We start from the raw sequence: 288,358 nt of genomic DNA, 5'->3' as shown, positions 1-288,358 counted from the left end.
AAATCCCTTCAGTTATAACAGTTTATCTACCTGAAGCATTAACTTGAAGATGAAAGACTAATTTCCACTTTGTCTGAGGCCGCTAATCTCTTTCATCCTTCCCATTTGATGTTTTTTTCCACAGTTTCTAAGATATGTAACATTGTTACCATGGCTCCTTTGCTGGATCATTTCAAGATTTCCCAGAACAAATAAATCTCCCTTTATTTTTCATGGATGGTTTAAACTTAACAGACACAAAATATGGTAAAGGCAATAAGGAAAGGGAAAAAAAAACCCATTGATGCAATAAATCACTACATGGTTCAACAGAAATCTAACACCATATACCTTAATCAAATCTTGCTCACTACTGACAAAAAGCCAGTCAAAATTTTGCAGGATTGCACTCAGAAAGCATCTCCAAGATCCCAGCTTCTTAAAAAATGTGTGTGCACACCTCACTTTCAAGTTTGCAGCACACAAGCCTGTGCATGAGTGACTGAATCTGGGGGTCGGGGCACCCGCAGAAGCTGCTGACAGAGATGGCCCTGTCTGTGGGGGCACCAGCCCTACCAAGAGTATCAGTGTCGACTATCAGCAGGAGCACCAGCCCGGTCACAGGGGCACGTGCACCCCCTACCAGTTGCCTATGAACTTGTGAAAAGGATTCGCTAACACTGGTTGCACTTATGATTTTAGTTCATATCATCTACAAAGCCAGATCCTCAACTGGTGGAAAATGGCAGAGCAAATTTATACCAGCTAAGAATCTGATACAAGTGTTCAAAAGAAGAACTGTGCCAGAAACAGAAATATTGCAAGCCAACCTTCATAATCCAAGTAAACACAAATCTGGGGTAACCTTAACTAAATCACAGGAATCCCATTCACTCTCCTTACAACTTTTTTTCCATTAATGTTTACAGACCAGTCCTTGTGCTCATTCAATAAGAGAAGGCACTGTCAGAGGGATAAAAAGGACCACTTTTATCATCTTCTTTAGCTGTCATTCAGCTCTTTATTTGTTTGCATGTGTGGAAAATGTCAGATCCATTACAATACCACTCCTTTAACAACTAAGCCAATGATTATTTTAATCAATGACCACATTAATAGGGTCCTCTTAATAGTCAGTTAATGCACATCCAAAAATGATGTAAAGACCTCAAATCTAAAGCAGTTCATTCAGGAACCCACTCTATTTCAGTTTGTATACTCTGGTTAAAAGCGTACTTGCAGTTATTGTTAGAGATGATGATCCCAAGGATAAGTCATGAGAAAAGCAACTTAATCAAGTGAAGGAAGTGATAAAGGGCTTAAGGTACATCACTGCATTTATGAAAGCACTAGCGATTTCTTATCACAGTACAAGTTTTAGACAAATGCTTGTCACAGATTAGGGTCCTGCCTACTAGCACCTTTTCTGTTTTAAAATGCCTATAACGGGAATCACATTTCACACTAAATTAGCATTGTCATTTTGTTTGCATCAATTAAATTGCTCCTGCCTTATATGCGGGGGGCGGGGAAAAAGTATTTGGTCCACCTGGATTGACTCACTTCTGTCAAAGTCCAATTTTGCATCAGCTTTTAAGAGGCATTTCATTTACAGAGTAGGACTTGGCCTTCTCTTGACAATCAATGCTTTGCCCCACAACAGAATTTGAAGTGGGCAATCCAGGATTTAAAGAGGAACACATTAAACAGAATAAACCAGATCTTAGAATGCTTTGAAGAGATGTTTCATGTGTGTCCAACAGAATCTACCATTTCACAGTGCACAGCCATTAAAAGCACTGACATTGTATAATAGTGGCATCATCCTTTCTTTCTAGTTAGAGAGAAGAATGCTTAAACAAAACTGTGCTAAGCTGTTGATCTAACAGAAACCATGAAGGGGATCAGCCTAGGTCCTGAGCTACAAAGGCTGACAACAATATAAGGGCTTATGAAGCATGAGGAATGCCTAGTAAGAGGTGTGGGCCAGGAGGAAATACTTTATTTCTCAACAGCCTCTGAGGGTAATCAAGACCTTGTAAGGAAGGAAAGGAGCTTGGGGAAGAAAAGAGTGAAGTCAAGGTGAGGGAATTTGCAAATACTTCTCAAAAAACAAAGGCCAAAGTTAAAACCAACCCAGCAGCACAGACATAGCTAGGATTTAAGTTGGAAAAAGGGAAGATCAGAAAGGATTGTTCTCACAGCAGCAGGCACTAGGAATATGTCATCTAACTACATGGGAATTTTTAGGATGCCAATGGTATATCCTTCCACAGAAATGCATAGCATTACTGTGGCCAGTAGCACATAATTTGATTTCCATGGAAATAAAAGTTGGAGAAACCACCCTCTTGGCCAGGCCAATTTATTTGATTTTACCTCAAGTATGCTGGCTCCTTGAGCTATATACATTTCACAATCCCCTTATTACCTCTTGTCACGAAACAGAATCTTGCTTTGTCATCATTGTGCCCATTAACTGCACTGTAGCTAAGGGTTGGTCAGATTTAACCCTAATTTTGTACAAGACTACAAAATGGGATGTATGAACCTGTAACAGTTAACACTGTCAAGAGAGTTCATTTAAGCCAGTTTTGACTTGAAGGCTAAGTACTGACAGTCAAAAAGCCCAAGGCTGAGTTGTTTCAATCTTTGCAGGTCTAAGATGCACAGATTAAATTGAAACAGAAGTGAAGAGACATTTACCTTTGTTTCAGGAAATGCAGGGACATGCCTGCAGTAGCTCAGGCCAGAAGCTGGGGTGGTGGTGGTGGTAGGGGGGTTCTAGAACATGGCTCTCTGGCTTTGTGTTCACTTCCTCTTCCTGGTGCCCCCAAGGTCTCTGGGATTTGCAGCACACAATTGCAGCAGCAGGAGTCTGCAGGGTTACTTATCATTTCCTCTTCCTGCTTCCAGGTGCCTCTGGCCTTTGTAGTCCACAGTTGCAGCCAGCAACAAATTTAAGCAGCGGACAGGATGTTTAACAACCCCCTCCCTGGCCCTGGACCCCAGCCATGGTTTGCTAGGAGGCACTCCCTCTTCCCCCAGTAGACTGGGCTGCATCCTCAGCCGGGTCTGCCCCCCACCCCCGCTCATCAGTCAGCCTTCACTGCCCCGGGGCCAGCCCTGTCTCTGCAGCAGACAGCACAGAACAGCCCACCCAAGGGCTGGAAAGCATGCTGTGATGCTGGGGGACTGTGATTTAACTTGAACCACAAGGGGGTCTGGGACAGAAGTTTCATAACTGATTTGAGTCCAACTAGTTTAAGTCCGACACTACATTCAACCAGGTTTATCTTAAACCAGTTTCAGCCAGTTTGAAGCTGGTTTAGATGCACAGAGCTTCTGTTCTGTTACAGGTTTAAACCAGTTTTTGATCACTTAAACGAATGTGTGTGTAACTTCTGTCCCTAGCCAAAAAAAGATAAAACAGAAGCTGGTTTATATACTCAGGTCTCCATTTCTAGGGAATCAGACCCAGTATAAAAGTTCAAGCAGCTTCAACCTGCTTAGAGTACACAAAAGTAACTAAAAACCAGGTGGGTTTGTGGGTTTTTTTATTTTACTTTTAAGCAGATATTCACATAAATCATTAGTAAAATGATAAGGATATTAATTGTCTCATCACAGTTTAAAGAAGGAAAGACAAAACAAATATAATGACAATATCTGTACACAGTGACAACATCTTCTCAGAGGAGATGTTACAGCATGAGCCATGCATACACAACATACCACAGACAAAAAAAATCAGCTTCATCTTGGTTGAGTGATTAGGTGCATGAGACTTCAGATCTTACTGAAGATTAAAAGCTTGGCAGCTTTCATGAGTAATAATAAAAATAAATTCAAAAATCACAAAAACAGTCTACATTGCAGTATTAACAGCAGAGACATTTAAAAGCTGAGATGTTGCTTCTGTCTACCTATAGGAGATATTACAGGTACATACTAAATATGCTTCAATATTCAAAACCTGTACGCTAGGAGTTTCATATTCAAGTTGAATTTGTGACCAAAAAAAAGTTATGCAGATTTCAATTGGGTGGAAGGTGGCAAATAGAACCAGCAAAGCAAGATCTTCATCATTCCTTCACGGGATGCAGAGCAGGGCTGGACTCACCACTGACTTCTGTATCAGCTGATCGACTTTCACCCTGAAAAAGAACAATCGATCATAACCACAAGCACCCTCTCAAACAAGTGAGATGAGATCATGGTAAAAGATTAAAAAAAGCACCCTTTGAAGAGTATCTAATACATTTTTCAAACTTCTTTGTAGGTTATAAAAAGCTTCTGAGAAACACTTAATGGGTTCTATGCAACTTGGTCAACACTTAGTATCATCAAATTTTGAATGCAAAAATCACAACTAGTTATATATGAATGAGACAGAGAAAGTAAACCAACAGTAGGCAAAACATTCTTGATTAAATGACAGTTCCATAAAACCCATGCAGTTCATTTTTCAGGATTCCACACATCAAATAAAAGGGGAAGAGGAGGTATTTTCCTCTCAAGTTTCCATTACTTCAGAATTCCTTAGGCATGAGTTATCACAGCTTCACTCCCATCACACCCCTCAATAATTCCATTTAGACCAGGGGTGTCCAACCTTTTTGAATGTGGGGCCGGATCATGAACTTTTTAATCACCCAGTGGCCCGGCGAGCCATATTCAAACACCTGCTGTCCTGGGCCAGAGAGACCCTGCCCGTGTAGCCCTACTGCACCTGCCTGTTACTGCAAGGTTCATGGTAGCTGCTGGTGGGCAGGGGCAGGAGGGAACCAGTCTGCATCCAGGCAGCTACTGCCCCAGAGACTGAAGCGGAGAAATAAACAGCTCCACATCCCCATCCCCGGAGCAGTGCAGCCCCATGAGCCAGTGCTGCCCGAGGAGGCTGAAGCAAGGCGGCCACTGCATCGCAGCCCCTCACCCAGCTGCCGGCACGGCCCCGCTCACCGTGGTGCCCGGCCACCCGCACATGCAGCGCTGATGGCCTCAGCGCTGCGAGCCGCCTCGCCCCACAGAGGTGATGCCAGGACCCCGCCTGCTGAGGCCCCTCCAGGGCTGCCCTGCTGACTGCCTGTGCCAGGTGCCCTGTTCCCATTCCCACCCCGTGGCCACTGAGCCTGGCAGGTCCCGGGAGGCGGGCAGGATGCCGGGGGCAAGGGGCTGAGCCGGAAAGAAGTAAAAGCAGGCGCTATCCCCAGCTCGTCCTGTCAGCCGCAACTGGGGCAGCCCTATGCTGCGCAGCCCTCGGGATGGCAGGACCCGGCTCACATGACAAGCCCGGCCCCGCAGGGGTGAGCAGCTCCCCTCCCCTCCCCCACCCGCCTGTCCCAGGCAAGGGACTGTGGGCCTCAGAAAATGGCTTGGCAGGCCGCATGGTGGCTTGAGGGCCTTATGTTGGACAACCTGATTTAGATCAATTAAGATGGCTGATCTAGAACTGGTGTAATACTACTGAATCAGGTGCTTACTGCATCTTCATGTGCCAGCAGAACAATGGTGCGAAGAGCCTAAAATGCACTAGAATGTACACAAGAAGATTTTGGAGGGTCCTGAAGAACTCCCTTTCCACCCAACAAGCGCAGAGTGCTAAGTAACTTTTAGATATTCAAGATAGGTGGGGACACAGGATGCTCAGTGGCCTGCTAGTTCCCTTCTGCAAAGTCTTCAAGAGGCAGCCAGCCTCCTTCTTGGCTACAACTACTGCAGGGGTAGGCAACCTCTGGCACAGGTGCCATAGCAAGGCACGCAAAGGCTTTTTGTTTGGTATGCGTGCCTCAAGGACAGCGGGGAAAGGACCAGGAGGCAGGGCTGTGCTGCCACAACAAGGATTGGGCCCCTCACAGCTCCCACGATGCCCTGGCATGCCAACGTTTTACATGTTGAGCTTGTGGGTGTTTTTGGAGCACTGCCCAAAAATGTTGCCGACCCCTGAACTACCGTGACAAAAAGGAGGGGGAAGGGCTACATTCCCATCTTTCTTAGGGGAATTAGCGAGAAGACTCAGGGTTACTTGGGGTTTGGACTGGATCCCTGGTCAGAGGACCAGATTCGGTCTTTACAAGAGTTTGTATATAGGCAGCCCTCGGGATGGTGGGACCCTGGTACATATTACATAAACATGATATTCAAAAACATTTTCAAACTCTTGCAATTGCCAAGTGGAGCTGGTGAACTTTGGAGTTCTCAAAATGCAGGGCCACAGAGATTCAAGGCCAGAGGGTCACTGATGACCTAGTGTGACCTGTGGCAAAACAAAAGCCACAAGATCTCATTCAGGGATCCCCTCCACTGAGCACAAAACCTGATAACTGAACTGGAGGCAATCGGGGATGATGCAAATATTGACTGCCTTCAGGGCCCATGCTTACATCCTGTTTTCTAACACTTCATTTTGGTTAGCAGGATATGCAAGGACACCATGTTACACAAAAACATTGCGACTTAGACTGTAACGTACTTCTTATGAAGGATTCTATAATCATGTTGCCCCATCCATATCAGACACAAAATAACCTTTGTAACGGAAGACAGATTCTACTAACCATGTAAAAAACTGACATGCTAGACAGGCTCCCAGAATAGCAAATCCCAGTAAAAAAAAAACTCTGATGAATGAGATGATTACCACCAAATGAGGAAATCTCCATTTACCCTGGTGGGTAAAGTAGAGATGGGCATTCTAGCTCTTGCATGTGTCCACAAAGCCAACTTATACAAAGAACCTTCAAACAAGTTATCACAAAATTAACTACCATATTTGCCTGAATCCAAGACAACTCTGAAATTAAGACAACCCCCACCAATAATTAGATTTTATACATAGAAAAAACTGCAAATTAGTTATAATTTTCCATGTACAAAATCTAATTTTGGGGGAACTCTGTTAAATTCATTCCCCACAACTGCTGCTGTGGGCAAGCAGCTGTAGGGAGGCAGGCAGCAGGGCATGACTCTGGCCTGACCCCTACCCCCCCACACACACTATTTGCCCTCTGATGCCTGCTCCCCCTGGGACCTGGAGACCACACACTCTGGCCACAGGCACAGAAAACACTGGATGGGGGCTGCAGAAGCGACAGTTCTGGCCCCAGCCCCAAAACTTGAGCTAAGGCCAGACTTGCTGCCACTGCCACCTCTGCTGCATGGCTGGGCAGGGGCTAAAGCCAACAATTGCTCCAGGCCAGAGCAGGGCTGGAACTGAGAGTGGAGCTGGAGTGAAAGTGGTAGCAGTAGGCAACACAGTGCTGAAGGGGAGGGGAGCAGCTGAGGCTCTGAGCCTGGAGTCAGAGCTGCAGCAGCCACTGCCACTCTCCCCCCGCTGCAACTTGTACTCCAATCCAAGACAAGGGGGTCTCTCCCCCCCCCACTCATTCTAAGTGGGGGAAAAACCTCATCTTTGATTCAAATAAAAACTGTACAAAAAGGAAAAGGGGGAGGCATGAGAAAGAACACAGGAGATATACATATGTCATGAGAAGCAAAACCAGCATCTTGTCCATTTGTCACACATCTAGCTGCAGTTAAAGATTTGTGTAATGATTAGCTAACTCCTCTGCATATTTGCCAGAGCTCTGATTCAGCACCAGTTAAGTGTCTGTCTTATTTTAAGCATATGTTTAAGCATTCAACACAGATTAATATTGGGAAATACTGTGGGACTGTCAAACTAAAGGCACTGTACACATGCAAGTTATAATGATAGATCATATATTAGTTTTGGCTTTGCTATGTCTACTGTCCTACTCCTGCAATATAAGAAATTAATCATATTTAAGAAAAATAATTCTTGATGTTTCACATAGACAATTTTTTCCACAAAGAGCACTGAGGCCAGACAGACACTCAGTATGGAACAACAGACCTACACTTAAGGCTTGGCCCTTTCATCCTCCTCCAAGCAGAACAAGGCATGAACTGCAGTTCTCAGCTAAAGGGATTTAGAAATATACACCCTGTCCTTTTCTTGCCTATATGAGGCTTAACTTTCTAAATGGGCTTCCTCCTCTGTTTCATTTTTCTGCCTAGTGCTAAGTGAAGTGCCAGGTAAATAACTAAAAAAAAGGACCGTTAAGAATTAAATTAGTTAAATGTGGTCAGCTCAAGAAATTGTTGTACTGCTAAAGTTCAGCACTCATACCCTAAGGAATTAAAGCATGGACGATGGCTGCAACAAAAGTGTGTTTTTCCCTAGTTATTTTCACAAGAAAATAATTATACTTAAGGACTATGTTAAAGAGTGTTATTTAGATTTCAAAGTGAAGTCAGAAATGAGACATATGCAGATGCCAATATAACTTTAGTTCTGCTTCCTTGCATGCAATGCATTACACATTTTGTCTCTAAGTTACATGACAATTTTTTTCCATAATGACCCCTCATCTCATTCATTGTACAGGGTGCACATGCAAAAACAACGAACTAATGATGCACAGGCTATTATAGGCTTCACGCTTCCTAATCTGACTTTGCAATCTACATAATAATTCTTTTCATGTAGCTTTAATATGAAATTTGAAAATTCAGTGCACACTTAAGTGTATTCTGTTTAAGTTCGTGGCCTTAGGACTAAAAAAAGGCCATGAACTTACCAGACGTATGCACTTACCTGGGCTTAATGCTCGCTAAGTACACAGCACTGTCAGTTCTACAGTATTAGCAGATCCTAAACTAACTACCTCCCATCACTATCAGAGTATTTAAATAGCAAGTTAAAAGCCTGGAAAATGAGGGGAAACTGACTGGAGTTAGGCTCAAGTCTGCTGTTAGCAGCTCAAAAAATAAGGGGAAATACTATCATGAAACTGACTGGCTGCAATTAACTTCAAGGTTTCTAATAGCAGCCTTTTGACAACAAATTCTCTTCACCACTGCTAGCACCAATTAGTATGCAGTTAAGCAGAGTACAAAGTAAAAAGTGGGACTGAAAGAAGTACTTTACTAATATGCAGACAACCAATGTCCATGACAACAGAAGCAATCATCAGAAAAATAGGGACTGGCATCACCCTTTAAAGTTACGCAAAATATCCCTGATCTAGTATGGATATAGGACCCCTTTCTCCCCCTACTTCTGCCTACAGATTCAGAGAAAAGCAAAACACACAGGTGCACTCTGGCCAAACATTCACTATCCCATTAGAGAGAATAATAATAATAATAATAATAATAATAATAATAATATATAAAAAACTCCTGTGCCCATCAGGAAAAATTTTATGCTTCAAGAAAGGAGGATCATTTCTTGAAAACCACCTTTCTAGCCAATGTAACTGCATGTGTTACATGTTCAGGCAAATATTATAACAATATGCATTCCTACACAAGAAAAGACATACAATAGGGATGATCATAGGCATGATACTTACAGGGGTTGTTGCTGTTTGCTTCTGTTTTCACAACCTTGGAAAGTTTGGTAGAGTTCTGCTGCACTTTGCTTTGCTCCTCTCCAGTTAGTAGGGCTTTTATTTCAGAGGGGATTTTCCCTTGGTCCATTGCCATGCACCACTGCTTGTACTGAAATATGAAAACACATCAAGCATTAGCAAACTGCCAGGATCACAGTAGTAGTTTGTACCTACTGAGGTGAAACCTTTTCTACAATTGTTGAGAACTAATGAGCTAAGCACATGTCCAGAGCTGCATACCTGACCCGCGTAAATCCTGTTTCTGTTAATAAACTGCTGCTTGGGGGCACAGCTACATACAATACAATAAGCATTAAACAGTGTAGAACTCTTCTGTGCTTTCTGGCTACTGCCATGCCAGTATACTGCTCCAGCTCACATGCTATCAAAAAGTCTCATAAACCTTGTGCTGGTGAAACCTTCACATTAACACTTTCTGATGCTCTGCAAGCCCCTTTGAGCCTCCACATCTTCATTGGCAAACCACAGAACACAGGATGTTTGGGGAACAGGCCAGAAGTCCTTACCCTCAGCTTTTATATTTGTGCTACCCTTTAGCAATATTATAACTAAGTTATAATAGTTAACTAAAACATTCTGAATGAAGTAGGATTAAAGCTGGAGCAGTTTTGCTACACTTGAATCATACAGATATAAGTCGCATCGTAACATATCCATAACAATACCCTTTAATATCAAAACAATCAGTACATCGTTCTATAACCCAAGACCCAGTTCCTCAAAAGCAACTTATATACTGAGCTCCATGGGAGTTCTGGTGGCTTAGGTGTCTATATTTCAAACCTATTTGCCTGTGCACTTGCGCCAACATGGCCCATTGTGCCTGCAAAAATGTACAGGCACCTAGTTCATGCGTACCGAAAACCAGACAAGTGAGCACCAAGCAACATGGCCTTGTAAATAAAGTTTTGTGCATGGTGGGGGGAGGTGGGGGCAGAATATGCACCAAACCAAAGGCTGGCCAAATACATCTGCAAGCAACAGATCTCTATTTTAATATTTCCCTGCCTCCCCTAACCTTTACATCAGGCTATTCCAAAACATAAGAAATGAAATGTCAAGGGGTACAGCCTCTGAATCGGAACTTCCTAGCTGATAAATGCTGGAGACTGCAAGTGAGAGGAAGAGTGGAAAAAAGAGCTTTGCCATACCCTGTTCACGCTCCCTTTCAGCATCCACTCTGCCACTGTGTGACATAGGATAGTGGGCAAGATAGATCTATGGTCTCAACAGTAAGTGGCAGCTCTTACATGTTCTAAGATGCCAGTTCTATGCACAAATAAACCACCTTACTTACTTATTTTTAGTTCAAAGACAACAAATATTACTAATCCTTTAAATCCCTCATGCTACAAGAATCACTATCAAGATGCAAAGCAGGCAAGCAATGAATACATTTGCTCTTACTATTTGGACAAGTTATAGCCTAACTACGATCTCTATGGCAAACATTCATAACTTCAGTGCTAGCAGGATCCAGTCTAGAAGTTAAGAAGGAAACAGCCTTACCATTTCCAACTCTTCTCTGAGTGCACAGATGGCTCTCTCCCTGCTTGACACCAGTTCTTCCAGATATTGGTACCTCAGCTTCTTTCGTGCTCTGCACTCTCTTGCACTCTGACGACTTCTCTCGAGTTTTGCCTTCAAGTCTATTTTGGCTGGTTTACGACCTCGCTTGCCTGGTTTTTTTACCTTGCCACCAACTACCTGCAAGACAACAGCAAGTTAAACTTCCATTTGGAGTAAGAAGTAAGCAAGAAAACTCTCAATGTTGCTTTTGGAGGTGCAAAGAAAGAGGAGTGCCTGCATGTGGAAAGCTATTCACGGGGAAGGACTATCAGGTGATCCTGGAAAAAAAAGGAGAAGAGAGTCAAATGTTTATTTTGAACTTCTGAAAGAACTGTTGACAACAAAAAAAGGGAGAGAGGCCTTAGCAAAAATTCACTACTGAGACAGCTCTTCAGTGGGCTACCCTAACCAGACAGAAATCTACCTTGCAGTGGGGTAAACAGATGTCAACACAGCAGCCCCGTCCACAGGATTATCTAAACATCATGTGGCACTTCTAAACCACTGCAATAGATTAGCAACAATGCTATAAGACCCCAGAGCCAGTATAGAGTTCAGGGCAATGCCTGCAATGATGGGCTGGTGCTTTTAGCTACTACAGGCAGTCCTCAACTTATGACGCTTTGAGTTGCAACAAACAGCAGTTACGACACTTGTAAAACTGACACCTGGGTTTCCAAGTTCCGACATGGGTTTCAGCTTTACGAAGCTGAATGTTGGATACAGGTCTGTCGGGAGGGGGAAGGAAAGGGCCATGGGGGGGCAAATCAGGGCCCCTGCGGGAGTGGGGGGCTGGGACTGGAACAGAGGGTGGGGCAAACGCTGCCCAGCTGAGGCTGCGCCGGGCTCTAGGAGAGGGGGTTATGGGTGGCGGGAGAAGCCGCAGCTTGTCCAGCTGCTTCCCCGGCTGCCCCTGCCAGGGCAAAACAGACAGTGCCAGGGCTGCGCCGGACGACTATGAGAGAAGCCACAGCTCATCTGCTTCCTCCACCAGCTGCCCCTGCTGGGTGAGGCAGGAAGTGCCAGGGCTGTGCTGGATGACTGCAGGAGAAGCTGCAGCTTGTCTGGCTGCTCCCCTGGCTGCCCCCTCCCGGATGGAGGCAAGCAGTTCCAGGGCTGCTCTGGGCGACCACAGGAGAAGCCATAGCTTATCTAGCTGATCCCCCAGCTGCTCGCACTGGGCGGCTGCAGGAGAAGCTGTGGCTTGTCCAGCAGCTTCCACCACTTGTCCAGAAGGGCATGGGGGGGAAGGGAAGGCAGGGATGTGTGACCCCCAGATCTGGTATATTTACAATACATATATAAATAAATGCATATACACAGACAAGTAATATAGCCACACTTATTTATTTTATATAATTGATTGAGTACTTTACAAAATTCTGGGTTATTTTGGGTGAAAATAGGGTATTAAGCCTTGGTTCAGGAACCAATCCCCCATTTATAACATTGTTTCCTATGGGAAAATTGATTCCGAGTTGCAAAGTTTCGACTTAAGATGCAGTTTTCAGGAACCAATTGTGTTGTAAGTTTGAGAACTGCCTGTACTACAATACCAATAAATAAATAATACAGTACACTTCAGAGATGGTCTATTGAGTAATACCACTTACTCTGCACAAAAGCTGAAAGAGAGAAAATGTAAATACCAGGAAACAAAAAATCTTTACTTTTTCAAAAAAAAATATGCCAGTCTCCGAGGCCTGTGCAAAGGAGGAAGAATTTCAGATTTCACCTGAAAAAAAGCATGAAAAGCAGCAAGATGTGACATTCTGTTCTTCTGTCTCCAGAAGAAAGAAGAAATAAGTTGACCGTGTGACTTAGAATCATAGTTGCAGGAATCCTATTCTAAAACCTATTCAAACACTTATTCAAACTTTTACAATCTATCATCTCAGTCATATCTACTCAATGCTAACTTATTTCAAAGGGAACTAGAATCTTTGATACCTCAACTATGGATTTTGTTGCATTTTCCCTTCCTCTGAATTCCAATCCCTTATGTCCCAGCATGGTTGCCTCCTTAAAATCTGAACGCATAGTCTGTGTAAAGTACCCAGCTCCCCACACTGGAGCTGGACAATTGGCTTTAACGTATTCCATATAAGAGCTACAACTTAAAACACGGCACTGCAAAGGAATCATTTCCACACTTATATCTGGCATCCCCTTGTTTTTAATTCAAAGAAATGGCATATGAAAGTTTTTCATGCTTCATGTCAACATTATTACATAGGTCATCAGCTAAGGTTACCCTACAAGTCTTGTGCCAGACACATACCCTGCTTTACTGATGGAAGAGAAACTCATTTGAGGGTCTAATTATACTGCTTGGTCAACATGGCACTAAGAGTCACTTCCAGTGAATTTAGGATGTAGCAACTTTATGTACAGGCTGTACTTTCCTTATAGGCAACTGTTCAAATGTTACTGTCCATAAAACTAATGAGACTATTACACAATGCTAACATTGTAGAAGGCAGGATTTCTGGGATTATCAAAGCAAGTTTATTTTGTACTGTCACACAGTAAAAACAATCACATAGTGAATTCATGTTCTGTAATGAAAAATGGGTTACACAATGGAAGCCATTCTCTCCATAGCGGAGTGAGTCATCAATCACACGGCAACATAATCCTACCGCCTTATATATTGCCTCTTTTAATTTATTCAGGAGTAGCTGTCTGCCCCAAGCAAGCAGTGGAACACAGATTATTTCATGGACTTCTACTGATTGAAACAAATGTGACAGTCATAAGACCAAGAGAAAATTCAAGCCCTCTGTCAAGTGTGAGCTGTGGAAGGAATATCATTTGATTTATCAATTCCCTCTACTATTCCTATGAAACAAAATTAATGCATGATGTCGTTCCACTCATCTAAGTATGCTATAACAGAGATATGTTTAAGCCTATGTGTATCAAGTTTTGCAAACACTTTTATCACAATCGGCTGGTTTCAACAAACTACATTTATAACAACTGGCTGTTTTCTAACCAAAATTAATGCTTTGGTTCTCAGCAGCAACTGAGACTTGGTGCTTATTCCACTCTGACTGCCTGTGTAACACTTTATATTAAGGAGTTCTAAATCTGCACGGTCTTAATGGGAGACACCCCAAGCACTTACAGCATATTATCCTTTTTTACCCATGATCTGAACTAGTTTCCTCGGAAAAGGCAGCTGAACAAGCATCAGGCCTAAAAGTACTGCAATACCAAGCTGGCACTGAGAAAGGCCACAACAAACTTCAATACCTTCCCTGGTGCCAAAAATGCTGATAGGAGCCTACCACAAGAATAAATTAGTACCATTCATCTGAATAAGACATATGACAGTGCCCATTAAGTGCGATTCCCCCTCACAGTCAACGCTTTTTCAAACCATGGTGAGCCACAACATTGCATACAGTTTACCCAGAATCTCTGTTGCACCCTCTCTCAGCCTGGCACATAAGTGTGGCACTGGCCCTCTGCAAGGTGAAGGTGGAGTGCCCTGCACCTCATCTGCACACATGTTTTTGGAACATCCCAAGACTTGCGACAAAAACACCCAGTTCCAGTCATGAGCGAAGACTCATTAGCATGTGGATCTTTTTTCTTTTTTGGGGGGGGGGGAGAGGGGTAATCTGGAGTATACAAACATACCTAGCAATGCTGAGCTGTGGGGTCCCCCATGGAGGGTGAGGGCACATCAAACATATGCACCAGGCAGAAATAGTGACAGAGGGATTCTGGATGAACTGTATGCAAAGCTGTAGCTCACCATGGCTTGAAATGCTGTTTACTCTGCTGTGACACAGCCCAGTTAATTGTGGTAAATCATGAGTCTTTTGGCTTTTAACTAATTCCATGCACAGTTTATACTAGATATAAATAGGTGCCAAGGTGCTGTTCAAAATTGTGTTCATGAAACATCTGTGCTAAAACCTGCAGCAGTTCCAAAAAAAGAGAACATGTATTAATTCTGGATGGACTAAGTCTATGGATACTGTATCAAATTGTACCATGCTTGTGGAGAGCATGGTCTGACAGTAAGGGGTAGGGAAAGGGGTTACCAGGAGAAAAAGTTGTGAGGAAGCAAAGAGCAAAGGGCTACCTGATCCCCCAGATATTTTTTCCCCCCTGCTGTAGCAGTGATAAGGGGACAAAGTCAAGGCAAACCTCCAATAATTAGATTCAATACCTGGAAATTGTACCAACTTTATACATTTTCCATATACAGAATCTAATTATTTGGGGGGCATCTTATAATCAGGGTCTTACTATGTAAGTTAATATGGCACTTTTTGAATTAGGGCCTACTACCTGCTTGTCTTCCAAGACGTGATGACTTTAGCAGCCCTGCATGCAGTCTGTTTGCAAACAGAAGCAGCAAAGGTTTGTGTTATTTAGGAGACTGTGAGTTAGGGACAAGGCTTGTAGGAATACAGAGAAGCAACATCAATACCGCAGTACTCTGATCTCTGCACAGGAGGACTCTTGAGGTCCCGGCAGGTCTGGAAACATAAGCTCTCACATGGTTCAGCATCCCACTGCATAGCCAGTTTAAGGGGTGATTTAACAGCCTGCTACCATATCTGCTACTACCATACCAGTTTTTCTTAGAAATACTAAGAAGCCCCAAGTTCCCTACTGCAACCTTGAGAAATATGGGTGGAAAAAAAGTCTTGGTTAAATCATTTTTCACTGACTCCTCCTTGACTCCTAGTCCTGTTTGCTTATTTGGTTGCTATGCTGACATGACAGCAGAGAAAGACATAAAGCAGTGCTCAAGCTGAAGCATCAGGAATGAATGGATGAGACAAAAATGTAACTCCTGGATTCTTTCTGTATTCACACAAAAAAAAAAAAAAAAAAAAAAAATCACATAATTAAAGGAGTTATTACTAGTCAGTGCCCATGCTTTTTCATCTCAAATGCTCACATATAATCAAGATACCAAAAAAAAAAACCCAACCCCAAAGAATATTAATCGCTACTCATTATAAATATTAACAATGAAATGACATTTGTTTGCCAGAAATCCAAAAGTGTGCATTTCAGCTAGCTCTTCTGCAGATTTCAGAAAGCAAGGAAAGCATGGCTTCTTGTCAGGCTCCATGGATGCTAACTGCATGTCTGCTACACCTAAAAATTTCTCTCAGCCCCTCCCCTACACTGTGCTTAACTTGCCTACCTTCCTATAATTAGAGACCTGATAAAGAATGTCTTCCTTTTGAAAGCTTGTCTAACTTTACCTCAATTACACAGTTGGTCCAATAAAAGATATTATCCTAAGAAACCCTTGCCTCTCACAATTTCTGGACCATCACAGCTACTATACCACTCTTACACTATCTCACAATATTCTCACTCACAAGTTAAGGAGATACAAACTAGAGAAAAGTACTGTAAGGTGGATACATAACTGGTTGGATCATTATATTCAACAAGCAGTCATCAATGACTCAGTGTGTAGTTAACAGGAAGTACGAAATGGGGTTCTCCAGGGGTCTGTCCCAAGTCTGGTACTGTTTATCATCTTCATCAATGATCTGGATAATGGGATCAAGTGAATGCTTAGCAAATTTGCAGATGACACCAAGTCAAGTATAGTTACAGACACTTAAAGATAGGGCTAGGATCCTGAATGACCTGGACAGACTGGGAAAATGGTTTGCAACTAATCAGATGACATTTGACAAGGACAAGTGCAAAGTCCTGCACTTGCAGCAAAATAACTGCATGCACAAATACAGGCTCAGGATTCGCCTGGCTGAGCTGCAGAGAAGGACCTGGAGTGGTTACAGTAGACCAGTGGTTTTCAAACTGTGGTCCATGGACCCGTGGGGGTCTGCAGACTATGTCTAAGTGATCTGTGAAAGATGACTATAATCAAAAGTACGTGAATACCCAGAGTTACAATGGACAGGGGTCCACACCTCCATTTGAAATTTTTTAGGGGTCCACAAATGAAAAATGGTCTGCTGCAGTGGTTTTCAACCTTAAGCTGAATGAGGCAACCGCATGCTCTTGCTGCAAAAAAAAAAAAAAAAAAAAACAACCAATAGCTTATTAAGACTTGAGGAAAGGCTGAAAAAGCTAAGGTTACTTAGTCTGGAAAAGAGAAGACAGAGGAGATTTAACGATGGTCTTCAAATACCTGAAGGGAGTACAAAGAGGATGGAGATGGACTTTTCTCCATAGCCACAGAAGATATGACTAGGAGCAATGCCCTCAAGCGTCAGCAGGAGAAATTTAGGTTAAAAATTAGAAGGAAGTTTCTGAATATGAAGGTAGTCAAGAACTGGAACAGGCTACCTAGAGAAAATGTGGACTTTTCATCCTTAGAAGTTCTCAAGAACAGGTTCTACAGATTCTTGACTGGAATGGTATAGTCAGGATTGATCTTACCTTGAGCAAGGGCTAGACTAAATGACCTTGTGATGTCCATTTCAGCTCTGCTTTCCCATGATATCTTCTAGCACAGTTCCAAGATCATAAGATCAGTCCTCCTCATGCAAGCTATCCAGGTTTTCTATCAGTGAAAGCTAGGAGTTGGCATTTTCTGGGGGGTGCCTTGAGTCTCAGAAAGTTGGGAATTACTGTCTTAGCCTATCTCACAAGCTGTCAGTGCTGTGCTATTAGCAGCTGTGAAACTGACTTTGTACTGTTGATTTCAAGGCTGCTATTAGAAGGTTAAAGCATGCTGTGTAACAAAGTAATGAGCTCTAATACCATGTGAGCAGCCAAGAGCAGGCTGTTCCCATACAGATTAGCTGGCACAATTAATTTGGTTTAAGTGATGCCTTTACTAAAGTAATCAATAGGATTTGGCAAATGGCTAGTCAATTTGTCCTTCTTAATGGCTGCCTGTGTTACCTGCATACTTCTTAGGTAGCTTAATTTTGTATTTGTACACTTCCCTTCTCGCATTATAAAGGCATTCATTCCAGAATATGTAGCGGTCTTCAGTGTGAAGTCTGCACACATACAGGCAGAGTGCTGTAGTTTGTACTGTACTACAGGTTCTTGTTCCTATAAAGGACAATGGTTGGAAGTATAGAGCTGCAGTTCACTAGCTAATTATTCCTTATGTAGCTTCACTCATCTATACTGGCCTACTTTTATATCCTAAAAGATAAGGTTTAAATAACTGCTGTAGAAACTGCTATATTAGCCAGAGCTCCAGTCATATATAGTTCACTTAAACAGCCTCTCTAAAGCTAATAGCACTATCTGGGGTCAGTGAAGCCCTGCTTCAAAAGACAGAGGCTTTAACATTAGATGATACTGGGCCAAGCTACAGCTGCCTTTCCAAAGTGCTGCTGCTGATTCCAGGCAGCGGCAGCAGCAACTGCATCTACAGCCCCAGTCCCAGACCTACAGCAGTCACCTGTCCCAGACTGGTACTCAAGAGAAAAACCTTTGGCTGCATTTATGTTGAATGGGGGAGAAGGGAAGATTCCAGTAAATACAATAATCCAGACTGAGAGACCCTCCTGTTGCTTTACACTGAAGTTGGCCTTAAGATCTTCATCATGCATTATGCAACTTAAGACAAAAATTGTGAGATGACATGCACACAGCCCCTTTTTGCAATGTCTGGGCTTACAGGCCCATATCAGATGTATAGATTTCATAGACATTCAGGCTGGAAGGGACACCAAAGGATCATCAAATCCAGCCCCCTACCCCAGGGGCAGGAAGTCATCAGGGATCATAGAATCCCAGCAAGAAAAACATCCAAATGTCTCTTGCAGGCGTTCAAAGTGGGTGCTTGAACCACCTCCGGCAGCAGTCTATTCCAAACCTCGGGGGCTCGGACAGTAAAGGAGTTCTTCCTTCTGTCCAGCCTGAAATGGTCGCAGCAGAGTTTGTGACCGCTTGACCTTGTCATCCCTTGGGGCGCTCTGGTGAACAGACATTCCCCCAGATCCTGGTGAACACCCCTGATAAACTTAGAGGTAGCCATCAGATCACCCCGAGCCTGTGCTTTTCCAGGCTGAAGAGTCCCGTAGTTCTCAGCCTCTTATCATAAGGTCTTTCCCTGACCTCTGACCATGCACATGGCTCTCCTCCACACCCCCTCAAGCTTCTCCACATCCTTTTCGAATTGTGGAGCACAAAACTGGACGCTGTACTCCAGCTGTGGCCTCACCAAGGCTGAATACAATGGGAGAATGACGTCCCGGGATTTGCTTGAGAAGCATCTATGGATGCAAGCCAGGGTTTTGCTTGCTTTACTAGCCGCAGCATCACATTGAAGGCTCATGTTCATCTTGTAGTCAATCATGACCCCCAAGTCCCTTTCATCTGTAGTGCTAGCCAGCGTAGCACTGCCAAGCCTATAAGCATGCCGCAGGTTTTTCCTCCCAAGGTGGAGAACCTCACATTTTTCGGTGTTAAACACCATCAGGTTCTTGTCCACCCATTTCATGAGCCTGTCAAGATCTGCCTGGATTGCCCTCCTGTCCTCAGCTGTGGACGCTTTACCCCAGAGTTTGGTGTCGTCAGCAAACTTGGCCAGCCCGCTTCTGAAACCAATGTCTACATCATTGATGAAGATGTCAAAAAGTATAGGCCCTAGGACAGAGCTTTGAGGGACTCCACTGGTCACACCACACCACAAGGATTGGCTTCCGTCAACCACCACCCTCTGGGTCCTACTACGGAGCCAATTCCCCAGCCAGCGGATCGTGGTGAGACCGAGACTGCAGCTGGCCAGTTTTGCCAAGAGGTGATCATGGGATACCAGATCAAAGGCTTTTTTAAAGTCAAGATATATGACATCAATCTCTTCTCCCTTTTCCAGCTGATAGGTCACCTGGTCATAAAAGGAAATGAGATTGGTCAAGCAAGACCTACCCACAACAAACCCATGTATCCCTCAGGATACTGCCTTCAGCTAGTCTTTTAAGGATGGCCTCTTTGATAATCTTTTCCAGGACCTTCCCCAGGATAGAGGTCAGGCTGATGGACCTGTACTTTGACAGATCTACTGTCCTCCCTTTCTTGAAGATAGGCACATCGGCCTTCTTCCAATCTTCAGGCACTTCACCACAGCGCCAGGAGTTCTCAAAGATCTGTGCCAGGGGCTGGCCTATAATGCTTGCCAGCTCCTTGAGTACCCCGGGGTGTAGATTGTCAGGGCCGGCTGACTTGAAAGTATCCAGCCTCTCAAGGTGTTCCTTCACAAAGTCAGCTTTGATGGAGTGTACGGAATCTCCCTCACGCATACCTCCCTGACCCACAGTGGGCAGTGGTGTTTTTTCATGGGCATCAGTTGTCCATGAAAAAGCAAGTTTGCTTTTTCGTGGGCATCAGTTGTCAGTTGTCCCATCTAGTTTAGCAGGGGTCCAATGTTGCTCCCAACATATGGGGTTCAAGGGTAGCAGCCAATGGCTCATTACCTGAACAGCAACACTACAAGATCTAGTATGTATGTATGCACACATGCATAGACAAATACATACAGCAGAAAGGACTTCTTTAAGACTGTATTGGTAAGACCTGTACGCTATAAACAGAATAGGTACTCTCAAATTCAAGGAGGAGACACTAAAGAACACAAGTGTTCCAGACACGATATTTAGCCTATATCCCTCTTTTCTTCAAATACTTCCAGTTTCCTGTTTAAAATCATACATATAACTAAGTTTAATCCCCAAATACACCTTATAGTTTGATTGGTTTTGATTTTTTCAATAAATGAAAAGAAAAAAGAGATAGAGATGTAAGTTAGGAGCACAGAAAAAAAAATTCCAGACTTTAAGCCCATCCAGACTTTGTACCATCATGTTGCTGAAAACAACATTTATAAAAATGGACTGACTAAACTCTGGTAGATGAAGCTATAATATGACTAACCTATGCTAAGGCAACTTTATTATGTCCATTTTCATAGGAAAATTTCTTCTGCAGGCATTCTTGTTCACACTTCAAATAAGGCAGTAAGCAAAACTCTACCATTTAGGCCAACCCCAACAGTAAGTCAGAAAACATGAGTCACTGAAACTTTTAGGATATTACAGGGATCAAACAATGCTGCCCTTAAACCACATCAAAATCCCAGACCCTATGCAATGACACAATGTGTTCCACAGTGATAAAGCAATTTCTCACTATACAATATGGGAAAACTCCCCCCAAAGATGGCATGTAAAGAAGTCAGATACAAATAGCTTTGTCCAACCTGTAGTGTGAAGAATTTGTGCCGAAGGCCTATAAGATAATGATAGGCAATGAAACCTTCCCAAGGGGCATGATCTAGTATCTAGTCCTTTTCAATGAAGCCTGCAGGTGCACAATACCTCAGAGGATTATAAGAGCTGAGAAATGAGGCATCTGCTGCAGGTACATAGTATGAATGTGAAAATTTGGTAAGTCTAAGGGATACTGGCCCCCATTTAAAATTTCTCAACATCCCTTAGCTGGTATAGTAATGCTTATGCAAAAAAGTAATATTAGGAAAATTTGTTCCAGTTTGGAGGTAGGATAAGGTAGGGGAGCTACCACATGTTTACCTTCCTCCATTCTGAGTATATATTATTTCCAGAGAAGCAGTTCTAGCTGATGGGATCCAAAATATATTTATTGCTTGTAAAGAGTTAGGAAACATGGCCAGAATACTTACCAAAAAAACAAATTAACATATTTTTGCCTGTCACATCTTCTTGACATTGCACAAAAATACAAATAAAGTTTAAATTATGCCCAAAATGTGGATGTTCTTCAAACCCTTTTGTAAGCAAATTACATGTCAGAAAAGAAATCTGATTGAGGGGAAAAAATTTAGTTCAGGAGACATTTTGCCTCATATGACACCAGACAGAAGATCCCCCAAACCCTCAAAATTATGGCTCTAATCCAACAGGACTCTTTCACATACTAAGACCCTTGCAAACATACAGAGTTGTGTGATCTCGATGACTATCCACCCTACAGAAAAGCTTTCAGAATCAGGATCCAACAGAACCATATACCATACATGCTGACCTGTCAAAAGATTAACAAGATCTCCTCTCTCAAGTACCAGGTTTATGCTGATAGCTCAACAAATCTATCTTGGAATACAAGGACATGTTTTAGGCTGCATTTGACAGGTTTTTATTTTAACACAAAGAAAACCAATCAATGTAAGTGGCACGATCTCCCTCTAATAAAAAAAAAGAACATGGAGACCTAGAAGACTTCAGGATACCTAACATATAAAGTAAAAGCACACATCATACATATTACTAGTTTTAAGTAACCTAGCCCAGGATTGCAATTTCTGACAGCTGTCTGGTAATCCATGTGAAGCATGTTGCTGGTCTTGAGGTCCTTTCCAGCCCCATAATTTTATGATCTCAGACCAGTTCCTGAAGTACAAGGACCCACTGGCATAAAAACATTACCACAAGCTTTACTTCTCTGAATCCAAACACTAGTTCCTGTTCTAAGTTTCAGATGAGGAATCAAGCACTAATAGAAAACTATTTTCCAGCTGCTAGAAATTACTCTCCATGTCTGGTATGACACACAACAAGGGCAGGACATATTCTAAGCCACTGTTTTTGCAGCACTCAGGCTCTCCGCAATTAGCCCTGGAAATCTGGTCTGTAGATGTTATTACAGTACTCTTAAAAATACACAGAAAAAAGCAGGAATGCCTCTCACTACAACAGGAGTGGGCAAAATGCAGCCTAGGGGCCAGATGTGGCCCACCAGGCCATTCTATTTGGCCCACAGGGCCCCTGAAAAATTTAGAAAATAAATATTTTTCTTCCCTGGGCTGCCTGTCATGCAGCCCTCGATGGCTTACTAAAACTCAGTAAGTGGCCCTCTGCCCAAAATAATTGCCTGCCCCTGTGCTACAAGAACTAGCCTTTACTTTTAGCTCATAGTTTACATTCTTTACATATCATACTTTGCCTCTACTTTAATTTCATTATTTACAGGTTATTGTGGGAGCATAGGATTTATTATACTAAATAAGACCATTAATATCTTTTGCCTGATATTAGTCATCTATATCTGCAGGTTTAAATGAAGCTAAAAATACCATAATGCACTGGCACAGTTGTGCATAGCAGCACATTGCAGGTATATTGATAGCTGCAGGAAAGAAGTACATGCTTCCCCCACACACACAGCTACCAGAAGACCCTAAAGGGGCAGATAACAAAACACTTTCTTTAACATCCATAGCGTAAGCCATTTACAAAAAGATGGCTAGACAGGATTTTTATCAAACATGTTAAACCCCCCTGGCAATTCCTGTGCTGTTATATGTTGCACGCATACACTTTGCATACTTACACAAGGTGTGGGACACACTGAGTCTGTGTTTTGGACATCTGGTGGCTATTTTACCCCATCTTCAACAGTTAGCAAAAATGTTTTAAGCCAGTGGCAGTCCATCTTTTTGGTAAGCGCTCCACAAATTAAGTCCTGCACCCTTCCCAAGTACCACTCTGATCCCCTTCCCTTGCCTGATCTGCTGTTCCACTTTCTGCTCCCTGTCCTATCTGCTCCATGCCACAAACAGAGACTGCCTGTGCCAGCTGTGGCACTCATGCTGCAGGCTGTCCACCCTTGGTTCAAACAAACAGTCACAGAGAACTGCACAGAGGCCCACTTTTCTCGGACAGGCTGTACCCTGCAGCATCCTGCACCAGTGACAGCAAATGACAACCTGACAGGGGAGATCCTGGAGCCCTTGGCAATATTATTTATGAAGTTTTGGGAGACAGGCAAGTTACCAGACGTAAAGAGCTAACATAGTGCCTCTCTTTAAACAAGGCCAAAAAGAAGACCTACATTTCCCTTTCTGCAACTTCAGATCATTGCTCCTTGTTATGTCATCTGTCACCACTGAAAACAGTCTAGCTCCATCCTCTTTCAAAGTGTCCTTCAGGTAGTTGAAGGCTGCTATTAAATCCCATCTCAAGTATTCTCTTCGCATCACATGTCAGTCACATCAAACAAAGTTGATTTCCTTCTTTGACCAAGTAACTACTTGGGTAGATTAAGGGAATTAAATTAATATAGCATATATGAACTTCAGCAAGGCTTTGAAGCCTTCACAAAGGCTTATTACCCTCTCACAAACAAATTGGAAAAACGTGGGTTGGATAAAACTATCGTAAGGTAGACAGACAACTGGTTCAATATCCACAAGCGAGGGTAATTAATTATTAATGGACCCAAGTCATAATGGCAGCAGGTTTCAAGTGGAGCTCCACAGGGGTTTGCCCTAGGCCCAGTGCTGTTCAACGCGTTTATTAATGATGTAGATACCGGAATAAAGAGCTTCTTGAGCGAATCTGCAGGTGACACTAAATAAGGGAAAAACCACAAACACCCTGGAAGACAAGAGAGCAATTCAAAAGGATCTTGACAGTTGCAAAGCTGGGCTGGAGTGAACAGGCTGAAGTCCAACAGCGACAACACAAAGTGCTGCACCTTGGGAAGAATAATCAGATGCACATTCAAAATGGGGGACACCCGGCTGGATGGCAGCACTGTGGAAAAGGATCTGGGGGTGTAGACAGAAGTGCAGCTCCTAGCTTTAAGTCAGAATGATTTTCGTAAAGCAGCCCAAGTTACACGGTTACCCCAGATCAACAGGGATCAGATTCCAACCTGACAATATTGTTGGCGCAGGGGAAGCCTAGGATCACAATCCCAGGTTCCCGCTTCACTGGTAAGTTGCAAGCACGGGAGTCCAGGCCTGCAGGCCGCTCCCAGCCTCGGGGCACACCACAGCCCTCCGCTCTCAGCCCTCTACTCTGCCAATCAGCCCAGCCACACGTTTCATTCAAGGTACAACGGGAACCAGCCACAAAGTTACTGTGTATTTCTGGGGAGGGGATGATCTCACCAGCTTCGTGCCTCACTCCCCCTGCACCCGCCTGAGAGGTCAGACGTGCCCCCGCTCGCCGGCTTTGAAGCTGCCTGCAGCGCTGCACTTGTGTCTGCTCACGGCTATAAACCGTCACGGCTGTCTGCGGCCAGAGCAGACTAGCCCTTCCGCCTGCGCCCGCGACGGCGCGCAGCCCGCTCACCTTGCTGTCGTCCATGCGGCCGGACCGAGCCACAGGCAACACCCCCGACCGAGCGCCCCCGCCGGGCCCGGGCCGCCGGGCCCAGCCTGGCCTGTTTACAGCCCGCGGGGCGCCGTTGTGACGTCAGAGTGGCGACTCTGGAGAGGGGCGGGGGCAGGAGGAGCGCCGCGGCGCCTTCTGGGAAGATTAGTCCCGCTGTCCTCCGAAGCCTCGCGACAAGATACCGGAGAACTACCGGATCAGCACGAGGTTTCTTCCCCGTCTGCGGGGACAAGCTTGGGCTGGCTACGGGTCCCCGCTGGGCTCAGAGGGCCTGGCACAACGGGGCGTGCGCAGGCGGGGCTGCCGCGAGGGCCTGCTCTGGCCCCGGGACGATACCGCGGAGCCGTTGTGCCCTGCCTCCGCCTGCCGAGGTGTTGTTCAGCGGGTGCCTGCTGGGGTGCAGCTTGTTGCTTTCCTGCCCTGCGTCCTTGTGGGGGATGGTGTCATTCCAAGATCCCGAGGGGCCGCCTCTCCCTGTGCGCGAAGAAGGGTGTTTGTGCCTGAAAGCTTGCGAAGAGGAATTGTTTCCAAGTATTTGAGTTGGCCTAATAAAAACTACCGCATTTCTCCAAAGGACTTTGTCTGCCTCTGTGCTTAGCCAACACCCCCGAGTTGCCGTGGGCCCCGTCACATTTCCTGGGACAGTCCCAAGTCCTGGTGCTGAGCACACCTGTGTGTTTTGCCGCACCTCGAAGGCTTTGGACGCACCCAGCACAGTGATTTGGTTCTCTGTGCTGCCTATTTGCTGCATGGAGCTGGGTTTAAGATGCTAGGAAATCCTGGTATCAAAAAAGGGGGGCAGTGCATGTGGTGGCAGTGTGTGCCACCCAAAGCTAGAGCCTGGCCACCAGCCGCTGCATGCTGGGACTGCTGCCACTGCAGCCCTGAACCCCGGATAAGGCTGCTGGGGCCAGCCCAGGTGCCCGCCTGGAGCACCTTTCCCTGCACTAACCCCACGTGTGGGGGCGTGCACCAGGGCAAAAACCAAGGCCAGAAATTTGTGCCGCTGCTTTTTTCCCCACGGCAACTGCACACCCCTGCTCGTAGGGATGCAACCTAAGAGCCTTTGCAGTTGGGCCTTTTTGCCTGAACTAGAGGGGAAATAAAAATGTTCCAATTTAGTTAACTTTCCCTCACCTCACACATTTCCACAGAACCAAGCATTATCCTGATCAGCACTTTTACACATGCTCTGAGGGTGGGGGGTGGCACTTCAATTAGATCAGCTCCAGCAACCTCCTGCATCTCCTGTATCAGCATCCCTGCACTTAACAATGGCAGTGGAGGTGCTTGAACTAAAGCTCGTTTGATGAACTTTCGTTCAAGCAACTCCCATCACCATTCTTAAGTATGGGGAAGCTGATACACAAGATGCAGGAGGCTGCTGGAGTGCACAATTGCCACACTTCAGCAGACTCGGTTAATAAGTCTGCTCTGACGCACTGGAATTCCACAGACTACATCTGGTTCTGAAGGTCTATTTGTGAACTTTTCATGGGGCTGTATTCATAATAACTGCCTACAACTTAATGCTCATGATATGCCATTGTTAGAGCTAAGGCTCTGCACAGGGGATTTTGCCCCCTGAATCACAGACCTACCTCACAGGAGACAGGCTTATACGGGTTTCTCTTCTGATGTCAGAAGCAAGGTGCTTTGCATATGGTGCCCTGTCTGTCTATCCAGAAATGCTCTTTCCACCTTCCCAATCTGCCCCCGAGGTAAGGAAATTCAATGGGGCAAGAATGGTCAATGTGGTGAACAAGGATCTCTAGATACAGAGGAGAACTTGACCACCAGGTCAGCTACTTCACCATATTGTCTCCCTGGCTCATACCTCTGCCCTCTCACCCATCCTTGAAGAAAGTGATTAGACCAGGGGTGGGCAATTATTTGTGCTGGAAGGCCAGTTAGGGACTTTTGGTGAGCTGTTGTGGGCCAGGTCAGCACCCTCCACACCCTGCCCAGCCCACAACAGCTCAACAAAACTCCCTAAGTGGCGCTGAACCAGGCCCTGGTCCCATGCTGTCACCGGTTGGTGATCCCAGCCTCGGCCTCATGGCCTGGGACCCCGCAAACAGGGCACTCTTGGCTGGGTGGATGAGATGGGGCCACAATCAGCCAGGGAAAAGTCTCTGGGAGCAGAGGGGGTAGGTGGGAGCTGGGGCCGGGGCTAGAATCGCAGGGCCTAGGGCACAGCTGCAATCGTCTCCCAGTACACCCCTGCCCGCAGAATCAACACCCATTGCAGGGACATGCGGGGAGCAGATCGTGGCTCTGCCCCAGGGCCTTGGCCCATGCACTGTCACCACCCCATGATCCCAGCTCTGCCTGTCACCACCCCATGATCCCAGCTCTGCCTGTCTTGCTCCCAGATGCCATTCCCTGCCTGCTTGTAGCCCTATCCCATCTGTACAGCCAAGCACAGCCTGCCCACAAGTGATCCGGGTCAGTCACCATAAAGACCCTGCCCACCTGCTCCATCTGGCGCCCACAGTGCTGGACAGAGGGTGGATGGGCTGGGGTGCCTGGGCAGTGGGGCTGGGTCCAGTAGCAGCAGCAACACTGACACTGGCAGCCAAAAGCAGCTGCTGTCACTGGGGTGGCTGGGAAGCAGAGCCCAGCTGCCATGCTGCCCCAGCCCTGCTGAGTGCCTGGGAGCAGCAGGACTGGCCGCATGCACCACGGCCCAGCTGGGCCTGGGCCAGGTGGGGCCAAGAGACCTACTGCAGGCCATATAAAATCCTTTGGTGGGCTAGATCTGGGCTGCGGGCCATATTTTGCCCACCTCCGGATTAGACCTTTTTTTGGTACCCCAGACAGAGCTGTGAGGCTGGAAAGCTGGAGAATAAGCCAGTTAGGATTTTCCCCAAGAATGGAGAAATGATTGGACGCAGGGAGGCCAGCATAGGTAGCTTTAGGCCATCTCTGTTGTAGCTTGACTGAGGGAAGGTTCATAGACAGTATGTCGACGTATAATGTCATTATACCTGTTACCAGCAAGTTTCATTTCCCTTTGATAAGTGCCCTACATGCTCCTTACTCTGCTCCCTGTAAAATAACTAGCTCCTTCAGAAGCATGGCCCTTTGAAACTGTATTGATAGAAATATGTTTGAGCAACCTTAGCTTGGTTGCTCACATGTTTTTGGAAGATTTTTATGTGTGAAATATTATTATTCTTATATATTGACTGCACATGTCAGCTGTATGAGGCACTCTGATGTTTTTATGACTAGCCATAGTGACTCATAGCAGATAAAATCTAGTCTGTATTAATCTCAGAGACACATACGTCATATGCAATAATTATTGTTAGGCTATTTCAGCCCCCTATTCAAAAAATTAAATATGCTGAAAAGCAGGGATCTAAATTTCACAGCAGATCTAAAGAGACTTTGAGGTAGATAATTGAGTTGGGTTCAGCAGTCATGCAACAATTTAAAAATCATTAGTTCTCAGCATGACAAGGAAAAAAAGAGATAAATCTTCAGGGACTTTGGCACTATTGCCTTTGACAACACAAAAAGGTGTACTTGTTCTACGATTGTTTTTATTTTTAATGAAATACATTATTTTTTTAATTTGGACAAATTTAAAGTCTGTATTGCTTCACAACAGACGAGCATAATTCTTTTAATGTGTTTATGTTAATACAAGGCAAAAATCTCCTACTAACACTGCCCCTTTATCAAGTGGTAGCGACTTTGGCAATGGCACACCAGTTTCTGTAGCCATCAGTATGCAAGAGAGTGAAGGGACTAGCATTATACCCAACTACGTTTGACTTCTTGAATGACTAAGTATTCCTTTACAGCTGAGTCACTTGGGGGAGCTTTCAGCATGAGTCTAGAACAAGAGCAAAATCTCTGGAGGTATAGTAAGACCCCTTCCTGCTCCCTCCAATCCTGCCCTACATCTGTGCCTTGCATCTTCATCCATGTAGCTAATTTTACCAGGTTCTTCAGCAAAACTAGGAAGACAAGATACCAGTCTCAAAGATCTGATAGCTTTAATCAACATGTGGACAGCCCATATTGAAAAGGTGTGATGTGATACCTACCTATTCAGCACTGCCAGTAAAGGTTTATACAATGAAGTGCAAGCTCCTTGAGAGTTTTTGTTCTGTGTCTCTGCAGTCCCTACAACACTGAGGCTCTGATCCATGACTGGTGCTTCTAGACACTCATGAGAATAATAATAATAATAATAATAATAATAATGTTTGTCTTGTTTTTAAAATGGTTTTCCTAGGCTCTAACACTCCCTACATTCTCCAGTTATAATTTGACAATTTAGGGCTTAACTACATGAGATTTTCCTAATAAGCTATTTCTGATTAACTTCCTGTACAGATTGTATTTGGAATAAGGTACTCTAATTCAAAAATAAGAGTGTTCACACAGAAAGTTAATTAGGAATACCCATTCCATTTTAAATTCTCAGCTTCTCTCATTTTGAATTAACTCCCTGTGTAGATAAACTTTAAAATGGGATTGTTTCAAGTTGTGCATTATTAAACAGAACACATACTTGTATATGGTAAAGGAAATTTTTATTTTTCAGCAGGAAGTAGCTGGTTCACACTTACTAGTTAGTTAACAGTTGCAAAAAACAAGAGTCAGATTCTCCATTGCCTCATACCTTTAACTTACTTTTTGGTGAAATAGGTGTTAACCACATTCTCAGTAAAAGTAAAGGAGAAATAGGAGCTACTTAAAAAAGACATTTTACAATGTAGATTTTTGTGAAGAATCTGAATCAAATCAAAATAATGAAAAGCAAAAGAATAAGACAAAAACCACCTCTCTGATTGAAAAGATGTTAGAATAATGGCATGAAGTTCAATGTGGAGATTGAGGGAAGAAGAATTAATCTTATTGCAAAACAACAGACAGACTGAGAAGTATAATATGCGACATTCAGGAATGTCATGGCCATGTTGTATCTGGCACTTGAACAACAGAGAATTATTGCTGCTGATATGGTAATTGCAGAGGTATAGAAAAAAGTGGGTGGGTCATGTGAAATTCATGAAATACTTGAGGTGAACTCACAGCAGAAGTATTAGTCATTTTTAAACTGTGTACACGGGCCTCTGTGTGTGACTTGTTTAGTACAATCATATTGTTCATTCTCAAGAGACTTTTAAATCTACTCCATCTCAGTGTTGGTTTTTGTTCTAAAGATATTTTGCAACATGCTTTCTCTCCTTTGGCCCACGCTGACAAATATGCCTACATATGCATACCTATGAATGCACGCAGAAAGCCTATGGTCTGTAGCTGGTCCCTTCCATACTAAGGCTTCTGGCTGTTGTAAACAAGGTTTAATATCATTTTGGAACACAAGTTTTCCCGGTCATGCCCAGCTGCTGAAACATGGGCTCTCCATTTGCAAAACATGTATACATCTTGAGCCTTACATTGCAGCTTGGTCCAAAACCATACTCAAGGTTTCTGCATAGCTTGGGAACAGAGTCAAGAACCTGTCCTACAAGATGGATCTGTGCTGGAACTGGATCTTGGGCCAGCCAAATTGGGCTCATCTTCAGTAGGATATATTATCCCATTGGTATCCTACCTTTAGGACAATGCCTTGTCTTGGACTATACTGATCTATTGATCATAGCCAGCATTCTACTAGCTAAGTTTTCTCCTTGCAACCCTATCTAACAGGGAAGGATTCACCAGTGAAGTCAAGCCCGTTTTACATGGTTGAAATTGTCAATGAGAGCTTAAATTTGTGTTTAAATCCTTCCTCACATAATAAGTCATCCTGGCACCAATAGGATTACCCATTCCAATAAGAATTACCTACATGATCATAAGTTGCTGGATTATCCCACTATTACAATCATATACAGAAACCATACTCCAGCCTTGCTGGAACGCTGAAAAGTTAAGTCCAAAATATGGTTTTGGCTAATAGGGCCACAACAAAGCTCTGTTCACAATGGAAATTATATCTACTTTGGTTAGCCTAGTGGCCACCAACCAGTCGATCACGATCAACTGGTTGATCGGGGAGCCCCTGACTGTCAATCTCAGTCTGGGGGCGGGCAGCCCCCCCCCAGACTGAGATCAACTGTCAGAGGCTCCGTGATTGGGAGCAGCTGAGACACAGTCTGGGCAGGACACATGTGGCTGGCCTAAGCCATGCCACCTGCCACCAGGGCTGGCTGAGTGAGTGGAACAATCCCCCTCTGCACCCCCTGCCACCAATTGAGTGGTGCCCCAGCTGGCCAGGCCAGAGGAGAGTCCAAGCCAGGCCAGCTCATCCTGGTATGCGGGAGGAGGAAGAGGGGGTGCTTGGGAGCAGCCCAATGCTACGTGTGTCCCACCACTGGGCAGGCAGGGAACAAGGATCAGCCCAGCAGTAGACGGCATGTGGCATCAGCCCCCTCACAGGTAGGCCACAGTGGGGCTCAGGGCACAAAGCCCAGCCCACAGCGGGAGCCGCCTCTGCCATGCAGAGGTTGGGGAGACACATGCCCCCCCCACTCCCTACCCAATGCTAGGCAGCGCAGGTGGCTGCAGAAGCTGTGAGAGAAGGAGCAGGGCTGGAGCAGGGGTAGGCCCTGCACTGGCATGGCGTGGGACAGAGCCACAAATGGCTCATTGAGGGGCCGCGGGGCGGGGGGAGGCAGGCATGCAGCCTGGGAGGGCACAGGGGATGTGTGCCCTCTGGATCCACACACACTGGTGGGGCCAGCTGCCACTGCAGGCTTGGGCTGGGGTGGCACTAGACTCTTCCCAGAGGGCTCGCCTGAGCTGCACCTCAAGCTGCGGCCTGTTTGTGCTGTAAGCCCCAGCTGCACTGCACACAGACAAACGGCATCGCTGCCAAGCACCACTGCTGTCCCACTGCTGCTTTATTGCGCTGAGCTGCTGATTCCAAGTTGGGGGCACCCTATGGTAGCAGCACGGTGCCAGGGATGGAGGTGGGATTGGAACAGGGCAGCTGCCCAGGAGTGGCAGGTCAGGGGGTGGAGGGTGTGTATGGTACATCTTTGATTGGTTTTTAATTCAAAAAGTGATCTCCTACTGCTAGCTATGAACACACATGAAAATGGTTGGCAAACTCTGTGATGAAGAAGTGATAGAATCACATGCAAGACCCATTTGAAATTACTCCAGAGGTAACTTCATTTAAGGTAAACTGGGTATGTCTACACAAGTTGCTTTACTCAAGATTAGACCAAATTATTGCGCAGTAAGTGTTACCGTCTACATGTGCAGAAGCTTACTGTACAGTAATTTTCTCTAAGCTTGAGTAGATTTGCTACCTGTAAATGCAAGTAGCCAATTTACTTGCAATTCCTTACTGCACCATATGGCACATGTAGATGGCAGACCAGGAGCAAATGCTCCCTGCCCCTGAAAGCTGCCTGCTGCCAGGGCATGCTCCGCTACTGGGCCCCGGGTAGGGACAACATCCTCCTGCCCTAGCATCAGGGAGCTCCCACACTCCACTCTGTGATCACAGAGGATGGACTGAGAGATTCTTATCTTCCAGCCTTGGCTCCACAATCGTGGAGAAGGGGCTTGGAGCTCCCTGTTGCTGGAGTAGGGGGACATTGTCTCCACCCAGTCTCCAATGGCAGCTGCTGGGGACAGGGAGCATCTCTCAGCCCCACCGGGAGACAGCTGCCTCATCCCTCCCAGCCCCTAGGCTAGCTCCCAAGGGGAACATAGAGCTTTCCCTGGCTGCTGCAGAAGGGTGGTGCAGAGCCAGTATGGGCAGGAGCAGATTTATTGCCATAAATTGCAAATCTGCTTCTGCTTTCCTGCACATGTAGATGCCTGTCCAGCATGGGTGACTGGTGACTCCCAAGTCATAGATTTCATAGACATTAGGGCTGGAAGGGACCTCGGAAGATTGAATCCAGTCCCCCACCCAAAGGGCAGGAAGTCAGCTGGGGTCATAGGATCCCAGCAAGATAAGCATCCAATTTGCTCTTGAAGGTGTTCAGTGTAGGTGCTTGAACCAGCTCCAATGGCAGGCTATTCCAGACCTTGGGGGCTCGGACAGTAAAGAAATTCTTCCTTATGTCCAGCCTGAAATGGTCTTGCAGTAGTTTATGACCATTCGACCTTGTCATCCCTTGGGGCGCTCTGGTGAACAAACGTTCCCCCAGATACTGGTGGTCACCCTTGATAAACTTGTAGGTGGCCATCAGATCACCCCCGAGCCTGTGCTTTTCCAGGCTAAAGAGCCCCATGACTCTCAGCCTGTCATCGTAAGGTCTACTTTCCTGACGTCTGATCACGTGCATGGCTCTTCTCTGGACTCTCTCAAGCTTCTCCACATCCTTTTCGAATTGTGGAGCACAAAACTGGACGCAGTACTGTAGCTGCAGCCTCACCAAGGCCGAGTACAAGGGGAGGACATCCTGGGATTTGCTTGAGAAGCATCTATGGATACAAGCCAGCGTTTTGGTCGCTTTACTAGCTGCAGCATCACATTGCAGGCTTATGTTCATCTTATGTCAATGATGACCCCCAAGTCTCTTTCTTCCGTAGTGCTAGCCAGCATAGCACTGCCAAGCCTATAAGGATGCTGCAGGTTTTTCTTCCCAAGGTGGAGAACCTTGTATTTTTCAGTGTTAAACACCATCAGGTTCTCGTCTGCCCATTTGCTGAGCCTGTCCAGGTCAGCCTGGATCACCACCTGCCTGTCTTTTGGTGTGGATGCTTTGCCCCAAAGTTTGGTGTCATTGGCGAACTTGGCCAGTCCACTTCTGACTACAATGTCCACATCATTAATGAAGATGTTGAACAATATAGGTCCAAGGACAGAGCTTTGGGGGACCCCACTGGTCACAGGACACCATAAGGAGTGACTTCCATCTATTACTACCCTCTGGGTCCGACCACGGAGCCAATTTTCGAGCCAGCGGATCATAGTGGACCCAAGGCCACAATTGTCAAGTTTCACCAAGAGGTGATCATGGGATACCAGATCGAAGGCTTTTTTGAAGCCAAGATATATGACATCAATCTCTTCTCCCTTGTCCAGGTGATAGGTGACCTGGTCGTAGAAGAAAATGAAATTGGTCAAGCAAGACCTACCTGCAGCAAACCTGTGCTGGCTGTCCCTTAGGATGTTGACATCGGTCAGTCCATTAAAGATGGCCTCTTTCATAAACTTTTCTAAGATCTTCTCCAGGATAGAAATCAGGCTGATGGGCCTATAGTAAGTCAGATCCACTTTCCTCCCTTTCTTGAAGATAGGCACCACATTGGCCTTCTTTCAGTCTTCAGGCACTTCACCAGAGCACCAGGAGTTCTTGAAGATCCGTGCCAGGGGCTGAGCTGAGCTGATCCTTGCCAGGGGCTGATGCTCTGAGTACCTTGGGGTGTAGATTGTCAGGGCCAGCTGACTTGAAGGTGTCCAGCCTCTCAAGGTGTTCCATCACGAGGTCAGTATTGATGGAAGGCAAGGAATCTCCCTCACTCGGGCCTCCCTGTCCTGTGATGGGTAGAGGCATCCCATGGGACTGGTGAAAAACCAATGGAAAGTACATATTTATTAGTTTGGCTTTTTCCTGTGCATCCGTCGTCAGTTGTCCCATTTGGTTTAGCAGGGGTCCAGCGTTGCCCTTGCTTTTCCTCCACCTTCCCACATATCTAAAAAAGGACTTTTTATTGTCCTTAATACTTGTAGCTAGTTGGAGTTCAGTTGCAGCCTTGGCTTTCCTGGTTCGCTCCCTGCAGGTCTGGACCAGTGCAGAGTATTCCTCCTCGGAGGTGGATCCTTCGGTTGCATTGTAGCAGGGGGTATCATCCTCTTCCTTGGACCTCTTGAGTGTATTTTAACAAACAACTTCCTGTCTTTGAAATCTCAGGTCACTGACAGTATCCACATCCTTCTGCTTTCCTGTGATAAGTTAAAGGGTGTCTCTGATCCACTGTATGGAGTAACTCCATTGAAGAGTTAATAAAGTATCCCCACAAGCAGTTCCTGAACCACCTGCAGCCAGCTATCCAGGGGACAGGACACAATACCAAGGATAACCTCTTCTCTAGGTAAAAGTACAGGGAAAAAATTGACTATGAATTACTTGATATGCAATGGACTTTGTGAATGCAATGGATTTTGAAAACTCCTGGCACTCTGGTGTAGTGCCTGAAGACTGGAAGAAGGCCAATGTGGTACTGATCTGGACAAGGGAGAAGAGATTGATGTTGTATATCTTGACTTTAAAAAAGCCTTTGATCTGGTATCTCACGATCACCTCTTGGCAAAACTGGCTAACTGTGGCCTTGCGTCCACCACAATCTTCTGGCTGGGGAATTGGCTCTGTGATCAGACCCAGAGGGTGGTGGTTGACAGAAGTCAATTGTCACGGTGCCCTGTGACCAGGTCCCTCAAGGCTCTGTCCTATGTTGTTCAACATCTTCATTAATGATGTGGCTATTTGTGTCAGAAGTGGACTGGCCAAATTTGCCGATGATACCAAAGTTTGGGGTAAAGCATCCACACCCAAGGACAGGAGGGCTGACATTGACAGGCTTAGGAAATGTGCAGACGAGAACCTGATGGTGTTCAACACTGAAAAATGCAAGGTTCTCCACCTTGGGAGGAAAAACCTGCAGCATGCTTATAGGCTCAGCAGTGCTACGCTGGCTAGCACTACAGATGAAAGAGACTTGAGGGTCATGATTGACCCCAAGATGAACATAAGCCTTCAATGTTGTGCTGCAGCTAGTAAAGCAAGCAAAATGCTGGCTTGCATCTATAGATGCTTCTCAAGCAAATCCCAAGACATCATTCTCCCGCTGTACTTGGCCTTGGTGAGGCCGCAGCTGGAGTACTGCGTCCAGGTTTGGAATCACAATTCAAACAGGATGTGGAGAAGCTTGAGAGAGTCCAGAGAAGGGCCACATGCATGATCAGAGGTCAGGAAAACAAACCTTACAATGACAGACTGAGAGCTATGGGACTCTTCAGCCTGGAAAAGCACAGGCTCAGGGGTGACCTGATGGCCACCTATAAGTTTATAAAGGGTGTCCACCAGGACCTGGGAAAAGGTTTGTTCACCAGAGTACCCCAAGAGATGACAAGGTCTAAGGGTTATTGTCACGGGGCGGGAGCCTAGGGGCGGCCGTGATCCCCCTAGCGCCCCCTTACCATGTCAAACAGGTGATCCAGCACCCTCGTATCTCGCCCGCTATGTCTTTGCTGTTAGATGGTTCAATTAGGGAGGCTGTCCTTGATCCCCTTGTACACGGTGTTACGCTGGCACTATTCCCCGTTCTGTATGGGGTGACTCGGTGCACCCCACCCTTAGGGGCCACGCGTGCCTCCAACCTCCCCTTTAGCACGCCCCAAGCCTCGCAGCTGTACTGGACGTTATCTGGTCAGTTTCTTATAGGCGCCCTTCCCTGGCGCCCCTGGGCTTGTCACGCCACCAGCCCCTCTTTCTGGCTTCTAATTGTGCCTCATCTCCATCAGGCCCCTATTCGTGTGTCCGCCCTTCTCCGGGCTTGTTCTCGCGCACCTGTCCCTCTTCGGGACTTTTACCGCACACTCGCCCTTCTCTAGGACTTTGCGCTGGTAGGGTGCTAATCACTTGCCGTGGAGCCTTCTATTCTACTCCGCCCTCTCTGGGGCCTGTGCCGTGCTTCTCGTGCTTCCCTGCCCTCTCTGGGCTTCCCAAGTTTGGGCTCAGGTGGCCTTAGCTCTGCCTGGCCCCCAGACCCGCCTTCTCGGGCCTAGTTTGTGCGCCTCCTGCGCTCAGGGTTCAGGTGGCCCATAGCCATGCCTGGCCCCCTTACCCTTTTCTGGGTCATACACCCTACCGGGCAAACACCGCCCTTACGGGCTGGGGTCTCTACACCCCACACACCGCACCTCTCCGGCACCCGCTCGCCATGCCAACTATGGCGGCAATCGCTGTGTCACCCTGGCACCACTTGCTGTGCCCTTACTGGGCACCAGGAACCCCCAGATTATTGGGAAGCTCCTGTGAGGCCTCCTCGCACCCCTACAGCCTCACCCGGTCCTCTGGTCGGGGTCAACACCCCCAGTACATGCCCCACCGGCGCAAACAGCTGTGCCTGCTGGGCACCACTCGCTGTGCCCTCTGGACACCAGGAATCCCCAGATTATTGGGGAGCTCCTGTGAGACCTCCTTGCACCCCTACAGCCTCACCCGGTCCTCCAGTGTTTACACAAGAAACTAAACCGAAACATAAGCCCACCGGCCGTAACCTAACAACGAGCTTCCTCGCTCCAACATAAAAGTTAAGCTTCCTTGGCTCTCTAGCGATAGCCTCCCCATCAGGGTTCTTTCCACTCTTATCATACCGTAGCCACTTGGTTGGTCAGGCTGCAACCTATACTCTGTCGGCTCAGCTCTCCCAGAGAGCTCTTGCTCCTGCAGCTGCAGGAAGGGAACTGCTACTAGGCTCTGGCCTGGGCTGCCCCTTTCTGGTCATATGACCACCTGTGCTCTCAGGGAGCTTCAGCAGCCCTTACTCCCACTGTCAGTAGCAGGCACCCTAGTGCCCTGCTACAGTTACAAACTCCTGCAAGACCATTTCAGGCTGGACATAAGGAAGAATTTCTTTACTGTCCAAGCCACCAAGGTCTGGAACAGCCTGCCAGTGGAGGTGGTTCAAGCACCTACTCTGAGTGCCTTCAAGAGAAAATTGGATGTTTATCTTGCTGGGATCCTATGACCCCAGTTGATTTCCTGCCCCTGGGGCAGGGGGCTGGACTCGATGACCTTCCGAGGTCCTTTCCAGCCCTAAGGTTTATGAAATCTATAAACCCCAGGGCTGGATTAACCCTTTAGTGGGCCCTAGGCAAACAAACTCGTGGGCCCCAAGCCAGTCAAGACCCCCCTTCCCTACTGCCGCCCACAGAGAGCGGGGCTTGAAGCCGCTGCTAGAAAGCAGCACTGCAGCAGCAAAGCTGGTGGAGCGGGGAGGGGGGAGGGGAGAAGGGCAGGGATGTGGGTAGGGCCATTTGCACCACCATCACAGAGAGAGGGACCAGGGCTCCCACACAGCTCAGGCCCCTGGACACATGCCTGGTTTACTTATGCGTTAATCTGCCTCTTCCTGCACCCCAGTCCATACCATGCCAATTGTGGGGTAAAATTCCCTCCTGATCCCAAATGTGGTCATGGTTCTGGACCTGGGAGTAGGGGTAAGACCCTCTAGCCAGGAACCTTGGGGGGGAGGGCTTAACTTCCAGCAGGAACATCGGTACACCCCCGTCAGAATCTGCAGCCTTGGGTGCAGTCAACAGCCAGTGTTTCTCAGGAAGGTGAGAAAAACCCTGACATCCATAGCAACAGGAAGAGAAAATGTCCTTCTGGGCCCCATGTGGTAAGCAGCAAAGCCCAGAAGAATGAGATAACCACACACTCTATGCTGTAAGCTGGGTACCACATATGTTTCACAACTCCCTACATCATATCCCCTAACTGGAGAGCCACTGATTAAACTCACTGAATCTTCTCACTGATCAATTGAGTCTGGGAGACAAGCCCACCATACACATTTTGTCATTCAGTGGTCATTCTAAATACCCAGTTAAAGCTGGCTGCCATCAGTGGACAGATATTTTGCAATGAGAAATGCAGATAGGGTTTATTTTTTCAGTTTTTTACCCAAACAAGTTATTTATTAACCAACAAGCTTATTGTACAATGTCCAGAGCAGTAACATTAACCAAGAAAGTAAAGTATCTCTATGGCTGCAAAATTGACAAATAACCTTTCAGCTTGATGTGTTCATCATATATGCAGTACTTGCTAGTGGTTCATCCCATTAAATCAGAGCCAGACATGAAGCACTGCAAACTTTCCCATTTTCAACTGAACTATCATTTCCCCACCCCCTCACTCCCCTTCTGTTACTTCTCTGTAAACTTCCCAGAAATCAGGGGCTTTGTTAGGCCAGCAGGATCCTACTGCTGAATTAACAGAGCTACTATGGAAAATTCTCCCCAAAGCTATCAGAAATGTTACTCAGAGTCCCTCAGACAGCTTGCAGCATTCTTAAAGAGGACACATCTCATCCTGCTTTCCACTTTAACTTTTTAGCAGACAGGTGGCAACCCAACTGGCGGCAAATTCCTAAGTATTTATATCCTTTAACTCTCAAATGAAGATGTAATTGGAAATGTTATGCATTGGGTGTATGACTAATGTTTCCATTAATCATCCAAAATACACTGGGATATTATGTGCATTTGTTTGCTTTGTACAGTAGCTATTTGCAGTTAGACAAGCCGCAATCATGAGCCTGCCTCATCACAGCCTCACCCCTCATAGAGATGTCAGACCAGAGTTTCTGCCCTATAAAGTTCACTTTCTGCTGCTTATGCTTTGCTTGGAAAGAGTGGAGAATCCAGCTGCTACGCCAGAGTGAACATAAAAGGCTTCCAACTTACAACTCACCCCTCTGAAACTAGCCTTTGTCACCCACTTGGACTCAACAAGTCTAAATCGCTATGCAAGCTTTAAGGGAATGAAGAATGGAACTGATCTTCAGCACAGGTAGGCTGGCATAGAGTCAAGACTACAAAAATAAAATACAACCCCCTATAAAAAAATCCATGTTTGTGTTTCTAAATTATTAATGAATTAAACAACAACAACTTAATAGCTTATTAATTAGTTTGGTTCCTTACTTACCTATAGTTCACTTAACTTCAAGAGCAATACAGAGACTGCTCGTGTTATTTTATAATTAGTTTCTCTCACTTCCTGCTTCTTTTATACTAGGACAGCGCTATTGCCTTTTGTGTTCCAAATGCAAAGGAATCATTTAAAATATATCCACTGACAATTTTAAAGCAGACATTAAAGCATTTCTGTTTTATATCTTGGTTTGTAAAATGCTATTTTTTCTCCTTTCAAACTCAGATCTGAAGTGTATCACCCCATTCCCACCTCCTTCCTTTGCTTCGCTTTAAACACAACAAATCTTATCAAAGTCTATGTGAATACTCATACATTTTAGACCAGCATGCATGGTTTTGGAGGGTTAGGACCTATTACTTCTTGAAAATAGCTTCTTAAAACATTCAGAACAGGCCAAGACTCTTTACAAAAGGCAACTCTAAACAACATGAGGTCTAGGCCCATCTTGTGGCTCTGTGCCTGTGCAACACACTGAACAACAGAGTCCTGATCTAAAGCTATTCTGTCAGCACCACAGTAACACAAACAATAGTAAGGGCTAAATCCTATTTCAGTTTCACACATCATAGCGGCACTTATGTAGCAGTGTTATGGCAGTTTTTTGGCACTTCCACACAGTGTAGATTCTATTTCCACCTGTAACAGAATGGAATTACCTTGTGACCTTACCTGCCAGATGTCAAATAGTAAAGGAGGGGCAAAAGGACCTTCCCAACTGTTAGCTCAATAGATTAGTCGCTAGGAGACTAGTCAACAGAGGCATAACAAGCAGTTTCTGTGTCCAGGATAGGTCAGTGAGCCAGAAGCAGCCATAACAGCCACCATTTTTGACATGTCCCCCACCCCATCAGAAATGGTGTCTAGGGTGGTTGACTCAGTCACTTGCTCCTAATTATGCTACTGTTTTTCAAGGGTGTGAGAGAGATAGGTTCAAGGCCCCCCTCAGCCAGAGGAGGTTTGGCCTTGCATCTCCAACTCCCCAGGCCATGAGTTAGTCCTTTCCCAGAGCACTTTTCAGCTCTCCTCTGGAGGTCTGCCTGCTGGATAGCCAAAAGGGACTATGTAGAGGAGAAGAAGCAGCTACAGAGAGGGTGGCCACTTGACTATTGTGCTAGCAGCAGGGAGGGCTGACGTCCTCCCCTGTCAAACCTACAATCACAAGCCTTGGGTGTTTTTGTGACTGAAGTTTAGAGCTTCCATGGAGGCATGCCTGTACCTGGGAAATACCATTTCCCCCCAGGCACGACCAGTGAAGCCAAATGAGCATGCTCAGTAGAGAAGTGCAGAGCAAGTCTAGCTCCATGGATTCTAGACCTTGTAAATTGCCAAAAAATGCTTCTATGTGGCTATGCAAGTGCCCCAATATGCTTGAAGGTGAAATAAGATTTAGTCTTTCTTTGTAGTCACATTTAACTTTAAAAAACACATCGAGCCACTGATTACTCACTGTAAGATAATAAAGAAAAGAAGCCATTTAGATGAAGCCCCTCTCCATCAGGAGGCAGTGTAAATGGGCCTTAAATTGAATGTATATGTCTATATATTAGACAAATTTTAGAACCATTTTATACGCAGGAGCTGTGTAAGGTAGCCTCGCTGTAAATGAGAGTTAAGCTCAGACACTCTTGAGATATGCTTCCAGGCATATCTGTTACTCGTTCTTGATTTAAGAATTCTGTGCTCCGATTCCCTGATGTTGAGCACAGAGGGGGGGACCTTACCAGCCCCTTCCATTGCTAGAGTGGGGAAAAAGGATATAACCTAACCTGGAACTACACCCCCTAATATGCCTTATTTATTATCATGTGGTTATTCCATGAACTATCTCCAGTACAAAATTGATGTCAAGTATACATTCCTTAAACATGCTTGAATTTCTTTTGAGTGTAAACTTCATCTTTCTGCATTTATAACACTCGGTTTGGGGATAACTGCACCATCCCTGCAATGTCTTTGTACTATAAAGGTACTGATACATACTCTCCACCTTAACTCATCTCAACACAAACACCTACCTTTCTGTTATGCAACCTGCCTGACAAGATTCAGTGGGTGCATATTACTTTTGGGTGGGGAAAAAGTTGAGGCAGAGTGAGACTAACTGACTTGTCAAACAGTACACAGTAACAATGTCAGAATTGGAAACAGGTACAGGAAGTTTGACTGTCAGTCCTCTGCCGGAACTATGAGAAAAAAATAATTTAAGATAACAGATGCAGTTATAAAAATGTCTTGAAAATTTAATTAGTTGACTTATAGTAAATAAATGCTCCAATATATCCAAACTTGAACATGATAATTAGATGAGATCGTCCCCCTACAGCTGCCATAGAGACCCCTCTCCTCCTCCCTCCAATTTATACTTTGAGATCCAAACTGCATTAACTTTGTACTTCAGTGAGTGGAAATATTTAGGGAATAAACAAGATTTATCCTTACATGTTTCTGTTGCAGGCTCCAATATTCCCCAATAAGCGTCTTAGAAAGCCCCCATGCTCCTTTTGGAATTCCCCATCTTAGAAAATCCCCCCCCCCCCGCCGCCCCCATGACTGCATATCATTTACTTAGGATTTCTGATAAACACAGGGGTATATATGTGAGCACATTCTCCTTCAGAACTCATCATACTTAGGTCAGTAAGATTAAATTCATTTTTTGTCATTGGAGAGTCAACAGATTAAGATCAGATCTAAGGTAAGCACTTGCAACCACAATAAAGTCATCAGACATCTATGGCAGATCCAGGAATAGAAACTAGGCATCCCAACTGCCAATCTTATGCTTTAACTCTAGAGTTTTCCTCTCTTCTGTTTTTACCCATAACCCAAAAAATCCTTTCAGAAGGTTAAAAAAAAGAAACAAAACAAACTTTATTTTTAATTTTTAAATACTCTCACAGTTTTTGTTCTAATTATAACTATAAACACAAGCACCAACCTAACTAGAAACAGAAAGTACTCAAAATCCCTTGAGAAGCCCTATTTCTGTAAGATTTTTAATCAAACTTGGTAGATACTGGATGACAGCGTCTATCTTTAACACATATGAGCCATCAAGTTCCTGCACTTGTTGGACTGCAATCAAGATAGAGTAAAAATAAATGATCAGTCCTTCACCCCACCTCCACCTAAGATTTTTTAACTGAGTGCTTCTAAAACAGGCATCCGTTAGCCTTGCACCCTGAAAATAAAAATTCCAGGCTCTGAAAACTTCACACGCTTATTTTCCATGTAATCTGATATCTTCACCTGTTTTTCTTGACATGCTCTGCTGTCTGTAATAATTTGTCTGGTACCAAACTGAAAATGTGTTGCTGGTGTATTAACACAATAAAAAACTCTTCAGCAAAAAACAGCATTGGGGGCGGTGAGGGGAGGTGTTGCTGTTGAGGTGAAAATACTGATGTTCTGGTTGTCAACTCCTTCTTGGTTTGTATATTACATAAATTAGAGCTTAAAAATGAAAGTCACAATAGTACCCTGCACTTTTTCCCGCCATACTTAGGATGAAGAGTAATTAACTTTTTTCTCTTGAGATCTCTGTCCTAGCTTGAATTTTTTCAATTGTTCATTTTCAGTAAGTATGACTTCATTCATAATAGTGGGCTTGACAATAAATCCATCTTTTTTCAGAGGCTGCTTAAACAATTGCACACTTTCATTTGAATGTTATGGAAACATTAACAGGCAATGTGGAAAGTACCTTCATAGAAATAAAATATGTCAAATCAGCAGGACACAGGATAACAGTAAGTTTCAAAGGGTTCTTAAAGGCAGGAAGACAGATTAAAAACAATTGATTATGAGAAACTGAAAACTGTTTAACATCCCTTCCCCCTCTCTTTCCCTCTCATTTTTGCAGAAACATTAACTTGTAGTCATTGCCTGAAGTTTTTAACTTGAAGATACACATTATTCATGTCCTTGCTTTACATTAGGAGTTTAACAGACTTGGGTACTTTTCAAAGTATTTTTAGGGGCACTTGTAAATGAAAATCTGAATATATGAGAAAGCCAAACTGCATTTCCTGGCTGTCATATTAGCTCAGCCTATAAAAGGTTCTGAATTTGTGTTTATTAAGTTTTCATTAGTATTACGTTTCAGCCTTCCACACGTCACAATGATTTTATGGACTTCCTTTCCTTTGTAATTGGATGCATAGTACTAATTTAGGCTTTATCCAAAAATGAAAATGTTGTTTAAAAAAATAGTTTAGGTTGGTAATGAACAAGACTAGAACACCCATCCAACTAAAAGGAAAGGCTATAGCAGTGGTTCTCAAGGAGGGTGCCAGGGCACCCTGGGGTGCCACCAGATCCTTTGAAGGATTAGATGTGAGGCGATAAGTGAGATGTGAGGAGATAATCAGATAAACTAAACAGATTGGCCAGGTTAAGGCTTATCCCTGGCTGAACAATCCCCCACCCTTAATGCCCAACCCCCATATATGGATGTAAGCCCTGTAATATATCAACTGGGGGGGATTTTTAAAATTAAGAGCTACTCAATTCACTCAAGTTATGGAGGGGTGCCTTAAGCCCACTGAGGGATCCCTCGAGTCCAAAAAGTCTGAAAACCACTAAGCTATAGGATGGTTAAGGACATCAAATATTTTACATTGTCCATATAACAAACATAAATGCATTATACATCTCAGACCTTATTCATCACTGACCGTATAATATGCATAACACACTGGCCCCAATACTCAGATAGTATAAATCAGCATAGCTATTACAGAGTCAGTAGAGCTATGTTTATTTTTTACCAGCCAAAGATATGATCCATTGTTAACTGATTTCAAAAGAGGCAGTCCAGTGTAAAACCAGAATGACTTGTGGTGCACAAGAGCCATTTTGTGTGTGTGTGTGTGTGTGTGTGTGTATTAAAATGCGTATTTCATCCTAATATAATAAGCTGAACACCAATGCCCATTTTTTAAACATTACTTTTCTTATCTTGCCTCAGTTTTAATAGATGGAAGTAGGTGAGAAATATTGCCTGTTAAATGTGTTTCTCAGTTGTCATTAGATTTGTTCAGGCTTGCTGTTTCTCAAGAATAATTTTTCATTATTCCATTCCTTGTCCCTTGCATGCACTCCAAATGCATTCACTGTGTTTAATGTAGTATGATGAAGTACATGTACACCTTGAGGAATCAAGTTTACTTTCGTTCAGAACCCGATGTTATAGGTTTTTCTGCAGAGGTGCACTGCACGTTTGTCTTCTCACTGTGGGGATTCTCAGTCCTTCCATTATGCCCATTAATTCAACCCTCTCCGTCCCAGCTACATACCACTCCAGCCTCCATGCCAGTCTTTGTCCCTGACAATCCTGGAGAAGCCATGGAGAGGTACAGAATTGTTGGCACTGTAAGGAATGCCTCTATCACTTGGAAGCAGGAAGGGATAACAAAGTTGTGATGCAAAATCCCAGATCTGAAACCAGTATGGGGGAAGGGTTTTTGTGCATCTATCTGCAGTGCAGGAGCCTCAAGGAGACCGATTCATTTCAATGAGATGGTTTCAGCTGTATAAGAATACTCCATGGAGAAAAAACAGCTTGAAACAATAACTCAGACATGGGAATTGGTCCATTTATCTGGGTGTTCTCATCCTCCCTCTCCAATGTCAAAGCCTGTACTCAGCTCCCTATCCAAGGGGACTGAGTTTCTCCAGATTGTAGGACTACATTAAATAGAAGGGCGAGGATCTCATATCTTGCAGAAGACAGCCTCCTCCTCTCCCAGGTTTCCACTCACATGAAGGTATTCAAGAGAACTCCTGAATCAGGAAGAGAGGTTCTGACACACCTAAAGGCAGTGCTGTAGCAAGAAAGTTTGGCACCCAGGGCAAAGCCCACAGTGGCAGCCTGCCCTCACCCGTGCACAGAAGTCTGTGCTTCTCTCAATTCTTAGCATATACATACAAGACAGGAAAAAGGGCTCCCTCCCTGATCCTGGCACAGACACAGGAGTGAAAAATGTGAGACTGACAGACCTTATATCTCAGCTCCTATTGTCCCCCGTAGCTCCTGTTACCCACTCAAATTCACCTCTCACCTCCTATTCCTTCTAAACCCCTTTCCCAACCCCATTCTGGTCCTAACCCTACTGTTTCACCCCACCCCCAGTCTCTCCTTACTTATTTCCATCCCTAATGCCTTTGCGTTCTCAAGCCCCTCTGCCCCATTCCACCTTCTTCCTATTACTCCCTGCACTCTTTCAACACCACTCCCCCACAAACCCACATCCCTCCTTACTCTAACACCTACATCCCCATTTTCTCTTGCTCTACACCATATCTATTAAGCATGTAAAATGTTGTGAATAATACACTTTAGGTTATGTATATTATGGAATCCATGATGAGTGAATATACTCAGGGTTTCTCTGAATGAGAAACTAGTGTTGAATAGGCCCCCTTAATGAAGAATATAATATCTTTGCAAAGAATTAGTGGAAAAGAGCTGCTGCACTTTAAAATTCACCTCTTTACCTATTTTTGCAATAGCTTTCCCATATGGACAAACCTTCATTTCCATTATTCAGAATACATCATTACATTAATTGTCTTTCATCACCTGACTTCTTGTTGCAGATGCTTAACTGATCAATCAAAAATCAATGTAGCTGTGGAACACTAATAATCTCTCAGACAGAAAAATCCCTTCATTGATTCTGACAGCTTGGTTCAAATTATGTACATCTTTCAAAAGATAATTAGAATCTCTTCTAACAAGCTGCACAGAACATATAAATTGCAGGACACATTTCCCAAGAGCATAAAACCTCCGTAACAGAGGCAGACAGTAGCAATGTTGTCAGGAATACAACCAAGACATAATCAGTCTGGGGTAGACTCTAGAGGGTCATACCCCAGGGGATCAGGAACAAACAAGGTTGGGGAAGCAAGGTTCTAGACTGGACGCAGGCGATGAAGAGAAGGCAGATCAAGAAGTGAGGTCTATAAGGGTCCAGGATATAGGTGGTCACCACAGGGTAGAATCACAAGTCAAGGGGACAGTTAGGAATCTGGAGGCAAGAATCCAGACTGAAGTCACTAGCCGGGGGTGGGGGCAAAGTAGGCAACTATAGCCCTATGGGGCTGGGACGTGGGCAAATTCACCAAGATGAGCCAGGAACCAGCTGTCAGAGGCACAGAGGTCTAAGCTGGAGTCTGGAACAAGGAGTTAACAGGAACTGGGGGAGGGGGGGAAGAAATACTTCACTCAAGAAAAATTCTTAAATTCTCATGGACTGGACAAGTTCTCCAGCTTGTTTTAAACTACTTCTGCTTACACCTTCAGACTCATCTACAAGGTAAGGTTTTAAGACCTCTACCAGTATAGCCACAGATACAGTTATAGAACTTAATTTTTGAAGAGATACTTTTATCCTTTTTGCTTTAGGTTAATGCTCTTCCCAAGTGACATAGACTAAACTGGAAAAGGCATTTTAGTACAGGAATAAGAATCTCCAGCTGGAGAGTTACAATCAGGGGTATAATTGTAATGATTTATATTGACACATTATACTATACCAAAAAAACTCTCAAGTGTAAACAGGCTCTTTGCTAGCTGCTCTAAGCTTTTCTATGTTTGTTCTTTTCTTTCCTAAAATAAAGAAATGTGTATATAAGGTTTATTTAAAAATTAGAATTTTTAGTATGATGATAGCAAAACCATTTTTTGTTTTCCCACATGATAAAAATGAATGCTCATGTAATTTAACTAGTTGCAGTGATGAACCCTCTTTTATCCTTCTGCCTTCCTGCTGCACAGCCCTTGTAAAGATTCCTCCTCCAGATACTCACCAAGCTACTGGGTTTGAGTCTGACTACATAGGGCCCAGGACTCTTGGGCTTTCTATGGTCTGAGCAGGCAGCATCCCTGGCTCTTGGCCTCCCTGGCACACTTCTTCGGTATATGTCATGAATCAACTATTGCCCACCAGCCATGGGCACTCTGGGTTTAGAGGTCACCTCTTTATGTGTGTTGAGGCAAATACATACATAAACTTTTTATGTATTCCTCTTTCAACTAGCTAGCACAAGAAATAGGCAGATGTAGAAAAGTAGAAAACAGATCTATATACATTTCTTTGCCTCAGCTTCCTTCTCCCACTTAAGTGTTGTTTGGACTGAAGTCATTGTTCCGTAAAGCAGTGGTGGCCAACCTGCAAGGCATAGGTGGCAGAGGCAGCCTCTGTGTGTGGCATGTGGCAGATCCAAGAGGAAGCAGGAAGCACAGTAGCATATAGGCATGAACAATGCCTGCCCCTGGAGGCTGGGGGGGGCCCAGCAACTGCCCGCAGGCAGTAGCAGCAGTGGCGGGGGCATGGTGGCAGCAAGCGGGGAGCCCCTGCAGGTGGCTGTCGTGGTGTCAGCAGCAGGGGGTAGTGAGCACCTGCAGACGCCATCGGCAGCAAGCGTTGGCGGGGGGTGGCAAGCAGTGACTGCCTGCAGATGCCGCCGGCAGCATCAGTGACACTTCTTTCAGGGGATGCAGTGACAATCTCAGGGGGTGTACGTGGACCTGCATGCACCCCCTACCTGTTGCCAATGCATTTAGGACAGGAAGCAGAAAACAGAGCAGCAGATTGGACAGGGAACAGAGGACAGCGATCTAAAAGCAGGATGGCTGATCAGGTGGCGGAAGGGATCAGAGTAACACTTGGTTGAAAATGTTTGCCCACACTGCTCTAAGAAGTCCAGGAACCCCCTACTCCGTATGCTTGTTTCACCTCTGAATGAACATGTGGGTCTTCCTTCCATTCCATCTCTTCTTTTCCTTTCTGCCATACAAGCATCCTCTAAAATGTCTAGTAAAAGACTCTTTATTATGATCTTTAGTGTCTTTTATCATGTGACTCCACTGTGACTTTGTCAGGTCCACTAGGTACCCTGCTTGGTGACCTGTTACTTCCTTCCTTGCTTCCTAGAGTTCAGACTTGAACAAAATGTTTTTTGCCATGCAGCAGCCATATCTTTGCCCAGGCATGTTCCAGTCTAGCGGACAATCCTCAAAAGTAAGGACCCTCATTGTTAGAAGTCAGCTGAAAGATTAGGGACCCTAAAAATGTGACTACATTTCTGTTATTTAAAACACTTGTGTACTACTTTTTGAAATATTATTTTTAAGCAGTAAGTTTAAGTGAATAGTTAGGATACTCACCCTACAGAGCAAGTGATTTTCTAGCTCAGTGGATCTTGGCCTTCTTAGATTGAAGGCACCCCTCAGAAAATACCAGCTCATACGTTATGCTAATTTTTTGACTACAGAAAATAATAGAGCAATTTTTATGTTTTAAAAAATTTAGAAAGGCCACCACAGGCCAGAATGTTTTAATACTATGACTTCCTATTGACATCTCTGGGTTTAACTTGTAAGCATGTATGCACACCTAACAGTGCTAACATTGCATGGCACCCTTGAAAGGATCTCAAGGCACCCTGGCTGGGAATCACTGTTCTAGCTAGTTCAGAACCTATGTGCAATGAAATAGTCCAAAAAATATGAAGCAAGAGCAAAGGGTCTTTCACAGCTTGAACCCATCATCTTCATCATGCTGAGCAGCATCTGAAATAATGAATCAGCTGAAACACTGTCCACCCAACCTTGTCTCCCTGGCTGGTTTGTGTGTGTGTGTGTTTGTGTCTGATCTGGGGATAGGCATGAGGGCACAGCTCCCCAGTGGGGATGTGCTCCTAGATGATACTTAGCAGGTCTGCTTTGAGCTGGCCTGTGATTCAGGAACAGGAGAGAGAAGAGGATGGAGAAGGAAGTAGGTGAAGAAAAAGGAGATGAGACTGGCAGAGGCAAGCAAGTAATTTTTTTTTTTTTAATTTTCATATTCCAGGTCAAATTAGCCAAATCCACTATGAATCCTCTTGATTGAGCAACACTAAGTTGTTCAAATACCATATGTGACACTACCACTGGCAGGTATCTATCCACCCCAGACTTTTAAGCCTGGGGCTTCAGATACTCCCAAATCCATTGGTGGGCATCCTATGTGCAGGCCCAAGCCTGGAGGTTTTGGATTCGGATGCCCCTGCGTTTCACTTGCCCTTAACCAAAGGCTACAGGAATAAGTTAGGGAAGAGTCCCCCATTTCCATAAAGTAGGCATGTAGCTGAGATCCTCCCACTGGAAGCTGGCTGGTAGGAAGATAATTTTTTAAATTATTTTTTAAGGAAAATTTTTCATGTCCCAGGTCAAATTAGCCAGATCAGCTCAGATTCCTTTGAATTATTCAAAAACCTTATGTGGCTCTACTACTGGCAAGTATTCTCCACCTAGGACTTTTCAGCCTGGGGCTTCAGATACTTCCAGTTCCTTTGGCAGGCATCCTATGTGGAGGCCCAAGCCTGGAGGCTCGGGGTTCAGCTGTCCCTAAGTTTCGCTTTCCCTCAACCATATGGCCGCAGGAGCAAGCTATGGAGGAGCTAACTACAAGACTAAGGACATGTCCAGATGAGCATGGTCATGTGGTATGTGGCACCGCAAACAGGTTTGCAGCACCATATACCACACAGTCTGGTGTTCTCTGCACCGCAAGGGAGAGCTGTCTGAGTGTTCACTGTGCCAGGTTCTTTTTCCATGGGATATCCAGGGATCAAAAAAACCCATGGAAAAAAAATACCAGAGGAACGCACACTCGGCCAGCTCGTGCTGCTGAAAAGCAGAGCCAGGCCATCCAAAGTCATGCTCTGCTGCCAGCCAGGCTGTGTGGCAGAAATCACTCTGGCTGCAGCCCTGGGAGGCCCCCAGAACCCAAGGGAAGGCTGATGGAGACAGCCCAGTGCTGGCCCCAGCCTCCTCTACCCCACCCAGGGCAAACTGCGGCACACCAAAGCATGCGGGGCACTGGTGTTCCCCAGGAACACTTGTCCCCAGGGAAACCAAACGTCCATCACATCTGGAGGTGCCCTTGTAGGGCATCCTGTCTGCTGTGCATGGGACAGGCATGAACCCTCCACTACACAATGCCACTTCAATCCATCCATAACAGACCAGCACAGACAAGGTTCTTTGGGTGAATCCGGTATCTCTTATTAGACCAACTCAAATAGTTGGAAATGAATAATGACTACTCATTCCATCCAGGAAGAGCACACACCAATTGCAGATGCTTCCTCAGCCTGACGAAGGATATTTATACCCAAAAGCTTGCAACGAAGGTTTTTTCCAACTGAGTTGGTCTAAATAAAAAAGATCACATCTCCCCAAAGAACCTTGTCTGCCTCTGCCCTTAGCTACAGCCTGCACCCCGACCCTGCAGCAGCAGGTACACTTGATCTTAGCCCACAGGAGGCAGAGGCCAGCAAGTGATGCTGAGGGAGAAGAGCAGGGAGAGGCAGGGAAGCAAAGGGAGGTGAGCAGAGGGCAAGGACCACTTCAGGGATGGGAGAGGAGGAGATGAGGAGGACGAAGGAAGCCTTCAGCAGCAGCCTCAGCCGCCTAGCTGAATAGCTGCCTCATTGTAAGCCAGGTCCCAGGCTCCTCCCAGGGGCTGGCTCAGAAACAAAAGTATTCAACGCGGAGTCCAAGGGGAAGAAATGTGAATTCCTCCTCCCCGCCCCCCGCCCGGGAGGCACAGGCGGCAGCAGGCACGAGGGCACCGCGGTGCTCCAGCATGTGTGGGGCGGGGGCGCCGGCGCGGCCGGGGGCTGCGCGCCTGCTGCGGGCACCCAGCCTCGCCAGAGCCGCTTTGCCAGAGGCAGCTCTTGCGCCTGGTGTCTCCTTGCCTTGCCTTGCCCTGCCCTGCCCTGCTCCGCTCCGCCCCACTCCTCTCTCACCCCCTCCCCCCTCCAATCTCTCCCCCCGCCTGAGTTCATTCACTGGGATTGGTTTCAAATGACGCCATCTCTTTATTTTTACACCAATGACCTCATCCCAGCAGCTTGAAGTTTACTGACCAGCAAAACTCTTTCTCTCTCCTCCTCTTCCTTGTGTCTGTTTGTTCTAACTATTTATTAGTAATTGTTTGGTTCCTTTTGGAAACCCCAAGCTTTTCCCTCCTTTATTCCCTTCCCCCCCTCCCCGCTTCAATTTTATTTTTAAGTCAACTTTTTTGGGGGGGGGGGGGAAGAAAAGCTCCCAGGGTTTCCTCCTTCTTCCCCCCCCAGCACCCAGATTTCCCCCCCTTTAAAAAGAACAGAATAAGGATTTTTCTTTTAAAGAAGAAGGAGCAGAGAGAGAGAGGAGAGGAGAGCTTCCCAGCGCCTGGAAGGAGAGAAAGTTGATTCTGGCAGCAGCGAAGAGGCTGGTGGCAACTTTTGTCCCTACCAAGGAAACACCAGAGAGAGAGAGAGAGAGAGAGAGAGAGAAAGGGGGAACACAGTAAGTGTTGGAAAGAAAGCAGAGAGGGGGCTGGCAGAGGGGGCTGAGGGAGATCTTGCCCTTCCCTTCTATCCTAGGAGTTTCAATCCGGGGTGCCCCTTTCACCCCACTGAGATGTGGGAAGCACATCAAGGTGGGATCTAAGTTAAGACATGATTGCCCTCTCTATTTTTCTTCCCTGCCCCCCCCCCCCAGGACTAAGCTCTCCAGAGTGGACTGTTCCTTTCCCCCATACTCCTGCTTGTAGGTTTTTTGGATTTGTGATCTATCTCTCTCTATGTGGGTGCTGCTTTTAATGTGTAGGCCCCAGGAGCAAAGGAAGATCCTAGGAAAATGAATTGGGATAAGACGGGGTAGAAGCTGCTCATAGCGATGGCATTATAACATCCCTGAATTCTTTTCTTCTTTCCACCTATCTCTTTTTCTTCTCCTTCCCTCCCCTCTTCTTAAGGAAAAGATTTTGTTTTCCTCACCCGTCTGCAGTCCTTCTTTCTTTATGATATGGAGAGAAAGCTATTAGCCTCAGACACACTTTTAGATTTAAAGTGCCAGGTTCCAACCTGTTAAAGGCCTTTGATTCTCTTTAAACACTCCATGCTGGTTTGTAAGTGGGAGTGTGTATGTGTATTTTAATTTGCCTTTTGAAAAGTACATGGCCACCTGTCTCTTGTTTGAAATCCCATGCGTTAAAGAGAACAGACAGAGAAAAAAACAGGGCTTCCTTTATGCAAACAGAGCTTCCTTATAAAAACCTGGGGGGACTTTTGTGTATGTTAATATGACTGCAACAATCGCCAGAGGATATTTTAGGAGTTTGTTGGTATATTTTATATTAGTTTTCATGTATGAATGCAATGATTCTAGCCTTCCAAGTATGGTAACTAATTACTTGGATTTATGAATCTGAATATGCTTTCAATTTGTTGAAAACAATCAGAATTTTTTTAAAGGCTTTAAGATGTAAATATTTGAAATTGCTAAAATACTGCACTAAATTGTATTTACTATTAAAACTAAGCAATATATTAAAATGGAGGGGTTAATCTGGAATCTAGATAAATTTGGGAATGGTAAACGTGGTACCATCTAGGTCTGATTGTAATAGTTTTAAAAGGAATGGTTACTTCAGACTTTTCCATGTATCTTTTTTTGAAACTCTTAAGCAATAGGAAAATGAAGAAAATACCTTCACTTATCAGCATGTGTAGCATAAGGTATATGGGATAAATCTGTTGCATAATTTGGCCAGCCATAGCCTTTTCAGTATTTGGCTCCATGTATGATGAAGGATACTAAGCTATTAAGAAATCTTTGTTTTTCTACCATGATTGCAATTTAAATTGATTATGGATGTTGTCTTTTTTTTTTTATTCTTATTTCCCTCTTCTACTTTTTTTTTCTCCTAGATGAAGGAGATAGTAAAGTTTACTTGTGTTGTTGAGTTGGGTCTAATTTCTGTTCAGACAATCTGTGTATATCCAGTATTTAAAAAATAGCGCACTTTAAACTTGATGTCTTTTTTGAACTGTGTTTTTTTTTTTTTTCCTTCTTCTTTTTTTTTCTTTAAAGGTTCTTTCTGTGACTTCTTTTTTTGGTCATCTTTATATTGCTTGCTTTTGGGATTTATATTTCTATTCCTGGCACTATGTGGTTTGGTAAACGCTGAAAATATGAAGTCACAACTGAACAAGCAGGAGTTGATTTAAACTAGTGTATTCTGGGGGAGGGTGGAGAAATGTTAAGAATTAATTTCTTTGTATGATGTTCACCTTGCTGGTTCACTTGAAATTGGAGCATTCACAAGTCTGTTTTTCAAATTGGGTATGATGGAAGTGCATATGTTTTTCTTTCTTTTTTTAAAGGTATGCTTTTTCCCCCAATTTCTTGGAGCTATTCAAAACTTAAAAATATGCTGTTCCAAAAGAGATTCTTTGCTAGCCAGAAATGCCCCTTGGTGGTGGTAGGAGAAACTAAGAAAATAAAAATCTTGCAGAGGTGTATTGTATACAAATATTGCTAACACACTAGTGCCTGTGTATACTTGATAAGATTAAAAAAGAAGAAGAAATGCAGCAAGAAAGATGAAGAAGAAAAGGAGTCAGTTCTAGGTGGTAGCAGCAGGACTGTATGGGGTTTATGAAAAGTGTAAATGTTCAAAAAGACAGTACAAGGGTTTTTTAAACTTCAGTGTACTTTATCCCTTATCCAGATCACTCATTTTCTGCTAAAAATAAATCTCCCAAATTTAGGCATATCAAATATTCTGTTACAGTCACCCAGGTGAAGGCAGCATGAGAAAATCTGCCCTCCGTCACATCAGAGCAACTGTGAGACAGAAAACTACTAACATGTGCTTTTGCTGTTTTAGTGGAGGCATCTATTGTTGTAATGGAGATACTTGCCCTTGGTTTTAACTGTCCATGGGAGCTTTCCTGTTAGAAGCAATATACAGATCTTCTGGATGTCCTGACTATTAACCCTGCCCTTAACATAATGCACTTTTGGGTCTATGCCACATACAAGTGCATGGGTAAAATTGAGGTTGTAGCTGCCTTGTGCCATGGCAAATTTCTTGCACCAACAGGCTTTCTCACACCCATCTGACATGCATTTCTCTTGGCAGAAGGTGTGCAAGGTGGTTGGGGCCTTGGATATTACTAGACATTCTCTGGTAAAACTGAGCATAGAAAATTCTCCTATCTTTCTACCTAGGACCAATCTAAATAGTTCATTCCATTGAGGCTTTGGAGGGCTAATGTAAGACTTATTCCAATCTGTAATAGACAATGTATTGGTAATTTGTGTCTCCTGTACTGTCTAGTTGATAAATTCCATCTCTCTCTTGGATCTTTGAGACTGGGTAAAATCCTATTGTCAAGCAAGCAAAAACCTGAAAAAGACCAATGGAATGTGATTACTTATCCAGACAAGATGCTAACCTGCACTTAAACTGTGGGTGTAGTCACTAACCAGTACTTCTAACGTTAGGTTTTTTCTCCCCTGTTCCCATAGAACTACTTCAAAGCTGCATGGGGGAAAAGAAATGGATTGTTTGCTTCCCTAAGCATCCATCCTGAAAATGAGCTTTGCATTCAGGCAGAGTTCAGTGCAAGATCAGCACCTGATTTGGCTGCTGTATTTAAACTGTTTCTCCATCTCTATTCAGTCCTCTTCACCTCCTGTGGCATCTTGGGAGCAGTTTGTGTCACCAATACTTTACTTTATCCCAAACTGCAGAACAGGGCCCAATAGTGACACAAGGAAACTGAGGTGGGAGGCCACATTTTAAATTTATTCTATTAGTACAGTTGAGTTTCCTTATACTGTACCAACAGTTAAGAAATCATGAGCCGTGCCCTGAGTACTGACAGTCCCTAGGGGATCTATTGCATAACAAGCTACAGGACTGGCAACGCCAATCTGAGATCACACTAGTGGGACCAGTTCAACATAGCCTTCCTTCATTACTAACTTGCATAGCTGGTTTTTAACATACAATGAATAATAAATGATGTAGGTAATCCCAGAGCAGAGAGAAACAATGGAAAGCAAACCAGGGTAAGTTCCTTTTATAGGCTGTGTGGAGGTGGTCACACTTGTCCTAAGTAAAAGTTAGGATGCCTGTGCATTCTAGGGCAGGTCAGATTAACAGTTTGTTTTCACAGAACACAACTCTATGCTTCCAGCTACTCCCCCTCTCAGTATTTATTTAACTACTTATCTGACAATATTGTTGGGTGAAATAATGTATCTTTGTGGAAGTCAGAAAATTCTATATAGGAAAGCATCAGAATTTCTTTTCTCCTACTGGGAAAGGAGGTGTGGTTTGCATGCAATTCCTCTATTCCACTCTTGCACTCTACACAAGAAGTGTGGGTTCAGTTCCCCGAGAGTCATGGATCCTTTCCAAACCTCTTGAGCTTCTGTGGTCATTTTGTTGAGTGTTGCTTGACCATGCGTACATTTATGTAAACCATGTGTACAGTTGCAATCCAGTCTTGGCTTTCTAGATATCTGTGTGTTGGAGTAAGAGAGTCTCTCTCTTTCCCACCTGCCCCAGACTTCTGCTGGAGTTTTTGACATGTCTGGTCTAATGAGCCCTTTGTCTGGAATCTTGTAAATACAGCATCAGAAAAAGCTCAAAATATGCGTTGTGTTCTGCAAGTTCTACAAAGAAAAATACTGAATAATCAGAAAAAGAGTCACTTTTTGTAACTGTCAGTTGGCCAGGTAACATGTATGCATCTAATAGCTTCTGCCTGGATACATTGGGGACAAAAGGTGTGTGTATTGGGCAATGTATTAATCTGAAGCCTCTCCTGTCTGTTTCATGGTAGTGAGCAGAAGTCATTATTACCTGTCTGGCATTCGTAAGGAGTGAGTAGTCTCAGTCTGGTTTCTCATAGATATTTGAAGGACTTGCCTATATAACTATGCTCATGCAGCTCCATTGATTTCAGTAAGTGTGCCAAAAAAACCTGGTGCCATGGAGTGGAGAGAGAAGGCTGGAATCTGAACTGGCTTTCCATACTAAAGGATGTTGTGAGTTAAAGCATGCTGTTAGGATAGAGACTGCTGCCACTTCCCTTGCTGTATAAGAACTTTGGATAGAGGGTTTTGGCTTTCTGTGCTGTCAAGCCAGAACCTTTCATTAGATGGATCTTCATTTAATGTCTGGAAGAAAAAAAACATTAATTTTTTTTAAGGAAAAGCTTGGTTTTTTTTTATCCTTTTGAAATTTCTGTAGTGTAGTGAGAGCCTTTCTGACTTGGCTTAGGGATATGGCCTCTTGGCAGCTGCTGAAATTTCTTGTGGAGACCTTGTTGGCCACCAGCAAGTTACTTTTCCTCAATGACAGAAGGAAGTCTGCATTTAGGGTGGGAAGGAGGGGGTAAGGCCTTCTGTTTCCTTCTGCTGTACTATGTGGTCTGCTACTGAGCCAAGACTGACCTACTCAGAATTGGCTCTGAGGAGACTGGCTTCTTTCCATCTTGTGTTCCTATGAAATGCTCCTGCAGATTTAGAAACTATAAATGAAATAATTGGGCAGGCCAAGGGAGAAGGGAGGAGAGAATAAGTTATTTGCCTTAGTGCTTCAAGGCTTACTGTGAGGTTGCACTGGGGAATAGGGGGGAGGGAGAGGGATAGAGATAGGCTTCGCCCCTGCCCCCCAAGCGCAGACAGTGATTTATTTGCTTCATTATTTGTTTTGTTTTCTTGTCTTCTGCTGAATGAACCACCTGAATCACTGCTTATAACTTTAACTTGTGAGCAGGGGCCTTCAACCTGAGGAGATCTTCAAAGGCCTGTACTCTCATTTGTCACAGTATTTGCCATGCACCTTTGGCCGGTAATTTTTAAAGAAATCTATTTTCAGTCATGTACTTGAAACTAGTTTTGACTTTGTGATCTAACTGTCCAATCTATTTCTCAGTGACTAGGCTAAATCCCTTACGCAGAAGGCTTCAAATATAGTTTTACTTGTTACACTCTCTGTTTTAAGATAAGACTTTTTCTCTAATGTTATTACATTTACCAAATACTGATTTATGCGAGAAGAGATGAATTAAAACAAGTGTTATGTGCGGGTTTTTTTTAGATGAATAATAATAGTATGAAATGCTTATGGTTCTTTCCCTTGTACACACCCCCAGTCTCCTCCTCCAAAAAAAAAATCTCTGTAAATGATATCCAGAGTGATAACCTACAAAAATAGCATATGAAAGACATCCCTAGAAAATAGGAACGATTTTCTCTTATGCTAAATTTTGGCTCTATATTCGTGCACAGTTTTGTGTTTTGTTCTTCCTCCTTGAAATTAAATTTGAGTTTCATTACATTATACTTCATTTTTGCTCTGTTGCAGTGATCTGTGAAAAGGAGCTGTTTATTATAGATTAGTGGATTTCTGCATGTGAAGCCTTTAAACAACCTTGCTTGTTTGTCTCCTAGTTTTATGCTATTTGGTGGGAATTGGAGGCAAAAAAAAGATTGTTTTGCACACTTAGTAGTAGCAACATGTGAATGAGAAGTTTTGCAGAGAGCATAAAATGAGGACAACAGAGACTAATTGTATGAAATTTCTTTTATACACACATTCTTGAGTTTGAATAACTAGTATGTATTCAGCATGCTAGCTTAGAAAGCTTTGGCTCTGCATGTATAGCATAGATGTTGCTCTTTAAAATAGGAGAGTAGCTTCCCTCTACCTCCACTCCTTACTCTAGCTAAACTCTGCCCTGAATAAACTTTTTCTTCTATTTTTTTTTCATTAGCTTTTATAGTAAGACTTGTTAAAGACCAAAAAAGTTATTATTTTGGGAATATGAATATCACATATTTATTTAATAGTTTTTATTTATTGACCTGCCTGTCCACAAGATTGGAGTTAGTATCATTCAGCCTGGGTTTGAAAGACTTAGATCCCATGCCAGCATCTGGGTCTTTCCTCAGTGAAGATATAAATGTTGAGTCTGCCCAGAAGAGTAGTGATGCAAGAAATGTTTCCTTCTAGGTGCTGTCTTTGAATAAGGTGAGTTGTGGCAGCTGTAATTATGGCTGCTGACCAACACCCTAATACATTCCCATGGACTAAGATAAACCTGAGTGCTCTAACCAATCTCCTGTTTCCCTATTGAAACAAGTTCTACTTTCAAAGGCTGAGTGTGAGATCTATTTAAAAGCATGTTTGCCTAAACAGCACTATGCACTATAGCAGAATCCATCTCATTGCTGTAATGCTGTCTGGAATGCTATCCAAAACACTAAATCACAGACTAATTCAGTTTTGATAAAAACAACTTCTGTTTTTGACTACAAACACAGAGGCCAAGAGACAAGCAAATTGAGAATAGATGTTGTCCAGAGTTATATAAAGGTAGTGGAGAAGAGTGTGGCCAATAAAAATAATACTGAAGATCAATAGCCCAATGTTTTCTTTTTATCAACTACTAGGTTTTACAGCGTGCATAGTATGCCAGTACCAAGATCTAGAAGAGTTCAAGGTTAAGTCTCCTTACTGTGCGTAGAGGAGCCAGTCTAATTGCCAACAGTGGTGTAAACCCAGCAGCCTCTATTCAGGTTGGATTTTGCTCTTTTATGCTCTGTATTTACCTTTTATCTAAACGGGAGATGGAACAGTAAAGGATTATGACTGCCCAAACAGCTTTGTCCTGTGATCCATCGCTTCATTACTGGCCCTTTTGGCAAAACCAGTTTTCTTTGGCTGCTTTTTGTTAGTATATCTGTTCTTCCAGATAAACATTCAAATGCTTGATAATCAGCCATGGCTGGGTTGGATGGGCAGTCTCTGTCTCTCAAACTGGCAAAGGCATCCAGTGATCACCTGTTTCCTACTTGCATTGAATATCTCTGGAAAGAAATTAACTCCTTGAGGACAGGTAACAAGTAGCACCATATTAAAGGGATTAGTTTGGTCACTTACTTTTTTTTTTTTTAAATAAAAGGCAAATATCCCACATTCTCCACAAATAGGAAAGCAGGTGTTTACATTACAAGATTGGTAGGAGTGAAAATGTTAATATATGTAATAGCATATTTTGCCAGGACACCCATTCCATGAAGATATGCACATTTTAAATTGGATTATTTAGCTAAGCATCCATTCTGAGAACTAAATTTGAGTGATTTTTAAGTCTTCCCTTCCATGAACCAGTGTTGTGTAACTTAACAACACACATGCTATATTTTATTTTGTTTGTTTGTTTATTACCTAACAGTAGTTCTCAACCTTTTCAGACTTGAAGCAGCCCTGGATTGAATTGAAGCACCCCTTGGAGAGTGCCAGCTCTCAGTTTTCACTGTTTTGTCTACAGAAAAATAAGAGCAGTTTTTTCTGTTGAAAAGAATGCAAAGGCCACAGCTGTGGATTTCTGTTTCGGAACTTTAGGTTTATTCTGTGAACCATGTTTGTAAAGGTAACAGTGCTAACATTATGTGACATCCTTGAAGGGATCTCAAGGCACCCCAGTGTGCCATGGTACCCTGGCTGAGAATCACTGTTCTATATGGTGTGAATCTATCCTTCCTTCTTTTTAACAACACTATGCAGGTGTGATCTACTCTGGTATGAGGAAATGCACAGTAGTATTCTACCTACTGCTCTTTGTGTGATGAAACCTATAGACTGGGGAAGCTTAGGTGTTTTATTTATCAAACAATGTTATGAACTATACAAGGTATTACTGACCACTGCTTTTAAGTGATAAGAACAGCTAATGACAAGTACTTTGTGTGCTTTTTAATGGCTTATTAAGCAAGTATGTTAGCTATTTTTGTTCAAACAGCCAGATATATATAAATATGAAAGGTCTGCAGAACTAAGTGAAACTGTATCTGTCTTTTAACTTAAATCGTTCAAAAGTGCAGCATCTTTCTTGCTTTATGATCAGTGATTGACTAACAACATCTTTCTTATCCAGGTGTTGAAAAAATATTCAGGACTTTGCATGAAAATAGGCAGAGCATTCCTTCAGTCACTTTTAGGTTTCATGGCTCACAGTTAGCAATAAAGGTGCTGAACAGCAGGAAAGAACTGTGGCACACACACACACACACACACACACACACACACACCTGTCTTAGTTTTAGACCTGATCTTTAATCTTGTCCTGATTGTAAATCTCTAGGCTGTATGTTCTTTGGTGCTGCTAAGTAAGAGCTGAAAATAGTGACATTACTAGCAAACATTTGGTTAAAGGGATGCAGTGTTTGCTTGGGGAATTTTAAAGAGTGCCAAGCTTTTTTTGCAGGACTATCTGCTTTCCCAGAACCATTGTGAAATTTTCAAAGACATGGGTTATGGAAATAGCTCTTAATTTGTTAAAGGGAGAAGTCTTAAAAAAAAAAAAAATCTCAGGGAAAGGGCAGTAGAGTATTAAGGAATAAGATTTGAAGAAATGTTTAGCAAGTCTTTAGTTCTTAGTGTAGACAAGTGTGGTCTCTGGTCATGATTTGTGTGTTAAACTTGTGACTAAGTCATCTCAATGCTCAAGTCCTATTGAAGTTAGAGGTCTTGGAACACATGCTTAGTCTAGGCCTCTCAGATGAGAAAATGTATTATTATATATTTGTGGAAATGAGCTCTACTTAAGGGATCAGGTAAAGGCTTTTGAACTTTCCCTTGTTTTTAAAAAAGTCTTTCTTGTTTGTTTGTTTGTTTGTTTGTTTGTTTGTTTTTGTCTTGTGCTTAATGGTTGTGTTTCTTGGTAATACGTTCCACAGCAGGACCAATCGTTATGCTATCTGAATACTTGCTGTGTTTATGCTCTATCCTAGAATCCATGGGGTCTCTTATGAATGTACATCCATGGTGACAAAAGGTACATGGGTGATTTTTCTTTTTGAATACCTACAATTCTCTTTTTTGTCAAAAATTGGCTGGCTCTGAAAAATATCTGTATGTGGAAAGTGGGATTCTTTCCCTTCTTCCCATGCCCCCCCCCCCCATCAAATGCTGTCATCATCAGAATGTGAGCTACAAAATAATCTGTCTCAACTATTCAAAAATATATTCCCCTCCCCCCACACACACCCCTTTCTCCCTCTGCCATCAAACCATTTTCTTCAACCTTTGTTCAGGCATCCAGAATCAGCTTGCTGGTCCTTATAATTATGCACATAACCTGAAGCCTTTATGGACTGAACTCTAGTGCCACCCAACTGCAACAAGGTGGAAACTGGTCTATTCTCATGGTTTTCCACTCCTGCAGTTCACAGCCTGGTAGGCAGCTGTGAAAATGATGGTAATAAGGTCAACTTCATATAGCCAGTGCTTTCCAAGAAGGCCCATGGGGTGAAGTAAAGGAGGAAAGAACATGTCGGAATGTATTTTTAGGGGAGGAAGGCCACAGTATGAGGACAGGAAACAAGAAAACCCAAAAAACAAAAAAAGCAATTGAGCTCAGTGTCAGCAAAGATGTGCTGTGAACTAGTGCAGAAAAGAAAAATAGAATGAAACCTGGTCACCAAAGGCCATAGTGAAGTATATACATGTTTGTTTGAAATGGAATGTTTATGATTACTTTGTGCTGTTAAAAATGGTCCTTTATCCCTTTCAGCTGGGGGTAGGGAGTCCTAGGATGCTAATAGAATAGATGTCTTTTGTTTTTTTTTCTCTGGCTAGTGGGACTGACTCTCTGCTAATAGGTAAATATAAGTTATTCCTCATTACAGTATTTGAATATTGACTTGTTACATACAATTAATGTATGGTGGTTATTCTAGATATGGTCCAACAATGGATTTTAGGGAGTACAGGTTAATGCAGCCTCTGGCTGGCTCATAATCTTAGAAATTAAGGGCTGGAAGGGACCTTGAAAGATCACTGAGTTCCTGCTCTGGGCAGGAATACTGCTGAGATCAAATCATCCCAGCAAGGTATATGTCTAGTCTCCTCCTTGAAGACTTCCAAGGTTGAACAGAAAATCTCCCAGAGAAGCTTCAGTTAAGTATTAATGCTAACTGACTGTAACATTAAATTGTTTTAAGACCACATAGTTTGTATTTTGTAACATGCTAAGCCTAGATCGTGGTTTAACTCTGTATAATATAAAGTGAATAGTCAGCACTTTGCTTGCAGGGTGGGGATAGGATAGGTGGTAGCTCTTTGAGAATATATTCTACCCCCCTGCCCCCGGCCTTGTGTTTTATAAATACTAACAGGAAAATTTAGGCAACTAACAGATTGATTGCACTGCAAGTGCTACACCATAAATATAGTCCATTTCATCTCGAGAAGCCTCTGTATTTATTTAAGGCCCAAGGACAGTATGCCACAAATAGCCTGCTCTCTAGTCCTTCTAAAGACATGTCATATAAATGCATCCTAGTTGGAGGAAATATATAAGTAGTCAGCAATGTTCCTTTATAAATGAATTATTTAATTCATCCCTCTGCTTGTTTCCATTTTATTTTTAAATCTTTACAGCACATACATTTGTGGCTACCCTAAAAATGAATTAAGAACTTTTTAATTTATATTGTATAAATGAGTAGTGAGTACTGTGTCTTCTAGAACATGTCCAGTTTAGGAGATTGATGCTGTCTATCCACGGTACAGAGGTGTAAGTTTCCGCAGCCATGTTCTCATTATTCCTTCATATTTTGTATTAGGTTCATGTTCCCAAGTCCCAGCCAGGATGAGTGCTTTGCAGACACTCAGGAAATGGTTGGTGTCCCAATGAGCTTTAATTAAGAATAGTATTATTGATAACTTTTTATACTTTTCACTCTTGCTTATAAAAACTGCATTAGATGTTTAAACAAATATTCCTTGAATCTTCTTCCCTTCCTCCTCCAGCCAATCTGCTCTGTCACTGCTGACCTAAAGACAGTTTTTTCAAAAGGCAAGGTCTTCAGGCAGCTATACATAAGCAGAACTGAATGTAGGTCCATTCATTTCAAAATAGCTGTGTCAATGGGTGGTCTGTCCCATGATGTTTCAAGCCTATTCTGAAGGGATCATCTGGTGTAAGGTGTTAGTGTCTTCTCTGTACCTGTACCTGCTTTTCTATAAAACAGCCAGAAAAGGCATCCAAGACGGGAATAGATGTGATAGGAGTATATACACTGGAAACAAGATTGTATCCATCAATTCATTTCATATGGTCCCTTTTTTAAAATCCTCTCTCTAGTAGCAAGCTTTATTAGTCACTATGCACCTGGATTGGTTGAGCTGGTTACTTAGTTCTCAAAGGCTTCTGTAGACCATTTCACTCTTGGTGTCTCACAATGATGAATTACAAGCTGCTTAACAATATAAAGCATTTTGGTATATTTTTAATGAGAATAGTATGTAAAGTCATGTTCTAAACAGAAGTAGAGATAGCCCATTAAATATTTTTGGCAACCTGTCAGATATGTCCTCATATTGTTCTTGCATTTCAAACCAAGTAGAGCCAGACCTATGCAGTAGTTGGCTTCTTAAGCATCAAAAAAACATTTAGGAAACAGTGCTGATTCAGTAGCAAGGCCCCCAAAAATGCTGTATTGAGTGCATCCATTGAATCCAATATTATACAACTGTGGCCACTAACTGATGCCTCAGAGGGCTGACCAAGGAACTCCATAGTGGGTGAAAACTGGCTCTCCCAGGATCCTTCTTATTGGGAGTTGGGGAAAAAGACATGCCTGATTTTTACCTTCTTAGTACCATTCTTGTATTTTGTATAGCTCTAACATGTCCCATCATTTAACCAAAAGGTACCATTCTTTTCAGTTTCTCTATGTACAGAAGTCTGTCTACTTCTAGTAGCATGCTTTATCTGTCTCTAATTGGTTTGGATATTACCAGATGTGAACAGATTTTACTGAAACAGAATGGTGTTCAGGGCTAAATACAGACAGTCAAAAAGCCCAAGGCTGAATTGATTCAGTCTTCTCAGGTTAGTCTAAGCTGTGTAAATTGAAACAGTAAGCAAGTGAACTGACATTCATGTTTGATTCCACAAATACAGCCACCTGCCTGCAGTGGCCTAGGCCAGAAGTCAGGGGGCACTGGAGTATGTGTCCCTGCTTGGCTGGAGCAGATAGCTTGGGCCAAGGATAGGCTGTTCAGCCTGCGAGGGGAAGGTTGCTGGGGAGATGCAAAGCATCCTGGGATGCTGAGGGACTGTGAGTTAACTTGAAGCTGGAGGGGATCTGGGACAGAAGTTCAATAATGTGATTTAACCTAACTCGGTTAAGTCTGATACTGCATCTATCCAGGTTTATCTTAAACTGGTTCTGGCTATTTTGAAAATCATTTATGTGCACAGAATTTCTATTGGGTTACAGATTTGAACCAGTTTCTGAGCACTTATACTGGTTTATGTGTAATTTCTTTCCCTAGCCCAGGTGAGGGTACACTTGTGCCTTAAGTGGCTTAGTAGTTTCAGCATATTCTATGGTCCCTTTTTCCTTTGAATGCCTCTGCACTTTGTTTTAATTGAACAGTGTCCAGATGTTTTCCCAAGGTCATGTCTACTGTAGAATGTTTTGCTGGTAAAACTTCTGTCAGCTTACAGTGGCTGACATACCTATGTTGCTATGGTATTAAGCACAATTAGCTAGTTTTGCCATTGTTGTAGAGCACATGCAGAGCATGTTGGATAGGAGTCAATGGCTTACTGCTACTGACATCACTGTTACTGGACAATAGGCACAATGGGAATTTTACTGATGGCTGCATATCATTCAGGGAGGTGGTTTTATTTTCAAACAACCTGCAGGCTAGGTTTTGTTGGCTTACATCAAATGTGTGTGGATGGCATAAATAATAGCCAAAGGCAGCTTCTCGTGACAAAACTTTATAATGTAGATAGTCTTGAGTGTATTATTCTGTTTGGCATACAGATTGTTCCCTTCTGTGTATGTTATTTGCTTTTGTCGACATGAACTGTAGGAAAATTAGTAAAATAATTATAATTTGGCTTTAGGAAAGCTTGAAGTCTGTCACAATTGTCTGGAGTCATCTAAATAACTTCTTTTTTTAGAAATTTTGCTGCCTCATGGCTGGTCATCCCTAAATGTTAAAAATAGGGGTGCACCAATAAAGATGCTCTTGACTGATACCCATTAGCCAATGATTAACCAACTGTATCAGCCAGTGCTGGTCTAATAACCAATATTTAGTAATATTGCAAGGTATTTTTAAACTACTGACATAAATAAACCTTCTTTTATTTGTTTTGTATTTATCACTGTCACACCCCCTGTACTGCCTGCTCAGGCCCTTGATGAGGAAGGTGGTCACCACCTTCTTCCCATGCACATACTCCTCTCAACTATGGCTGCTACCTGCTGCCCTGCTTCCTGCACAGCCTGTGCTGCTGTCCCTGCCAGACGGGGTAAACCATTGCATGGACAGCAGCATCAGGTGCGTTTGGAGCCACAGAGCATGCCACTGCCTCAGTACTGGCAGGCCCCATGCAACTGAGATCCTGTGGCAGCCAGGGAGAAGCCACTCTTGGAAAGGTGCCTGGTACCCAGCAAAGCAGAATGTCCCTCGTGCAGTGCCTTAAACCACCTGCACGCGACTGAACTTCTCTGCAGCAGCCACGGTGCTCAGTTTTTCCTGCGTGTGCAGCACTGCCATGGTAATGGTAGCAACAGCAGCAGGAGCTGTTAAAAATCCTTTTGTTGTTGAGCATGGTGCCCTGTGAATGCTTCCCAGCACCCCCTCCCACTGGTTGCAAGGACCTATTGTCTGCTGCAGGCATGGACCAGCAGCAGGGCATGGGGACCAGACTATGCTCATCAGCATGCTCTGAGCATGTGGCCATAATTATCAGCTACAATGACCAAAAAAATCACATAGCCAATAATGTCATTTATTCTTTTATCAGTGCTGATCCAATAGCCAGACAATATATCGGAGCACCCCTAGCTAAAAAGCACTTAGCCTGTCACCAAAGCAAGAGATGCTTTCCTGCTATGTTGACTACCACTATATACTTTGTCTGTCTGTTTTCAATCCTTTTTTTTTTTTTTTTTTTTTTCTGGTGGGGGGTGGTGTGTGTGTGTGTGTGTTTGGTTGTTTTGTTTACTCCCTGCTCCAGGGTTAGATTTATTCTATAACATTTTGCTATGGATTCTACCCTAGACTTTTTGGAAAGTGTAGATAAGTTACTTCAAATTGTGTGTAGGGGGAGGGTTGGGACCCTGTTTGGCTGATTCACTCTTTAAAAACCCCCCAAAAACTCCAACCCCTAACATTAGAGAAATACAATTTTGCTTCATCAAGGTCATGCTGATTTGGTTCTTCTAAGTGTCCCATACTTTTATGTGTAAGTATTCTTTCAAATCAGTGTATTGATTTCGGAATCAGAGCTCACTAATTAGAATCTCTGGATCTTCCACAGCAGGCTTGACACGTGTGTTCTCCCCAGTCTTTCTGGAGCAAATTACTTTTACTGAGAGTTTGCATATTTTCTTATCAGTCACTTCATTCTTCATTTCCCTTTATAATTATATACATCCTGTGGATCTTGGGAACTTGGTCCTAGAGTAGTTTATTTTTCTCCTTCTCTTCCTTTGATATTTGGTAGTATTTCATCTTGACTGCCTAATTTTGGACCTTTATTTTTTCAGGTAAAAATTTTCTCAACATCCTGAACAGTGAAGACTCTTGCAAGGAAACTCCTAAGTTTATCAGCAGTATCTTGATATTCTTCTTAAATGTTCTCTTAATTCTTTACGCTTTAGAAGACCTATTGATTCCATAGCTTTTGTGCTCTTGCTGCTTTTTTTTTTTAATTTTACTTGCTGTGGTTTAGGATTCTTTCTATTTGCTTCACTAAGTTTTGGAAATCTGTTTTAAGAAGCCTGCTCACCTGGGTTGAATAATCCTTAAATGTTGCCATTTAAGTATTTCCCCCCTCCCAACTCCCTTGCCTTCCTGCTTTCCATGTTAAGAGGCATGTACACCTTAAGTATTTAAGTAGCTTCCAGCTGACTCTGAGAATTTTAATTTCCTTACTTTTGTTTTGTCTATATGTTTTTCTTTTCAGTATTTCCTTTTAGCCCCCCAGGCCTTTTTAATGGCTAGCTTCTGACTTGACTCTTCAGTGAATGTGTCAAAGTTAATTATGTTGTGGTCTTTATTATTCCGTAGCTTAACTGTGGCTGCAGTAGCAAACCAGTAGTCCCATCCCCCTGCATTGTTGGTTGGTAGTTCCCATTCAGATGAGACACCCAACAATTAAGCGTGAAATGTTCCTTGACATGTCATGCCTCACTGTGAAGGCTAAATTCCAGTTCATGTACCCGTTCTGCCAAACTAATACTGTATCATACTGCAAGATAAGTTTTATCCTTCATTTTCTACCCTCAGCTTTTTCACTGGCTGTTTCATTCTGGTGGTTACTGAGTGATTACTGTGTAGTGTGTAAAAGTCATAAATGGCTTTGACACATATTACATTTTGTTTTTGTCTTGGAATAGAATCTGTCTCCTCCTCTACCTCTCACAATGGCAAATACTCAAGAGGGCTCATTCTCTGGAACATTGTTGCAATAGGCATCTTGCCACAAAGGCCAGAGATATTGCCTTGGCTAAATTTTGGAGGAAGGGTAAAGCTCTGAATCCCTTTCCAATCTCATAGGTACAAAACAGAATCCTTCTGTGATGGCACCAAAATAATTTCATCTTCATGTTTTGACCCAAAGCATTGAATAATGCTACTAAATCTAGGAAGTCATGGGTCCAATTGTATAGTTATACCTCTAATGAAAATGTGTAAAAATCCAAGGTTTTAGTTGCAATAAAGTATCTGAGCTGAAGTCTTTTTATGTTCTGAAGGGCAGGTAAGTTGGAATTGCATCAGTAGATGCTGGTTTAGAAACAGTTCCCTAAAAGCTTGATGCAGCCCTCTAACTTCAGTAGAGTTGTACTGATTTATTCTAGCTAGTAAGAGTCTGGCCCAGCAAGATCAAATACTAAAAGTTCAGTATTTATTAATATCTTTATTATTCTGATTCTTTTCTCCATTCCTTTTCTGAATGAAAAGTGGGGAATTTTTAAAGTAACGTTAAATTATTAAGCTTTAGAAATGTTCATTCCAGGAAGGTTCCATCTCATTCATCTTCTCTTTCCCCATTTTTTTTAAAAAAAAGAGAGATGTGGTACCAATACAGTCATTGTCACCAAGAATTCCTAATGTGAGCCTTGGTCTGGGGAGGGAGTGAAGGGGTGAGATCTCGCTCTCTTTCTCACACACACAATTGGTAAGATTTAGGCCTGGCCAGAATATGAGGTTTTAAAGAGCTGTCTGATTTGAACATAGTGACCAGGTTACAGGGTTGAGTGGCTGGCAGGATAACAGTGTTTCCCATAATGATTGAAGGTAAGAGCTCAGTATTAAGAGCCATGCTGAGCTTGAGCTGGCAGCTGGGTATTTACAGGAGGTGTCAGAGAACTGGGAAAGACATAAAAGCGACAGTTTTAGGGGCCATGAAGAGGGAGAAATCTGTAAGTCCTCAGATGATACCTGGGGGGGTTTTGTTTTGTTTGTGGATGAGATTACTTAAAAAAATAAGGTGCAGAGGGAGAAGAGACTTTTTGGAACCTGCAACAAAGTTGTGGGGATGGAAAGTTCCCTCTAAGGAACTGAGGAAAGGCAAAAAGAGCAGGCTGATTGTTGAAAGAGGGTGAGGAGCATAGGTGACACATAGAGCGGGTGTGGGGGGGGGCATATGCCCCCCCTGAGATTGATGGCAAGGGGAGAGGGGTGGGTGGCAAGCATTGACCACCCACACAAGCAGGCAGCGGCCAATGTGGCCGCTGGCATCTGCAAGTGGTCCCTACTCTCTGCTTGCCACCAATTGTTTTGTTTTGTTTTGTTTTGTTCCCCCCCCCTTCCCCCCACATTGCTGATACCATTGGTGGCGTCTGTGGGAATTTTGCCACTTGCTGATGCCTGCACCTATGAACAGTCCCTGCTCACCGATGGTGGTGTCTGTGGGCAGTCCTCGCTCACTGCCCTGGTTTCCCCTCCACCCCCCAGTCTTGGGAGGCACCAGTCATTCATGGTGAGGAGAGGGTGCTTTTCTTGAGATATTCGGCTGGGAAAGGGTCACTAGAAGCTTCATGTCACTGAAGTTCAAGGTGTGGAAACTATATTGGAGAGTATAGAGGGCCTGGGATGGACTTGGACATGAAGATCTCTAGTTGTTGCAAATGGCATGTTCAACGTTCTTTGAGTTGTTAAGGAAACTGATGAGTCGAGTGGAATTTGGGATAGGTTTTTAAGGGATGAAAGAAGCATGATTGTATTGTGAGGGGAAACAGATGGGGAAGAGAGAGTGTTAACTTAAAGCACTTTTAAAGATTAGAAACAGACCTAACTGTGGATTTAATGACCTCTCAAATGCATCATTGTGACATGACCTTGAAGTGATGTCATTAGCTAATGACATAATTCCTTTAGATTGGCCAGTGATTTTAACCTTGGTTCTCTTTTGTTTTCTTTCTATCACCACCTTGCAACAGGATGATTAAAAATCCAAAAGAAGAATGTTCTACACTGCTAAACTAACAGGTTTTTTTTGTTTGTTTCTCTCTCTCAAAACTCTCTATGTCAACAGAAGGAACTTCTTGCCAATGGTACAGTAAGTTCCAGCAGTTTGCAGAAAAACTTTTAGAAAACTGTAACTTTCACCCAAAATATTTTCTTACCTCTCTTCCTTCCTAGCTGCTGTTCCAAGCAGTGAATGTGTAGCCAAATCCAATGATGTGATAAGTGGCTGCTATGCTTGGAGATAGATAGCAGTGGGGTATCAAACTGGTGGGGTTGCCCACAGAGCCAAATATATTGTTGTTCATCAAAACATAGAAAGATTGCTGCTTCTCTGTCAGACCGCCTTCCCTTTTGGATACCTTGTACTGCTGTGTATTGCATGAATTTATTTGTGGTACACATATGCGTATATTCACCAATGTGGGCTTTATTTATAGAAAATCTTAGATTTTAACTTTTGAAAGGCTTTTCTTGTGAATTTAATGTTATGCTCCTTCTTCCCTTTGCTTAACTGTAATGTTCTTGAAAATTCACACACAGTCTATGCTTCACTTTTTTGTTGGAGTTTTTTATATGGTATTCTGTAAACTTGTTTTGTTTTACCAGCATTCCCCATAATTTCAAAAACTTCTAGTTCTCCAGATTTGTACTGAGCAAGAAAACTCCTCTCCTCTTCAAAATGGATTTTTATTCACGAAAATTGATTACTATACAACAGACTACAGTAATAGACTGATAAATAATAGGAATGTAAAGAAATAACCAGGACTTTCTGGAATCTTGGCATCTCTTATCCTATATAGCTTGATTGAAACAAATAAAGCACTGAAATGCAGCCCCCAACTGCTGCTCTTTTTTGTTGAACTATTCTTAGTTTTTCTTGGTGAACTCAGACAGTTGGATAAGATGTGTATTTAAGGAAATCTGATGGAAGTGATAACCTTAGGTTCCTTGCACATTCATGACTGACTTTGTAGTTGTAAAGTTTAAATGCTTTTGCCATATTGAATGCTATAAACTAGTCCTCCTTGTGCACTAGAAGCTTGGAGGCAGCTGTTACAGGTTCATCTGCATATCAGACTAGTAATGATAAGATTCTTAAGTTCAGAGAAAGAACATTGTCTTCAGAGAAGTAGTCTGGCTAAACCTGACAGCATTTAATTTCTGAGACCAAGGTCTGGGTGGAATTGCCTTCATCCTAGGTAAATGGATAAGCAATATGGGGCAGTTCTCCATTCTAGTAGAAGCTGTGATGTTTTGATGTGCTAAAGAATTTTGCAGAGATTCAGTTATCTGTGTGGGTTTTTGTTAAATTTACATTTAACATGCAGCAATGGCAATGTGAGACCGTTTTTAATTAACTGTATCCATTAAATCTTGGAATGTGCATAAAGCTGTAGTGACAGCCAACACATGGACCATTTTTAGTGTGTATCTTCATATATGGTGAGGTGTACAAACGTGAGAATTTGCTTTGAGAAAATAGAAACTTCATGGAGTGAAGTTCATCTCCTGCCCTGATAATGGCCATTCTCCTCATTTGCAGATAGAAGTGGAAAATGGTATGCTCAGACCAGCATAATAGTCATTGCAAGACTGGGCTTATATTGCCTCCTTGCTGAGCCCCAACTGCTACTGAGGAACAAGCTCTGCCATTTTGCTTTTGCTCTGTTCATGCCCAGGCCTTGCAGATAGCTTAGAGCATGGCCCAGCAACCTTTTACAAAGCTGTGGGCTGGAAAAACCTAGCTCTGGTTCAACATGAGCCACGTGGCTTTGGTGGCACATCAGCAGTTGGTGGGGTAGGAAGGGGGCTTTCCCTGTGCTGCAGCCAGGCAGCTGGGAGTTGCACTCACACCACTGCCATTTCTCCCATTCCTCTGCTCAACTGTGGTGTTGACATGGGTCCCAGCCCATGGGAAGGTGTGCCAGGGCCAGGTATCTACAAACTGCATCCATACTACCACCAGTTCTCCCCATAGGCACAGTTGGAAGCTGCCTGGCCCCAGTACAGCTCCCCACCAGCTGGGAGAAGAGAAGTGGCAGCAATGCAGACATGTTTTGCAGATACCTTGCCCCACTGAAGCACTCCACGGGCTGGTACCTGTGCCCACACTGCAGAGCAGGGGGCTGGGAGAAGCAGTGGTGGCATGTCTACAGCCCTAAGCTGCCTGGTTCTTGCACAGGTGCAGGCAAAACTCCACACCACTGATGCACCACCAAAGCCATCTGAGCTGTATTGGAGCTGGGGGAGTGGGGAGAAGTGGCAGCAGTGTAGAAATAGTAGGTGGCACAAGCAAAGCCCTTCAGCCATATGCTGCCAACCCCTGGTTAATAGGGTCCCTGAGTGTGGCCCAGAGCTATATTTAAGAATGTCTACCTAGAGAGCCCCAAACAGTGGTGCTGGGAAACATGCACCAAACTGTTGGCCTTGGTTATGTTCAGAGAGGAAGCAAGTAGGTGAGGCTTGTGTCTTGGCAGTGGGACACCTGACTGTCCTTTTGGCCTGTATGAATAGGTATAGTGCGGTGAGTGAAAATGTCCTTCATCCTCTGCAAGATTTCCTCTTCGTTCCTCCTTCCTGGTCCCCCTGTCACTGTAAAGAAACAGAATTCTGAAGTCAACACTTCTCCATTTAGGATGCATTGTTGATTTACAATGGCATACATAGGAATAAAGGGCATTTGTAGACGTGCTCTGGGAGGGGGGAAGCACTTTAATTAGAGTGGCTCTCAGAGCTGCTCTAGTTAAAGTGCCCAGAGTGTCACGTATATCAGTATCCCGGTGCTAAAAAATGGTGGGAAGGGTTCTTTAACTAAAGCTTGTCAAACAAGCTGATACACATGATGCTGGAGTTTGCTGAAGCATGGTAATTACCTAATTGATTAATCGAGTCTGCTCCAGCATTCTGTAATCGCAGCACATCGGAGCAGCCTTGCTGCATGTCTGTAGGCACACATAGTTTAAAAGTAGTAGTAAAACAGTTAAGGTGCTTTCCAATATCTGTGGAGGAGAAGGTTGTTACCCTCTCTATCTACAAATTGTTAGAACTGGGGGAGAAGAGGGGAAGCGAGACTTTGCCAGTGGTTTTGCCCCTTTGCTGCTGGTAGAGAAATAGCTAGACTTGGGACTTTCACAGCAGTTACAAGTTCTGCAAGGCAGTGTTCTCTAGTGGTCACTTCCCATTTGCCCCTAGGTTGTATGTTATGATCTGCTACACACTTCTATACCGTTGCTATCCTCTGCTCCAATCTTGGCTCCTATTCATACCACCTTCTTGCAACACCATTACTATTTTGATTCTGGATGCTTCCTCCTCTTTACTTCTTGGGTGCCAGCAGAAAAAACATTGAGAGAGCAAGAAATGGTCTCTCTTCCTTCCGTTAGTTCTAGTTTCTGGGACCATAGTGGTTCACAGCTATCAGCAGCAGCAATTACAAGGCAAGTCCCTTTCAGTCCCTGCATTCTTTGACCAGGGCATATTCAGTGCAGATGCAGTCTTTGGAGAATTTAACTGCCAAACTCTTAAGTCTCTGCAACTGCTATTTGTTTGCAACTGCAAACAATTGGCCAAATTTAGACAAGTTTCCATCGAATTGCATAAGATTAGCTTCCACACACACCCAGGTGATCTCCCTAGCAAACTTTAAAACATGAAACACAAGAGTGTCTCAACAAAATGATAGTAACATAATGTGGGCAAAACTACACTTATCCCCCCGCTTTCTCCCAAGCCTCCCACTTTGTTTTAGCGGACACTTTCCAAAAGTTTAGCCTGAGACGGACACCTGCCTTAGGATTTTGTTTTCACTTCAAATGGTTTAAATTTGGCAGATACAAGTAGTGGAAAACAGTCTTGTGGGAAGTTCAGCCAACCTCCTAATAAGTGGCAGCACTTCCTTCTATAACTAATTTGGAATTAAGGAGTCTGTTTGTACTAAAACCCCTGCTCCTCCCTTTGCTTGATTGCCGTATTAATTAAAAGTTTTAATAGTACTTCCACGTACTCTAACCCTTGTGGGTCTTCTGCTGGCTTTCAGCTGTGTGGGGAAGACTGGGCCTGTCAGTCCCTGGCTCAAGAATATATCACTCCTGCTGGAAAATTGCCTACTTGTTTTAATTTTTTTTTTCTTGTTCTGCTTCTACAACTGGAGGTATGTTAGATGAACCTTGTGGACTGAAAAGCTTCCCCCATTCAAACAACCCCTGTTAATTTATAGTGCAATTGATCTTTTAATTTGTCTGGATTTATACCAAACCTGGGGGGAAAGGGGGTAGTAGGCTTCCAGCAGGACATGCCCTAGTACATGCTTCTTTGTCCCAGTGTGCTTAGATGGAAAAAGAAGCATGAAGGAAGGAAAATCTGTTCCTTCACTGCTCCCTAAGCTTTGCAATGGAGGGGCAGAAATATCTCTGCTTTTCCCTCCCACCCATCTTGATCCACTTTTACACACACATCCCCTAGACTTCTGGTCTTTAAGTCAGAAGGGTGTTCAAGGCCTGGGAAACAGCCTCTGTTTTTCCAAGAAGGTTTCTCACCTAGGCATCCCCATCCAAAAAGCCTCTTTTTTTTTTTTTTTTATAGCTAAAGACTGGTTCTCTTACCCTATAACCAGTTGGTAGTCACTTCTGGGGCTTTCCATCCAGGGCAAAATTCCCAGCAGGGAAGCCCAGGAGGTTTTCCACCTATGCAAAAATCTGTCTAGCTGATGTTATTTTTCATTGGATTTGGGATGACTGCATCAAGTCTACTTCATCCCACTGTGACAATTTGAACAGCAGATGTCTTTCCCCCTCCCCTCGCCCCCAAATGTGTCTGTGTATTTTGAGAAACTGGCTTGCCTTCTTGTTTTGTTGATGCAGTGTAAATCAAACCTCAGAACTAGGAAAATGTGAAATGTTAGCTTGGGAGGCCAAGTCAGTGGAAAGAGAACATAAACTTTGTCCACACTACAGTTGAAACTAGTGCTAGAAACAGCTGTGATCTATTAAAGGATATCATCTTAACTGTACTACTGAATTCATATATGTGTGTGTATATATATTTTTGTTCCACAGAACTGAACAAAATGTAATGTCCCAAAAATGAAAATCCCATGCCCTGTACCCAGTATTCTAAAACTGAAAACTGGATTAACAGAATGTAGACTTCTGACAAATGCTGTAGTAACCTGTTCTGTGCCGCTTTCCACCTCTTTCTGACTTTTAAGTGCTAGAAATATCTTTTTTTCTTCAGTAATGAGATGCAAGTAATTCAGTTGTTGTTAAGGCAGCTATACCAGCGGGTATAGATTTTATTTATTTGCGGGTCAAAACTGCTGGTTTCTGCCAGAGATACTTGGAGTATCTTACTGTGTTGAGGCCTGATCCAAAGCCCACTGAAAGCTTTGTATGATGCCATCAGTGTTCAAAGCTTACTGTTAAGTCCAAGCTTGACAATATGCAACACATGCCTAAAGCCAAGGTTCATGCCAGAATTCCCAGAGTGCTTTTACTGGCAAGAACTATGTCCGAAACAAAGGCTGGAAAAACTATATTTGTTTTTAGATCTTAAGACCTTTTATATAATCGGGTGAGCTATCGCTATTTACACCGACATTTACATTATGTAAAAAACCTCTCCAAACTAAGGACATAATACTGTGTGACACCATGTGCCTTCAAAACTCCACTGAGTTTAGGTGCAGCTTAAGGTTATTCAGGTTCTCTCCAGAACAAGCCATAGAAGATCCAAACAGGTGAGAGCACCTGCTTCTAGACCCTGGAATTGGGTGTGTTCTAATCCAGATGCTTATCCAAGGATTCTTCCAGCTGGATGAAGCCAGAGGCTTGAAACTTCTTAATTTGTGCAGAATTAAAAAAAAAAAAAAAAAAAAAGAAAAGCCCCAGTGCAGTATTTTTTATTTTTTTTTAATAGGAAGCCAGTGTAACACCCTCGAAACTAGAGTGGCATGCCTGAGTCAGTTTAGTATGAACTAAGAATCTGGCAGCAGCACTGAGCACAAAGGAAAGCTGCAGGAGTCTCCCAGGAAACCCATGAACTGATGAATGTGGCATGTTTGAACATGAGACTGACATCATGGTGAGTTCATAGTAAAAAACAAAACCAAAGCGTTAGCCACAAAGCAGAACTAACCTAATCCTTAAGTCACTTCTAAAACCCTCTGAGAGTACAATATGCAGCTTGAAAAAGCTGGCTGTTTCCATCTTTGCTTCTTGCATTTGATTAAATGTATAAGTTAACTCTGTCAGAAAAGACTATGGAACATCTCCTTTGCAGACTTTTTCCCTTCGGTTTTCCCTGTTGTGTCCTTGTTTTTTCAAGTGGAGGAAGTGATTAGTGACTATACACAGTATACCTGAAATGCCAGAAAATAGAGAATGGAAATGTATGGACACGCACACAAAAATAACCAAGCATGTTTGTATATACAGTTCACCTGGGAGTCTTAGGCTATGCCCAGATATCTCTTTTAAAAGACCTGAAATGTTTGCCTTTTCTGAACTTGGGGAAAGACTTGCCCTGAAATGCAGCTTGTTTCTTATGAGCATCTCAAGAGCAGGTTAACTTTTGTTCTTTTTTTTTTTTTTTTTTAAATTATGCCATCAGAGGAGCTTGCTTAAGGGTTGTCTTGATCTATTTGTAATAACTTTTTGGGAACTTTAACGTTGAAATATTTTGGGGCTAAATTGTTTCCTTTCATTGTAAATACACATTCTAGTTTGTTTGAATTCTGGGCTGTGCTTCTTTAGTAAACTGCTTTGGAGTTGGTTTCTTGGTTTTGGTTTTTAACTTAAGAAATGCACTTTGCTATTGCTGGGGTCATGTATTAATAAAGGGTCATGTGAGAGATTTACCAAGAGTGAAAAATCTGTCATCACTGACAACTAATCAGTTCTTCCACTGTCTGTGAAGTAGGGAGGCTGTGCAGTTTAGGGTGAGATTTCCAGAAGTGTTTAAACTTTGCCTTGGTTTTTCCACTGTAGTAAATATTTTCCTATTTTCTTTTCCTATTTTTGTTATTCTATAAATTTATATTGGATTCCTGATAGCATAGAACTGATGTTTTATATATGATGCTTTTCTCACTTACCACTGACGGAATGACAAAAGCATAAGACGTTGGCATAATAAACATAATAATGGACAGAGAATGCAAGCTCCTTTTTGAATGTTTCCAAACTGAAAGTATTGTATAACAGGTGTGTTTTCTTCTATTTTTGTTTTGTTTGGAGGTATTCTGGGGGGAGGGTTTGTTTTTGAGGAGTAAAATACTGTTTTGGTTATAAATACCTTTTTGTCTAAGCTTGCATTGTTTATATATGAGGCCCAAAAGGGGAACCCAAAGTAGAAGCTTGAATTTTAAAATGTACCTGTTTCTATCAAAAGATTATCTGTAGCCTTTTCAGCTAAAGCATAGTAACCACATGATTGACATGTCTGTTCTGCCAGATATTCTAGTGAGTATAGCACTAACTTTGGGATTAGTGCTGAACTTGAACTCTCTAGCGGAATACCAAATAAATTCCTAGCACCATTTTTATAAATAGAGCGTATAATAATAGAAGAATCGGCATTGGTCTAGTGTTTCTGAGACGTGTACGTGCATGCGTAATGGTAGTTTGGGCCCATTTAGGTTCTAGCAAGGTTTTCATTGGCCATCAGCTTTGCGTTTGCTCACAGGATAGTTGGCTACAACCTCTCTATGCAGAGCTCTGCCAGTGCGCTCAGCCATCTCTTCTTAGGAGTTTCATGTGGCAGAGACTGAAAGAAATCTGATTAAGTATGTATGTATTTACTTTGCTGACAGCAGGATGGGCTTACAGCACAACCTGACTTTTCTGGACCCTTAATATCCCTTCTAATCTCCCCTGTGTATTGGTGGGAAGTGTTTTCACAACATGGCTGTACATTTGTTGATTTTTCTTCTGGGCTCTTTTACTAATGCTAAGTTTTATCTTCTAGAGGAATAAAAGAGTATGAGGAAAAGAACCACATACGATACAAAACTTTAGGTTTAGAGTCAACCTGCAGTGTGTCTTGAACGTGTTTTGACAATGGGTGTAACTTACCTTTTTAATGGGTGCCTGATAGATTTTTTTTTTTCTTTTTAATGTTCTCTAGAGCTAGCTAAGTGGACACATGCAATACAGTACTGTTTCCCAATACAAGCAGGAAGAAGCAGACTATTTAAGGCTGACAGTCCTTCAAATAAAAATTTCCTCCTCAGCTTTTCTCATGCCCTGATATGAATGGGTTGAATGTACTCTGTGCCTTCCAAGAGAGCTAGTGTCATTTTCCTCAAATGGGTGAAAGATCAATTGACATTTAATTCATTGCATCACAGTGACAGCATGGTGCATCTTTAGTCGAGATATTTGCTCACTGTAACAAATTTAATTCCAGGGAAAAGCTTTTAAAATACCAGTTGCCCCTCCTGTCTATGACCCAAAGAATTTTTGGGTCCCATCCCCACCCTCAGTATTTCTTTACCACCATTGTATCCTAGCTTCATGTGCTCTGGTCCTCTTGATAAAGGGTTAGATCTTGTTCTTCTAGTTCTACTTCCTCTGTGAAGTTACCACAGAAAAAGTTCCTTTTTTTCACTGTGTTGTTATTATTGTGGCCTGCTTTATTTGATCAATTTTCTCTCAGAATCTCTCCTTTGGCTTTTGCTTCAGGCACTTTCAAAAGAAACAGTCATAATACCCCTTCATTTACAGTAGTGGTCTTAACCTTGAGTATGGACTATTTTCAGAATCCTGAAGGGTCCTATTTTCTTCTTCTGTAGAAGACTGCTTATGAAAGAGGGGGTCATACAGAATAAAAAACTGGAACTGCTGTACTTAAGTTTTCCTTTATTAAGCATCCATTGGTGTTAATTTTTCATCTATTCCCTAGCAAAGAGGCTATGAAATACAAAATCCTTACTTGCATTGATCTGTCCTGCTACAGAAGACTGAAAGAAAATTCTGTTCTTGTAGATCATTCTTAACTGTTGAAGCTATGTGTTCAAGTTGCCTACTGTATTTAAAACTTTTGTGTTGGAAATTAGGGTGTCATGCTGATTGACAGCATGGCTAATTTACTAAAACCAAGGGGTTACTAGAATTTCAAAAGCTCAGAGCCATTGACACTGGCAAAGTACTTAATAACTCTAGGCAAATGGCTTTCAACCTTTCAACTTTTTTTCACCTAAACAATTTCAAATGGACGTGTGGATGCCCCTTTGAATTTATCAAGTGGGTATTCACATAATTTTGGTTAATCATAGTCATCTGTTGTGGAGCTGTTAGACATAGTCTCCAGACTATAGAGGTTGAAAACCACTGCTGTAGCTTAATTTTGTATTTGTGCATTTACATCCTTTTTTTTCTCTCTTTTTAAAATCAAATACTAAAGCTGAAATGAAATGATAAACCAGTTTTGTCATTTTATCATAGCTTTAGAATGTGTTGCCAGGCCTCCCTACTGTAGGAGATCTCGGACTTAAAATTCTTAAAAATTCTGCGCAACAACATTTATCAGCCGTTTGAGAAGGAGGCACAGCTGTTGTTTATTTCCCAGTTTAGATACTTTGAGGATAGCTGTCAATCATCCCTACATCACTGAGTGATAAAGCTTGTTTTTTGATGAGAGGATGATGAGAGGATAGGAAGATGAGCAAAAGCTTAGTCATTCTAGTCTAGAAAAAATAGATTTGACAAATTCTGTTAGACAGAAAACAAAAACCTACTACCCACAGACCAACAAAAAAAGATTCCTGCATTCGTTCTTAAGAAACAATATTTCTTTAGCTGCTAAGAAAGACAAAGGGGCTAAGTTCCTTGTAGGGATGCTGCCGTTGGACTATGCTCAGAGGTTCGATCTCTTATCAGCTTCCAGCTGGTATGTCACACTAGTTTCCTTATCATTTAACTCTGCTGACTGTAAGCGAGGACGGCAGATGAGGTTCTTTGGGTAAATGTGATATATTTTATTAGCCCAATTAAACAGCTGGAAAAATGGTTTGTTTGTTTTTTTGCAAGCTTTTGGGCATAAACACCCTTCTTCAGGCATAGGGAGAGTGCCTTCTTCCTCATCTTTACTTTGCTGTGCCTGATAGCAGTGAGCTTAGAATAAAGGATCCAAATTTTCAATGCATGAAAAAAATCAGAAAATGGCAAAAAGGGACTGGAAGGCTGTCTTGTATACCAGAAAGAAAAAAATAAAATTTAAAAAAAATGCACACAAATTGTAAATAAATAAATAAAGATAAGATAGTTTTTCTAAGTGTCAGAAACCCCCATCTTTCTCGGAGGTGAAAGCCTTTCTTTTCATGTGTGAAGTTTTCACTTTAAACTTGGGTGGTTCATTCACATTTTATTGAACTGTAATATGGCATCTTCCTTTCCTTCCCCCTTCTCACCACCAAGAATAAAAAGGACGGGAGATATAAAATGTTTCTGAAAATTACAGGAAATGTCTGTTCCTTCAGCAATATTGCCAGGGAATTTCCAAACGTGCTTAATGTTTATAGCCAAACTGCTCAGGCAGTCTGTAGTCATGAGTAGTTCCTATTCTAAAAGCACTTCATTTCCTTCCAGTAAAGTATGTTGAAATTACTAAGTGTGTGTGTCTGGTTTCTATTCTGGCCTTCAGCTGAGGGAATTCTGTCTAATGATAAAATGGGGGAGGGGGTACAGGGATTCAGTGTTTTCTCTCTCTTCCTCCATCTTATTTTCTCCCCTTGGCTTCCATGAACTCAGAGTCTATTCCTAAACATCCCTTTTTACAGATGGGAAGAATGTTAATGATTTAGTTAGATTTTTGTGAGGGCTTTGAAAGCCATGAATGAAAGGGACTCTGTATGGGCAGAGTGGCATTTCAGAATTATAAGGCGTTCATAGAATTGCTCCAGGAGTGCGGGAAGAGGGGTTGCTTTAATTGGAGAGCTGCTCTAACTAAAGCACCTGGAGTGTCACATGTATCAGTGTCCCCACACTGAAAAATGATGGCTTGTTGAACAAGCTGTAGTTGAAGCACCCCCACTGCACGGAGTTGCTGATGCATGTGATGCTGGAGTCTGCTGGAGCACAATAATGAACATGTTCCAGCAAACTCAATTTAATCGAGTCTGCTCTGACATGCTGTAATTACAGCACATCGGAGCAGCCTTGATGCATGTGTATAAGCACCCATGATGGTTATCTGAAGGGGATGAAGCTGCCTAAAAGGAACTAAAGACTAAGTACAATGTACCATAGCAAAAAGCAGCCTGGTAACAGTGCTGTAACTATTTAAAAGTCCAGTGACCTTCTTGTAGGCAAAACCAGAACTGTTTTTAAGCAGTAGAACCAATTTTGTCTTAATAAGCCATTTCCAGGCAAACATAACAAGGGACCAGACTGAACAAAGGTGGCACAGATTTCTGACAGAAATGAGAGGAAGCTTTGCTGGTTTGTAGGAAGGGCAGGGGAGAGGTTTAAAGGCTTAATTTTGCAGTCTTGTGAAGATGCAAGCTGACAGTGTTCCTAGTAGGCCTTCCAAGGGTGAAAATAGAAGTAAGGTCTCCCTAGCAAAAGCCTTTGTCTTGGCATCCTAGACATGTAGGAGTCCATTTGAAGTACCTGTGAAGCGTGAGAGAAAATATGATAACTTTTCCTGGGACAACGCTGTATAGTTCTGCAAGTTGATTTGAAGCTCCATTCAAGTTGTCAGTCATTCCAGGGACAAGCCTGGCAGGCTGTGTGCTCTACCTGGGCACTTAATGGCAGAGATCAGTGCAGCTTGGAAAGGTTTGTGTGTAAAGGGCTGTGCTGCTCCTCTTCTGTCCCAGGGCCTGCCTCAAATAAGGCATCTGTTTACAGCCTAAATCAGTCATTCTCAACCATGGTGCCAGGGCAGCCTTGGGTGCTGCCAGATCCTTTAAACAGTACTATGATGTATGAAGTGACAAACAAGTGCAGGCTCAGGCTTGTCCCTGCCTGGACAATTCTCTGTTCCCCCCGGTGCCCTCCCCACCTTCACTGCCCAGCCCCTCTTCAATGAGGTAGACACTATAATATATACATTTGTTTTGAAATTGGGTACCAGAAAAGTCATGGAGGCGTGCCTTGATTCCAGAAAGCCACTGGCCTCAAGCATCCAAAGAGAGGTGCTTCTCTTTGGGTGCTTCCCTTTCCATCCTTGGTCTAGAATTCAGGACTGCTTCTGTGAACAGGGATTTACATCCGACTAAGGTAGGAGTAAACTGAGCACTTTGCAAATAATATGCTTTTTTATTTACCTGCACAATGTTTATGAGTGCAAAATATCCACTTAACACCTCTCCCATCTCTTTGTTGCTCTCTGTTGGATGCATGCATGCAAAATTTGCAAAGCCTTTATCTAGTTATCGCAAAGGTACAGAAGCCATTTGTGCAGATCCTTTTGGTGTAATATGGCATTGGTTTAGAGTCTCTGCAGTGTTATTCAGGGTGAACTCTACCCTCTTCCATGATGTCTCCTGGTTTTGTTTTGGGATGTGTTCTGTGGTTGAAAGCCACTCCTGAACTTCATAAGGTGATACTTAGCTGTGGTTTATGTTATGCTGATGAAGTAAAGCTGTCAACTCATAGTGATGGTTTGGGTTGGTTTAGCTTCCCAGGAAATACTGTGTCTGGAGTTAGCATTAATGTTTTTTTTTCCACTTTATTATGTAAAGATTAATGTAAGTTTCACTTGCAGGAACTGCCAGTTGCTAAAGATAACATAGATGCTTTAAACGTTGACTATATGAAAATTGCTGGTTCAATGCAGTTTCCAATATTGGACTAAATTTATGATGTGATGGAAGTAGAAACAAAGTGTTTTGTGCTTTAACCTTTGTCCATTCTAAAATCACCTGCAGCCAAAAGCCTGTCAGTTAAGTATATTTAAAGACACTAAACATGCACCTCCTAAGGTTGCTCTTTTTTGGTAAATGTTTATATGCTATGCATTTGTATAGGTCTGAATTAAAGATTGGCTTTCCTGTAGGAAAGCCAATCAAGCCATACTTCAGAAGCAGGTTTTGCTTTAATATCCAAAGTTTCACGTAAGTTTCAAGCTTAAGATGTGGTGTGTTTTTCATCTAGAGAATAGCAATCACATTAAACCCCCCCTGATCCCCTTTGTACCTTTCTTTCTGACCCATTTTGCTTTAAATAAAAACCACGTTTTTAATCTATTATAGGTGATGTTTGGTTTAGGTAGATTTAGTGTAGAAAGTAAATGCAGCGTTTGGTTTATTTCTAACTTTTTTTTTTCTTATTTTGTTTAGGTAGTTCCCCTTTGCTGGCACCTGTGTGTGTGGATCATCCTCTCATCTAGCCCATGCTTCTTAGATCTGGGTGAGCAGACTGTTTGTTTGTTTTTTGTTAGTAACAAAATCCTGATAATTGAAATATTATGGATTGTAACAGTGCCAGGTACAAGGGAATTAGCACGTTAGTTCCACTGAAGTCTAGAATAAGGTAGAATTCTGAAATTCTTTATGTTGGATGAGTAACCTCTTAGAAATATATTAACTGATTGTCCACTGTTCCAGGAAAGAAGCAGCTAAGAACGTGTTTTTTCTAGCTTTTGGTGTAAGTATGGATTAGGTAGGTAAAGTGTTGCTGCAGATGGTAGCCAACAGTGTTGCTCAACATACAATAGAGAAAAGTATTTATCTGAAAACCATTTATTGCTTGCATGGGTGGGGGAGGCCAAGAAATAACCTGGGTGTGAGCTGCTGAACATTTGAGTGATGTAAGAGTAACAACATGTTTGAGCATTTCCCATGACTTCATATTGTAACAATCTAATTCATCTGCTTATAATAAACATTGTAAGCCTCCCCGTTTCCTTCCAAGTGTCAAACAGATTGATTCCTCAATAAGTGCAAGCGATAATCTGCTATGGCATGCTGAATTGATATCGCTGTACTAGGAGGAGATGCAATAACACCACGTGTGTATATTGAACAGGTTACCAACGTGTATGCTGCCTTTGGCTGAAAAATGTGACCTGATTATCTTATTTCAAATACCATTATTTGTATAGTGAGCAATATCTTGCTGTTGCTTGAAAGGAAACTCCACCCATCTTGCTTAGCCCAGCTCTCTGCTGGAGGCAACAAGCTCTTTGGTGCAAAAAATCAACTGAACAATATATCTGGAAAGTAAAAGGCAAGACCTTGAAAAATACAGACTAATAAGATTACTGGTTTGTTAGGTGCTTAGGTGTTTGTTTACATCTTTTAAGGCCTAAAATACCTTTAGTTCTCTTACTGGAGAGGAGGATAGTTGCCTAACATGTGAGACTTTAAACTCAGTTTCCAGTAAACACAAGAAACAGAAACTGAAAAGAGAACTATTAAAATGTTTCTGTTCTGCCTTTGATACAGATTTAGAAATCTGGGCGAGAACTATAGTGACAACTGATATAATGCTCTAGAATAGAGTCATTTTTCAGCAGTAGTTTCAGGAATACAGACCATAATTAAAAAATGGACACTGGGAACAGAAATTTACACACAAACCAGTGTAAGTGATCAGAAACTGGTTCAAGTCTGTAACACAACAGAAGCTCAGTGCACATAAACTGCTTTCAAAATGCCCCAAACTGGTTTATGATAAATCTGAATGGATGTAGATCAGACTAAACTGATTTGGGTTAAATAGGTGTACTGAACTTCTGTCCCAGATCCCCTCCAGCTTCAAGTTAACACAGTCCCCTAGCATCCCACGATGCTTTGCAAGTCTCTCCCCCTTACATCGCCCCCCCCCCCCTTGGCAGGGTGGGCGAGCTAGCTTTGGCCCAAGCTGTCTGCTGCAGCAGAGCAGGAAGGTGTGCTCTACCACCACCTGGCTTCTGGCCTGGGCCACTGCAGACTTGTGGCTGTATTGCTGGAAGCAAAAGTGACTGTCTGGTCACTTTCTTATTGGTTCACTCTGCACAGCTTATATGAACCTGCAAAGACTGAATTGATTCAGCCTCGGGGTTTTTGACTGTCTGTACTTAACCTTGAAGTATGTTTTGTACCTTGTTCATGCAAAATGGGTACATCTCTATTTGAGCTTTCAAACAGCTGGGGAGAGTGAAATTGGTCTAGTTTTTGATGAACTGCAAGTTCAGTGCACTGTCAGAAAAGTGTATGCAATGCATGCTTGCTTTTGTTGTGAATAATAATTCTATGTAAAAGTAAGCCAGAATTCATGCAGTTTATGGTACAATAGGGCAAAAACCTGCCTACTGGCATGTTCTGGGCTGACTTGAGTAATGTGTCCACAGAGGTGGAACTGCAGACTAGGAGGCCTGAAAAACACGAGCTGGAAATTGTTAATAAACTTGGTCTTCTAGCTCACTGGGTATGGCATGGCTAGATATGAGTGGGGGCTGGGAGGGATAGAGAACCATATTTTGTTAGCATAAATTATGACCATGACACAGACTTCCAGTTTCATTGTAGTTTTGGTCTCTGGAGTGAACAGACTTGCCCTGTTGGTGTTAACTTCCCTATAATTCATGCCCCTATCTCACATGTACTGTTTCCCACCAACTGGCAAGTCCGTGGTAGGTCTAGCCAGGCACTATTTGTTGAATTGCAGCAGATTTCCCATACCTTGGATAATAGTAAGTCGTTTGTCGTCAACACTTCTGCATTTTCAGATGTCCAAGAATGTATCTGTTTTTCTTCAGTTCTTTAATACCATCATTTGGTTGAAACCTTGTCAGTTCAATTAATATTTGCTGTGTACATAGGTCAGTACTGTAGGCATATTATACACTGAAATAGTAAATAAAATAATGCTGACTTACCTAGCAAAACTAAGCAAGCTAGGAGACCCAGGTTCAATTTACTTACATTTTTCCCTTGGCTAGAAATGTCATAAACTCGAGAAATTTGTCGTAGCCTTTATCAGAAACACTGTCTTTCCTTGTGTTAATAAATCAGCAGAATTGGAAGGAATCCCATTGGTCCACCTTGGCAGAAATAGCAATAATAGTTTCAATTAGAGGAGACTGAGGTCCTTAATGGTTGGGCACATGTGTTTGTGGTGTGAGGGGAGGCAGGAATGGAGGGCAATAAACTTCAAATCTTGGACCTAAGAACCTTCTGAGAAAGTAATTGAAGTAGAAATGAAGTGGCTGATTTCAATGAAAAAACTGTTTTGATTTGATTTCGGTTCCCAAATCTACATGACCTAAATTCTTCTTCTGTCTTGTGAATCCAGGCCAAATAGAGAATGAGGCATGGGTTCTCTAGAAGAAAAAAATGTGACCTGTAGGTAACAACTATACCATAATGCACAGGGGAACTAAAATAAGCTTCATGTGTATGAATTTGTTTTGATTACAAATGTAAATTTGGGGGAGGAGGGGAGAGGGGGGACACACCATGAAGTCGGATTGAAACATACAGGGGCAGGTATATGATACAGCCATTTTAAACTCCGTGCATAACTAACTTCCAAAATTAGCTGTCCTTAAAATATTTAGAAGCTAAGAAACAATATTGTATGGCTAGATTTGTCTGCAGTGATTGGAAAAACTCACAGATAACTGCACAATCCCATGGATGATTTCATGTAATATCCTCATAATTGAATGACGTTTCACAATCCCAACACTATTTTCAGTACCTGTGAACATCCTGGTGACTGAGGTTTTGATGATGTTTCCTGGTCCAGAGGTCAGCAACATAATAGCTTATTTATGGCAAGGCAGCCAAGTTGCATCCTGTGGTAACACCCAGTCAAGTTGCTGCATTCCTTTAAAGCATAAATCACAACTTTGAGCTGCGCAGAAAAATAACATTTATGTTTTGTGGAAAAATTGAGGGTTTGACTCTTTAAGTCTCTAGTGAAGAGTGAAATGGAAGGAGAAGCCCTTTGTTATCTTTTAAGAAAAGCATGTGATTTCTCAGACTGCCACTGACTCCATCATAAATACGGCCCAGTGATTTGGGCTACCACCTGGGACATGGGAGACCCAGTTCAAGCTCCTGATTCAGAATAGGAGCTTCAGTCTGGTTTTCCCCATCCCACTAGGCCAAGCCTACTGGGCTACTATCTATTCTGGGATATTTCTCTTGTGTATGTTCTGACCAAGTATTCTGAGATGCTTAAGAACTATCAAAGTGTATTTGCTTGGAACAACATTTTGATTTCCCCCCCCACCCCCAATTAATCCACCCTTGCTGCAGTCTTTTAAAGTTCACTACTGGTGAGTCACCTCCCTATTGCATGTTATGCCAAGGGCAGAATGAACACCTACCTGGAAATTGGTAGATTGTTTTGTTACCACAAGTCACTAAAAGGACCCAAACTGTTCACCCAGTGCTTCTTAAAGGTGGCTTTTATGTAGTTATACAAATATGGGATTTTTAAGGTCTTTACAGAGAAACTTAGTGATTGTAGTTGGTTGGGTTTTTTTTTGCTGAGAAGGGGTTAAGTGAATTAGTGAGAAGGAAGAAAGTGTTAAGTCTATGAAGTGTCCTACCTTTAATTGGCACTCATTTTCTTTCTGAACCAGTGACATGTAATGGTATGTGCCATTTTAAACATTCATATTTTAATCAATTAAGCTAATGACGCTTTCTCATCTGCACAGTTTGTCTTGTCTTATTTTGTTTCTCAGTGTTTTACCCATCCAAGCATTCTGCCTAGCTCAGGGGTTCCCAATCTGTGGTACGTGTATGCAGCTTGTCAGTGGTACATGTTAACAGATTTATTATAATTACTTTATGACAAACATTTGCTGGTGGTACTTAAGGTTGGACTGAAAAAATTGTTGGTGGTACTTAAGGTTGTATCATTTTAAATTGGTGGTGTGCAATCTGTCAGAGTTTGGGAACTGCTGCCCTAGCTCATTTAAGGGCTAATGCCAAGCCCATTGTAGCCAGTGGAAAGGCTCCTAATATTTTTCCAGGTTCTGAATCAGACTTTAAGCCTTGTCAGGCAGTGGGAAATCCAAATTTTGAGTAAGGCATGTTAAGGGGGGGAAAAAAGAAGAAACCCCCAAGAGTGTGGGATTTTCTTTTATCTGTGTTTGGTTTTAGAAAGTAAGCACAATTTAATGAGCACAGTTTAATGAGCTCCATCCATGGGGTTTTTTGGTTTTTATTTATTTATTTATTTATTTTTGCACTTTCATAACAAGACTGGGGGGGAGGCCATAACTCCCCTCCCCACAATTCCCCATCCCGTTAGATCTCTTCCTGCTCTTGTTTATAAAAGCACCTTACAGCAACCTTTCTATGGAGGAAAAACAGTTGTCCGTCAGTGTATAGGCAAGGTTTAGCTAGTTCCTCAAGTTTTGCTATAGCAATTTTCCCACTACTTTGCACTCCAAAACAATATGTATTCCACTAGGTCTGAATACACTGAAAAGCAACAGTGGCATCTTGCCAGAAAGCAGTGGGGTACTGGCAAATAGATGAACAGAATTTTATTAATCCAGCAACAGCTTATGTAAAAGTCTGGTATTTTTCTTGTGCTGGTAAATGTAACTGTGTTCTCTCAAGAGCATGAAACAACTATTTTTTTTTTTCTAAGGCGTTTTTTAAAAGTGTACCTTCTTTTTCCCCCCCCTTCTGCCCCAGAATTGATCTTGGATTTATGTGTTTGTGTGTGTTTGAATAATTTTGTATTTGTCTCCCAATGAGTAGAATACTCACTGCTGTGGGATTTCTCAGGGCTAACAAGAAGTGGCCTGTTGCTGAAATAGAAGCCTTGTACACACCAATTTATGAATCGGTTTGAATTTATGACCTTATTGAATTTTTTTTTCTTACTCCTGTCCTGATTCTGCAAGGTGTTGAAGTGTTTTCTACAAGGTTCAGTGCTCTGTCAACTCCACTTGCCATCAGTGCAAATTAAAAGCACTTGCCCAACTGGGACCTGTTTTAATGCTTGGAGAATAATGTATGTGCCACTGCAGTCCCTGTTTTTTTTTTTGGCTGAGAAGTCTGCAAATAAACCCTTGCCCTGCTTGGATCTCGGTACAGGATTGGGGCCTTAAGCTGTGTATTTAACCCAAAGGATATTTCCACACCTGATGCAGAGTGCGAAGGATATGTGTGCAGCGGGGCGGGGGAAGAGGGGTTGCATGAGTCTTGGCTCACCCTGGAGACTCAAAGATCTGGCAGTGGTGGCAGCAACTGCTGCTGCTGCGGCATAGGGGTACAGTATCTTGACTAGGACAGCCAACCACATAGGGACTCAGCAGCTGTGCTGGGCTTGGGCTCTTGCTATAGCACACATGCTTGTGGAATAAGCTCCCTGGGGGGCACTGTTCTAGTGCCCCCTCTAAATCTGCGCTTGGGCCTGGTGCCCTCCTTGCCCACCCACAGTTACACTATTGAGCCCTGTAACGAATAGCTATAGAAAGAAATCAAGGAAGATTTTTTTTTTTAACCAAATATTAAAGATTGTGTGTGTTCAGACTGCTTCTAATGAGGCTTTACTCCAAATATTTGTGCAAGAATGAATGCTTTGGAGTTCATGGAGAAATTCAGATGTTCAGTTTGTGCCCTCCGCTAAAAAGAGGTATCTGGCTATTTACAGTAGGTCTTTGTCTCTGTGCATGTATAAGGGGATGGTTACTTTTATTTCATTCTCTTCCTTTTCAAATACAGTAAAATCTATTTAATTTGTCGCTCCAAGGGGTTATGTAATAATGAATAACTATCTGTGAGTAACTATTAATCAGTAGTTAGTCTTTTCATTGGTTGTGAGATGAATTAGTCATTCATGAAAGATTTGTTATTATTTCACTATATTTTGGTTGGCATATTTTAAATACAGAAAGAATGACTGTTGACATTTTAATATAAAGGGAAACAATACGATCTATTGTGAGCAGGCAGATAAATTCAGAGTGCTCACTATATAAGAATCGTATGATTACAGAAGAGTCAAATAATGAAAGATTTCTGCTTTTCACTCTTATCTGTACCCACTGCAAAAATAAAGGGTAGGTCAGCCAAATGGAACAGTTGATTGTCTGTCTTGCAAAGTCCAAAAGAGTTGGAGTGTCTAATACTTTCTGAGCATCAGGTAACTTGACATTTGCCATGAGAGACATCTGGCTCTCTTCATCAGTCATCACTAACTTCATTGTCATGGTTGCTATAATTTCTTCTGGTTTGCATTGCTGCAACCATATCCTCATCGGATTATTGTTCTGTCACTCAGATGCATTAAAAAATTAAGATTATCTTGTGTAAGACTTGAACGCCAGATGCCTAAACCCTGAAGATGTGCATATTTCATCTGAGTCCATCCTAATGTTGGTGTCTGGTGTTTGAGGAATTGCAGATGACAATTAATCTTGTGGCATCCACAATGAGCAAGTTCCTCTGTGGGACCCAGAAAGAAAGGCTAAATGACCTGCTCATGGTCCCATAGGATGTCATTGGCAGGGCAGGAAATGGCAGCCAAGTCTCCCTCATTTGCCATTGAGCCATCCTTTTTGTTAGCCTAATGCTATGAATACAAGCTAATGCTAGCTGACATACAGATGATTGGCTGGGGTTGCACTTTGTTACTGAGGGATATTTCACAATTTTACTGACCTAAAACAGTTCCTCAAATAACAGGAACATTAGACTGTAAACCCAAACGCAAGCTACAGAATGCAGTTGCTTGTTGGGCAGGCTTTGTTGTGCTGATTAAGGCATATTATGTTCATTTTGCAGCACTGTTCATTCCTTATGGGTGAGTTGCAGTGAACTCTGAATATATGTTCTAGGTATTCCAGAAGCAGTGTAATTTGAGAGAGATTGGAAAGTCACTACTCAGGTAGGGCAGTAATGGGTGGACAAGTTGAATCGCTTCAACTAAAATGTTCACTACTTGGCCGTTTAAATGTGTTCCGAGCAAAGCGATTTGGGTTCGTTCAGTCTCTAGTCTTGGTTTGAGACTAATTTGCTCCAAAAAGGTGTTTAGCTTGCACGTATGCTATCTGTAGTGTCCCTCTCAGGCAGGTGCTCCTGTTCCTTGAGAAGAAACGGTGCTTGATGTGATAAATTTCTACAGGGCAGACATGGACCAGTTCATCAATGCATAGGGCATATCCTGAAAATGACATTCTCTTCTTGTCTCCTCCTTCAACCATATTCTCCAACCAGAAAAGTAGATAATTTATGAAGAGTGGACAACTACAAATGCACTCTAATGGGATATTATTAACCTTTTTATTATACCAGTTTTAGAATTTGAAGTGTTTAAGTTTACAAAAAGTTTCACGTTTCTCTAACAAAATCATACTCCTTTTATTTAAATGTAGTAACATGCTACAGCACATCCAATTAAGTTTTCCACTGAAAACGAACACTGTGACTTAAAGCAATATCTCTTCATTATATTCTGTTACAAGGTCTCGTGAAGAGATTATGTCAGTGGCAACAAAAGTTTGCGATTAAGACTGGTTACATTTGCCTGAATAAAAGATGATAATAGTACAGGCAAGATTGTTGGAATAGACAGAGACAGCACTTCAATAATAATACCCCAAAGCTGTTTGGAAGGTGATGTTTCAGATGTATATTAATTTGAAGATGTAATAGTCCCACGGAGCATAAGAGTGAACTGATCATGTTCTTAAATGCTGTGTACTACTCACCCTTACAGTCCCCACCGTTGTTGTTTTTCCTCCCTTCCCCCCCCCCTTTCCTGTAGGCACTTAGTCCAGTACAAATCTGGTGGTCTGGAGCAAAGGTAAAGAATGATGTAATGCAGTGGCAGCCCGAAAGCATCTTTTGTTTGAATTGTGAAATGGCTACTCCATAGTCATCTCCTGATGAATCAGAAGCAAGAGGCTGCTTTGTGAAATGAGTCCTTTGTAACGGCACATCAACTGCAAGCAGAAGGAGACATTCATTTGGAGGGCTCTTTCTGAATATGGGTTTAACTTTTCTTTTGCCAGTCACTACCAGCATGACCTCATACACTTCCAGTACAATGGAGTGGCTAAGCCTTTGAGTACACAGCCATTACATCATCGCTGCAAATTAGAGGGAGGTGGTAAGAGGCCTTATTGTTGTCATGGCCGATGAGATGATCAGGACTCAACTTATTCTTGCCGAGAGGTTGGTGGCTTTGCTAGAAAGTGGCACAGAACAATTGCTTCTGATTGATAGCCGACCCTTTGTGGAATACAACACATCCCACATCTTGGATGCCATCAATATCAACTGCTCCAAGCTTATGAAGCGGAGGCTGCAGCAGGACAAAGTGCTGATTACAGAGCTAATTCAACACTCGGCAAAACACAAGGTAAGGGTTCTTCTTGCTTTTGCTTTACTTAAGGCTGGGGGGAAATAAGAGGTTTCAATCAATTTTTTTTAAACCACTGTGTGGCACAGTGAGTAATAATGAATATATTCAGTTTTTGAGGACTTTGTTTACTTCCAAGTGGCCACAGTAAATATTGGAGGGGAACTTCTTCAAATAATTGATTTAATATTTTCCCATTTATCTATTAATGATGCATAGTATGTTTTAACAGTTTAGGATTATTCCAGTAAAAAAGTCATGTATTTTCTTTTCTTTTCCTTTTAAAGGCTGTAGTCAGTTTTGCATTAGATGATCTTTTATGCCTATCTAATTCAGATACAAAGATGTTCAAAGTTTAACTTGCAAAATTGCAGCAAATACTAATGTAAGAGAGATGGACACAGACATCCAGTTGCTTAACATGAGTGGTTTTAGCAAAAGATGGAGGACGACTGCATTCTGTAATGTCAAGCCTTTTTAGTAAGGTGTCCCAGAGTAGGAGGGATTGCTTAGTCAAGGGTTGTTCTTTTTATAAAGGTTTCATGTTCCAATATGGAAGAAAATTGCTTATCTACAAAAAAAAAAATCCCCACACCTTCTGGTTAGTGTGCTTTAGATAAGAAAAAAAAAATCATTGTTAATAATGAAAACTTTAGAGTTATGATACTTGGGGAATATAACTAAGTCTAGTTTTAAAATGGAGCTCTGTATGGATATTGTTTATAAGGTGTGTCGGTGCTTGTTTCTACTATTTTGGGTGGCAGTGAAAATCTGGACATAAGAATTCTTTTGTTGTCTGTTGGTTTGAAGTTTTATATGGGGTTTAGTCTGGGAAAAGAGTTTTCAAAAAATGTTCAATATGAAGAGGGGGTTTTTTTTGTAGATGGCTATTTTTATCTTTATTTTTTTATAAGGCCTTTGGCAGTTTGCAGTCTCTTCTACTGTTTGGGGCACAAGGACGGGGGGAAGAAACTAAAATTTGTTTTTTGCATTCAAAAGTAAAATCTGAATTTTTCAGGCACTATAGACTTTCTTTTTTTCCTTAAGTGACCTAAAAATATGAATCAGTGATTATCATACAGCAGGCTTCAACCCTGGGCAGGTATTTGATTTACATATGCATGAAAGGAAAGTTTGGTCAGGCATTTTAATAAGTGTAAAAAATACCAGGTGGTTTCTGTATAAACTGTACGTAGAATCCAGAGATTTGGGCTACTGTAAAGTAAGCATAGAACCTCTAAATGTGATTTTTTTTATATTTATTTATTATTTTCATAGTGGGGTCCCCAGGGCTGGATTATGACATGCTTGGGCCCTAAACTATGTCAAGTTTAAACGGTCCCATAGCATTACCAAATCTGACACTTCCCCTGCTGCTTCAGGACCTGCTGCTGCTCCCCTTCCCCGCCCCACTCCACCAGCCCGGAAGTGGCGGGGGAAGCTTGCACGTGCCTGCCGCCGCCTCCATTAAGAACCCCCCGCCACTGCTCGGCATGCGGGTGGCTTTCTGGGACTGGCTGCCACTACCTCCCCATCCCTCCCCAGCTCTGTGACCGGCTGTAGTGCCAGTTTAAAAAAATTTGGCATTTTCAAATTTCTGGCACGTGTTAGGTCCCGAGCATGCTGGATTTATGAGGCTTTGCTGTTTTGTTTTTAGAAGCCCCTCATAATGTGAGGCCTTAAGCTATAGCTTACTTAGCTTGTGCCTAAATCCGGCACTGGTGGTCCCTTTCCCTCCCACCCCCATCTTTTCTGTCATCTGATCTCCACTTATTTGTGTTTCAGATTGAAATTGATGGCAAACAAGAGGTGGTGGTGTATGACCAAAGTTCAAAGGATGTCGCCTCACTTTCATCTGACTGCTTTCTTACTGTGTTGCTGGGGAAACTGGAGAAGACTTTCAGTTCTGTAAACCTGCTTTCAGGTATGATGCAAAAATACCATGTGAGAATGGGGAAGAAAAGAGGGTGCAACTGATATAAAATACATACATGTGCACACTCACTTCTGCAGCAACTTCAGTGTAACACTTGAGTTCTGTATTCACTTTTTTTACTATTGAGTGCTCTGTGAGTACATGTGTACAACGTATCTGAGCATCACTGAAAAGCTAAAGGACCTGACTTGAGGCTCTTCCGACCAGTATAGCTGTGTAAATGAAAACTCAGCCCTAGATCATCCCTCCTTTTTCCCTCTACCCCTCACCCCCTTCCCCTTAACCACCTCCAACAGCTTAACATCCTTGAACCTGAAGCAGCATAAAGAATGCAGTTACCTGCTTTTTCAAGCTTTGTAATGAGGTGGGTCCTGTATATTCCATTCTTGTTATCCTCATCTCCTCAACTGAAAGAGAAGAGTTTGTAGGTGAAGGTTTGGAAGATTGTGGGCAGGAAGAAAGGACCACAGAAATCTCCCCTCTTCAAAACACAGGAAGAGAACAAAGAAAGCCAAAACGGTGCTTTTATCAATTGACACAAGTATTGGAGGGGATAGATATACAGAAGAGAGAGAGGGTTAAAGTGATGTAGGAGAAGCAATGGAATGAAGTATGTGGTGGGGCAGGAAAGGGGAAGGTGTTCTAAATAAATTGCGTGCGAGGTTTTTCAGTTACTTCATCCAGTGGCAGTAGGGAATCTAATTTGGTTGCCAAAAAAAACAGAGAGAATTTTTTCCCCCATGTCCATTTGAAAGTTGGTGTGTGGGGATCAGCTGAAGTATGGGAATTGGAGATGGATTGTCCTGTTGCTCTGGATGCAGTGAAAAGTTTCTTCAGTTCTTGAGGCAAAATTAAAAGTGTAAAGGCAAAATCCTGCTCTCAAACAAGTGCTTTTTAGCTTTGGTGGAAGCTGTACCAATATATACAGAAGAGAATTTTTAAGCATGGTATGTGCAGAGGCGACCTGAGCAGGGTGCGGAGCCTGGGGCAAATCAGCCCACGAGGGGCCCCAGCCTCTGCCCTGGAGAAGCTGCTGCCAATGGGTGGGGGTAGTGAGCAGCTGGACGTGGAGCCACCACTCCACCTGGCTCCACGCTGCCACTGCTCTGCTTGGCTCCGTGGGGCCCCCCAAGTGCAGGGCCCAGGGGCATCCCCCAATTTGCCCCCCCTCCCCCCCACTATGTGGACACTGCTAACAATTCTTACACTCCTCCAAATGTGCCCCCTCCCTCCTCCTGCCTTGGCTGTTTTGTTAACAATAATGCTTCTGGGCTGTAGGACCATAAACTAAAGTTTAGTAGTTCATGTATATGGAACACACAAGAAGCAGGGACAGCCTGAAGACAGTCTGAGTTCCCTGGAGAGTGTTGAAATATAGGGCCAATAATTTATTAAAATCAAAACTGTATTTTTTTGTTGTTGTTTTTGAAAATGGACCCATACAGAAATACTTCACGTGGCCTCATGAAATCCCCTTTTACTGATCAAATATTGCAAATGTCTAACTCTTTTTCAACTGGCTGCCTGAGGGCTTTCAATAACAACCTAGGGATTGGGCTGAAGCCCTGGAGAGGCAGGTGAGGGAACTCCAGTCCGAGGTTACCACTCTGTCCAAATTCGCAGGTGATACCAAATTACGGGGTAAAGTTAACACACTAGAGGGTAGGGAACGAATCCAGGTGGATTTGGACAAGTTGGAAAAGTGAGTGGAACAGAATAGGATGCAGTACAACAAGGACAATTGCAAGGTGCTGCACTTAAGGGGAGAGAATCGACAGCACGTTTACAGGTTGGGGGAGGACCTTCTCAGCAGCACAACAGTGGAACGGGATCTCGGAGTCACTGCTGACACCAAAATGAACATGAGTCATGAATGTGACTAAGCAATCAGTAAAGCTAACTGCACGTTATCATGCATTAGCAGGTGCATGACTAACAGGTCCTGGGAGGTGATACTTCCCCTCCTTGACACTGGTCAGGTCGCAGTTGGAGTACTGCATCTAGTTTTGGGCGCCGCACTTCAAGAGGATATGGACAACCTCAAGAGGGTTCAGAGGAGGTCCACACATATGATTAGGGGCCTGCAGGCAAAGCCCTATGAGGAGAGATTGAGTGCCCTGGATCTCTTCAGCCTCTGCAAGAGAAGCCTGAGAAGTGATGTTGTTGCTGCCTACAAACTCAATGGGAGGGAAGGGGGGAGCAGCAAGGAATAGGAGATGCTCTGTTTACCATGGCACCCCTCAGAATAACTAGGAACAATGGCCACAGACTGGTGGAGTACAGATTTAAGTTAGACATCAGGAAGAACTTCTTCATAGTAAGGCTTGCCAGAATCTGGAATGGGCTTCCTTTAATTGGCATGCTCCAGCAGCCTCAGCATCTCTTGTATTCAGCATCCCCACACTTCAAAATGGAGGTGGGGGTGTTAAAAGTACCCTCCACCACCACCATTTTGAAGCACAGTACACTGAATACATAAGACGCTCCAAGCACTTTAGAGCACCCCTCCTCGCCCCCAGACTGTGTGTAAAAAGCACCTTATGTGAGCAGGGCAAAAATCACTTGTTGGCCATGTTTATGTTAGGAAGAAGGGTTTGGGTCTAGCATGTGTTTTAATTATTTCTTCAAACTAAAATGTGCTGCTAAGTACTAACACATGCCAGCTGGGCAGGATAAACCTAGGCTTCTTCCCATCAGCATAGTGGGGGGGAACATAGATAGGACAACTTTATAGCCTTAGCTAGGTAGGTAGGGGTAATCTTTGTGGTGGCAAAAACAAATGCCATCTATAGAAATACAATAGATTTAAGAAATGGGAAACTTACAATGTGGAGCAGTTATCCTAATCTGCTATTTCAGGAAAGATTGCACAGGTAAGATGAGCTGTTTATCCATTTAAATATACACTTACTTTTTATTCATGCTGTGCTGCAGTGTTTCTACTCCCATATTCAATTTTTCTCTGTTTTTTAATTCTGACATTAGAAATATGTTGCACAGTCTATGCAGATTTTCTTCTTAGTTCCTTTAAAAAAGGTATGTGTTTTACACAAGTGACAGACAAAGCTATAGATATCATGTGGGAAAACATAATCTTGGGAATGTTGCTTTTCCTGCTCTGGAATATGGAGTAGTTTTAAGTATGAGCCTCTAGGGATGAAAATGTGCCTCTCTTTTTCTTTTCTTTTCTTTTCTTTTTTTTTTGCCTGGCAACTTAGTGCAACATTTTACTTTACTTTTAGAAGTAAAAAATCCTTTCTGTAGCTTTCCTGATGCCCTGCACTATCAAAGCTTGGATAAAATTTGTTATCTTAGCAAGCTGATAACCTCCTTGTAAAATGTTTATGGGCTGTAATGAATGAGCTCAGGGGTCAATGCACTGTGCAGAAAGAAAAAAACTTTGGACTTCGATTTTTCTCTAAGCCACTGTAGATGGTTTAAATAACAGTGACCTTAAATAAACATGTTTGGGGAAAGAAAAGCTTCACCCCCCCCCCTCCAACCCCCTGCTGAGATATTATAAAGAGTAATTATCACTATTCTGGAAGTCCTGGGTCTGATCTACCCTTGCTGCATTGCTCCTTTTCTCTGTTTTAAGCTGTCTGTTAAGCAGGGGTGGGCAGTTATTTTGGCTGGAGGGCCATTTAACTAGCTTTTTGTGAGCTGTCAAGTGCTGAACACACACTCTTTCAGAAGATACCATTTTAACAAATTAAAGCTAAAAAACAAATCGTATACTAAAAATCAAGCCTCTATTACATATTTAAATTTTATTTAAAAATATTTTTTTTCTCCTGATTTTTGTTTTTTGAGTAGCATATATGGAGGCGATTGTATAAGTACAAAATAAAGTCTTACTTTTTTGTGGGGGGAGTTGTGTGGAGGGCATATGGCAGGGTATGTCAGTGTGAGTATATGTGGGGGGGAGGGGAGCAGAGTGGGTGGAAGATATCTGGAAGCTGGAGCCGGAGCCCTGTGTGCTAGGGCAGGAGCCTCCCAGCTGCAGCTCCTTTTCCCCCCTCCCCCACCTTGCCTGGCTGGGCACTTGCTGCCTGGCATGCATTCCTTCCCAGCTTCCCCACATTACCTGCTGCTCAGAGCAGCATAGGAGGAGGAGCCACTGGAGACGGGGAAGCAAGCAGTCCCTGGGCGGCTGTGGTGGCAGCCTTACTAGGAAGCTGTGCATGCTGGCTGAATTGGTACTATCTGGGCACCTGCTATCTGGGCATAGGGTGGGTGGAAGCATGGTGACTTGGGCTGCCCTGGGCAGGAGTGGGCAGGGCTCAGCCCCATGCAGAGTGCTGTAGGGGCAGCCGCAAGCCAGATGCAATCAATTGGTGGGTGTGCCTGCCCATAGGCTGGATCCAATCAGTTGGTGGGCCAGATCTGGCCTGCAGGCCATATTTTACCCACCCCTGCTGTAAAGGTACACAACTTTGAAGCTTTTGTTTGTTTTGTTTTTTCCACTAAGGTTACATATGTAAAACTCCTTTTAAAGGGCCCCTATCAATTAGTGTGAGCTCTTAATTTGACTTTATAAAGCTACTTATAATCTGGTGGGGACATGTTCTCTGGCCTTTAAATATCTCTTTTGTCTCTCTGAATTTACTACTCTGCCCGTGATATTGAAATTAGTCTTTTAGGGTTGAAATCTATTCCCATTCTCAGTGGCACAGCTCCCACTAAGTTAAATAGAAAAAGAAAATAATAAATAAAGGAATGCAGGCTGATCATCCTGTCCCTCCATGTTGAGAAGGTATCACAGAGCACTTTTCCTTGGCTATTGTACAGGTGTTGACTTCTGCTCTGCAGGAACAGTTAGCTGAAGAGCACTGCTGTCATCTTCAGTAACACTAAAGTATTAAACAAAACAGTAAACAAAAAGAGTTGTGATTAAATTTTCAGCTCTGTTGGGCCCAAAGCTACATACTGTGTTTCATTTGGGAGCTTTCCAAGGTCCCCGCTTGGTTGACTTGTTCCTGCAGTGTTAAGTACATATGTCCTTGTGCTAATTCAGATTGTGCCTCTAGTAAAAGCGACACAGAGGTTTTTGGTTTTATTTTGAGTGCTGCATCGGAGTCCTTGCAGGTATTTCAGGATAGAGAGGAAGAGTTGGGTTAAACAGATACATATATATTTTTCCCTTATTTTCCAAACCTCCCATGCCTTGGAAACTTAGTGTGATTATGGAAGTATTGCACTGTATGCATCACAGAATCTAAAGCGAGAGTTCTTTGTTCTCAGATACATATGGAATCCTAATGCATATATAAAAAGGATTTAAGTTTTCAACTCTGGAACACAGAAGTAGTGCCATTTATTTCACTGGGTGGAACACTTTTGCTTATGGAAAAAAAAAAAGTAGAAAGATTGGGACCCATTTAGCTAGTAAATTACAAGGGCCACTTGTACTCTTTCAGTCAATCACTGACTTGTCACTTGGACCTTATGTCTGTAAGACCCACTTCTGTAGTCATCCTGTAAAGAAAATGACCAATATAGAAAATTTGCATATATCAAAAATGAATGTAATATATCTAAACCCTTGTTTTGGAAGAACATTTAAGACTGTAGTCTGCATTATATCGAAAGCACAGCTCTCCCCTACAGTGTGAAGAAGTTTAAAAAAATCAAGGCCTTAGTGAATTAAATTGTACGCTCAAATTAAGGCTCAAGCTCTCCAGAGTGTCTCCTCATTTTTGTGCCTTGGCTCTTGAGGTATAAAATGTGGATGCCTCCATGTATCCCCTTTTACAAAAGGCATAATTTGAATTAGTAGGAAATTATATACTTAAACATCTAATGAAGATAAATTGGTTGGATAAGATTATCAAGGAGAAGCATGCAAATAAATATAGTAATCTGATATTCAGTGAAGTGCTCTGCTTGTGTGCCACAATGATGATGTGTGGGGCTACACACTGAATGAAGCAAGGTCCCATTGAAAAAACAGCATATGCACAAGGAAGACAAATTTAAGGATTGTACAAATATTTTTTTCCTGGAAATTCTTTACCATTTTTTGATTGCAAGCTTAATCCTAAAATAGGTTTCAGAATTTTTAACATGGACGAAAGAATATATTATTTTCATGTTCCAGTTTTCAGAAATAGCCAAAGTGTTTATTCTTCAAACTTTTCAAAAAGTCAATTGGAGACCTGATAGCCCAAATAGGAAAGTTTAATCTTGGGATGGTTGAATTTTGGCAAAGATTCATATAACTAAAAGTGTTTTTTTTTTAAAAGGGAGTGTTGGACAAGCCTTAGCTAGATACTTTGCTCCCTCAACCACCTATAATTCGGTTATTAACACAATTGGATTGTGTTAGCATCAGTAAGTTCCCTTCTCAAGGTCTGAGAATTATTGAAGTAAAATGGCTTGTGAGGTGTGTGTTCTGTACTGTAGCTTGCATGTGATAACTATTCTCTTATTTCTTACCTGGTCCCAACCTCAGTAGAAAAACGGGGGGAACTTTCAGATTTAATTTTATCTGTACAGGAAAAGCTGAAGAGGAGCTAAAAGCCAGTAGCTTCTTTTTCATCACCAAATTTGTCACCAAGGCCACTCTGCCCACCGATGGCAATTTTTTTTTTGTCAATGGCACTTACTCTTGTTCAGAGCAGAAATGGATGTCAGAGCTCCCATTGTTGTCCTTCTTGGTATTGCTGCACCAACAATATTGCAAGAACAGGGAAATATTGAGAAAAGCCTTCAGATAAATGCAGCCTGACAATGAAGTGAATGGGACCACTCATGAAGTCAGAAGACCAAACTCGGAGGGGGTGCAAGAAGAGATTTTGAAAGGGCACATTTGGCAGGTGTCTGCCCATTTAAGAGGCACCATGAGCTAGATGCCTACTTGCTGGTCTTAATGTTTGCTCCTTTTTGTCTTCATTGCCAGTTCCAATATTTACTTGCTTTGAGAATCAGCCCCCCAAAAGTTTGACTTGAAAGCAGAATTAATGATCAACCTTAATGTCCTCATGAAAATGGAGTGTACCACCCTTAGGGTAAGATTCTAGAAGAGGTAGTCTATATATGATGTATCAGTTATTGTAATCCATCTTGAGTTTTGATAGATGTTTACAAGGAATAACAGTCTCTAGTAGGGTTTTTCTAAGATAGCTGTGTACAGAGACTAAGGAAAGAGAGTTTCATCATCATGGTGCATAATTTTTGATATTGTACCATTTTGCATATTGGCTTCTGTTCCATCCAGGAGAACACAAAACACCAGCAGACTCTCCCTATGCCTGAAGAAGGATGTTTGCATCCAAAACCTTGCAAAGAACTATTTTTCCGACTATTTACTTGGTCTGATAAAAGATACCACATTTGCCCAGAGAACCTTGTCTGCCTATGTGTGGAGACCAACATGGCTACAACCCACACCCCTGATACTGTACCTGTTGTTAGAAGTACAAATAAGTCTCTGAAATGGGAATATAAAAGCATATATATTGACTGTTCACTGTCTTATTTTAATATAATGATACTCTTAACCATAAGATTCATGCAAAGTAGGGGCAAGCTTTTTATCTTTCTGACTAATCCCCTCTGTCCTTTTGAGAGAGCAAACTTTGACAAGTGCCGAGGTGGCCATGTAACTTCTAAAATCCAAGCATAGCCAGTTAGCCTGGATTTAATTTGGACATGTCCAAATGGTTGCTTTAATTGACTAAATTGTGGTTTAAGAGAGACTTATTTAAAGGCCAACAAGGCAGTTACGTCCAACATTCATATTCTATTTTTCTCTTTCTCTCTCTTTCTGTCAGAGATATTTGCCAGTTCCTGCCTTCCCTTTCGTTGCCTTTGTTTGCTTAACCTACCTGTTAATCTTGTTTCAAATTAAGATTGTAAACTCTTTCGGGCAAGGAAATTCTCCTCTTACAAAGTCTGTAGAACACACAGCACAGCAGGGGCTATGATTCTGCTTGGGGGCTTTCTAAGCACTGATGTTATAAAAATATAACCTTACAGATTTTTTTTTTTTAACTTGCTTTAAGAATGCTCAGCAAACTTGGTGTAAAGGGGTGGAACTGGAAAGTGCAGGGGAAAAAATGTTTGCTGAAATGGCAGTGTTCCTAACTGAGCTCTGCTGCGTGAACTTATGTAATGGAAAATGGCAAGCATCCCTGTTTAGCTGAACTGGAATGCATGAATTGTAACGATCTGTGTAGATCTGCAGCTCATTTAAACAAAGGGGAAACATAGACTTATAAAAGCTCAGGCAGGAGAGTTTTTACAATATTTTTCTTTTTCTTTCTAGTGGGGGAAGGAAATCTTGATAGCTTTAGACAATACAGAGGTAAAAGTTTTGGAATTGGAACTGTGTCTTAAAGGTGCCGCTTAAGCCACAAAACTAGCCAGTATCTAATCCTGTTTGAACCTAAGTAAAAGTCTCTGAACTGAAGATTCTATGTACTTAGTGCCTTTTATGTTAACAGTTTTATTTAATTTTTGCTGGGGCTTTGAGAGATGATGCACAAGATATCTGTACAGAATCCCCTCCCTCCCCATCTCAGTTAAGCTCTCCTTTGGAGAACAGATAGGTATAGATAGATGTATGATTTAAATCACCTTTGTTCTTCTGGCCATTGCCCTGGGGCTAGTGTTTTATATTGTTTCATGACAGTTGTGGCCAAGATTATCCAGGGCTGAAAACCAAACTGAAATACAGTTTCCGTAAAAATACATAACCAAACTAACCTACTAGCCAAACTCTGTGCACTACTTAAATTTTAATGAATGAATTAGACAAATGATCATTTTGGAATGACTTCTTTTAAGTGGGGATATTGGAGTAAGTGTGACCCTAGCAGAGAAACACAGTTCTGGGAAATGGGAAACCATGTTTTATCAGTCAAACAAACGTTGCAGTCTGTCTCTCTCTGCTGCCTCTCTAATGGGTGCTAGCTTGTTGGGGTCTGGCCTGCTGCCTGGGATACAGACTACATTCTCTCCCACTCCCCCGGTCTCCTGACCTAACATAAATTAAATGTATATAATCCTGGGTTTAGGAATGGTTGTATTTATTCCTTAGCTAAGGATTTGGCAGCAATAACTAACTTGCAGAAAAATGAGCCTTGTAGGATTTCTTCCCCTACCTTTCTACATGATGTAGTTACTTCCTGTCCATTTTGAAAAAAAATGCAAAAGGCAAAACTTCTCCTTCCCTTCTCTGATTTATCTTTTAAATATTAATATAAATCTGCAGAAAAAGTCAAATGGTTGAACACTGAAAAGAATTTGAAAAGATCTGTAATGTTTTGCTTAGTGTATTACCAATATCTTTGGGCTCCACTAGCAGGACATCTGCCCTGCCGACCACAGACACGTGTTGAATTTCTCTTATACTTAAATCCAGTAGCTGTGGAAGAGATTCTTCCATGAATATTAACCTATACCACATACCATGTATTTGGCTCTTGTTTTTTCTTGTTGTGTATGTCTGCCCATCTACTAGGATGTTTTGCTAAGTATGTTACAAGGGAAAATTTTTATTTTTAAAGATTGACTTTTACAATTACTTTGGTCGTCTTAATTTTGAGGAGGAGAACAATTTGAACTCACCAAGGTGTTTAACCTCTTGCAGCTGGGGAGTTTCTTGTCTGTCTGTCTGTCTGTCTGTCTCTCTTTTCTTTCCCTGGATAAATTTCTTCTCTGTTTCCCTTCTCCTGGGTTTTGCCACCAGACTCTTGTTGGGAGAGATCTGCTTTGGGCTGCCTTTCTGCTTTGCTGTGTTGTTCTTATTTGACAGAAGCTCAAGAAGCGAATGAAGTGCTGTGAGGGAACGGTTTGTTTTCTTAATAATTTTTTTTCTTGTGCCAAATTGTACTTCCTGACAGTTAAAGTGAGGATTGTATTTGTTTGCTTTGGAAGGTTTAGGTTAACTTTTCCCAAAGGTACTTTCTTAAGGAATGTTTCTGCATGGTGCTCTTCTTAGAGTTCAGCTCACGTATGGACCCTTATACCAGGAAGTAGAAGCTGAAGTGGAATGAGGCACTATTGTTCCCCAGTTAGTGGTAACACACAGACTGCAAGTGCTGTGGCACTTTAAATTCATACCCTCCCTTACTCTACCTCATCTCCTAAGTGTAAACAAGCACTTACTGTCTTCTGTACTTTGTCTATATGTGTTTAACCTATGTAAAAGGGCATACACCTTTCCACCACAAAGGGGAGAAACATAGAAGCATAGAACCTAAGGGCTGGAAGGGACCTTGGAAGATGGAGTCCACCCCACCCTGCTCTGGGCAGGAATACTGCTGAGATCAGATAATCCCAGCAAGGTGTCTGTCCTGTCTCCTCTTGAAGACTTCCAAGGTTGGGGACTGTATCACCTCCCTGGGAAGTCTTTTCCAGATTCTGGTCACTAGTTTTTTGAGTCCCAAAAGCACTGGAGAGGAATTTATCATGCTGGTAATCTTAATGTTGTAAGAGTTACTTTGCCCAATGTCAATACATCCTAGGGACTGCTAGGATGAACTGGCATTGGGTGGTTAATTTGCATTATGGCAATATCTAGTGGCCTAAGTGAAGGATGGTGGTCCCCTTTCATTTGGTATGCATGCAATATAAAGACTGAAATAGGTTTGGAATATATGCTGAAAATACAACAGATAGGAAGACTGCCACTCTGGAGAGTACAGTAGTTGGTAGCTACATCTCATGTTTTGTGTGGACCAAGGCAAACTATTTAATTTTTTTTATTTTTATTATTGTTGTTTATTATTTTGTTTGTTTATTTAATTTTTTTTAAAGCAGGGAGTTGGAAAAGGATCCTATAGTTGTGTGGTATTTTGCCAGACTCTTCCCCCACCAAAAGCAAATTGGAAATTGGGCTCTGGAATAGAAGGATGGATCAAAAGCTCAGTGCTACATGCAGAGACAGAGGCCAAACTGGGAAGGGCCTTAAAACTTGAAGGCATATCCTTTCTGTTTTCATGTGCTAGAAAAGGGAGTATTTGAAGTAGTTAAAGACAAAGGGCCAGATTCTCATCTACTTGATATGTGTCTAAGGGCACTTAAGCATTTATGTGCAATCCTATTTCACCCTGCTTGAATCTGAGAAGCTTTTCATGCTAAAGGATCCTTCTCAGATATTTTTTGTCTTTAATTGTAACACTGAACATAAGGTGACTCACAGAAATACATAGGGCAACAATTTCTCCAATTTTTCAAAATCCAACAATTTTTGGATTTGAGCAGGGTGGAATGAGAGCTGGTCCCAAAACCTGAGTAATGGTTTGCTGCACATTTATGTGACCACTTAACCTCTATTGTATTTCATTTTCCCTGTATGCAATATGGTGGTACCAATACCAGATTCACAGGGTTGCCAATTGTTAAATATGTTAAAGTTTCTCAAAGCAATGGGGTTATATAAATCAAGTATGTTCTTTTAGAACCAGCTAAAGTTCACGTTTTGCTAGAATCTTTCTGGTTATCTTTCTTTGGCAGTCTCTTTAGATTTATTTTAATAAAGAGCTTGCTTGAACTCCTTGCAGAATCTGCAAGGAGTCTTTAAACAAATCCATGTAACACGGGTCTGAATAGACAAGGTTTCTATTTACCTAACTTACAATTTCATAGTTTGTAGGGTCGGAAGGACCTGAGCAGATCATCAAGTCCGACCCCCTGCCATGGCAGGAAAGATTACTGGGGTCTAGCTTCCTCTTAAAGACCCCCAGGGTAGGAGCCAGCACCACTTCTCTTGGAAGTTGGTTCCAGATCCTAGCCACCCTGACCATGAAGTAGCGCTTCCCAATATCTAGACTAAATCAATCCTCTGCCAGCTTGTGACTGTTGTTCCTAGTCACTCCTGGTAGTGCTCGGGGGAACAGGGACTCCCCCAATGCCTGCTGGTCCCCTCTGACTAGTTTGTAACAGGCCGCTAGATCTCCCCTCTGCCTTCTCTTGTGGAGGCTGAACAGGTTCAGGTCCCGTAGCCTCTCCTCGTAGGGCCTGCCCTGCTGCCCCCTGATCATGCGAGTGGCCCTCCTCTGGGCCCTCTCCATGTTGTCCACATCCTTCTTGAAGTGCAGCGCCCAGAACTGGACGCAGTACTCCAGCTGCAGCCTGACCAGTGTCACATAGAGGGGGAGGATCACCTCCCTGGACCTGCTTGAGATGTATCTGTGGATGTATGACAAGGTGTGGTTGGCCTTTTCTAACTGCATCCCCACACTGCTGGCCCATGTTCAACTTTAAATGTCTTTTGAGGTAGTATTTAATCTTGAATGATTTAACTGGATATTGGAGATGACTAGTAAGTACTGAAATTATGTTATCTATATTTTGCAAGACCATATTGGAGATCCAAATTGAGAGGTTAGTAGAATCTATTCCAATGGGAGGTCCCTGGAGAAGAGAGATCTTCTGATAGCAAAACTTCCTTTCCTTACCTTTTCATACAAGGAAAAAGGAAATTAGCAGAATTTGCAGATTCATTGGAATCTGACAAGGCTGAACTGTAAGCACTTCTGCTATGGCCTGAGCTTGCGACTTCTGGACTGTCAACCGTGCACCTTAGCAACCTCACCACGCCAGTCCAAATCAGCAAAACTGACATGGCATATGTGTCAACAGACAGTAATCTTTTTAGTATGATCAATACACCCAGTTCTGACATGGAGGGACTGGTTCTAGAATTGTGAGAGTAGTTTAGTTTTGTGTCCTTCATAGTTTGCCTCTCATAGTTAAACCAAAGTTGTATAGTTGGGGGTCATTTCTAGCTGAGATAATGAATTTATACAGGGAAATAGCTAAAAATTAAGAGGATTGTGAAAACTTTTCATCATTCTGGTTTTGGCTGTGTTCTGTTTTCTGAGCTGGCTACAAAGGGAGTCGAAACTCCTCTGGTATCGAGATTCCTTTAATAACCATACCTTTAGGATGCTGACAATCATAAACACATGTAAAATGTATGAGGAAACTCTGTAGTGCTTTGATCAAAGGCAGGTTGTGCAGCCGCCCTTTCCAGAACCATAGCAACAGGGTAATTAGACAGGCTACCGGATCTTGGCAAGTCCCTGTAAATGGATGTGGAGGTATTTAAGTGAGGAGTACTGACTTTACTGTAAAGATCTGGGGGGCATTCATTTTTCTGCCACACACAAGCACTTGGGCTGTTAAACCGCTGACGGCTTTTGGCGCCATAACATGGTTTCATAGAAACTCCTGAGAGTCTTAGCCACAAATAATGAGCTAAACAAGTTAGTACTAGAAAGCTGTGTGGTACATCAGTATATACTGAATGTGCTCCAACAAGTGTCCATGATGAAGGGATATCAGATGCTTACATAACTGAAATGATTTATAAGGTTTCAGTTTATCCTAAAAAACCACATGTATTTGGGCAGTGATAGATAGATCATCATAATCTTGATACAGCATATCTTGCAGATGTAGTTTTCTCTTAACTTTTGAGAGAAAAACAAAAAACTGAATCCTTTTTTTCAGACACTTAGCACCCTGGCAGATATTAAAATAATGGTGCAATTAGTATCTAAGGAATTTGTATGTCCCATCTGAAAAGTCATGTGTCCTACCATGCCAGATGTGCAGAGCAGGACACAGTGTTTGGGATGGAGCTTAAACTTCCTCAGATCTAAACTGAGCAACTGCCAAGATGAAATTTGGCCAAACCGGGATCTGACCAGTCCCACAGATCAGGGGCAACTGTATCTTGGAGCTGCCCCATGCCCCATCTCAATGCTCATCTGAGTGTTAGGATGGGAGCCTAGGATTGCCCTGGGTCTGGGACACATTCATGTTCAATTAAGATGCAGTGCAAACCAGTCTCAAAGATATTCCACACTGTACCACGTACCCTTTTTTTCCCTTTTCTGTAACAAGCCCCAAAAGAAAACATGCATCTTAGTTTTGGAAGACAGAATGTAGAAAAAAGTTTTTTTTTCCTAGAATCATGTCTACTGGGGACCAGGGCATATGCAGTTGGGGTGGTCACCTGACAAATGGACAAAATCCAGAGCCAGGTTCTTGGGAAGCTGGGGGTCTGGAGATGCCAGAAGTCAGAACTGGAGTCAGGAGGCGAAGCCAGGGTCAAACCAGAGATCTGATAGGCAAAACAAGGAAATACATGAGGGTCAGGAGCAAGTACCTAAATTGCAACAATAGCCAATTCCAAGAGGCAGGGTAAGTCCTCCTGGGAAGATGATGTCCAGGAAATGTGGTACCAGGAAGTTCCTGGTACCAGCTGCCTCACTCAGATGGTCTCCTGGGATGCCACACTTCCAGGACACGCTGTTTCCAAGAGGGCTTACTCTGTATACAAGGTTAGGCCCCAGACCCTTGCAAGGACTGTAGCAAGACATAGTTCTTTACTGTAAGTAGTTCTTTACAGAAGTTCCTGTGAATAAAGTGTTGTTTCCACATCACAAGCCTTGAGATACTACTACTACTACCACCACCACCACCACCACCACCACCACCAGACTTAATGCTTCAGGCACAAGCTACGTTGCTCAGCCAATGATATCACTGAGAGGGTTAATGTGGGATTGCCATCTTTTGCATCTGCTTGGCAGCAGCACAGCATCTCCAGGTGTTCTCTTTTCCATCAAAGACAGCTTTCCCACTTAAAACATGCACCCCATTTTGGAAAGCTGGGCTGGGGGTGGGGGAGGGAAGGTGTATGTTGTGACAAAATGTGATATGTATCATTACATTCTGTCATATATACATTATGTTACATATCTGTTATATGGTTTGTGGCTGATTTTTCCGTTTTCGGCTGGTTTTCTGTTTTATCACACCAGAAATTGGCTGAACATGTGGTATATTATAATTTACAGTGTGATCAAACATGTTAATGGTGCCCCAAGTATAACATCTGCCAGGGCCCATACAGGCTAGCCTACTTAATGTCAACATCAATTTAGCACAACATCTATGGCAGGTGATATCTGCCCATAGAGGATCTGACCTTTTTCTAGACTGAAAATCAGCAAGGCAAAGCCATATTTGTCAGTTATTTGGTGCAGAAGAGTGAAGACTACTGGTCTGTCTGCTCTCCATGCATAATGGAGGAATAACGCTGAATACCCAGTGTGCTGTAGGAGTAAACTACTTGTACTGCATTACATCTTATGCAGTAATTGGCACTGCATACTTTTTTGGAATAGGCCACGTGATGACTTTTTCACGTGGTAAAAAAGAAAATGTAATGAGCGTGAGGAACAGAAAGCATTCTCCATTCAATTGATTGAGATCAAGTGGACCAACTTATCTGCATTTGCACCGTACCAAAGGTCACTAGAAAACCTTATTCAAAAATAAATGCAAATGCCTACCTTTAATTTCGTGCATGTGCTTAAAACAATTATGAATATGACAACTGGCTTTCTTTCATTTTACACATCATAGGAAATTTTTTCCTCCTGTCTCCCTGTAATAACAACAACAACAAAATAAATAAATGAGAGGTGGCTTTGCCTTGTTTAAAGTCCGAAGGACAAAGTTTGATTCCAATTTCACAATAAAGCATGAAAGAGCAATTCAGTCATGCTCTTCAAAAGCAAATATTTCAGAGTTTTTTTGGCATGGTTGGTTCATCCCTTTCCAGTCCATTATATGTTTGGCAGTTGTGCTGATTGCTAGGGCTACAAAGAACAGCCTGCCAGATATTTTGCACATGGTGGGGTAACCTTTTGGTCTACAAATCCCTGGCCAGAAGGTGAGCTGAGGCTTACCAGAACTTGCCTTGGAGATTAGGACCTAGGTCCAGTCAAGTTCATCAAAAGTTTCACTGAAACCTAATAAACCACTAATTCCGTTAATGACCTGTAGATGCTCTTGCTACAATTTCAGCATGCCCTTGTGATTGATTTACTATTTGCATGGGATGGAAAGGAAGTGGAGAGTGGGTGTTGGGTGAAAGCCGGTGCCGGAAGAAAAGCACCTTTCTCTTACTAAAACAAACAACATGGTGTTGCCAGTAGCTTAGTTCCAATTGAAATCATTATGAAGGCAATTTAAAGATTAAATTTGCCTCGGTGCAAAGGTGATGCACAAGTTATGGAAGTTTGAGGCTAACCCAAAATTTACGACTTCCCAGCTATTTTTTCCCCTTTTTGTTAGATCAGCCTTATGCTAAGGATTCTGACTTTCTGCTAAACTAGTCTTCTAGTTGCTGAGAGCTTGTTTTTAAATACTGGCACAAGAGTAGGTAATATAAAGAAAACTCTCTTCCTGTGTAGAAAGATGCCTGTATTCAGTTCATCCCACCGTTTTTTCAGCCTGATCAGAAACCTTCTTAAGATGCAGCTAGTAGCGCTTGAAGTGGGTTGGAGAAGATGGGATACTCTTTGCTTTATATATAGTATTTTTATATTGCTTTATACAGTATTCTTTTTATAAAGTGTCAGTATGTCTGATGTCAGAAACTAACACAAATAGATAACACCTGCTCTTTGGGGTGGAATTTAATTTTTATCTGAACTGACAGCTCAGAAGCATAATTACAGAGGTGCTATTGTTCTGAATTCCTGGTACTAATGTGTGTTGCATTACCAATATGGTAACTGCTTGACGTTTTGGGTGATGACTGGGTTTTGGAGATTTTTTGAGTTGTTTCTCTATATAAAGCAATTGATCCTCCCCCATTATGGAGAAGAATAGGAAACTAAGGAGTTTAAGTTTACTTGTGCTAAGCAGCATCCAACTTTTGAAGCAGAAGTACAAGGTAATGGGCAGATGAAGAAGGATCTCTAAAGTAAAAGAAGTCAGTGGTCCTTGATGATAGGATCAGGATGATGCATTATGCAAGATTCAGGATAACATCTGAAAGGCAATGAAAGCTCACTCTACTTGAGAATGGGTGTAGGGGGAGTCAGTAACCAGAGTGTCAGTGGTGCAAAATACTGCACTGATGAGAATGCTAGAAAGACACAGAAGCAGTGAAATGGCATAGGGTAAGCATGGGGAAGAGGAAGGTCACCATAATGTTGCTCTCTATCTGTCTAAGATAAGTCTCGTAGAGAAAGTGTTGGAAGCAACAGTTCTCAAATTATTTAAAACTTGCCTGGATTAGGCTCTGTAAAACAAACAGTAGGAGCAATCTTTATGCTGATAGGAAGTAGACTCTATGACGTTGTCCCAGTACCCTCTCCCAAATTTCTGATTCTTAGGTTATTAGTCCCTTCTGCTACGTTCGTGCAGGTGCAAAATACTGATCCACAAGCACTGGAAAGGGCTTGTTGTTTCAGTTCTGTACATGTGGTCTATGTACACTTGTGTTTTTAATCCTGTGTTTTTTTTCTTCATTTGTTATGTGTCAAACTGAAGTCACTTTCCTACTCTCAGCAGTCTGCTGTATGGAGCAAGTCTCCAGAAAGCAAGCCAGCTTCCCAAGAAATGAAATCTCTCCAATCATGAGTAACTGAAATAAAATGGTTCTTTGTTTTGTTTATTTATCTATTTATTTATTTATTCCTTCCCTCTCCAGGACTTTTGCCCTACAAATTGTCTATCTTAAAAGTCTTCTTTTGGCATGTAGAAACTAAAAATTCAAGGATCACTTGCCCTGACAGAGGGAAAAGATTAAGCAATGTCTGGCACCATTTAACAAGTGTTCGTAAATGATTTTGAAAACTCTATTGTTCAGCAGAGCAATCAGAGGACAATTAGTCTCTCTTCTCTGAATAAAAATGTTGTTAACCAAGAAACGGGGAGAAGAGAGCTCTACTAATAGGAACCTTGAAAAGACTGAATCCATATGTCAAAGCCCTGGTAAAGTTCCCTCATAACACTTAGACTGCTTGTGTTTTGCTGGTGCTGTTATTCTAGACTTGTGTATCCTTGCTTTGGGTCGGGCACTCTTTCCATGGCCTCTCTGGTATTCTGCTTGGGCAACACACTGTTGTGTCTTCATAAAAATGTGGCCTTGAATTTAGCTGCCTCAGGCAACAGGACTAGCACTCTCCCACTTAGAGGCACCTCGGTTGCCTAAGGGCTCACTTTCTTAGTGTCAAACCTTATGGTTTACCTCTCCAGGGACACGTCTCTTTGGCTCACATGCAGACTTTGGAAAGGTTCTAAGCCCAGTTGCTCTTCGTTTTCAGACAACATGGGAAATCTGCAGATCTAAACAAATCTGTAGAATACCTGTACACATTCCCTTACTTCATTTTCCTTGCTACTCTTGATCTTTCTTGTGGAGAACTCCTGCTTTATGCCCAAGAACCCAGGACATGATTTCTCCTTCAAATTATGGCAGCTCTTATCTACAGCCTGCTTCCTGGTCCGGGCCCACAGTCAAAAAAAGATGTACCTGCTACAAAAGCATATTTTTCTATCTAACCTTGCTTTTATCTTTTATGAGTATCTCTGACTTTTTTTTTTAATGGCAAGTGCTGCCATCTAGCCTCTATGGCTCTTTTAGGTAATTTTGAATTCTAAACACCATTTCCTTCAGACTACCTGAAAATAACTAGCACTATCCGTGGCATAGTTCAGCCTAACATCATGCATGAAGGTTAATGACTTCTGCAGCTTCTGTTGGGGAGCTTATCAGGTCATTGCTGGCTCTACATATTGAGGCATTTAACAAGAAGACATTTTGGTAAAGCTAGCTGAAATTTCCAAGTTGAATACAGACAGGTTCCCCAAATTATTGTGCTATGAAATGTTTCTAATCTTTCCTTACTTCCTCTAGGAGCCAGCAGAGTAAAAAGTCCAACCTGTGACCCAGTCCTACTGCTGGAAGCTAGAATACCAGCAATGAAACTGTCTCTTCGTATTTATGTGTAACATGCTTAGTTGTAGTACCATGTATGATGAGTAATATTTTGGAGTCTATTTATGTCCTCAGTCATTGTGTTTCCAGAGGGAAAGGTGTTGGGACCTTTTATAGCTAATATTTCATGCCTAATAAAATAGAGGAGTGACTTCTACAGGGCTGAAAGGAAATAAAAGTGTAGAAAAATGGGGGCAGAAGTGATCATGAGCGGTTGTTTAGTTCAACCTTTGCTCCAGGCAGAATTAAAGAATCCTTATTTAAACCATCTCAGACAAATGTCAGGCCTGCAATTAAAATTTCTGAAGACAGATTCCACAATGTCTCTTAATCTTCTGTTTTAGTGCTTACCCATCTCTGTTACAAAGTATCTAAGTATCATGGCTAGAAAGCATCTGGTAGAAATATATAACTTCCGTCTTTGTTAAAATGTAAGCTTAATACCTTTTGTCTCTTGTAAACATACAGATCAAATGGTCTCTATATTTATCCTGCGACCACAGATAGATGGAATTGTTACACTTGTGTGTGTTTGTAGAAATGTCTTCTGTTTTTGTTGATTCAGCCATGAATTAAGTGTTTTTAAACACAATTTATTTTTCAATATTTTCAAATATTAATAAGAAAGCTAGACTAGTTGCATCTCATATGGGAACTCAAGCACTAAATTTATGCAAAAGAGGCCATCTGGGTGTCAGTAGTGGAGTGATAAGCACCTTGACTAACTGCCAGGGGAATCCCACTGTCTTAAGTTTTGGGGTTTTTTTATATATGGAGTGTGTGCCTGTAATTTATATAGTGTGCATGCACACACTTTATAATGGATTGACTCTCAGAAGTTTTTATTTCAGCTGGTTTGCAATGGGACTTTAATGGCTGTTGTTGGTTGGTTTTTTAAAGCACAAGAATAGGATAGTGCAAGATTCTATGATCAAAAAATGCTCACTGAGATAATGTATATTAAGGCTTTTTCCCTCTACAGAACTTTGATGTGATAGTTTGTTCCTCTCACACTTGTGTGACAGCAACTGAAGTAAATTATTAAAGACTTAGCTTTGAGGGGTTTGAGGAATGTCATTGCTAATTCTAAGAGTTCCGATGTCGAGTGGAAAATTTATTTTTGCTCTACAAATAATTATGAAAATTGGAGGTGCCCTACTCCCTTAAGTCCTGAGGAGGAGAAAAATGTTGAGTTGCTTTGAGGCTTGGTGTAGATATGTGGGACAGTAATAAAGCAAACTGCAGTTACAGCAGCTATACAAAAGACACTTGTGTGGCTGTAATAACTTGCCTCTCTACTTGCATCTCCCTGCATCCCACTGTCTCTTTCCTGCCCCCCTGCCCATCCTCCCTTCCTTTTTCCTTCTCAATCTGAGTATTGTTTTTGTTGAGAATTAGGATCGGGCTGTATCAGAATATGTCTTCTTGGTGTATTACTTCGATGTTACTGATCATATTCAAAGAAATAATTTTGTCTTTGCTTTTCTCAGGTGGCTTTACTGAATTCTCCAGCTGTTTCCCTGGCCTCTGTGAAGGAAAATCTATTCTAGTTCCTACTTGTATTTCTCAGCCCTGCTTACCAGTCTCTAACATAGGGCCAACTAGAATATTGCCTCATCTTTATCTTGGTTGTCAGCGAGATGTCCTCAATAAGGTGGGCATTTTTATATGTATTATTTACAGCCATGGATACACAATATTTGGGAATGGGAAGAGTAGCTAAAAGAATACAGATTGTGGTTTCCAAAATAACCATGTGTTGCTGTTTTGTGATGTTATATCGGTTCCACAGCGAAACACTTGGAGTAAATCCAAATAACAAGCCTTCTGTCATTTGCTCTCTATCAGCTGTGGGTTGTGTTGATGACACAGAATTCATATAATTAATGCATATGCCCTGCAATGTGATACTTGGTCTTCTCTTGCTTATGCTGATACCTGCATCAGAAATCTGCCAGTTGACAGGAAGTTATTAATTTATTATAAGAAAGACCTAACCAGTTTCACGAGCATGACTCCAACTGGTTCTGTTCTGACAAGCATAAGCTGTTAATACCGTACAGTGTCAATGCTTGCTGCAGCACAAAAGACCAGTGATCTCATGCTAAGTGGGGTTTTGCTTTGTTTTTTGGTGGGGGGGAGAGGGGCTGGGGGTTGTTTATTTTTGTTTTGCTTTTTAAAAATTAAATGCTAGGGGGAGTTGATTTTGAAGCACCTGCCTTTGGTTATTACTGCATATGTCTACTGATAGCTCTTGGCCTAAAATTGGGCACATTGTAGTATGTGGGGAAAAAAGGCCAAAAGCAGCCTCCATAATTTTGTGATATTAAATGCCCCCAAGCTGACTGGATCAGGAATGTGGCATGGATGATCAGCAGCATGCAGCTTGGCTAGACATAACCCCTTCCCTCCCCTGCACTTGGCTACCAATCCCTCCCCACAACTGGAGGTAAGCTCTCTTCTTCCCCTTTCTCTGACATTGGCAGCAACCATTCTTGTCTCCTCCTCCCAGAAGGGGTCTGAGGGCCCTTGGTGCAGCCAAATCGCAAATACCTCACCCACTCCTCTAAAATGTTGATCTATACTGAGGCATTCTCAAGCTCCAGTTTTGTCTGGGCCTCTCTGCATGGGTACTTATGCAAAGGTTTATACCAGGACTGGCCAGGTCTGCTGTTGCTCAGTGTATATCCCTTTGGCCATACCACAAAAGATATATACCTTTGGCCGCCTTTACCATCCTCAGTTTCAACCTTAAAAAAATACTCTTACTCCCAAATTTCTGAAAGTTTCTTCACATCTGGCAATTTTATATTTAAGAGATTTTATGAGACAATTCTCCCTAAAAGCAAGGGATTCCTTTTAGGGTTTTCCCCCCCTTTCCTGTTTTTTTAAATGCATTTAAGTTCATCTAATCACTTTGATATAATCAGATTCTTTCTAGTTTCTCCTATTTCTTACCCCTCTCCCACCTAGTTTTAATAAGGTATTTTAGATTGCAGTGTAAGCATTTCATTATTATTTTCCCTTCCAGCACTTAAACTGCTACTGTGGAGAATAGTCAGTGGCCATTGCTTTTCCTTTAGGTACAGGCAGTCCTTGGACCTATGACACAGTTGGTTCCTGAAAACTGCATCTTAAGTCGAAATGTTGTAACTCGGAACTGATTTTTTTCCCCATAGGAAACAATATTATAAGTGAGGGATTGGTTCCTGAACCAAGGCCCGATACCTTATTTTCACCAAAAATAACCCAGAATTTTGTAGTGAATTATAGATGAATAATATAGCTACATTAATGTAGCTATATTTTAAATAGCAGTCGCATTGATTTGGACAGACTTCTTCGAGGTGACTTTGCTGGGTTTTTTGAAGGGTTCTTGGCTAGAGTCTTGGCTGCAGGTTTTTCTGGAGTCTTGTCTGCTTTCTTAAAGAAAGTGTCCAAGGAAGTTTGGACAGACATTCTCCAGGGAGGTGGACAACACAGCAAACTTGTTCACTGGCATGGCATCTATGAAGCATTGTAAAGTCAAAACAGGGTGTCAATTTATAAACTTTGTAAGTGTGAAACATAACTCAAAACATTGTAAGTCAAGGACTGCTTGTATTCTTTTTTAAAACTTGTATATATTGTTGCTGTGCAGCAAACTAGTAGTTTAGACGGACTTATTTCTAGTGCTGTCCACAGTAACTTATTTATCTATTTTATAATGTGTGAATATTTGTGCTCACAGGCCTATATAAAGCAGCCCAGGGTTTGGGGGTTTTTGTTCTATTTTCCCCTCCAGCTACAAATTTACTGTTGGAGATTCTTCTGTTCTTATAGTATTTTGATACATGGTGCTATTATTGGCTTTAAGGGGTTGAGCATGTCTCACCTATTTATATCAAGTGGCTCCCAAAGGGGTTACAGCTCTAACCTTATCCATCTGGTTCTGAGACATGCTAAGTTTTGGCGTTTTGCTTGGCCTGTAATGGTCCTAGCAGGGGATAATACTGGAAATGAAGGAGGAGGTTCCACACTTTCAGTAAATCAGTGACTTGCTCACTTTTTTTTTTTTTTTTTTAAGTGTAAGGGAGACCACCCAGGCTTTGCTGCTTCCATCACGTGTTGACTAAACCTGGATTTAATTTCCTGGAAAAAATATAGCCTTTTAGGGCATCATTAATGTTGAGATTTAAACAAATCACAGAACGTAGAGCTTGAAAATAGAATATTTACTTTCTAAACACATGGTTGTTGGTGTTTAGGATTTCTGAATCTTCCTCCTATCATTTCTTCCTCTTGGGTGACAATGAAGTCCCTGTTCTGGTTATGATGTTATAATCTGCAGCTCTGGGAATGATTTGAAAGCCCAACCCAGTGCACATCAGAATCTTTTTTTTTCTCTTTTTGTGCCCATTTTCATTTGAATATAATTCCATGCCAGTTGTGTAACGCATCAGCGCTATAGGTAAAAAGCTAGGGGAGAAGCCACTCAGAGCTTTGTCCACATCCACCCATCAGTCACCATTCCACCATTCCCTGCTCATCTCCTCCCTCCTCCTGACCGTGCAGTTGGCCTGGTTCTCTAAACATGTCTGCAGGTGATATGTTCATCTTTTCCCTGTGATTTTAATAGAGGGTTGGGGTGACTTTTTTCAGCAATTAAGTTACCCAAGCTTCTGCAAGGGGTTCTGTATAAGTAGGGACTGGAGCCACATGATGGAAAGCCCTCATAGTCCATCGTACGCATTGGGGGGCCTGCCATGCTCTGCCTGCAAAAATGGCTGCCAGGACCAGTCTGCCTATGAAATCGGCTGGCAGCTGACTCGACTTTGTTAGACCCCTATGTATAAGCGAGGTATATTGTACTTCACTTGCCTTCAGACTGCAAACAGAAACAATGAGCTGTTTCCTGTACTCTTAAGAAAATCTCATGTGAATGGGTAGGGGGATGTCTGTTTCATTGGTCTAAGCAAGGCATTCATTTTTCATTCAGTTCAGACAGATTTATTTTCCATATCATTTTGGCAGCACATAGTGATTCAACTTATTTAATACCTTTCACTCGTATTCATCATACCCTCACTGGTAGGGCACTGACCTACACAGAGCTTTTGCAGGGCTCTTTTAGTGTGTTAACAGTGCCAGTTCTGCCATTAAGGGAAAAGAGAATTTTAACCAGGGTAGCAACAAATTCCACATCTCTTGTTAATTCCTCCTTTATTCTTTGGAACAGCAGAATATGTATTAACAAATAGAAAATAATCATGTCATCTTCCCTTATGAAAATCATCCCATTCTTAAACACAGTAGAGTTTTCACTCAAAGAAAAAAATCTTCTGCAAGACTAACTACCAGCAGTGAACATTTTCTGGATCTCTCTGAATAACTGCCTCTAGAAGACCATTAGAACAAATGTGAATTCTAAGCTAGTTTGTAGATTTGGGCTTAGAACTACTTCTAGGCCTAACTTTTTCTTAACTAGAGTTGTGGCTTTAATATTTTACTCTTGATCTTTTGTCTACTTTTACAGGAGCTGATGCAGCAGAATGATATTGGTTATGTTTTAAATGCCAGCAATACTTGTCCAAAGCCTGACTTTATCCCAGAATCCCATTTCTTGAGAGTGCCAGTGAATGACAGCTTCTGTGAGAAAATTTTGCCTTGGTTGGACAAGTCAGTTGATTTTATAGGTAAGAAACCTAGACAAAATGCCTCTTTTAAGATCCCTTCTTTATAACTGCTAGAAAGTCTCTCTTTCTCATTTGGGGTAAGCTTTACTCAATTTTCATTGGGTTCTGAATTGTTCATAGGACATATAAAAAGAGGTGCTATCTTAAATGGTTTTCCTTAATTTATGGTTGTCCCAAGGGACTCTTATAATGAGATCTAGGGCTACTTGCTGCTGTAAATGTTGTTGGCAATCACAAGCTGATTTTAAATGATGTATTTGTTGTTTGTCAGTAAACAAATAAGGGAGTGCAAAAATCAAGGTTTCTGATTTTCCATTTTTCTAGATTGTTATGGTGCAGGAGGTTGTCCCTGGAGTTAATGCTAGACATAAATTCAAGGCGCTTTTAAGGGTCTGAAGTAAAGATGTATGTGTGGGTCACTTTCTCATGTTCAGTGAATTGTTTGATATGGTCTAGTAAACTCTTGGCTACTCTTTAGAAGCCAAATTATTTTTAAAAAATGAACAAATGGATGTTCTGATCTTCTTGTGAACTTGAACAACTAGAAAAATCTCTAATTTTTTTTTGAAATTCAGCTTTGCCATGCCCAAAGGATTTGCCATCAAGTCAACACAGTAGCTGATCCAATTTGTTCCCCTGTCTCTGAAACATTTGTCTCCACCCACTTTCAGAGGCATGTGTCGAGATTTTTCCATCAGGGAATGTGTTTTTCCTTAAATGCCATTATTTAGTGATTTGTTTCCATAGAACAGCACAATTTATCTTCGTTATTCTAATGTCTCTCACTCATTAAAATCTTCCTTTTCTACTCTTGGCTTCGGTAATGCCTTGTGGCACTGTCTCACATTAAGGAGAACTTTGTGCATGTCTTGAGTGTGATCCACCCATTTTGAACATATTGTCTTGTCTTTGTTTTGTTAAATGCCCCCTCACCCTTGGTGTGATGAGAGAAGGTAAGTGGAAGCTCCTGATCTAGATTCTGTTTTAGGAACATTGGCCCAGGAGGTGCCTTCTGAAGCCATGTTCACAGGAAGTGGTTAACCAAAGGGATCCCCAAAATCACCACTACAAACCCTCATGGCTACAAGGAACACTATCTAAAATGCTAGGAACACCCTATTGCAGTGGTGCCCAACCTTTTCATCCCATGGGCCAGATGGATGGTGCCATGTTTCTCCACAGGCTGGATCTGGCTGCAGGGTGTTGCACAGCCTGACTTTTTATTTGTCTGGTTAGGGTAGATGTGGGATGGGGTGGAACAGTCCTGATCTGGATGCATGGGAGGGTGGGCAGGGGAACAACCCAGTCCTGATCCCAGTGCAAGGGTGAGGTGGGGCAGGACATGACAGCATGACAGCCATGATCCAGATGTGCAGGGTGGTGGGGGATGCAGTGGCAGCAGCCCGGCCCCAATCTGGATGCAGTGGGATGAAGCAGCCCCAATGCAGACGTGCAGGTTGATGGTGGGCACCAGTCCAGTCTGATCTGGATGCGTCAGGATGTGGGCAGTCCTGATCCCGCTGTGTGGCCAATGGCCCTAGCAGGGCTGCAGCCAGCCGTGTAGAACTTGCACTGCTTCCTGCTGCTAAGTTCTTTGACCCCTCAGGGATCCCCATGGGCCAGGTGTCATGGCTCCACAGGCAGGGTTTGGCCAGCAGCTCAGAGGTTGAGCACCCCTACCCTATCACATGCCATAATTAATGGGCAGGCAGAGGAGAGCACTGCCACTGCTACGGCAACAAGGAAGGGTTGCAATCATTTCATACACAGCTCTTGTGACTCCTTGCTCACCTCTTTTCTCTAAACTAAGTGTTCTGCAGCTTTGCTTGCTCCTGCAGCTGAAGTCTTTTCATGATTCCAGGCTCATTCTTTTCCCATCTGTGGACTCTTTCTTTCTGCTGTTTTTATTTAGAGATACAACGAGCAGTACTCCAGGCACCATCAAGTTTATATAGCAGTACACTGATGATTTCATTATTTTTGTTCTGTTTCCCATGCATTCAAACATTTTTGCTTGCTCTGCTTTTATGATCATTACTACACATTAAACTGAACAGAGGCCTGGAGTGGCTAGTTAACACACAATCCATCAGCTTTCTATAGTCAAATTATATATATTTGCATAGAAGGCAATGCCACGTGCAGTAACAAAACATTTTTTTTTAAAATGTGTTGTGGGGGATGGCTAGGTAAGGATTGCTTTGGGAATTGACCTAACTCCTGACACTTATGCAGATATGCAGCCGTCAGAAAATACCAGCTAATAGGTAAGCTTTGGAAGGAGAAATACCACCAGTATTTTCATTCACTGAGTACTTCTGCTTAAGGTACTGGAAGCAGAAGCAGCTGTTGAGATTTGATAATGGCCAGCTTAATGGCTCTATATTATTATAAATGATAGCAAAACTATAAAAGGAGGAGAGTTAAATGCTAGTGACTCAACAATTGCTGTTAATACCTACATAGCATTATATAAATATCCCTTTGTGGGATGCTGTTGGCTCATGTTCAGCTCCAAATTCAGGATATCCTAAAAATAAGTTTATTCAAAAAGCTACTAATGATAGAAACTTTACTACAGAAAAACTGTGGTTATGTTTTAACAAGTGAATAATCTGATACAGCTTCTATAACAATATGATAAATGAGAATCTTAAACCTGACTAAAAAAAGTTAAACTGATTTACTGTCTGCACATCTGTTTAACATAGGCCATGAAATACGGTAAAAACTGTCTAAGATGGAATTGTGCAGGGCTGGGAATAGGTTCTACCTTGACAGGTGTCAGTCATACAGAAGGAGCCTTCCAGCTGGGATGGCATGCTAGGACTATAGAAATTTTCTAGTTTGAGCAGGTTATACAGGTTCCATCTTATACAGGGTTCACTATACAGTACATAAAACAGTATATGAATATTGCAAGATAGTAATTATTTCACATGTAAACTTTCAGCTTTGAAGCAAACGCAGAGTATTGTCATCAACATCTGGGCTTCTCCTTTTACTCATCTTATTTACCATTTTGTTACCTACCCAAAACATGTTTGCTTGTAAATACTACAGCGTTTCTCTGTTTTCTTCATTACCAAAAAGAGCAGTCTTCAGGCATATGATCAATGTTGAATCACCCCTTGAAGTTAATGGGAACAATATCAGTTGCCAACAACTCTGTTGCTCATAAGACCTTCTCTCTTGTCTGGAATTTATTGTGCTTAGAACAAGCAAGGGAGCTGCATGTGTGTGACTTGCTCTCTCCACTTAAATGCTACCCCACATTCTGAAGGTAGCCACACTGCCATCACACCATATAACACCTGTCATCTCTGTGTGCACATTCAATCCTTGGAGGGGCTGTGGAAAGTATTTATTCCCCATTTTAAAACACTAGCAAAAGGAAGCACATGCCAAGGAAGCAAAGTAATCGTTCTAATACAGGAAGAGGTCAGTATGTATACATGCAGTGAAAGAGAAAACTACAGCAATGCTGATTTCTGTTTGAAGCTTCCATGGAATCTATAAGTGAATTTTAAAGTTGTATGTTTTCTTTGTAATGGTTTTAGCACAATATAATGCTCTTCATGCTGACAGCTGTTTTCTTTTGGGTTTTTTTGGTCTTCCTCTTTCTTCTCCCCCATACAGAGAAAGCGAAAGCATCAAATGGGCGAGTTTTGGTGCATTGTTTAGCTGGAATATCACGCTCGGCCACAATTGCTATTGCATATATAATGAAGAGGATGGATATGTCCTTAGACGAAGCCTACAGGTAAAGAGAGAACTTCCCTTTGAGAATCATTAAGTTAGATGCTCTGAAATGGAGTCGCCCAAAACCTGCAACCACCAGCATTAGTCTCAAGAATAGAAGATGATTGGGGGGGTGCCCCTGTTTGCCATGTAGCTCAATGATAGGGGCACTTATTTGGGAAGCTGGAGACCTTGGGTTTTAGGCTCCCTTCACCCAGAGGGTTTTTGAGTCCAGGTGAGTAACCTAGCTACTCAACTATTTGGAAAAAGATGGGAGAGAGCTTCTGCACCAGCTCCTTCTCTGTCCTCTACATGTCTATGAATAGAATACCAACATGTGTGTAGATGTCCAAGTCGGGACACTTAAATGACCAGGAAAGAATAAAACGCCACCCCTTGCACACCACCCCTATTATATTTCTGTGTTTCTAATAATGGCTGTGATTTGGAAGACACATATTGAAAAAATCTGAGAATAATTTCAATTCTAATGAGGGAATTTTCTCTGGAAATGATGCATTTGATTATGTGGGGTAGAGACTGTTTGTTTTCAAGAGCTGGTCTCTAGTCTATAGAGGCATACATATCATGCAAGATCTGCCTGCGTGCAGCACACCCTTGTTTGGTGGAAATTTGAAGGAACTTTTGTTACATGTGGTGAAAGTAGTTCAAATGACAGGTGCCAGATGAACAAAACCAGCAATTGGGGAGGAAGTGAGCACAAAAATACACTGTTTTTTTTATGTTCAGTAGATTTACCTGTTTTGCTGGCAGCTTATCAGATTTTTGTGATATAGTGGTTTTGAGGCAGTTAACACGAAAAGACATGAAAGTGGAGTGGTGCACTGTTAATAAGAGCCATGCCTTTTCTGCTGAGTCTTTTGAATGATTAAAAGCACTTGCTGTCAACAGAAAGGAATACTTCTCAGAGAATTTTAAAATGAATTCCAGTTGGTCAGTCTCAGTGCTTTGTCACCAAGACTGTGGAAAAGGACTCTCAATTGTGTGGTGATTACTGCTTTACCGAAGAACTGCATGGAAAACGTGGGGGCGGAGAAAAAAGACTACAATGGCTAGGATTTTATATTTCTCTGTATTTACCTCTCCCTGTGACTTCCTTTGGTATAGTCATTGAACAGTCTATCACAGGAAATGTACTCATTTGTTTGGGGCTGGTGGTTGTTGTTGGTAAAGCTTGGAAAAGTAAGCCCTCTGTACGTATTTAGTTTTTCTCAGTTAGCGAGAGGTAGCAAGCAAACAAAATAACACTCCTATCTGAAAACAGCTTTCTAGTGTTTTCTTCAAACACCATCTACAATTTACAATAAGTGAAAGATCAGAGAAAAATTCTCTCCACTTTGTTCTGCTCATCTTGTATATTTTGATTTATATAGAAGAAGAAATAAAATTGAGTACATGTAACCCATTTCCTTTGCTTAGAGAAGTTCTTTTTTATGTTTCTTTTCAAATGAAAAGTATTTCTAAAACCATAAACTAGCAGGTCGACTCAGCAGAGGAGCCTGTAATAACTTCACTTTCTTAAGTGATTTTTTTGAAGATAATATACCTCTTTCAAAACGGGATTTAGGGACTCTAGGCAGTATGCTGGGCAGAAATGACAGAGCTATTGTAATTACTATATTTAACTTTTTCCATAAAGCACAACAAATATTGACAGGAAAACAGTGCAAAGATGGTATGAAGGCTAGGGGCTGAATTTCTGACACTAAAATAAATGGTCTGGGTTCTTTGTTAACAGCTTTTGGGCTACAGAAATCTTTGCAGAACCAAGCCCCCCCCCACCCCACTGCTGTAGAAATTCTCCATCCACCAGAGAACCATGGGTGGTGGCGGTGGTAGTAGTAGTTTCAACTGCTGTTTTGTACATCCTTTCTGCCTTTTCTATCCAAACAGCCTGCTTATCTACTTTCACTAGAGTATTGGGAAAGACGAGCCCAAGCTATAACCAGGCAGTTCAGTCCTTCTCATGACCTGTCCGTCTGACTGATGTTAGTTGCAAAAACTTGTGGGGCAGGGGGGAGGAGGGGTGTTGTTTTGCGTTTTTAAAACCAACAGGATCTTGCAATTTGATTGTGTAAATTCTTGTTAGCTTCCAGCCAGACTAAGAGGAAAAAATCCATATACTACCAATGGATATGTTAAACAAGCAAAACACACTTTAACAATGAGCTCTCAAGAGTGTTTACTTTTCTAAGTGACCCACTATAAGTGTGTAACACATGCATGGGTGAGAAAAATATAACCTTCCCCCGAGGTGCACTAGTTCCTCGTGATTCATCCCTATGTTAATCTTCCCTGGATTTTCCTGGATTTCAATATTTTTGCTTTTCTTTAATGACTATTTATATTCCGTTGTGCATGTCCACACTGCTTGCACATGATCCTGCAACCATGTTTCTTGTGCTGCTGCTTTTGCTTATACTGGCTTTTCAGGATTTAGTCCACTTGTTACCTGCCTCGCTCTGGCATGGAGGGAGAGGGAGAGGGAGAGTGTGTGTGTGTGTGTGTACACACAAAATCCATGCCAGAGTGTGTACACACTCACTCTCTCTCTCTCTCTCTCACTCTCTCTCTCTCACCCAGGAAAGGGGTAGTATTTCTGGACTTATAATGTATAAATCAAAGGAGTTGTCAAGATGTTTCTGTATTTGCTTCCACAGTAATGGTTTTCAAACCAGGGTATGTACCTGAATTTTAATAGTGGCAGCACAGCTTCTGATTGGTCAGCTTGTGGTAAGCAATAGTGGTGCCACATTTTGGGGTCAGTGTTGACTCTTTCTAAGGAATGAACACGCGGAGGCAGTGGACATAAGGGATACAAACAGTGGTCTTTTGCCAGGAAAGGGTACATGGCCAAAAAGTTTGAAAACCACTTCCCTCAGACTCCTGTTTCAGCAGTGCACTTCAAGTACATATGTAATTTCATGCCTGTTCAACAAAGAATATAAATACATGCTTAAGTGTACACATGTACTTTAAACACTGACTTCAATGGAACTTAAAGAAGCATTAATTTCTTTTCTGAATAGGGATGGGTCAGAGGTGCTTATTAGTGAATCAGGAGGAACCTATTGCAGTAAAATTCTTTGTCCGATGCCAGTGCACAACTCTTCCTGTTGCATTCTTAAATTTGGATACATGTAGGAGGCTAGGTGCATTGTAGAAACCTACCCACTGTGTGTGTGTGTTTGTTTGTTTGTTTTACCTGGCAGAAATTGGGTCCAATATGCTGCTGTATAGATGAGCCTCGCCTGAAACGAAAGAGACCAAGGGCTGGGAAGTACTAATGTTAGTTGGGTGAAGTACCCATAATGTAACTCTTGGGAGTATTAAGAGGTGATCTGCAAGAGAGAAGAAAGAATGAGCTTACAGAGTTCTGTTAACAGAGCTCCATTAGCCAGCGGTGCAAAAAGATCACGTCCTATGTTCCATGTAGGTCTGCTGACAAAATGCCTAGCATGGACAGAAGCTACTATAGCTGGAGCTGCAGAAAAGTTCCTGTTGGCAGAGCTTGCTTGGTGCTGCTATCTGAAGCAGCAGCAGCCTCTGTAATGTAGACAAACCCTTGCACAATTTTTTTTTACTTCTTTCAACTGTAAGCTGTTTGTGAAAAGGACCATCTTCTTGTTCTACGCGTGTACGTGTGGCCTTTGGCAAGGACTAAGCTGCTATGGTAATGTTCTTACTTTATAAAAGGCTGAGGTTAAGTCCAGAAAACAAACAAGGTAGTCAAAACTGCAAAGACCAAAGTTTAAAAAAATAACAACACAAGGAACCCTTTTCATTCCTCTTATGCTTTGTGTGATGGAGGGGTTCAAGGAAGAACCCTACTTCTCCCTTTTTTCCAGTGACCTTTGAGAAAAGCATTTTAATTTGTGAGGAAATATTTGTGGGAGGCATCTAGCTGCTTGCCTTTGAGTCATCCCAGTCAAGCCATTGCTCTCCTTGCTTTCCCAGCTATTGAATACCTGCATTCCACTGAACTGGAACACAAGGACCTGAACAGGACCCAACCAGAGCTATAAGCCTAGAGAATTTCATGGGAAGAGAAAGGTCTTAAAATAATTCTTGCCTTGTTTTTTTTTTCCCCCTCTTTCTCTAGGTTTGTGAAAGAGAAAAGGCCGACCATTTCCCCCAACTTCAATTTTCTGGGTCAGCTTCTGGACTTCGAGAAAAAGATAAAAACCCAGGCTGGGCAGCCTGGCCCAGTCAGCAAGTTGAAGCTGTTGCATTTGGAAAAAAGCAACGAGCACGGACTGATCCCAGACAGTGGCCAGAGCAGTGGTGCCTCCCCTACTCAGCTCTGTACTAACTCTACCTCTGGGCCTGCAGAACAGAAGCCACTGGACTCTGGAAGTCTTTCGTGCTCGCACTTGGTGTCTTTAGAGGATAGCCCGCTGGTACAGGGCCTAAATGGACTCCACGTGTCTCTGGACAAGGTAGAGGACAGCAATAAACTGAAGCGCTCATTTTCTTTGGATATCAAGTCAGTGTCCTACTCAACAAGCAGCAGCTGTGTGACTGCATCGGTGCAGGGCTTTACCTCGTCAGAGGATGCTCTGGAGTATTACAAACATTCAACGGCTTTAGACAGCAGCAGCAAGCCGTGCCAGTTCTCCCCTGTCCAGGAAGTTTCGGAGCAGACACCTGAGACCAGCCCTGATAAAGAGGAAGTCAGTCCTCCTGAGAAATCCCAGAATGCCTGGCAACCGGACAGCCAGAACAAGCGGCAGCACATGGGAAGGCCCAGCAACAACTCCAGCACCGCCCAGCGGTCGCTTTTATACCCACTGCATCGGAGCGGGAGCATGGAAGACAACTATAGAACAAACTTCCTCTTTGGCCTTTCCACAAGTCACCAGCACTTGGCAAAGTCTGCTGCTGGGCTGGGCCTCAAAGGCTGGCACTCTGATATCTTAGCACCTCAGACCTCTACCACATCCCTCACCAACAGCTGGTATTTCGCTACAGAAGCCTCGCACTTCTATTCAGCATCTGCTCTATATGGGAGCAGTGCCACTTACTCAGCCTACAGCTGCAGCCAGCTGCCCACTGGTTGTGATCAAGCCTGTGCTGTGCGCAGGCGGCAGAAACAGAGTGACAGAGGCGATTCGAGGCGCAGCTGGCATGAGGAGAGCTCCTTCGAGAAGCAGTTCAAGCGACGGAGCTGCCAGATGGAATTTGGGGAGAGCATCATGTCAGACACCAGATCCCGTGAGGAACTGGGGAAAGTGGGCAGCCAGTCAAGCTTTTCGGGCAGCATGGAAATCATTGAAGTGTCCTGAGCAATGGCAGGCAGCCGTGACCATGTAGCTGAGTTGGTGTCCTTGTTGTTTAAAATAATTCCCTGTAAATCTGAATTTTTTTTTTGTTTGTTTAGAATGGAGTGGGGCTTCAGTGTGAAGGCAGCAAATAGATTTCTATCTATATGAGACATAACAAACTAATATTGGCACTGGGGAGCCAAGGGCCAGATCACATTCCACTTGGTGGGTGCCTACGTGGGATTCAGTTCTGCCAGGTTTGAATTCTCTAGAAATATTGCAAATGCAAAAGGTAGGTGGATCATCATCATCATCATCATCATCCTCACTCCTAAGGGGATGGTGTATTATGAAAAGAGATGAGGTAATGGCTTTGCAGGGACTCCAGAGGGATGGATGGGATTGTCCTTAGGCCCTTAAGCTCTTTTAGGCATCTAATTGGTGGAATAGGATCTGGTCTGACTCTCTCTCATCTTTCTTTTCTCCCCCTCCCTTAAAAGTGGATGGGCAGATGTTTCAAAAAGGGGTTTTTTTAGTATTTTTGTTTGCCTAACAGGTAAAGCGATTTTTATATGCGATGAATTGCACATCCTTGAAACCCCTTTGTTCAAAGGAAGCTTTCTTGGCAGCAGGCCATCTCCTTGGCTCCACTGAGATGCGTTACTAAAAGACAAAGCTAGTTCTTTCCTCTCCCCCTGCTCCCCAAATCTTCAACAATGCACCTTAGCCCTGAGACTGAGCCAACTTCAAGAGGGAGACTATTTTCCTTCGGGACAGTGACTAGTAGTGAATCCAAAAAAAATAAGTGACCAATCACAGTGAGGCTGGTCTGAAAACCAAGTTGAGACAATGTACATACTAATGTAACTATCATTCTAATGGACAGGATTTAAGTGACTGGATAGGGAGCTGCTTTAGAAGGGAAAAAAAACAGTACCTCAAAAAATAAACCTAGGGCTTTCATAATTACTGGCCTCTGGTCGCTGGGTCATAAGCAATGTGAATAAGTAGATGCCTAGCCATGTTTTGAGGTTGATTCCAAGCTGTCTATGCACAAGATTTTTTGGTTTTGTTTTTCAGCTAACTGATGACTAAGTGGTAAAAATCCATCTTCTCAAAATAGGCCAGCTACCCTCTTGATTTTTTAAATGCAAAGTAGGGAGGGGTTTTTGACATTGGATATGACATTGGAAAACTGGCTTTTGAGGGGTAGACCTGTTAATCTCTAAAGGTGAGATTAGGAAAAGGAACTGAATTACTTGGTGGCTGGCAGAGTGGTTAATGCTGGGTTCAAATAGGAGGGAAGAGGAAGGTTGATGCTTTTCTCCCACACTGTTTAGGAGGCGGGCAGTGTATTCCACAACGTTGCCCAAGCCCAAAAGGTTTTTACATGGTTAAACTCCCCTTGCGCATCCTCAATCCATCATATCCACTGACTTCAGTTGTTAATACCAAATTTTTGTATTTTGACAGAAAGAAGCCCCACTAGCCTGAATGGCCCAGGATGGGACGCAACATTAAGCTTCCCCTCCCCCCCCAATACTACTACTTTAATGGAAAATGTGTTTACTTCCAGCACTGTATTCTAAAGCAGTCCCCATCAGGCTGGTGTTGTTCTGGGTCCTAAGGCTAGGTTTTTCTTTTTCCCTGATGTGTTAATAAGACATGGTTTTATGGATGGTAAGGAACGCAGAGCCTGACACTGCCATCCTTGTTGCTGGCTGGTCACTCTTTTTAGAGGCAAAGACACATCAAGAATATCTCATTTAGGGACTGTCTTGTCATGTCCCTGTTGGTGGTCTTGGCAGAGGGGGCAGGGACACTTTCAGGGTGTATTCAGCATTGTGTTTTTGCTCGGAGGGAGAAAAACCACTGCTTTTGCTCCAGCTCATGATTCCTGTGGGATGCTGGCTGCCACTTCCCCGGGCCACTTTGTGAGTTGTTGTAAATCTTGTGAGGAATTAACAACAGAGGCCCAATATTATGCTCCACTGTTCAGTCCTGCATTGACGCATGATAATTCTCTATATCTTTGCCAGTGTCTTTCAGCGCATACATGGCAGTGTGGGTGTTGAGCGGCAGGAGAGAGATGTGTGCTGCAATGTTTGTACAATTTCAGTGCAGGCAGCTGAAAATATAAAACAAGTACAATAAACTATGACTTAACTGCTTTTTAAAGCTGTTGGCTAAGGTTTTTTCAGCTAAGATCTGGTGGTCACTGAAGCCCTAAATAAGTCAGCGGCTTGTTTTGTTTTACTGTAAGTGTAGCTAGATGGTGACTCAAATCTCAGGTTTTACTATATTGAAAAAAGGACAGGATTTTGTCTGTCTGTCATGGTTTTGTTTTGGGGGGGTTTTTTTGTTTGTTTGTTTGTTTGTTTTGTTTTTCTCTTTGTGGCTAGGATGTGACTTCAATTTCCTATGGTGGACTGTTTAAAACTAGCACTGAGAGAAAGCTACAAAGTTGATTAACTTGATCCTAAGGAGCATGAGAGAGACAAGAGACAGCAACAGAAGTGGTTGAACATATAAGATTCATTTGTTCCATGTGTATGAAATGCAGGAAGAAAGGGTTTGGGTCAGGGGTAGGTTGATACCACATTGCAAAGTAAGACGGGTCTTGGCTCTCCATTTAAGTATATTGCCACTGTATGCTGATATATCGAGTGAAAATGACTCTGACAACTGTTTTTAGCCTGTACACACACTGTATGTGCACAATTTATAGAAATTAAAGTATTTAAAGAAATCCCTAACAGAGAAGAAAAACTCTTTTGCAGCTGAAATCTGGGCTTGGCTTCTCTTGATTTGATTTCTAGCATCCTCTGAATTGGTGAAGCAAGGACAGGGTGCTAAAGGCTCAGTACTTGTGTAGGCTGGTTCCTTTTAAGCACATAGTGGAGGAGAGAGCCTGGAGCTTGTCTGGTCTGTGGGTGGGTGGTACCCTATCTCATTTTTGTACCTGAATGATGCTGGAAATTGGTTTAAGAAGTTTGGAAAGCAAGGTGGAGGATGGGGGTGGGGGGAAGAAATGTGTACATGTTTTAATCTGAATATAATGTTCTTTTGGTGTATGGCAAGCTGTTTAAATGGTTCAAAGAGGTGTGAGTTTCTCATCTTGTTGTGTCATGAGCATTACTTGTATGTTATGATGAAATAAAATCAGATGTGGTACCTGTTTATATAGAATGGCTGAGAAGAGCTGTTTATAATCATCTGTAGAATATACATGCCACATGCAGCTTAAAATACAATACCAGGAGTGTCCACATGGTATGTTGCCAATCTTTGCAGCTGCTACTGATGGTCATGTAGGCTGCTTACCAACATGGAAAAAAACCCAAAAAACCAGCACTTTAAGCCTGGAGTGCCCCTATGCTCAAGCACAGCACATGGCTAGGAGAGGAGGCATGTTAATTTGGCCTGGCTTGCCAGCATCTGTTTGGATTGTACACTTCAGTGGGACTTGTTGGCGCTTTTATCCAAAGCGGATTCAATCAGCTACTAGATAAAAGTGCCAAAAAGCCCTGCTGAAGCGCATGATCCATACAAACACTAACACACTTCCTCTTCTGGGAAAGCACTGTTTATTTGGGGGGTTTTCACATCTATCAGCAGCCATAGTGATGAATTAATGGGTAGGTTTTTTTCCTAGTGTCCAAACAAATACTTAGCTGCCTTCCCTGAGCTTAGTAGCACCCAGAAGTCCAAAGTGACTCTGCAGTCTCAATCACCCTACACTGCCTATTTCTGTTCATCACATGTTCTCCCAATTCAAACAGTAGCTGTTGCTATGTCTCTGCATTTAACCTTTAAATGGCCTGCTATTATCAGGCACAGTTGTACTGTGGCTCTGCTTTACAAGGCAATAATCCAGTTCCCAAGTGATCAACTGAGTGTTTGCTGCAAAGCAGTTGTACAGCTGTTTTACAAATATTTCAAACTGTTTAAATTACAGGAACAAACTTTACTTGCTAGCAGAAAGAACTGGAGTCTAACATTGCTGGTAACTGGAGTAACCGATATACATGCTGAGGGGGGAGTTGCACTTAAAGGGAGTGTGGGTGTACCTATTGTGTCCCTCTTAAGCATGGAGAATTATTACATGTACACATGTGCTGATGTCTCTTGATGAAGTTGAGATTAGACAGGAGTACAGCACCAACTAGTTTGGACCCACAAGCTGGTAACAAGTACTATCACCTGCCTCTTTACTGCCACTACAATCCCAGTTTTGCAAGGCTTTTAATAATTTCTCATTAAATCCCAAAACTTAAAAGTAATAGTATAAACTGCAGATCTTTATTTAATGGACAAAAGATGCAGAAGGAAAGGGAAGCCAGAACTATCATTCTTTTCTTCATTAAAGAACAGCACAATTGCCCACCAACAGCACAAGTGACCAGCAAGCATAACCTTTTGTCTCATTTACAGAAAGCAAGCACAAGTGCTGAATAAAAGCTCAAGTCTACTAAAGGGGAAAAGAAAGTTAGTAAATGTAACATCATACTAGGCTGCATCAAGGTCTTGCATTTTAAGTAAAGTCTCCATTTCAGCCTGGCCCCAATCAGTCCAGTTCTGACAGACATAGAAAAATAAAGTACTCCTTGTTCCCTTTTAAGGTCTAGTTCTGAGGAGTCTGCTTTCACAGTGAGCAGGCTTATCTTTCTCCCCTTCCTCTCACCAAATTTGCATGCCTCTGCTCCTCTCCCCAAAGCACCCCTGCTATCAGGAAGACAACCAAAACCATCTCTAATTGGCACACTGGAAGCAGGTGCTGAAAAACCAGACAAATATTGTCAGTTATATCATCTACCACCACCAACCAGTTTTAATATTGTGCTCAATTCTGCCACCTCCCAGTGCCACCAAACTCCGAAATAATTGGGAAATGCATTGGCTTGTTACATAGTTTCAGCTAATGACCAAATGTAAGGTGATTCACTGCATAACAGATGCATAACACAGAGCAAATCTGGTACTATGGAGTGCAAAAAACTTAATACTAGCAGGTTGCCCAACAAACTTCAGAAGTGGTAAGTAACTATTTCTTGATAAACTTTCTTCCCTTGCCTTCCCCCACTTTCCCCTTCTAGTGTTGGCAGACTTCTCCAAAGATGCATTTGGGCAGGAAAAGCTCGAGTGTTAAAGACGCAACTAAATAAAAGTGGTGACTTGTCTCTACTGTTAATTATGAATGCAGCTACTATAGGACATAATTTGATAGTTAGTACCTGTTTGATTTGACTGTCTGACTGGCACTTTCCAAAGCATTTGCTCCTTGGTTTTTACTTTAATCCTCTTCAGTAGGTACAGACTGACCCCATGCTGAACATTTATGAAAGCTCTACCCAAGGCGATCTTGCATGAAATCCACTATACTATATATCAAGCTGTTTAAAGCTTAGCAAAAACTAACTTATCTGACATTAAGTTCAACAGCTTTCTGTACTTACAAAATACAGCTTATGTCCTTGTATCCCTACCCAAACTAGCAACTATGTTAAAAATTTTAATAGCCCCCTGAGGTAAACATCCACTGTTATAACGCTGTTGTACATAATACCACCAAACTTCTCATAAAAATGCACACTTTAGGATTCATTAGAATCATGCTTAGTTCCACACTACAAAACTCTACTCCATGTCTGAAATTAAACCAAGCAGTGCTCTCTGAGTACTCCAGATGAAATCATTACTGCAAAGTACACGAAAGTTACTTCAGCTGAGTCTTAATTATTTTGTGCCATCTGGGTTTTAAGGACAACTATTATAAATAGAAGAGAAAGTGGGGGTTATTTTGACCATTGTGCAGTTCCAGTCCTTGTGATTTTTTTTTTAAGCGCTGGGTTTCTTTGCTTTGTTTTTGGGTCAGCTGGAACATAATTATAGTATTATCAATTGCTGTGAAACAGGCTGGAAGACTGGAAGCTGTCCTGTTAGAGGGAAGTGCTGGCAATTAGTCATTTTGGTAGGCATGATTCCAGTTCCTACTTGGGATCCAGGATGGTAGAGTTGCAATAGCATTGTACGCACCCATCAAAAGTAAACTGTGGTAGTCAGGTAACAGATCTTTTGACTAAGTTTCTGCTTGGATGGTGACAGAGGAAGCAGATCAAACTAAGGCCCCAAATCTGCAGCTGATTCTATATGAGTCAATCTGAGATTGTGATGTCCTATGGAGAAGCTCCTATGGCTATCACTGGGGTTCTGTATGACCAGATAGGACTGCCTTCCCTCTTTGGGTGACTGGGTACATGGTTTAGGATGCATCTCAGCCGCTTGGTGCTTGCTTCCAGGCTTGTGAGTAATGTGAAACAGCACTAGGCCAGAGCTGTTTTCCTCTTGAATAGGAAGATCTGCTGCAGCATGGGAGATGGTTTGTTCATATACCTGGAACTGTGAGCAGCAGCCTCTGAATATACTCCCAGAGCATTAGCCTTTGTCCTTACTTTATTTATCTTACCCCAGATGCCTTTCAGAGGCAAACCCTCCCTCCACTGCACAGAAGGCCTTAATTAAATGGAAACCATACACATGCATGGCAGCGGTATGCAAGGGCAGCAGGATATAGGGACGGTACAGAAGGTTTCCTCCTGTGTTTGAGTCCAGCAGGTTAATGGTGAGTTTATCAGTAAGTGAAACTGTTGCCTCTAATTTTTGCTTATTACCAAGAGAAGGCTATTACGGTGATGATGCATTTTAAAGCTGTGTTTTGTGAACCAAATAGCAATATCACCCTTCTTGCTTTTCAGTACAAGTTGATATTGGTTCCTGGAGAAATGGGTGTATCTGCTATAAGGCAAATTCCAAAATCCAGCTTTTCTTGAAATACATTTGACTGCTGAAACTTTCTGTAACCTACAACCCTTTCCTATCCTTCAGTGACTTAGTTCATAGGGCCTTTAGATAATATAATATTCACAGCTCAGCTCAAACTAGCTTGCAGAATGAGAATGTTTTTAAATAATCGTAAGGTGTATAACACAATCAAATACCTTCTAAAACCAAAAGTATCCCCCCCCAAGAACAGTCAGCCTAAAGGAGATTCCAGTGTGAATCATATATCCTCCTTTATTACTGAAAACAAAAACAGTGGCAAACACAGTAACTATTTCAAGCCAAGGTCATCTCCTGGGTTATGGAGACTTGAGAATGACCTTAGACACCAGCCCAGAGGGAGAGAATCTTCCTGCTGCTTTGCACTGAAGGAAGCTGCATTTCAACAGGAGTAAACAACTATTCACAATGAACTGGAGGACAGGCAGCACCTCTTCCACTCTCCCATTAATGTAAGCTACTCCAGCTTTGGACAGCTCTGAGAAAAATCCCCAAGTAGTACTCAAAACTAAGTCTTTAATTAGCCTCACAACACCTCTGTAAAGTTGGGCAATGCTATTAGCCTCATTTTATAGATAGGAAACTGGGGCAGGCAACTATGAAAATTAAGACTTAGGCCCAAGGTAGTGGAAGTCTGTTAGAGCAGGGAACCTAATGATGCTCATTTAGGACCTTGAAGACCTCAGTCAACACTGGGAAGGTTGTTCTTCCTCACATTTAGAAGCAATTGTGTAACAATGGCCCATCCAGTTTAAGGAGAAAATAGGAACAAGGTAGTAAGTGGCTGTCACCAGCTGTCTCTGAAGTGCTGCTCATTTAAGACTTCAAGCTCATCATCAGCAATCCCAAGCCCTAGTTGAAACCCACTGCTGTGAACTCAGCACTGAAACGCTTTACATAAAGCTGAGAAGAGCAGGGGCAGAACTACTTGGTGCACAGATCTCAAAGCAGACTGAGGAGGATGAGAAGGAATAGGACACATGAAGAAGTACCAGGCTGTTCTTGCACAAGCAACTAGTGCCTCTCTAACTCCTCTCAACTATTTCCACTATTTTCAAAGCAGAGCAATGTTCTCATTGTAATTATTACACGGGGAAAAAGCTGGGACATAGACTGCAGCTGAAAGTCAGACAAACCTCTTCTCTCCTTCCCCCACCACGCTCCAAGATGTTACAGAACTGAACCAAACTCTCACTGCTTAACACAGGTATCATATCGCTCATTCAAACAGGACTCCATTGGAATCGGGAAAGACTCCTAGGAGACCACTGACATCATTCCTTGAGAGTGCTTGTTGACAAGTTTCTGAGGCAGAGCCAGACTAATTGACATACGTCTTATGTGAGAGTACTTGCTGAGGAAGGAAAAGAGGAATGAAAGAGAAAAGCAGCACCACTGGGTGCAAGAAGAAAGCCGAGTTATAGAATCATAGAAAAGTGGGGCTGGAAGGGACCTCAGGAGGTCATCAGTTCAACCCTCTGCTCATGACTTCAGAAGCCATTTAAAATGGGGGTGGGGGGGCAGGGAGAAGGCGAAGATAACAGCTTTGGACATCTACCTGGACTGTGGAAAGCAAGACCAAGTCATAGAAAAACCCCACCCCAAGGAGCAGTATTGATAGCTATAACACAGGCCATTATCAGTGCAGAAATAAAGCAGAAAGTGTAGCCCTGAACTAAGTGGTACAAGCATGCAGTTTTCATTAAAGCAGGCTTGAGACAACACAGGAAAAGTGTGAAAGGTTATGATGGTTTTGAAAGACCCCATCACCTTGACCCCTCTGATAAAGAAGAGAGGTAGGTTCTTGCTGACAAAAGGGGACAGTAAAGGTGTTTGTGCCTTTTTGCTGTAAAATGGCCCGACCCCACCCCACCCCACCATCATTACTTTAAAAGAAAAGAAAAAAACACCTTTTCTACCTTGCCATCATTACAATAATCCATGCAGTTTTTGTTGTAGAAACAGAAACTTAGTTCTTAGCATCCCTGAAGGAGCATGGAGCTAAATCTTATAGTAAGAACTGTCCTCCAAAGCATCTAATGAGTTTGAGCCAATTAGGTTTTAATGTTATAAACAATGCACCCAGGTTTCAGTGCTCTGCCCCTTTTATGACAGAAAGCAGCAAAGAAGGGCAAATCTATTTATTTTTCCTTTTGTCACTCACCTCTGAGTGTAGCCAACGTCAGGGCCCTGGGGCTGCATCTTTTTCACTGGTGCTGGCTAGGAGGTTTTCATGACATAAAAAAGCACCACAAAGTAGAGAGCAGTCTGTGGGGTTTAGAAAAGCATTAACAGGAAGTTGAATTACAAGCCAACCCTTGTCTGAAACAGCACAAAGGGGAGAACAATGTGCCTGTCCCCTCAGGCACTGCAGGCATTTGAGATGACTTGGAGAAGCAGGTTGTGGAATAGACTGGAAAGGGCAGCAAGTAAAGAAAAAGTGCCACCAGGCAACTTGTGGAAGGAGATAACTACCCATCCCTGAGCAAATGGTCTAAAGACTTCTGGGTAATAAGCATTAGTGATGGACGCTAGTGATTGACTCATTATTTATAGAACAGAGAGAGGGTACCTGACAGTTTACAAAACTAATATTAAGCAGAGATGATTCTTGTCACCTGTTGACTCGCAACAAATATTTGTGTAAAAGCATTTGAAAAAGTTTGTCACTGGGACTCAACTATGTAATCTCCTTCCAGTTAAACTAGTAGTGTTTAATACTTTACTTTCATACCCAATGCTGAGCCCTCTTTCCTGTGTTTCCTTACTATTTAGATAGCACTCACAGGCTACTCAGCAGCACCTAGGGATCCACAAGTTGGGATCCCTACCCATAAACATGTTTTCATTACCAGCCTTGTGGCTAGATGTTTCATGGCAACCACTCACACATTAAGAAGCTGCTCACTGTGGCAAAGCTGGATTACTTCCTTAGTTCCCACAATAGTAAAAATGGGGGTAATATTCAAGCTACCACCTAAACTCCACTGTAAAGTCAGGTTTGCAAAGCACTAAGATAGGAAATAGTGAGTGCATATGCACTTGTTCAGTTGCAGAATTAACTGCAGAGCTATGAGATACATTGCTCCTTTGATAATAGTATCTTAATACCATGAGTCCAACTGTCCAGAATTTAATGGGAGAAAGCCTGCTATATTATCTTCTAATAGTGATCAAACTCAGTTTAGGTTCCCACCTCTCAAGACCATCCAGTGGCATAAACCTCCAGTTCTTAGCTCTACAGAGTTGTGGGATACCCATTACTAATCCTCTCCAGCCTAGGCCTCAGACCAGTGTCCGCTGGCAAAGAAAGAAACATCTGAAGGTCAGGCTGATTTCAGAAAACATAGCTGCTACCTGAAGCTGCACATAGGGTGGAACATCTGATAACAGGATTAGATCACAGCTTGCAGGGAATGATGCCCAAGGTTCATGCTAACAGATCTTGCCACAGTGCTCCACAAGTTACCATGGATACCACCACCACCACAGAAAGTGTAAAATATGTCTGGCTTTTAAGTTTCCTAAATCTAGGAAACAGCTCAAGACCATGAGGCCATTGCCTTGAAACACCACTAGCCATTAACACCTGCACAAAGCAGGTGTAAAAATGTAAAACCCAATGTGTAGGTAAGGCAAGGGAAGAACTGAAGTTTGCACCCATTTGACTTGTATGTAAATAAGGTACATGGAGAATTAGTCCCTCTGGTACTCCCTTTACCTGATGTGTTCAGGTTACTTCAGTTACTTCAAATTTCGCAAACTCTTGTTGTTCCTCAGGCAGAGCTGCTACAAAAATCCTCATTTTCAAAGAACTCCTTTTCTAGCTGGTGCTTAGAGGGTCCTGGCAAAGCAACCACTACCATGTTTGCAAAGAGAAATCAAAGCAGGTCGACAATATGGATGCTAGTTCCTGGACACATGGCCTTAAGCAAGGAAACAACAGAAGCTGGAAGCTATGTGCTGTTCTGTGAATTAACAGCATTACCAGAAGGCTGCTCTGCTATTTACTGCTCAGGTAGACCCAGAGGAGGTATTCTACATTCTCTGGGGGCACGTCTACACAAGAAGCTGTGTCGCTGTAGTGATGAGCTGTGTTGTCGTAGCTCATTGCTGTGGTGAGGTGGTGTTGGCACAAACCATGATGCTGAAGCTACTGTGCAGTAGCATGAAAAAAAAATGTGGCATCAGGACTGTGCAGTAATGCTAGTACTTAAGCAGGTACTAAACGACTATGCAGCAACAAATCCACAATCCGATACACATGCAGACACACCCTGGGTAAATTATCTAACCTTCCTCCATACATGAAAGATAGCTACCACAGGCCATCTCAAATCAAGCTGTTCTTTGAATTAGTAGCATGCAAAAGCCTTCTAGCAGGAGTCAGATGCTGCTTCAGGACTCCTTGCTGGAGGTAAACTCGGGTTTAGGTCCTACAGATTCATCTACTAACCTCAAAGCATTCTGCAGCAAAAATGAGTCAAGAAGCATTAGCCCAGTTTTACACATGGAGACATCATGACTCCAGTGGTTGAGATGACCTGCCAAAGGTCACCCAACCGGCCTGGGGCACAGCAGAGGATAGAACTAGTGCTCTCACAAGTGGCCGTCCTGCCAGAGCTGACCTGTGTTTGGAATAAAAGCAAGAATGTCCTGGTGCCTTTGGAACATTTAACTCAGCACAATCCCAAAGGACTGTGTGGTTCTAGTCATAAAACACTGCATTCATGACCGTTCGTCGAATGATGGCAGCTGAGCCAAGGCACCAAGCTCTACAGACACCTCAATCTCCCTTTCTTAAAAGATACTGAAAGAGCTACATCCTCTGATCACCAAAACTACTTGACCAGCCTGCCATCCCTTCACAGTCAATTAAAAGTTTGCTAAGGTTCAGACAGGCTCATTGTGGGCTTCAGCAATTGTCCCAGATCCCTGTCACAACATGGGCATGTTGAGCCTGTATTCCACCACCACCGCAGAAGTTATTTGCTGGAAGTTATTCATTTACAACCTCATAAATTAGTGAGCCTGTAAAAACAGATGCCTTGAGGAAGGAGATACTGAAGCCCTTCCCTGCCACACAAGCTATGTTAATTACGATCATAGGCAGGGGTAACAAGCTAATTCCTAGCTCCACATTTTCACCTATAACATATTACCAAGGCCAAGGGATCTCATAAATATCTGCCAGAAATCTAGGTGTCTAAATCCCCAGCGGCATGGAAAGTAAATTAGGTTTATTGCATCCAGTATCCCTTTGAATTTTTCTAATAAAAGAACAGATGGAAGGATTGCTCCTCCCTGAGACCAAGTCTAGTAACAGGAACAAAGTAAATGTTTCAGTACGAGTGGTGGTGCTGGAGGCTCTGATGAAGAAAGTTTATTTTTCTTCTCGGAACAACCCGAGGAGGCAGCTCCTTTATTGCTGGCCACACTGTTTCAGTTCAGTTCTGCCAATGTCGCAGGTCTCTTCTCAAAGCCCTGGCAAAGAGTCAGGCAGCAGTGCTGTCTGTTCCAAAAGGCTGCCAATCAAACTTACTGGAAACATGTCCTCACTCGGGATGCTAGAATGAGAAGGTGAGGAAGACGAGTCCGGGGCAACTAGGACTTAAGCTCCCGATCCGGTTTCATGCTGAAGGGCTCCAGCCTCTCATTCTCAGGCAGCATGCTGTTCAGCCTCTCCATGAGCGGGACTGTCTGGTCGATGCCCATCTGTATGCGGCGGAGGATGGCAGACATCTCATTGACCTTCTGAATCTGCTCTGCATACTTGGCATACCTTTTCTGGCGTTCCTGCATGAAGCTGTACAGTGTTTCCACAGAAACATCCATCTGTTTAACACACAAAAAAGACCCACATTAGGCTAAAGATTGCCAGGTGCCCCTGGGCCAGGCATAGAGTTTTAAAATGGTCGTTAATAGTATGAAGTCATTTTTTTGTGCAGCAGCAACTAAAAGGAGATTCTTTGGTGATTATAATTGTACCCATATAGCTACCCAACATGGTGGTTGTGTGATCACTTATTACCTGAACATTGTTTTGCATCCTGATTGCTGATTTTATCCACAAAATATTACAAACACAGCCTGTCTTCCCTTGCATCACAAGATGAAATTTCTAAACTCTAAATCAGTCCCTTAACTTATCAAAACCCAGGTGCAATTACCACTTTCATTTAAAAGCATATGTTGAGAGTATGGTTTTTGGGTACACCTTATACATACTGTGAGTGTAATTATGTTGAGCCACTCCACTGTGTAATTAGTGTGGTTGCACTATTTTGATACCTACAACTACCATTAAGTGGAAGTTTCATGTGTTGATAGATATCTGTGGTGAGTTACTACTGTCAGTAATGTACCAGTATTCTAAAAATGAAGGTATTAAGACCCCTCCCCCCCTTTCAATGGTGTATTAAAAGTAGATTGATTTTGTTGTTGCTCTTGTGGCAATGCAAACACAGTAGCAATTAATCACAACGCAACCATAGTCTAATCAAAATGCAACTGTAATCAAAATTACTCTTATTCTGTACAAAGGGCAATTTTTGTAATTCAAAATGCATCATCTCTTTCCAGCCGTCTAGTCAACAACATTTTTGTATTTGAAGCCTCTTAAAAATTCCAGCTGTTGGCCATTTATAATGGATGCATGACAGGTTATGTCATATTTTTTACTAATTTAATGTATTGAAAGATCTAGTGAATAAATCTCTCATTCACAGCCACTGTATTCCAGTTATATCCAAACCCCCAGAAACACCAAATCCCAAGCTCTATGATCACGTGGTCTTCTGGCTGTTCAAACTCTGGTATTTCTGAGTGCTTGGGCAAAAGACTTGCTCCCAGCACATAGCACTGCTAAGTGGGAACTCACAATCATGAACTGGAGGACAGATATGTGGACATATTTTATCCTGACTTCAGGGAACACAGTTGTAACTAAAGAAATGTTAGTGTTAGCAACTAGATAAGGATAAGAAAAAGCCAGTGTGATGGCTTTGCTTTGCTTTAGCCCATTGGTCTTCCACTTTAAACACCAGCATTTCATTTCAAGGTCCCATGGTGAGACAAAATAGGCAGTGTACCTGTAAAGAGTTTCTATTATCTAGTCACATGACTGCAAACAGTGGGAAGTAAAGACATTTTTGATGAGGAGACAATCTCTCTCTCATCCCCCTCCCCCCAACTGGCACCAAATACTGCTGGCTGGTATGGACAGATTTAACCAAGGTAACTCATTTGAATTAAATGGGTGCATTCCCATGAGAGCACACATGCATTCCTTATGGAGCAAACAGGACCTAAAACATATTTTTGCTGCTCTTTGTCCTCGGGCATGCCTCTGCATGTGCACTCTGGCTGTGATCCGGTTGCTCAGTGCCTGACAAGCAGCTGACCAGACTCCCTTTCTGGCACTGTATGCCACTGCCATATGCACCACACTGCTTTTTTTAGTGGTTGGGGTTTGTTTTTTTTACATCAGAATCTCCTGGTGTCACAAGAAAAAAAAACCCTACTGCACTGCAAATTAGCCTGCATGCCATTTATGGTACTGCAAACCACATGTACAACTGATATCCCATGCCAGCCTCCGCTAGCATGAAGTGAGTAGGAAGAGTTCTTTGGCTGTTCTTGAGTCTGGGTTGTGCATCTGGGGGGTGATGACCAAAGACAAAGGTTTGCTAAAATGAGCACTGAACTCAGCTGATTTTGTCCAAGCATGGCAAAGCTTAAAAAAAATAGAAGGAGTTGTGTTTGTATGCATACATGCACTCCTTTTCAAACACTGGGGAAGAAATCAAGGGGAGAAAAAAAACTGGCAGGAAAGAAAATATTTTACTAAGAAATCCAAGTTACAAATAGCACTAAAACAACATGTGTCTGCTTTACTGCCCTGGGGATTGAAAAGCAGTTTTTATATCACCTCCATTAGTGCTGGATACAGGATCCATTAACCTTTCATTCTCTTAGCCTGCTTCCTATTGCTCTCAGGTTGAAATCCTTGCTTTTGCCTCTGTTTGTCCCTGTGGATTCCTCTCTCGGCCCTTTCACGCACAGAACCAAATGCAAACCAGCAGAGCAGGAAACACCAAGTAGCGTGGAAACAATTTAAGCCTGTGCAGGGGTTTCCATTAAAGTACTAGCTTAATAATTTAGTACTTTGGTGCTAGCTCTGTAAATTGCAGTGTGTAAAAAAATCCAGACCACCACATCGCTTGCATGGGATGGAATTAAATTCAATCCAGGGCCTAGAAATGTCCCAACTAATGAGAGACAGTAGCCAGTAGGTTTCCTTTCCGATGTCAGCGTGCTTTGTTAAACATAATGCAGGCCTAAGTAGAAACCTTGATCTGGGGTTAAAATTTTCCCTCAAAGACAGACTCTTTTCATGGCCTTGCAACTCTCAATTAAACAATCAGGATTAGTCATTCCTGTGCAACACATTTTATCTCGATCTCTAGGAACTTTGCAGCTATAGGTGTTATCAAAAGGTGTCAGTGGGAATTTTGGTGCCCTGGCAGGGGAGAATCGCACCAGGGACTCAAAAAACTCCAGTTGCCACAGTGCAGACTCTCCTCATAGCAGGGTCTGCTTCTGCCACTGTGGCCATGTCCCCTCACAGTGAAGGTTGCTGCCACCGCCACATGAGCTCCCCACACTCCAGTGGCTGCAAGCTCCTGGAAACTGTTATTCTGGCTCCCCCTCTAAAACTGGCAATTGAGCTAGTTTGCTGCGCACCTGCTCCTAGTTATGCTACTGAGCGTCATTATCCTGTTACCAAAGCGGAGGCAAAAAAAGGTTAAACGTGACCTGCGAGGGAGAAAGAAAAAGAGGGCGCTTGCATGAATTTGACTGGATTTTGGCTGTACGTGCAAACAGTTAGAAGGGCTGAAGCGTTACTTGAGCAAAACAGTTCAGAAGGCTTCACACGAGGAACTCAAGCCATACACCTCTGAGCCAATGGCTTTCACCCACAAGTGTTGACTCCAGGGGGACTTAGCTGCCATTTACTGCAATGCTGCTCAACCTTTCTGGCTGGTGGGCTGGATGGGCAGTGTCCAATTCCTCTGGGGGTCAGATCTGGCGGGGCCCTATCCAGCAGCGCAGAGAAGGGAAGGGGCAGCTTGGCCCCAATCCAGCCACATGTGGAAGGGGGTGGGCCAGTCTCAACCTGCCCTCTTGGGGGGAGGGGCCATGACCTGGCCCTGATCCAGTTCCATAGGAGGTGGAGGGGATGGGAGAGCATGGCCCAACCCCGCAGGAGGAAGGGGGCATGGCATGGCTCTGCAGGTAGGGGGGCAAGAGGTGTGGCCTAGCCTGACGGAAAGAAGGGGCACAACTCAGCCCTAGCTCAGTGGCCCAGAGGGAAGGGGTATGGCTTAGCTCTGATCTAGTTACTTAAACTAGATCAACAGAGTCACAGTAAATGTCTGATAACCAGGTCAACATTCAGCACTCAAATCACAGCAGAGCAGTGTTCACCTGTCACTAGTTCCTTCCATCGCCCCATCATTCACAATTAAATTAATTTATTCTTCAAACAACCGTGAAAAATTATTGCCATTTTATAGACACAGAGGTATGATTTAGAGAGAAGAAAGAATATTTCAACAGCTGTTGCACTGATGGAAATCAGGAAGTCCAGGCAGAACAGTGAACTAAAGTCCTCATCCAAATCCTTAAAAAAACATGGGTGCCTATACGTGGTTAATCAAGTCTGCTCCACACTCTAGTTAGAATGCTCTAGCATCGCCGCAGCCCCCCGTGGGTTTAAGAATGGCCACTGGGATGCTTTAACTAAAGCTTGTCGGATGAGCTTTAGTTAAAACATCCCACTGCCATTTTTAAACAAGCAGAAGCTTAATACTCATGATGTTGTGGCGTTTTATTAAAGCAGCTCTCCAGGAACCACTCTACTTAAAATGCCTGCCCACCCCCACACCCGAGCATATGTATAGGCACCCCATGATTCATCCTAACTAGGACTTGGGGAGACACAGAAATATTTTCAATTGAACTGCAAGAACATATAACACTCATCTTCCCAGACTTCCCCTCTCTTTCTTCTCCTCCTTGGCAAAAGAATCCCTTTTGCAAAAGTCAGGGAAGCCATTGTTTGATATTTTTAAAATAACAGATATTTTCCCCTTTTCAATAAATTAGTGTTTTCCAGGCCCTCCTTTAACAGCATAAAGTAGCAAAAATGGACAGTGACCTCTAATCAGTTTCACCCATGCTGTTAAATGAATTTTCCCTAAAATGGACTATGTATACTTTCTCTCCAAGTATACAGCTCAGTGCTCTGAATGATAAGGTACTGAAGAGACTCTACAATTTGCAGACCCACTTGTAAGTATACAGATTCAACACCAAAGCAATTCATGGCATTTTAGTTATGTTACACACAATAAACTGTTGTATTCATCCCAGAATTCTTTTCATCTCAGGCTGCTGAACAGAACTAAAATATTACATCAGAAAATGAAGGATTTAAATCAGCTCTGAAAGCTGCCTGCTTGTTTTTCAAGAGACAGTAGGAAAAAAAATGAATAGGAAAGAGACATGCATTTGGCAGCCGTGTTGGTCTGGGACAAAATGAAATGCAAAACTCTAGAACTCTTGGTTCAAAGATGAAGAACAACTCAGAAAGACACCTCTCATGAACACAGAGGAGCTGAAGATAGCTGCCTTTGTGCAAAAATGAATTTTTATTTCTTAACTATGGGGACTTTTTACCATCTTTAATTTCCCCTGAGCCTGAGAAAGGGCATGTGGGCCTGCAATTTCTTAGTTGGTCTAATAAATGGTATCACCTCTGAACTGAGAGTTCTAGAGTTTTGCATTACCAAAGAGAGAGACTTCTATACCTCTTTGTCAGCAGGTTTTCCTAGCACCTGAACAGTGGATCTACCAATAACTTGAGTCCTAGGAGGTTCTATAAAATTGACCTTAACTCTACCTTTCCCTTCTGCTAGTCACATTTCTTTCCTCACTTATTAGAGCAATGCCTTCCACTTAAATGGCCTCTGCTGCATGCTGTCAGCATGAATGAGTTTCTTCTTGTAGCTGCACAGAATCTGAGAAACGACAGATAGGAACATGACTGCATGGAATATTAGTCATGATGAGCTGGGGTGGAAATGCTCTTAAAGCAATGCATGCCAAGCTGAAGGCAACCCCTTTCTCTGTCACATGCTAGAGAAAATATTGTTTCTGGGTTGCCTTTTTTGGTTGTTGATAAGTGTCATATCGTATTAATGTTCCCTGTTGCTCCTGTGATGATAAATGCAAAGTGTATGAGGGTGGATAACCCAGACAGTGCAGAATACCGCAGGCAAGAGACATAGGCAGCAGTCAGAAATCCTGAGCCCTGTTGTTTGAGTGGCAGTGTCCATTGCCAATACAGTTTTGCTGAGTTGCTGCCAGGTAAACGTTAGTGAACTGGATGCTTTCAAGTTTTGGTTGCCACATCGAAGACCGAGCTCAGCGTAGCCATCTCCTTTTCTGGTTATGTAACCTGCCTCTGATGCCAGTGTCACCAAGAGTTCATTCAGTATGCATGCATGACCAGGGGCTGGGAGATCACACACATTAATTCTAACTAGATCAGCAGAGATTAAGCCAGGGATGCTCAACCCCTGGCCCAGATCCAGCAGGCAGGGGCACCCAGGTGCCTGAAAATTTGGTGATAGGAGTAGTAACTGTCAAATTTCCAGACCTGTGGGGAGTCCTGCAGGTAAGACAGCAAGCTGGATCTACATGTAGAGACACTGGGGCCCAGTCCAGGAGGTGTGGGGTTGAGGGAGGCAGCAGAACAAAAGATTGAGCACTACTGGATTAAACAGTATGCTGGAATCTGGGCCAGACTCCACATCTGTAAACCTCCAGTGTTTCTTTATGCCTGGGATTCTCAACCAGGGTGCTATGGTTGAGAATTTCAAATGGAAATCAAAGCCTGCACTACAGATGTCAAAAAAATCCATAGTTGTGGACTTTGCATTCTCTGCAACAGAAGAATTCCTCTAGTTTCTTTCTGTAGGCAAAAAATGAGTGAAAAGTAAGAGCTGACATTTTCCAGTGGGTGCCTCAAGTCTATCCAGGGATGCCTCGAGTCTAAAAGGTTGAGAATCACTGCTTTATGCCAAAGCTGTTATGTTAGTATGGTACTGGTAGCTGGGCTGCACCATGTAAATTGAGCCAAGACTACAGAATGTATAAGGCAAAGTTGCTCTTAATCATTCACCTTTGTGGACCAAGGTTGTATGTGCTAGAGACAGTGGGGCAGGAGGCCCCATCTGGCCACATGGAAGAGGCTGGGGGGAGGGTGTGGCAGCCCAGCTCCACAGGGAGCTTGACTCAGTCTCTTGGGATGGGGGAAGGAGGCAGGGTCCAGTATGAGGAGGGAGGGGAGGGAAATGGGACATAGCCTGGCCCAACCCAGTCCCGTGGGGTGGTGGGGGTAGAGGGCTTGACTTGGCCCTGCAGAGAGGGAAAGGGGAAGTTCTTCAGCCCCAGCCTGGCCCCTGGATGGGGAAGGGTGGGCCTGCCTCCAATCTAGATATGTGGGGGGCAGTGGAAATGGTCCAGTCCCATGGGAGGTAAGGGATACAGCCTGGCTGTGACCGGCCACATAGGACTTAGGAATTTGGCAGGGGGGAGTAGCCACTGCTGTCTTGCCACCAAATTTCCCAGCGCATAGGGAGTCCTGTGGTCAGATGCACAGGAGTTTGAGCACCCCTGATTTAAATCAACCCGTAAGTTATTTATTTGAAAATAAAGGGTTTTATACAAATTATATGAGCTTTGCATGGTATAGGCCAGGGGTGTCGAACAAATAGAACATTAACCAGATCTGGCCCATGGAGTCATGTCATTTAGCCTCCTGAAGGAGGGACTGGAAATTCAAGAGGGATTCCTGGAGGTACTGGAAAGTCCAGAGTGGGAAGGTGGCAACACTAATTCAAGAAGCTTCCTGAGCCAACTCAGGCATCTGCAAGAGGTAATGCCACTGCTGCTTGCCCTGCTGTCAGGGATGGGTCTGGAAATGGCCTGGAGGAGCCTCATGGTCTCAATCCAGCCCCACGGGGAGGCAAAGAGGTTGACACCCCTGGTATAAGCTATATATCTGTGTCTTCCACAACCCCTGACTGCAGTATCATGCATGTCTCTCAGAAGCTCCCTTCAGTGCTTCTATTTTTTCCTTTAACCAGACCCCTAACAAAGGGTCCTCAACATAAGATCTCATTGGAATCTCTTTTCACTTAAATATTGCTATGAAGCTCTGAGGCTTGTGTCAAAATAATTACCAACTAAATGCATTTGAGAGTACTTCTTTTCAGTAGATTTTTTAAAGCATTTCACAAATGAAATCAGTATCATTATTCCCCATTCTACAGATAGGAGAACCGAAGCACAGAGAATACAACTGAATCACTTATGACTCTCTTAAGGAGGAGTCTCTTTTGAGGGAAATGCTCTGGTTTGGTCACATAGTTGGTTGCATAGTTGCAGTAGGACTGGGCCAAGTATCTTCCCGTAGTTCCTGCCGATGGCTGATGAAGGGGGTGGCCACCAGACCTTGGCTCAGTGCAACTGGGGTGTTCTACCCCGCTGTTGAGTGCTTTGTAGGCACTTGGCGGCTCTCTTTGCTTAAATGCAATATCCTCAGCAGATTGTTTGCTAGTCAGCAATGCTGCTAGCCAAAACTGTTTGCCACGCAGTTATAAGATGGAGAGTGTGACAGCTAGCGGCAGCAATTGCCCAGCTGCACAACAAAGGCTGGTACAGTGCCAGTCCAAATCGTGTGTACCCCAGGGAACCAGGGACTCAGTCCAAGGAGTCTGTTCCCAGGTGCGATAAATCTCGTAATGATGACTATTCAAGAATCCCAGCAGAAGGAGTGGTGTGTACCAGTCGTCGCTTGACCCTGGACTCATTGGTGGTCACTGTAATCAATACGTTGCATGGGGCATGCTGAGCTCTTACACTGATAGCTCTAAATAACCCGAAGGAGGTACCTGTCGAGGTTCAGTAAAATCAGCCCCCAGGCCAATGACAGAGCAAGGAACAGAACTAACCTCATGGTGTCCGACACCATCCACTGGTCCCGTGACATCTATGTGGAGCACATCACGGGCCACCGCCAGTACACCGACCCCTCCAGATGAGCCGCCGCTGGACCGGACCCGGAGGACACTGCCGCCTGAACTGCACCCCCCACCCCGCGTCGAGAGGATTTCGCCGCCATGGTCGACCCTGCCCCGCCTGAAGAGGACCCCCGCGATAGGACTTTATGGACTGAGATGCTCTCTCCGAGCCACTTCCTCCAACATTGCGGACCACTGTAACGGGTATGTGTGTATCTATCTCCTTTCTCTCTCAGCGTCGCGACCCCCCCCCCCTTCCCCCTTCCACATCCCCCCACCCCCGGGCTTAGTTGGCTAACATTGTATCGTATGTAACCTAGTCGCATTCCCCCCCTCTCCCCCATCTCTCAATTGTTAGTCCCTCGCTCGAGCACTTTGTATTTCCATCTCAGCTTTGTCATCTTTTTCCTGGATTCCCCATCCAAAACATCTACTAATAAAAGTCAATCTACTAAGCTTCACTATACAGCTTAAATACAACCAACATGAAAAGAGACCTGTTCCTACTGTTGCATGATTAAATATAATTCCCACAGAAGATTTTGTTGTGGACAACTCCTGTCTACTAATGTTAAAACCTGCTATGCACAATTCTTATTCTTGTCTTTATGACAATGGCTAAGAGCGAAGTTGAAGGTAAGAACAACTTAGAGATCAAATTAAAAAAAAAAGCCAACACTTTTCAGACTAATGAGAAGCAATACTTTCTAATACACTATACAGATAATCTGCCCAAGTCACCACTGCAGGGTACTATTGAGACAGACAGTGTAATAATTATTTACACATGGTAAAACTGGTTGCCAGTTCAAGTGCCAGATAATAACTTTGAGGTTTGTACGTATCCTGGTGAAATTAAGAGGCTAACACTTCCCTGGAGATCTGTGAGAAGTGAATCATCACTAGGCTCCTATCCAAAATAACCAACTCCCTCCCTGGTATTCTGCTCTGGGCAGCAGATAGTCCCTTAAGGTTTTAAAACTCTTAAGAAAGTATATCACATATTGTGTTTATACTTATGAGTGACAAAAGTAAGTTGGAAAAAAACCCAAGCTTTTCCCCCCTTGTTGCGGAAACATGGAAGTTAACAAAATTTGTCATCATGAAGAGTTCAAATAGTATCTCAGTATCCACTTTTCTAAAGCATTTATATCCTCTGCCATTCCTACCCCTGCCTAGTGCTAATCTGTTTCATATGCGACCACACTCAATGTCAAGGAACTAATTTTGTCAGTAAATTTTCTCCACTTCACTGGATGTTCATTTGATTGATTTAACAAAAACTAACATTTTCCAGGTGTATGGCTATGCCTGACATGAAGTTACACCTTAACAGCAATCACAGAGTGAAACTAGTTATGAAATGACTATTCACTCAAATAGGAATTGGAGTGCACATACTAGGGCACCTATGTTCTCTGCCTATTAGTTTTTGGGTAGAAATGAAAAGGTACAGCATTGGTTTTGACCTGTAAAAAGCTCTAAATAACTAGGGACTGCCATACATGCAGCACCATAAAATGCTGAGCCATTTTAAAAACACTAGCCCTTTGCCTAACTTCAGCAAGTAAAATGCAGTCTTAACATGTCCAAGGGGGCACAAAGGCAGTGAAATTTAATTTTGGTGTCCTTAAAGAACTTCTGTTCTGAAGCAATGAGCCTCTACAAAATAAATGAAAAAGCCCCTGCCTGTCTTTAATTAAATGGTTGCAGGAAAAACACTCATTCATTTTGGACAGCCCAGTGCTAACTTACAGAACCTCTGATGTCAACTTACCAAACAGTTCTGTTATAAAAATACAGCCTCCAATTCCCCCACTTCCTGATTCTACAATGATGACATATTACTCATCCAAAACATTCCCAGCCCCAGCTGGAATGCTATAGACTACAATACCCATAAGTGTTATTTACCATTAAAGCTTCCCTTTACTATAAATTTCAGATCTGCATTTCCAACATGTCAAAATGACTAATTTCTATCAAAGTGGAGTTTTATGCAAGTTGTTTTTCTATCTGTACAACAACCTTTGTGACTTTGATTTAAAAAAAAGCAGTTAAGCTTTTAAATGAGATGTTTCTTATAAAGATCACTGTTTTCTTTTTAAAAAGTTAAGAGGTATTTACTGAAAATATGCTGTCAGAGTCAATATCATTAAGTTTTCAGGCAGTTGTTATCCACATCTTCACTCCCAGGAGCTGACAGCTGCTTCTTTTCTTTTCAATTAGACCAAGACAAATCTGCTAAAAATGAGATGCTGAACTTTGCCACTCTCTTAAAGGTTTAGACATAATGTAAGTCAAGGAAGCATATCTCTCAGGGGTGTTCAATCCCCAGCCTACAGGCCAGATCCAGTCCTAGGTACTGTGTCATCCAGCCCGTGGGGCTCTATGCAGACCCACTAGATCAGGCATGCAGGGCAGTGCATGGCTCAATCCTGGCATGTGGGGTTGGTGAGAGGCCTCCAGAGCTGGATGTCCAGATGGAGGCAGCACAGGGCCTTGGAATCCAATCCCAGCACAGACAAGTGGTGGGGCACAATTCTAGCACATGGGGTTTGATCCGGTCTGCAAACTGACCCTGCACCCCTCATTTGGCCTGCAAGTTGCCTACTTTGAATGAGGCTGAGCAAAGGTTGAACATGGCATAGCTAAAGGGAGCAAGCTCTCATCCTCTGTCCCTTCGTCCTTTTAAGAAAGGAATTTTAATGTGTTTCTACATCCTTCTACAGCAGAAGAATCTCAATGTCATTTGGGTTACTGGTCATTATGGGGTTTTTTGCTGGTTTGTTTTTATTTTGTTTTGTTTTGTTTTGTTTTGAGAGATTCACTCTCTCTGGATTGGCCGTTTCATCAGGAAAGAGCACATACAGATTGGGAGAATCACTCTTCAATACAAGAAAACACCTTCATATCCAGGACAACAGCCTTTGAAGGTGGTGTATCCATCCTGCCTTCATTTTGGAGCCTGAACAGTCTGGCAGTTTCTGAAACCTACACTTCCACTCACACATACAATACAGCCTTCTGAAAGCTCCCAATGAGGACACCTGAAACATCATAAAACTTAAAAGGCACGTATTTCTGCAGCAAACTAGCCCAAGACCACAGCAAGCCTTTAAGATATCACACAAAGGAGGGAGAGACTAATTCTGAAAGCGATTCATGACTTTGGGATTCTTTTTGTGGGGAGGGGAAGGGATAGGACAGGACGGGAGGAGTGGGGACTGAACCTAAAGGAACTTACTTGGCTCTCAGGAAGGGCTGCACTCTGCTTTACTCTCACCTGAAAACCAGGCCTCTTTTAGACGGCTCAATGGACGCCTTTTAATTTCTACCCCAAAATAAATGCACAAGGCATGACCAGTTATTTCAAGCCCCAAAAGGTAAAACAAAGCAGAGGAATTTGAAAAGCAAGTGGTTAGCTTTCAGTTTGCACCTAGACTACCGGGGAAACTGTCCATGGGCTCAGTTAGCAGGGAGACTCTAATGGTCCTCTTTTGGCCTTAAACATCTACCGCTTTTTGAATAAACATCACTGCTCCATGCGCTGGGCCTTGCATATACTAGCAACCACTGTGCTTGCCCATCATGCCGATCACCATGCCATCTTTTTCCTTGCTTTTTTGAAGCTTACCTGGCTCTGGATGCACGAATTCAAGCTACATTTGCTGAACCCCTGTCACAGAAATTTTTTACATATGCCTTTAGAACATCCAAATGGCAGCATCTGTACCGTGCTGGGGGCTCCAAGTAATTCCCGTTTCTCTCCCAGTATACTAGAGTAGTCCAGGAGGATACAGTAAGTTGGACTGTGTCAAGCGTCATAAGCATTTGCCGCTACACACTGTGCTATATTCTATTCAGCTTTTTATACGGGCCCTCAGAGATAATCACTCACAACAAGTCATGTAATTACTAAGAGGAGATCTTTTTATATCCATGCAAGTCTCATGCAAATGTTAACAAAAAAACCCTTACATTCATAAAGGGAGGCGGAGAAAAATTATTTACACTGAAAAAGGGGGTAATTTTGCTATGTTTCTAGCATGAAATCATCTAGACAAATCACATCTGATTTACGTGAAAGTGCCAGTTAAGGGGCTGCTAGTATAAGTTCAGAAAAAACACACTTCTGGGATTCTGTATATTAGGCATTTCAAGAGATAAAAGCAGCCAATGTTTTAAAAAAATGGGTGCCTAGACTTGAGCATCTAAAGGTATGTTTGTGTCTTGAGCAGCCCAATTTTTTGAATATATGGAGCACCTTCTGCCTCTCAAAGGCCACTTCTGCAACAGCACTTAACCCAGAATTCAGAAGCCTAACTTTGGGAGCCTACTTTTGAAAAAAACCTTAACCAGTGTATAGGAGACGAATGCACTTAATTCAAGTGCACACCCTCTTATAAAACTCCATTTTATGAGACTGCTGTTCTTTAAAAGGAAGACAATTTGGCCAGCGGTTATCTTTGAATCATTTTCAGTGAGGGTCATCTGCCTTGCCAAATCCTACTGCCTTCACAAATACTGCAGCAGTAGACATCTTCTTATAAAAGAAGAGAGAGAAAAAGAGATTACAAATAATTTTTCACTTAGGATAAAGTACAGCAGAGTTGTTCCTTGCTCATATTTTCCAAGGGGCAGGGGGGAAATCACTTATGGGGAGGGATTAGCACCTTGAAAATTTCAGCCGAACAAGGCCCGCAGGCAAAGCATTACATACTGAAGATAGGGAACAATGGAAAAAGTTCAGCAGTCTTGAAGTATGCTGTCACTCTGAAACTATCTGGAAGATAACTGTGTAAAGATGGCATCTCCTTACTGGAACAGAGAACCAGAAGGGGTCTCCTGGGTCAAAATCCAATGTCCTTCTGCCTAAAGCAATTGTATTTTATAATCCCACTCAGAATAACAACCTTCATCTGAAAATAAGCAAAGTCGTTTACCACACACACACACACACACTACGCTGATGGGGAGACACACACACACACACACACTCTACGCTGATGGGGAGACTGTCCTGGAACCACACAGCTCCAGTGGTTATAAACCTCCTCCTAATTTCCACAGTTGATTCATGCCCATTTGTTTGTGTGCCAACACTGTATTTTAGAAGCTGCTTGTGACACAGTAAACACCAAGGAGGAAGAAGCGTGTCAATCTCCCTCCAATATACTTAAGGAGACCAAATCATGGCTCCTTCCCCACCTTAGCTTTCTTGAACTAAACAAGCCTAGCTATTCTAGACTCCTCTCCTGAAGAGAGGTTGTTGTAAGAGGCCCCTGGTCATCCCAGCAAAACTTCTTTGCAGCTGTTCTTGTTTGAACTCTGCTTTTCCAAGTACAGGCTACCAGAGCTGTAAGCAGTGTTCCCAGATGAGGTTTCACAAATGGCATTAGTAACCTGTCCCTGCTGGAAATACATTATGGAAACACAAATTCAGGGACTGTACCTACATTTGGGGGAGAGGGGTGGTTCTTTTTGTTTTGGTTTGATTTGGGAGTTTTGTTGTTGTTGTTGGTTTTTGGGGGTTTTTTGTTTTTGGGTTTTGTTTTGTTGGGGGGTTTTTTTTGGTTTTTTTTTTTTACAGCTCATTTGATCTGCTCCACATGTGAATTCAGACTCACATCTGCTAAGATTTTAGTGACTCCAAGGAAGTGTTTGCTGCCTTTTATTCTTGTTTGAGCTACTTGTTGGAAGTTCTTGTTTGGTTAAGGGCTCTTCTATATGGGGAAAATAACCTGAAAAGGCTATTCCACCAAAACTAATCTAGTTGCTTTCCCAAACAGGGATCATTCAGGAGAGACAGAAGTAAGCTGGGCAGGCCAGCCGGTCACAAGTGTGCTAGGAACAGAGGTGAAGGGGACCTACAAAGAAATGAAGTCACACAATAAATTAATACATCAGAGGATAAAACTCAAATATCAGTCTGTCACATGTGGAAGTAATGCTGGTTGGATTCTCTCAGCCCTTAATACCAGCTAGACTATCTTGTTAAACACAATGAAGGCATGTTGGCAGCGTACCCAGGCTCTACCTAATACATTCTTGACATTAATAAAAAGGTTACTGTGAGGGAGTGGGGCCTAGGAGCGGCCATGTACTCCCTAGCGCCCCCTACCGTCACTTCAGGTAATTCAGCACCCTCTGATTCTCGCCCGCCATGACTTTGATAATAAATAAGTTTAGATGGGAGGCTGCCTTTATCCCCCGGGTGAACGGTACATATGTTTCTGCCCCTACTCCATATGGGGTACCTCTGTGCACCCCTGCCTTAAGGGCTATGCGTGCCTCCAAACCTCCCCTTTAGCACACCCCAAGCCTCGCAGCTGTTCCCCGGGATGTTGTGTGGTCCCCTGCCCTCTGGCGCCCCCTCTGGCTCCCCGGGCTCGTCACCCACCTTGCGCCCCTGGGCCTGGCCCGTAGCCACTGCCCTGTTACTGGCGCCCCTGGGCCTGTTACACTCTTGGGCTACTACTCAGCCCGCTGCCCCACTCTGGGGCCTATGACGCGCTCTCCGCGGCCGTTGCCCCCTTCTGGGCCTACGCCGCGCTCTTCACATGCGCTCGCTGCCCCTCTGGGGTCTCGCCCTCTCTGGGGCCTCTGCCGCGCTCTCCGCGGCTGTTGCCCCCTTCTGGGCCTACGCTACGCTCTTCACGGGCGCTCGCTGCCCCTCTGGGGCCTCGCCCTCTCTGGGGCCTCTGCCGCGCTCTCCGCGGCCGTTGTCCCCTTCTGGGCCTATGCCGCGCTCTTCATGCGCTCTCGTTGCCCCTTCTGGGGCCTCGCCCTCTCTGGGGCCTAAACTGCGCTCCTCGCGCTTGGGGCTCAGGTTGCCTGGCCCCTTGACCCTTCTCTGGGTCGTCTGCCCCACTGGGCAAAACACCGCCCTTACGGGCTGGGGTCCAAAACCCCGCACACCGCACCTCTCCGGCGCAACACCGCGCCTCTCTGGCGCAAACAGTAGTGCCCCACTGGCACTGCTGACTGTGCCACTACTGGGCACTCGGGACCCCCAGGTTATTGGGGAGCTCCCGTGAGGCCTCCTCTCACCCCTACAGCCTCACCTGGTCCTCCAGTAACTATAACACAAGCCGAGCCCAAATGGCTGTAACGAAACCAACAAAGAGCCTTCTCGCTCGTAATGCAAACTCTGAGCCCCTCTAGGGCTCCCAACCCTACCTTCCTTTAGGGTGTTCTCATCCCTGGCATCATCGCAGCCGGTCAGCAAGGTAAGGCTGCCACCACCAACTCAGGCCACTCAGCTCTGCCGCAGAGCTCCTGCTCCTGCGGCTTCCAGAAGGGAACGGCTGCTGGGCCCAGGCCTGAGCCGTTATAAAGGGCCCGGCCCTGCCCCTTTCCGGTCACCTGACTGGCTGGTTGCTATAGCAACCCACAGCTGCACTGCCCTGCTGATTGGCAGCTATTTACTTATCTGAGGCACAGGACACCTCAGTGCTCCTGTGACAGTTACACCTTGTGAACGCAGGTATGTTTTCAAATGTGATTCTTGCTGGGTAAGATGCTGACCACTGCTGCCCCCCTGCTTTACCTGTGGCAGGTCAGTTGTGTGACAGGGTTGACTATGTAAAAAGGATTTGTATGGGATGGTATGGATAGGGATGAGCCCGCCTCAGGCAGGGGTTTTGACTAAATGACCTCCAGAGATGTCTTCCAGCCCTGCTTTTCTGTGATTCTAAGTAACCTGCCTTCTCACACTCTGGGATTCTACCTACCAGCCTATTTGGATAAAAGGAAGTGGGGAAAAAAAGCGAGATTAACTGAAGAGCATGATGCTAACTCCCAATCTAACAATATTAAACATTTCTTTCTGTAAGCTGGTGCCTGCTCAGTAAATTCCATTCTTTATAAATATAACACTTCATCAGAGCAGTAATGTGAAACACAAAACCTGATCGACTGCCACGGTTCTCATCAATTTCATAACTCCAAGCCTTGGAAGAATTTATTTAATGCACTGAATTCCTATCAGAACATTATGTTCTTTAATATGCTTTTATGACAGGCATAGCAACATAGCATTAAATATCCTGAAAACAGAAAAGTGACATTTCAAACCAAGTTCTTCTGCATTTCAGAAACACTATATACCCAAGACACTTTCCCTGGAATCTGGCCTTCTGCTAATTTCAGCTTGCGAAGCAAACAGCTAAATTTTGTTTGAAAGTCAATACTGGAAGTTAACACTGCCTTGCAAAATGACTCTTAAGACGTTCAGTCCAAAGCAATCCCACCTTTACTTCCACATTTGTCTGGCTTTGATTAATAGGCATGTTTTCAATCCTCTAAGGCTGCCTCTTTCAAGAGATGCACTTTTATACTAAAGTGAGATCTATGGACAGGGAAGTACTTTGGAACTTAAGGAAATTATTTTCCTGGCTTCAGGCCTAAATTAGGCCATGGAGGAAGCCTCATCTTGACATATGTACCTGCATTTCTGCTGAATCCAGTTTAGTAAAAGAAACTAGATTCAGCAGTTTTCTATATTTATGGAAAACAAATGTCTGACTTTTTGATACTATGGAATACAGAGTCACCATCAATGGTAATTGGGAAAACTGTAGTCAATGACAACAGTGCTTAAGGGGACAGTTCAGCAATGCCACTAAAAGTACATGCCGTACCATCACCCATTAGCCATCTCACTCTGCTCTCTGGACAAGCACTAGTGATTAGATCCAAATGATGAATCCCACATGTTTCTATGCCCCTGGGATCTGAGCAGTGATCGAGCTCTAGGTCTCCTAAACCATGCTAGCAAGCACACTCCCCACTCCTGGGCAATGGGAGTTTACACTTTGGCTATCTAGACCACAACAGTACAATAGCCTTGCTGCTTGAAAACATTCCCTACTCCAGAGATTGTCTAACAGATGGAGCTCTAGTTTCTGAAGGGTGTAACAACGTGCCAGTTGAATGAGATACTTAGGTTTAAGACAGGAATTTCTTATACACACACTTTAACTCTGACCAAACACAAGATTTACAATTCTTAGGGAGTGGGGGTTGCTTCCTCCCTCCCCCTCTAGGCACACCGCAGCTGGGGTCCCTACAGACTATGATGGGGGTTTAAACCCCTCCCGAATCATACTCAGGCCACCTGGGGCCTGGCTATGCCCTTTCCCTCAGCTCAGCTTTCCCTCACCCAGCCACTGCAGAAGGGAAGGGAGGGCTTGCTTCCCCTGGCTTCTGGCCTGAGCCACTGCAGGCATGTGCCTACATTTCTGGAATCAAAAGTGAATGCTTATTCACTTGCAAATCAGTTTAACCTATGCAGATTGGACTACCCTGCAAAGAGTGAATCAATTCAGGCTCCGGCTTTTGAATGCCTGCACTTAGCCTCTAAGTTTAAACATATCATGTCCGAGATAGTTGCAGGACTGCAGATGGGCCACGGTGGAAGTCACCAACCAACAAACAACTTGGACAACCTTATTATACCTACAACTGCCACCAACCAACCCTCCACCAGTTTTTGGACAGAGAGCTATTTAAGGTCAATCATCCTGCCAGTAGCAAGCACATTTCTTTAGATGAGAGCCAGTCAATGGAAATGGCCTTTGGGCATTTTGTCACAGATTCATCAGACTGTCTCCCCACCAAGATTCAAGTTTTCACTATAAAATGAATGATGAAAGGAAAGACATAAAAATAAGTTGCAGCTGAAATGGAAACTGAAACTCACAAAAGCAAAATGGAATTTATAAATTGATATACCCCCCCAAACAAAATATGTATTTTTGTAGAGTTTTGTTACATCAGGATTGGAGAAACCAATACACAGTACAAGTTAAGCTGTCATTATTTATTATAAATATATACAGCACATTATTTGAACAAGTTATAAAAACTTTTCAAAGTTTTCCACAAGATCTATGAAGGTATTTAAGGTCAGCTTTACTTTTCAGACCTGTTTGGACATGTATAGAAATAAATTCTAGATGTAAATGAAATGGAGATGTTCAAATATATTATGAACTACTTTTACTATATGAAATATATCTGGATTCAAGCTAGGCAACTATAGAACTACAAAAGCTATTGCAAGTTGCTTACAAATTTTAAGAATATGCACACTGATACTTTACTATGCACCAGCTGAAAACATTCCAACTACTACTTGCAATGGACTGGTAAAAATCCATGCACGCCCCATTCTGGACTACTAAATCAATAAAATATGGTGTTGCCATGGAGAATATTCAAGTCAAATATAATAAATATAACTCATGATCAGCTAGCTGGTAAACCAATTACTTCTTTATTAACTTCTTTATAGCTAACAAACTACTAACCTACTCATCACTCCATGACAATGGTTAAAAATCTAGAAGGTCATGTTAAAATTAACTTTATTGTCTATTACATATATTTATTTTATATTGGTCTTAATTGTGACAATGTTTTACTACTGTGTAAGGTCTGTCAGAGGTTCTCGACCCTTAGACTCAAGACTCCTCTTGGAAAATACCAGCTCTTTCCTTGCATTTGATTTTTTACTTCAGAAAAATAATAGAGCAATTCTTGTGTTGCAAAGATCTCAGAAAGACCACAACAGGTCAGAATGTTTTTGACGCTATGGATTTCTATTTGAAATATGTTGGGTTTTGTTGTGAATCATGTAGGTGTTTGCATAGCTAACTGTGCTAACATTGCACATCACCCTGACTGAGAATCACTGGTCCAGGTCAATATTTTCTCACTGCTTTTTGGATTTTAGTTAAATTCTTTGTTCTGGAAGTTATCACCATTCTGGGCTTGTTTATGGCAGCTACAGATGTACATTATAGTCATATGTATGCTTTTACTACAAGCTCAAGTTGTTAATTTTATACCACCTGTGTATAGAAATTACATTTTGTTTTTCAAAGGGGGCACACTTAATAGTTTCATCAACTCCTTCCAAACTAGCAGTCAGATCAACTATTCCAAATATCATGAAGCTTCTTTAAAATAGGAATCTGTAGTTACTTGCTTTTAGACCTTTTTTTGCCTCTTTGGAAAGAAGCCAGTCCAAGATTTTCACATGTGACTAGTGATTTTGAATGCTGAAATTGTACTGTTCGGAAGAACTTGAATTTGCAGAGAAAGCTAAGCATGTAGTGAAAAATCAGGAACATTTTAAAACTTACATTTTATGGACTTTCAAAGACTGAGGCACAGCATCTGAGGAAAACCAGACTGCCGGTAATCCTTACAAGTCCAGGGAATCAGTCAGTGGCAGAGCTGGGAATAGACTTGACAGAATTTCAGGTTTCTAGCCCTTTACCCAGATCTCTAGACTTCAGCTTTCCTTACTACAGAAATGGGTAAGGAAGAATACATATGGAATTTCTCTCTCTAGCGTCGGCTCATTCTAAAAGGCAAATTTTTTACCCACAGGATTTTGAAGTATTCTAATATATACAGATAAGTTGTTGCTTTACCTTACATTTAGCAGATCACGGGGAACTCTGTACACAGGGGTGACTTCACCTATTTCTAAAATGCATCTAACTCTCATAGGGGATACCCCAACAGATGAGGTTCCCCTTAAACTGCTAAATAAAGGTTAAACTACAATTTGTCCTGTCAACTTGAAGATTTTACAATATGGTAGCTACTGAATTGTTCTCTCTTTCATGAACACAGATGTGTGAGTATGCACACCAACCTACCCACCTCTTTTTTGCCCCTAGCACAGATATACATAAAGAAATCCACTTGGGTTCCACATCACTGTCATCACATAAGCTTCTCCCATCGGCTTCCAATTTATCTGAACAGTATGCCCAGAGTATGATTAATCCAACAAGCTGTCAGTTTTCATCCTACACAATACAGCATTCAGAGGACAGATGTACTGAGAGAAACCTACACCCAAGACATTTTTATACAAAGCTGGCAGATAGTTAGGTGCCATAAACAATGCACCAATATAGTCTCGATCTCTCTTGCACCCCCCCCACACTTATTTTTTCTCGTGTTCTTTAACGAGAAGAAAAAATGTCAGCAGTGTGATTTAGCAATCCTGTGATAAGAAATGTTGAATAAAAGCAATATTCTGACAGATGGAGATTCAGCTGTCAATAATTCATACATGAGAGAAAGCTGAAATAACACCGAACAGGAACATTATTGTTTTGTTTTTAAAAGAAAACAGGGCTCAAATTTTTAAGCCAAACTGAAAGAAGTAATGTCCCTCGCTATTAGAGGTACACTGATACATTGGTCCATATCATACTGGCAATGAAAAACAAAATCAACATTATCAGCAATTAGCCTGTTTTGGCTGATAACATTGCTGACAAATGCCACGTGCACAGTTTCTGCATGCACATGGCCAGGAGCGCAGTCCGGCAGTGTGGAGAGCAGCATCCAGCCAGTAAGTCTCTGGGATGGGGTGGGGTGGGGTGGGGAAGGAAGGGGGAGGCAGCAAATTGAGGTCCCTGTGATGAAGGAGGGAGGGCTGAGGCAGAGGAAGGGGAAGGCAGTGCACAGCCAGGGTGGGGCATAGGATGGAGCTGCAGCTTGTCTGGGGGTGCAGGGGAATGGCTCCTTTCATAGCATGCACCCCCATGGGAGGCCCCCCCAGATGTGTGCGTGGGATGAGGGTGGGCTGCTGCAGCCACTGTGCCAAGCTGCTCCCTGCTGTGGGGGCTGGTCTGGGGCTGTGCCTGGGCTGAGCAAGGCAGGGCAGGTGGCGGACTGAGAGGAGGGGCTATGGTGAATTTTGGGGTGGCTGTAGCCACCTTATAACCCCCCCTCCCAGTGCCACGACCTCCCTCCCCACCCAAGTGTAGCCCCAGTTAACCCCCCGCCACACACACTAGGAAGAGCCTGATGCAGCCTCCAGTCCCAACCTGCAGCAGCAGCCCACCTTCACCCCACACACAAATCCAGGGGGGCATGTGCCCCCCATGACTCCCTAGGGGATGCATGCAGTGGCAGGAGCTGCCCCACCTCACACCCCCGAGACGAGCCACTTGTAGCTCTGTCCCGTGCTCTACCCCAGCTGGGCAGCACCTGCCCCTGCACCAGCCCCACTCCCTCGCTCACAACGGGGGCCTTGATCTGGCCTCCCCTCCCGCTTCCCCTCAACACTTTCCAGACAGATGCTGCTCTCCATGTTGCTGGGCTACATATCAGCAATTGGATCAGTATTGGTCGGTATGGCTGGTCAACAATCGGCCATCGGTATTGGCCCAAAAATATCTTTATCTGTGCACCTCTTAATAGCAAATCAGTCAGGTTTTAAATATACTAGTCAGTAGTAGGATTTTAAACAGGGCTTTGAGTTAGCATAGACAGGGCAAGAGTTGCATAAATTTGGATTGTTTTGTTGTGCAAAGTCCTCTTTAAAAACACATACACACACACACACATCTATATATATATTGGTGAAAGGATCTGTAACATTTAATACAATATTTTCTTAGGCCGTACACACACAGAGACAGAAGTTGCATTAGTTTGAAATTAGTCTTCAGGAAAGTTTAGTTAGATCACTACCAGTAAGGCTGAAATAAGCTCAACTGAAGTTAGCCTGATTTAGAATAGTTGTTTTCAACCTGTGATCTATGGACCCCTGGGCATCTCAAGACTATGTCTAAGGGGTCCATGAAAGATAACTATGATCAATCAAAAGTGTGTAAATGCCCACATTTACAATTCAAAGGGATCTGCACCTCTATTTGAAGTTTCAAAAGGGGTCTGTACCTCCTTTCAAAATTTTTGTAGGGGTCCACAAAATGAAAAAAAGATTGAAACCACTAGTTTAAAAGCAAACATAAGAGTGTCCACACAGCCTTTTGCACCAGTTTAATTAAAATGAATTTTTAAAAGGAATTTAAACTGAATTGGTGAAACTTCTGTGTAGACAAGTCCCTGAACCTTATTGTCACACAAAAGTTACCCTACTTCAATTGTCAATTTTGTACAACTCCTTTAGTGCAAACATGCTTATAGCCTGTAGAAATGCCTCTACAGATACAAACTCACCAATGATTTCCATATTTACTGAAAGACTGTCTCCTTGTATTATGGGACTGCTGCTGCCACCCTTTGCAGACAGACTATTCTACATCTCTATCAGAAGCTGTACTTCTACAACTATGGCTACGTCTTTTATGGCCAAACATTTTGTTTTTGTTTTTTACCTAGACAGACAGCCACCCAAACCAGCATATTATTTATGTTCACAAAGTAAACTCATAAATTGATGAGCCAAATGAAGGTATCACAGTCATTAAACTGTGATGTTTCTGTCATGTCTCCTACAAAAAGTAAGGCCAACTAGAGGAAGCAAGATTGTAGCAGAAGCCATTCACACTGTTCCTTTAAATTATGTTGATACTTACACTCTCATGAAAATAGACAAAAGAATTACCAAATTTATTTAGATAAATGCACTACCCTGTCATTAAGTTGGCAATTAAAATAATTTCTGAATTTATGTGAACTGAGTCACCAACATCTGCAGATTTCTTTACATCTTGTGTAATAGCTGGCTTCAGTTCTTGATGTGCCAAAGCAAAAAGAAGAATTTATGGCTCCCATGTCATTTTGGACTTAGCAAGACAAAGACACAGCGGTTCCTCAAAACAGCTCATGAATCATATTATTCAGCTCATCACATGGGACTTAAACTCTAGGGCGCACTGGAAAAAAGGTCATCATTTATGGAAAGCAGGTAAAAATTAACCCCAGTGCTACATCCTGTGAGTTTAATGGGTCTCTGCAATGCTTGACAAATACTATATTGGCAAGTGTTTTCCTCTATTCTTCAGGTTAGGATAGGGCTATCCAACTTCTGGGCAGCTGGGGGCAACATGCCACTTGAGTGAGTAAGCAGGCTCCCTACCACCAGGTGGGCTACCCAGATGTCCACATCTCCCTTACACCTGGATTACTCTATAAAGTTTGTTTTAGTGCTCCACAAACTGAGCCATTTTGAAAGTTGAAGTGTAAAGGCGCTGGGGAAAAAGAAGATGCACGTGAGAATTTGCCACTCCAAAAAAAACAACACATAATGAGTGGGAAAATGTGATTTAAGAACTGCCACGCACATGCACTGTACTTATAAGGCAGCACTTGCTTTTGTGGACCAGCAAGAGCTGTACACCAGAAGAAGAATGCCAGTCCCATGATCTACCCTCATGTAATGGTCTTATACTTCCTTTGTCTTTAAATGCAAAAGGTCACCAATTCTTTCAGCAGCAAGAGAAGAAGATTTCATACTTAAGAAAAAAGGGAAAAAAAGTAGATGGAAGAGACAGTAAAACTAGCAGCCAAGATGCTCAGAAATGGATGACAGAAATTCAGCTCCTAATTACAGCATCGAGGCAAGCACCCAGATTTTCATGAGAACTGGGTAACTACAACTCTCACTGTTGGGAATGGAGCACCCACTTTGAACATTTCCTCCTCTTACTGGTTCTTGTTCCTCTCTACCTTACTCCTCTCTAGAGGTTTCTCATCTCACCTCCTCCAAGGCCTATGCTGCTTTTCACCCCATTTTCCCCACATACTCAAGCTGCCTGGTTCACTTCTCCACCTGACGGTTTCATTTCCACAAGTGGCTCTGGTTCCTGAAGATAACTTGTTTTCCATGCTTCTCTTAAAGGGCAAGGACCTTCAGTGGAGGCAACTGGGAATGCTCTTCCAGGTACTTTTGCAGAAATACATGAAAGGAATACTAGCTTCTCCCTGTCACAAGAAAAGGTGAACGAGCGACAAATACAGTTTCCTTTCTTTTTTCTGAATCTTTACAATACCAATCCAAAAAAACAAAGAGTTAGGTAATTCTACTGTTTTAGATAAAAGGGGTACTTTTAAAAGGCTCCCAGGTCACCTCTTTCATGCTTCTTTATGGCACCGATGGTAACAAAGGTATTCCTTCCGTGTATAAAAGGGAATCATCGAAGATGGCATAAACAGATGTACTGATAATAAATAGCTAGGGGGGCCCACTGTGTAAGCCAAGAACATACTCAATTTACCAACATCTCTCTCTCATATACCATTTCCCTTTAGGTTCTTATTTTAAAGGAATCTTAAGCGATCGTTCCAAGTATTTAAGCTAAGTATTTAACCACATGAGTGGTTAACTTGGTCCATATTCCATGCTCTTTCAATGGACCCATTTTTATCTCTCTCCCTGGCAGAAGACTGCACCCCTCTACACGGCATACCTCTTTAATTCGTTTCACTAAAGCATTCTGATCAAAAGCAACAGCTTCTGCGCACTGGTGAAGATGATCCTGGTACCGGAGGCACAGCTGTAGCACTTGCTGAGAGTCCAGTTTCTCCAGTTTGGTGCTTGTAGGTGAGGTCTGCCCACTGAGAAGCCCTAGAAGAGATGGGAATAAACTGAATGAATTGGACTGCTAAACAACTGCTCCAAAGCCTGAGAAATATTAAGGACAATCAATTTTAAATTCAGGACTCAAAACTTGACTGTCCTATAACAGTCATATGAAGACTATAGGAAGGAGGAAAACAAAAATCATGAGTGGTAGACGCACTGCATTAGCTATTAAAGATTTATAGAAATATAATATACCCATCAACTTAAAAACAACAACAATTTCAAATGGAGAATTGTGAGTACATCCAGAAGGAAATGGAAACAATTCCATGAGAACATCATGCTCATTTGAAACAAAGGAAAGTTCAGATTGAATACTTGCCAACACATGATTTAAAAATCATTTGACAAAAACTGGGAAAAGTCAAATCTATTTTGCAGATCATTGGCTGCTACTCCATTCAGAGTATCTTACAAAGTATACAGTTGCCTATGAAAGCTCATGCCTCTTTGAACCAGTTAGTCTCTAAGGTGCTATACTGCCCTCCCTTCAATCAGAAATGAAGATAAAGTTACCAGAACAGATAACTAACTACTAAACTAGCTCTACCTAAACAACAGTATTCTCTTACCTTAAGGCATACAGTATAAAAAAAGATTTCTGACTTGCCAACCCGGTGTCACTACAGTTACACTTCCTGGGCCAATTACATTAGAACAGGGTGGGCCAAGGACAGAGGAGAAGTAAAAACTTGTTATTAAAATCCAAGTTAACACAATGATAGTCAAAATCTCTAATGTCCTGGACAGAACTGCATGGGCTTAAAACCTTGGCTTCAATTATATTAATGGCAAATCTTCTATTGACTTTGAGAGAGTCACCCTTCACCATACTCTGGCAAAGAACATGCATAACTAAACCTTAAAAAAGAATGAAGACTAGCCATGAAACAAAGTACTTTTTAGTGCTTTGCTGGATCTTTTAAACCCAGTCTTCTACGATAAGAACATCCCAAGACCCGAACTTGTCTTGCCGGGGGTTTACAAAGGAACAAATAATTCTTCCCTATGGAATCAGGTCCTGGCAGCAAACAGCTAAATAATTGATGCTATTGACTAATTATTTTTACATTAATTATTACTCTCACACAAGCAGATTAGAAACCATACGCTAGCTAAGATATTGAAATTTAAAATTACTTTTGGGTATTTGGGTGAATTTTCAAGCCCTCTGTGAGAACTTGTGAAAACAACCAGAAAAAGGGCTTCAATAAGTTCACATATTTGTTTAAGGTCCTTAGGCTTATATTATGTATTTAAGAACCTTGGCTCTGGGTTCCATAATGTGAAAAGCAATAAAAAGGAAGTTAAAATATAATAAAAAGACCTCCAATTCACACCCATGAAATCACAGGCTGAAGAGAACTGAGAAGTTAATGGTTCAGATAGATTTTCTTTATAAAATTCACTGGTTGAAATATAATCCAGAACAAATTTTTGAGGTAACAATAAAAAGAGCAGACTGTAAATCATTTTGAGGATGCTGTTTGTGATGATGTGGAAAGGGAAGTATTTTCTAGCCTTCTGCACTCAACTTGGAAATGTGTACTATGATAAATAAATTTAACCCAGCTCAATCTCCAGACTTATAAATAAAATTCAGAGGTGAGCACAATGTTAAATAGGCAAAGCAGTGACCTCTTGGACTATAACTTCAGAATTTCCATCGTCAAGAAAGCAATTAGCTGGGTTTTTTTTAAATCTTGCTAAGTACTGTGCTATAAACAGTAACACTTCATTCACTGCACGTTCTTTTACAGCAAATCAGAAGCCATGCTTCAAGAAAGCAGGTGTTTATGCTAAGTCATCTTTCCACTACAGAGAAGAGAAATCAACACTTTGATCTCAAAAGGGGTATGCTAAGAGAGAACAGGGTTTCCAAGACCAACATATCCTAAATAAGACTAGTAATCTGAGCACCCAATTTTTAGATGACTTAATTTTAGAGGAGAGGCTCAAGATTTTCTGAGCAATCAAACCCATTTTAAAGTCCAAAAAAGAGTAGCTACTATTTAAAATTTTGGCCCAGTTTCTGAACTTCCCACTAAAAAGGCCCTGCTTCTAGTACAGAATTTGGATCGAGTAAGTTGCGAATGGAAAGCAAACACAGATTGTACGTTGGCTCCTGAAGAAAGCTGATTGTAAAGTTCCTTTAACAAAATGGTTTCTCCCTATTTGACAATGCCAATTCACTGAAAACAAAGCTATTTAAAAAGATACTGATTTTGATTAAATGTTCCTGGGAAAGGTTTCTCAGAACCAAATGAGAAGGGAAGAGACATCATTCTCTGGTTTAGTGGTTCAGGCATTCACATGGGATGCAAGAGTCCAAGGGTCAAATGCCAGAACTGCATCAGCAGAGCAGACCCTTGAAGCTAGGTCTTCCACATGTCAGGTGAAACAAGCCCTAAGTATTTGGCTATTAGCTGTTCTGGGGTGCAGGAGTCAATATCTGCATTTTAAAAAATTAATAAAAGGCTCAGTTGTGTTCTGATGAGAAAGAAAAAGTTCCAAAACCTCATTTTTTCCCCTTCTAAACAGAATTCTTGTTTTCCAGGCAGCCAGCCCTATTTCTCAGTAGGGAAGTACCCAACTAGACATATGAATACAGCTTGGGACCCAAAGAATATTTGACACTTGAGGTGCTTCAACTAGTTCTGAGATTCAGAATATGTGGAGAATGTCACGGCTAGCTGGAAAGAACAGGGAAAACAGGTTACCAAGAACAGGGAAGCTGGGGGACTGCATGTACCCAAAATATTTTAGCAATGGCTAGTGGTACACATTCCTAGCATTTAAGCTGTACTGTAAAACAGATAGACCGCGCTGGAAGCCTGCCATAGTAGTAAGAAGAGCTCCTCTCATTCACTCTATGTCCAGTCAAACAACGTACCACAAAGGTGATGATCAACTGCCACTAGGCAAACAGATGAGATTCATGCTTCAGCTTCTAAATAACACTTAAAAAAAGGAAAAAAAAAGAAACCACATGATGATATCTATTTATCCATCTACATAGCTAGCTGATGCAGGGAATTAAAGCTTTCTTTGACTGTTTTCAAATTCCCTGGCAAAACAGATGCATGTTAAAACTATTTCCCTCCTTACTAGTCATCTTCTTGCTCCAGATTGATTTATATTTCTATCAAAATCACCTTCCACTTAGCAGGAAAAAACCTAGTTTAAAGCCATTTCTGTAACACCAAAAGTGACAATACAAGAATCTTGTCAAGAGACTCCTCCAGCTAACACCAGTACAACATTTGTGTGTGCATGACATATTTGCCAACTACATACAGATTCAGCCAATTTTATACACAATCCTGAGGAGTCCTGGATCACTTTGTAGGCTGAGAAATAACATGAACTCCTATCATTTTGTTACATTTCACAATAAATCAAGCAGAAATAGCAGATATTTTGCAAAAAAAAATACATACTTCAATTACCATCATTTAAATACATCTTCCTTTTATTGTGTCACTGTAATTTTTTTATAGTATAAATATCAAAATATTCAAAAGGTCTGAACCCAGTAGCCTACCATGTTGGTATGGTTAAAGCATGCCAGTTTCTGCAGCCAGTGGCCCACAGGGGAGCAGTGTGGCCTGCATCTACTTGCCCTCTACTCAGTCAGAATGAATGAATACCCATTTCTAGCTGGGTCACCCAAGGACACAAAGGTCTATGATTTGTGTTATGCAGTAATTTAGTTTAGAAAGGCCAGAGGAGACGCATTATCATCTTGTCCAGGGCTGTCCAAATGGCTGTCCTAGGGCAGGGCAAGGCAAGGTTGGATGGCATGGCCTGCAAGGCTGAGGAAGTCCATGGTACGGGGATTCAGGAGGATCGATGGCTGCCACATGATGTGGAAATACTGCTGTGAACCGAGAGAGGCTGCCCACACCACATAGTGGGGGGCAAGGGCCCATATGGTGTGGTTGAGTGGTCTATGCAGCACATGACTCCCAGCCACTCAAACTGGACATCTAATCTATAAATGAGGCCATACTATCAGTGCTCCATATAACCTCATCTCTCTGAATATTGGCAAAGTTACAGAATACCAGCAAAGTCAGTGCAGTGCCAACATTTAAAAAACTGGTAAATGGGATGTCTTGTGTAATTATGGTCACATCATCTTAACATCAAACCTTGAAAAGGGTTGTGGTGAATTATCCATTATATTATCATTCATTCTATAATATGTTATGTAGAGTACCTGAGCCTTGTTATAGAGCCTAAGACCCAAAAGAACCAATCTGATTGCCTCTCTCAGGCATGAGGACTTCCTTGAACTAATTCCTGCTCAAACTGGAATCAGTTTTTTAGAAAAGCATTTGAAGTTCATTCCAAAATTCTCCAGTGATGGAGAATCCTCCCCAGTCCTTGTAAGTTGTTTGCTTGGGGCAAATATTACACTGATGTTCACATTACCACCTAGTCATTTCATTTACCCTTTTCACATATTGGCCCAATGTTAAACTTCTCCCAAGCTTTTTGAAGTTCCCTGATGTTCAAGAAGTTATTGAAAATGAAGTTCAGAAATCTCCCCTGCCAGCTCTTGGATGAAAGTTATCCATATGCACTGATTTAGAAGTTTCGAAACTTAGAGGCTGTGGCCAACATCTTCCTGAGTAACTAATGAAATGGTCAGGTTTTTTATGACCATCCACTGATAATCGTATCATGGCTTTGTCCCCCAGCCATATAATAAAATCTAAAAAAAGCGACCCATATTTGAAAAATTCTATGAGGACGTTGTAACATTGACAACTGCTAATAGTCAACCTAAATCTCCCTTGTAATTTAAGCCTATACCCCATACACAAAACAAATAAGCATCACCTTTAGAACAATCCTTTCGTATTTGAAAAATATTCCCCAATCTCCCTCAGTTTTCCCCATCTCTAAACTACATAATCCAGGTTCTTCCAATCATATTTTCAAGACCGTTCATCATTTTTATTGCTCTCCGCTGGATGCTTTCCAATTTGTCCATGTCCGTCTTGAAATGTGATACCCAAACCTAGATCAATACTCCAGGTACAATCCCACCAGTGCTAAGTAGAAATGAAAAATCACTTTCTAGAGCTTGCATACAATACTCCTATTAATGCATCCCAGAATGCTATTACACTTTCTTTTTTTTGCAACAATATTACACAGTTACTTGTATTCAACATGTGATTCACTATAGCTCCCAGATCCTTTTCTGCAACCTGACCAATCACTCCTCATTTTTCACTTTTGCATGATTGTTCCATCCCAACACCTCACACTTGTCCTTACTAAATTTTATCCTGTTTATTCAAACTGTTTTTATTAAGAATATTTTGAATTGCAATTCTGTCCTCTACGGTGCCTGCACTCCCACCCAGTGTAGTATAATACCTTTAATAAGGCATCATGCAATTGATCACACTACATTGCAGTAACCGCATATTCTCAAATGAGCAAGTCCAATATCACCATCACTACCACTACTATTGCTGATACTGTCCTGGCTGCTTGCTCTAGTGTATGGTCTTAAAATCAGTAGATGTTTAGGACTGGCACAAACACAAATGCTCTCCATGTGCTACACAGGTCATTCCTAGTAAGTATCCTTATGAACTGGATATTTTACTAGAAACAAATATTTTAAAACACTGTTTTGTGGCATGTTCTTTTCTACTGCCAATTAAAATTGGACTGCTTATATGAAGGAAGTTTGCTGCACAAAGCTCAAAAGACAGAAAATTCAGAAGTTACTTAAACGACTGATATGTTACCCTTTTCAAGTCCATGGTCTCAAGATTTATCAGGACTTTAAAGAAAAGCTGCATCCCACTGACCAGAAAAATTGCAGTAATACCCACTGTTTGTTGTGGTAGTGATTTTTGGCAACTTTGCCTGGGATTGGCTTGGTGTTACCAAAAACCACGGGACTGTTTGGTATTTAGAGAATTAAAATTATGGTAGTCTATGATCAGGACTTCTTTGTAAGCTTAGACACAGAATTAGGATACAGCTCAGTTCCCTTAATGAGTACCTATTAGACACAAAAGTAAAGTACAGTTACAATTCCCTTTATCATCATCACCTAGGTCAACAGAGAGACAAGAGACAGACTTACAGCCTAGCAAGGGACAGACTTACAGCCTGACTTCTTATTTTCACACCCCGGAAGCATAAGAATAAAACACTTGCATCTATCTAGTGCACAAAATGGCAGTGGGTCTTCTCTAATTTGCAGAGTCCTCCAATTTTCTCTCCCACCTATACCTCATATTTATAGATGGAAAAAAGCAAGACCAGAGCAGCCTTTGTAGACCTGTCATCAGTCTATGACTCCATCTGGAAGAAAGCTCTGATGCTGAAGCTTGCAAAGATTATACTGTGCCACCAAACACTACACTTGATATAAATAATGCTGAGCAGTAGGTGGCTATGTGTCCAGCTGAGTGATGAAATCAGCTCACCCTAGTTCACCAATGGGAGGCCACAAGGTTCAGTACTTGCACCAATGCTCCTGAATGTATATGCAAGTGAGATGCCACCAAAAAAATCATGTAAATTTGTATATGCAAATGACCTTGCTTTAGCAGCACAAGCAGCCACCTTCAATGACATCAGGTCCACCTTGAATGAGGACCTGAATACCATTGAAGAATATTTAAAAAAAATGGAGACTCAAGCCAAATCTCCACAAAACAACAATCACTGCATTCCATCTTGATAACAGGAACGCTAAGCACACTCTGAAGGTAATTTTCTGTGGCACCACTGTGCAGCATGACCCTACTCTGTCTTATCTTGGAGTGGGGCTGGACTGCACATTAACCTTCCATGACCACCTGAAGAAAGTAGCTGCCAAGACAAAGATAGGGGTCAATTTGGAACAGAAATTGGCAAGCACAAGCTGGGAAACATCAGCATTATGAGCATTGGTACTGGCCCATGCATACTCTATAGCTAAGTACTGTGCACCACATATGGACCAGAAGCAGTTTACTTGTGAATTAAACTCTGCAATGTGATGCATCACTGGAACCCATAAGTTGGCCCCAATACCTTGGCTGCCTGTGCTGTTGCATGTCAAACATGCATTTGTCACAAGGCACCAACTCTTCAGGAACTTGAGCAAATTAAAGAAAACAAACATCTTCCCATCTACCAGGACCTCAACAATGCCCCTCACCATCGCCTAAAGGGGCACAAGTCCTTCTGGATCCAGGTGCTTTAACTTTCAATGCGACTCCGATCCTGATGAAGCTTGGAAAAAAATCAAATGGAGTTCACAGGAAGTCCTGAATAAACATCTTGTGACAGATCCAACACAGAAGGTACCTGGCTTTGCTCTCCTGCAACGCTCATGGGCAACTCTAAATTGTATCTGTACAAATCATGGGAGATACGGATACTTGAGGCACAAATGGAAACTTAAACACTTTCCAGTGTGTGACTGGTCACCCAGAACAGACCACAGAACATAAAAACTCAATGCCCAATCCACAAATATGAAGGAGGTATCACAGTAATACACTGTTGCTCCTGATGCAACTGTCTAGCTCAACCACCTAAATGTAAAATTATAGTGCTGTTCTATATCTACATCAGCCATATGAAAGGAGATGATAGATGGTTTGTTTTAATATTCTAATATACATCATCTGATAGGTTTTACTCAAATTAGTTTCACTGAAACTTTTGGAACTGAATTGAAGCAGTTCTTTTATGGCCTTATAAAAGTTACAGCTAGAAAAAGGATGATTTCGCAGCTCCTTCTTTCACCATGATAAAATGCTGCTGGTCATAATACTTTTCAACTTAGTTTATGTTTTTCATTGACAAAGTTGCTCTGTTTCTAGAACTTACCTAAGAAACTTTAAAACTACATCCAATACATTTGGTTACACCAACCACTACTACTGCTACTATCTGTAAACTAAAGTTAAAATTATGATATGACTCAGGTCTGACCAATTCCCAAGTGGCCAAGGGCCACACACCACACAGTCCCTCCACGATGCTATCAGTACCCCACTAGCGCCCATGGGCTGCACTGCCCTCCAAGGGCAGGAAGTAGAAGCCAGAGGAGAAAGGAGAAGCCTGGAGACCCCAGCTGCAGCAGCAGAGGGGGTGGAGGGAGCAGGAACAGGACAGGAGCCCAAAGGTTGCAAATCAACTCCTCATGGGCTGTGTGCAGCCCATGGGCCGCAAGTTGCATAGCCCTACTATATTTGGATCATCTATATCAAGGCCTTCTTTTATAATGTCTTCTTTCAGGCTTTCTGCTGGATGTGTTAATTGCTTTCTTTCCTTTGCTGACAAGGCTAGTTGTTACATCTGCAAAGGTTTGCTCTGTGGTCACTCAAAAACAAGCTTCTGGGACTTTCTGCTTGAGCCACACTGCTGTGATTTGGCACAGGCTCCTTGAAATCATACAAGGCTGGCAAAAAATGATTCTACATTTCCAACCTACTGTATTCAGTGAACAAGAACATGCTGCCATTCAACAGAATTCTAACTAGTTACACATATTTCCGTTTTTTTCATCGAGATAATAGCATCAAGGTATGACATCCATTACCTTTAACTAGTATCAGTGCTTTTCAAAAAGCAATATACAAACCTGGTCTGGCCAATTAGTGATGGCCTTGACCAACACACTTTATTCTTCTTTCCCCATGTTGATTATAGGTTGAACACTTCAATCTATGCAAGCTTACACACACAGCATAAGCTTCAATTATGGTTAGTAAATTCACAGTCATCATGGTGTTTCATTTACTGACTACATCCATAGCCTATACTGCAAGTGAATGCAATGGGGCAAGGTCCAGGGTGACTTGATTCATGCAGCAGGTGTCAGCAGCAGCAGGCTTCCCCCAAATAAGGTTCGGAAGAGAAAAATTCATCCCTAGGTGAATGGCCATCATATGCCCTTAAACGAAATTTGGCTTCATGCTCCACGTATTTTCAAATGTTTTGGGGTTTGAATGAGATAGCGTAATGGCTGCAGACAAACCAAACAGCCATTGTGTGAGAAAACAACATATTCCCTTACCATGATGAGGAATGTGGGCTAGGACAATCTTAGTCCTCCCTATTCAAGACAGGGACAGAAGGAAAACTCCCACATAGACAGAAGGAAAACTCATTTTAATCTCATCTTCTAGGTTGCGACTGTTCTGACAGTGGAGCCCCAGTACTCTTTGGGTCTTATCAATAGTCAGACATTGAAGTATCTGCATTGAACACAAGACCATGTTCCAGTGCAGTATAGGAGCATGTGGTGCTCCAGCACTTGTCTTGCATCCCCCACCCCACACACCCAACACATATGACCAACTGGGCACCATGCCCTGCATTTCAATGGCAACTCCTGCTCGCCCTGCCTCTTTACCAGCTGTGTGAGCCATATGACATGCATCTACAAACTGGATCCAGCCCATGAGCCACAAGTTTGACACCCCTGGAACAGAAGTCTTTATAGGAATCTCTCCCTGCAGTATACACCATGAATCCCTGGTACTTTGTTGAGAAACAAGATTTTAGGGACCACAGAAATGTTGTGTTCTTTAAAAACACAGTTCTGCACAACAAGATAACACACACCCTGGATTTCCACTGTAGCACTTGCATTGAGATATCTATAAATAGTTTTACAGACCAGTTTCACTGGCAGTTACCAATACCACTTATCTTTCCCCCTGCCCCCTACATGATAGTTATTGCTACAACTTCCCATTAAATCTTGTCTTTTTTTAGGCTCTGATTCTACCAAGTCTCATATATATGACTGACTTAAATTCTAATATAACCTTGTGTTTGCAGCTGGATAATGTATGAGCATGTGTTTTCAGATTCAGGGCCCTCACTTTTAACTTCCTTGATGCAAGGACTATTGTAACTCGTTTCATATTTGTAAAATGCTTGGAACAACAGGACCCTCTATCACCCTAAGCAGGGGCTGGCATTCTACGGCCTCCAGAGTGACTGAATTAGGCCTGTAGACCTGGGGGGGCTCACCCACACTGCAGCCATGCCACTGGGAGCAGCCGCAGTGGCGGCAGTGGCTGGGCCCTAGCTCCAGCCTATTTCAGACCCAAGCTAGGTCATTCTTGCCCACTGCTAGAAAACACTGCCAGCCACTGCCAGAAAACACTGCCAGCCACTGCCCCTAGGCGCTGTTGAGAATTCCTGCATTTACTGGAATAGAAGATAACCCCGATTATAAGATGACTCTCTAATAATTAGATTCTATATATGGAAAATTTATAGAGTTATTACAGTTTTCCAGGTACAGAATCTAATTATTGGAGGTTTGCCTTGAATTTGTCTCTCTCCTACTGCTAACAGGGAAAATAAATCTGCAAGGGTTAGGTAGCCCCTTTGCTCTCTGCTTCCCCCCAATCTTTTCGCCTGGCAGCCCCTTACTCTTAGTGTCAGACGCTACTCTCCTGGAGCATGCAAAAGTGAGGAGTGAATTTGAAAATAATCGTCTTGAAATTAAGTACGACTGTAGCAATTTGTATATAGTACCCATATACTTAGTTCATCCATAATTGATGGGTATTACCTGTTTTTGGAAACTGCTGCAAATCCAGCTCTACCTCATGGAGGGTGGGGCCACACTAATTTTAGCACCAGGCTGAGAGAGGGAGGCAACAGAGGGATTCTAGGTGAACTGTTTGGGGCCCTGTTTAGTGATAGTTGCCAGATATTTAAGGCTGGTGAAGAAACAGGAATAATTGGACATCAGAAATAAAGCTGCAGCTCAGTTGGGGTATAAAGAGGAAGTAAAAAAAACCCCAAGTTGACAGTGAGGGGACTTGTGCTTCATGGGTACTACCATAAGTCATATTCAGATGGGCTGCCCTAACCTATCATTGTAATAGGTTCCCATCAGCATGTTTGCCCAATGTGGGCTACGTGTTTTATAGTCCTGCTCAGGGTTGCTGCATTTAGTCAGCTTCATAGTTGGTTTCCATTGCTGAGCACCTGCTGCTTTTGGAATTAGTTTAATGATACATTCTGTATTTAGTGAGATTTCCTGGTATGTGATAAGATGAGGGGCTTTTTCCCACATGCCAACTGCAGGGGAAAAATCTCATCTTGTATTCAAGTAAATATAGCACTCTAAAAACTAAAAGTATTTTAGTGATGCATTAATGCACAGCACTTAACTCCCACATTTAAGAACTAGAACATCTCATTTGGATCTACTGAAATCCCTATCCTAATCCATTGAAGAAAAATAAAACATGAAGAGAAAGCCTTATTGCTTCACAGGCTCTCACTTTGCCACTGTGAAGTCATCATACATCTCAAGATTATGCAGTCTATTGAATGAGCAGCACCATTGAAAAGTCACAAGCAGTTGCCAGGAATCTGGCTCAGTCAGTATATGTTTCTTTTGTAGCAACAGGTGAGGAGGTGGGAGGGAACCCACATTCTCTGGGAGAGCACATGGCTGGCTGTGTTAAGCCAGCAACAAACAGCTGAGCTCCTGCCAAGTCCTGATCTATGTGGGTTCTCTACTTCTGGGGCACAGTTTTTAAAGGTGTTTTCTTCCATGTATTTGCAGTACCTTACATCCCACTTCCTGCCACAGACCTGAAAATAAACCCAGCACTGGAAAAAAAAAAAAAAAAAAGCTTGTGAGAACCCCACAGAAAAAATGAGAGACATTCAAGCAATACAAAGCCAAAAAACAGCTTTTACCCAGTAGTCATAGATTCGTAGATGTAGTCAGAGCATCTTTAAAAAAAAAAAAAAAGTAAAAAAAATGCAATATACATTTGCATTATACAATATCTATCACTATTGTATCATCTGTTGTATAATACACTATCATCTATTGTATAATACAATATCTATCAGGTATTATACAATACTTATCACTTATTTGCCTTACAATAGCATGTAGAAGCTGCAGCCAAGATCATAGAAAATGAGGGTTGGAAGGGACCTCAGGAGGTCACATCTAGTCCAACCCCCTGCTCAAAACAGGATCATCCCCAGCTAGATGATTTCAGGCAGGTCTTTTTCAACCAGGCCTTAAAAACCACCAAGGATGGAGATCTCAGCACCTCTCTACATAACTTGTTCCAGTGCTTCACCACCCTCCTAGTGAGAAAGGTTTTCCTAACATCCAACCTAAACCTCCCCTGCTGCAGGATCAGATGTCCATTTCTCTAAATAACATATAAATAAATATACCAAGCTGGAGAAAAGAAGTAGCATTTATCCCCATTCTAATGATGGGGATCCAAGGCACAGACCAAACAAGTGACCGATCCAACCTCACAGAGGATCAGCTCTACCAGAAGCAGGAACAGAACTCAAGAGTTCAAAATCTCAGGCCAAAGATTTCAATACAGGACTATCTCCCTTCTGTGTCAAGTCCTTAAAAATAAAATCAACTTACTTGTTTTGTTATTAAGCTATCAGTAGATCCTTGAACACAATTATCTATCACAGACAAGAGAAGAGGGGAAGGTATTTTATTTGTTTGTTTATTCAATTTATATGCTGCCATTCCCAACAAAGGCTCAGGACAGCTTAGAATAAGACAACAAAATAACTTAGAAACAGGAGAGCGCTAATAAAACAAAAGCAATGCAAAAGGGAACTAGAGTAGATACATACACAGAAGACTTGTACAAACAGCAGCTACTGGCAGAAGAAAATAAAATGAAGGGCATCCAGTAATACCATCTCTCACAAAATTATCACAAGAGTTGCAATTTCTAAGTAAAATTAACTCCAACTCACAATTTTTTTTTATTTTTTTTTAATGTACTGGTGAACAGTGTAGCACAGGGTGCTCGACCCCTGCCCAACTCACAAATTAAGTCTGACGTATGATAGAACTCTTAAATCTCAGGATTTTTAATTCTGGCGCGTCTCATGCCCAACTGGGCTGGAACCAGCTGCAAAGTCCCCGGGAGAGAGGGTGGGAGTGGAGCCCACACAGAGCCCAGCTGCAAGGAGCCCCACCAGGTCAGCACTGAGCCCAGGGCTGTAATGGACAGGGGAGATGCTCAGGGCACATACAAAAGGAGCCGGGGGGAGGGAGGGTTAGAACAGAGCATTCATGATTTACATACCAAATCTCTTGATTTTTAAGAGTTTGTCTCTTGATTTTTGACACGGTGGGGTTGGCAATACTGGGCATGTGAAGTCACTAGGGAGGATGGCTGCTTGAAGCCAGAGCTCCAGGGGGAATCTGGCACAATCCAAAGGCTTCAGAAACATCTTCCCTTAAATGTTACAGGGGAGCTGCACGTAAGGAGACTGATATGGGAAGCCCTCTGCCAAAGATGCTCACCAAAAGAAGAAGCTGCAAAGCAGCACGCAGCCCCTGAGGAATCAAAATGGGAGCTGAGGCTGGAAATAAAGCAAGGCAAAAAAAGCAGAAAACCAAACAAAACCACTTCTATTATCATAGACGACAGGGTGAGTTTGTATCAGAATTCAGATCTCTTAAATCCTTCATAGAACTACAGCCTGATAAAATTACGTCAGAGAACACAGAATTTAGAAGCAGAGTTAAAGATGCTGAGAAAAATGTGGATACAAACTTTTAAGCTAATAAAGAACTCCAAAATTAATTTAAAGAAAAGGAAAAGGGAAAAGAAAGGAGCTCTCAGAAAAAAAAAAAAAGATGTGGAAAACCATGCTCATAGGAAAAATATCAGGATCAAGGAGCTCCCTACTGGAGTGAAGAAAAGAGATCTTACTATCTCCTTAAAAGAAGCATTCAAAATCTATTTAGAACTAGAGACAAACACACTAATATCCATATACAGAGCAAACAGATCTCTCAATGCTTCTCCCAAGGATGCAGATAGATGTAGAGATTTAATTCTTTGAATGTATTACTTCAAACAAAAAGAACAGATGAGAAGAAGATCTGGAGAGCTTTCTACAGTTAAGTTGGGTGGATATAAAGTCTGGCTTTTCCAAGATATATCATAAATTATACACTCTAAAGAGCAGACAAAAACTGAAAGAGATTACAACCCATTTCAAAGAATCAAAAATAAAACACAGATAAGGTTATCCCTTTAAGCTCCTATTTGCTCAGGAAGGACAACGATACACCTTTAAAGATAAGACTGAACCAGTCAATCTTCTCTGCAGATTAAAACTAGGAGACAGCACCAAAGCAAAAGCAGCTTCAGACACAGATGCTGAAATACAAAACGAAACAAAACAGAGCAGCAAAGTCAACAAAAGAAGAAAAGAAAGACTTTGAAAACAGAAAAACAATAAATCTAAATGTGGAGTTTTAAAGCTACTGATTTACAAGAAGACCTGTGTGAAAATTAATAATAGGAATTTATTTTCAAATACAAGTAAATCCTGGTTATGTTTGGAACATGACCTGAAGTAATTTGGGAAGAGAAACACGCGTGAGGTTTGAAATGTTAAAGGGAGCACCTAATTAAGAAGGCCAGGGAAGGGAGAGAAGGGGAGACATAAATGCAGTTTGAAACCGTGTGTTCTCTGGGGAAGTGACTGGCTGTCAGGTAGCTTCCTCTCTCTGCTGGAGCTAATCCTTTAAGTCCATAAAATAACATTGTGATTTCACCCAAAACAGCAAACAGGGGACTTCCAAGGAGTTTAATCACACTGGAAAGTCAGTTCAGTTACTGAATGGACTGGGGGCAGCTGTGAATTTTCACACTTTAAGAATGGAGGGAGGAAGGGCACCTGAGCAGGAACTGTTTGGGGACATGGGGAGAAGGGAGGAAGAGGCTGGGAAAACATAAAGCTCTGGTAATATTTTTGTGGTTAAAGTTCAAGTTGTTGTTTGTCTTCGGGGTGGGTGGGAAATGCTGGGAAGGGGGAGTTAAAACCAAAAAATGCCTTAAAACCAAAAACTCTCTCAGAAAAATAACTTAATCTTACAAACAGAATTTAAACACAGATACAATGGCAACTAATCAAGTAAAAACTACAAACAGAGACAGCAGGTAGCAGTCCACTATTCTTGTGATGCTGAATAAACTCAACTGTTACACTGCAAAAAGTATCTTTTGCAATAATATTAAATGGAGGAAGTTGCTACAAGCCATCAAAAGATGAAGCACCAGATTTTTGCCTCATTCAGGAAACCCATCTTAAAGAACACAATTGCTCCCCGCCCCCCCCCACTCCACAGAATCTGTTTTTAAGTGTCCCTGATCTTTTTAAGTCCCCTGATCTCCATCCAGGCAGGTTTTTTTTAATCTGCCCAAATGTCCGGGATTTCCCTTTGCTCTGGGAGTGGGAGCAGGGGGAGGGCAATGGGAGGCAGCGGGGAGCACCTGCCTGCAGCCATGCGGTACTCCCTGCTGCCTCCAATCGCCACCTCCTCTCCCACCTCCAGAGCACGCAACATCCCGGACACTTGGTCAGGGCAGGGCAAGCAGAGGGTTGCCTGTTCTCCAGCAGGGGGAAGGGCCAGAGGCAGCGCAGGCGGTTATGTCTGTGCTCAGAGGGGCTGAGCAGCCAGTGCCCAGGGAGGGGTGGGGAAGGAGCAGGAAAAGGGGAGGAGGCTGTGGCCAGGCTGCCTGCAGGGCAATGCAGCCCTATCCCAGGGCAGGGTTGCCACAAGCTTCCCTTCTTCTTCCCTCAGCCCGCTCTGGGGCCAGACATGCTCCACAGCTGCCTGCATGAATCGAAGCCCCCGCACTCCAGCTCAGGCGGGACAGGGCCCTCTGGCAGGGCTGGGGGCAAGGGGCTGTGGGTCAGGAGTGAGGGGCACCAGCAGGGATGGGGGGATTGGCTGCATGTCAGGGGTGAAGGGCATGGGGATGGGGGCAGGGCACTGCGGGTCAGGAGTGCGGGGGGCACTGTGAGCACAGGTCAGGAGTGAGGGGCACCATCAGGGCCCAGGGTACAATTTGGTGAGTGAGGGGCACTCGCAGGGCTAGGGTCAGTGGGTTGGGAGTGAGGGGCAGGAGAAGGGTTAGGTGGGTTGTGGCTTGGCAGTATGGGGCACTGGGGTGGGGACAGGAGACTGTGGGTTGGAAGTGTGAGTCACTGGCAGTGCCAGGGGACTGCGGGTCAGGAATGAGGGCACCAGCAGGGATGGGGGGGCTGTGGCTTGGGAGTGTGGGGTGCTGGGGTGGGGGCATAGGACTGTGGGTTGGGAGTGTGGGGTGCACTGACAGCACCAAGGGGCTGTGGGGCAGGAGTGAGGGGCACCATTATGGCCCAAGGGGGCAGGGAACTGTAGTTTGGTGAGTGAGGGGCACTGGCAGGACTGGGGTCCATGGGTTGGGAGTGAGGGGCAGCACCAGGGCTGGGGGACCTGTGACTAGCCAGTAAGGAGCAGCAGAATGGGCAGGGACAGGGCCATGTAAACACTTCTTTGAAATCCCTCATTCATGACAGGCAATTAGCTAGTAAATACATAAACGGCAAGTGACTCCACTCTGCCAATTTACCCCCCACGAAAACTGAACAAAAAGAGTTGCAGTTATCATAGCAAAGCATGTACCTTTTCAGCTAAAGGAAAAATGTATGGATATAGAAAGCAAACGTATGCTTGTTAAGGGAACTACTGGTGGTAGAATGTTAACTTTAGGGATCATCTATGTAGCTAATAAGGAACAAATGTCTACCTTTATCATTATTCAACAGCACGCAAACTATATATATGCATATATATATACACACACTCCTGATTTTCTAATAAGTACTTAAAATACTATAACAGCACAACAAGGTGGAACTGTTTGGTTAGAACACAGACCAGTACAGTTATTTATCTGAGACACTGGGAGAATAAACCCAAAATGAAAACTTGGCAATTGACTATGCCATTTTTGTATAACTAAGAAAGAGTCCAAACTAGTAAAGAGGAAATCAAGGTGTACTTCACCAAGAATAAGATAAATCAAATTTAAAAGAATCTTTTATGGGATGTTTTCAATGGAGTCATCAGAAGGCATTCTAATAAGTAAAGACAGACTAGAATAGAGGAAGTACAAAATCTGACTAGGGAGGTAGAAAGGCCTTAAAAAAAATACACCAGATTAATTATTATGCACATTCTACACACAAGTTAGGTTTGTTACAAACTGAAAGTGAGGGGAAAGCACTTAGATATACAAAACAGCTATATTTTGAAAAGGGAAGCAAAAAGTGCTAGACGAGTGGTGCTTAATCTTTTTGCAGCTTTGGCCAGACGAGTGGCATGGGTTCTTGCAAGCTGAGATCAGGGGCCCTGCACCACCTCTGCCCAGCCCCAGTGGGCAGAGCCCTAAGCCAAGAGGCTGCCCATGAACCTGTGAAGAACCTGCAGGCCAGATGACATGGCACTGGCTACCTTATGTGGTCCACAGGCCCATGATAGACTGTTCACCAATACATTAAAAAAAAAATTAAATGACAATAACAACTATACCACCTGTCTGGAGAGCTCCAAAGGACTTAACAACCAGCTCAAAAGCTATTTGTAAAACATTTGCAAGTTATTATAAGAATCCTTATCTTTAATTCCAGCAAATCCTAAACAAATGCATGAATAAATAATTCAAGCAAATTTACCTAGACAAGACCCTTAGGATCAAGGGGTTCTACAAGAGGGCATCAACCCAGAGGAGAGAGACACTAGATGTAATTAAGCCTCTCAGAAATGGTAAATCTCCACATTCAGATGGGTTCCTTCCAGTTTTACAATTTTTCTAGATCAGAATTAGTTCACTCGATCACAAGTTTTTAGTGAGATACTGAAAGAGAAAGACTCCTGATACCTGGAGAGAAGCACTCTGGTTGCCTCAGGACAGAGCCTGGGACCATGCCCTGCCCTGCTTTTTTTCCCCCCCTACATTTTTTTTTTTTTTGACCCCTACATTCAGAGGTCTAATTTTGCCCCTGCGCTGCAAATCTGCAGTGTAGGGAACATTTTTTCATTCCCTCATGTGCCTCTTGCAGCATCTCAAAGGGCTTTGAGATGCTACAAGACGCACATGTGTGTTCGTGTGCATGCGCCCTTTCAGGCCTTTGCCGTTTTAATTTTTGCAGCCACTCAAAAATGAGTGATCAATTCCTTAGGAATTTTATGTTGCAGAGTTCTCAGGAAGGTCCACTTGGAACACTGATTGTGTGTCTCTACGAGTGCACATGTGCGGTTTGCAGTGCCACAGATTGCATGTGCTTCACAAGCATGCATTTCCCCTGCTGCTAATTTGCACCACAGCAGGGGGGGGGTTTGACACAGAGATCCCAAAGTAAAAAAAAAACTAAGCCCTCCAAAAAGTGGCGCAGTTTACATGACTGCAGTATGTCAACCCAAACCACAGCCTGAACTGGAAGAGTCACACTCTGGCTGCCGGCCAGGCTCTACAAACCCAGATGGTCAGCAGAGGCTCAGTCCTTCACAGAGATGCTCTGGCTGACCCTCGCCCCAGGGCTGAAGCACACTGCCTGCCTGTGTGGGGCAGGCAGAAGTGCAGGCTGAAGGGAGCTGGATCCGGGCTCCTGCTGGTAAGTAGGGAGTGGGGAAGGATGGAAGGGGGGGGATGGGACCATGGGGGGGCCCAGCCGGTCCACCAAATGCTGCTCATCCCCCACCTGCCCAATGAGGGCCCCCCCATCGCTGCCCCACCCAGACCCTTCCCCCACTCACTCCCCCATCCCCCTGATCACTGTCCTCCTGCCCCCTCCCCCAGCATCCCGGCAATTTAAAAATAAATAGGTAAAAAAGGCCTGCACTCACCAGCAGTAGCAGCTGCCGTTGGGGACACTGGGGCCTCATGGCAAAGCCCCTCTGCACACCCGCAGCAGCCCCAGCTTCCTGATGGGGTGTGGAGCCATGCAGAGCCCTGTTGAACCTGGCTGCACCTGTGCAATGGGGCAGTGGCAGTGCCAAGCAGCTGGGGCCAGGCCCTGCTACCCTCCACTGCTCCATGCTATGCAGTGAGTTCTGTCATGAGGCCCCAGTGACCCTGATGGCAGCTGCTACTGCCAGCGAGTGTGGGGCTTTTTTAAAATTTATTAATTTTTTTAATTGCCAGGATGCTGGGGCTGGGCAGGGGTAGGGAGGTGCAGCAATTCAGGGAGCTGAGGGAGCAAGTGGGGGTGGGGAGGTGGTAACCCTTGTGGGGACCATGTAGCCCTTGTTGGGGGGCAGGGGACAGGGGATCCACCCCTCCTAGCAGACCCCCCCCCCCCCGGCAGAGTCCCTCCACAATCCACCCACACACCACACAGCCCCCCTCATCACTCCACCCCCCACATCCTGCCCCAGCACACACCCTGAGTGCCCAGCTGCCAGACAGGATGAGAATTGCTGGCAGGAGCTGTGGCTGCAGGGGCAGCTGTCCCCACATCCTGGTTAGTGAAGGGGTCAGGGGGAGCTCTAACTGCGCTATGGTGAGAAAAAGAAAGGCAAACAGCAAAACATATAGGTATTTAGAATTCATTGTATTATGGCTTCCAAATTGCTTTAACACTGTAGCTATATCAATAAAATATTGCCAACTGACCACTCTCTCCCTCTCTCTACAGTGCTCTTTTATTTTAATTGTGGAGGAACATGGATTTTGGGGTATTTTACAGAGTGACTCTGGAATTTTTTTTTAATCAAGGATTTTTCAGTTTTCAAACAGGGAACACCAGAATTCCTGCTAGGGAGGAAAGTGGCAGGACCCAGGCAGAGGAGCCTGCTCAGAGCTAGCACCTTGGACCCAGCTGGACGTGGCTGACCTCCTGGCCAGTTGGAGCCAGGAAGACATGCTTTGACAGCACAAAGCAGTCCATCACACCCAGAACATCTTCTGGGAGATAGCTGCCCAGATGGCCGGGCAGGGGCACACATGGCAGTAGTGTCACACAAAGGCCAACCCTGCAGCCACAGCACACTGGCAGCAGGTCTAGAGGAACAGATGCCTCTACTGGCTGTGCAGTCCACATGCGGGTCTGGCAGGTGTGCAACAGGTCACAGCCAGGCAGCAGCCCCCACTGCCAGACTGCTACAGTAGGTAAAAGGTGCAGGGAACTCTCAGGGCTGCTTCAGCAGTCCAGCTGGAACAAGGGGTAGTGTCCCCAGGTACCAACTGACCAGGCCCCAGAAGCTCATGAGAGTGAGTAGCCCTGAGTTACTTACCAGGGCAGCTTTTTGTACTCATGGGGCGAGGATATTTTTATACTTCTGGGGACAGCACAGATGCTGGCCCCAGGCTCTAGCTTCCCCTGGCTGGAGATCCAGGAGGCAGGGTTATTTTGCCCCAAGTGGCACAATTTGCTCCACACCAAAGTGCATGTCCAGGCACGTGTGCCAAGGAGAAAAGCCCCGGTTCAAATTTGCATTGCTTCTATTTGAGCTGCTGCAAGCACACATGCTTGCATATGTGTATGAGAGAGATCAACACTCCTAAAATCACTGACTGGTTTAAAACAGTCTAGGAAGTTTTGGTAATGGAAAAGTTACCTTATCAAGTCTGAATTTTGCAGGGGAAAAGGAAAAAAAGACGGTTAAAAATTTGGTGGAAATTTTGGTATTTTTTAGAATCACTTCCAACTTCTAAACCAGAACATATGACAGGTTTTTTTTGAATACTGAACAAAAGTGCAAACTCCAGGAGCTAGCACTTGAAAACAAATTTGGAATAAATTTAAAATTTTAAAGCAGAGGTGAGCAGAAGATAGTGAGATTTGTATAGGCAGAGTTCTAGGGAAAAGGAGGGAGTGAATGATTATACAGAAATGAAGAAACAAGAAAGCTTAACACTGACAGAAATAAAAAAGGAACCGCCAAAGACTGAAAAGAAGAGAAGGAAAGAATACAGACTTCTGTGGACACTGACATGGGTTAAGACAGCACTGTTGATGGAAGATAAATATCTTTTTATTTTTTCATATATTTTAACATCCATCCTCAAACTAACCAGGATCCCTTGTGGGAAGAGTTAAAACTTCTTTCATTTTACAATTCTCATTAATGACAAGGTGTCAACAGGTGGGCAACACCAACAAAACAGACTTGATACAGAAATTGAAGAGCCAATTTGGTCCTGGTGATTTCTCAGCTGGTGGAACAGATATAAATCAGTTGCTACTGCATTTAACACTGTATTTGCTATGGCTGATTCTCCTGCTGATCCAGTACATCCCATCTCTGGTTTCAGTTTTTGTTCACACCTGACGCATCCAAGGACAGACCAGAAAGCTCACTAAAGTACTTCATAACAGCAAGAGCAGAACAGGAAGTGGAGAAAGTTATGTACATTATTTTCATATCATCCTTTAAAATCATCTTAGCCACCTGGTAAATCTGTATCTTTCTCTTTTTTTAGGGCTCTGTGATAAAACCCTGTTTACCAGTCTCATCCAATTGGTATATGGTATCCTCCAGTGCATCTTAAGTATGCGTTTCTTCTACCATAGGGTCAGACTGCAGATTAATCACTAGCCCTGAAAAGGAAAAGCATGTAGCTGTGTGGCTCTAAGATCAGGTAGTGAGCAAAATACAAGAATCATAATTCAGTCTTTGGCTTGGTCTTATTCTGGAGTGAGACATTTGTACCAGTCTTACCTGTAGTGGATTATTTCTCACTCTACCAGCTCATGGAGACAGAAGAACTAAGACCAGCCTCCCCATGAAGACAACACAACTTTCAGTGCCACCATGTGCCATGAAGGTCACTTGTACAATGGGGTACCTTGTACACACTTAGTCCCTCTCCACCAAAAGAATCCAAATCCAGCCCTCGAGGCCCAAACTCCACGTCTTTTCCAAATGCTTCTTCACTATTTAGTTTCTCCCTTCACACACACAGTTCAAATAAAGTTTATTATGGTTGCAATTCATGGCTTCCTCCTCTATTGCAGTGATTCTCAACAAGCGTTCTGCGACAGCCTGGGATGTCTTGAGATCCTTTCAAGAGTGCTGCGGGGTGCCACACAATGTTAGCACTGTTAGTTGTGCAAACATGATTTTTAATATGATTCACAAGATAAGATATTTCAAACAGGAATTCACAGTGTTAAAAACATTCTAACCTGTTGTGGTCTTTCTGAATTCCTTTCAACAGGAAAAGGAATTATTATTATTTTTCTGTATTAAAAAACCAAGTGAAGACTAAGAGCTGGCATTTTCCAATGGGTGCCATGAGTCTACTGAGGGGTGCCTTAAGTCCAAAAAAGTTGAGAACCACTGTTCTACTGGCTTTAGTTTGTGTTCCTGATTTTGCTTTGCAAGTGCTCCAATTCCTAATCTCAGACTGAATCATACTTGATTCACTGTGAATCTTTGCCTGTCATCTTCTGTTTCTTTCCCACTAATTCACACAACTACCTGCACAAGTTCCCTGCTCTTACTCAATTTTCTCTGCCTTAGGTAAAGAGATTAATAGAAACATGCCCACTCACTCTGTAAGTTTGTGTCTCTATAATCAACCTAACCAAGGCAAAAAGATATTGTTGTCTTTGGGAAAAGATGTAGATGCTGTCAGAACTGACAGTTAAAAAGTTACCTGCCAGCTCTGGTTTGCTTTGGGGCATGAAACTAGCAGTCTGGCTTTTGTGTATGCATCTTAAGTTCCCTCTCTTTAATCATTTCTCTTAAAGGGTGACTGGAAACATCTGTTATTGGAAGCCTCATCCAAAATCAGAGTGTTGTTAGTTTGCAGTGACGAGCTCTAGAAAGAATAATTTAACCTTTTTACTGTTGATTACACCTATTCCATAAAATACAAAGAAAGCAAACATTACAGACTAAGCTAGCATTTTTCATTTTAAGCCTTCCCCTACTACAACCATTACCATTGACATTATGCACAGATTTTCACAAGGATGACATTTGTTTAAAACAAAACAAAATACACACTAGCTAACTTTTTTTTTTTCCCCCAGATGCAGTACTATATTATACGATGATTCTGGCTGCCTAAACCTGGTGTTTAAAAAAATACCCTGAGACTTGTGGGTATGTAGTCTTTGATTATGCTTGATATTTAGGGATCACTTGAAGGTGTTCCAGTAAGGTTTTTACCAGGTTCACTTTGGAATAGCAGCATTTATCATGAGTGGCAAAATCATGTTGATGAAGTCCACACAGTACATACACTGCACCATCACATGTTTTGTATATAGGATGACACATTTCAGGGAAAAGATAGAAAAAACCTTGGCAAGCTTTTTTTTCCTATTATAATGTTCTATTTACAAAGGTGGGTAACTTATTTATCAGGGAGTCTCAAAGAGGACTTGAAAGCCAAAGTTATATCTAATAACTTTAGATAAGTATATAAAAATAAATTAAAAAAAAAAAAAAATCACACTAAAATGTTAAATATTCCTCAGAGCAGGCGACAAGTGCTGTGTTGTCAGGAGGGAAGTATGAATCTTCTCCTTTCCCTGGGGATAATCATGTTTTGTAGTGGGAAATGTTAAGGTTCCAGGCATTAAAATATATCACAGATTGTTTTTTCTAGACTTGTATGTGCTTGTCATCACCTTGTTATTAAAGTGCTTTAAATATTTATATGAAATGGCCTATACGAGAGGACATGGGTTTTTCCATTTTTCTGAGAAGCTGAATGGGTTAGACCTGCATTTCTTTGTTGTTTCCTCATTGTGAGGCCAGGCAGAATAGAGGGGATCAGCTATGCGTCTGTGCACACATGTGGGTAGGAGAGACTGGTTATCCTACGGGCAAACCATGTCAACAGGTAGGTTTCATATTTCTACTGGGAGCTGATAAGATTCAGTGTCACATTCAGCCCTGGGCCTGCTATCAAGGAATCTGCTTTAGCAAGAACTAAGAGGACTATTTCCTTCTGTTCCCATCTGCCCTGCATTTTGAAAATTAATTTGTTCCCAAGGACCACAGCTACCATTTAATAGATGGAAATTTGAAATTTCAAGTTCTAAATGGGCAGCACTTAAAGGAAGCTCTCTCTCAAGAACCAGGACTTCAAACAGCACCAAGGCCAACAGCTTTGAACAGCACACTCATCACCTTTTGAATACTATCCTCACCATGCCCACATATGGAAATGGCAACAGTGAGTTAGAGGTTTTGTGTTGTACCATAAGTGAAAGGCAGCCATAGAGCCACTAGGCCTGACCATGAGGGAAAAATAAAGAAAGAAATAAAATCATCCCACTGTAGTAGTCCTGGCTTTGGTGGCCAGGCATGTTCTAGGCCAGTGAGGGCCAACCTTTTTGGCAGGAGTGCCACAAATTAGGACTACACTCTCCCCATCTGCCACTCTGATCCTCTTTTCCCATCTGGTCTGCTGCTCTGCCTTCTGCTCTAATCTGTCACTATGATGCCTGTCCCCTCACTAATCTGCTATATGCCACTTGTGGCAAACATTGCAGGTTGGCCACTCCTGTTCTAGGCCAGTGGGGCATGTCATAAAGGTAAGCCCCGCATTGTCCTTGGGTACCACTCCAAACCCTATCCCTCTGCTCTATTCTGCTCTCTACCCTATCTTCCCTGCCCAATCTGCTGCTCTGCTTTCTACTACCTGTCCTGTGTTCCCTGCTCCCTCCACAATCTGATCTGCCACATGTCACACAGAAGCATGCATGCTGCAGGTTGGCCACCCTTGTTTTAGGCCACCTCCCTTGAAGTTCACTAATACAGAAAGTGGCACCGCTGGTGCTTCCCCATGATCAGCAGCTACATATCAGCCCCTTGGAGGCATTCTCTGGATTTCAATATTATCCTTATAGTTTGAGCACCTTCCAGTCTAACTGCAAGACGTTACCTGCACAAGGATGTCTGTGGCTGTGATGGAAGCCAATCGCTTTCTCTGCCCACTAAGGCTTTTACACTGACAAAGTACTGCAAGTTAGAACAGCCCTTCCAATTAGCCTTGCTGCTAAAATGACCAAACTAGCTTCACAGATAGCCAAGGACCAAGACAAATTAAAAGCAAACAAACAAACAAACAAGCTCTTCACTGTCTTTGCCTATATACTTGCACTCCAACTGCAGTCAAGCAATGTGCAGTAGCATCATATTTAATTCTCTATTTTCTAAAAATTATTTGAGTCAACATGTATTTCATCTCATTTTTGCCTACTTGATTTTGAAAGAGAGAAGAGCCTGTGAGGAACCACACAATGATAACTCTACTTACCACAACTGGTCATCTGTATTTCTCCAGTACAAAGTTACTATCTTGGAACATGAAAAAATATCAGCATACCTCTAATGTAAAAGTCTAAGAAAGATAATCATGCTTTCTTATGATATTTAATAACTCTGCCGTTAAAGGGGTATTATCAAGTAAATTAGGTCCAAAATTTAAAGCAGCTTAACAGTGTGTGTCACAGAAAGAGGGGGTAGGGAGACAATGTCCTCCAAGTTCACAGTACCTATTTAAAAACCTTGCCTTTCCTGTTTATTTTATTTTATTTCAAGTGGAAGATGGTAATCATTAAGAAACAGCTCCTCAAGGAAACAGGCCAAAGACTTCAGACAGAACTTGACTAATTTCTACTAGCTCAGGTTCTGGCCACTAATTGTTTGTGTTGGATACATACTTGTTTTGTACAGAACCGCTTGCTACAGTTAACAGAGCACACAGGTTGGCCAAAAAAGGGTGCAAGAACTCTACTGGCAGTACCAAGGGTGCTGATCCACAGATAAGGAAGCAAACAAAGCTGAGTCAGAATAGACAGTGGTGGGAGAACCAATATTTGCCGGAGAGAAAGGGGCTAAACTAGGGATTTCAACAACAGAAATAACAAGGTGAAGGTGGGAGGAAATCCCATTTTTTAAGCTTTTTGAAGGGAAAAAAATAAAATCAGAAAGGAAGAAAAAAGAAAAGAATGCGTTTTAGGAAGGGTCTTTTAAAAGTTCTTTAAATCAGTTAACAATGATAAAATGCACAAAATTAAGGGAAAGAACTTGAAATCTATGCACTTTCAAAGCACATTCAAGTCATTTCAAGTACTCCACCTTCCCTCAAATCCTCTTGCCAATTTGCATGGATTTATAAAACTATCCTTCACCACCACTATGATGGCTTAGTGCTTGAAATAAGATCATCTGATGAATGAAGAACAGCTGGCTGAATCCAAACCCAAGCAGACAGAGGTGATACTACTGAGCAGACAAAAGCATTTGGAAGAATTTGTGGCCACAACTCTGTTTTCTTTGGCTGATGACACATAACTATGATTAGTTATTCAGTCTATAGTCTAGGAGTGCCCCTGGATTCTTCTATGACACTTGAGTTCTTACTTAGCCAGCCAGAGATAATAATAATAAAAAGATGATGTTACTTATGAATGCAGCTAGGAGACTGGGCCCTGTCCTGGTGAACAAAGACCTGGAATCAGTTATTCATGCATTCACTTTCAGCTGGACTACATGAGTGCAATCTACCAGTGCATATACAGTCCAATACTTAGGAAGTTTTACTACAGTACCACCTCTACATCAGCTTGCCACAGAATTTCAGAACAAGTTCTGGGGTTTGGTCTTAAATTTTCAATGCTCTGAATGGTCTGGACCAGGTTATCTAGGATATGGATTGGCAACCTATGACCCACAGGCTGAATCCATCCAGCAAAGGGACTGGATTTGGCCCGTGAAGGTCTGATCTGGTACGCATTTTACTAAAGGGTGCTCTGATTCCCAAATGTCTGATCTGGTCCATGTTTCACTGATGGTGTGGCAACTGCATCCAGCCTCTCCAGTCAGCTGCATCAGCCTATGTGGACAGATGTTCTTCCTTGCTGGGGCCTCTGTTTACTGCCAGTGGAGCTGGCAGATGGGAATGATGGCATGAGGTACCAGCTGGGTTGCAAGCTGTGGCCCCATGTTTGCAAAAAGCTGCAGAGCCCTGATCCAGGATATTACTTGAACCTCTGGGATGGCAACCGTGGCTAAGAACTATGTTCCTTTGCCCAGCAGTGTCCTCCATAACTTGTCTGTGGAGAAGAGGGTTTTTCAAGACTGTGAAGTGAACTGGCCCCAAAACTAAGCATCATTACAAAAGCTTGTGCATAGGCTTTTCATAGACTTTAATAGTATTAATGCATTTCCACTTGGGGAAGTGGAGTCACAAACAAGCTTCAGGGAGCTGCAACTACTATTCTTTTTTACTGGTAAGGATGCTAGAATGTGTGTATGATGAGAATGTCTCAAAACCTAGCTATTGAAATAGGAAGTCAGAATATGGAAAAGTTTAAGAGCCAATACATGAGATTATCATAACAATGGTAGGTAATAAAAATCACAGATGTCTGACGTGGAAAGTGAGAATGACCTTTAAGACAGATGTGTCATTTGATCAAAAATGCAACTTAGACAAGCTAAGGAAGAAAGATATTTTCAGTGTGCACTCATTCTGTGTGCAGTCATTGCTTGGTGCCCCAATAGAGATATGTATTGTATTGTGAAGATCTCTCTATACTGGAGATATTGTTGGCAGGATTTGCATCTTGTCACAGCATGGCCTGGATCCTTTCAGCATGTTTTGGGCTGTAGGCAGGTGGTTTCTAGTGATGAAGTTAGCAAGGTTCAGTGCTTGTTTGAATTTACAAACCGCTTTTCACAGATGAGCCTATGAACAGCACTTCATCAGCCTCCTAAGCAGTAGGTACAGAAAGTCAGCCAGTGAGGGCATGCCTTAAACACACACACACACACACACACACACACACACACACACACACACACGTCACGAGTTTTGCTTATCAGCAGTCTACATACAGTTTCCCAGAAACTCCTCTGCCTAGCTCCTTGAAATCTGGCAGGCTTCATGGCCTCAGCAGGGGCTACCACGCCTGCAGTTTTTACCTTGCTATGCCTTAACATACAGGTGACAAGTCTCGTTTGTCAGCAGCTTGAGGTGCAGTTTCCCAGAAACCCCTGCACCTACGTCCTTGAACCTTGGCAGGCTTTGTGGCCTCAGCAAGGGCTACCATGTCTGCAAGTTTCGTCCGAAACAGGCAAGAAATGACAAAGTTATAGGCAATTTTAATGCTTCCCCATTATAGTTTATGGGCAAAATGTCAAAACAGCATCCTGCGTGCCTGCCGCGTCTCCCACCATTATGCCAAGCTGATGCACTGCCTCATAGGGTCTGACATGATCCACTGGTCCCGTGACATCTACATGGAGCACATCATAAGCCACCGCCAGTACACTGAACCCACCAGACCAGACCCAGAGAGGACCACCTGAACCCCTCTCTGCACCAGATGGACTTCACCTCAGGAAGAATCTTCAGAAACAGACCACCCACTACACCCAAAGAGGACCCCTGCGATGAGACTCTATATAGACTGAGAAACTTTCTTCAACGTACTTCCTCCACCATTGTGGACCATTGTACAGGTTTGTGTGCATCTATCGTTTTCTCTCTCAGCATTATGAACCCCCTCCCTCCCCACCCTCAAGGCTTAGTTGGCTAACATTGTATTTTCTGTAACCTAGTTGCATTCCCCTCCTCACCCCTAGCCCTCTTATGTTAGTCCCTTGCTCAGGCAATCTGTATTTCCCTACTGACATTGTCATCTTTTTGGATTCATAACTCTTAACATCTACGAATAAAATTCAGTGCTAATGATGCCCCCACAAAAGTTACTTATAAAAGTCACAACCCCTCTGCTCATACTGGAGACTCTCCTGTTTAAGCATCCGAGAATTGTATTGGCTCTTTTGACTTCAGAATCTCACCATATCCTTTGAATTATCGGCCGTACTTCCTGTTCTTTATTGCTGGATATACAAACTTGTATTTGGTCATATTATGAATCATGTTGTTTACATGCACCCAATGTACCAAGACTGCTCTCAATCACCAGTCTGTCCTCTTTATTACTTACTGTTCTTTCAGTCTTTTTGTCATTTGAAAATTTTATCAGTGATTTCATGCTTCTCACCAAAAAGCAGGGATCCTTTTTGGGGATGCTGAACTTTCCCAATATGGCTGGGACAGCCTATAAAAGGACAGGGAAGGCAACAGAAACACTGAACCAGAGAAACATACAGCTACCAACCAATTTGGTTGAAAGCTTAGCAAAGAAATTGTGCTTTAAACACTTGATCTGAATATTAAACTCTCTCTCTCTCTCTCTGGTCCCACAGGACTCAAGGCCCTATAACTGCCTTAGCTAAAGCCTCCCATCTCTTCCCATCTTGCATGTTCTCCTTCTGTCTTGTTATATCTTTACCTATCCCTTCCAGACCAGTACCGACTATTAAACTGAGGAAGAAAAAAAGATAAAAATAGCAGGTAAAATGATACTGACAACAGAAACTGGACTGTTTAAACAGAAGGTACTTTCAACAGTTACCAGGAAGTAATGGTGCTGTATTCTGCCTGAACTAAAAAATGGTCAGGAGTACGAGCACAGATTCTCGTCAGGTGTTTGTCTTTACTTATGTAGAGTGTTTCATCATTTAATGTAGGATAAAGCTCTACTTGGGAATGCTGAGAGGGAGTGAGTGGTTCATTAAGAAGAATAGTGGTGTTAAGCAGCAGTAATCAGCAAGACCTTTGGTATTAAAAATGATATTGATTTATTTGAATCAATGAAAAATAATATCTGAATCACAAATAACTATGGCAAGCTGATGTCATGTGTAGAAACAGAAGCTGGAACAAACAAGCTTAAAGACAGAACAAGAAAATCTCTTCATTACAGGGCTATTATGTTATTAAATTTAAAATGCTTTTAGTAACAAAGTATTTAAAAGACAGCAAAGAGGTGTACAAACATTGCAGGACTCTCCTTCAGTAGCAGGACTGGAAGATCATAGGAAAGTAGGGCCAGAGGGGACCTGACAAGGTCATCTAGTCCAGCCCCCTGCTCAAGATAGGATTGTCCCCAAACCCAATTAAACCAACCAAGTCAAGTGTCTGTCCAACCTGCTCTTGAAAGTTTCCAAATTTGGAGATTCCACAGCGTCTCTAGGAAGCCTGTTCCAATGCCTGGCCACTCAGAGTCAGAAAGTTTCTCCTAATCTCCAACATAAATTTCCCCTGCTGCATCTTGAGGCCACTGCTCCTAGTCCTGTCCCTATGACAACAGAGAAAGGCCTGTGTCCCTTGGGGTATTTGAAGGCAGTTATCAAATCCCCCTCAGTCTTCTTTTCTATAGATTAAATAACCCTAGCTCTTTCAGCCTTTCCTCATAAGCCTCACCTCCCAGGGCCTTAATCACTCTGTTGCTCTGCACTGGACTCTTTCCAAAACTGTCCACATCCTTCTTAAAGGGTGGGGTCCAAAACTGGACACATTACTCCCGGTGAGGCCTCATCAGTGCTGAACAGAGCAGAAGAATCACTTTCCCTGGATTTGCAGGTGACACTCCTGTTGATACAACCCAGGATGCTGTTGGGTTTTTTGTGGCTTTTATATATATAACACAACAAGAACATGCTGTTGACTTATATTCAGCTTATGGTGTACTGTAACCCCCAGGTGCTTCTTTTCAGTACATCAGCCCAGTCATTCATTCCCCAGTCTATATCTGTGCATCCAACTATTCCATCCCAAGTACAGGACTTCGTACTTGTCCTTCATACTTGTCCTTTTTGAATCTCATCTGATTAACTGCAGATCATTTCCCCAGTATCCAGGTCACACTGGATCCTAATACCATCCTCCAAAGATGCACAGAAGCACAGAAAATTAGGGTTGGAAGGGACTTCAGGAGGTCATCTAGCCCAACCTCCTGTTTAAAGCAGGGGCATCCCAAACTAGATCTTCCCAGTCACAGCTTTGTCTAGCTGGGTCTTAAGAACCTCCAAGAATGGAGAGTCCACACCTCTCTGGGTAACCTGTTCCAGTGCTTTACTACCCTCCTAGTGAGAAGGTTTTTCCTGATGGCCAATGTAAACTTCCCTTGCTGCAACTTGAGACTGTTGTTCCTTGTTCTGTCATCTGCCACCACGGAGAACAAATCTACCTCCATCCTCTTTGGAACCGCCCTTCAGGATTCCAAAGGCTGCTATTAAATCTCTCTTCAATCTTCTCTTCTCCAGACTAAATAAGCCCAATTCCCTCAGCCTCTCCTCAGAAGCCACATGTCCCAGCCCCCCAACCATTTTTGTTGCCCTTTGCTGGGCTCTCTCCAACTTGCTCTTCCTGTACTGGGCGGGCCCAAAATTGAACACTGTACTCAAGATGTGGCCTCACCAGGCTGAAGAGGGGAAGAATAACTTCCCTCCATCTACTGGCAACACTCCTACTAATGCAGCCCAGTATGCCATTAAGTCTTCTTTGCAACAAGGGCACACTGTTGGCTCATATTCAACTTACTGTTCACTGTAAGCCCCAGGTCCTTTTCTGCAGAGCTGCTGCTTAGCCAACCAGTTCCTAGCTTGTATTACTGCATGGGATTTTTCCATCCCAAGTGCAGGACTTTGCACTTGTCCCTATTGACCCTCATGAGATTTCTTTTTGTCCAATCCCCCAATTTGTTGAGGTCTCTCTGAATCCTAGCCCAACTCTCTGGTGTATCTTCTACTCCTCTCAGCTTGGTGTCACCTGTAAACTTACTGAGGGTGCTGATGAAGATATGGAACAAAACCGGCCCCAAGACCTATCCCTGGGGCACTCCACTTAATACCGGCTGCCAACTAGACATCAAGCCATTGATTAGTACCCTCTGAGCCAGGCAGTTGTCTAACCATTTTACAGTCCATTAATCCAACCAGTACTTAGTTGGGGTCTTCTGCGACTTTACTGAGTGTGCACTCAATCCCATCGTCCAAATCGTTAGTGAAGATGTTGAACAATGCTGGACCTCAGACAGACACCTGGGGAACCCCACTTGTTACCTCCTCCCAACTAAATGCTGATCCAACTGGTAGTTTAGTAATGGGCTAAAACAGGGTGTCAACTGTATGCGGGATGGATCTGCACGGATCAGAGCCAGGTCTTTAACCTAACAGGGCTCATAATGGAGCCAGCATGAGCAAAGCCAGGGCTCACCACTGAAATTCAAGTTTGGATCTAGCCTGTGAGGAGTGAGTTTTGAGAAATGGTCCAAATAGAGACATTACAGAAATACTCTAAAATTCAAAGGACAAGTGCAAAGTACTGCACATATGACAGAACTTTCAAAAGCAAATACATACTGGAAAACAACTGGCTAGACTACATTACTACAGAAGAGGTCTTGAAAATTAAAGGAATGTTAGCTGAATGAGTCAAAAGTACAATGCCGTTGCAAAAAGAGCCAACAGCATATTGGGTTGCGTTAAGCAGGAGTGTTGTATGCAAGTCATGGAAAGTAATTCTTCACTCCATTTGGCACTGGTGGGGGTCTCACCCAGAGCACTGTGCCACTTTTTGGCAACAAACTTCAAGAAAGGCATGAACAAACTGGAAAGAGTCAAAAGAAGAGCAACAAGAAATGTATGGAGGTCTGGAAAACATGACATACATGAATCTATTCAGTCTAGACAAGAGAAGAGACACAGAGAATGGGAAAAGGAGGAGAATTTGATAAAAGCATTCAGATGCAGGAAAGGTTGATATCAAGAAGATGGCAATTGACTATTCCATCTCCACTGGTGACAATACAATAGTAATGAGCTTAAATTACAGCATGGAAGATTTGAGTTGGATACTGGGAAGAACAGACTAACCAGAGGGTAGGTTAATACAACAGATCATCTAAAGAGGTTGTCTAATCTCCATCCTTAGAAAGTCAGGTAAGCATTTAGTTTTGGGATGGTTTAAACAAGAATGATCCTTCTCTGAGCAGAGTTGGACTACGTGACCTCCTGAGGTCCCTTCTAGCACTATTCTTCTATGATTTTATGACTGTTAGGCTGAACATTGGGCTAAATTGGTCCAAATTTTTAGTAAAAGTAAAAAGAATCAGGTCAATATGAACTTTGCTTTTGTTCTGTTTATCAAGTTTCTCTAAATGTGAGCATCTTCATGAAAAATATTCTTCAAAGTATAATTCACTGCAATGCTATTGCCTTCTAAGCCCAGCAACAACTCAATTCCCCTTTCGTAAGAAAAAGGCATTATAAAAGAAATGGTGCATGGCTCATGGTACCAAAAACAGTAATTAGGCTTGCATTTTTCATCAGGTGCTCAATATCTCCAAACACCCTACAGACCACACATAAAATGTAGCAGAACTGCAACCCCAAATTAATTTAAAAGTCTCTCCCTGATCTTTCAGCAGACAGTAACATCCAATGATTTTGTATCCATGATACTTTAGTATCCAAAAAGGTTAAAATATAATTACAGTCTGAAAAGAGACAGGCTAAGTACATGTAGGGGAAGAAGGGGGAACATGACCATGATGTGTGCACAAGTTTGAGTTATTTTAAATTAGTTCTGTTAATGTGTAAAACAATACTAGAGGCTTTTCTTTTTTTTTTGGTTTGTCTTTCAAACTGGAAGCCTTACAATTCATTGTGGGATGTAAGCTGGCAAGAGTCCCGCCTCCACTTCAACAATAGCCATGGTATTAAAGACTTTGGACCAATAGCATAACGAGGGGTGGATGACCAAGTCACCAGCCCAGGGTGCCCACTTAGAGAGGGTGCAAGAATGACAGTTAATACCACTACTGGCCTAGCCATCACCACTGCTGCAGCTGGGCTGGCCCCCATCACTGCTGCCACCCAGGGTGCAGACCCTGGTACTTATAGCTCTGATGTACAAAACTTTGGAGAATCCAGCCCACATTCCCGTAGCTGTGTCGAATCTGCCAGCTTAACAAAACAGGAACAGAGCTGCTAATTTTATGCAAGCACATAAACCCTTACAGAAAAGAAGCAGATATAGAGGCAGATCTTTTACTAGTATAAAATTGCCTTAGCTTTATGGCTCTGCCATGGCTGAGCCAGCCATAGCTCAGGTACAAATGGTACTCAAGTTACTGTTCTAACTCTAATGGCACTTGAAATGCTAGCGTCATCCTAAAAGTCACATTTCCATCTCAGCAACATGTTGCTTATCCTTGCTTGAAATAACAGCCCCTGCTCAACTTCCTCCCCTGGAAGTATAAAAGCATTGTTTGTATGTTTCTATAACATCTTTGACACAACTTAGCATGTCACTGTTTTTGTCTTCCCCAGGTCCTGCAAAAGGGTGCCTTCTAGTTGAAGAGAAAACAGAGCTGAATGTCAAGTAGCAGGCAGTCATCTGCATGACCAGGGACAGCAAAGAGAAAAAGAGAAAGAGACCGTGTTTAGTGAGATTATACCTCAGACCCGTCTTTAAGGGGAAAAAAGAAGCTTTAAAACAGATGAGCAGGAAAAAACAACAAAATGTTTCTAAGGGCATTAAATACACACAAACAATGACCCGTGATAAATAAACATGTACTGTTAAAATTTGTTTAAACTAAATTTAGCATTCATTGTTCTTTTCATGTCTCAGCTACTTTACACAGCACATGTTGGCCCTTACACACTTTAAAAACCAGATCTGTTTCTGAGATTTGACTGTTACTACTCCACTGGCGAGAAGCCAATTACATATTTCTCTGTTTCCAAGCTCATCACTGAAATGAGAGATGTCCATATGAAAGCCAGCTTCTCTCTCACTGGGCTGCATCTTGCTTTGTAAACAATTCTATATTGAATAGGATAAAGCCACTCGCAGAAAAAGGTACTACTTGCCCCAGCAAATTTCTCCTTTTCCAGTTAAGAGTCTTTGGTTTAGTTTAGTATTTTTGTTAATATTTGCATTTATTTAATAGCAGTCAGAATGCTCAGTGATTTCAGCAGGAGCCACCACAGTATTTGGGAAAAAGACTGAACTAATGCCTGGAAAATAGGGAGACATGCAATTGTTTAAATATAAAAACCATAAATGCATGAAGAAAGTGCTAACAGTTCAGCAAACAGAAATGCCATTTTCTTCATATACTAGACTAGCAGGGGGTGGTAGCCTACAACCCACAGGCTGGATCTCGCCACAGAGCCATTTTATCCAGCCCACAGAGCTGGGGGGCTTCTGTGGCACTTCAACAGGAGGGGGCTTCACCCATGCAGTGGCTAGGCAGAGGTAAGAAGCAACGGCAGCAGCACTGCAAGGGGGAAGGGAGCATGGTGACAACACAGGCCAGGTTAGAAGTGACCCACACTCAAAGCTAAGATCCAAAGCAGCCCTTGCTCCAAAATATTGCCAATCCCTGTACTATTGGATTATTATCACATCACACATTTCCAACATTAGTTTATAATTATAGGTCCAACACAGAAAAGTATTAAATATGTTCCTCAGCCACACAACCCAACACTTTCCATGGGATTCTGGGAAGGCTCTCCTTAGTAATCCAGCATCCATGTGTCACGCTTCAGCTGGACTCTGCCAGCTTTGCCCAGCAGCAGATGTCGCCAAGCACTCTCCTCACAATCTGGAAAGCCCCTATTTGGCTTACTGCATGGCGATAGCCATCTGCTGGGGAAACCCCATCCCCTGTGGAAAAACCCTGCGAACATTTTGGCGGGAAAATGTGACCAATCAGGGACTTGAAATTGGGCTTGTCATCTGGCCTATAAAAGTTAGGGTTGAGCTTCCGCCCAGGTAGAAGCACAGAGAAACCAGAGCAAACACCGCTCAGTAGACAGAAGCCGGAGCATCCACCGCTCAGTGGGTAGGCCTGGCCAGCTTCCCACGGCTTCTCCTGCCTCCAGAGCCATAGGCAATCATTTGTGCACTCGATCTCACCGGTTCGTACGTTCTCGTTCTTGATCTCGTTTTGTTTTTTGTTATCTCAGATCCATCGTTTTGTTGTTTTTCATTCGTTCATCCCTTATCTGAACTGGGACAGAACGCGCAGCCACATCATCAACACGGGTGGTGCATAAGTTGTCATTCTCGGATCCATCGTTTTGTTTTTTTTGTTCGTCCATCCTTTATTTGAACCGGGACAGATCCAAGTGTAACTGCCTGCGCAGCCACATCTACACCAGTGGTGCGTAAGTAAGAGATCAGATAAAAAAAAATGTTCTGGAACTGCTACGAGTTCACCTCTCCCTCTCGCAAACTAACATCAGGGGACAGAACCCACCGGGGCAACAGTCACAGCCTGGCTCACGCCCCACATACCATGCAAACCTGAGAAATATGAGAAAGGATGGGGAATAGTCTTCCATCTTCACTCTTGCTTTGATTGAGGAAGGATGGGAAAGACCATTCCAGCCACTTCTTTATACCTTCCTTCCCCCAAAAAAGCCCAGCTTACTTGCTCATTAGGTACACCAGAGACCACCAGTTAGGCAGAATGCACAGCTTGGGAGAAACCCTGAGAACACCTTATAGTCCAGTCCCCAGCACTGCTCTCAAGCTCTCCTAAGACAAAAAAAGAGCCTGAGCACAGCCCTAGAGTGCACACTAAGTGCTGCTGTGAACCATCTGTCTCGGCTTGATTGCTGGTCTCTTGCACCTCAACGTGGGAGTAAGCAGGAGGGATTTGTTGCATCAGCCATTATTTTTGTAAATGCCACTAATTAAAACTAACAATAAAAACAAAAAACAACATGTTTTTGAAAAACCATCTGGATCATTTTTGTTCCCACCTCTGTGCTTCCAGTTGACAAAATTGAGTGGTTTCTCACTTCTTTATCCTCTTTTTGATTCCTTTTCCACATCCATTAAAATCAAATTGAAGTCAGTCAAAAGGATACACTGCATGTGGTTTTCCCCAGAGGTAACTAGCATCTATAGTGTCGACTGCTGTTCTCAACATTCTGAGAACATTTTCCAAGGCCCGAGGGAAACATGGAACTGGGGTTGAGGTAGATGTGAAATAAGCTAACTTCGCAACTTCAGCCAGAAGCTGAGACAAAGTCACAATGCAGAACTGAAAGCAATTTAACACACACAAAATGTGCAACAACCACTCAGAAACAAGTGGCCTGTTATATTTTGTATTACTTGTATATTTATCTTCTGCTATTGTTCAAAATTTAAGTGGCAAAGCACCTTGAGGAGAGAGAGAGAGAGAGAGAGAGAGAGAGAGAGATAAGTAGGCTTTGCAGAATTTGATTTATTATTATTATTATTTTTATTTTGACAGCTAAAGTTATGTTTATTTTTAAATATTTATTTAGATTTTTATCCATTAAAATTTTCAGGATTGCACTAAAGTAGGGGTGTTTTTCAATTTTTATTGATTTAGCACATGTACACTCATGCATGCACACAAGGTGGCTGCTGCAGGACCTGGGGGCCATGGTGATAAGGCTGTGCCAGGAGGGAGGAGTTGGAGGGGCAGGACTGGTAGTGCCCAAGAGCTCAGAGCCACTGGCCCCTCACTCTGCCCAGGTCCCAGCAAACTCCTGCTGAGGCCAGGCTGGGATCCACGAGTTTGACCCCTGCCCTGGCTGAGACCTAGGCAGAGCAAGTGGCCGGGAGCTCTGGGCTCCCCTCTGCTACCAGTCCTGCCCCTCCAACCCCCTTCCCCGCTCTCAGCACAGCCTTACCAACTTGGCCCCCAGCTCCTGCAGTAGCCACCATGTGCATGTATCCCCTGACCCCGATTTCCTTACCTCCACCCAGGATTTTTTTTTTTTTTTAAAATACATCGCCTGTACTTAAACTGATGAAAATATTTTTCAGTCGGTCTCTGAGTGTCCAGTGAAACCAATGTTTATCGATAGCTATTGATAAAATTGAATCCTGCAAGCCTAGAAATAAGGAATCTCTAGTATGATACGTTTCAAAATCTTTGCAGAAAAAAAACAACAAATAATTTTCTCTAGTAAAGAGTTTACATTCCCTTCATACCCATTCTTTAAGTTAACTTATCATTATGATCCATGCTATAAGATAGCATAATTCACATATTAAGAGAAGCTTTAACTTGCAAAAGGTATCAAATAATTCCTTTGGGGGTGGATAGAAGTTACATTCTTTTCACTCGATGAGGCCGCCCAAAGGTGCTCTGTAGCCAAAACACAACAAATGTTCATGGCTGCAGAGCACTTTTTAAAATGACCTATCGCCTGAAAAATGTAACCCTCATCTGATGTACTATCAGACAGAGGCGCACTAGGAAAGAGCACCTCAAGGAACCCGTGTACCGGTTCCTTAAGCGGGTTAATTTCAGGCGATTCTACCCACATCCCATGCAGCTTTGCAGAAAATCTCTGTCTCTCCCCTGCACAGTTGGGCAGGGGACCAGGGAAGCACCCCCCTCCCATCATGTGGGCCTACTCCAACTTACCCAAGACCCCAGTAGGGATAGCTGGGGGGGGGGGGGGCAGTCTCCATTCTCCCTCCAGCCCATGCTGACAGTTGCCAGCTGGCAGGAGGCAGGGCTGGGGAGAGGGCAGTCTGGGAGCTTCCCATCTCCTGAAGCACTCCCGCCTGCTGGCCTGGGCCAGTACAAGCAGGCTCCAAGCCCCCCTTCCCCTCCCCCCACCATCCCACCCCACCCAACAGGCAAATGCCTTAAGTTAGACAGCATCCTCAACAGGCTGCCAAAACTTACGTATACACTCTGAGAAAATACTTGCTCAATTATGTCCCTATGAAGAACAACATACATTTGGAAAAAACTGCATAAGGTAAACCATTGTACCCCTCAATTACCTCCTGGACACTATATTTTATTCTACTGTACATAATTTTCACTTTTAAGGATAGTGATTTATCAGTTCTACATACCAAGTGATATCATGCATTAAGTAAGCCTAGGAGTTTCCTGAACCCCAACTTCCTCCATTCTACAGCAATGACTGAATCCTGGTGCAGTCATAAAGACAGAGATTCCTATCGGAGTCACTGGACTGCATTTCCACATTCCAGATCTGACAAGCATGTGCGTCAATGGTCTTTGTGGTTAGATATACCCAGAGCAACAGTTCATTACCCACCTCAACACCACCATTGCTTGATCCCAAGCAATGCAGCTGTAAAAACATACCTCTTTCTTAACAAGAGGTTCTTTTGATGTGTTCAAACAAAAAATGAAACCATTTCTTTATTCTAAAATTAAGAATCAGTCATGTTAATGTAATACTTCAGGATCATGCTCCTTACTCCAGCATTTTAAGTAGATACCTTATCAGCTATGACAAGGTAAGTGCAGTTTAATCTTTCCTATGTTGTTTCATCATCTAAGGTAGTTACATGGCTCCTGTTACAGCAGCATCCAAGGGCGTGTGTAGACGAAATGGGGACCCTGAATTGAAACAGTGGTCCTAAATCAAAACACTGCTTCTATTTAGGGCCAAGTAAACCTCCATGTCAGGCACTTACCTGCCTCTCTGGTGGCGGGGAGGGAAGGGTGAGCTGCCAGTGGGAGCGGTCCCTGAGCTGGGTGTGGGGGAGCTGGCGCTTCCCTTCACAGCAGCAGTGCTGCCCCCCCGGCAGCCCCCCGCTTGCAGGCACCTGGCTCAGGCAGTCCCGGGAGGCACCGCAGCTGAGGAGGGAAGCACCGGGCCCCCACACAGCTCAGGCAGGCAAGCAGGCTCAAGATAAAAAAAGATTGTCTTCTTTTTTCTTGGGCGGAGCCTGTTTTCCCAGGCTGCTGCCAGGCTGCCCGCAGGGCTTCCTGGAGAGTCCCTGAACTGCACGGAGCTCGGTGCTTTGCTCCGCAGCTGTAGGGCAGTAAACTAAAACTCCTTGGAGGAGTTTTACTTTGCTGTGCCCCAAGTCATTTAAGGCGCATTACGCCACTGAATTTGGTAGAGTGGCTAGAATTACTGTACAATACGCCACCAACACATGTGAACACCAACACCATTAAAGCGGTACAAAAGCATTTAACCCACTTTAAAGTGTAGTGCACACATGCCCCTTGTTTCAGCTACACAACCTAAGCTCCTTACAGTCTTTGACATACTTAGGCCTGCATTACAGGGCTGCTATCAGCCAGAAGAGCTATGGAGGCAGAAACTCTTAGCCAGCAGCATAACTAAGACAGGTGAGAGCACCACCACCAAGGCAACTTCGTACTTTGTCATGCAGATCAGTCCTTACTGCAAAAAGACCTCTTTGTGATATGAAAATATTATTGCCCCCATATACTAGCAGCAAAACAGGCGCACACTTTTAAATATTTAATTGAATAGTGATATTTTAATAACACTTTTTAATACCTCTATATAGTCTCTCCTGCTTACAACCCATATGAGGCTACAGTTTTGTGTCTGTGATGCTGACAGCAATTAAATTAGATATTATGTGCCATGGGTTGTGGCTTAAGATAAGGAACAAAAACAGCAGGAAGGGATGAGCTCTGAAGCCAAAGTCATCCTTGTTGCCAGGCAAATATCCTTAGTAATTAAAAAAAGGCAGTGGAAGAAACTTAGGAAAAAATGATGATAAGTAAGCAGAACTGCATTCAAGTCAGTTTTTCTAAGGTTGCCTATGAAAACTGAGGGGTCATTACAGGACAATCTATGTGCCTATGTGAAATGTGGCTGAAAAGGATAGTGGTGGTAGCAAGTACTTGTCACAACATAAGAGCACTTCACCTTCTTAAAGGGCTCTATAGATATTAAAATCAATGTCCCTGAGAAATAGATGCTAACAGTCTCCATTTTGTAGATCACCATATCACATCAAGAAAGCATATGACACCAATTTTTAAAAGGGATTCAGTCAGCTCTTCATTAGATGCTGCAATGCCCAGCATGCTTAGACATAAGTCCCACTGACTTTCAGCAAAGCTTGGCTAAATGCCTCAGAATACGTCCACGTAGCACAAAGCAGTGCTGTGCTAGGGAAAAATCTTACCCACTGAAACAACCACATGTGGAGTGGGCCTGGTAAGTCTCAGCATGGAACTGCTGAATTATGCTCCTATTTTAGCCAAGTGTTACAAGCTAAGGGGGAAAGTACCTACACTTAGGCCCCCTCTACACGTGCAGTTAAAGACGCAATAGGATCTAACGCATGATCCACACAATTGCACCTCCTGTTGTGTGTCATGTGCACAGCAGGAGGTGTGACTGTGGGATCCAGCATAAGATCCTATCATGCCTTATTGCCAGTGCAGGGGGAGCCTGGGATTGCCATCTTGGGCTCTTCCTGTATCGGCAAATAGGGGACTAGACTGTTCTAAGTGGCGGGGCAGCAGATGACAGAACAAGGAGCGATGGTCTCAAGTTGTAGCAATGGAAATTTATGTTAGGTATTAGGAAGAACTTTCTCACTAGGAAAGCAGTAAAATCACTGAAACAGGTTACTCAGAGAAGTTGTGGACTCTTCCATCCTTGGAGATTTTTAAGACCCGACTAGACAAAGCCTTGGCTGGAATGAGAGTTGGAGACAGTACTGCTCTGAGTAAGGGATTGGACTAGATGATCTCCTGAAGGCACTTTCAACCCTCATTTTCTACGATTCTATGACTTGCAGCCCTGGCTGTGCCTCACACACAGCCCGAGCTGCAAGTCCCATCAACAACGGGACTGCAATGTCCCAGCCACAGGAAGCATGATAAGCATCCTATGGCTGAGAAATTGCAGCTGCTATGATCTCCCAGCCACAGGGTGCATGGAGCATCCCTGTGGCTAGGATATCATAGCTACTGTGGTCTCCTAGCTTCAGGAATGCATAGAGGTCTCGGTGGCTGGGAGATCACAGCTGCTGCAATTTCCCAGCCACAGGGGGGAACCATGTACCCAGGGGTTGGGAGATGGTTGTACCTCATGGCTGCCGGGATCTAGAGTCCCACAGCTGCTGAGCACTGAGAGTCGCCTCAGCTGCAAGTCTCCCAGTCCCAAGTGGGCATGGTGCACCCCTATGGCAAGGAGTCAAGTCAGCTGACAACGCTCCCAGCCACAGGGGAGACCCTGCTACATGTGTAAATTGAAGCCGGATAGCAGCCAGCTATAAAGTCAATACATATTTTCAAGGTCTAACTTTGAGCTGGTGGGACCTTTTCATAGTGTGACAGGTATTTTGCATGTGTAATTCATCTGTGCAATTAGCCACTTAATTGTATAATAGCTGTAGCAGGTAGAGGGAGCCTCATAAAAATACCAGGGTCTAAGGATCTGGCAGAGCCACTGATGAGGTCAACAGCAGACCATCTAGTCATTTCATTAATCTTTGGCTTGTAGTCCCCCAGAAGGTTCACTTATGACAGTCCCTCCAAAACTTGATATTGTTTTACCATGAAGTTTTCCTTTCTAGGTGAAATTTATCCTCTGCTTCTAGAGGAAGTTTAATAAAGACTTTTGTTTGCTTACCTCTTTATGCATAAGCACTATTGGGGGGTGGTTGCAGAGCTCTGTGAACAACATTTGTAAAAACAGCAGTTTGTTGCTTCTACTGCTGTTACATGAACACTTATTTACGCAGCAGTGATGTTTCACACTGCGTTTGAGTACATTGGCAAGAGGCTTTTGACACAAAATGGGCATGTTTTTACACCTCTGTTATTTGTGGGCACTGAGGGAAAAAAAAAAAATGTTCGTGTAGTCCAGGTATCTCCAATCAGACAGAATGATGCATGAGCCTTGCTACCTTTTACTTCAAGCGCGCAATGTTTCTTTGACCTTGTTTTTCTATAATGAGTGCACAGAAAAATAGATTTGAAAAAATAAAATCAATAACCTACCAAAACATGACATTGCCATTGTACGTGCTCACACGCACGCGCATCCCTACTTTCCCTGTGGAGAAGAGGACTGAACAAATATCATGAGACAGAGGTTAGTCATCATCTAATGCACTAATGGTAGGCGCTCAAGATACTATGGTGATGTGTAGCTGAACTTAAGAGACAGGAGTACTGAATTCTAAAGACATTTTTAAGGTTTACTGTCAGTCAAGTTTTAAGTATAAACTACAAGCTAGAATCAGAAATCGTTTTTTGTGAGTTAACCTTGTCACATAAGAGACTATTTTTCTTTTCTCTTTCTCCTTCTCTCTAAATCATGTCAGAGAGCTGGAGGAATAGCAACAGTTCAACAAAAGAATTTACCTTAGTATTCCTTATAGTGGAAACAGAACTTGCAACAAATTGGGCCATCCTCTCCCACAGAGCCTGCATTTCTAGCTGACTGGAGCCTGAATACCACTACTTTCCTCTGTTGATCCAATCTACCTTGAAGGCTGATACACTGCACACTATGCATGCTCACTAAGTCATTACAACAGATGTTAAAAAGTGCACACATTTCTAATAAAGGTCACTCAACATATAAGAACATTCATTTCTAATCATCCTCATTCCTATTCAATTTAACCAGGTATCAGCAGGAATTTCTGAGCAATCTTATGTGCGACTGTCATGAAGTCATCCAATCAAAAAAGTTTCTGGCCAACCACATACACACAATAATTTTAATGCCAACAGGTCAAAAAGTAGAGTAGGCCTAATAATCCTAGGACAAAATTTGATCTGATGCTCTTAAAAGGCAAAGCATCAAAAATTTGTAGAAAATAAATTGATAAAAAGTTAAGCTCTCCCAGTAAAAAAAAAACAAACCAAAAACAAACCAAACAGTGAGAACAGTTTTAGATCTCCATTTACATTAAAAACAAACCAACCAACCTGCCTTTGGATTGAAAACTCCCTCCTGCCATGTTGTCAGTTAAGTGTTCCAAAGAAAAGTCTACTGCTAAGAGCTTCTACCTATGGAAATTTGCCAAATATTCCAAAAAGGGTGCCTTTTTGTTTGAGTGGGTGTCACTTTGGAAGTGGTATAAGCTAAACTGGTAGGGAGTAGGGGCCAGGGAGCTGGGGGAGAAGCACTCAGAGCAAACAAATGTCACCCTTGTGCCACCAAAAAAAACTATGGTGGCACAAACTGCAAGCAAGCAGGTGTACTAGTCCTTATCACACTGCAAGTGCCCAAGTATTGCCACAACAAAAATTAGTCATAGTTTGTGATGCCTTAAGTGGGAACACATCTGTTTACTTACTGCATGCCACAGGAATTCCCCTGCATGGCTGCGATGCCCCAAGTTGGGGCATGTCTACAGGCAGGGTTCCCCGCCGCTTGCAATCATGCACCCCAAGTCAGGGCACGGCAGCCTGATACACATGCCACGGGAATCTCCTGCATGTATCACACTATCATGTCTTGACTAGGGGTGCACATCCGCGAGTAGACGAACTTCACTTGCAGATGTGCCTCGTGAGAATGCCCTGGAGAAGGTTTAGCATCCTCTGTGGAGGTTCTTACACTTGCACACCTTGACTCAGGGCATGGCACCTGAGGCTGCTGTTCCACATGATCAGGCCTGTGATGCCTCAGAGCAGCAGAGGCCTGACGTAGCAAAACATTAGCCCTGGCAATATTTGTAGGCACCAATAAAGCAGATCAGCTGTACCAGGGCACCCCACACAGCTGATCCCACTCCAAAGATGACGTCTGTTTATAGACTCAATGTATATCTATTTGGTAAAAATGAAAAAAATGCACACCCCCACACACACCCCTCCCCAAACAACAATGCTCTCAAAACGTGTAATGCTGCTCTGAGCAACTATGAACCAAAAGACAGCAAAGTCATTTCCATGTGGAGTTTGGAAGAGGCTCATTACCACTGATGACTGACAGTGGCAATTAGCCCATCCACAGAGGCAGCTATGCTGCAGGGGATAGTAACAGTACTCTGTATATATGGCTGTATTCTGGAATAAGCATATCCATGCAGGAAGCTAGGCCAGCAGACTCCTTCATGTAAAAGAGTCCATATTGTAAGTTGTTTAGCCTGGTATCTGGTTTTCTGTTCATCTAAGACAGCAGTTCTCAGACATGGTCACCCCACAATATTAGCACTGTTAGGTATGAAAACACCTATAGGATTCACAAGGTAACAGTTCTGCCATCTCTCTCTCTTCAAAAAATCATGAAAGCTAAGTTTTTCACATTCCCGCAGCATCGTCTTCAAGAGACATGCCAAAAATCATGAGACTTGGCAACGCTGAGATAAAGTCAGAGATTTCAAACAAAAATGCATAGCATCAAAAATATCCTGACCTGTTGTGGTCATTCTGGCTTCTCTGCAACCAAAGAATTGATCTATTATGTTTTCATAGCCAAGTAAGTGAAAATTAAGAACTGACATTTTCCAAGGGATGCCTTGAATCTAATGAGGTTGAAAACGACTGGTCTAGGAGAAGGGAGAGTAGGAGGAATGGAGAGCAAGTTACGACCAACAATTAGAAAACTATTCCCACCTCTGAAACCACACTCAGTAAATCTGCACTACTTGGGAAGGTTTTTATGAGCCACTGTTAACTGTCTGATTCACTTAGTAATACATTTGTGAAGAACGTGCCCATTACTCTTCCTTCCTCTTTTTAGGATATTACCTCTTAGAAAGGTGGATTGTGTTTCATCATCATGTTTTAGCAGTACTTTATAGTTAAACTTCTGTGTTACATAAAACACAATAAAGGGATTTTTCTTCTTCAGTAAAGGAGAATATACCCTTCAGAGGGCATGCCTCCCATTCATTTTCAAACCACTCAAGTTACCAGAGAGATCATGATCCTGAACTTTTTTATTCAAGTAAAACCCTCCTTTACAGTTAAATAGAAGCTTTGCTCGAGTAAGGATTTCAGGAGTGAACCCATAGTATGCTCTTTACTGGAAGCGAGTCAAAGGAGTTACACAACTCTGTGCAAGAATCTGTGTACAGCTTCTCAGAGCTGCTGTGTAGGAGGAGGCCTGCAAGCATCCTTAACCTTTGTCTATTTATGTCCCAGTGTTCAGACTCCTTCCAGAAAAACAAACAATGCTTTTATATCTTTTTATTAGTTCAGTTTATGGCAAACAGCAGTCTCCCTCTTTCTCCTTCCCCCTCCCCTCCCATCATGTTATGCTGTTTGTGTGGAAGAAAACGAGCTCCTGATCTTGCCAAGTGTGACCTCAACTCATTCTTATTTGGTGATGTCCAGCAAAATCTCACTCTGACAAACATTTGCTCGGTTTCAGAGCTGCAAGGGTATTGGGTGCATTTTGTTTTCATTGTCATTCGTTTTCTAATACTTTCCTGTTGCTTGTAGAAGTCCCAATAATTTAAAAATCTTCTTGTTTTTTAGACATGCAGCTGCCGTAACATTGCAAAAGGAGATTCCACTATATTTGCAATAAGTTTAAAAGAAAAACATTCTGTAATGCGAGTCAGATTCCATGTGTTGATAGAGAAATGAAGTAATGCATTCGGCAAGCAAAATATCTATAAACGTGCATACAAAGAGCAACTGGGTGTTTGAACCTACAAACCTCTTTTGATACCTTTTTTCTCTGAAATGTTTTAACATGCTTAAAAACAGGCAGCAAAGCAGTACTAAGGTGCTGTTCAAACTGCTCTGAGCAGCAACAGCATCCCAGGGCAGCAAAAGCCTTCAACATGAAGACTTGGCAGCAGCAGCAGCAAACCAGCTCACGGAGAGGGTTGCTGCAAATATGAAAAAGGCGTTTAATGAACACCAGCTTATGCAGTTATCTGTTTATCCACCATGCTTGATGTGACCACCTCCTCCTCCCACCCTGTGGCACCATCATCTTCAATTGTGAGGGACCAATGACAATTAGTGAACATGCGCATCTTCCCCTCCAACCTATGCAGACCTACTTGCAGTATTGATGTATGCCCAAAGCCTCTGCTCCAAAAGGAGGCCAGGATAATAATCCCTGATGCTTCCCCCTTAAATGAGGTATTTCTACTCCTCTACATTTTTGTCCTTCACAAGCGTCCCTACCCCACACCTACTGCCTCTCTTGCTTTTTAGAGGTGGTTCTGTCTCTCCCTTTACATGCACACAGACTAGCTCAAGGGTTGGGAAAAAGATGTTCTCTCTCTCCCACACCACAGTAACAGATCTCTGACTTACCTTGTCAGCCTGATACTCTGAAGGAGGCAGTACCACCCTAAGTACTTTTCCTGCTTGGCTTAACCCTACTGATGATTAAGAAGACAACTGAAGCAAGGAGTGAGGACGATTAGAGCATAAAGGGGGAGGCAGAGGAACCAAGAAGAAGAAGTTGGTTCATTATTAAGCATTCAGAGCTGTGTGTGACAGTTTGGCATAAATTCCATTTTCAGGGAGAGGAATTTTATAAACCTCTTATTTTTCAGGAGAACTGATGTATTTGGAGTGCACTTAAATCACAGTTTATTTTTTCAAGCCAGCTGGGGCAGTGGAAAAAAAAAATCAAGTTATTTAAAAAAAAAAAAAAACTCTCCAAGGAGGGGAAGAAAGGAACCTATATTGTTTTAATTAGAGGGTGATGTCCTGGTAGCATTAACCTACAGCTTTTCCTTCTTCCTGGAAATGAGCCTGAAGACTCCTCTGGTGTTCATGAAAAAGTTGCAGCTGTTCCGAACAGCTTATAAAATAATATCCTTTTAGCTAAATATCTTCCAGGATGGAGTTTAATTACTTTAAAATGAGAGAGAGGAATAATCACTTTTAAGCTTAATTGTTTTTGCATACAGCTTGCATTGATGCATCAAGAAAATCTTAATTCTCCACTTTACTCTGCCATTAACAGTGTATAAAAAGCCCAATAGAAAAGGAAGAATTATCATGTCAATTAAAAAGAAAGAGAGAGAGAGAGAGAGACAAAAAAAGAAACACAAAAAACAACAAAAACTTTGGGATCTTATTTAATCCAACCACCCCTTTTCACACCTCCCATTCTTAGTGGGTGCAGTCATTTACACATCTCAGCACCTGACTTTGCCCGCAAATTCTCAAGTGCATGACATCAACTGCATTAACTGCCTAGCAAGTTATTTACATGTTAGCACTGCAAAAAGCAGCAGCCCTGGATATTAAAAAAAAACCCCAACAAACTGAAAGACTCCTTGCAGTTCCTTTATAAAACAGAAAGTGCAAACAAATGGCAAAACACTTTCTTCATCCAAGGATTTGCTCTTTCTAACATACTAATGCTTTCACTGATCCCAGTGAAAATTAATGAAAACTGAGGTCTTGGACAAATCAAGCAGCAAGTGATTGGTAAAGGTAGCACCTGCAGTCAAGGGCAGGCAGCAGGTTTCTGAAACAAGCTCCAAGGGAGGGTGACGAGTAAGACACAGATACACCAGTTCTCAGAAATACCTGGAACAGCAAATAATTCACTGCCAATAGGAAGAACACTCATTTTTCAGACAAATACAGAAAGAATCAGATAAAAATTTCCAGGTTCTTCTTTACTGTCTGCAATGAGCTGCTTCTAAGTGGTAAAAAGCTTTTGTTTTATATTCAGAACAAAAGCAAAAACCACTTAGTTTGATGGATACCTATTTTGTACAGAGGGACCAGTAAAATTAATCTGAACCTTCAGAAAGACTAACTGGTACCCTAAAAGAAACATCTATCCAACCAAATAAACCATCTTCCCACTCCATCCTGGATATCTGCTTATAATCTAAACCTGCTCGCAGGTATTGATTCTCCTGTCACTCCATCTCCCATCAACTACAGTTATATTACAGATACCAAGGGGCACCATACTACACTGAGCTCTCATGGAAAGGGGCAACTGTGAGGCTGTAACTAGACATGAAGCAGTAGAGAGGCAATCATGCATGTACCCTGTCCCTTCTGTCAACTCATGCACTCATGTGTGCACATAGTGCAAAAACAAGTCTTTAAACCCATCTGCAATACAAAAGCCTTGTGAAATACTTACAGCCAAAAGAGAAATATACTATTTATCTTGCAATCTTATATGAGGGTTTATCCCAAACCTACTGGTGGTCGTCATGGGAAAAAAGGGTGTTTTGGAATGACAGAAGCACAAAAGGATAACTGAAATAAAAACTATTTCCATTGCATTGAGAGTGACTTTAAAGTAAAAAAGAAATCTCTTTCATACCTTGAAAAAGGGGAAGAATACACAAGCTCCCTTTCTTATTATGAATTCAGGTAACTTTCGTAGATAGGCATGTTCACTTGATATTTTCCCCTCCTCGCCACACCTAAATGATGTCCAAAATATTTTTATGTACATTTCCTACCTCAGGTTATTTGGTCAAAGCAACAGTGAAAGGACAAAGTAAAAACAAAAAGACCTTGACTCTCCCACGCCAAATGCCACTATAATTTTATTGCTTACTAACACCTCTTAGGAAGTTTCTGCCCTCCGTTACTGTACACACTGCCCCACAGCACAGCAGAATGTGTCACAACTGCCCTTTTAGCATGATATAGCACTAGGATAAAGAAAGAGCCGATAGTCACCATAGAAGAATTCATTTGTACTATACGCTCATTTGCTACAGTGCTGTCTCAGGAGTTTAATTAGCTCAGCAGGAATGCTGATAAAACACATCTTATCACCAGTTTTTGCCTTCCACAAAAGGCAATGACTATCTGTTTGGCAAGGCCAACTGAGATAAACACATACATATGCCATGTAACCTTCAGAGGACAAAACTGACATTTTTTTAATGCAGCCTCTTCTTGTAAAGCCCCAGTTCTGCTGGAAAGTTTAGGGTTTGCAGTACCTATAAGTTAGGGGCTGGATCACTTTCTTAAAATCAAAATGCAAGTTCTCCCACGGGGAGGGGTGGATGTCAGGGAAGTTGAGGCGTTTTGAAGTCATGTTTGGAACCCCAAAGTAATTTAAATTAGTAATCCCCTCTCCTGTAGATTTAAAAAACTTTTAAAGACTTGGTAGTACAAAAAAGTGATATTGTAGCCATGATGGTCCAGGAAATGTGAGAGGCAAGGATTTCTGTACATACCTTTTCTCTTTTGAACACAAGTCATTCTTCTTCAGGTCTAGAGAAAAAGATGGATGCATTGCATTTGAAAACTTGTCTAAACCATCCCAACCAGGCAGTTGGTTAAGTAAGAGATCTCAGGCAGACTAGGATTTTTGGGCAAGTCTGGTATCTTTTATTAGACCAACTCAAATAGATGGAAAAAAATCTTCTTAGCAAGCTTTCGGGCACAAAAGAGATATCAAGCACAGAAATCCTCACAGCTTTTTTAAAGACTTATGTTTCTAGCCAGAGGGAAGTGTGCTTCATCTTATTAATACAGCACCCTCATCTATACAGTACATATTAGAATGCTCCCTTTTCTCTCTGCACCTTTCCAGTCTCGCCCTTTCCTCCTTACCGGCTTTCTTTTTTTCCTTTGTCTCTCTCTTTATTAAACACATTTAGGCAGAATTTTGAAACAGTAATGACTGAATGGGTTTAAAATACTATTTGTGTTATAGTTTAATCTTTTACAAACACCATATCAAAAAGTGCCCATCCAAGCTAGTATAAACCTGATACATCTTAAAACGGAGACAAAACACAACATACAAGTGAGGTAAAATAAGTTCACCCATCCCAAGCAAATAATACTTACATAACACCTTGTACTTTTTAGTGACCTTCACACACATCAGCTATGCTGCATAGGACTTCCTTTGAAAATGGTAAACACACTGCCCCATTTCAGAGATGAAGAAAACGAGGCAGGATAGAGATTTACCAGAAGAGCGACAATGCTAGAACACAGTTTCGTCTTTAACTCCTAACTTCCAGATTGGCACTCAGACCATAGCTCTCTCTTTCATACTTCTTAGATAATATGAACTGATTAAGTTTAACTTTAAAAATACTATTTTGATGCTGGTTCATAATGAAGACTGTTGGACACGTGATGAGAAATGTACCACTCTGGACTGTTCAGTTATTTGCAATTACATGGAATTAGACTGTTACAGTATATATCCAAGTGTAGACTTTTGTAATTAATTTTATATGCATGTGTAAACACTCCCCACCCTCCCCATCTCTCCCCTCCCCGCAAACACACACACATACACTGAATGTTCAAACTCAGCAATGGCCACTCCTACAATCTTATTGAAAGTTTCATGATATTTGGCAGTTTTTTCTTAAGAGTTCCAGCTTCTGAAGGCACTTAGCCATTTGATTCAATTAGATTGTTTCCTTCTATTTAAAAAAGGTACCAGTTCTTGATTGCAGCGAAGAGCTTGAAAATATAAAATCTTAAGACTTAAAACCAAACTCCCCCCGTTTGTTTGTTTTTTTTAAAGCTCCCCCAATTCAATATTTGTTATAATCATCATTGTTGTGAATGGTTATTATTTTTCAAGGCCTGGGGCCAATGCAGATACAGTAGCTACTATTCATCCAGAAACCTCAATCCCCCCAAAAAAGTGATTGCTAGTGCTCACACAAATGCTTTTAAGTTTTGCTATCATACACTCCTTAAAAACGCCCTAAACATTAGGAAGCCTGGACATGCATTGTTGGCAGCATTCCCCAATTTCCCACTGCTGTGTAGCAACTGACTGGTCACTGTCACTTCAGGTAATTTTGACCATACACATCTGAGGACAACCTCTCCACACCTGAATATTTAAAAATTGCACAGAAGGATTATATTTATAACTCAAGTTATTTTCCCCTTTCCTCTCCCAAAATGGCGCTCCTGAGAATCCTTGCCCTCCTCTTCTCTCTACCTTGACATCTCTGACCTCAGTGGTTGAATGACACTATTCTCCCCCTACCACTCTGGTACAAGATGCTGAGGACTAGGAGAATGAGAAATACATTCCCCACTCCTCCCTCCCACCAATTCCCTCATGCCAACCCATGTACCATCCTTAGGGTGGCCACTGACACAACCCCAGAATACAGGGCATCACCTTGGGGAGGGCAGGGGGGGCCCTCTTGGCCAATCAGCAGTAATGGCTGGGGTCACCACATCCTTGGCCAGTCAGCAGTGAGGGGTGGGGTCACTGAGCCCATTGACCAACCAGCAGCAAGGGGCCAGACCACCACAAAAAGGCCACCTCCCTCCCCGGCTGGCTCCGAACCCTGCTCCCACTGGCTGTGCACCACCCTACCGTGAAGCACAGCCAACAGAATCGCAAGGACAAATGACTGACACACATTTCAATCAATGAACTGAAAAACAAGACTTTTTACAGTCTATCGTTTAGAAATGGACAGGAGACAAAGGGTTTAAAAGCAGGACTGTCTGGTATAAAACAGGACCAATGGCCACTCTAAACATTCTCCAGCTAATTGTTAACAGCTGTTTATACCTGCACAAGTCTCCACGGTCTGAAAATACATGTCAATGCTGACCAAGAGAATAAGAAAACTGCAGGTCTGTAGGCTTAGCCAGTTCAGAAGCATTACCAAAAAAATACCAAACAACCCCTCCTTGTGTATTTTGAAAGCTGTATTCCCACCTATCTGTAGCAGTTTATCCAATCAGAACTAAATACTTTAAAGAAATCCAAAGCATAGTTAAAATGCACCATATACAATCCTGGTCAGACTTGCTTAATACTGGTAAAATCAGTAGTGAGGCTGGGATGGAATGACAGCTCTAACCTTCGCTACAAAAGTCCCTTTGTGGTAAGCACCATCTGCACTGGCCATTTTTACAGTTGTGTAGTAAACCGAATTAGCTGCAGTAGCTCAAACTAGTTGCAATGGAAAGTCTGCAGCACTACAGCTCACCTATCCAGTCACACCTGCTTCTTCACCAGCCAGAGCAAGGAACCAGTTTGGGTTGAAAATACCCAGTGTGATAAATCCTTTATTCTGGAGAGCTTCAACCTTCATTTAAATGAGAGGTCAAACAAATGGCACTATTACTACCCTTTAGGAGGGATCAATGTGTTCTACTTCAGGGAAGTAGTATATAAAACTTAGTATATAGAAGTTTGAAGGTTTCCATTAAGGTTTGTTTACACTATGAAATTAAGTATGCAGCAGACGGCACATGAATCAACAGCATACTAGCTACTCCACACTAACTCCCCGCATGGACATACATAGTATACTCCAAAAGCAGCATATATACAAGGTGGTGAAAAAAATAACTGTTGATGTGGTAAGTCCGGGTATGAATTTACAATGCGCTATTACTATGCATTAACTTTCATGTGCAGACAAGCTTTTAGGTCAGTGGTTCTCAAGCTTCTTGGACTCAAGGCATGAAATTTCTGGGTTTATCTGGTAAATCATGTTTGCAAACCTAAAAGTTTGGCATCCTACAGCACCCTTGAAAGGATCTCAAGGCACCCTGGTTGAAATTTGCTGCTTTAGGTTACTTCAGATCTCAGCAGGAAAAGTACACTGCGAGTACAATGCGTTGTGGATAGAAAATGCCACAAAGTTAGAGGTCCCTCTAGCCCTATGTGCCATCTCCAACAGTAGCTTGATTCAGAGTAAGGTTTAGTTGCCCCAAGGCTGGCCCGTTTAGCCTCATCCTGCCTTTAGGAGCAGTGCATCTCAACCTTTTTAGACTCAAAGCACCTTTTGCAAAATGCCAACTCTTTATTCATTTTTAGAATCTTGTTAACGACCTCAGCATCTTACAAGGGAAGAATGGGCACAATCTAAGCAGGGCCTAATGAAACAATCCAACAGTTATCCCCTCACTTATGCACTGAGTGCCTCTCCCAAGTCTGAATTATAAAAATTTTTATGAACTTTTTGAACATGTCTGCTCTTGTCAGAGTAAACAGGTCTGATTGCCCCAGAGCCAATCTGCAGAGGGCCTACAGTCTCATATACAAGCCCATCAGGAACCAGAGAAAGGTGTGAAAGAAAAATGTTTGAGGCTGTCTACTCCCTGCAGCAATGCCTTCAAGTAGCAATTACCTTCCTCTCACCCACAAAAATACTCAGAAATATAAAGAGAAGGGACTAGCAAAGCTGTATGCAAACCGTGACTTACTCTTAAGCATTAAACACTGAGTAGATGCTCTTACATATTTTTCCAGAGTATAGCTGAATTTATGACACCTCTTCACAGAACAGCAAAATAAGAAGCAAGTAAAAGCAAAGCTCCTTCCTTTTACACAGTTTTTCATCAAGGAGGCATACTGCACTGGCAAATTTCCAGAATGAAATCATACAGTTGCTATACAACACAATGAGCTCATATTCCCACAGAACTTCAGTGTTATAGCCAGAAAGCAGTCAACATCAATGAAAAATTATTGATTTTGCTGTCAAGTTGTGCAACTATCTTGGGTCTAAAAGAAACGGTCAACAGTGAACACGCTTCTTAATGACTAAGGAATATAATCACTAATAAATACTCTGGCTTTTAACATTCAGGATAACTCTGTTTACAGATTTTTGTACTGTACTTTGCTTGATTTCCCTCAGGAAGTTCAGCTGAAATAGCCAATATCCGCTAGCAAAAGTACCATCTAAAGCAGAGTGATTTCACTTTGTAATTGCTGCCACTGGACACAGAGGGAATTACTTCATCTAGAGCAACACAGATAACTTGTTTAATCACACATCATGGAGATCACCCAGTCTGCAGCTGCAGGACAGAATAGTTCACTTTCCCTTGAAGGAAATATCAAAATTTCTCCCTTATCTTCCTAATTAAAAAAAATAAAAATGCATCCAAATGGAAATCCAGGTCATCCTGCTGTTACCCTCTCCATCAGCAAGATCCAAGGCATTACAAACACTGCCAGTACAGCTTATAAATGTTACAACTGTTCTCCAAGAGAGCAATCCTACAAATGCAGCACAAGCCAAACACTCAGGGCAGACCCAAGAAATTCGCTTTTTCATGGGGACAGCCTTAGTATCTGCACTTTGACAACGCTTGACTTGTTTTAAGAAAAACGTAGTCAGCTACATTAGTCTGAAGTCAGACAGAAGGCAGGGTACAGCTGCACCTTTTAGATTAAATAAGAGATGCATAGGCTTTTGTAAGTATGTGCTTACTTTGTCATATGCTACAAAAGGACTTGTACATCTCCAATTTGGTTAGTCTATAAGGTGCTTCTCTACCCCACCTTCTGCATTATTCCAACAAAAAACAAGAATATTAAGTAAATTGCAGCAAATGCAATTCTGATAGGAATCAAATGCTCACTTAAAGAAAAATAATAATGAAGAAAATGTCCTTACTTTCTTATTTTTCCAGATCATATATGAGGTGCGAGTTTGCTCTCTGTGGCTAAGATCAAACTTAATTTATGAGATGTCATTTCTTAATGGAAGGATTGATACCAAAAGTCTAGCAAAGTTCATACACCAAGGAAGCTGTTTTACAGGGGGCAGTAATGCACTGATCATGCCTTACATCAGTGGTCACCAACCATCAATCCACTGGATCTCAGACCCTCTTGGAGTCGATCCAGGGCTGGGGTGGGGGGCCAAGTGTCCATGTCTTGATCTTCCCCCCAACCTTTCCTCACCACAGACTTACCTGCGGCAGGGGGAGAGGGAGGTATGGGAGGGGCGTAGCCAGCAGCGCATGGTAGATCTTGGGTTGTTTCTAAATGCCAAAAGGTGATCTTCTACTTAAAAAAGGTTGGAGATCACTGCCTTACATGCTCTGTGAAAGCAACACTATTTCACAAGCCTGCATCAGAACGTGGATAAGCAACCACTCTATTTATGTACAGTTAAAACAGTAGGACAACTAAGAATGAACTTTAAATCGCCAAGATTTTCAGAACTCCCTAGTACTGGCATCTAAAATACCTTGAAAGGTTCTGCCTTTCAAAAGGTTAAGTACTTCCTGGAAAAAAAAAATAAGGCCCCTTTAAAAAGGGCCTCTCAAGTTGCATATCAAATAATAAAGGACCAAATCTTCATGCAGCTGCTAAAGATATTGGCCTCTGTTTTTTGGGTATACAATCTCACAGAAGGAGAGATTACTCCTTGTTAATTGTTCACCTAAGACTTTGGTATTTTTAGCACGCTACTACTAAGGCCTGTTAGCTCAAGATGACTTGTTCAATGTAATCCATTGTGCAGAATGTGGGGTAGGTGCTGTATCTAATCTACTCTAAGCATCTAAAACAAAACAAAAACATTCAGATTAGAAGTTAACATCTCAAAATAAGATGGTAAAAACTGCAAACACAACAAAACCAGCTTATATTAAAGTGGTGCTTACTTTACTATGTAATCTTCTAATTATATTTTATTTCTCCTTTTATCTCCAAGATGTGTACAACTGTGTTCTAGTCCAGTTCCAGGGTTTCTACCATGGATGATGCAGTAGGGCAGTCATGCAAAGAATCCTCCATTGAAAATCTAAATGAATCTCTACAGGACCACCTGCCTCATCATATCATCTTTACAGCCCTTTTGTTAACAGTGCACTGAGAATACAGGCACACAACTGTTGCAGGCACACTACCCACTTTGGACCTTGATCACACTGAAGCCACACTAGTCTGCCTTTGCATTGCACATGGTAGGACTCCTGTCAGAAGTTTAACCATTACTCTTTGATGCATTATTCTCAGACCATGGAAACAAATCTCAACCCACCTTTAATTCTACTGCATTCACATACATTTAGGCAGCAGTTGTGTGCCCCTAGCATTAAACCATTTTAGACTTCATTAACTTCTGCTCAGGATGCTCAAATTCCTTCATTAGCCTTGTCATGTTTTCCAGATTGCTCCTTGGAAGTATCAATAATGAGGATACCCATTATTTACAAAGAATTATTTACATAGTTCTTAAGTCTACAAGACAAAGAATTTTTAATGTGGTACCATTATCTTCTCGTCTCAGTCATGCAAAACAACAGGCAGATGCACAGCAATTTTGGATCTGCCTTTGCATCTGAAAGCACATCAGGGGACTCAAATATGTTAGTTGGAGACCACTGTTGTGAATATCCCTAATGGTAGTATTATACACCACACTAGACAAGAGCTCTGCTTTTTTTTTTGGTCAAACCAGTGTTTAGTCAGTCACAGATTGACACATGATTTCTACTGATCTACTATGAACCCTGAGGTATGGTCCTCAATATGTTAGCTCACAAACATTCACAACTATGCTCCAATTTCCAGTTTTGTAGTAAAAACAGGCCCCTAAAGACAGATTAATATCTGAATTCCTACTGCGAAAGACAAACAGGAAACAAACAACCCCACCCCCTTAAAGAAAGACAAAAAGGCAAGTATCTCTCCCCGCCTTCCTTTTCATCTGATGTTGGCTGTTGACTTACAACTTTCTGAATAAGTAAATCTGTAAAGGCTGGATGGATGTAAACACATAGGATGTTTTAAATATACCTTTCACCTCAAGAGTTTAGACCAACGGTGCTCAACCTTTTTGCCTGGTGGGCCACATTGACATCCAACCAGTGTTTCCAATCAGGCACCCAGGTGGGCACAGCAGGCACTACCTGGCTGCAAGGAGAGGGGTGGGAAGGAGGCATAGCCTATCCCCAACAGGAAGGAAGGGGGCATGGCCAAGCTCTGAAATGGAAGGGGTTCCCAGGACTTCTCAGAACGGTTCAAGTGTTACATCTATCCAAACCCTAAAGTACCACCCAGCTCTACCTTCTGCCCGATTTCTGAGTAATACAGCTAACTACCTCTCTTCCTTGTAATGGTAGCTCACCTGCCTTAACTGCATTTCCTCATTTTCGTTGGCTTAGTTTTCTTTAAGAACTTTAATCTTCAAAATTTCAGAACTTCTAGGAGAAGATGTAATTACTTTTCTATCTATGATTAGGGTAACAATGAAAAGAAAAACCACACCTCACAAAATATTACTTATGTTTACCGTCAACTTTAATTGAAGTTTAAGAGCATTACATTTGGGGAGGAAAAAAACCCTCTCATTATGAAAAGGAAGGATCAGAGAGTGTTTTAATTACACTTATTTGCTGAAACTAGTTTAGCATATTAATTTTTTTTTAAATACTCTAGTTCAAGGGAAATTCAGGTTCTCAGCAGACTGAGGGCCACAGAAGTGAAAGACATTCGCACACAGCTCTGTGCAAAGAAACAGGTCCTGGCTCAATCCCAACAGACCGTGTCTCACAGCTGAGAATGAAAACTGGCTCAGCAATGGCTCTCAGCAAAATGCAAGCCTGCTAATAAAACACGTTTTAATACCAGCTCTACATTTAAGGCAAAAAATACCAGCTCTACCAGTAACAACTTAAGGCAAGAGACAGACCCAAATACCAAGAATGCAGAGAGGTAAGGATTTTGAGGACTGTGTTGGTGACCTGGCATTTTACGTAACTTAAATTGTTAAATTATCTCACCATCACAAACAGTGAATACAAGTACACTGTAAAATGCAGCCCAACACTGCGCCAAGATACACTATAGTTAGGACTCTGGCAGAGATTCCCTGTTTTGTGTTTAAGGAAATTCAAGCTCTTAGCTTTTCTTTCTTTCTTAGCGTACAGTGCTTACAGCAAGGCAGCATTCAAACAGCCGATTGTCTATATTAAAATGAGTGTAACTTATCCATTCCCAATAAGTTCAACAAAAGACTTGAGCACTTATTTGACTGGTAAGCAACTTGTAGGAAGGACAGGATTTCTCAGCAAATAGCATATGGAATGAAACTGGTAAGGGTGAGGAATAAAAAGGCAACATAAATATTATTCCTTAAAATGAATGCAATCAAAGAGATGAACAAAAAGAATAAGCCTATTTGGCATTTTCTGATGGAAAACCTGTATGTCAATTCAATTAATGAAATCTTACACAAAAAAGTATTTTTAATTAAATTTATTTTAATGGGAAATTCATTGCAAACTTATACTATTATAAAGTCAAAACATTTACAATAGTAGCTCCTTCAGGATTAAGTGAAGGCATTCCAATATGGAATAGCTATGAAGCAACTTCTCCTGAATGAAAAGTTAGATGATTTAAACCCTGTAATATTTGGGTTTATACCGCTTCTAAAAATATTTTTCACCAATGTAACTGCGGATGTCCTCATATAAAAAGCATTACATTTTCAAACAGATAATTCTAGTAAGTTGTGGACTTCAAATAATATCAAGTGAAAATAATTAACATCTATTGCAATTCAATTTCCAGACTTTTTTTTTGCTATTTGGCCTTATATTATGAAATAGGATAACAACTTCACCTCAGATTTACTTCTATACCACCATTCATTTTTCTGTAAGTCTCTCTCTCATGTGCTTTCTTGCTCATCTATGAACAAGCATTCATAATATTTTTAGACTCTGTGTATATAGAAATCTTCATATCTGACCATTTTTGTTCTCCTGCATAACAGGCACTCAGGCAGGAGCCCTCTTACTTAGGATAACTCTGGAAGGAGAGACCCCTGCATGCACCCTGCCAGGTGGAAAGGATTTCCCACCTGGGGGAAAGATTGGGTGATTAGCCTGCGAAAACCAGAGATAAATCTGGCAGCAGGACAGTTACTGATTGCCTTTGGGCACAAGACGACGAGCGCGGGGGTAACTGAGACCCCAGAGAAACGTGACTGACAAGAAGAGTCTGACTTGTGGCTTGGAAGGACGTTGAAAGACCTGAACCTCTTGGAGACGCAACAGGTCAGACCCAGACGGCCGCTGCTGCTGGAGATCGCACCGCTTGGCGAGTGCAGAGAGGCACCGGGAACTGGCTCGGTGGGGAGCTAAGTAAAAAAACTGGTGTCTTGGGAGTGAAGCACGGGGAAATAAAGTCCCAGACCAGCCCTTACCTTACTGGGACTACAGCCATGGAGGGGATAGCCAGAAGGACTGTAAAGGAGCAGCAGCGAGCCGCTCCCAGTATAAACCGCAGCTGACGAAAGACGTAGCAACCACATTCCACTAATAAGGCAATTAGCAGTTTAGATTAGTTTAAACAATGGACCTGTAAAAGTATTGGCTTGGGGTTCTTCCTCACCTCCAACACAGATTACCTTGGCCAATGAAGTTAATTGGCAGGGTTATGCTTACTGTATATGTTACTTTGTAAAATAAACCTACAAGTTGAGCAGGAAACTTCTAGGTGATATTTATTGATCACAAACATTGAAAACTTACAGATCTCTTCCCTTTTCTTATTACATCTAAGTCATGGCAGGCGAGTACAGAAAGGAGACTAAGTCATTACCCAACACACTCATGCCCGGTTATGAACCACACATTCTATTTCATGTCTGTATATAGTCTACATGAAATATATCAGAGGGACAAAATGATCACCTGAAAAAAACAGTGACAAACAAACAAACAACCACCCCCCGCCCCCAGTTTACTAGTTAGCATAGACAGCAAGGGCCGGCAGAGACATCAAGACAAAAAGGTTACCAACCAAGCAACTATTTATCATTTACATACAGTACCATATGCAAAAAGATTAGAAGAAAAAACAGATGGAGAAAGTCCTCTGACAATATAACTTCTTGAATAGATTACTTAGGAAGAAAAAAAGAACATGAACATTTATTCAGTCCTCTTTGTTTCACTAACTGACCCAAAATCCAAATCAGATTAAAAGGTGGAAGCACTTATGCACATTCACAATTCAGGGAGAACTCACCAAGTCTGAAACTAAACCAATGTCACACCCACTACATCATCTCAATGTCACCTAGAGATGAATGCACTTGCCTGTTCAGCACTTCTGAAGTCATAAGCTTGTCTGCAAAATTAAGGTTGACTTAGCAATTCCTATGGGCATCTTCAGCTCTACCCCCTGCTCAAAAAAATTACTCCATAAATTTTTAACATTTGAAGATCATTTTCTTCTCATTACAGAGCCCATCCCAGCAAGTTATTTACATCAGAACCATTATGATAAATGCTTCTCTAATTATAAAAGACTTCCAGTATCAGATTCTTACTGAGTATGGTCAAAACAGAGAAGGAGCAGATGGTTTCAGCTGGAAGTCTTTTCAGTGTCTATTGGAATCATAAAGGCACTATAAAGAACCAAGAACTGAAAAAAGTACATCAAGTCTCAGAGAATGTTCAGAATCACCAAACCATACTTAAATTTGAAGATCTTGGTCTCATCTTCCAGATTGACAATTCTTTACCATAAAACATTAGGATAATGGAAGTTAAAGTATTATCTATGACCATAATCTCACCATATGATGAAATGTAAGCTTGTGCACTACACATACACACACACTTTGGTTGGTCTACAGTAGGGGTGGTTAAAATACGGCCTGTGGGCCAAATCCGGACCACCAGATGATTCTCTCCAGCCCACAGCTGCTCCTCTGAAGGAGAATTATGGCCAACACATGGCTGCCCTGGCTTCCAGCATCTCTTGTTCTTCCTCTTTCCCTGTGCCACACCCAGTTGCAGCAGCAGCAGTCACTCCCCTCCCAGGCCTGGCCTGCCCCAACCCCCAGCCTGTGCTCCAAGGCAGGAGGTGCTGAGCTCCTGGCCAGGGTTCTGGCTGGCTATCTTCATGCATCTCCAACCCTGTGGCTGTTCACAGGCCAGAAAGCCCAGCCCACAGTGAGTCAAAGCTCAGGTAAGGTTCTCCCCACTGGTGGGTGAGGAGGTCCAGGAGGAAGATGGTCAGGAACTGTGGGTTATCCATGCTTTGCCAGGCCAGGACCTGGTAGGGGTGCACATGTCACTAACATGGTGCTGCACTGTGCCACAGAGGCACAGATGGAGTGGCTGGGGCAGCTCCTGCCCAACCCTGGTATGGTTCCTGCCCAACAAAGTCCCCAGTGCATGGCCGGGTCAGGTCAGGCCCAGGTGGCCCAAAGCAACATGCAGGAACAGTGTGGCATTAGCTCAGCCCGACTGTGTGCCACGGATTTGGGGTGCGGGGGGCTCAGGGAGAAGTGGGCCAGGAGCCACGTGTTATTTGGGCCTGGCCGAGGAGGTGCAGTGCTGTTTTCGTAACACTTTTAAGCTAGTCTAGTCTCTTTGCCAACATCTTAGGATAGCTGATTCTACTGCTCTTAACAGTCAGTGAGAGCATCTACATGAGATGTTTACTGTGCAGTTGACCAATTAACTATGCAATAAACAGCTCAGCATCTCAGCATCTACACATGCCCCTGTCAGGGTGCATACAATTAATAAACTCCACAGCAGGATAGGACTTTTAATACAAATCCTACCCTGCTGCAGAGTTGGGTTCTTTTTGCACAGCAGTGAACGTGTAGATGCTGCCTGACTGGCTGGGGCACAGGATGCCTCAACGCAGATCTAGCCAGTAGGCAGCCCCACACTGAGACACCTTGCACTCCAGCCAGCCGCTCCGCAGCACGTGGAGACAGGGGAGCAAGTAGCCCAGGGCTGGCTGCACTTAGGCATACTGCACCCCAGCCAGCCACTCTGTACAAGGGCGCAGTGCGCCTCAGCACAAGGACTCTACAGCACATGGAGATGGGGGAGCAGCCAGCTTCGGGCTGCCTGCTCCCATATCTCCACATGCCTTAGCATGTGGGCCCTGCAGCAGAGCTCCTGCACTGAGGCATGCAGAGAAAGGGCTGGCTGCTCCCCTGTCTTGACGCTAGTGTCCCAGGGTGCAGTGTGCCTCAGCATGGGAGCTCTGCAGCCCACGCAGATGGGGCAGCAGCCCTGGGCTGGCTGCTTCCCCCATCTCCACATGCTGCTCCCTGGCTGGCTGGGGCACAGGGTCCTCCTAGGTCCCCTGCCAGCCCCGACTGCTCCAACCAGACTTCATATGGTACACATGAATAAAATATAGAGTAATTTTTTGTTCTCAGGCGCAAGTTCAAATCGTGTTCCCAGGAGCAAAAAAAACTGTTAATTAATTGCATGTGTATATGTGCCTAGTGACTCCTTCCATTCATCCTAGGATTCCAGAAAGAAAGCAGTAAGAATGCAAAAAGACCTAAAACCAAGTACATTCTTATCAAGTCCTTCTTAAAAAGAATTCATGTTTTCGTTCACAGATTAGCTTTAATTACAATACATTTCATATCAAACAGCATCCTTCTAATAATGTCATATCCATGTTAAAAAAAATTAAAAGAAAAAAAAAAAATCAGTGTGACAGATGTTCAAAACTGATAGAACTCTACAACATTGGTTATTCCAGGGTTCAAATTATCAGACCAGGTCACTGGAAGGAGCAATCTGATCAGAACCTCCCCCCCAGGTTATGATCTTCAAGTCTGGGGGGGGGGGGGGGGGGGTCAGTCCCATCCCCCACCCTCAACTGCCCAAGCTCCCCATAATTTGCACCCTGGATCTTTCACAACAGAGATTAATTTAACTCCTACAACCAACAGTTTACTAGAACAGTCAGAAAAACAGTCTGTTCAACAGCATAAGAAATGTAACACTTGCAAAATGTTTTGCTATTGTATTCATAGTTTTGGTTCTTGTCTATTCCGATATCAACAGATGGTGTGCTATGCAAGTCTTAAAAGAGATCATTAAAAACTAGAGGCACAGACAGAAACACACAGATCTGTCTTCCTCTGAACATGTATGTGGCCTATTCACTCTCTGATATTCAATATCATGTCACTGTCAGAGAGTTGTTGAGAAACTTTTTAAAACATTGGTAAGAAGTATTAAATGCAAGTCTTATTAACTATAAAGATAAGTTACAACCATGTCAGCATATCTGCATGACAATGTGTCCATGCAGAGATCACAATTAGTTTAATTAGATTCACAGTTTGAAACATTCAACCATCAAAACAGCCATCTGGACCCTTGAAACCAATTCCTACTTGTGGTTTGTATATTAAATTGATCCCAAGTCTAATTCTCTTTCCCCAGTGACTTTATTAAGAACTAAGCAAGCCATAAAGCCAGGTGCCTGCAGAGAAGCTTACAACTATGATACTATGTTTAATTTTCCTGAAAAGAAAAAATACAAAAATATTTGGAAAGAAAAGATGCAGTCCATGGGTTTGCACTTCATGTAACTTCTGTGTAGCTGAACTTCAGGCCATACACCAAAAGCACAGTCTGCAGTTCAAAGTGACAGCCAATTTTCCCTCATTTTTAACTCTGGACCCTCCTGTGCCGCCATTCCATCTTCATAAAAGTGAACACAACAGGCCTTGTCATCTCAAGAGTAAACCTGTAATGTAAATCAAGAGAACTGGTGCAATCCATTCCATACAAGACTAAACTGGTCACCTGACAAGCTGTAAGCAAAAGACCAGACAGGATAGACCCTGAGTATCCCTGATACAGAAGCAAGTTCCCTTTTTCCACTACACTACCCACACACTAAAGCTTGGCAAAGTTTAGGAACAAAAGCCTAAATGGATTTGGAGAGAATTTAATAACAGCCAGACCTCCTTCATCACTACTCAATACCCAGTGTAAAGTCTCAGGGTCTTCTGCACAGTAGAACATACTACAGGTAATAGCTGAGAATGCAAATTGGCAAAGCACTTCAAAACAACAGCAGGAGTACTCTGAATAATGCTCTGTCAGCCACCCCAAACTTAACTAATTCTGAATTTAGGGCAAGATCTTCAGATAGGGCACACTAAAACTGCAGATGTTTGCTTTTGTTCAGAGCAGTTTGTTTGCATAAACAGCATTCCAGTCTAAATCATCTTGTTTAGGAATGAGGATTTTATCTGATTATAAAATAAAGTCATTTATACACATCAACTGCTTCCTGCTGTTTATAACCTTGAAATATAATAAGGCTTAATACAAAATAGGAAATGGAAGTGGAACAAGAGCTGTAAAATAAAGCCACCCATTGCTTTTGCCCACACTAGGAATAAAAATTCTGCCACAGCTTACCACTGTCATTTCGAAAGACCCTCTTACCTTCCCTATGTGGTAAATATAGCCAAAATATAAAAGTGAAATGATATTCTTTTTCCTTCCCCAACCCTCATTTCTTTAAATATAAGCTTTCTCACTGCCAAATAACGATGGAAGCCTGTCAAGACTTCTATTGGAAAGGATATTTCAAAATGATAAAAACCTGAAGAATGTTCAAGCCAACCCACTCGTTACACTGGCAGAGACACCCTCCTGTCTACAGAGATGTCAGTAGGACCCTTTGAGCATCACTGATAAGTAAATCACTACCGTTGGTGGTGGAGGTTTGTGTAATAAAGCAGCAGCAGTGCTTTTAAAATTCATAAAACAGATCATTCTGATACTTCATACTGCAGCATCTGTCTCTTGCTACTGGAGTTCTTTTCTTTGTCCTTTCAGGCTCATCCAAGTGACTAAAAGCAAAGGATTAATCACCAATATACACCCTCAGTGAAAATGATTATATAAGTTCTACAGTGCTTTCAAATCGGATGCGCTTCTTTCCCTTATCAGTCGCTAAGAAGCCTGCCCCAATTCACAAGCAGATCCTTCCCCAAAGAGCTCTCTGAAAAAAATTCAGAGGGCACCAGTTATAAATTACTATACAATTATACAAGAAATGTAAGAGACTCAGGAGCCCATTCTGATACCTAATAGTTTGGGCAAATTAAGAGAACTATGATTTTGTGCACTGTTTGTTCACTTTTTAAAACAATTTCCAGACACTTGAAGAGTTGCAAACATTTCGCTCGTGCACTTTTGCTGGTAGATTCAGACTTGAAACAATATTCTACTGCATACAGATATTGGCTAAAATCACCACTCGAAGGCGAACGTGGGGGGTGGGGAAGACAAGAGAAAGACCGTCACTGCTGTGTAAAACTCAACTAGCCTTTAGAAACAGGAGTAGGGTTTTTTGTTTGTGGGAGGGAAGGGAGGCAGAGTGGGGGAGGGAATAAGGGAGAGCTGGTTTTGCAGAGTCTCTTTTAAACTTTGAAACAAGACTTTCCATTCCTCTCTGAGAAAACAGCTTAGAAAAAGACTTGCAGAAGCAGTGAATATTCAGGAAGGAGCAAAGCAAACCTAGCACTTTTACACTGCCTAAGTAGCATCTACAAGATCTCCTAATGTACCCCATGCTTATCTTCTTAGAACAGCCATATGAAGACAAAGAAAAATTAACTGTAGCTTGTACACAGACCCAAACAGTTTCTCTGTCTCACTGAAGACAAGTGTAAGCAAGTATTAAGACAATCCAAACACCCTACATTTAATGCCAATGCTCCAACTAATGCCCAAATGTTTTAGTAGATACCTCCCATCAATAGCTTAATGAATTATAGGCCCATACATCTCTTGTGAACTGGGAGAGCTTTTTGCTGAGTTTACAGATTCTGGGCAAGGAGGTCCTCAGGACAGATCCAGAGTAGAAATGTAGTAACTTAGACAGTGGGTGTATCTACATGTGCGCTTTACTGCAGTTTGCTAATTAGCTCCACAGGAAAGCATCACCATCTACATCCGCAGCACTATTAGCCCAGAGTAAATTAATTAACTGAGCCATAGGGTAGTACTGCCTGACACAAGTACTATCCTATAGCAGAGTTATTTTCTATACCACAACACACGTGTAGACGGTGACTGGGGCTGGCTGAGTCACAAGGGTGTTACAGTACAGGGCTAACCAGAAGGCAGCCCTCCACTGTAGCACCCTCATGCCCCAGCCAGCATGATGAGGGTGCTACAGAGTTCAGGGCTACCTAATGGCTAGCCCTGCACTGTAGCACACTTATACCCCAACCAGGTCCTCCACAGCACGTTGACCCAGGTAGGAGCAGCTCTAGGATGGCAGGCTGACCCCCTACCCCGGGCCAAGCTGGGGTTGTGCTGCCCTGGTTCAACATACTCTGGTTCTGGGCACATGTGTAAATGTTACACCCAGGAGTAATAAACTCCAGCACAAACTGTGTCTGAGTTTATTGCTGCATGCTAATTGCATATGTAGATGCACCCACTGACACTTGCCTTCTCTACTCAGGAATGACCAGAGCACTGAACTGTTGAATGTATATGTACCATGAACAAAGAAGGAAAAGCTTATTTTACAAAAAACACAATAATATCATAAATAAGAATAAAAGGTTAACAGTCTGGGATCCCAACCCTGAAAGCCCTTATCCATGTGCTTAGTTGTATACAACTCAAGTAATCTCAGTGAAGGGGAGCTAGTCACAGTTTGCAAAGCTAAGCATGCACTTAAGCTCCATAGATAACAGATTCTACAAAAGATTTCTCTGGTGTTTACATACCCCTGATAACCATTCAATAACAGCAATTCATAATCTCCAATTCATTTATAGAAATAGGTGGTTATTAAACTAAAGTCAGATTCAGATTGGCACCCAGTCTTCAAGGTGCTACCCTATCCTGACTTCCGCTTAAATGCATCTATTTTCACAATGCTCTTGTTAGGAATTCCTGGTGGGACAAAAGTTTCCCACCGCTAAGGTCTTGGAACATGCTGACATTCCAACCATCCATTCTCTTCTCAGTCAGTCACCTATGGAGAACTCCTTACAGGAAGATGACCACATGGGCATCCTTATCTCCATTTCAAGGATGTTTGCAAGACAGATATGAAGGCAATGAACACTGAGCCAAACTGGAAGATTGCTAAGGACTGAAGTGCTTGGAAACAGTCTATTAAGCATATAATGAAGGTTATTCTTCTGAGAAAAGAAGAAACCTCCAGAAGAACCCTGCACCACATTCATGACTGTTAGATACAAACTTTACATGTGATAAGTGCAGAAGGGACTGTCATTCAAGAACTGGGCTCTAGAGCCACACTCAGACATGCTCAATCAACTGATGAACAAATCTATTGTCTCAGGAGACAGGCATGCCTATTATTACTCTGGTTAGATAGAGAAATACTGCTATCCCCATTTAGATGGGAGAAAAACTTGAGGAACAGATTACGTGGATCCAAACCCAGATCTTCTGAGCACCTTAATCACCATATTATTATTTTAACATACAGAGTACTAATCAAAAAAGCCAACCATGCGTACAATAAAAGAGCAACAACAGTGAAGACGAAACTGCTTCAAGGTTTTTATACATGAGAATGATGCATTGATCAGGACAGGTACCAATTTCTGAGCGACCTTCACTCAAAAAAAACAAGAACCAAAAAACACTGGATACCATTCCTTCTTGACTGCTCCTAAATCATTCTGGCCAGCAACCCCATCTTGTTTACAAGCTGTAGGCTGAAGCTGCATGCAATGTGACAACACCAAACACTACCAACATGAAATCAGATACAAGCATGGACAGATCTAGAATTTTAATAAGGGAGGGTGAAAATGGTAAGGTGCATCCTCATATACAAAACAAGCATGTTTTCCTCCAGTTAAAAATAAACTAGAAGCTTTACTAATATGCTAGGGACCTAAAGCTGTACCACTCAGTTTAAGATTGAAGCAAAAAGAAATAACTTAATTGAAATGAGTTAAAAAACAATATGCAAGGCTGCAATATAAGAGCTTCATTACCAAGAACAGCTAACAGACAGCAAAATTGCAGAAGGGTAGCTTGATTGGTGAAACATCAAGACAGTTACAAAGAAGACAGGATCACTAACACATGTGGAATGAAGCGTTTAGAAGGGGACAGGTAGATTATAAATGAGCCATGAAATCAAGTGACTGAGTCAGCACTGCCCAACTGGAAATGCTGCTGCCACTGCCAGTCAGTTGGATTTAAACTTTGGGTACAGCAAGAATCAAAAGGTGGGGAGCAAGTGCACCAGTGCAACTCCCCACTGGATCAGCCCCTCGTTAGGAGCCTGCCTGCTCAGGGTAAGCTTTCTTGTTACAAAAGATAATAAAGTTGAAAGCATTTAACTTTGTTTACATTTTTTTGCCTTCAAGAAAAATAGTACATGAAACCTGTTTTAAGAATACTTCCAACCATTTTAAAATAATCTACTAATATTCTGTATTACAGCACCATCTGCTGGTAGCGTGCTTAAATATTATTAAGTAATGAAATAATTTAACAAGGATGTTAGAACAATAAATTAAAAAGCTGGGAACATAGGTACAAGGCTGAAACACTGCCCTTGACCAGCCCTGCTGTGCTTCATTAGTGAAACATGATGCATACATGCCTGCCTTATTATGCTGTAATGGAAAAGATTCAGTAGGGGAAGTCTATGATACTATCCCTTTGATTCATCAGCTATTGTGAAGGATACATACAGAGTCAAAGACAGCAATAAGACTGTTAAAATACCAGCTGAAGGCTTCATCAAATTAAGTGAATGCAAGCTCACAAAAGGCCACACTATATAATTTAATTAGTCTACAAGGTGCAAATCTACCTCTACCCTGCCACTGGCTTGACTTCAGACTAGTATGTCTACCCACATCTCTGTAAAAAAATATTTTTTCATTTTAGCTTTCACTTGGATGTACCAAGCCCTTAAGGACTAATATAGCAGGGTAAAAAAAAAAACACAACCCCAACATTTTGCCCTTTACAATTCTCAGATAATTTATTTTAATGTCAAATTTATACATTCTGCATCTACAGTCACAAGGTATTTTAAATTCAAAAATTTAAAAAGTCTTTACTCTAAAAATCTTGCCTTTTAATGAACCAGGTCAGAATCACTGTCCTAATATTTCAAAAGGTATACATCTATTAGATGCATTTTTTATTACTGCATATCTAAAAGCCATTCATTCAAGCATCAAAACGCTGCTTAAAGATTTGCTCCAAAACACACTTCTCACTTGTAACTGAAAAAGAAAGAAAAAAAAGTCAGATCTCTCCAAACAGCCTGAACATTCATTTTTGCCCTTTAACTGTTTGGTGAAAAATGTACAACGCTTTAAATCAACTCCAAAATGATACCCCAATCCAATAGATAACCAGGAGACAATTCAGTGTACTCTATAATTGTAGTTTACACCTATGCTGTTGTCAACAATGGCATATTGCATTGCTGTAATTGAGGAATAAAACTCTGGAAGAGACTTGCAAGTGAAGAGACTTGCACACTTGACCAAGAGTCAACAATATCCAGGAAGCCAGACTATATAAAGAAACAGAGTCCAGATTGAAGAAAGGATTTAAATTCTTGAAGCAGGATGCTGGAGGAATTTAGGCACCCAGGTCACAGAACACAATCCACTAAACCCCAAGATGCCTGAAACCCAAAAGGCACCAAGTTTTCAATAGCAAAGCTCTCCAGGCACCTAGAAAAAGGCCTGCTATTGCATACACATGCCCAGAACTTCCACCATCTTGTCTGGGCTAAGCAGCATGGTGCCCATCTTATTATACCTCAGCCTGTTTGGGATTCAGGAACTAGACAATCGCTGAGCCAAAGTTATCCAAGGGACCAATCTATCCATATGCATACCCCACTGACAATATTGAGGTCAACACAACATGCAGCAGACAGCCATCTTCAATTAAAGACACATCAGATGCCAGCAGTTTCTGGAGGAAGTGACCGCCTTCTACATAATAACCTAGTATCTACTAGAGCACCCACCCAAGAAAGGAGAGACTAGGACTGAATATTCTCAGACTGAAGAAACCCATATCTCCTAAGACAGTGTCCTAAAAACCAATACACAAGGCTGTCCTGGGATCACCCATTCACCCTTCCTCTTTTAGAGGTGAAAAATGCAACAATTCACAGGAAGCAAGGTTGTCTGGGGGACAAGACAAGATGGAATATGACTCTATAAACCAGTGATTTGGAAATGTACCTGGCAGATGGCAGGACTCAGTCATAGGCCTGCCTATTCATTTTATCTAATGATTGTTTAACACTGAATATATAAACAGCTCTGGGTGCAGGTAAGCTCACTTTTTGGGGGATCCAGCCCTTTGCTCTTATGTGAAGCTGTCTTTCATGCATTCCAGATACAATTTATCATACAATTTCCTCTCCCCTAGAACAGAAATATCACTTTAAAAAAAAAAAAAAAAGGAGAAAAAGAAATAGTGAAAGCAATCACATTGCTCTGTTGCATGAAAACTGAAATATGAAGTGTACAGAAACCAGGTCACAGATTAAGGCACAAAAATGTTAAAAAATGACCATATGCTATCCTTCCTGGAAACCAAATCACATCTTTAGATTACTGTTACTACTAAAACAATTTGAGTGCAAGTATGTATGTTTGTTTAGGGTTATTTTGCCTGCGAACATGTATGATGGGGTATATTTGCCTTTGGGGTTTCCCTGGGAGAAAAACAACAAAGCAACCAAGACACAGAAAAGAAAACATGCTACCTTTATAACACTGCAGGAAAGTACTCAGGTCCAATAAGATTTAACAAAAGGCCACCTGACAGGGTCTATTTAAGATACCAGGTGCCCAGAAGTAAATATGGAACCTGATGACTTTTATTGGGAAAATGCTAGGGGTGCCAAGGCTAAACCATGGAGCCTGCAATAAAAACTTAGGCCGAATTGGTGGGGTGGGCGGAAGCAGCTCTTAGGGTACAGACAGAAATGCAGCTCCCCACTAACTGAGAACGCCTTGCAGGAAGCATCTGAGTTATAATGATCCCCCAGACCAAACAGAAGTTCCCTGTTGGTTCCAGGGGGGAGGGGAATCTAGCTGCTGAGCCTGCAGCTGGTTTCCCCTAGCAAGGGCCCCTACTCTGTCCCAGCCTGTCCCTGTTTCAGAATGGGACGGGGAAAAGGGTGGGGTGAGTGGATCTGAGCCTCCCCACCTTGGCTGGGAGGCGGGGCTCCAATACAGCTACCTCACTCTCCAGCACCAGCTGAAAAAACTCCAGACTGAACTCCATCCACTCCCTTTCCTACCTCCCATTCTGAAAACAGTGACAAGCAGTGCAGACATAAGTTACAGAAGACACACTGTTCTGAAATGTCTTCATTTGAACCGTCATGCAATAAGGAACCAAGCATGAGGCCATGAACAAAGTAGTTTCAGCACACCTTGCCATTTTTCCTCTTGTTAAACAGCCTAAATGAATTACAGCATCTCCATAACGAGGAGAGAATTTTTTGTTAACTGGAGCATCCACTGGTCTCTTACCCTGCCCAAAAGCTTGCAAAGAACTTTTTTCCTACTACCCAAAGACTTTGTGATCAGGTCACAAAGTCCCTGGACGAGGGTGTTGAGGTAGATGTCATCTTCCTGGACTTTAAGAAGGCTGTTAACACCATTTCTCACCACATTCTCTTAAAAACATCAGGCAACTGCGGCACTGATGCATACACAGTCAGATGGGTGGCAAATCGGCTAGATGGTCACACCCAGAGAGTGGTGGTGGACAGGTCATTTTTGACCTGGAGAGATGTGGTCAGTGGAGTCCCGTAGGGCTCAGTCCTGGGGCCGGTACTGTCAACATCTTTATCAGTGATCTGGAAGAGGGTGTGTGTGTGGGTGTGGGGCACGCCGTCTAAATTTCCTGATGATACCAAGATGTGGGGCAAGGTGGGCACGCTGGAGGGGAGGGACAGAATCCAGCTAGATCTAGACAGGTTACAGAGGTGGGCAGATGAGAATAGGATGGAATTCAACACAGACAAGTACAAGGTGCTGCATCTAGGGAGAAGGAACCAACACACCTATAAGAAGGGTGTTTCCCAACCTATCAACACAGTGGCAGAAAAGGATGTTGGAATCATTGACTCCAGAATGAACATGAGCCGCCAACATGAGGAAGCAGTCAGTAACACTAACTGCACCTTGTCGTGCAGCTACAGACGCATCACAAGCAGGTCCAGGGAGATGATCCTTCCCCTCTATGTGGCATTGGTCAGGCCACAGTTGAAGTATTGCATCCAGTTTTGGGCACCACACTTCATGAGAGGGATATGGCCAGCACTGAGAGAGTCTAGAGGATGGCCACTCACATGGTCAAGGGGCAGCAGGTCAGGCCCTATGAGGAAAGGCTAAAGGGCCTGACCCTATTCAGCCTCCACAAGAGAAGGCTGAGAGGGGAGCTGGTGGCCGTTTACGAACTCACCGGGGGGCCCAGCAGGAATTGGGTGAGGCTCTGTTCCCCTGGGCACCACCAGGGGGTTACTAGAAATAACAGCCACAAATTGTTAGAGAGAAGGTTCAGGCTGGACATCAGGAGACATTACTTTATGGTTATGGCTGCCAGGCTCTGGAATGGGCTCCCAAGGGAAGTGGTACTCTTTCCTACCTTGGCAGTCTTCAAGAAGAGGCTGGACAGATATTTAGCTGGGGTGATATGACCCCAGCACCCATTCCTGCCGGGGGCAGGGGGGTCAGACCTGATGATCTGTTCAGGTCCCTTCTGACCCTAAGCACTATGAAACCCTGTTGGCCTAATAAGACATATAACATCTACCCAAAGAAGCTTGCCAGCCTATCTGCTTAAACCAACACAGCTACAACAAAAAACTCTACTAGAGACCAGCTTATAAATTGACAGCATCACCCATTTTAAAACACTGCTTCAAACACATACCCTATTACTCAAATACAAGATCAGATTCCATCCCCCATCATGCGAAGAAATGCTCATCTTATAGTCGCACACAAGGAAATCTCACTAAATACATTGTTTACCATTAAACTGCTGCCAAACGCAGCATGTGTTCACTAATGGAAACCAATTATGAAGCTGATTAAATTCAGCCAACACTGAGCATGACTATAAAACACCTGAGTCCACATTGGGCAAATGTGCCAATGCGGGGGGGGGGGAGGGTGTTTGCATGTGTGCACACATGCCTGTAAAAAGTATGGACAGTTGCTCCCCCAGTAAAGGAGGAGCAACAGGTAGAGTCAAAGGTCCGGCAGGGCTGCCTACTCTCCCTGATCCTCTTCATCTGTGTGATGGAGCACCTATTCCAGCAGATCAGGCAGGACCCCAGAATCAGCAGAGTCCTGATACCTGGTAACAGCAAAACATGTCCAGGTCTATGAAGCGGCAGCAAGGGCTACTGGGCAAACCTGGGGACTTGTCGGCCCTGGTGGTCTCCATCCTCTGTGAGGAAGTCAAGATCCTTGGCGTAGAGTTCAACCTCAAGCTGAACAGACAGAAGGCATGGGAAAAGATGGAGGCAAAAGCAAAGTAGAGGTTGGGACTGTGGCACATGCGCTGCCTCACCATGGGGGCTCGGGGGCACATGGAACTCATGAAGGCAGTGCTGCTACCAGTGCTCCTATATACCACACTGGTCTTCCCCGTCCCGCGTCCTGTTTCCCACTCCCCCACCCCAGGTTCCCTCTAAGGTGCATGCGTATGGGGCTGCACATGAGTAAAAGTTTGGCCGTGCACCAACTTTTTCAGGCAGCACACCCACCCGCAATAGACTTGGGTTGTAAGCTCCTCCCCTGGGAGAGGTGGAGGGTGGGGCTGGTGTAGGCTTTGCCAGCTCTGGGGAACTGCTCCACTTCCCCACACCGCCTTGGGGAGCGAGGAGGCACATGGCATCAGAGTCAGGGAGTGGAGCACTTCCCAGAGCCAGTGGAGCAGTTCCTCGGAGCCAGCTGAGCCTGACTCAGGCCAGGCAGCAGCTCCTCCCTGAGGTGAGGCAAGGCAGGGATGGAAGCTGGGGCTGGCGCAGGCTCCGCTGGCCCCGGGGAACTGATCCGTGGGCTCCAGGAAGTACTCCACTCCCCGGCCCTGACACCACATGCCTCCTTACTCCATGAGGTGATGCAGGGGAGCAAAGCTGTTTCCCGGAGCCCGCACCAGCCTCCAGCCCCCCAGGCTCTACTCCCCCAGTGCAGCCTCACTTGGGGCAGGCAGGCTCCCGCCCACCAGTCCCAGGCCCCAACCCTCCAGGCCCTGCTGCCTGCCCTGGGTGAAGAGTGAGGAGCTTACCTTCGGTAAGTGTCCCACACTGCACCGAAAGGGGGAGGTGGGACCAAAGCGGCGTGGTTTCATAGTTTCATAGTAGCTAGAGTCGGAAGGGACCTAGGTAGATCATCTAGTCCGACCCCCTGCCTTAGCAGGAAAGAGCACCGGGGTCAGATGACCCCGGCAAGGTGCTCATCTAACTTCCACGGACTGAAGCGGTGCAGTCATGAACCACTGCTCCTCAGAGGAAACATTGTATCCCCGCCCGTTGAAACATGTCACCCACAGAATCCAAAAGGGCCACGTGTGTCTTCTGGGGAATTCAGATGGGAGAAAGTAGCAAGGAAGATGTTGTACAAGACCAAATGGACCAGAGGCAAGGGAATGCCAGCCATTCTGCTGTTCCTCTGAGCCAAGTACAAGAGCCAGATCTGCAAGCTGGCAACTGGGGCAGAGATGAAAATTGTCTGCTTTGTCAAGTACAATGCAGGGCACCTGCTGAGAATTGGCAGGTATACACTCCACCCAACAGGAAACTATGGACCAGCCGTGGTTCTACAAGGTCTTGGACATTTTCTGGAACAAGTACAACCTGCTCAAAGGAGCCCTTGCAATTACAACCAACCACCACAAGGGGCAGGAGGCAGTCAGAACTAATGACAGATTGTTGACTTCTGGACCTGCTCCCTGGCCATGGCTTCCACGCCACGTGGAAGTGAAACTTCCACCAGGGCCTAAGAAAAGACTATAGAGATGTGAATGGCAAGCAGCCCACTGGGCACTCCTCATGCAATCTCTGAGACACAGAGAAGGGCAGAGAAGCCAACCCAACTGCCCCAGGGAAGCCTGCCAAGGGATAGGGGAAACAATCAACCAACTCCTGTGGTTCTGCCTATACGTCAAGGTATGGAAGAAAGTAAACCTACTCCACTGGATGGTGACAGAGGTCAAGACTATGACCAGAGAAGTGCTGCTGCACGGGCACCCGATCAAACAACAGGGATCCCCATCAGCCCCCTTTGATCAGTCTGACTCCTGCATCAGGAGCACCCTGTGCAAGACAATGAACCTCCTCATGTACTGACACACAAAGCTCTCAGTTAAAGCTCTCAGTTAAAGACTGTTGTGAGTTGCAGGTGTGCTACAAGAAAATGGTAGAAGGCAGCAAAGAGGTGACAGAGATCATCTGAAAAAGGAGCCACTGGCATAGACTGTTCACAGACCACCTCCTCCCACCCCAGGGAAGAAAGCAGCAAGGACAAGGAAGAAGGCAGAGACAGTGGACGCTGGATGCCAGATACCTGCTAGGGCCACACAGGGATTCATAGTGCCCACGGCCCCAAACTACCCAGAGGGTTTGGCTCAACGTAGGCTTGCCCTGTGAATTAAGCTTGCAACTGGGGTGAACCCCGAAGAAACCATAAGCAGAGACAGACAACCATTTATGTTATACTGGTTAATAAATTTATACACGGCCTGGATATCGTTGGCTGTAGACCCTTACTAGAGTCCCAGGGCTTAGCCAGCTCATGTCAATCCCAGACTGCTTAGTTTTCTTCTCCCATTGGACATTTTCTCCCAGCATGTGAAGACAGACACCTAGGAAGACCAGGCATATATCCCAATCATTAACAAAATACCCAAGTTCAAAAGGGGTGGAGTCCCACAGAAGACACCCAGACACTGAGACCTGAGCCCATCTCAACAAACCCCATGCAGTTAGGTACCACCTCCTGATATCCTTCAAATTAACAACAAGTCATGGCAGGAAGGATATAGAAACAAGGGGGAAACACACCCATTGAGAGTGCAGCACCCAGGCTCCACTCAAGTGCAGCCCTTTGGCCCAGGTCCCACTACAGGAAGTTAGAGGGAGCAGAGGCGGACCAGTATAACTGTAATCATTAAGGCATACTGATGGGTACACAGGTGCTAGCATTGTAACAGCTGTACGAAAGTACAGGTGTGTGTGTTGTAATGGGTACGCGAGACTGTAATGGCACATGTGCTCAAAGACTGGAAAAACTAGTGTACATGCACATCTCTACCGAAAGAGAGAGAGATGCTTGCCGTTCACATCTATCTATATCTATCTATCTATTTTATTTTTTTGCAAAAATGTAAGAGCTTTTGGGTTTGGACTAATATCATTGTCACGATACAGCCGTTCCAGGGATGGCCATGATGTACCTAGGTCACCATGACCATGCCAGCATTGTCCTATGGGTACCTGCTAGTCTCACCCACCACATCTTGCTGGTATAAATGATGAATCAGGAGGCTCAGGTTGCTGCTTGGTCACAGTCCGGACAAACTTCTCTAAACCCTGTGGGTTGTTGGACCCCTTACTGGGGTCCAACAACCAGACAACAAAAGCTAACATATTTAACGATTTCTTTGCCTCCATTTTCCTGAGCAAGAACCAGAACAGCCCCCCCCGGACCTCCCTCAGACCCCAGGGTAGGCACACCTAGGCCAAGGGTTAGTGAGGAACTAGTTAGGGAACTTTTGGAGGGACTAGATGTATTCAAATCAGCTGGTCTGGACAATCTCCACCCTAGAGTACTAAGGGAATTAGCTGCGGTCATTGCGGGACCCCTGGCATGGCTGTACGAGCACTCGTGGTGGTCTGGTATGGTGCCAGAGGACTGGAAGAGGGCCAATGTGGTTCCCATCTTCAAAAAGGGGAGGAAGGAGGACCCAAGAAACTATAGGCCAGTTAGTCTTACCTCAATCCTGGGCAAGCTTTTTGAAAGACTTATTCTGGCACATGTCCACGAGAGGCCAGCAGGGGTGATTATGCTTAGGGGCAACCAACACGGGGTTCATTAGCAGCAGGTCCTGTCAGACCAACCTGGTGGCCTTCTACGACCAGGTCACCAAATCCTTAGATGCAGGGGAAGCAGTGGACGTAGTCTTTCTGGATTTTCAGAAGGCCTTCGACAGTGTCTGTCACCCCGTTCTCATTAAGAAATTGGGGGACTGTGGTGTCGACACCCACACAGTCAAATGGGTCACCAACTGGCTGGAGGGCTGCACTCAGAGGGTGGTGGTGGATGGGTCATTTTCGACTTGGAGGGATGTGGGCAGTGGGGTTCCGCAGAGCTCGGTCCTCAGGCCCGCACTGTTCAACATCTTCATCAGTGACTTGGACGAGGGGGTAAAAAGCACCCTGTTCAAATGTGCTGATGATACTAAGATGTGGGGGGGATGTGGGCACTCTAGAAGGGAGCAATAGGCTACAGTTGGACCTAGACAGGTTACAGGGGTGGGCGGATGAGAACAGGATGGGATTCAACACCGACAAGTGCAAGGTACTGCACCTGGGGAGGAACAACCGGCACCATACCTACAGGTTGGGGAACTCCTTTCTTGTCAGTACAGAGGCAGAAAAGGATCTTGGAGTCGTCATTGACTCCAAGACGAACATGGGTCGGCAGTGTGGGGAAGCAGTCAGGAAGGCCAACCGTACCTTGTCATGCATCCACAGATGCATCTTGAGCAGGTCCAAGGAGGTGATCCTCTGCCTCTATGCGACACTGGTCAGGCTGCAGCTGGAGTACTGCGTCCAGTTCTGGGTGCTGCACTTCAAGAGGGATGTGGACAACATGGAGAGGGTCCAGAGGAAGGCCACTCGCATGATCAGGGAGCAGCAGGGCAGGCCCTACGAGGAGAGGCTATGGGACCTGAACCTATTCAGCCTCCGCAAGAGAAGGCTGGGGGGCAGGAAATCTAGTGGCCTGTTACAAACTAGTCAGAGGGGACCAGCAGGCATTGGGGGAGTCCCTGTTCCCCCAAGCACTACCAGGAATGACTAGGAATAACGGTCACAAGCTGGCAGAGGTTAGATTTAGGCCAGATATCAGGAGGCATTACTTCACTGTCAGGGCGGCTAGGATCTGGAACCAACTTCCAAGCGAAGTGGTGCTGGCTCCTACCCTGGGGGTCTTTAAGAGGAGGCTAGATGAACACCTTGCTGGGGTCATTTGACCCCAGTACTCTTTCCTGCCATGGCAGGGGGGTCGGACTCGATGATCTGCTCAGGTCCCTTCTGACCCTACAAACTATGAAAGTATGGGTCCCACACTCAGGAGGTGCCTTATGGTACCCCTCCCCAAGCCTTATGGGCTAGATGCATGGCTCCAAAACTGCCCCTTTACCATGCCCCATGCCTTGCAGATGGCATTTAGACATCATCTCTTGTGATGAGGCCTCAGTCTAGTTGGGCCTCTTGTTGTCACTGGACACTTAGCCCCCATCTCTGTGCCTCACTGGTGCTGGGGATCTACAGAGTAGAGGAAGCCTCCTCCTCCTCCTCCCCAATAGCCTCAACCCAGTCCACCAGTTTAAAAACAACAACATAAATATGAGCCCCTAGGCTATAACATAATACGAGTAATAATACCAACGACACTGGAGGCCTTATTCTGCACCTTTTAAGGGGGCCAGTTTCTTCCTCAGCAATATGTGCCTCCTATCCCCAGGCACTTTAGGAGCTCCTGGAGCCCGTTAGTCTTACCAGCAGCTGGACAGGCAGCCCAGCATCACCATGGAGCTTCTCTGCATGAACTCCTTCCCCCCGGCTGCTGCCAGAGAACTGACTGCCTCCAGTCCCAGCCCTGGGACTTACATGTGCCCAGGGCCCTGCCTCCTTCTGGTCAGCTGACCAGGTGCAGGCCAATTCCCTCATTAGCCTGCTGCCATGGCAACTGCATGCGTGGAGTTTCTGCCCGGCTCCTAAGGTCCTCTCTCTAGGCAGATTCTGCCCTTAAAGGAGCAGGCACACCTTAGTGCTCTGAGACAATCAAGCATAGTTTGTACTCTATATAAGTATGTGACCGCCAGATTAGAGCCCTCACCTGCAAGTGGTTCACCTTCGGTAGAGGGATGACGCTTCTCTCACAGGATTACTGTGGGATAGGAGCAGATCTCTTTCAGCCCAGTCCCCGCCTTAGTTCTCACCCGCCACAACTTGATGTTACATTCAGTTTTAAGGTCGGTTCGTGGAGTGCTCCGTGGCCCAGGATCCCTCGGCGGTCACATCGCAGGGCTCCGCCACCCCTGCACCCCGGCCTCACACCACCTCTAGTGTCTTCCCTTCTATGGGTCAGATCTCTTGTTGGTGGGATGGTAGTTCCCCTTCGCCGGGCCTGCCCTCATCGGGTTATTCGCGGACCAGCCTGTCCCCGTTCCCTCCTTTCTCCGCCCTGTTTGACCCTGCGCGGGGTCGCAGCATGGGTTTGGACTCTCTAGAGCACCCTTGCCCTATTCCCACGAATATACCTCTGCAGCTGTCCCTGATAAGGTAATCCTTTAACTGGAAAACAAACCTATAAACAACTTAAAGACCAGCTCCTCAGCCCTTCTACTGGCTGAGGATCCTGTCCGGACCTCCTTGGGCCCTCCCGGGCTGTATCTAGCCCCAACCTCCCTAGTGCCCCCTTTAAGTTTTTGATCACGGCCGGTTGGCGGCGACCTCCACCCAACTACACCCTCTCAGGGCTCTCCCAGGTCTTCGCCCCCTTTTGCAGGGTTGCGTCCCTGCACTGCCACCCCAGCACTCGACCTGTGGGTCTCGCTGGCTCCAGGTCTGTATCCCAAAGGTCCCTCGTCGGCCGTTCTTCCGGCTTCTCTTCCCTCGTGAACCGCCTCCTGCCATGCTGCCTGCCTCTGCTCGTCCGAAGCCCTGCTGCCGGCTGTCGCTGCCGCTCTCCTCCCCGGCGGAGCCGGTCGTTGCCCCTCCCTGGGGCTCTCCGCCCTTCCCGCCACCGGATCCAGTCCCGGTTCCTCTGTTCTCCCTTCTCTTTCTTCCGCGGCCGCTTTTGTCCTCGCCGGCCGCCTGCTCCCGATGACGTCATCTTCTGGGCACGTTTGCATAAAAAGTGGCTGGCGTGCCGCGCGGGTCTCTCCAGCGGCGCTGCATGTTCTTCTTGCTGTGCCGGTAAGTCCTGCTCTAGCTCCCCGGGACAAAGTACAAAAATGCTGTTTAAAAGTGTGTTTATGGAGTGCCTGTGCTAGAGCTCACAGCAGTTTAAGAGAAAAAAAAAATAAAATGCATCAATTCCAGATGAACTAAGTCTATGGGTACCATATCCAAATTAACGCAGCTAAGTTTATTCCAAGGTCAGCATTTTCATATTTGCTTCTCATTTCCATGTGCTTCAGGACAACAGGGTCTGACAGTAAGGGGGGGAAGGGGCTGCAGAAGAAAGAAGCTGGTGGGGGGGGGGGAAGAGGGAAAGTGGGCTAGCTGACCCCCCCAGATTTAATTTTCCTTGCTACAGCAGTGGGAAGGAGACAAATGCAGTTCCTGGAAAATTATAATGAATTATAAATTTTCCATATATAGAATCTAATTACTGGGGGGTCATCTTATAATCAGGGTCATTTTCTATTGGAGTAAATGCAATATTTTACACCTTCCATTTCTCATTTTTCTCCAGGACTACCAACATTTACTATAAAAAAAGTCACCTATTTATCCTCTTTAGCATCTGTGCCATTTTCCCATGCATACTGAGGTGGCTATTTGTGTCCCGTATCACTAGGGTGACCATATGTCCAGGATAGGCCATCACAGCTTCTGAAATCCAGGACTGTCTCAGCTGCTGGAGAAAACTGAAGCAAGTCCTGAGTTGGTATGAACCCACTTGCATGTACCCAGCTCTTGTGGGTGGGTTTGCATCAATCCAGAACTTTTCCTTAAATTTTTCCAGGAAGCTCAAGCAATCGGCTGCTCCCTGGTCTGGGCTCCATTGGGCTGTGAGCAGAATTGCTTGCACAGTAGAATGGGGAGGGGGGAAGAAAGAAGCCAGCGGGTACCATGTGTGCGCACACACCCCATGTGGTCTTACCAGTCCCATGGCTGGGAGTCAAGGGAGGAGGGAAGGGGTACACAAGTGTGCTTGCTGGCACTTGTTCCAGATTTTATTGTGGTCACCATACTTAAAAATTGCTGTGCTATCCAAGTTTGTCTGTAACAGCATTCTCTGCCTACATGCACGAGCCCCCCACCCCACCCAAGACCAAGTCATGTTAGAAAAGCCTAGTACTTAAGGCCTGCCAATGAGACACAGATCAATTCAACCCCTTGGTGACAGATGTGTCAGAAATTGCCTTCTTTAACACTAAAGGCACATTTGCCTCATCTCTAAAAGACCATACTAAAAATAAATCTAAAGCATTATGCTTTTTAAATAACACACAAATGAAAATACATGAGTGAAGCTTCACAACATTAATCCATGGGACACAACCAAAGCAACGCATACAGAATAGCTCGCTGCAGACAACAGAACTGTTCCTCATCACTAGAACCCTTATAATCCAACCCTGCTTATCTGCTACACAGGACAGTTGGATTCCAGCTCCTGGACCATGAGCTGTGCCCATTTCAGATTATATATTCAGTCTTCCTTCTCCAGCATGAAAGCCAAACCTCTCAAGTCATGTTTACTCTTCTGCATCTGTTCCTACTCTCTCTCACTTCCCTTTCACTCCACCCCAACCATAAATATCTACATACTCCCTGCTAAGTGGAACAGCTTTATTAGATGTTCCCTACAGCCAGAAGGTTACAATAACATCTTAGAAGATGAGATGGATGCTCAAATCTTTAAAGCAAAACAGGGAACTAAACGTAGGTCTACTAACAGCTGAGGCAAAGCAGAGGCAAGTTTACATGTGTTTTATTTTATTTCTGCTCAATAATTCACTAAAAAGTTAATTCCTTAAGTGTCGTCCATCTTCAAACTGGTTTACTCAAACCTAAACCTTTCCCATGCCAACTTTTGGGTCTGCCACTGCTCATCAAGTTTAAAAATGTACATTGCACAGTCTTTGGAGCAGGGACTACATGTTCGGCTCGTCTGAAATGCCATCCGTGTTCATACCATCATTTTATTAATTATACGTACTGCAATAATAGTGAAGGCCAGAAACCCACTGTACGCAGCAGTATGCAAACCTGTAACAAGACTTCCCTATATTGGATTAGGATACAATTCAAGTCCAAGACTGAAGAAAACAAGTGGATGAAATAAAACAGAGAGTAGGAGCACCAAAAACAAAACAAGCAAACAACACACAGCAGCAATTAGATGGATGATGGATAGTATTTAGCTATCACTTGTATTAAGTCGCTTTTAAGTTGCTTGTTTTTATAAAGTTGAATATAAAGTTTTTTTTATCAGGTTTATAAAGATTCACATCACACAACATGGTGTATGGTTGAGGGCTGCTGAAATAGCTCTGCACAGATTTTAGAGTGCCCTCAACCAACTCAAACACCAAGGATCAAGGAAATTCAAAGCCACCCAATGGCAGAAAGCAAGCACCATATTGACCATTGTCATTAGAGAAACATTAGGGTCCACTTTTCACAGAGGGAAATAAAATGGAAAGGTAAGGAAAATACTAACAAAAAAGTCTACCAAGATCAACAGGGTACCAGTTACCATCACTGTTTCTGAATGAAGGATTGATGGTGGTGGTGTAGTTACAAGAGTTTTCGTTAGAACACAAGAACAGTTCCTGCATTTAGAAAAACCATCATACTACCCTACACATTCCCACCCAAATGTAATGAAACACAGAACAGTACTTTCAAATGAAGACATCATAAAAGCATTCACTGTTATTCATCTTGATGGATCAACTAAGCAGCAGCAAGCAGACCTACACAAATGATTCTGGTTTTTATTTTAGAAAAACCCGTGTTCACTCAACCACATTGCCTAGGTGTTCCTTCCCTCCCCTTTTTTCCCCCGATTTTTTCAAATTTTGAGAAAACACGTTTCTTCATACAATACAATCAGAGCATAGCCTACTACTTTGGCAAGTCCCAAAAATAAAACAGAAAGGAAGAAAGCATAACCATGGTACGAATACTGAAGTTGCATCTGCAAAGCTAGTCCTTAGTTTCAACTTTGAGACACATTTAGGGATATTTTTTTCCTGGAGAGATGAATAAATTAGGAATATTATAGCTAAGAAATTAATCATTCTGCCCAAAAAAGCAGGTATTTTAAGGTCTACATAAAAGAGATACATAAACAGCTTAGTAACAGTAATGGGATCAGATATCGTTATTACCTATCAAAAGAATAGGTAAAGTCTATGGCAATTCTGACAATAATATAAGCAACACACTAGCACAATCAGAATCTAAGAAGTCATCGCTCATTGCAAATTCCTCTTTTCAGGGGCCTTTATCTTTGAAGAAATGCCTTTTTGGACTTACATTTTTAAACACTCATTGTCAGTAAAAAAGAACCTTTTGCCCAGGAGGGATAAGGGGGAAAGGAAACAGAGGGTTTAAAAAAAAGCCAGAAGGTCAACCCTAAGTGCAAGCTGCAACACATATGCTAAAGTTAATGGAGTTTGGGCCATTTTCAATAGTCCTGAATTTGATCAGTTCCATCTAGCTACATGATAGATTGAAGTGTTAAATGATAGTAGCTAGTGGATTTCTCTGTAAAAAATATTAATGCTTGCTCTTACCAAGCATTATCTATCTTTTGCTTCCCCCCCAGCTCCTGCCACCCCGAACAGTTACTGATGCATTGCACCATCTATTATTGTAGCTCCTGTGCACAGATATTTGCAAGACAACTGCAAAGAATCAATAAAGGAGAAGGAAACAGTGCCACCTTGTGCTAAATCACAAGATTAATCTAGAATTACCAAGCTGTTCAGTCAAGTTGAAAACATCCAATTTAGTCCCCTTAACAGGGACATATTTTCAAAAGCTGGAAGTTTAGCATTTTTTTTCCACATCGTGTGGGAAAGTATCACTAAAAAAAAGTATGATTTTGCTTTAAAAAGAAAAAAAGAACAAAGAACAAAAAGTTTACAAACCTTTAAAACAAATAACTGGTATCAGTAAAGTTAACAGGGCAATTACAGGTTGGAAATAGTAATGGAATATGTACCCCCAATAAGTGGCTCATATAATGCTTTGTCAGCAGAAAGTGAGAGTCATGGCCCTTTAAAAACTGCTCAGCTGCATCTGCCCAACAGCTAGTGGGTAGGTATTCACAGTATAATCAAATTCACCTCTAAGACCCAGAGATAGGACTGGGTCAGAACTGTAAAGGAAAGCCTTCACTCCCCATACAGTACTTGTACTATGTGTGAATAAACAAAAGTTCAGGTCTACTGTTTATTAATCCTGGATCTATCACCAACCCAAAATTCACTTAAGATGATAGGTGTACTAGCCAACTGCCTGTCAAGAATGACTGGGGCGGGGGGTGGGGAAGGAGGAGGAGTGCCGCCAACTAACGCCCATGCTGCCACTGTTCTGCCTCTTGCAGGGAACGGGGTGGGGGAGCCGAGGCTGGCACCCTCTGTCTGGTCCCCAGCGCGGCTTCAGAATCGTAGTGGCACTCCCCCATGCTTGAAGCACTATGATCGGCTGTTTCCATCAGCCAATCAGAGTGCAAATAAAGCGTTACGGACAGACAGACAGGCTTAGGCTTTTATAACAACAGAACTGGAATGAGGATGTAGCCACGAGGGTCCAGGAATTATGCAAGAAGCAAGGACTGGTGTGGGTAATATCTTTTATTGGATCAACTGCATGGTTGAGATGACTTAGACAAGCTTTCAAATGTAAAGCATTCTTTATCACATTCAAAAGCTTGTCTAAAGCTATCCCAACCATACAGTTGGTTCAATAGAAGGTATCACCCACAACAATCTTTGCATATCTTTAAAGGATTATAGGCATCTGTCAGCCTGTGTTAGCTCAGTTACAGCTTCTGGCTGCAGACAGCAGTATGAATTTTCCATGTAGGACTGCTTCTTGTGTTGTGTTTGTTCAACTGCAGAACATTCCCCTTACTGATAAAACTTGTGCAGATTTGTGTTTATATTTTAGTATAATCTATTTGTAACTATGTATTTTAAGACCTTAATGTGATTTATTCAGAACAAAAGGCTGCTGAGAAATCACTAATATTACCAAGAATCAATCCTAGCAACACGCCTACGGCAGAGTCATGACATGACAAGAAACTTTCTTTCAAGCCTATTAGTGACAAAACACAAGTAAACTTCAGAGCCTTTTGTTTTGCAAGTATCCAAGGTGGCTATGCAGCTCCAATTTCTTGTTTTTAAACAGGGATAATGATGCTAATTTGCCTTGTAAAATGCTTTGAGATCTACTTAGGAAAAAAGTACTATACAAGAGCTAAATGGCATCATTAGTTTGTAATGTGGGAAAAATCTTGTGCATATAGATGAGGAAGAATAGTTGCAAACATGACTCAAAATATAAAACTCAGGGAAAAGGAAAATGGAAAAACAGAGTTTTGTGCATCATCCCACTTCTATTAAATCTTACAAAAAATTAACTGCATAAGTCAAAGCTGCAGCTTGTCATGGGCATAATTCAGTCATGCAATACCTACTGTTCTGTCTGCCTTACAGCTGGCTGACTGGTGCAAGACGAGGTGCAAGACTTGGAGGATTTGTTCAAAAACAAAGTATTCCATAGAGCTGACACTGATCTACAGGTTCATGGCACATGTTTCTCTTTTCCCCTTCTTTTCATCTAAAAGAACATCTATTGCAAGGAAACCTACAGCCTACAGTTAGCAGAGATCCCCACGCCTGGAACGTTTGTCATTGTTTGCCTAATATACTCTCAAGTCTCATTAAGCTCCAATTTTATACCCCTAACATAACTTTATAAGTCATTCAGTTTCACCCCATAGGGAAACTACACACTACTGCTTTCACTTATGTGTCATGTTTTTGTTGTCTTCAATATGCACTCACTATGAAGAGGGCTGGACATGAATTCCTCAGATACATGATAATCCCTTCTGAGAGGTCTGTAGGAGTTTCAGGAGGACTAGGTATTCTCTTCAGTTTCATCAGACAAGTATGGGGGAACTGGACTTGAACTCATGACTTGTAAATGGTAATGAAGTATGCTGCCATTAGACTGCTGATGCTGGCACACAGGTGAAAGGGCATTAATTTGCATTGTAGCAACACCTAGGAGCCTCATTCATGAGCTAGGATGCCACTGAAGCATATCAGGCCTCTGATGTGCTGAAAGATCATGAGTTTAGGCCCATCATGAAATACTGTAAGCCTTCCTTAATAAGGGAGGCCACTAGGGAAAACATCAACTAATTCTGGGAGACAAATAAAGAAGAAGAAAAAAACCAGGAAGGAAATAAGGTCATAGGTTAATAACAAGGCATCCAGAAGGGGACACCAAGCAAAACATAGGGGCCAGCACCCACTGCCCCCTGAATGAGTTGAGAGAGCCTGAGGATGCTGACCAGTGAAACTCTACCCAGAAATGAGTGGAGGAGTAACAGGAAAACAGCCCCACACTCACCCAGGTTCCTGCCAGTGAGAGCCTCCTTCCTGGTCTGGTAAATGGCCATCTTGGCCAAGATAGGAGGAGGCTGACCCAGAGATTCTGGGGCTAGTGGAGCTATGAAGGGGAGTGCATTAAAAAAGGTGCAGGGAGAAGTGCAGCAAGAACCTCAGCAGGAAGTTCTGGAGGAGGGACTGCAACCTAGGGCACTCAAGGCAGGTGCACACCAGGTTCTCTCTCTGTTGGCTAAAGGAACAGGTGTTGGGTGCCTGTAAAACACACCAGATGCACACCTGTGGTAACAGCTTCATGAAGGAGCTCCCAGCTGAGGCCCTCAGTGGTATGTGGAATCAGGGTGGAATACAGACTTGGTCACTGGTGGGCAGGGACTGCTCTCATGCAGGACCTGGTCAATATAGGCAAGGACAGTGAGTGACAGGACAGCCTTTACCTCCTGGAGTAAGTGGCAGGAAGCATTAGCATGGGCAGCTCCATGGGCCTGGGCCAGTGTAGAGGGATCTTTCTACCCCTGTCTGGCATAGTTTAGGACAGGGGAGGGCAAAATATGACCTGCAGGCTGGATCCGGCCCACCAGGCCATTGTATATGGCCCATGATGGACCCTAAAACATTTAGAAAATTAATATTTAACTGCTCCAGCAGCCTGTCAAAGCCCAGAAGTGTCAGGGGCAGTAGGACCCAGGAGGAGCCTCAGCAAGACTGAACAGCCCAGGCCCAACCACCCCCAGCCATTTCACTCCCTTCCTGCCCCACCCTGCTCTAGCACCACATGGCTCAGAGCCCTTTCTGCCTCTCCTGATTTTCCACAGAGTGATGGGTTGTCCGAGTCAGCAGCCAGACACCTCTAGTTCTAACACTTCCCTCTTGAGCTGCTCTCTAACTGCTTCTTGCTGTCCAGCATGTCCCCAGGTATAGTAGCAACAATGTTGACTGATGCACACCTTACTCACATCCCACCTTGTCCAAAACAAGGGAAACATTGGTAGTGTATGACCCAAACATACACTAGAGGGTGGTCGCTGAAGAGGGCTGGCTGAACCATACCAGGCTGGGTACAGCCCAGCCTCAACAGTAAAGACCAAGGTCTGGAACCAGAAAACAAACAGAGGATTGGCACCCACAGGCAAGAGACAGACTGAGTCCAAGATACTAACTAAAGATCTGGAAAAGGTCTTGGGGCACTAGTTACAGGCTTCAGTACTGGCCATCTGTGAAAGCATACAGATGCTGCAACAAGTTCCAGACCTACTGATCACATCAGCTAATCAGGGGTCACATTTGAAGTCTCCACAGACCAGTGAAAGGGACTTGCTTATCTGGCAGTAGTTCATAAGTTCAAAGGGAGATCTCTACTTCAAGGTGACCTAGTATTTCAGTCCAGGCTTAACCTAGTAACCCTGATACCTGCTGCACTAGGCCGTATAAACAAGAAACAAGTTCCTGACTCAAGAGGCAAGGCCAGAAAACTGTTTGATAAGTCTTCAAATACACAAAATGTTATTACATAGAGAGTGGTGATAGCCTATTCCCTGGCAGACACAGAGAAGGACAAATAATAATGGTTTTAAATTGCAACAAAGGAAATTCAGGTTGTATATCAAGAAGAGCTCTCTCATTACATGGGTTTTGCATTGGAAGAGTCCTTAGAGAGGTTTTGGAATCTCCACCACTGCAAGTTTAAAAGCAGGTTAGACAATTGTCTGTAGTGGTTTACACAGGAATGATCCTGCCTTGAGAAGAGGGCTGAAACACATGATTGTGTGTGGTCCTATTTATCTAGGATAGCACTATTATTCTTGGATTTGAATAAAAACAGGCTAATCCCAGAAAACTTGCACAAGGTCAACCTGCAGACCAGTGCCAGAACTAGGAATAGAACCCAGGTATCCTTCGGTCCTGGCCCAGGACTATCAAAGAAACAACACTGCTTTCAGTAACTAATGCAGGAATTGCGAACAATTTAACTGCACAAGTCACTGACCATTTGGGCCTGCAAAGACAAGGTACAATTATTTACCCCACCAAGAGCCAACATTTTTGGCAGTCATACCACAAATTAGCCCTACCTTCTCTAAGTGCCATTCCACTCCCCTTCCCCAGCCTGATCTGCTGCTCTTCTTTCTGTTCACTACTATGTGCCCTCGCTCCCATCTCCTGCTCTGCTTGCTACTTTCAATTCAGTGCCCCCTGCCTCATCTCCTTCTCTCCTTTCTGTTTCCTCCACTATCTGCTGCTGGCTACCTCTCCCTTCTTTGTCCTATCTGCTGCGAGCCACACACAAAGCTGCCTGTGACACTTGTAGCATAGGTTATAGCACAGGTTGGTCACCCCCAATTTAGTCAGTGCTGTTTGGCCTAGAACAGTGGCCTCCAAAGTGGCATGCACACACCCCAGGGGGTGTGCAAGACAATCCATCGAGGTGCAGGAAGAAAATATTAGAACTTCTATTGCAGTGTACGTGTGCTCAGTTAATACATATATTGGGGGCGCGTGCTCAAAAATATTTTACTGATAGGAGTGCACGATCAAAAAAAAGTTTGGAGACCACTGGTCTAGAGTATGCAGTCATACTGCACAATAGCCACCAGATGCCAGTCTGGACTACATAGTAAAGCCATGTTGGTAACTAGACTCCCTCCCAAGTTTACAATGCTTGTTAAGTTACCAAGAGGGATTGTCTGATAATTTAGTGCAGGGCTGTCCAACTTCTCTGCAACTGAGGACTGCATACAGCATCAGCATGTAGTAGCCCCTACACCACACACCATGCCAGCAATATGCTGCAGGAGCAGGCCCTAAGGATCCCCCTCTGCACAACTGTGGGAGAGACAGCTACAGGGTCCTACAAGTCACCAACTAGACAGCTCTGATCTAGTGCTTCTGTCTTCACCACAACACCTTAGATCCTTCAAAATCCTTCACTGCAAGAGGGAATAGACAGCTTCAGCCTCTTAATGGCAGATGGGGTCTCTGGCATTGACAAAACAGTCCATTCTGAAGCAGCACAGAGATTCAGAAGCAAGTCATGACCAGGTATGTCTGGAATACAGCAGTCCCCCATCCACTGCCTGTCCATACCTCCTCCAAACTGCATCAGGAAGATGGGTGGGAACATCACAGGAACACCAAATGGAAATGAAGCATCCTCCCTTCTTCCTTTTACTACCTACCTTTGACCCTGGGGAAGGAGCCTCCACTTCTCTCCCCAATGACTCCATGCTCACCTCACCACTTCCTGATGAAAAAGGATCCTTCCATAGAATTACTGCTCTATTCATCAGAGCATACCTATACAGACTCTGTGGGGTTGGCCCAGTTCAGAAGCCCCCTGGGGGCACACTGTAAAACTCTTAGTACCTAGGATTCCTAGTCATACCCCCAATCCTTTGGAACATATCTTCCAAAACATCATGCAGCTCTGCATCCTCCTGATAGGAATTCTCTCCTCAAAGGAGCATGCTTTTCTCCAACACAGAGATCCATGACTCTCCTAGAGAGGAAGATGATCCTAGCCCTTGCAGTCCTAGTTACAGCTCAAGACCCTGGCTTTCTTATCATTTCAATATAGGCAGGAAGAGTGCTTGGTACAGTGCACCTGCCCCAAACAGCATATGTGATCTCTATAAGGTTGCCTACATACAAAGATGACACAATTGCCATGTCTCCAAATAAGCAGCAGGCAGACAGGTAGCACCCACAGTATAATTTTCAACCAAGATCCAAGAGAAACACCTGAGTGGCTGAGACAAAGGATGGAGAGGAAGACTGAAAGATGATGATCTGGGACAGTATTCTTCAACCTGTGGGTAGCTACCCAAAAGTGGGTGGCAAGAATCGTGCAAGTCTCAGAAGTGTGGGAAAGCATCCACTTCCCCTTGCAAGAAGCTGCTTGGGACACCGGAGGCAGCACGTGTGTCTGTGTCATGAGAGCAGCCCCAGCAGCTGGATGTGTGGGTCTGGGGTGTGTGGAGAGGATGGGTGTTGGCGGGGGGGGGAGGAGGGTGTGTGCGCTGCCTGCCAGCACTAGGGGAAATTGGCTGTGTGCCAAGGCTGTAGCAGGGCAGAGGGGACAAGATTTGGGGGGGGGGGGGCTGCACCTCCAGCAGGGGAAAAAGTCCTTTAGGGGCAGCAGGAAGATGCATGGTTGGGCCAGCAGTACTGGGGCTGCTGCCCATACTCACAGGGGCAGGGTGGCTGGGAGATGCTGCTCAGGGGCCAGAAGGAACAGTGATCAGGCTGCCTGGTACAGCACAGCAGCCCCAGCCCAGGGCAGGGGGAGAATTTCACATGCCTCCGCTTCCAGCCAAGCTGAGGCCAGACTTACTCCACTGCCACCACTTGAGCCATTGCCACCACAGCTACCACACTGTGGCCCCAGTGGGATGGGGGCAGCTGAGGGCCCTCCTCCAGCAGGGTGCAGGGGAGGGGGCTGCCGGTTGGCAGTCAGAGGCACCAGCATGATCCAGTGGCTGTGGGTTGGGAGTGATGGAACCAGAAGGGCCAGGGGGCTGTGAATCAGGACAGGCCAAGCCATCAATCTTTACAAAGGGGTCCTAGTACAAAAAAAATAAAAAAGGTTGAGAACCACTGGTCTGGGAGAAATAAAAGGGAACCAATACAAAGGGAGACCACAATATATACAGGACCTATAGGGACGTTCTTTGACTTTTCACTTCTTGTTTTTCTAGTTTACTAGAAAAAAAGAAATGGGAAAAGTACAGGATTGGCAATGCTTCATTCCAGCTTATGAGGACAGCAAAAGCAATGTATGGATTAAAGGATGAGGAGGAGGGAAGTGCAGGTTACTAGGAACTTTACATGTTTAATAGAAGGACAGAGACAGTCCCAGAGGGAAAAAGTATCGAAAAATTGAAAAGTATATTACCTTTCAAAAGGGGCTGGAAAGTTGGTATCTCCTGCAATTTTATGACATCAGGATCATTGCTGACATTTCGTGAGGACTGAGTTCCCTGGGTCACCACAACAATATCATCCATCTTAGCCCGGTGCTTAGCTGGAGAGGGGGATGCTGTGGGGAAAAAGAACAAATGTAAAATCAGACACACAGCTGTATACGGAGGTGAACCAGCAAATTCTTTTATGTCTGATCTGCTTCATTTGATGCCAAGAGGAAATGACAGATGTAAGTGACATATTAATGTCAAGTTTCTATAGTCACCATCACTGTGGCACAGAGCTATTTCCTTAAGTAAAATCCATAGTGGACTTCGCTACTCTTTCATCCTTGTCCCACTTACTGGAGTCAGTGCTTAAGATGTCTCATGCTCACTCTCACACTAATACATGACGTTCGCTGCCTGACAGAACAAAAATAGACTTCTGGAGTCTTTCAAAAACTCATGCTAACTGTCAGAACTGCTGTACTTCTGGTACATATAAAGGGTCCCTTTTAAACTTAAATTTGGTCCAAAATGGTAACAAAAGAACAGATTAAAATCAACTCTTTTCCACAATAAAAATCAAGTGAAGGAATCCTTGCACAGTTTGAAACTGAAAACACTGCAGCCCAAGAACTGAGGTGACGTTTCACTCTGAATAAAAATTGACTTATCTTCACTGTCTAATGGACATAGAAATGAATTAGAAGCTGACATGCAGCAGATATATGTGGACAAATTCACTCGATTTTTAAGTCCTTCCGCTTCAGACTACTAAAATGGGTTATTAGTAAAGAAATCTCTTGACAACATATGATTCTTAATTTGACACTACCCTATAATGACTAGGGCTTTTACCATTCTTGAGATCTTTCCAGCCAAACCCAGTTTCTAAGGTTAATTGAAAGTAAAGTTGTAAAAAAAAAAAAAAAAAAAAAAAGTCCAAATTTTAAATTGTTGTTGTCTTTCATCATGGTGTCAAACAGGGGACGAAAATAAGCACTACTGAAGTCTCTATTGTCACTTATCTCCATGACTCTTGGCTGGCTCCATCCATGACCCCAGAATCAGTATGCAGCATAGCTAATGATATGAACCTGCAAGTCTCCAAATATTATCCCTGCTCTTGTTCCTTTCACTTAGTCCTGACAGCTGCTGCTGTATTCTACCATACCACTGCTTAGGATCAAACATCCAACAGATCCGCTCTATACAATAACACCCCTTTACGAGCACCCACCTACAGCAGAAATTTCTGTAAGAAGAAGAAATAACCTATGCAAGTCCATCTCTCCAAGGAAGGAAAGATTACACCTAGATCTCAGGCCCCAGCCATAAAAGTGGCTTCCTTTTACTACAAGGGCTGCATACTACCCATATCACTTCCTCCCTGCTGGCTGTTGGGTCCCTCATGCAAACATACTTCCTGTAAGCCATGAAATGTGGGGTTAATAAACGTTGCATTAGTCATGTACTGCATAATGATAGAAGCACAAAAATCCCCACTGTAATTAACCAGTTCCCCCATCAGCTTTTACTGCTGCCACTGCCACTGCCCCTCCCAGCAGGCCATACCTGTAGCCAGGGAGTGAAAAGGAGACTGACCTGAAGAGCTCAGATCATGTGGCCGGCTCTCAGCTTCTGCACTCTGCTCTGCTCCCATAGCTACAGCTGTGATGGAGGAAAAAGGATTCCCCCAAGACCTCTACACTGCTAAGCACACACCCCAGCCCTGGGGGGGGGAATAGCGAGATCCTTGCACTGCCAATGCAACCTCTCCCCCACCACTTGCAAGCCACGGGGCTCCTTTCCCTCCTGCCTCAGAAGCAAGGGAACAAGTGCTCCCAGCAGCCTCCAAACAACCAGCAATCCAGCCGGCAGCAGCTCCCCATGTGAGCATGTGTAGAAGCAGCTTCCGGGTCCGGGATTGTTTCTGTTCCAGGGTCAAAGGAAGCGTCGTCCACGCAGGGGATGGGAGGAGGCAGAGGGAGCCCAGGCTTAAAGAGGCGGCTGTTGTACGTCAGCTGAGCCTAGTCCCTGGGAGCGGGGAAGTGTGTTAGCCGAGGGGTTGCTTGCCAAATGCATGCATGCAGAGATAGAGAGAGCGAAGGGAAAAAGAAAATGAAGGAGGCTCTTTAAAGCATTGATCGAAATGAGAGGGAGAAGCTAAAGTTAGACTGGAATATTTAACCTAGCAGGGATCCTGCAGTTAGAGCTGGGGATCAGATCTAAATGAGCTTTCAGAGGGGTTTTATCCAGACACCCATGTGCAGAGAGTATCCGAGCAACTTCCTTCCATGCAAAATAAGATTAGCAAGAGTGAATGGTATTGAGAAATAGCTGGCTTTTCTCTCATGCAGGGGGCTGTGGTTCAGAAAGTTTCTTTGTTTGCTTTTTGGAGGTGTTGGTTGTGGTGTTGGTCTAAGGACAGAGGCAGACAAGGTTCTTTGGGTAAATGTGATATCTTTTATTAGACCAACTACATAGTTGGAAAAATTGTTCTTGGCAAGCTCTCAGGCACAAATACCCTTCTTCAGGCAGAGGGGGAGTCTGGTGTATTTGTGCCTGAAAGCTTGCCAAGAACAATTTTTCCAACGATGTAGTTTACCCAAAGAACCTTGTCTGTCTTTGTTTAGTTTTGATTTTTATGGAGAAGGGGATCCATTTGTTGGGGTGTTTGATCATGTCAGGAGGGATGGACAAGTTCTTGATTCACCTAATCTCACAAGCAAATTTATCCCACGGAACTCACATTAATGCAGTTACACCTGCTTTTGTGTTTGCGGAGTTGGTGTTAATCCACATACCATTTTTCAGCTGGGTATATTCATTGATTTTTTTTTCCCCCAAATTGCACAAACATTTTTGAGGGGGGACAGCAGGAAATATGTCATTATTACTGTACTAGGGACAAAATCTCTTCTGGACAGTTTAACAAATAAAAGCAGCACAGCTTCATTGTTCTAATTTCTTTTATTAATATTGTTTTTCAATCAATGAAAAAGAGCATCCACCTCTTTAAAAATAAGTACCATCTGTCTGATAAATAAATAAGCAGGTAATGATAAGTAGGAAACAACATTCCTTTATCCCTGTAGCAGGGTTAAGCAGCCAAGACAGAAAATTCACAAGTGACTCAGTTAAGGAGAAAGGGGGGAATCCACTCTGAAGTTTTACTTTATTGTTCTTGTATCCAGAAAAAGCAAAAAACAGCAACAAAACATATATATATGGGCAAATTCCTTTAATAGAAATTCAATTCTTAAACCTTAAATGAAGACAAAACAATTAATCCAGAATAACAGTGCCAGCACTGGCTTCTAGACAAATCCATTCTCTGCTAGGTGAGAACTCCAGACTCTGTACAGTTCTGAATATAACTTGGTGCACCAGCACATAATTATTTCTGAGTTTAAGTTGCTCCCTTGATTCTACCAACCCCGTCAGGATTTATTTTGATGGTAAGATTGGCAATGCTCTTCTTTTTTTTTTTAAATCTCATCATTTGGCTATTTATGCCATGAACTATTCTAACCAGGAGATCTTACAACACCTTCAGCTTTTCTGAGAAATATTAATTTTTAGATAGCTATTTATGCCATGAACTATTCCAGTCAAATCTTATACCTTCAGCTCTCCTGAGAAATATGATTTTTCATTTCCACCTAGAAGAAATTGTACAATCTTTGCATTCTCCTATGCCTGAGGAAGGGTGAGAGTGCCCAAAAGCTTGCAAATAAGTATATATTTTTAAATATCTAGCTGGTCTAAAAAAAGATATCATCTCTACCACGAGTTCTGATTCCATGAGGCATAAAGGCTGCTAAAAGACATGGGTCACCTTATTGTGGTTATGAACTTTATCATAATGTATTTGCAATATAATAATCTGTATTGTGTTATGATTAAATTAATAAATATGAATACAAAAAAAACAAACAATTTCACAGCTATAGAATTATTTTCCTGGAAAAGCGATCAAATGTTTTTTGGCACAATTCGGTCTGTCCCATTACCATTTTGATCCTGTAGGGATTAACATATGTTTCATGTCTCAATAATTCCATTAACGATAATAAACTCCAAACAAACAGTGTATAAAGTTAAGCAGGTATATATGTTTTCATAGAAGTGGAGTCATGTTCTGTAACATCATTAGTTGACCTCAGACAAATTATACAATTAGCTTGACTGAACTTCACACATTTTATTTCAAAGAGTAGTGTGTTTTTTCAAGGTGACAACACAACTTTTACTTGGGCAAAATATTTATTTTCTTATAGATTAGACCCAACATTAATTTCTGGTAAGAGTAAAGATTTTGATTGTGCAAACACATTTTCTATGAATAAATAGATCATTTATTTTAAATATACATGGTTTCATAGTTTCATAGTTTCTAGGGTCGGAAGGGACCTGAGCAGATCATCTAGTCTGACCCCCTGCCATGGCAGGAAAGAATACTGGGGTCAAATGACCCCAGCAAGATGTTCATCTAACCTCCTCTTAAACACCCCCAGGGTAGAAGCCTGCACCACTTCTCTTGGAAGCTGGTTCCAGACCCTAGCCGCCCTGACTGTGAAGTAGCGCCTCCTGATATCTAACCTAAACCTACCCTCTGCCACCTTGTGACCATTATTCCTGGTCACTCCTGGCGGTGCTCGGGGGAACAGTGACTCCCCCAATGCCTGCTGGTCCCCCCTGACTAGTTTATAACAGGCCACAAGATCCCCCCTCAGCCTTCTCTTGTGGAGGCTGAACAGGTTCAGGTCCCATAGCCTTTCTTCATAGGGCCTGCCCTGCTGCCCCCTGATCATATGAGTGGCCCTCCTCTGGACCCTCTCCATGTTGTCCACTTCCTTCTTGAAGTATGGCGCCCAGAACTGGACGCAGTACTCCAGCTGCGGTCTGACCAGTGCCGCATAGAGGGGGAGTATCACCTCCTTGGATCTGCTTGAGATGCACCTGTGGATGCATGACAAGGTACAGTTGGCCTTCCTGACTGCATCCCCACACTGCTGGCCCATGTTCATCTTCACATCAATGATGACTCCAAGATCCTTTTCTGCCTCTGTACTGAGGAGAAGGGAGTTCCCCAACCTGTAGGTATGCTGCTGGTTATTCCTCCCCAGGTGCAGCACCTTGCACTTGTCGGTGTTGAATCCCATCCTATTCTCATCCGCCCACCCCTGTAACCTGTCTAGGTCCAATTGCAGCCTATTCCTCCCTTCTAGCATGCCCACATCCCCCCACATCTTAGTGTCATCAGCAAATTTGAACAGGGTGCTTTTTACCCCCTCGTCCAAGTCACTGATGAAGATGTTGAACAGTGCGGGACCAAGGACTGAGCCCTGTGGAACCCCGCTGCCCACATCCCTTCAGGTCGAAAATGACCCATCCACCACCACTCTCTGGGTGCGGCCCTCCAGCCAGTTGGTGACCCATTTGACTGTGTGGGTGTCAACACCACAGTCCCCCAGTTTCTTAATGAGAATGGGGTGAGAGACAGTGTCGAAGGCCTTCCGAAAGTCCAGGAAGACTATGTCCATTGCTACCTCTGCATCATCCATTTATATTGTGACTTACTTTCTTCTTTCCTCCCAAAAGGCTATTCTGTTCTCCTTTTTAAATATTTTTTGAATAGTCAAGGTTTTTATCTGCTATTTACCAGCATATGTATGAATAATATGAGGCCTTTGTGCCTGAAAAAGGGGGGAAAAAAATCAACATTTGGATCTTTGTAACACTTAAAATATGGTTAATCCATTTTTTAATTTAAACCAATATATTAGGTGTGCAAATTATTTTAGTTTTGTATTTTTCACCTAGATGGGAGACAACAACATTTCTCCTAAGCCTGCGTCAGCTATGAGCTATGATAGTTTTTGGAAGTACATACAAATTTTGCATGTCAATATTAGAATATACATTTGTGACACTTCATTACTGAGACCTAAACAATATCAAAGGAGTCAATTGATTATTTTACATAGTTTTTATTCTACCTTTTTCTCCATGAGAAGCTTGAAAATAATCAATGGAACTGAATGAGAATATGTGGGTTGCTGCCTTATAAATGTAGCAGGAAATTATGTAGGGTGGGTTATGGAAACTACTAGGCAGAAACTTATCTTTACGGCTACTAGTGCATGTCAGCCAAACAGAAGCATCCAACAATTATTAAATTGGCTTAGTAAGTATGATTTTTCAGTAGATTATTAAATCAAAGTTATTTTTTGTTTGCTTTTGGCATTGAGGGCCCTTTAGGGCACACTCAGGCCACCTATCTAAAGATTTTTTTCACAACCACAAAGACTAGGTACTCATTTTGTTAAAGCTGCAGTTTCCATTTTCATGCAACACCAGGAACTGTAACTTTAAGAGAAACATCGAACATTGAGCATCACAAGTAAATCTCATGTTTTGGCAACTTGTTACTGTTTCCCTTATTCTAACAAAGTTCCTTGTTCAGTTTTAAAAGGAAGTAGCTCTTTCCATGTTTCTTTACTGTTACTTTATATCAAGTGGATTTAAGTGTTTCATCTATAGAGTTTACCAGCCCAGCATGGGGTAGTTTATATTGTAGTCACCAATGCTGCAATGTCTCCATCCAAGGCTCTTGAACTGTACTTCAGACACTGGTGAAGTAAGTAGTATAATATTGCAGATGTGGAAATTGGAGCACAGAAAAAATGACTTGTTTTCAGAGTATGTCTATATGGCACCGTGTAATGTGCAGGAATAGCTCAGTTATCTCTAAACCAAGTAGCTTGAGTACTGGAAGTAGTATAGTTGTATTAATGCAGCACTTCTCAGAGTAGTCTCTTTTCTAGGGAATGCTTTTGCATTTAGTATTAAAGAGTCAATAATGAACAATAAGCAGGCACAAACTGGAATCCAGCTAGGTCTTCCCCTCCAAAAAGAGTGGGCTACCTCTGTCATTAGGTTTCTAGAGCCATGCTTTCCTCTCAGCCCCAGGCATGTGCACACTTACAGCTTCCACTGGAAGGTGGAAAGGATGCCCCTTCACCCATCTAGCTGAGGGCAGCTGTTCTTTTTAGACTCAACGAATCAAACCTGGTGGCAGAGGTAATATGTGATATTAGACCAACTTGGTATTTGCAAAAAAAACCAAACCAGTCTTTATTTGCAAGCTTTTTGGCACAGGCCCCTTCATCAGGCACAGGAGATTGCAAAGTTTGTAAAAGTTCTCGTTGGGTAGAAATTAAAACTTGCATTATGTAGGAGAATGGAAGGTTTGGCAAAGTCTCCTGTTTGGAACAGTTCATTTTGTGCAGATTAGGATCAGAGAAAAGTTGGAAAAGTCTTTTTATCTCCAAGTTGCTTGGTGATAAGTGATTCTCAGCCTTTTTTAAACTCAAGGCACTTTCCATGACCTTGCAGGACCTTTTAGACGCAAGGCCTTGAGTCTCTCCAGGGATGCTTTGCGTTTGGAAAAGGTTGAGAACCACTGCAGGCTGCTGCAGGAGGTGGAGACGTGTGCGGAGAGCCGAGACTGCGGACTCCCCAGGGATTAACTCCGCAACAAGTGGATGTGGCCGCATTTCACTGAGCCCTTCTCAGTTGTCGAGGAGAAGGCCCCTGGCCCGAGGCTCCGCGTCTGCTGTCTGTCCGTCCCTGAGGCAAACAGCTGCGGACCCGCCTAGCAAAGCAGCGAGGGCCCTGCCCTGCAGCCCACCCTCGGCGCAGGGGTTTCCCGGGGAATCCGCGGGGCCGGGCACCCGGCTCGGGGCTCGGTCAGGCGCGCGGCTTTTCCGGAACAACCTCAGCTCGGGTTGGGAAGGAAGTGAAAGGCGTCAGGTGAGTCTGAAATACGTTTTTTAAAAAAATCCTCGCTTGGCTTTGGCTGGGGCTGACTCATGCTTCTTGAGCTGGGAAGGGCGGGACTAGTCCTAACTCACTCCCTTTCCTTTGGGATCAGCTGCGGGAGCGCACTCAAGCCCGGTGGCGGGGCCGGAGCCCCTCGCATTGCAGTGGCGGCGGCTCCTCGCGCCTGGAGCTGGGGACTGCGAGGTGGGTCGGCGCGGGGCGGCCGCAGGGGGCGGGTTGCAGCCCGGCTCCCGGATCTCGCCCCCCCGGGCGGCTGCTCCCCTGGCCCGTTCCCTCTGCCTGAGGCCGAGGGCTCCTTGACTCTCTCTTGCCCGCCTCGAGGAGGCTTGCCCCCCAGCCCTGGCCTCCTGAGGGGTCCTGCATGTGAGGCGCCCTCCCTTTCCCTCTGCTCCTTCTGGAGTTGTTTTCCCCTCGGGCATCTACATAAGATGCTTAATACCCACTAACACTGCACATTAGTGGGCACAAATTGGACTAATATTGTACTCCCCGGCACAGTAGTACATATTAGGGTACTGTGCAGTAAGTGTCACTAAAAAAACATGTGCCCGCACTACTGCACAGTAACTAGCTACTGCACAGTGAACTAAATGTGCAGTAGGTACTGGAAGAGGTATTATCTTTTATGAGACCAACTAGATATTTGCAAACAAATTATTTTATTTATTCATAAGCTTTCAGGCTAAGGTGGCCATCATAGAGGACATTCCAGTTTTCTACTATTCTGACCTCTATTGATTCAAAACCCAACGCCTTTATGTCCTCTGCTTTTCTCTTCAAAACAAGAATAGAGGACATACAGTAGGCTTCCAGTTTCGTATCAATAGAGGACAACCAGATTGTCCTCTATGATGGCCACTCTATTTCAGGTGCACACACCCTTCATCAGGCATAGGGGAAGTGATGAAGGATGAGCATGCCTGAAAGCTTGCAAATAAATAAAAATATTTTTTTCTGGTTGGTCTAATTAAAGATATCACTTCTTCCACGAGTTTTGATTCCTTTTGCGTCTAGATCAACAGGGCTACAACCTGGATACCAGTAACTGCTGTGCGTTAATGAACGTGTAGATGAGCCCACTGTCTGCTCAGGCTGAACGTGGCTAGAAGCCTCACGCTGGAACCATGAAGCCCACGTCTTGCGCCTCTTCTGGTGCCTGGGGAGGAGGGCAGAGAGGTGGTCCTAGTGGCCTTAGTGGATTCCCTGTTCCAGGCAGGCTTGCAAAATCATTGCTACCTTTTAAGGTGGTGCTTGAGACAGGCACAGATTAAATGCCTTGAGATCTGTGGCTGTTGAGCCCCCGAGGAGGAGGCAGCACAGATAAGGGTACTGTACATGCCTGCCTGGCTGGTGGACTCTTTGGAGCTTAGCCTTAGAATCATAGAAAATGAGGGTTGGAAGGGCCCTCAGGAGGTCACATCTCAAAGCAGGACTATCCCCACTTAGATCATCCCAGCCAAAGCTTTGTCAAGCCAGGCCCTACAAATCTCCAAGGATAGAAATTCCACCACCTCTTGGTAACCTGTTCCAGTGCTTCACTACCCTCTTAGTAAGGTTTTTTTTTTGTTCCCTCTGGTAAGTTTTGATGGTATCTTTGGGGTTTTTGTGGCTGCCCACCTGTTCTATGATGTGGGGAAGAGACTAACTCACTTCACAAAGTGGGTTGCGTAGTAGATTTTACTTCCGGTTGACTTACCAGAGTGATTCTTTGCTGAGGTGCCATGGATCCTTTTAGGGAAACTATGTAATATTAGCATGGTTAGGTGCACATGCACCTATACAGGATGTGCTACGTAAACCCAGGATGCTTTTTATTCATCTAGGAATCCCGAGCGTCAAACACATTCTGACCTGTTGTGGTGTTTTTGTCTTTTTTTGCAACAGAAGAATCACTCAATTGGTTTTTTAGAATTAAAAAATGGGCTGCTGCTAAATTCAGAGAAGTTATGGATGGGGTGCCTTGAGAGAGGTGCCTCTGAAAAGATTGAGAATCACTGACCTACCAGAGTTAGGCTAAAGAGTGAGGTCAAGAGCAGCTCTGGGTCCCACTAGTAATCCCTCAATCACTTATTTCCAGTGCAGATTCCCTTTGACATTTTTCTGGGGTTCTGGGCATCTTTAAGCAGGAGTAAGGAAGGTCATTCCAATATTGAATCCCAGCTGTGATCCCTGAGTGACATTGAATTAGTTCTTTAGGCTAGGTACAGACATTCAAAAAGCTCAAGGAGGAATCAATAAAAGTTATGCTGTTTCCTGTAAATCAGTTTAAGTAGTTTATCGGAGTGAACAAACACACATTCACATTTAGTTGGGGGGAAGGCAAATCTCAGACCAGGTTCCATCATTTTAAAACCAGTCTGTGTGCACTGAACTTCTGTTCTGTTATGGGTATAGACTGGTTTCCAATTACTTTTACCAGTAAAAGTGTAATACATCTGTACATGGCCTTAGTGTCTTTGTGCCTTACTTCACCTTAGAAAAAAAGGGATACTATTTCCCTGCTTTATGAGGCAGAGGTATTGTAAAGGTAAATGCATTTTGGATTATAAAGCATACAAAAAACTAGAACTCTTGATTTCAAGATGATACCTTTTATAAGACATTCAGAGTCTACCATGGAGACAGCCATGTAAGTGCCTCATAAACACAGCTATATTTTCATATGCTGTATCCACCACTCCTTAATTTGAGAAATGTAACTTTTTTTTTTAAATAGGACAATTCTAAAGCATCTTGCATGACGGTTGTTGAGAAGTAAATCACTTTGCATCTAATATGTAACATTTGTTCCATTACCTTTTCAAATTAAACATTAAAAAAAAGGCCCTAACATTTGCTCCTTGTCCTGACAAGATCTTGAAATGTGTTTAAAACTTAATTTTGATTAATGGAAGCCTAATTCCTTTAAAACAGTATGCAGTACTAAATATCTTTACTATTCTTCTAGAGATGGTGACAGTTATGCAGTCTTCGTAAAATGAGATTATTTTGAAGTTAAACAACAAGAAGTTTATTGTTTCTGGCAAAAGAAGAATAAATCCAACTCAAGTGAAAATGTTTTTCAGTTTAAATTTGTGTCATCTCTGCACGTTAATAATGCTGTGTGCTATGATACCTGAGCCATCCCTGTGTCAAAATTGCTCGTTGGAGAAGATGGAAAATGTCATAGTTGATGTGACGGCATCTCTCAAAAAAGGCATCAAGGGAATAGAGCCAGTATATACTTTAACATCAGCAGCTTGTATTAATGCTTGCTGCATAGGAAAAAACATATCAGGTAAGCTGTTCTCCCTTGATCATTCTTCTTGCCTATCAGTGCTTATGATGACAGGCAGGGATAGGATGAGCTAGAGTCAGCTTTCAAGGAGGGAAAGTGTAAGTTTACCCTGCTTTTCATACCAAGACTGTTGCAACTTGTGATTGTTGGGTATGTTTTGCTTAACTTACTCATCTGTTAAATTAGAACTTAATGTACTTAAGTCTGTGTTTATGGATGTACATATTTATTGTGCATACTTTAAGCACATTTGGTGGTTTTAAACACTGATGCTTCACCTCCCAGATACAGAAGTCATAAACTTGTTTGTTCAGTAGGCTAAATAAAAATCAAGTGGCAGACTTATGCTCTGTTTAGAGTGACCAAAAATTAGAATGCCTACCTTCATTTATGGATGTTGCTTTCCATCAGTAGTTTAGAAACAAGGTTGGTTACAGACACTTAAAAAAACCGGCAAAAATAAACTCACGCTTTACCAGAAAAAGCAGTGCGCTAGTTCAACCTGACTCCACATCATCTGTATAGATCGAATGCTTCAGCAGGGCTTTTTGGTGCTTTTATCTAAAGCTGATTCAATTAGCTAGTAGATAAAAGTGCCAAAAAAGCCCTCCTAAGGCACATGAACTAAAAAAATGTTGGGCAAACTGGGTCCAACAAATGCAATGCCTCTTCTGGGCATGTGCTGGGCTTGGCGCACAAGCAGTGTAAAGTAAAGCGCTGTTTTTTGTTGGGTTTTTTTTAATGTCTGTAAGCAGCCCAAATGAAACAGCAGCAGCAGATGGCAGTGGTAGTTTTCAAGATGAATCAGAAAACAGGAGTAAACCAGAAGGTTCTTTAGGTAATGAGGGGAAAGGTGGAGATGGAGAAGTTTTTCTTTCTCTAGTTGATCAAAAGTTACAAGCCTTTGAAATTTATCAGATGTGTGTGAGGCAAAGCCTAATATGAAAAATGCTGCCCTGAAGTCTAATCTGCAAATAGCATTTTGGTTTGAATTTCAGCAGTTACATTAGGAATAGGTAATGGATTGGGCTCATTGCATTATTTTTCCTAACTCACTTGTACAGGACAGAGTAGGTGCCCATAATTTTTTTTTTTTTTCATAGAATCATAGGATTGTGAGGAGCCTAAAGGGTTGTCTGGTCCGGTCTGCTACGTGAATGCAGAAATGATATTCCTAAATTATGCCTATCAAATGCTTATCCAGCCTCCTCTTGTAGAATCTCCTTCACTGGAGGTTTTCAACTTCCCTGGGCAGTCTGTTCCATTACATCACTATCCTAACAGTAAAGAAGTTTCTATACATCAGTTCCTTTTCCTTTCACACTCACCGTAAAGATTTTAGATAAGCAAAGTAGCTTTTATTGTCATAAAAATGGACATATTTTAAAAAGTCCTCTTTTTTGCTAACTGAATTTATGCTGTTTTGCAGGTGACAAGAAATGTAACTTGATGATTTTTGATGCTAGAAGAATAGGCATGTATCCAAACTGCTACCTCTTCTACTGTCCTAGTAGGGAAGCTTGTCCAATGAAACCAGCTGAAGGATTTGTGAGCTACAGGATAATTAGAGGTAAATAACTGTAAAAGCATCTCATCACTGATCTGTACTTCACATATTTTGTACATACAGGTGTGTATGATAACTGATCAAGGAACTAGGTTGTGAAAAATCAATAACTGAAAAAATTCATATGAAAACCAAAAATTTTAATTTGGGAATACTACTCATAGGATGTGAAGAATGGGGCTATAAAGCAGCCAGACTTTTTCATGGGCCAACTGGATATAACTCCTATGGTGCAGTGCAGTTACCCTTCTTTAGCAGATTTAAAACTTTTAAGCAAATGAGAGAGGTTTAAAAAAAACTTGCAACATGACAATCGGAGAACTAATAAATACAAATGCATTTTTTAAATTATATTATGTATTCCATCTTCCATATGTACACTTTTTATTTAGACTATAAGCTCTTTAGGCCAGGGATGTATTCCTAAATAATAGACTAAGAAGAATGCTCCTTGCAACTTGACGTTCTCCCTATTCGTAGGAAATTTCCTTTGTGTATATAGAATACTGCTCAGTGCAGTAGAAGTTGAATCCTCTTGTAGCTCTTCTATGTTCAAAGGGCTCATATCATAGCGATGAGTGCCATACATGAAGAAAGCACTGGCCAAATATTAGTTAAAACTCATAATGACAGTCAGTAAGCAGTAGGAGTTTTCTTATTTTTCAGGTTGGAAAACTGAAGAAAAGGTATAAAGTGACTTCCTTGAGGCCACGGTACACACTAGAAACAATGGGAATCTCTGATTGTCTATAATATGCTGTGCACCCTGGTGCTTAAGTATTGGTTATACTAAGACTGGCTATTCAGATGTAGCAAACTGGCCAAAATAAATTTGCACCAGAACTGACTCTTCAAAAAACAAATTGGAAATGAGACTGCCTTCTTGTAGAAGTTTATATATTCAGCATGGTTAAACTTGCAGAGAGTACCTTTTTCAGTATCTTGGAGTGAATGTCTTCAGAGAGGGAATTTTGTTGTTGTCTAGGAAAATTGCCCACCTTGACTCTATCAACATCAGTGTAATATAGGGAATGGGATAGGAATAAGATACCATGTGAGAAGGGTGGGGATCTAAGGCTTCATTTGCCACTGTAAAAGTCAACAATTGTCAAAGTACTGATTTCTCAACTCTTTCGCCTCCCCCCACCCAGGAGTATGTGGAAGCTACAAAGAGAAAAAGGAATGTGTTTCTTTGCTCAAGCTTTGGTCCTGCCAAAGATGCAACTACTGAGTTATTCTTGTTGGATGTGGCATCCATTTTAGATTGTGCAGTTACTGACTTCTCTGTGTATTAAATGGTAGAAATTTGCATGTTAGCTTGTTTTCCTTATGTTTTCCTGTCACTGCTGATAACTGTCTCCGAAAAGTTTGTCAAAAGGCCAAGCCACCTGGTCTCTGACAAACTGTTCAAGTCAATTTCCTTTTTCAAACAGGAATCTCTCTAGGAGAGCTAAAAAGACTCTTCATTGGTTAAAAAGATTAAAATATTGGGGCCAACTTGTTGCAAAGCTAGACAAATCGTACTGAACCACAGAAACTTTTGTTTCCAGTGCCTCTGGAAACAAAATGTCTCCTAGATCTAGCTCAAAAAAGTGGTTGCTTTTCAAACACTTCAGGCATGTCCTCACAAGCATGCATGTGTGTTTCCCAGGGTACAACTAGTAGTGGCACAGATACGTAGAATGCCCCTGTATGTGCACATGGTATGCAACCAATTGCCCCAAGTAGGGGAGGTTGGGGCCAACACCTGGGCTGGCCCTAGTGGCCTTACCTAGGTTCCTGGCAGCCTCCTGAGGCTGTAGCAATGGCAATCCGGGCACGCAGAGCCTGGCTGGCAACCGGAGTATGGTTCTGGCTGGCTAGGCTCCGGTTTTGCACAGCGCACACAGCAGCGTTTTTTTACTGTGTGCTTTTTTTTTTAAACCGTTGGATTGTCCAGTATCTAGTTTTGTCACTGAGCTGCAAATATGCAACGTGGTAAACCAATTCATGTGCGCTCTGTGCATGTTGCAGTGCCTCAAAAGCCTTTGGGTTGCCACAAATACTGCTGGATTCCTAGTAAAAATGCTTGTAGAATCCTATGAGTCATTTCTTTGAATAGCAGAAACTGGTGATGGGGGGAGAGTTTATCAGGCCATTTGAGAGGATTTTGCAGGTCTACTCTTAAATACTGTTTTTGTTTTAATTTTAAAGATAGAGAATAATAAAGCACATACCAATTTTCCTCAGGACCAGTATTATCTACTGTAATGCCACAAGGATACCTGGCATTTCACAATCATGTAAGACCAAGTCCTTGCTCTGAAAATCTTTGTATCTACAAAATAAATTATCAAAACATTTTTATCTCCTAAAAATGTAGAGACCTGTTAACCTAGACTTGACTTCATGTTAGGCATGTGAAAACCATGTGCTTCCTCTTAGGCATTTTTAACAGTGCAAAGTGTATGGATATTTAGCTCTTTATGTAGTGTCTTGTGCCAGTAAAACTTGCAGACCTCCTTCAAAATGTTTTATTACTATCCTCATTCTCAAAAAGAGGAACAGTGAGATGGAGAGGTTTAACGACTTGCCCAAGGTTAACCAATTGGCTACTGGCAGAACTGGCTGCAGAACTAGGTTCCCCAAGTCCTATCTGCTGACATGTTTCTTCCATATTGCCTTCATTGAAGAAGGTGGAAATATTCATGTAGGATGATAAGAAACCCTTCTGTGTTCTTCCCTGCTGTCTTCTGCTCCCTTCACAACATAAGTCCTGCACAAATCCTCCTCAGTTTTTCTGGCTGTTGTTTGAAAGTAGTGAATTGGCAGTGCCCTGATAGCCTGTAAACTGCACAGCCAGATTTACTCAAATGCAACATCTTACACTAGTCTGTTGGCTTGTCTAAAAGCCTGGTCTTAGCCAGAGGGATTTTGCTCCTCAGCCTTTTGTCCAGCAGCGAGAAAGGAGTGGTGGCTTAGATGACCACATTTGCTGTCTCTTGGTCAATTCGTTGTTTGTTAGGCAGCACACTAAAAATCAGAGAAATGGGATGTTGCTGCTTAATTAGTTGGTATGTCACTTGTTAGCCTTAAAATATTAATCTCAGTTGACAAGATTTTTATGTATTAATAATCATGCTAGTAAAATACATCAGTGGTATTAATAATTATGAGACTGTATGAATAGTATGCATAGAAATCACTTTCTGTAAACCAAATATAATTTACAGATATGTAATAATTTGCTTTGGGAGTGCATTGTGTTGCACAGTCTGGAAGAAAATGCCTGTTGTAACAAGTTGGTATGGAAGAATCAGGTAGATTCATATCTATCTGCAAGGACAAAGACCTCTCTCATTCTGATTCTTGTTTAAATGAGGCCTTTTCAGTTTGTTTTAGGACACAGTTGTTTTTTCTCTTTGCTGCTCAACATGCCCTTTCCAACTTGGAAAATAGCAGTTAAAGTAGATGTTTCTGTTCCTTGTATTTCAAATATTTATTTCTTTATGACCCACAGAGACCATGAGGCTATGGAAGTAGCTGTTGTTTTATGAATAGCACAGCCTTTAAAATAAAACTTTAAATGTGTCCGTATGTGTATCAATTTTTAAGGTAGACAAAAGGAATCTAAATTGGTTCTAAATTCTCCATGTGCTCAGTTGGTATCCGTCTGCAAGAGAACAGACAGGAAAAGACCTCCGTTTGATGATAAGGGAGTGGTACACCAGCTTGAGTTTGTATCCTGAGCTACGTTGGTGGTGAATGAGTCAGGTGACTGCCTAGTTCTGAGTTTGTTAGTTTTGCTGACAAGTGCAGAGATTCTGTGAATCAAAATCATGGTGGGGGAGGGGTGAAGGGGGTGGAAGGAGAAATGTGAACTTCATGCATAGTTTTTTTAAATCTTATTTTTTGTTCAAATTGGGGTCACTTATGATCATTGGTAACCCTGGGGATCAATTTGTTTGTCTCTTTATCTGTGTTGAGGTTAATTAAGGTTATCTGGATGACATTCTCCACACATTTCCACATTTTAATGGCTTTTGTCAAATGGAATCTTTGTGGCATTTTCATTGCTGCTGTAGCTCTCTTTCAGAAAACAATTTTTCTTGAGAGGTTTTTTGGTTGATGTGCTAGAATATTTCACCATTAATTCTAGGTTATAAGAGTCTTGGGCATGTGTATAGATTTTGGTTTATGGGCTTTTAGATGTGTATGGGTGGTATTTGCTTGGGAGCTCAAGTATATTTTTATCCTGTTTAACCTAGAAGTGAGGTAAGGGCGAGGCACCATGCCCTCTATAAATCCAGATCCCTGTTGGCTGATGAGAATACACAAACTCTACCAGTCATTTAATCCTTCCAAGAACTATTACTCAGCTGATTGTTAGGGTTTTTTCCCTGTCGGGTCTATATAATATCTTAACATAATGAAATAGTTGGCAGGAAAGTGAATGTCACTTTTTGTCATGCAGCATGTCTGTCTGTCTCTTGCTACCAAATTTTAGTCAGTAATTCCAATATTGTGGCTATACATTCTGCTGCTTAAATCCTTATTCAGTTGAACTTGAAGGGCAAATGTTGTTTTTTTTAATGGTGAACCTCACTGTTTGCTTCCAAGAATCTGTTCCACTTTCTGTTATAATGTTTCCCATTGGTACCTTTTGTCACTTGAGAGAAATGCAGACTTACATAACAACCATTTGTTAGGTAGGGATTGGTTAGGCATACTGGAGAGGGATGTAGTAAACTAATATAAACAATACTGGTTGCCAGACTAGTAATCCCTGTATGTCACACTTGTTATCTGTTCTTTCAATTCTTCCTATCTGCTGAAGGGGAAGATATTTTGTCTCTTGGTTACAAGTTATTAGGAGGCTTTACGTTGATTTGTGTTTCTGTGAAGCTCTCCTGCTGGCTGGGAGATAGGAACATCCTCCTAGTCTGCTCATTGGTACATGGTTGGTCTGAGGATACACGACACTGTATCTGATAGACTCACTGACAAGCACCATCACAGCAGACTGCACCTAGGTTTTGTGTTTTACCATGTCACAGAAGAATAAAAGCCTTCCACCAGTGTTGCCACTAATTCCATGCATTAGTACAACATGGTCTTGCAGGATATTGAAGTCCTTGATTTCTTGTAGTACCAATCTAACATAACAATGCTTTTGAATTTGTTCCATATAAACAAGCTATTGAAATAGCAAGCCAGACTGATTTAGGCAGGTAATTCCGTGAGAGATGTAAATCGGATAGCATGGGGGGGAAATGGGATTTAGTTTGTTTTTTAAAAAAGCAGAATTCCTGCTTCCTTTAGCAGAGAACAAGGCCTAAATTCTCCACCCTGTGTAAACAGAAGCCTCAAAGTTGCCTCTAAGTCAAGTTCACTTGCATGGTAAAAGCTAAGACAGTATACCAAGACTTGGTAATTTCTGCTCCTTAATTGGCAAAGGCTAGGAATGACTTAAAGGTGGTTGGCCTCGCACTGCCTTTTAACCTATGAATAATAATTTAAACATTCACATGAAGTAGGCAAAACACTCCTGTAGCAAAGAGTGATGAATGCACACAATTGAATGCTTACTCAAGATAGGAAGCTGTTAAGAACGGGGTCCAGTGCCTTTAGGTTTCTTAAAGGCATATTGATTTGTGATGTGACAACTGTAAGTGAACGTACTTATTGCTAAACATTCTGAAAAAGTGATCCTAGGCCAGGGGCGGGCAATTATTTTGGAGGGAGGGCTGCTTACTGAGTTTTGGCAAGCTATCGAGGGTCACATGGGTAGCCCTGCCACTTCACATGTGCCCCACCCCCTGGTCACCATCTTGGGACTGGAAGTCCCACCCCAACCTCTGACCTTTGCCCCTGGAAGTACTCCTTTGGGGAAGGGGGTTTGCCATCTTGGCGGGGAGAGGGGGAAACAAATTGCATACTAAAAATCAAACACCCATAATAATATATTTTAATTTAATATAAAAAATATTTTTGACCTGGTTTCTGGTGTATATGCAGAAGTGATTGCACCTGGGGGTTTCTGGGGATGGGTGTGTGTGTGGGTATGGATATGGGTATGGGAGCCATGTAGTACAGAGCGGCTAGACAGGAAACTGGGGAAAGTGGCAGGGGAGTGAAAGCAAGCAGGACCAAAGTGGGGTGGTAGGAGTGTGGGGCATGGGCTGGCAGGGGTCTGTGGAGCCAAGCTGGACTGCACCAGCAGGGAGAGCGGGGAGCTGACCCAGCTCCGCAGAGCCCCTGCCAGCCAGGACCCCACGCTCCTGCTCCCCTGCTCTGGGCCCTGCCAGCAGTTGCCCTGGGACACCAGCATGGGCCCTTCACTCCCACTTGGCTGCTGCTGGCTCCCGCGTGCCCGCGCACTCCCAGTGCCCCAGCCCTGTGGTACCTGTGTGTCCCACACTCACTGGTGGGGAAACAAGCTGGTGCTCAACGCGGGGGAAAAGCAGCTCTGCCTCCCCATGCTCGGCACCCTGTGCAGCAGCCACTCACAGCCTATGTGGGGCTATCCTGCCTCTCTGCCGCATCACTGCCACCCCACGGAGCAGTGGTAGCAACATAGAACAGGCACGGGCAGCTATGCACAGGCTTGGAGTGGCTGTACCATGGGGTGCTGGCCACAGGAAAGGGGAGCAGCCGCTTTTCCCCCATGCTGAGCACCAGCTCGTTCTCCACTGCTGCCGCTAGCTTGAGCCCTGCGCCAGCTCTGGACTTGCCCATCATGGCTGAGCTGTGGCAGCAGCAGCTTGGTAGAAGCTGCTGCTCAGCATGGAGGAAAGCAGCCACCTTGCTTGCTGTTATCAGGCAGTGTTTCCTGCAGCTGCCCACCTGGAGCCCATGCTGCACTAGATTGTGGTGCAGTTGTTTCACCGCCACCTCTTGGCTGCCCAGTGGCTGCTCCACATGGCCACTGCTGCTGTGCTGGGCAGCCCAGAGGCAGTGGCGAAGCTGCTGCACCACAGCCTAGTGCGGCACGGGCTCCAGGTGGGTGGCCGCACCAAAGGCTACCCAGCAGGGGGGAAGCACTTTCCTCCACGCTGAGCAGCAGCAGCAGCTTCTCCGGAACGAGCTAGTGCTTGGTGCAGGGCAAAAGGGGCCACTCCCCCTTCCTGTGGCTGGCACTCCGTGCTGCAGCCTCTTTGAGCTTGCATGGAGCTACATGTGCCTGCTTTCTGTTGCCACCACTACCCCGTGGGGTGGCAGTGATGCAGTGGAGAGGCAGGACAGCCCCATGCAGGCTGCAAGCAGCTGGAGCAGGAAATGCCAGGTATGGGAAGGGGGGGCCCACTTTTCTCCCATGCTGAGCACCAGCTCATTCCCTGCAGGCAAACGGGGGGGTCGGGGCTACGCACTGCTCCCTGCCTGTACTGTGGGGCTAGGGTAGGGGCACTGGGAGTGAGCAGGTGTGTGGGAGCCAGCAGCAGCCAGGTGGGAGTGTGGGTGGGGCCCAGAACATGGTGGCAGGAGTGCAGGGTGCCAACCAGCAGGGGCTTTATGGAGCTCCCCCGTCTCGCTGCTGGTGCAGCCCAGCCCAGTTGCACAGACCCCTGCCAGCCTGTGCCCCGCATTCCTACCACCCTGCTCTGGGCCCCACTGCCACCCCTGGCCCCATGACACCAGCGCAGGCCCCAGACTGCCACTCACTTCCACTCTCCCTGGCTCCAGCACCACTTTTCGGCCTGCCCACTGGCTCCCAGCTGCATGACCCGACCATGGGGCACAGCAAGGGCCAGCCCCGCCCTGAGGACTGGGGTAATCCCTGTGGTCCGCCCCCCTTCTTACCTGAATTTTCCACACTGGCGCAGTCGCGAGCAATCCCACTGGGCCTGCAGGCCGTATTTTGCCTACTGCTGTCTCAGGCAGATGCAAAATCTTGATGCTGTGGGCAGATTCCTTGCTGTGATTTTAGGGCAGGTCTATTTTTACAGGATACTTTATTCGATACTTTACTAGGGAGGTAGCAACTGATTGCAAAAGTGGATTGGAAAAATTAATATCTATTTTTCTTTCTGTTTTTAGATTCACAGATTCTGAAAAAAAATCCTTTCACAAATAAGAACTTGCACTTTGCACGTGATGACTCAAATGGAGAAAAGCTTGTGAAGACACAAAATGCTCCTCAAATTCAGGCAATACTCCTGAATTCAACTGTCTCTCTGCAGCAATATATCACTTCCCGGATGTCTGAATCCATGGACCATGTAGCAGAACATTTAGATAATACTGAATTGCACGCACAGTTTCCTCAAGGCCAGGGGAAGAAAGTTCCTAAGAACTCAGATTCTTTTCTAAGTGAAAAAATGAATGACGTGTTGTCTTCTATCAATGCTACTACTGCCCATGCTGAACTTGGCACCCCCACTTCCACTACCCAAGCTGCACCCAGCACTACCACCACTACCAGTACTACTGCCCCTACTGAACCTACTACCACTAGTACCACTGCCACTACCTGTTCCCAACCTAGTACCACCTTTACCAGTGCTACAGCTACTGCTTTTGGTAAAATTGACCACATGATCAAAAATCCTCAAACTACTATAGTGTCTGCACAGCTAGGGACATCTACTACCAAAATGGAGCCAAAGACTGCCTCTGTTGCTGCCATTAGCATCTCCAGTCTCTTTTCTTTTTCAGGTGTTGCTTTACCCAGTAAGAAATCCACAGATTTTTTGCAAAACACACACCAAACTAAGGGGGAACTTACTTTAGAAGGCTATTTGTCAGATGATGTTTCTCAAAGCAGTGCTGTCTCTCATTTTGGTGAAAAAAGTAGCCTCATCACAGCTTTATTTTTTGGGTTGATGTTCTTGTTATTAGCTGTTACACTAATAGGCAGAAGAATGTCTGAATCTTTTTGGAGAAGGCGCTATACCAGGCTAGACTACTTGATCAATGGAATGTATGCTGACGTATGATTGCTTAAAAGACTGAAATAATAAATCAGTAGAAAGTGTAGCCTTCTGTAGCAGCTGAAGATAATGAGTTTTTGATGCCTAGTATTGAGGTTCTGGGGAAGGTGTTTTCTTTTTGCTGTAAGAGGGGCATGGAATTACTGTTCTGAGGTTTTGCGGGGTTTTTTGGTCTCCCAGGAAAAAAACCTTACTTAATTGTACTATGGTGAAATGTTGTTTATTTTTGTTTTATGTTATTTTATCAATTAATAAAATCCAAGTTAGGCAGAGAAGACCTCACATTTCAGAGAGAGGACATTTCAGGAGATTAATGTAATGTTCCATGCAACCAGGTTAGATAGTAAACAAAAAAAAAAAGCTTATTCTGAGCACAGAGGCAGCACAGTGTATTGAATATAGTTTGCTACAGAGTTATCTGGGTGCAAATACTACTGTAATTGAATACTATTTACTATGCTACCTCTTGCCTTAAAAAGGATCTCTAAGTTCAAATTAATTCCTGTTCAAAACACCACAGTGAAAGAGTGAGGTTTACCATATATATAATATCTGCCATAAAGTCAAGGAAAAGAAAGTTAAACCATGTAATGATATGTGTCTTCAATTCCTCAACACGCATACAGCTGGCTATTGCCACAATTGTTGTAAGCCATGTGCCAAGTTTGTAAGCTACAATCTTGTTTTTGCCTTTCCTTTGGGGATGTCAGTCTCTGCTCTCTAGTGACTTTTGTACGTGTCACAGAGACAGCCTTTGTCCTACTAAACCCGTAGCAAAGTGTCTTCCTTACAAAACCGCTACCTATTGACTTGACATATTCATGTCAAGGAATTTTTTCCCCGAATCCATCTCATTCCTAAATTGCTATGACTCAACACAGGAAAAGAGCATGCACAGGGTTCTGATTGCAAGACAATGGGGTTGCCACCACCAGAGCAGAGAATGGGAGGTTGCTTAAGACTTCCAGGTAAATAAGAACATTTAAAGGAAAACTGTGACTACATGACATTCACTGAGTTCAGAGATTCTTCCTGCAATCAATAGATGAATGAACATGTGTCTTTTGATTGTTGTTATGGCCCAAGAGGAAGATTGTAAAACATTACAATTCGTTATGAACCACTGAACAACCATTAAGTCTAGATACTGTGTTGCTGACTGAACACCCAGGTTCTTAAGTAGTGACTTGACAGACACATAATAACAAACATCTCAGCAGAGAGACAAGCACTCATCTTAAGGAGAAATATATATTTTTTTATTCTAAATAGGATGTGACTTATCCACAAGGTGTTTTGTGGTTGGGTATTTGTGCTGGTTATTCTTCTTTGGGGGGAAGGAGGGGAGGGAATATAGATTAAGCCACAAGTAGAGATGTGAAAGGTTAAATGATTGATCACTTAACTGATAAGCCCAGTGGTAAGGAGTTATTTTACAGGTTATTATTTTGCATGGGCCTTGACACAGTCCTGCTGGGAAGGGGGAAGGGAAGCCATGTGATGCCCTAGCAGGAACCAGAAGGTGGCAGGGCAGGGAGGGGGTGGGGTGTGGGGGTTATAGTACCCATAGCCTATGAGGTTAAAGGAGAAAACAGTAGGCAGCCTAATGACAATTAAGCAATTAGGTGCTTGCAGGTGTTCCCTCCTTCCCAGCAAAGGGCTTCACCTGAGCTGTGCACCTCCTCCTCCTTAAGGGCTCTGGGAGTGGCTCCCAGCAGCAGCTGTGTTATCAGTTAACCGTTTAACTGATATAATCAGAAGAAGTTAAATGGATAATTTGTCTAAATGTTATTTACGTTCCTAGCCAGAAGGGTACAAAAATAGTCTCAGGATAAATATCTTAAAGGCCCCATTCTTAATTCTAATAACGGCTGTATGCAAGAAATTTTATTGTTCAAAGGTAAAGACAATTCCATTGTGTACCGTAGGCAAAACAGAGTTGTTGAAATGCTTCTCAAAGTGAACCTTATTGCATTAATGACCAACTCCTCCCCAGTTTTATGCCTTAATGTGTTTTGATTATAATAATATTACTTAAGACCTTGAATTGCTAGAAATGAAAGAGAATGGCAGGAAATAACTAATAAATTGGGAATAGATTGTGCATTTGGCTGTTCCTTTCTCTACAGTCAATTTATTTGTTTCCTCTGTTTATATGGGTTTTAGCAAGGAACATGGGAATAACTTTTTCAGGTAATGGGTTTGTACAATTACAAATAAACAGGAATATATTGGAAACTAAATGACTTCTTGTTTCTTAAGTGACTAAACTTGAAGTTGACTGTGTCTGTTGCAAAAGTTCACATTTGTGTGAAGTCTTCAGTATAATCTGTGCCAGTTGAGCTGCTTAATATATATTTAAATTAATAATAGTCCTAAAAACTTCATGTGAGTTACTGTAGTAATGAGACTCTTGGGGGAAGGATTGTGTTAATTGCTTTAGTATCCTGCATCCTCCAGGGTAGTATTTAGTTAATTTAGGTAAGTATGAAGTCAGAACACTAAACCTAAGCCATACAGCAAACAGATTGCTGGCATGCTAACAATAGAAGTATGGCAGTAAGTTGTACACATCCAGTGACCAGATCAGCTATGTGTAAAGGAGTTGAAATTTAACTTCTGCTCTGAGAGGAACAAATTATTTTAAAAACTCTTAGTTGCTGGACTGAAGATATTTTATATGCACCTACTAAAAAAAGTATCTCCTCTTTCATTCTCTTTATTCTAAATAGAAAATTGCTGTTAGGAAACTTGATGGATTATTCTACTTCTGTTGGTGAATTTTGAAGCTACACTTGAACACTAGAGGGCAACAGCAGCTTATGAAACAATCAATGAGCTAAAGACACCCAATTTATAAGTGCTTCAAATGCTTGGATTTTTTTTACTTTCCGGTCTCTGTCTAACCTTACTGAGATGAATCTTGGCAAAAAAGCTTTTCACCAAAGGAAGTTTCCTGGTCTGTAAATGTATGCACGCACCTTTAAACATTGAATATACAAAGCAATTGCTAATCAGTTTAAGATTGGAGCTATTTGGCAGCAGACTAGCCAGTAAACAAATCCTTTGCCAAATATTACCTTGTCAAATACAAACTTAAGTATTGTGCTAGCATTTTCAGTTAGTGCCTAAAGGATGAACGAGAATTGGTTTAAACAGTTTTTAGGTTCCTATTGCTTATAATATTAATTTTATGGGCTTAAACCTCATTTGTGTGCTTGTGTGTAATTTGTAATAAGAAAGAGTAAATAGGCAAGACAGCAGCCATAAAATTCCAGTATGTTTTATATTGTGCCTTTCAGTATTATTTATCTAATGTTTTGGGGCCCACTTTTCTTTTTATGCTGCATGCTCTAAAACAGCAGAAGTGCACCCAACTTTTTAGTGATGTTGACTAGCAACAGCAAATTAGTTGAAAAAAAGCAAGGGAATAAACAGATCAGTTTGCAATAGTGGTGAGAAAATAGGCTGCTTTGTTTTACATTAGGGTTTTTTAATATAGGAAAATAAAAATTAGAATAATATTTTGAATGAACCACTATGATGTGATAAACTGTGCATTTTGGGACTCTTAGCATAACTCAAATTATGTTTTGGCATAAGACCAAAAATTGATTGACATTAATCACCTGAGGGCAGTAATTGCCATAGCTGCCTAGAGTACTTCATTATATTATTTCATGCGTTCCAAGAAAACATGACGGACACACAGATGGTGTATGGTACCATGCAAAAAGTAGTAAAAAAAAAGCTGTCCTCCAGAACTTTTGATCCATGTAGGAAGAGGGAGAAGACACTACTCCACACCTCAAACTGCTGCAAATTTAATTTTATATATTTTCCCAAATTAAAAATTCAAGTGTTCCCAGTCCGTGAAAGATCATGTACTAAGCATGAAGCAGTGACTTCAGGAACCTTTCTGAGCTAAAAGTAAATATGGAATGATAGGGGAAGATAATTAGAAAGGTCCTTTTTCGTTCACATTGTAACTAAAATACCTCATAATTTTGAGGTATTTTGAGGTGAGAAAAAATGACTAGATAGTCTTTCTAACCTGGCTGAAAAGCCTTTTGAGATGGGCGTAGATGGATATGTGTTGCTAGAACATTAAGGTTGTAAGCATCAGACATCAGTGATGCTGAAGAATTTTTCTGTCTGACCTGTTAGTAATGGCATTGTCAAGGTATTGCCCCACTCCTCCTGCCCTTGATGCGCCTCTGGAAGCATGGAGTGCAATCCCCTGTACCACCACAGTGCTGCCAGATCAGTGGATGTTTTTTGGTTTCTCTTCCTTTCCTAAGAGTAATCTTTATCATCTCCCATCTGGTAGCCAGCTTCTCTGGAAAAACCAACGACCACTTCCCAAAAGTGCTCTGCTCTTTTCTTCCTTTTACTCTCCTATGTTTATGCAAGTTTACCATCGTCTGGCTTCCTGTTGTGACCCAAGTTTTTCCTTTTTCTCAACCCTTGTAGTCTGCCTGAACTTTTTATTTTTAAACTTTTCCTCTTCAATCTTTAGGGAGTCATTTTTCTATAAAAAATCTCCTTGCTCACCCTTGAAGACTTTTATTCTCTTGCAGTTACTTTTAAGGATATTATGATGCATATGACAGATGTAGTTCCTGCCATTCTTCACAATGCTCAATGCTGTCTGTTCTTCATTTATAATCTGGACTAAATATACTTTTTCAGAATTCTTACAACTATAATAAATCACTGCCTTCTGTGAAACAGAATACTGTTCATTTAGTAAGAAAATTTAAGGATAGCACCTTAAAAACCACTAGGTCTGCTTCTTCACTCCTGTGGAACATCTTTTAATTCAGTGGCCTTGATCCATATGTGTATGTGTGTAAATTAAATAACGAGGCCCACAGTCCTAAGAGTACGTGGCATAACTCACTTATAGCCACTTTTTTTTTGTTTTAATAAAGAATTGACAAATGGATACTTAACTGCCAATGGAAAAAAGTCCTTGAATACTTACTGCATCATCTCTATGCTGGGTACTTCATTGAATGAAATGAGCCAGAAAGTACAATCTGTGTTCAGCACAAATTGTGAATGAGACTGGATAAATGTTTTTCACATCTGTGAGCATTCTATTTTTGTATCTAGTCCCACTAAAGACAAGAGGTTCTTGTGTTAAATTTAAACATTTATGAAGTCTAGGGTTAGAATAAAGGCTAGGTAGTCTGTCTAACATGGCTGAAAGGTCTTTTTTGAGTCTGGAATAGAGAAATGTGTTGCTAGGGACACTAGGGTGTTTAGAGTTGTTCCCAATTTTAGTTTATCTTTACAGAAGCTAATGAATAATTTTTAACAATTTAGAAAATAGTTTATTTAACATTGATGAGAAAGTGGAAGATGCTGTCTGCATGCAGAGATGGTTTCTGCTGCTAAGAACAATTCAGAATGGCCCCCAACTTCCCTAGCTGGAACTGCTAAGATGTTCAAAAGGAAAAGGAAAAAGTATTGTCCTTTCTTGGTACCTATTGCAACTTCTGTATGTTGAATGACTTTGAATGATACTGTCCAGACTTGTACAGTACATGATGATTCTCCAATGCTTCTCAGTGCTTCTTTAATGCTCACTAGGTGCAGAAGTCACTTTGGCATTAGAAGAATTCACAGAAGAAATGTTGACTGAATGGCATTGTGGAAGATGTTTAGTATTGATTTTTAAGTTACTTTTTTTTCTTGGTAGCTCTTAATGAAAGTTCTTGGTAACTCCCTGTATTTGACTCCCTTGGACTCTAAAGAAATTATCTTCTTGCATCCCAAGTAGTTATGGATACTAAAACGCTTTAATTTCACTGTCCAGGTGTTGATCTGTCTTTGTGTATGAAACTCCCGTTATTGTCTGTTGGAGGTCCACGTACAAATAGTTCATAGGCTTAAGTCAAGTATTTCCACTTAATGCCTCATAATTTTCCAAAACAATTGCCCTCTGAGTCTACATGACAATGTTCAACCAAGAGTAAAATGTATTAAAGGTTCAGAAGACAATCTGTTCAACTGTTCCTGATTTATCCAACTATGACAGTGCTTTTCTTGCTTTTGTTTCAATGTATGAGATGATAACTCAGTGCCTATTTTTGGAAAAATTCCAGGTTTGATGCACAGTCATCATCAAGGACTCTGTTTTGGGAAGGTCAGAAGTAATTGGTTGTGAAGTATGCTTATAAACAAATGATAATAGCTCACATGGCATTCACAATCTGATGCTTGCTACTAAACTTAACAATATACATGTGTGACTTTCCTACATACAAGAATAGAGAATCCCATATTAATATAAGTAATTTTTAAGTTTATTTTATATAGGGTTGATAATATCCTTTAAGAATGAGGCAGTCTGAAAAGTGACCTATTGAATAAATTGGATGATACATTATGCATCTGTGGCAAAATAAGCTTCTCCAGACATGTTCTTCCTTGGGGGCTGTAATAGTAGTTTCAGATCTATGATCTTAACTCTTTGCAACTGCCAAAAGGGTGCCAGTTTGATGGCAGGTTCTGCGGCAACCACCTGTTTCCTAGGATTTAGAATCAGGCCACAAGCCTGTTTCATAAGTCCAGGTGGCACCAAATGTCACATACTCTCATCCAACCTAGTTTTTGACCAAATGAACTCTAAACTACTTTTTTGCCATGTGTGTTTATGTAGTACCTAGTCTAATAGGAGCCCTGGTCGTGAATCAGGTCTCAGTAAAATAACTGAAGTGCATGTTACATTCCAATGATTACTTGATTTCATGCATCCATCAGTTTCCTTTTTTTCTCTGTTGTTACATTTGTATTGCAATGGCTTAAGCTCTATAGAAAGAGAGTTAAATTTCTTTGCAAAATATTGCATATGTTAGAGTGTTATGTCACTTCAGACTCATAGATGCTAGGGTCAGAATGGACCCTGATAGGCTATTGAGTCAGATCCCCTGCCCTGGGCAGGAAAGAGCATTGGGGTCAAGCAATCCCAGCTAGATGCTTATCCAGTCTTGTCTTGAAGACCCCAAGGTAGGAGGGAGCACCACCTCCCTTGGAAGCCCATTCCAAATTCTGGCAACTCTTACTGCAAGAAGTTCTTCCTAATGTCCAACCTAAATCTGTTCTCCGTCAATTTGAGGTCATTATTCCTAGTTACACCAGGGAATCCCTAGTAAATAGTACATCTCCTGTGCCCTGCTGCCCTCCCCTGATGAATTTATAGGTAGCCACAAGATCACCTCTCACCCTTCTCTTGAGAAGGCTGAAGAGATCTAAGTCCCTCAATCTCTACTCATAGGGCATTGCCTGCAGGTCTCTGACAATACGAGCAGCTCTCCTCTGAACCCCCTCAAGAGTCTCAGCATCTCTCTTGAAGTGCGGTGCTCAAAACTGGATGCAGTACTCCAACTGTGGCCTGACCAGTGCTGCATAGAGGGGAGGCATCACCTCCCTGGACCTGTTCATCAAGTGCAGTTAGCCTTGTCGATCACTTCATCACTGTGAGGTTTCTCCTTATGAGCGTGATATTCTTTTTCTCACTTTTTCTGTGTCTAATTGGTGGATGTTAGTCCTCCTGCGTTGTAGACTGATTCTTACCTGCCATGTCTTGATCTAATTTTTTTAATGGTCGGGAGGTTTTTTCTATGCAGTAGGATGCCAATAGTAGGATGAGACTTGTATCTTAGTGACAACTTCTACTCGAGTTCCCTTGTACCATGTCCAAGCCCTTTTGTGTTTTGATGGAATACAATTCACATATGGTTGATCAACTCTGTTTATTATTTTCTACCATTCATTAACTTCAGTACAACTTGTGTCCCTTTCTGCTGTTTTACATACTTTGTTTTCTACCTTCAGGAAGCTCTTAGTTGCCTGTTTTTAACATCACCGTAACAACACGGCCACAACAAGCCAAAGTTCAATCCAGAACTATCTACAAAAAAAAAAACTTTTTTGTTTTCTTTTTTTCTTTTTTTACCAGGGTAATGCTTTCAGTCTATTGTTTTCTTCTCCTTTACGTTTCTGCGAAGAGGTATTAGCCTGCAGAGTTCCTCCGTGTGCCCTGGCCTCCTGCCTGCCTGGGTGTGGGAGCAGCACGAACTTAGGTTCTTCTTCTCTCTAATACACCCTGTGGCACTGGCAGTTCCAATTGAACTCCCTCAAAAACAACAACAAATAAACTCAAACAGTAAAAAAAATAACTTGCCCTCCCTGAGGGATCTATGAGCAGCCATCGCTCCCTCCTCGCGGTTTTGAGTCTCCTTTTTGTTTCTTGTAATACCTGAATGATTGGCACGCTGCCCTACTTATCCAGGGACTCCAGATTCCCTCTTCCGGGCACGTCCTCCCCCTCCAGAAACAGAACCATCTCCCTGGACCTCTCTGTCTCCAAGCCTGTGCTCCACTCTCTTGCGTCTCTCACGCCACTCCACTCCTTCCCATGTCTTCCGATCTTAAAGGTACAGCTGCTACTCTGAAAACGTAACTGTTCTTCCAGTGCAAACTGATTTTTCGTTCCCTCACTTTCATTTATAGCTAGTCCCCCTTCACAGTCACATTGATGACTCATGTTTATCTTGGAGTCAACTACGACTCCAAGATCCCTTTCCACCTCAGCTGTGCTGCTGAGAAGGTCCTTCCCCAGTCCCTGTAAGTGTGTTGGTGGTTCTTTTTGCCCAGGTGCATCAAAGTGAAAGTGGTGGTAAAACTGCACATGTAGTCCCGCCAGCCATTCCCGAGGCTTCCCCACTTCAAGAAGGAGGACAGTCCTGAAAAATCCCTACCCGGGTCTGCTGGCTTCCCAGGATGGGTAGGGCTAACAGCCCCTAGTCCCTCTTTGATCCCTTCGCTGGAGACTCCTCAGAGGACTGCCAAGGTCTCCAAATGCCGGACTCTGCCTCCTGGCTTTCCACTATGCTCTGAGCAGGGTTGCAGTTTCTTTTATGCTCCCACCACATCATGGCTCCTTGACATCATCTTCTGTGCATCCCCAGAGCAGGAAGGAGCAGGAGCTTATAAATTGCCATGGCGGCACTGTATGCCACTCCAACTCTGGCATGGTGTTCCTGCAGGTAAGTCTATTAGAAGACTGGCCCTCGGAGGTCTCCAGTCAACCATTCTGCAGCTGTGGCCTCAGTGAGGGGTCCTGGTGAGTTCTGCCCATCTACCCAAGACTTGCCATTACAGGATCATTTTTAGTATAGATCATTAAATTTCTCTGAAACAGTAGCTCAATATAGATAACTAACAGATATAAGTGTAGGCCCACAACCTAAAATGTATGTATATAAAATACCATTTTGAAGCCAGTAGGGACTATAAGTTATGCACATAAGGAGTAAGTAGTCTTGGGGCAGCAACTGAATGCAATAGTAGTAGGTATCTGTCTGTCTTGCGAGGATAGAATTACATTGAGTGAGACATCAGCTTGCTGAATGTAATCCTTGCTTGAAAAGTGCAGCTGGAGTGAAACCTCTAGGGTACAAAAGCCTGGGCAGTAGAACAGCACTTAAGAAGTATCCTGCAAATATTTTTCTCCTTCTATAAAGAGGTATGGGGCTTTGATTTACATTGGTTTTTAACAAAATCCCATGGATTTGGATGCTTTTTGGCATAAAAAGTTAATGATTTATAGTTGCAATGAAACATAGGAAGTGCATAGCTTCATTAACAATCTTGCAGTTAAAGTGCCAAGAATCATAAACCACAAATGAATGTGTATTTGGGGGTGGAAATAGTATTTTAAATGTATTGCTCACAGAAAAGAGCTTTTAATATGCCAAGATTAAATGGGGATTTTGTTTTGTGTAAGCTCTTTTCAGATCATTCTAAAGGTATTAGATTTTTTAAAATTGCAGGAAGGAAAAATTAGTAAAAGTTGCATTAACTGTAAAGCCCTGACACTTGAAAAGGCATTGGAGGAGGGTTTATAAAACAGGTCTATTCAGACCCATTGCACTGCCTTTTGTATTAGACAGACCCATGTGACCAAGTACTATTTATAGACTGGGGTGTCAGAAGGACAGAATGGATGTTCTTGCCATAATCACTTTTTTGTTCTTGAGAAGAAAGTAGGATCTGTTTATTCCAAAACTGAAACTACAGCTTTCTATAAATACCTTTGAAACATGTATGACATAGCAAACACCTTTGCAGGGGCTCTTGGTGTTCCCCTGTCACATATCTGTGTTTTTATTCCCAGCTTTACATGAAGGGTCT

At 42.9% G+C, this 288,358-nt stretch overlaps 4 protein-coding genes across 12 annotated transcripts; 2 read left to right on the top strand and 2 right to left on the bottom strand.

Annotated features, from left to right (window-relative positions):
* Positions 1-3,519: 3,519 nt before the first annotated feature.
* Positions 3,520-25,177, bottom strand: CREBL2 (cAMP responsive element binding protein like 2). The gene is made up of 4 exons (XM_090043844.1): positions 25,022-25,177; positions 10,929-11,126; positions 9,360-9,507; positions 3,520-4,136 (listed from the first exon to the last, which is right to left on the bottom strand). Exons 1-4 carry the CDS (start codon positions 25,034-25,036, stop codon positions 4,132-4,134), a joined length of 366 nt encoding a protein of 121 aa, XP_089899970.1. The 5' UTR covers positions 25,037-25,177; the 3' UTR covers positions 3,520-4,131.
* Positions 25,178-51,357: 26,180 nt separating this feature from the next.
* On the top strand, positions 51,358-129,455 carry DUSP16 (dual specificity phosphatase 16). Of its 7 annotated transcripts, none has more exons than XM_090043841.1 (9): positions 51,550-52,072; positions 76,005-76,169; positions 83,371-83,440; positions 92,004-92,353; positions 94,139-94,277; positions 114,540-114,703; positions 118,565-118,724; positions 122,364-122,487; positions 126,589-129,455. In XM_090043841.1, exons 4-9 carry the CDS (start codon positions 92,123-92,125, stop codon positions 127,769-127,771), a joined length of 2,001 nt encoding a protein of 666 aa, XP_089899967.1. In that variant the 5' UTR covers positions 51,550-52,072; positions 76,005-76,169; positions 83,371-83,440; positions 92,004-92,122; the 3' UTR covers positions 127,772-129,455. The 7 variants fall into 7 exon arrangements, with proteins under 7 accessions (XP_089899962.1, XP_089899967.1, XP_089899966.1 ...); XM_090043835.1 differs by having other exon boundaries at positions 51,551-52,072; positions 91,757-92,353; XM_090043836.1 differs by lacking the exons at positions 51,550-52,072; positions 76,005-76,169 and adding an exon at positions 51,358-51,465 and having other exon boundaries at positions 91,757-92,353.
* Positions 129,456-130,928: 1,473 nt separating this feature from the next.
* Positions 130,929-258,450, bottom strand: BORCS5 (BLOC-1 related complex subunit 5). 2 transcript variants are annotated; one of them, XM_090043842.1, is made up of 4 exons: positions 258,124-258,450; positions 256,536-256,679; positions 164,937-165,094; positions 130,929-140,425 (listed from the first exon to the last, which is right to left on the bottom strand). In XM_090043842.1, the coding sequence occupies exons 1-4, from the start codon at positions 258,209-258,211 to the stop codon at positions 140,195-140,197; spliced, it is 621 nt and encodes a 206-aa protein (XP_089899968.1). In that variant the 5' UTR covers positions 258,212-258,450; the 3' UTR covers positions 130,929-140,194. The 2 variants fall into 2 exon arrangements, with proteins under 2 accessions (XP_089899968.1, XP_089899969.1); XM_090043843.1 differs by having other exon boundaries at positions 258,154-258,450.
* A 5,573-nt stretch (positions 258,451-264,023) lies between these two features.
* MANSC1 (MANSC domain containing 1) lies at positions 264,024-280,395 on the top strand. 2 transcript variants are annotated; one of them, XM_090043833.1, is made up of 4 exons: positions 264,024-264,369; positions 267,349-267,676; positions 269,106-269,246; positions 277,260-280,395. In XM_090043833.1, the coding sequence occupies exons 2-4, from the start codon at positions 267,454-267,456 to the stop codon at positions 278,156-278,158; spliced, it is 1,263 nt and encodes a 420-aa protein (XP_089899959.1). In that variant the 5' UTR covers positions 264,024-264,369; positions 267,349-267,453; the 3' UTR covers positions 278,159-280,395. The 2 variants fall into 2 exon arrangements, with proteins under 2 accessions (XP_089899959.1, XP_089899958.1); XM_090043832.1 differs by lacking the exon at positions 264,024-264,369 and adding an exon at positions 264,468-264,582 and having other exon boundaries at positions 267,347-267,676.
* The last annotated feature ends 7,963 nt before the right edge of the window (positions 280,396-288,358 follow it).

The sequence above is a fragment of the Crocodylus siamensis genome, chromosome 4 (genome assembly GCF_052110815.1).
Source record: "Crocodylus siamensis isolate JL-2025a chromosome 4, ASM5211081v1, whole genome shotgun sequence".
Taxonomy (NCBI): domain Eukaryota; kingdom Metazoa; phylum Chordata; order Crocodylia; family Crocodylidae; genus Crocodylus; species Crocodylus siamensis.
This window is presented reverse-complemented; position numbering and strand designations above follow the sequence as displayed.

Coding starts and splice junctions, on each gene's coding strand:
- DUSP16 (XM_090043836.1), top strand. CDS start 92,123: ATGGCCGATGAGATGATCAGGACTCAACTTATTCTTGCCGAGAGGTTG. Junction 114,704..118,564: donor AGCGAGATGTCCTCAATAAG/GTGGGCATTTTT, acceptor CTACTTTTACAG/GAGCTGATGCAGCAGAATGA. Junction 118,725..122,363: donor CAAGTCAGTTGATTTTATAG/GTAAGAAACCTA, acceptor TCCCCCATACAG/AGAAAGCGAAAGCATCAAAT.
- MANSC1 (XM_090043833.1), top strand. CDS start 267,454: ATGTTTTTCAGTTTAAATTTGTGTCATCTCTGCACGTTAATAATGCTG. Junction 267,677..269,105: donor CATAGGAAAAAACATATCAG/GTAAGCTGTTCT, acceptor GCTGTTTTGCAG/GTGACAAGAAATGTAACTTG. Junction 269,247..277,259: donor GAGCTACAGGATAATTAGAG/GTAAATAACTGT, acceptor TTCTGTTTTTAG/ATTCACAGATTCTGAAAAAA.
- CREBL2 (XM_090043844.1), bottom strand. Junction 9,508..10,928: donor TCAGAGAAGAGTTGGAAATG/GTAAGGCTGTTT, acceptor TTCATATTTCAG/TACAAGCAGTGGTGCATGGC.
- BORCS5 (XM_090043842.1), bottom strand. CDS start 258,211: ATGGGAGCAGAGCAGAGTGCAGAAGCTGAGAGCCGGCCACATGATCTG. Junction 165,095..256,535: donor TTTCCAGCCCCTTTTGAAAG/GTAATATACTTT, acceptor CATCTCTTCTAG/GGCTTCTCAGTGGGCAGACC. Junction 140,426..164,936: donor TAGTGAAACGAATTAAAGAG/GTATGCCGTGTA, acceptor TGTGTTAAACAG/ATGGATGTTTCTGTGGAAAC.